Source organism: Brachycentrus maculatus, unplaced genomic scaffold (genome assembly GCF_059751285.1).
Source record: "Brachycentrus maculatus isolate JH-2025_06_01 unplaced genomic scaffold, ASM5975128v1 h1tg000117l, whole genome shotgun sequence".
Taxonomy (NCBI): Eukaryota; Metazoa; Arthropoda; class Insecta; order Trichoptera; family Brachycentridae; genus Brachycentrus; species Brachycentrus maculatus.
This window is the reverse complement of record NW_028280870.1, coordinates 1,698,515-1,906,930: the sequence shown is the minus strand read 5'-3', so window position 1 is coordinate 1,906,930 and position 208,416 is coordinate 1,698,515. Positions and strand designations below refer to the sequence as shown.

Sequence of the window (208,416 nt, the reverse complement as noted above, 5' to 3'; positions counted from 1 at the left end):
CTACATCGATATCACGCCAAAGCTTAAACAATTCACTCCGAATAAAAGTTCGCCCGCTCACTGAAAAAAGGGAAAAAAAATAAGGTTTGCACCTTTTGGCAGCAAAAATCTACGGGCCTAAATAGATTAAGAATGAAAATATAATATAGTGATACTTTTAGAGTGGTGTTCAAAGAAGTTTTTTTCTAAAGTCTATTCAATTTGACAAAAGTTTCCAAAAAAAATTTTTTTTTTGTAATTTGGTTATAATTTTATTTTAAATGGATCGATTATATATTTGACATTTTTTAATATAAATAATAGAGAATATACCTTGTTTTTTAGACTCCATGACAGTTTTCGTAAAAATAATCACCACAACGCATAAAACAATCATCCGAACGCACTAATAAAATCTGACTGATAACTGAAAACTCACAGCACTTCCGCCATAACATATTTTACGACGCTGCCAATTTAACACATAGATTTTTACAAATCAAAATTTTTAAGTTTTATATAGATTAACCTTTCAAAATCATATTAGACATACAATTAATACTAAATGAAGATATTCATTTTAGGACTTTAGTACAGCTAGATTGCCTGTTTCTCACACTGTGCGTCGCCATCTTGGTTTTTCTGAGTGGCACTCTTTTTTATTAGCGAAACATTTTTAAAATAAAGTACATTTTTTTGTAATTAACAAAGAAAAATTATATTAAAAGAAATAAAGTAAAAGGAAATAAATTAGAGATACATACATACACATACTAAAGTGCGTTTGGATGTATTTGATGAAAGTGGCACTGTAATATTAAATTATTCAAGAAAAAATGCTCATTCAAAAATGTATTTCCATAAAGATAACGTTATCAAGAGATATTGTTGTTTTACTAAATGAGAGATAAATATAATATCAAATTGTAAAAAGGAGACTACAATGACAAACCATGATCTCCATTCTACTTATAGCCGAAAAGCGCACGCTTTACCATCATCTCCCACTCCTCATTACCTTCTCTGGTCGAGAATGAAATGGTATTCAAATAAACAAGAGATTGATTTATAATTTATTGTGAAGATGGAATTAAGGTAAGATATTGTCAAGTTCTTCATCATCTCCACCGATGGCTTTCCAGAAGGTGGCTACCACTTGCTCTGCGCAGTTCCGGCGGTCTCGGGGCGGGAGGGACTGGATGCTCTCTTTCATGGACTGCAGTTGGGAGAACAGCTCGCTGAAGTCCTCCGCATCGGTCTCCAAATTTAGATCTATTCAATTAAATTCAATTATGTTTTTCACACCTCAACATACATGAAAAAGAATACGGAAGTTTGGGTATTTAACCCTTTCCGGCCCCCTAAAATAAAAAATAAAATCTAGGCAGACAGTTACATTCCAATTTGATAAAAATATTTTGTCCTCTGCTCCACATACTGTTGTAATAGATACGAGTGACAAAAATGTAAGCTTGGAATTTAAATAAAAAATACTAATGATGAAAAAAATGTCGAATAACATCCGACATGGGACCTAAGAGGAAAGAATCGATGTTGAATGAGATTCCACATTGGACCAGTAAGGGTTAAAGTGCTTATGATCTATCGTAAGCTGATTAAGTGATCACTTCATACATTTTATGCATAGATTTGTGAACGAGGATTTTTGACACACCCAAAATGTTGAAAATAAAACTATAATAAAAAATATTGATGTATTAAAAATGTAATATAATTGGAACCCTTTCTCAAATTAATTCATCTTCCGTTGAAAAATGGATAAATCATTCGACACAACTTAGGTTAAATTCTGGAGGATATAACAGATATTTTTTTCAAATGAAAATGAATCAAAATGTAATTTTTCTATTCAATTAAAGTATAAAATTAGTCACGCTCCATTCAATAAAAAAATCTTAATGTTCTGTTGTCAGACTGCTGAATATTTGCACTAAAACTCTTCAATTTGAAAGAATGTACAGTGGAACCTCTTATAACGAGCATTATGCATTCCAGAATCTTACTCATTAAGCGAAACATTTTTTGTTTTGACTAGCGCGGAAGTCCCGGCTCACAAGTGAATGTTATGAAAAAGGGACCTGTCCTTCTCTGTAACTTGTTATGCAAAATATCGCTCGTTAAGGGAGCTAGTTTTTCTTTTTGCTCGTTATGCGAATTACTCGTTTTGAGAGGTTCTACTGTATTTTATTGGTAAGTAAAAATATTGAAATGTACACTGTACATAACAGTCTTTCCTTCCGAAAGCTACAGATTGTTTTCGGATTCCAGAGAGTTCTAATCTGGAATGAACCAATAACATTCTGCAGGACAGTGTTTATAAATAAAAAATATTCCAGACCCAAATATTCCAGAGTTTTCACTCTGGAATATTTGAGTCTCAATTTCATACAAGAATGAGTATCTGGAGTTTTCTAGAGGTTTACTTTTTTAAATCAATAACTGCTACAAGATTGAATTGATTTACTGAGTTTTGTTGAATGAATATGAAGTCTATGGTAAGGAAAATATCTATAATGTACATTATTTTGTAACACAATTTAAAATTCAAACAATTAAAAGTATGAAATTAAAATATAAAAAAACATATGTAAGTACATATCTACATATTTAATATCTGGAGAAATTTTCTGTAATTATAAGTAAAGATTTTCTACTTCATCTTGAGTAGTTTGAAATGTCATATTTATGTGGTTTTAAAAGTAAATGCAACTTTAAATTTAATAGCGAGTATTTTGTTCAGGCTAAAAGCTTTGAATAACATGGATTATTCAAACAGGGATTTTAGAGTTAACGTTTTTTGCCAGTATACTTACGTTATGACTTTATCTGATGTTGAAATATTTTTGGTTCAACTACGGGATGTGTAGGGCTTTTTCAAACAAAGTTATAATTGAAAATGGGCAAAAATGTTTTTTGAGTGCAGTCTTAAAAAGCAAAAGAAAAACTTATTGGGTCCAAATAATTCTTAAACACTTTTAAAACTAAATAATAATAATATCAAAAATAGTGCAATACATAATTGGTATAAAATGGAACAAATAACTAGCAAGTCTGTATAGTATGGAATAATAGCAATACAAAGAGTTTATTTTAATTGTAAAAATAATAATGTATATGGACAATTGAGATGAGTGCTAAACTCCTCTATAAGTCTTTACATTGGTTATTTTCTTCAAATTAAAAATAAATAAGTACCTTCGTTTAACATTTTTGGAGCATTGTTTTGTTTGTTTTTTTTTTTAAAACAAGAGAAATATTTGTGTTTTTATTATTTACACAAATATTTCAATTTTATACTATTCCTGTAAGCCTAAGCCGCTCATTATTAGAAATAGGTATCGAATTGCGGTAAAGTGGGTTCGAAATGAGAAACTCTGACTTAAGAGGCACTAACCACGGGACAACCCAGCACATTGTTTCAGGCGCTTTAATATTTTTCATAATATAACCCCAAAATCAATGTTTTTAAAGATGTAAATCGTTTGGAATAAAGGTCGTAAAAAGCGTGCTATTTCTGTGAATGCAGCAGAAGTTACCCGAGTTCATGCCGGGAGGGTGCGCTGAGTGGCCATTGGGTTTGGAAGATGATTTCATCTCGAGGTTAGACCATGTGTGGGCTTCGAGGGCCTCTATGATTCTGTCGGCTCCTTTCTTATCGGGTATGATGTCATAGTCGTCTCCTCCCGTCTCTTCTTCTTGTAACTCTACCAGCTCGTATCCATTCTCCACGCACCAATTCAGGGCAGTGGCCTTGCTGACTCCGTGGGGGCTGTCGTGTTGGAAAGTGTCGCACACGAGAAGCACCACTTCTGGAGCATCCTTCATGGAATCATTCCACTTTTTTACTTCTTCAAATGTTTCCACCTTGAAATAATAATAAAAATATTTAGTATATTTTTACATCTCGATGAAGAATATGAATGTTTGGGTATGGGCTTGTGACCTGTCTACCCATGATTGGCAACCACATTTTAAAAAAAAAGGCTCTGCTAAATTAGAGTTTTCTCGAATCAACCATAGATGTTGCCGTGAATTCAAACATGAAGCGACATGATATTTACAATATATGTAGGAGTTTCAAAAATGTATTTATGTATTAATTTTAAATCAAACACAGATTTTTTGAGTCTACTAAGTTGTATTTTATTAACAAAAAACACATAAAAAATTATATTGTGACAATTGTTTCTCCTTGTTAGGGCATTATCCCAAGGCGAAACAATTGTCACAATATAATTTTTTATGTGTTTTTTGTTAATAAAATACAACTTAGTAGACTCAAAAAATCTGTGTTTGATTTAAAATTAATACATAAATTAAAATGGAGTTCTACAAATTAAACGCCAAGTCAATAAATAAAAATTCAAAAATGTAAGTAGTGTGGTTGTCAATCATGGGTAGAACGGTGAATAAAGCCTGTAAATACCAAGACATCCATATTTTTCTTCATCTACTTTGAGTTGAAATAACTAATAAGTGGAGAAACCCAGATTTGTGAGTAAGGATTTTGGACACACTTAAAATGTTGTGAACTCTTTTGTGTCTGTAATTTTCTAAATAGATTACTGTTATTTTTATAGATATCACAAGAGTGGAAGTGTTTCTTCAATATAACTTTATACACTGTGTAACATTCACCATTCTGTCCATGATTAACATTCACATCGCAATATTTTGATTTTTGTAACTTGTATGTATGCGATGGTACAGGCAATCACTCGCATACAAGTTTCAAGCACCAAACCATGTACTGTATAGAGATTCTTCTCTTATTATTTATACTTGCCAAATACCATTTTTAAAGAGATTTTTACCAAGTAAAAGTTAAATAGAAACATGAATAGACATAACCACAAAGTGACTGGTGAATTAATTCATCATTTTTGAAAGTATGTTTTTAATTTTGCCTTCTAAATTCCTATGTAAAATTACTTTGTAAAATTATGTCATATTTATATGTACTACAATGTGGTATTGAAAATAATGGATATTTGTATCATTAAAAAAAACCACCATATTTTTGGAAACTGGTTAGGTCACCTTGACAAATAAAAAACTTACACATATCGCTCACTCCTTTCAAGAACGTCATAAATCAAAATTTGTCAATTTTCAGTTGTGCATGTTTTCGGAATGCCCAGAAAATGTACTATATCTCAGCAAAAGAGGCATATTTTTAACTTAATATTTACCCGCTACAGGGCAAAAAATGTTGTTTCTGCATTTTTAAGAAAATGTATTGTTTAATTATTTTTTTAAATAAACTAAATATTTTCAAAAGGAGAAAAAACCTTCAGGTTTTACCTAAAAAATCTGTTGCACAGTAAAACGTTCAATAAGTGGCTTAGTATTTATTTTCAATACATTGTGTTATATTTTCATACTTTAAAAACGTTCTCCTGAAAAATCAAGTTTTTTGATTTATGACGTTCTTGAAAGGAGTGAGCGATTTGTGACAATTTTGAACATTTCTATTTTTTTATATATTTTTAAAAGAAATAGCAAAACCTATATTTTCGAGACTTGTCTGGTGGTAGGATAGTAAAGATAGGGAAGGTAACACCCAGACCAAATAAAAATAAGTATTTCTCAAATTCGAGTTGCAACCGGTGGGAATCGAATCTGTGACACCATATTCCCAGTCAGGTGTCTATACCCAACTAGATCACGGCACCTTCCAGTACTAGAGATATTCTACAGGGAAAGTGATGGCAGATCTGTGATTTTTAGTTATAATATCGTAGGTGCAAAAGGTCACATAAAAATATGAGTATCCTGCTTAGTCATTAAACGCATAAACTTTCAATGAATTTCAATGATAAATATAATCTTCATGTACAAAAGTGATTAGAAAATAATGAGAAAAAAATTACATAAAGTGAATTTGCTCTCATCAGAAATTGACAAAACAATAAAGAATTCTAAATTAATAAACTTTACTAAGTAAAATAATACAAATAAAATAACCAATATTTAAAACAAATATTTTGTGATTTGTTCACCCTTTTTTACTCTCCAATACATTACAATAGAATAAACTCACACAGTCCAAATGCATGGTATAACTAGTTTTAACTGTATTTTGATAATATAATCAGAGAACGAACCACAAACGCTTATTATCTAACTCAGAAAACAATTAATTATTTACTCGGTAAAAATACTTTGCATATAATCTAGAAAATAAGTCTCTAGAACTTTCTGGACAATAACCTCGTGGTTTAGAAATCGGGATAACAATTCTATATTATACAGTTAGCAAAACTTACATTTTGAGAATCAAAATAAAGGATTACTCCTTCTGCAGAATCTTTGAGTTTTTCTGGAAGCGTATCATTATGATTTACGGCACAAACGTTGACGCATGCTTTGTAGTACTTTGTATCGATTTCCCACGGATAACCTTCAACGTTTTCCCCTAAACAGATCGTTTCTGGTAAATTCTCACAATTGAGAATTTCTGTAAAAAAATATCATTATAAAATAAGCAACGAAACAGCTAAAAAAACGCTACTTTATTATGACCAATATAATCAAATAAATCTAATTATAAATTACGTTTTACGATGAAATTAGGGTCAGTTAATCCACCAACTATTATAACACACGGAGAATGTAAATCCAACATTTTTATTCAATATTAATCACATTAAAAACATCAACCAATAAATAATAATATCACAAAAGTTTTGAATTGCAAGAATGACGATGACAGCCGACGTATTTTGACATTTTGTTTGACGTTTGCTGAAGTCAAAATAAAAACTTACAGCCGAGTCGAAATACGAAAAATATAGATTATTTTTAATTTGTAAAAATCATGGTTAAACCTATTACAATATAAAATAAAAAAAAGTATGTAAAAGTATAGTATTTAATATGATTAATAAAAAAGACTGTTAGATTTTTATTTTCCTAAAGCACTTTATAAATGACTAAGCTCAATGCAATCAGAATTATAGGCTAGCTAACTAACTAACTAACCATCACGCTGGTTCTCCGAAGGGGTAGGCAGAGAGAATAGAACGCTACACCACTCTGTCATTGCAAACATTCTTCGCCTCTTCCACGTTCATGCTCATACACACCCGCCGATTGTTACGACTCCTAACCAGACAGTATATCGTGATGTCAAATAATAGCTTATAAATAGTATCTACACTATTATTATTGAACATTTTTCGTGAGCCCTATAAACCTACATCATGAATTACATGAAATTATAGAAACTTTAAACACATAGAATAAATCCTCTCATGACTACTCATAGGTTATAAAACTTATAAAGTTGAGGCTTAAGCCATGACAATCTGTGTTGCATAAGCCGTAGCTCAATTTCATAGTCATTGGACGAAAGTATTCTTTTTCAAGGATAAAACGTGTATAATGGGAAATTTTAAATTACATATTACAATACACAGTTGCACCATTAAATGTATTTTATTAAAGTGATTGAAATACACAATTTTTATATATTTTTTGCAATAATAATTTTTGTGCATCTCCATAATGTACCTATTCAATAAACGAAATAGATAGGTACTCACTGCATTGCATTGCATATATAAAAAAAGTATACAGTCATGAAATTTAACGGCAACACTAGAAATTGCAAGCATTTTCTAGATGTTTACTTCAAAACAGTGAACCATCTTTTTTTTTAATAATAAAATTCAACGCATTTTAATAAAAATTGTTACAATTAAAATTTATAATAATATTTTTTGATACACTTAATGATAAGTTTTGTAATAAAACGATATATTTTAATAATATTTTATTACATTTTGAACGGAAGTTACGCCTTACATTCTGGAACATGCTGGAATGTTCTAGAAAATCGAAGATTTTCTATATAAGGGCGATTTCGGCGCGCACATGTTGTCATTTAAAGTTTTGCCTTCGTACTTTACGGTTGTCGGTGCTCTTCAGAGTTGAAGGAAGCCGGTTTACACATTTTAACTCTCTAGAAGTGAATAGATACTAATACAAGGTGCGTTTTTCTTCTTAAATAACTTGATTTTTGTCACTATGATAACTTTCGAGTGAAATTACATTTATTTCGTGCCGCGTTTTACCACGGAAATGTAGAATGCAGTTCTTTCGTCGGGGGGATGGGGATGCATTTAACGATTCTTTTGAAATCAGGCGTGGTTTTGAAATCTCGCGTGCTTGGATGCATTTAATAACGCTGTTTTTTGTTTTTATATTCTAGATGCCGGAAGAAGCCCAGAATGCCGATGTGGAGACCTTCGCCTTCCAGGCTGAGATCGCCCAACTCATGAGCTTGATCATCAACACCTTCTACTCCAACAAAGAAATCTTCCTCAGAGAATTGATTTCAAACTCCTCCGATGTAAGTATTTCTTACCGGAATACTTTTTACCAGTTTCGCCAAAGTCCTAAGTCGTCCTCGAGGAGAGAGAAGCTTCTAGAAATAGCGTGTCCTTAATTGCGTCAATTATCTTTCGTTGTTCCTACAACAATTGAACTCGACTAATCGGTAGTCTGCTTTTATTATAATTATTTTACCAGACGCAACGAATTTTGATTAATCATTGGGTTTTCCCTGCCGAGGGCACTTTTCAAGGACTGAAGTAAATTGTCCGCTAGTTACTTGTATATTATTAGTTAATATCATGGAAACGTATTAATTCGTATATTTGTTTGCATCTAGGCTCTAGATAAGATCCGGTATGAATCGCTCACAGACCCTTCCAAGCTGGACAGTGGCAAAGATCTGTACATCAAGCTCATCCCCAACAAGAGCGAGGGAACCCTCACCATCATCGACACCGGCAACGGCATGACCAAGGCCGACCTCGTCAACAACCTCGGAACCATCGCCAAGTCCGGCACCAAGGCCTTCATGGAGGCCCTGCAGGCCGGAGCCGACATCAGCATGATCGGACAGTTCGGCGTGGGATTCTACTCCTCGTACCTCGTGGCCGACAAGGTGACGGTCATCTCCAAACACAACGACGACGAGCAGTACATCTGGGAGTCCTCCGCCGGCGGCTCCTTCACCGTGGCCGTCGACATCGGGGAGCCCCTGCACCGGGGAACCAAGATCGTCCTGCACATCAAGGAGGACCAGGCCGAGTTCCTGGAGGAGAACAAGATCAAGGAGATTGTCAAGAAGCACTCCCAATTCATCGGCTACCCCATCAAGCTGCTGGTAGAGAAGGAGCGCGAGAAGGAACTGTCGGACGACGAGGAGGAGGAGAAGAAGGAAGAGGAGGAGGATGACAACAAGCCCAAGATCGAGGACGTCGGCGAGGACGAGGACGAGGACAAAGAGGACAAGAAGAAGAAGAAGAAGACCATCAAGGAGAAGTACACGGAGGACGAGGAACTCAACAAGACAAAGCCCATCTGGACCAGAAATGCCGACGACATCACTCAGGAAGAATACGGCGAATTCTACAAGTCGCTCTCCAATGACTGGGAGGACCATCTGGCCGTGAAGCACTTCTCTGTGGAGGGGCAGCTGGAGTTCCGCGCCCTCCTCTTCGTGCCCCGCCGAGTTCCCTTCGATCTCTTTGAAAACAAGAAGAGGAAAAACAACATCAAGCTGTATGTCAGGAGAGTCTTCATCATGGACAACTGCGAGGACCTCATCCCCGAGTACCTCAACTTCATGAAGGGAGTGGTCGACAGCGAGGACCTCCCTCTCAACATCTCGCGTGAGATGTTGCAGCAGAACAAGATCCTCAAGGTCATTAGGAAGAATTTAGTTAAGAAGTGTATGGAGTTGTTTGAGGAATTGGCCGAAGATAAGGAAGGTTACAAGAAATTCTACGAGCAATTCAGCAAGAACCTGAAGCTGGGCATCCACGAGGACTCTGCCAACAGGTCGAAGCTCTCCGACATGCTGCGCTTCAACACCTCCGCTTCAGGCGATGAGGCCTGCTCGCTCAAGGATTACGTGACCCGCATGAAGGAGAACCAGAAGCACATCTACTTCATCACCGGCGAGAACAAGGAACAGGTGGCCAACTCCTCCTTCGTCGAGAGGGTGAAGAAACGCGGATTCGAGGTCATCTACATGACGGAGCCCATCGACGAGTATGTTGTCCAGCAGATGAAAGAATACGACGGCAAGCAGCTGGTCTCCGTGACCAAGGAGGGCCTGGAGCTCCCCGAGGACGAGGAGGAGAAGAAGAAGCGCGAGGAGGACAAGACCAAGTTTGAGGGGCTCTGCAAGGTGATGAAGAACATCCTGGACAACAAGGTGGAGAAGGTGGTGGTGAGCAACCGGCTGGTGGAGTCCCCCTGCTGCATCGTCACGTCGCAGTACGGCTGGACCGCCAACATGGAGCGCATCATGAAGGCGCAGGCGCTGCGTGACACCTCCACCATGGGCTACATGGCGGCCAAGAAGCACCTGGAGATCAACCCCGACCACTCCGTCATCGAGACCCTGCGCCAGAAGGCGGACGCCGATAAGAACGACAAGGCCGTCAAGGACCTGGTGATCCTGCTGTTCGAGACCGCGCTGCTCTCGTCGGGCTTCACGCTGGACGAGCCGCAGGTGCACGCCGCGCGCATCTACCGCATGATCAAGCTTGGGCTGGGCATCGACGAGGAGGAGCCCATGGTGGCGGAGGAGGCGGCGCCCGGAGACATCCCCCCGCTGGTGGGCGATGCCGAGGACGCTTCCCGAATGGAGGAAGTAGATTAAGCCATCCTCTAGCGCCACTAGTCAGTATTTACAAGAGTGATGTATGAAAGCCTCGTTTTAGCGGTACTTGTTTATCTTCTAAGGTTTTGTGTTTGTAATGGCATTCCTATCCTTAATCTAATATCTTCATTGTAACCTTTTTTTATTTAATTAAAGTACAAATTTACTTTATATGCAAACTTTTATTTTATCCTCTTACAAAAACTAGAACTTGACGGTTTCTTTGGGCTGTGTATTTATGTTCACAATCCTAAAGAAATTAAATCACTTTGAATAATTTTTAATCCTCCATTTGATGCATTCAATAAAATTGTTCATATTTAAGCCATTCAAAATTCTCTGTGCATGAGATGTTGCATGTGAATATTGATAATTTGATTGTCAGTGTCCAGGGGGAGGGAAGGTTCTACCTCAATAGAAAAAGTGCATCATATTTTATTGATTCTGAAAGCAATAAATATGCGAGACCATCCTGACTTATATGCTGCAGTGCTTGTGATAATATTTCATTTATTAAAAAAATGAGTCATAAATGACGACTCATTTTACCTATTAAAAAGATACTCATGCTATTGAGTTGAATGGTTTCTCAGTATTATTGATATAATTTATTACCTACTCTCATGTCAGATGGGTTTAAAAGAGATTGGTAAAATGAGATTTTGTTACCAGGTGGTACAATGTACAACTGGCAAGCAAAGGGACATTTTTTATTTTAACTTTTCAATAAGGGGAATTCCTTTCTATTTATCAGCTGTTATCTAGAGAGCTACATAAATGTTTATTTTTATCTGCTATCAGATTACAGAGACAATAATTATTTCAGTGTATTCAAATTAGCACAACCTTGTGCAAAAATGTTATTTAGGTTACACATATTTTGCTACTTAAAAAATTAACACAATAGAAATTTGATATTATTCCAGAATCTGTAAAATTAACATGGCTTTATTACTTGGTGGAAATGCATATGCATTTATAACAAAAATGTAAATTAAGTCTATTTTTCATACAGATATGTTTTATTCCAAATGTTTATTTGACATTTTCAAAATCTCATTTGTTTTTCTTTTCTGAACTTAGAAGACTGCCTATGACTCACTTTACTGTTGCAAATTTGAAATTCTACCAGGATGTTTCAAGGACTATAATGGTATATGTATTGTTTATTCTCCGCATAAGAAAACTCTTTTATATTTACAATACATATACAGTATCATACTTGGCACAAATATATCCAAAGTAAAGTCAAGTATAGTCATGTATAAAACAAAAATAATTTATTTCAATACAAATATAATACAAAACTCGGATAACAGATAGAGTTACAATAAAAGCGCCCTCCACACAGTTGATATATCGCATTATTGGCCAATTTCGGCTGTTCGAGCCACTAAGCAGAGATGTGTTATGTACTTTTTTCTCAACAATATTGAATGGAATATTTTTTTACAATAAACTTGTTTAAGTGTCAAGAACCGCTATGACAAATAAAAACGAAAAAGATTATGAGATAAAACATGTAAAGTATTAGTTTATATATTAATTAACTTAACCTCTTAGATGCTGCATGCTTTTTTTTAGCACAACATTTTATCTCTTGAGTGCTGTGTGCTGATATATAGGCATGGCTATAAGAAAAACTGCTTGTGTGCTGTATCAATATCAATTTAAGTCGTCATTATGTAGGGAACACTTGTCTTTATTACCTATATATTTTTTAATTGAAAACAGCCACATTTTTTTCCGACTGCTGTCCGCAGTATTATACATTCCAAAAACGTAATACGTTTCTTCATGATCACAATTTTATACTTCTTTTTATACAACAAACGCTTTTTTATGTAGCATAATTACTGGCTTTAAAAATGTTTGTGAGAATGTAAATAAGTCGAATAAAAAAGTTAGAATTCACCAAAAATTGTTTCCTTTATTCCTAATTTTAGGTTAAAGTGTATGTCTAAAATAATATCTTGCATACTTAACACATACAATAATGTCTACAATGACATAATTAGATATTGTAGTGATAAATAATTGTTTTATTTTTTTTCTAATAGTTTGTTTTTCTTTCCAAAAAAAAATTGGAAAGTTTATTATGAAAATTTATTGATGTGTTAATTTTCCTAAAAACTTACAATTTTCATACTTCGTTTTTACGTGTCTTTTTGACTTATTTTTATTATTGAAATTTGAAAAATCAATTGCTGCCCGTTAAAGGGTTTTTTTTTTTTTTTTTTTAAATATGGAATGGCGTTGCACATGTAAAACAATGCATTTGCCAATGTCAAGTTAATTGAATTCTTAATTATAAAATATGATATGATAAAAATTATAAAGATAAACTATAAATTTATTTTATTTAATTTTAGAAAAACAACTAACAGTCTGTACAAATTTGGGTTCCTGCTCGCCAGGATGAGATGGATATCTGTAGGGAGGGGAATAAGCGGGGCCAGAGATTTAAAGAAATTTGGCATTTGGTCATTTATTGGGCAAACAAAGAATATATGGTTAAGGTCTTCCTCTTCGCAACGACACTCGCAAATGGGGGAGTCAAAGACACCAATCCTCGCAAGGTGCTCTCTCGTACAGCAATGACCCATCCTCATTCGACAAATGGTGGATGTATCTTTCTTGTTCATCAATACTTTCCTAAACCAAGGACGGGACGGGACAGTAGGCTGAATGAGAGAGTAATGTTTTCCCTTTGAAATTTTGGAGGAGTTCCATTTGAGGGACCAGCTGGAAGACTTATCAATATTTGGAATTGTCAAAAGGTCATCAGATGGGTAGTTGGAGAAATTCGTACTTCCATTTAAAACGGCTTCCTTAGCTAGAGAGTCGGCTTTTTCATTTCCCGGAATGCCATGGTGGCTTGGAATCCAGGCGAGAGAAACCTGAACGTTTTTTTCTTTGAGTAAATATAATTTCTCACGGATTTGGAATATTAAATGGGATTGGGCTTGTTTGAAGCGATTGCTGCTAATTTTTTGAAGAGAGCTTAGAGAGTCGGATAAAATGAGGCACTTTTCAAACTTTTTGGTCATAATGTAGGAAAGAGTTTCTCTTAAAGCCAAGCATTCCGCAGTAAAAACTGACGAAGGTTGAGGAAGTTGGAATTGGGCACAGTAACCATCATCGTGGCTGTAAAAAGAAGCTCCTGAATAGCCAGATATTTCCAATTTGGATCCGTCTGTGAAGAATAAAGACCAGTCTTTCCATTTTGATTCAATTATGGAGTTGAAAAGGGAAATCGGACTAGGGGATTTAGTCCCTACTCCAATGTGGGTTATAATATTTGGGGAAAAAATATGATGAGAGTAAGGGAAGTTATAAAGGGAGGGGGTGGGAGATCGGAATATTTCTGGGATAAATTTTGACAGTTTTTCAAAACTTTTTGCGAGTGCTGGATAAGGCCTATTATGTAACAAACGGTTAGATGTTACAGAGTTTAGTAATTTCTTAGATGCCAAAAGAGATGGGTGATTTTCAAAAGCTAAACATTTTATCATGTATCTGTCAGATAGATATTGTCTTCTAATGTCTAGAGGAGGATCCATAGCTTCTAATTGGAGGGCATTTGTGGGGGAAGACTTCATCGCACCCAGGATGATTCTTAAGCATTTGTATTGAATAACAGACAGTTTATTCAATAAGTATATTGGGAGGGGGTCAATTATGATACTGCCATAGTCTAATTGGCTTCTAACAAAAGCGTTGTAAAATAGTTTTAGAGTAAGAGGATGAGAGCCCCACCAAACTCCTGCTAGAGCTCGGAGAGGGTTAATTTTTCTTTCACATTTTGTGATTACAGAATTTATGTGAGGGGCCCATGACAATTTCCTGTCAAAAATAATTCCTAAAAATTTAGCCTGATTACTTATAGGAATGGAGATATTGTCAAATTTTATAGAGTTAAATGGGATTTTATGTTTTTTCGAGAACAATACTATTTGGCTTTTTGAAGTAGATAGTTGAAGGCAATTAGAAGTGAACCAAGTATTGAGAGAAGTCAAGGCTGATTCAAGTTTATTAATAGCAGTTTTCATATCTTTATGTGATATATATATTACAATATCATCCGCATACTGCAAGATTTTGCATTTTCTCGAGACTGTTGATTCCAGATCGAAAGTATAGATATTATATAGTAAAGGACTAAGTACAGATCCTTGAGGGAGGCCCTTCCAGATTTTTCTTTCTATTTTTTTATACATCCCATTTACAATAATAGTTCTTTCTTTTAATATATTTAGAATCACCTGAACAATCTTAAAAGGAAACTTTAACGAGCATAGTTTAACTTTGAGGACATTAAGGTCCACATTATCATAAGCTCCACAAATATCGATAAAAGCTGCAGCGGTGCATTCATTTTGAGAAAACGCTACTCGAATATCTGTTGAGAAAATAGAGAGATTATCGGTGGTTGATTTGTTTTTACGGAAACCAAATTGTGAAGCAGACAGTAAGGAATTGCTCTCCACAAACCAGTCTACTCTATTTTTTATCATATGTTCAAAAAGCTTTAGCATACACGAAGATAACGCTATGGGGCGGTATGAATCTCCCTTCATTGGGTCTTTATCAGGTTTTAGAATAGGGATTATCCGCTGAATTTTCCAATCAGCTGGAATTATTCCAGTTTCAAATATTTTATTTAGTATATTAATATATTTAAGTAAAATTTGTTGTGGAAATTTTTGAATCAAAGAGTATGGGATCATGTCTAAGCCGGGGGATGAGATTTTAACATATTCTAGGGGAAGTAATAACTCCTCAATCTGGAAAGGTGAGTCAAACCAAGATTCTTGATTGAGAATGACTGAAGAGTGGGATGGGAGTTCTTGGATTGTTGGAACATGAGAAGGTGCCAATTTGTCAACGAAATCGTAGATCCAAGCTGAATCATCGGAAATTTTTCTGAGTGACGAAGAAGATGGGGACCTAAATTTTCGTATGGCTGTCCAAACATCTGTCAATGGGGTTTGAGGTGAGAGAGCGCAACAGAAAGATTTCCATCCTATTCGTTTTTTCTGTTTTAATATTTTTTTTGTCTCAGCTTGAACTCTTTTAAACTCCAAAAAATTTAATTCACTCATATCATTTTTATATTTGGACATACAATTTTTCCTATTTTTAACAGCTAGACTGCACTCGGAATCCCACCAAGGGCATGGCGACGGATTCCTCCGAGTCTTTGGATTTATTTTAGGGGTGGTAGAATTAACTGCGGACATAATTGTGTCTATAAATTTAGAATACTCCAGTGGGATATCGAAGTCGCTCGCAGGATGAGATTTGGAATTATTTTTTTCCAAAATACTAACAAAGTTAGTCCAGTCAGTTTTTTTAAAATTATAAATGGTGTTTTGAGTTCTAGGGGTGATGCGAGACTTAAGAGGTATGTGAATAGTGATTGGGAAATGGTCACTCGAATGAGGATCGTCTAAGATACTCCAGGTTACCCTGGATGCTAAATCGTTAGAGCATAATGAGATATCAACAGCGCTCTGTCTATGAGATGGAGAACTTAATCTGGTAGGAGAACCGTCGTTAAGAATACATATATCGTTATCATCAACGAAACTTAAGATGTTTCTACCTGAGCGGTCTGTATAAGCACTCCCCCAGCTGAGAGAATGTGCGTTGAAATCACCTAGTATGAAAAATGATTTGGGTAACAATTTAACTATATTATTCCAGCCAGACAGATCAAAAGGGATGTTAGGGGGAATATATACTGAAATATAGGATACATTGTTTATAGATGCTGCAACAATTTGGAAAGATGAGGAGTTAGGGACTAGGATGTGGGAATAGTGAAGATGGTTTTTAATAAGAAGGGCTGCTCCTCCTCTACCATCGGGTCGGTCATCACGCAGGCAAATATAACCTGGGATAACAAAGTTGTATCCTGGCTTGAACCAGGTTTCTGATAAAGCAGCTATGTCAATTTTGTATTCCTTTAGAAGGGAACATAAATCTATTTTATTCGAAATAGCACTACGGCAATTCCACTGTAAGATAGATAATTTTGACTCCATCTCGTTAAGATGAGAGTCTTGTGTAATAGGGGTGATTATGTTATTAGAGGAGATTGGAATTTTGTGAGGCATTGTGATTTTGGAGAGTTGAATTGGAAGTGGTTTTGGCAGCGTTGTACGGTTTTTGGGGGGAGTTTTCGAAAATTGAGGTAATAAGTATGATTAATTGAGAAAGTACTTGTGATAAATTATCAGGTGTTGTAACACTGGCCTCTTTATTGCCAGACTGAAGAGCACAACCATCGGGAGAATTTGTATACGGTAAAAAGGAAATGGACTTTAATTTATCAAGAGTTGATTTGCTAATGTTAGGAAGAAACAATGACCTCGGAGCGGATTCTTTATAAACCGTCTTGTTATACGACAAAGGTTGTGAATGAGAAGATTGTTGGATATTACGGGATTGTGAGGAAGTGGTAGACTTTGTAATATCTGCGTATGATTTTCCCTTGCTAAATGTGGACTTGGCAGCCTCGTTATATGAAATATTTTGTTCAGTCATGCTCCTCTTAATTAAATTTTGCCTCAAATATTCAGGACATATTCTATTGGTAGCTAAATGATTACCTGAACAATTTACGCATGTAGCATTCTGAATTTCAACTTCGCAAGTCTCACCCATATGCTCCAATCCACACTTGAAACATCTAGGTTTGGACCTGCAAATTGTCTTGGCGTGTCCATAACGACAGCATGCAAAACAAAGAATTGTAGGATAGATGTATAGCTCAACGTCTATTACCGAATAGAATGAAAATATCTTTTTAGGGAGAATCTGCCCTTGAAAAGTAAGAATAACAGTTTGGGTGGGTACCCACGAGAATTTTTGGTCTACAGGCGACGTGACTTTTCTAGAAAGTCTTCGAGATTTCATAATCATACCACATTCATTTGGAACCTCGATATTTTTTACAATCTCTTCATGGGTCCACTCTAAAGGGATACCCCTGACCAGGCCCATGCGAGAGACCATATGGTACGGGATAAATACTTTATAGTCATATGTTTCCAAAGCATTATCATCAATAAAACTATTTGCCGCTGAGTATGTCAAAAATTGTACAGAAATCCGGTTTCGGCCGATAGATTTTATTCCTGCACGAGGAACAATACCAGGAATATTTAGGGATTGCAAAAGTTTGCCAAAATCGATGATATTCAAAGAGAAAGAAGAATTGGGGACAACGTTTTTTTGGACAAAAACGCAGAAAGGTCCACTGTCTCTTTCTGTGTATTTGTTTTTGATATATTCTGACTGTAAGGAAGAAGGATCATTAGATGTTGAAGGGGATAAGGTTTTCGGAGTTGCATTATGAATATCTTTGGCAGAATCAGTTTTAGAAATTTTTCTGATTTTGTTGGGGAGGATTGGAGACGTGGGTAATGAAGAGTTGGAAGAAGATGTAGATGGGATGTCGGGAGGCTCCTTACGACGTGTTTTAATTCTTTCCATAATTATTCAGAAATAATCCAATGAGTGTATAGAAAGAAAAATATATGTATATAAACGAAAAATATTATATGCAACTAAAAAATATTATTGTTGCAATTTACTATTACAACTAGGAAAATAATAAAGTACGAAATTTAAGAATTAAAATAATAAAATAACGATAGATTTGGCTTATCTGATAAGTAATCCTTAATCAGCAACCATTTAAACTATAAACAACTTATGAAATATCGAAAAAAACTCAAAATATGACAAAATTATTGGAGCTATGTAATATATGAACTGACAAACACAACTGTCAAAACTCAAGTCCCGTTAAAGGGTTAACAAATGCAAAAAAACATGGTAGTGCAATTTCATACTTATTAATAAAATAGGTACAGTAAAACCTCGATATAACAGACCTCTATTTAACAAACTTCGGATGTAACCGACAAAAACTACGATCAAATGTAAAAAAAAATTAACATCCTGTTAATATTTTACATGCTTGAATTCAAGTGATGCCGCATGTAAAAAAATTTTGGCGGCCATGATAATCACGTCACTAGAACTTTGAGACAGTGCCGTCCTACACCTAGCCAGAGTAACAACGACAACGCTGCCAAAAATGTAGTTATCAAATGATCTAATAACATTTATTGACTGTTTGTCAGATATTTAATTAGATAATGAAGTTCAACTATACTATACGCATTTTCACAATTTTAGGGTTGATAAAAAAACAGTTAATTTCAAAAATGCAATCAAAATTAGATTCCTTTTTCAAAGCAAGATTACCGAAAGCAAGCGTGTCGATATCAAACAGCAACGTCACTTCACAACGAGTGTCTGAAGACAATAAATAGAATTTAGTATATATTTAATTAGATAATGAAGTTCAACTATACTATATGCATTTTCACAATTTTAGGGTTGATAAAAAAACAGTTAATTTCAAAAATGCAATCAAAATTAGATTCCTTTTTCAAAGCAAGATTACCGAAAGCAAGCGTGTCGATATCAAACAGCAACGTCACTTCACAACGAGTGTCTGAAGACAATAAATAGAATTTAGTATTGTGTTTTGAATTGTTTATTTGTAAACATTTTTTTATTATTATTTAAAACCTATTTTTATATAACAGACATTCCTTTTCCCCAATTAGTCCATTATATCGAGGTTTTACTGTAAATATTTCTGCCAGAAGAGTATTTTTGCACATTCAACGGTGATTGTTTGATCCATTACTGCATAATAAACTAATCCAACTCGTTAAATCAAGAGTGGACAATAATACAAACAATTTTACATATTGTACGTAATATAAGGTCATCTGTTCACAAATATGATTTTCCCAAACTTCTTCACACAAGCGTCTACAGTGGAATACAGGGTGGTCAATCGCCTGTCGACAGCCTGAAGGTGAGGGGGGGTGAGGAGCTTGCGGCCGGAGGGGAGGGCATCCAGAGCTTCGGAAAGAGAACCTCCCGGAAGGAGCAATAGGCGCTCCCACGTCGACTTCCTTAATCTAAACAAAATGGTATTGTACATTATGAAAATGTCAATTGACTAAAAAAAAATACACGGAGAATAATAATAATAAATAAATAATAATTGCTAAATCAAATTTCTTGAAACTTCTTCAGGCCCAGTATTCCATAAGTCGCAAGTTGATTTTCTCTAAATCCAGGTAATATTTTACGTTATTAAATATTCTTCTTCATCTATATCAAAAAATAATGTAAAATATTTTTACTGTGAGGCTCCACACTTTCCAACACGAGCATTCAAGTCACTATTGTGATACGCGGTGTAAACGCGATGTAAATATATTATGTCTAATTGCTGCGGTCACCGAGATCAATATAGCCTATTTTTTTCATCTAAAACAATGTTGATAGTTATTTGGGAGAAATCGGGTACCTACTTCACTATGTGCTAAAATGTGAGCCATACGTGCTGTGGGCCATATGGATTAGCAATTAAGTTCATGAATCCAATGCAGTAATTGGGTTAGACTGGCAGATAAGAAAAAGAAAAGTAAGAACAACATGTAAAAGACGCTTTTAAGCATTTCCCGCAATCAATGTGTTAAGTAAGATCCTAGGGTAGAGAGGGAAATATGTATAATAATTTAAACTTACAAGCAGCACTGGTACAGTGGTGCCAGGATGTCGGTGAAATCCTTATGGGGGTTTCCAAATCCTTTCCCATTATCCAGCAGCACTATTCTATCCATGTATGTTTCATAATGGTGTCGATCCCCATTCTGTATCAGAAAGTCAAATATGGCCGCATCCACAAGGTCCAACAGGCGAGTCAAAGAAACAGTCTTCTTCACCATACTGTAATGTAACATTTATTGGGTACCATTAATTACTCAATCTAACTTTACCACCTAAATAATATGTGCACAAGATTATATATCTATCTATGTATATATAAATGAATGTATGTATTTATTGATTTGGCGTTTAATTTGTAGATTCCATTTTAATTTATGTATTAATTTTTAAATCAAACACAGATTTTTTGAGTCTACTAAGTTGTATTTAATTTAAAAAAACATAAAAATTAATATGTATTGTGACAATTGTTTTGCCTAGTTATGGCATTTTGAAACAAATGTCAATGACATTCGACTTAAACTTTTTTGATTTAAAAATTAATACATAAATTAGAATGAATGTATGTTTATCCTCTATTGACTCCTATACTATTCCATCGATTGCGATACAACTTACAAGAGTCATTGTGTGCATGCCGCGGTGGCTTCTGTAAAAAAAATATCAGGAACCAAAACGGAAACAGGAATAGATATATGAGAAAAAATTATTTTCACATTATGGCAGTTTTCTTACACCATGTTGACATTTGGAAAGATAGAAGAATCTCACTTTGTTTATTTGTCAGGTTTTTGTTCCAAATTCAAATTTTATAAAAATTTGTCGTGTTAGATACATTTATTATTCTCCATTGCGCTGTATGAAGTGGAAACATGGACACTGAGGAAAAAGGAAAGACATATGCTGGGTGTGTTTGAAATGTGGTGCTGGAGGAGGATGCTGCGCATTCCTTGGACTGCAAGACGCACAAACGTCTCCATTCTCCGCGAACTGTCAGTGACAGAAAGACTCTCCACGACTTGCAGGAAAAGGATTCTGTCCTACTTTGGGCATATCGCCAGAAAGAACGAGAAGAGTCTTGAAAAACTGGTAGTAACAGGTACAGTTGAAGGCAAGCGGGCAAGAGGACGGTCTCCAACAAGATGGACAGACCAAATAAAGGAATTAACCGGATCCTCGCTAAACGCTGCCATCAAGTTGGCCCAGGACCGGGAAGAATGGAGAGGACTTGTGCACCAAGTGCCTGACATTCCAGAAGACCACGACGCTCAGCATTGAGCAAGAAGATGAAGAAGAAGAAGATACATTTAAATGTGCGTAGGTACCTATATCGTACCTACTAATGTGCGTAGGTACCTACAGTAGGTATAATTTATTCATGCATTCATAAAAAGAACACATTTAAAAAAAAAACAGTAAGAAAGAAAATTTAGTTTAACCAGAACCATAAAATTTAATTTGACCAGAACCAACACTAATTACATGGTGAAGAGTGTATTTTTGTTTACAATTTACTTCTCATCAATTCATAGTACATATATTCATTTATATATACATATATTTAAAACATAAATAAAAATCTCACACAGCCATAGCTTGAGTGTGGATACACATTATAAACCAATATGTATACACTTTGGCATACTAATTGTAATAATTTCATTAACTTATTCACTAGGCAGTCACTTTATGGTAGTATGTAACCATTTTCATAATATTTTTTAAGAAATAGGGGTATTTACTAAGTAAAACTTGAATAAAAAATGGATAGATATTCCCAGAAAGTGACTGCCGTATCAATTCATGAAGTATATTTTCATTATTTGAGTATTCCATATTGACCTGCAATAGTCAGGATTGTATTCCCATTCGGCTTGCTTGTGAGGGAGGTAGGTACGCTGCCACGGGGAGCGGTACTTGCGGAAGGTCTGGTCCAGGACGAGGATCATGCTGCCCTCCAGCTGCTGGTTCTGATCTCCGCAAACGCTCTCGTTACGACGGCAGTAGAAGCACTTCCCGTACAGGCACATTGTACCATTTTCTAATTAAATATAAACATTAAACATACAATAAGCCTTCTATTTTTTTCAATGTTAATACATTGCAAATAATTTCTAACTCGCCAAATGCTCCTCCTTCAATCGACGCAAACAGCGCGACATCTTTGGCAAATGATGTCTCATTGCCTTTGGATTCCACAAGGCCAAGACCAAAAACACCAACTGCACTACCAGGGTTAAGCTACTCTTTATCCCTGTTTATAGTTCCAGCTAATGTCCAGCCTATTCCAGATGTTACGGAAGCCATGGTAGTCACGGCTTCGCCGCATAAACAAGAAATAATAGAGTAGAAAAGAAATGAAAGGAAAAGGATGAAAGACAGCAGAATCCAATTGCGATTGCGATATGTAAAAGAAAAGCAGAGAAAAAAAGCTAGAAATGTAAAGAAAAATACTGCAGGGGCAAAAAAAGCCAAGAAAGAATCAATGTTCTGAAAAGGGACATGTCTGATGATGACCCAACTTTAGTTTCTACCGACGAAGAAGATAGTGACAATGATGACGCTGAATATCCAGTTTGATCCAGAGATGGATAAGTTGCAGAAAATGTTTCCAATGGATGTGTGAGGATTGTGTTGAAAATCCAGGACCTAATTCTAACTGTTCAAATTTGTTTGGAGAATTAAAATTACTTAATGATAAATTAAAGTCCGAGTAGATATGATTACTAATAATTTTTGATAAAAATACAATTTAAGTTGACACACTGATTATTGTGATCTCAATATCGTCCCCGGGACGTAATTAGGAGCCCAAAAATAAATATTCAGGTTTTTAAACTTTTTTGTTAAAGCTTTTTTGTAAAAATAGTAACAAAGTTAACGGGTTTTTGATTATTTAAATAAGTAAAGGAAAGTTCTACCTAAACTTTGGCATTTTATTTATTACTTTACTCGTGATATTTATGTGTTTTATTTTTATTTTACAAAAAGGGGAAGTTATTAGGCGACTCTTCCTTACAAAAGTTTTTAAATGGGACTATGTATTTCTCTCTCTGGTCTCAATCCTGATGATTGGTCTGCAGAAACAAATAACATCTCCTTCGCCATTCTAGTCTATTTTCCAAAACCCTCTTCAGTTCTTCATACGTCGAGCAGCCCATGTCCTCGTATAAGTCGCTTAGATATTCGCCCACGCCCACGCCCACCCGTCGTCTGGTGTTTATTCCCTCGATCGTCCCCTCCATTATTATTTGAAGGAAACCCTAATGCCTTAAAACGTGACCGATCCATTCGGAGCGTCTCTTGGAGACAGTCGCGAGTAGGTGCTTTCTTTCTTTGATTAATCGTAGTACCTCGTCGTTGGAGATGTGGTCTCTCCAGGATATCCCGAGCATTCTTCTATAGGTTCACATCTCGAACGCATTTAGCCTATTCTTATCTCTTTCAGATAGGTACCATGTCTCGCAACCATACAGTAGCACACTCCATACATATGTTTTGACAAAAGTTTGCGTAGTTTCAGATCTATGTAATTTGATTACAAAACTACACTCTAAACTGGAACTATTTACATATGTGTAAATACTACAAAAATAGCTATGTTTTAAAAGAGGTTTGAATCTTGGGTACCGCGCTGTCACAAAATGTGTGCCGATCGCATGGTGGGTATTACTGAAGGTGTGAAGGTGGGCAGACTGCGTGCTAAACGAGAGTAAAGAGCTAAATAATACCGTTAGTGAACATTGTGTGTCGGAGTTCCGGGGTCCCCACATCCCAGATATCCTTCCGAGAGTGGAGGCTCCTCAGTACAGCTGGGGGCACTCGGGGCAGCCCCAGTAGCAGGGACAGGTAGAAGCCCGCCACCTCCGCATTGTGCCGGTCCTTACCCGAGTACACTGAGCCCCGGATCACGTGCTCCCGGCTGTACCACTGCGGCTTGAACAGAACATGCTGCCCACCCTGAAATTTCAATTTTCATTTTATTTTACAAATAATACACACATATATATTTATATACCATTACTACTACTACAGTCTACAACTATATAATGCGCGTCCAACCCTTATGTATGAAAGCGAAGCATGGAGTTGGCAAAAGAAGGATGAAAACAGATTAAATGCAGTCGAAATGCGAGTCCTCAGACGAATGTGTGTCAAAATGATGTATGATAGATGTCCAAATGGTGAAATAAGGAAAGAATACAAGGCTGAGATAAGCATTATTGATAAAATTAAGAAAGGTGTGTTGAGATGGTTTGGACATGTGGAACGTATGAGTTAGGAAAGAACAGTTAAACAAATTTATGAGGCAAATTTAAAAGAAGCAGAGGATGACCGAGAAAAACTTGGCACAATCAGGTATGTCAAATATTTTAAAGTGGCCGGGTCAGGGGTCGAAATAGTCGGCCGGTATGTATGAGGAGATGCATGAATATGGAAGAGACAAAGAATGTTTGCGAAGACAGGGTGCTATGGCGTTCTATTCTCTCTGCCTACCCCTGCGGCGAAGCGGTGCGATGGTTAGTTAGTTAGTTTAACCCTTAAAGCCTTTATTTTTAGAGGTTCGTCTGCAGGTAGGATACTAAGTATGTACAGGGAAAGTAAATGTGAAAAGTTCATCTCAAACACCCAGACGAATTGAAAATAAATCGCAGAAATAATAATGACCATAGGATGAGATACAATGTATTTATGAAAAGAAAATGGCAAGATTAAAATTTTTAATTATTAAAGTTGTTTAAAAATTAAATCATTAATATAGTTACTTATTAAATTTTTGTGGACTTGGGCTTGTGTTACAAACTATAAAAATAAAAGATTATAAAATAAAGACATGTCACAAAATAAAAATTATATAAATTGAAAATAATAAAGAATATTTTTTTGACAGTGTATATTAAAAAATGCCCAGAGTGACCTTCCATATATACATATGTAAGATGATTACCCTTTATTGGTTGCACTTTTATCAATATAGGCGAGTAAATCAGACTATTAGAGGTATTCCCGTAAACTTATATTCCAGATACACTAATGTTGTAAGAAGGATATATTTCAGATAGGCTAATGTTGCATGAAGGATACATTCCAGGTACACTGATGTTGTAAGAAGGATATATTCCAGATATGCTAATGTTGCAAGAAGGATATATTCCAGATATGCTAAAGTTGTACCTCGAGAGTGAGCAGCAGCTTAAGTTGTGTCCCTTTTCTTGAGTTCTCTGCATTTATTATTTTAGAGGTTCTCAATGCATCCAGAAGATTGGCAAAATGAAGGTCCTTGGTAGAGTATATTTCACCATCTTCCAGCCACTGGAAAATATTAAAATAGGATGAATATGCATTTAGTTTATTTATTATTTAAAAAGGGAATTTAATAAAGTCCAAAACTAACCTGTCTCGCGGAAGACCACACTGTGGAGACATTGACAGCGTCTTTCAGAACTAACTGCCTTTTTAATTCGTTGAATACTGTGTAGAAATTTGTATTCACATTAGAATAAACAGGAATATATTTGTCACTTAAAGCTTTTATGGTTGGTTGATAGCTCTGCGTCGAAGTTTTCTTCACACTTGACGTTTCGTTGCTTATAACTCGAAGGAAATAAATGTTTACGATGAAAATTATTCCTATGAAGAAACCGGACAGCGTCAAAACATGACATTTCTGCTTTCTTGTCATCTAACTCGCATGCGTATTTGACGTTTGACAGTAAGGGAAACGTCAAACTTTAGATTTTTTCATGAATATTACAATTCTCAATTCAGCGAGTGGATAAATCACATCATACTCACTAATGAGAGGAGTTTTACCGTCGTTACAGAACATTAAGATAAACCTTGGCCCTCAAAATAGTTTACCTTGATAGAAATCTTATTTTGGCAGATGAATGGTTCACGAAATGCTAGTTTCCTTGCCGCCAAATTTAAACGCGCGGCTAGAATTAGGAGTACCGGAGTTGCCAGTCCTACCGAACTTCAGTAGATAAACCCAGTCAACTTTTTTTTTACCTAACGTCCAAGTGATTCTGAAATCTAGTTACGGCTTATGCAACACCGCTTATCGTGAGCTTACTTTAATTTTTTAAGTTTTATAGCCTATGCCTACCCGTGAGTGGATTTATTCTTTATGTTTAAAGTTACTATAATTTCATGTAACTCATGAGTGAAAATTCTAGGCAAAAACACTTGCTACCGAGTCCACTAATTAATATACCTACTTATAAAATGTGTATTTTGCATAGTATCTCTCGCACTATGTCTAATGAATTCTCAGGCGACTGCAATGCGACACAATGTACCCTGATTTTTTTTGCGACATACTATCCCTTCCCGAAGATTTTTGAGAATTCATATAATATTTTTTACTTTAACAACGGGGGTTGAATAATCGTGGATTGGTCCTTTTTAAGACTATAATAATAATATGGGCTTTTCTGGCAGCGAACAAATTTATTTTTAAAACATATTACTTGGATAAGGGTACATACATAATATTTCCAATGAGTAATTTAAATTGCTACTTTGAAATAGAATTAGGGTTTTCATTTTTGTACCCTAAGATTAAATGAAAGTAATAATAATTAACTATATTTGATAACCGAACAACTTATCTAACTTGTGAGTCAATCTGGTAATCTTGTCTGAACAGCTTTTAAATTCTTATGTAAAAAATCTATCAACCAAAAACAAATTATGAAAAATATGTACATGTAAAATATTTGGGTAGTTAGACACAATTATATGAAAAATATAACAAAATATAAAGAAACCATGTATTGAAATGAAAAGTTTTAGTAAAAATTGAGTGTTTGGTTGTAAGATATAAATATTGTTCAATTAAAATAATTTAGAATTTGGTACAGAAATCACAATGTATATAGTGAACAGGTGTGTAATATGAAAAGAATTGTTGACTACCTATTTATAGTAGTTTGAGAACTCTATAATATATCTCACATAGATGAGTTTTATCACAGGAAACAAAACAATAAATTAAATAACATTTAGCAAGTGCCCGATCTGCGCTTGACCGTGGTAACCATTGTCTGCAATATTCCGTAGCATATCAAGATAACATTCCGGGAGATTGCTTTCTACTGCTCCATGGATAATTGTTTCCTTATAGAGAAGAGATGGCTTTTCCGATGGGAACAAATCATGTTTTTCTATTATAGCGGGGTCCACATTTCGCTGGTAAACTCTGCACTGCAAAGTTCCTCCAGTAATCAGTTCCACATCAACAGATTTAGGAAAGTATATATTATCTGCTACGCCTTCTTGGCTGAAACAATTTATCGTATTTAAATACTTTATTTAAAAGCTATTAGAAAATAATAGATTATAGGTTAATTATTTAATTAAGTGTAGTTGAAAAATAGTAATTTTATAAACACGGAGACTCCTTGGAGTGCAAGGCGCACAAACGTCTCTAAACAATAAGGACAGGTAAAGGTAAGTTCACACGAGGACTGACTCCTACAAGATGGATAAATCAAATACATTGCCTTCAATTTGACCCATGACCAGAAGGGATGGGAATGGAATTGTGCACCAAGAGAAATCCAAGACCAGGATGCTCCATTACCGTGTAAGACAAGGAAAATAAGAATTGTATAAAACCCTCACTCGTCTAGATCAGCCATATTTTGAATGTCTATTTCCCATATTGCGCCCCAGACTTCGTGATCTAGGTTCGGAATAACTGTGGCCGATGCTCCTCCCCAACGTTGAGAAAAGCCAAAGAATTCCAATTTGTAATTCTAAAACAAAGCCATCAGTTTTAATATAAATACCATAGATATGTTCTCACCAATTGGGGAATAACTAGCTGTCAAATCACAATTTACTTTGGATACATTTATATTGTTTGGCAAATTTTTCTTGTTTTAACCCTTCCCTTATGGTGCTAAAAACTTCATGTATTTTGTACACCATCTGAAAATGTGATTTAAAAACGGGAAAAATGTAAATATTCCTAAATGTTGCTTTTATTGAGAATAATTGAAGTTGAAATGCATGAAATCAATTTTGTAATGTTAAGTCTGGTAAATACCTAAATAAGAGAAAAAAAATACATCGCAATTGTCGCCGAAGCTGGCGCAGCGATACGACCACCCTGAACGACGACTTTTGCGCTACTAAAATGAGATTGTCATTGTACGTAAAGTGCGGCACGCACGCATACTCTGAGAAACGTTTGTGTATTGGTGATTCTATCCTTGATTTATTTTACAATTTATTTGTTTCTGTCGCTGCAAATGAATTACTTTTTTTTTTTAAATAGTTTTATGTAAGACGTAAAAGTATTATGAAGGAATCCAAAAATTCTGAGCCCGTATCTATTATAATTTATATTGATATTCTCACTTTTAAAGTCAAGTTGTAGTAAATACATATCACCGGGAGGGGAAGATTAACACAATCTGGAGTGTGAAGATTTCACTATACGGTGAATTTTTAAAAGATATAATGATTTGAAAATAAATTCTGATTTTTAGATTTCAAATATCCAGACAATATTGTTTGCGACTGTGTTTATTTTATTAAAAGCTTAACTCCTCAATATATTTGAAAATCCTATGAATATTTTTTGTTACTGATTTTGAATATGTTATTTATTTGTTATGATTTTATTTTTGCCATTTGAGGCATCACAGCACACAAATGAAAAAATTATGCAGATTTAAAATCCTGACATTGAAACCTTTGATTTAGCTCTACTTAGTCTTAATTTTATGTTTGTTTTTTACTAATAAACATACTTACTTTAAGACGGCCAATATTTACTCGTTTAGCAGAAGGGTTTTGAATATGTATCCTTTTTTCAAGCAAATTGCTACCATATGCAAAATAAAAAAAAGATCTTTTGCAATTATTCATATTGGATTTTTCTGTAAATGAAAAATTATTAATTTCATTAATTGATTCGGCAGTCACTTTGTCGTAAAATCTATCCATTTTTAATTAATGTTTTACTTAGTAAATACCACTATTTCTTAAGAAATAGTGGCATTATACAAATTTACTTTGTATTTATTATTTACAAAGTAAAACATTAATTAAAAATGAAAAATAATTAGTTTATGATTTTTGATTAAAATAATTTTAAATATGGAATAATAAATAAACCTTTTGAATCTCATAATATTTATAATTGAATAATATTCATATCAGTTTTTTTCTGCATTGATCTAGTCAGAAATTAAACTTGGAACTATTGTGTGGTTACCAAACGGGCCACCTATTACTTTACGGAGGCGTTGAATCGTTGGATTGACAGGGAGTGAACTTTATGATTAATTTTATGAGGGCAAAGTGATCAATCATGCGCTCCGAATTCTAGGATCTAGGAGAGAAAATGGCTCAGGGTGTAAGATATTACTGCTATATGAGAAAGAAAATGTGGAAAAAATAATCGTCTGGAAAAAGAGAATAGTGCCTAGGAGCTAGGGCATATACCCTATAGGCTAGAGCATGGGTGGCCCACATTTTCAGTAGCTGGGCCCGATTTTAGAAATGAGATTTCTTTCTGGGCCATTTTTCAAACAAAATTTCTTTTATTATTCAAAGCAAAAATGAAATCTATTGTTTTTTTTTTAATTAGCAAAAATGTCAATCAAACATATTAATAAGATAAGAGTTGGGCAATACAAAAAATTAAAATTGAAAATTTGTGAGACATCTGATTTTGTTTGTCAGAAATAAGTGCATTAATGTTGATACGTTAACGATTGATGTTGTTGCTACACGCTAACAGTTTTCCAAATGATCGTCAGTGTATCTTGCTCTCATTTGAAATTTAATATGCTTCATTCGACAAGTATCGTGGCTACTGTATAACTAGGTTTCACGTAGCATTTTGACTTTGAGTCGCTCTAGCACTCAAAAGTAAAAGTAAAAGAGGGCCACAAGTAGACACCCGCGGCCTGCGGGTTGGCCACCCTTGGTCTAGAGGTAACTTTACGGAGGCAAAAGATATAAGTAAATAAGTAATTTAACAAATTCTAACAAGAAGCACATAACCTGATTATGATTATGTGACACCTACAAAAATGATTGATAAAATGAATATTAAAGAATATACATATAGGCAGTGATGTGCTGCTATGGGTTCGGTTGCTCAGATAATTTGGGTTCGGAAAGGTGGTTGTTAAAATAGAAATATATATTTTTGCTATACTATTTCCGAGATGGGGTTTTTGCACAATCACAATAATTACTTGATTTGAAATGGATAACGTAAAAACTTACGGCCGTTCAGTGTACTATTTTATTTGCATATATAGATCTATCTATAATGTATAAAGGTAAGTAAGTGACACACGCAGTAATAGTTTTGGCTAACCCCCGAGTCAAGGAGTAGACATGACCATAGGCTTTTGATAAAGTTACACACTTCCTCATACATGCGATCCCATTCGCTGGCTTAGTGTGTCCATCATAAGTACTCGTACTTTGATATTCGGTATTTCAACTGAATATTATGCCGAATGCCAAATAAACCAAATACGAATGGTTACCGAAAATTGCTGTACGTTTTTTTTGCATTTTTGGATTGTGGATTTTGGATTGGAAGTGGATTCTGCTAAGTCCAAAAATGCAAAAAAACATACTACAAAAAAATGTCCCTTACTGTGTTTTAAGTTTGGACAGCCGTAGTGTTTACCAAGGCGTGAGCCAGTTGCTAAAATTTTAATAGCACATCACTGCCTATAAGTATGCATATTTTAATAAATTGTTTATATTTACAATTATTTAACCAATTAATGAGGATTTAGTTTTTCGTAGCGTTATTTACTATTTATATTCCTTCATCATTTAAATAAAAACAAAAAAGTTTTGAATCATTAATCAAACATTATACATAAATGAGGTTATCAGTTATGACCCCCGAATTTCCGGTATTTATGAAGTGGAGACCAAATTAAGTAAAATGAAAATAAAAAGTAATATCTTACCTAATCGGAATTAATTGAGAGGCTCGGATTCGACACCATGTATTTGATTATTAAAAAAAAAACTACCATCGACTGGTTCAAATTGAAGTGTAATCACAAGCGCAAAACATCACACTACATTATAGTATTATCTCGACCCCTTCCAAAATGCTTTCTGCAAATCATTAACTAATCTACGGGCATTACGGTTGTTAAGGTTATGTTCCCTTGTTTACCATAACAGAATTTGACATTTATTTGACAGCTGCGCTATGACGTAAGAGTATTATAATTACAATGTTCTATGCGTTCTATAATAGGTATATATTATTATTTTTGTTTCAATGTAGGTACTTTAGTATTGAATGTTATTTACACTTTTCGATTTTTTTCTCTTCCGAAGATTATTAAGTATTTTTTATCTTCATAAAATGTAAACGACGACTATATGTGAATGTGGACACTACACATTTTTGAAAAAGGTTCACTTATGTTATGAACGAAATAATTTTCTTAAAAAATGTTATCAAAATTTATTACTGAAAGATTTAAATAAACTTGTGTTGTTTGAAAATCACACACTATGCATTTAACTTCATGTGTGCCATTTATTAAATATTTCTTTTCTAACTAAAATTTTCTTAAAATTATCAATAATTTATTCTCTTCCGATACTATTCTTTTCTTTTCACCCCTATCTGTACCTAACAGTGCATAGAGCACCGCATGGTATTGCCTCGGTGTCAACTTGATCCTGATTGAAATAAACCCATGGTGATGAATTATTCCAGCTTCTTGGATAGAGGAGTGCAATATATTTGACGGGATACAGTCACATATTTGGTATCACATTTTGGTTTGGTCCAAGGAATCACATTAAAAATCTCTGATATTTATTTTGACCCCATTAAGAATCGAATACAAGAACTCAAGAAAGGTAGCCAAATGCACTACCCACTTTACTCGGGGGCATTTATACAAACCCACTATGCACATAGGGTAGAGACTCACTTGAAAGATAAGTACTGTCTGATTGACGTTTGTTTATCTGTGGAAGGAAATGAATCTTTATGTGATGCAAAAATTTATATTCATATTAGGTAACTTGAAATCATAACAGCATATATTATAATAGTGCTGTTCAGTTAAATGGTACGTGTGGTTGCCAACTTAAAATATAGTTTAAGTACACATATAAATAGTATTGACTACCATCTATTTACCCTCATCTGCACCCAATAGTGCATAGGGCACTGCATGAAACTGATGCAATTTTTATTTGATCGTTAATTATATGAAGCCAAGGTAAACAGTATTAAGGTGGAGACTGACCGGAGCATTTCGTCGTAACATAACGTCGTAACATCGCTCGCGGCGAAACTATGGATGGAGCGCTCTGCTCGCTGTACTTACTGCCTGAATGCTCGCATCGTAACGTGTTACGTTACGACGAAATGCTCCGGTCAGTCTCCACCTTTAGGGCGCTTGTGGTACGGAATTTTACTGTCCAGCAGTCTGATTTTTTAAAAAAAAGGGGCTACGACATTTAGCGTGATCGAGTTCATGCGCACCGTGATCGTTCACCGATCGAGCGCACCGATCCGTAGAAAAACGGGCAAGTGCACAAGCCAAACATCACTTTTTTCATGCTAACCAGACTGCCGGACAGTAAAATTCCGTGTAGTGCACAAGCGCTCTTACGCTTCAGACCAGTCCAGGGTAATACTAAATAAATATTAGAGTGAAAAACACATATATTTATTTTGATCCACCTGGGTATCAAACTTATATCCGCTTCCGTAGTGTAGCCTCAGCACGCTCGGCTACCGTTCTGGAGGTCTCGGGTTCGATTCCCAGGGGGGTGTCAAATAAATATAAGTGTTTTTTCACTCTAATATTTATTCAATATTACCCTGGACTGGTACCTGAAGCGGAGGGCTGATCACCTTTCCTTCGTGTGTTAACGATCAACATAACACTGCGTTTATATGATGCAGTGCCCTATGCACCACCGGGTGCGGATGAGGGTTTGAAGAAGAGTATCAAACTTTTGATCTCCAGTAGCGTAGCCGAATGCAGTAACCACTACAATATGGAGGTGGACAAATCGTGCATAGAACACTGCAACTCACTGATGCATCATGTTCATTCTCACTTAGACAAAGTCAATTACAGGAAATATATAAAATCAGTTTGTTATTAAATGTAATTATTAAGGAATAAATGGTAGAAATACATTCATCAATAAAAATAAGTGAACCTATGTAGATGACCTTTTATTTATTCATAAGTATCTACATATTATGTGTAACATATAATTTGTTAAACAATAGAAAGGACACCTAATGAAAGATAACAAGTAAAAGTGATTTTAACTTTAAAAATCCTTATCTGTTACACACCTTGATTTTATTGTTTTCATTTTGACCCCTGCAAAGGTGATGTCGTAGTTCCGCCTACTCATATGTTAAAGTGCCATTATCCAATTTAGAAATAAATTGTTCAATTGGAACACATCTCAGTTTATCTTGGCTTGTTTTGGCTGTATGTGCAAATTGAGTCCAGTTGTGTCCACTTAGAACGACAGTGTTCACCGGCGAGAATACTCCTCCTGACCTCCTGACATGGGGACTCTAAAATTCAAGTTATTCTTGATTTTTGTTATCATAAATGGAGGTAAAGTAAAACATAATATAGTGATAATAGTACAATTACAATCAAACATACATATCACAGTTTTTATCCTATTTGAATGTATAATAATATTTACATTTTATTCATATCTTAAAGATGAAGAAGTTTTTACTTGAAATGAGAATATGGGTATTTGCAGAGGTTACGAAATATCATTGGCTTGTTTAAGTGATCACTTTATACTTTGTGTAACTCCCACCAGTTGAGTGGTGTTGACTCACAATTGACAACCACATTACTGCAGTTGTCAATTTATCAAATTTCGGAATATTGTAGCAATTCAAAACATCAATTGTATTGTTTATGTAAATCTTCATCTGCGACATATATGGTTGAAATTAGTAAATTGGCAGAAATATTTTATTTAATGCATTTCAAATTATAATTATAAACTATTTTACCTGAAAATATTAATTAGATTTTTTTCCAAACATTCGGATTTGGGCGTTAATTATTGTTAAATGTTGGTTTTGGTTTTGGTAACAAGTCTTAATACATTTATATTCCAGTACAAATTACAAATATTTCAAATGGTGATTTGAATATTGAAGTAAAAAGAAAATAGCAAAAGGTTAATTTTCATGTGAACACGGAATACACATAGCCTAATTGTGTATAGTTTTTCAGGTGTCAACGGTGAAGAATTTTCTTGTTCCGGAACATGTGACTCCTCGGAGAAGAGCTCTTTTAAGGTTGGGCACACATACGTGTACAGATATACTATTGATGCTGTAACGCGTGCTAATATATCTGATAATGGAAACCTTAACCGTAATATTGGACTTACCTTTGCATCAGATATAGAAGTATATGTTCTATCTCCGTGCGATTTGATTATGAAGGTATGGACAAATCACAAGTCTAAGTTTTATTATTTTTTCTTCTTATTACTGCATTGTACTAGTCCACATTGAAGGTTGACTAACATCGCAGTTATCTTCACCCTATCAGCAACCGCTTTTTATTTATTTATTTTTATAACAAACATATGAAAATTTTGAAATGGCATATGTCTGGGTTTTCCTGTACCGAAGGCATATTTAAAATACATTAAGGTCCAGCTGATCTGCTTAATGCTGTATTAGTATTTTGAGGTAGTATTAGTTTTCCTAAAATTGTGAATGATTAAAATATTTTTTAGTAACTTGCATGCAGTATCACGGCACATTTAGTATCATTATCCGTGTGCTTAGAACTCTTAATAACTCCTTGGTGCTTAATGCTGTTTCAGTATTTTGAGGTAGTATTAGTTTTCCAAAAATTGTGAATGATTAAATTGTTTTTTAGTAACTTGCATGCAGTATCACGGCACATTTAGTATCATTATCCGTGTGCTTAGAACTCTTAATAACTCCTTGGTGCGAAGTAGACTCGAGAGTGGTTCGATGATTTGGGGACCACATGAGCTTAAGTACTCTCTTATGGTAGAAAAAAAAAAATCTCATGTATCTCTACATGAGAGAGTATGGCTATTATCTTTGGCTCTACCCGACCGACTTTCTCCAGGGTATGCTTGGCTACAATAGTTTAGAGACTAGAAGGAATGTGTATTTGATTACGAATTTTTATAGATTGTTTCACATTGACCAACCTGTCAATGGTTATGACTGTAGGAAGAGCTACCGCTATGTTGAACATTATATTTATCTGTTACATGTGTCTGGAGGAGTTTTCTAAAGCGGGATTCTTCTACATCTTTAAGTCTTCTTGCTTACTTTTAATATATACGCCTTAAATATTGTTTGTTATATACATATATTAATTTTTTTGTTGAATAAAATTGAAATTGAAATTGAAAATTGAAATTACATTATGCGTTAAGATACCAAGTACTTACATGCTAAGATGACGCTTTTTAATATTGTTTCATTTAGCACTGTATTTATTGGAAGTTATTCTCCGCGGTAAGTGGGTCGTACTGTATTTGTTTAATAGAATGTTTAAATGAAAATGAAGGGAAATAGAATGAATTAAAAAAAATTGTTAATGTTGTATTATATTAAAGAATAAATTGTAAATGTTACTTGTATTTGATAAATTGTAGATTTTAGGAAATATGGTTTAGTATATTTTTATTTACTTTGTAATATTGAAAAATTAGGGAAATGTTAAAAAAAGTATTTATCAGTTACTGATGACCTGATGTATTTCCTTTCTTCTAACCTTCATTTGCAATTACTCATAGCTTTTTTATGAAGAGTTTGGTAATTTTTTGACTTTAAGGAAGTAGGTTATAGAGCTTTATTGCATAATATTCAAGTTTCTGTTGTGCTAAAATGTTGTATTATTGATTTGTTTCTGCATTTTTATTCCACGAGTGTAAATTATGTAAATATGTTTTAAGGTTGAAAACACCAATTTACAAAGTGTTACTAATGGAACAGTAAAGAAAGAAGGTGATGAAGCTGAATTAGGGAACCTTTCTGAAGCTTTGAGCAAAAATAGCATCCACATACATTACAGAAACGGTTCCATCCCAGAAATATGCTCGGGAAGTTCAGATCCATCATGGATCCTCAATATAAAGCGCGGAATTGTATCCCTCCTGCAGTACAACTCTAAAAATGAGAACCACACCAAAGTAGAGGTAAGCAAAACTTCACAGTTAGCTTTTTCATTTAGGATGTGTATCATTCAAAGTGCGTAATAAGTATTTCATTGAATGGAATTGGGTGTCAATCAATCTTCTATTACATTGCAGACGGATATCTCGGGTACATGTGAGTATCAGTATACTTCGGGAGAGACAGATGGGTGGAGGATAGTGAAGAAGAAAACTAATCTGGGTCGGTGTACCGCTCGTGGAGGACCAAACATTTTTATTGACCTTCATTCTGTACATCCGGATAGCATTGAGAAACCTTTTAACATTTTAGAAATGTTAAAGTAAGAATTTTTTATAATGTTTGGTCGGGATTCAAATTTAAAAAAAACCCAACCTAACCTAACCTAACCTAATTTGATCCATATTAGTACCCGAATAGTGCATGGGTATCTCATCGCATCAATGCGGTGCTACTTAGATAATTTATTATATGAAGCCAAAGTAATGAGTTCTGCGTCTCAGATTTTTGTGTAGTGAAAAAATCCAGGGTGAAAGGAAATTACTGATTTATGGGAAATGAAATGAAGGATGAAAAGTAGCTAGGAAAAGAAGAATAGGAGTAATGGCTTGGGGACTTGAGGTTGCTTTTCCGTAGTTGTACTAATTTGGATGCTTCTAATTTGCCTGTATCCTTTGAGGAAGACTTATTAGACTGTAATGGAATTGGTATATATATATATATATATATATATATATATATATATATATATATATATATATATATATATATATATATATATATATATATATATTTCTTCTTCTCCGTCTTAATCCTCATTGCTGAGGGTTGTGACCCTTGCAGAAGCAATGACTCTTCTCCAGTTATCCCTTGACTGCGCTGCACGTAGCGCTCCAACCACTGAGGTGCCTGCTGCTGCCTTAATTTGATCGGTCCATCGTGTGGGGGATCTTCCTCTCCCTCTCTTTCCCTCCAGGCTACCGATCACAACTAGGCGTTCCAGGCTATCCTCGTTGCCACGCGCAACGTGTCCAAAGAACTGGAGAATCCGTCGGGTACAGATATTGGCCAGAGACAAGCCATCCAAGCGTAGTTCCTGGCGAATGGACTCATTGGTGCGTCTAGCTGTCCATGGAATTCGGAGCATGCGCCTCCAACACCACATTTCGAAGGCATTAATTTTTCTCCTTTCTGCTGCTTTTATAGTCCATGTTTCAGCAGCATAGAGAAAAATGGAGTGGACCAAGCTCCTGACAAGCTTCATCTTGGTGTTGTTACTCACACCCCGGTCTTTCCAAATTTTGTCTAGCTTAGACATGGCACTTTTGGCGATGGCGATACGACGTCTAATCTCTCCTTCACAAGTTCCTTCATTGCTGATTTGAGATCCAAGGAACTGGAACTCGTTTATTATCTCTAAACCTTCCAGTGAGTTCCCGAGATCACCAAACTTCTTAGATCGATCTATGATCATGATCTTGGTCTTGCTTTGGTTAATCTCTAGTCCCAGTGCCTTGCTCTCAATCTCTACTCGTTTAAGGAGATCTACCATCTCTTTTGGGTCTTTGGCCAGAAGTGTTGTGTCGTCCGCATATCGTATATTGGACAGCTTTACGCCACCAATGGACACTCCTCCATTCCATTCGTAGAGAGCCCTGCGCATGATGTATTCCCCATAGATGTTAAACAGGTCAGGGGAGAGTATGCATCCCTGTCTTACACCTTTCTCAGTGGGGAAGCTTGCAGTGTTTATGCCATTGATTCTTACGATTGCCTTACTTTGGGCATAAAGTCCATGGATGAGTTTTATCAAATGGGATGGGACTCCCATCTCCATGAGTACTTTCCACAGATGTTCCCACTTCACGCAGTCGAAAGCTTTTTTGTAATCGATAAAGCATAAAACTGTTGGCGTCAGGAACTCAACATATATATATATATATATATATATATATATATATATATATAATTTTTATATTTTTTATTATTTGTTTTTAAACACTGATTGAATTTGTTCATGCATAGGAGTACACGATATTGTAAATATGTGCTGGGTGACACAGAACAGCCCGTGATGGTCACATGCAAGGAGAGACACAGATTACAACCATTTTATGCAGCCAGAAATATGATGGTTACTAATATTACACAACATTTGGCTTTGGACAGAGTTATCCTTAAAGATAAGCCGGATATCAATGGTAAGATTAATAATGATGGTAAAAAAAAAATGACACCATTCATTCAAAACAATTTTTCAATACTCATTTGTTAGTTAGTTAAGTGAAATTGTTGTATTATTTTTAAATAATTGAACAGTTTTACTTCTGTTTCACTTTTATCTACCCCCCTGCCGAGAATTCAAAAAGGTCATTAAGATTTTTTTTAGATGAACAAATGATAATATGATATTGGAAATGATCCTTTCTTGCTATAATAAAAAAATGCCATGCAAATCGCTTTTACTTTTCATTTTAATGCTTTCAATATCTTTATCGTAATAATTACATTTTATAACCTTCACCACTTTAAATTATATCCCCAAAATTCAACGATAAGTTTGTTAGTAAGCTTAATTTCAGTTGGTATGGCTCAAAATTGCACCACGTATGGGAAATTCAGCTTACAGCTCCAAGCAGTTCCCATCGTCCCATTAATACATTTGAAGAGAAATTCTACTTGTCTAATATATACAAATCAACAACGTATCACAAGATCTTACATACATTATTGAAACTCTAACTGACATCGGGGAATAATATGATTTTTATAAATAATATATAAAATTAATAATACATATATAAAATTTCCCTGTCACATTTTTTGACATACATCGTTGATAGAATTTGTGATAAAAATTGTCTCTCTTGCCAATGCGATTTTCTTTGATAGCCTTTTATTACTTGATTAATAGTACCTTAAAAAAAAACCGTTTGGTAGTCTCCATAATGAAACAGTTGTATTGAAATGGATCGAAACAGTTGCATGTTTTGAAAGGGCTTTTTATTAAACATTTATTTATTTGTAAAATGGAAGCACTTGTAACTGTTTTATAAAAATAAGCCTTAAGTTCAACTCAAAAGATGTCACTATTTTATTCCCATCTATTTACCTTTCTTTTTTAATGTACTTTTAGGTAATCTCAAGAAAGAAAAACTTTCCTTTCAATTTGAGAACAGTTTAAAATCTTTAAGCGTTGAAACCTTCAAAGATCTTATTCAGATATTGACTACATCAGACAAACGTGAAAAAGAATTAGTTCTAAGTTCTATCAACTTTAGAGCACTCGCATACAATGCAACAAAAGAAGAAATGCTGGATTTAGTTAATTCGGTCAGAAGTGGAAATAAGTGGTAAATATTAAAAACACATTACTATAAAAAATAACCATCAATAATTTTATTTTATTATACACATATTACCAATTTGAGATATACAATAATAAGTTTTCACTGAGTTTTCGATACATCTAGACACATTTTATTTTACTTGTGTAATAAAGCATTTGTTAGTTAGGTACATCATGAATTATGCCCCAATCTGTGTCGTTTCTACCTACCTCCAATGTCAATTAATTAATATATATTTTATAAATACTTAGTTTTTAATATCTTTGTGGATAATGGAAGCAGGTAAAATAATATTATTGCACAATACTCCTTTGACCAAATATGATATATTATATTTATTTAGTACTGATAATTTTAAAAGTCCTAGGTCGATCGTAAAGACATTATTTTCGGTGTGGTCGGCTGAAAGTGCCAAGTTTGTATTGGATATGACCAATAGGAAGAACGTTGAGCCTCAATCACTAATTACTTGGCTTTACTTCCTTCCGTTGGTGAGAGATCCTTCTCCGCAACTTCTCATCAATCTTGAGGTAAATAAGGCTGTATACTTATTTAAACTTTTTGGAAAATCACTTAGGAATTGAGATTAGAAGCAATAGGTATATTCCAATCTCTCCCTTGTTTAGTCTCCATCTGTGTCTTGACCGAGAGTCCATGTATTTTGTTTTACAAAAAGTTAATAAAGAGTATAAATGAAAGAGTATATATATTTGGTATTTTTTTTATTATTTGTATAGGTTCTTATCTTCACACTTATTGTGTGAGGATCAAGTAGGACAAGTAGCTGTGGCCAAAAGAGAATATCTCTAAATGTCCCTTTATAATGAGGACACCACAGAAACCGAATGGTAGAAGATCCCTACAGTTTTTATAAAACATAACTAACTGACAAGTTACCTTATAAAAAAATGTCAGTTGCTGTTGGGCTATTATGACATGTGTTGTTAACGGTTATTAGCCTTGTTACTGACTCCATTGCGGCTTACATTTTTTTTTATCATAAAACAGAAACAAAGGATCTTATTATATGAAGTCATATGCCTGCATTGGCTGCCTTAAGTGATCTTTGTCGGTATTATAATAAAATAATTACTCTGTTAAGACATACAATATGTTTTGATACTGTCTTCTGAGTTAAATCCACTTTTGAAAAGTATTTTTAAAAAATATTTCCATTTTTATTATATGTACAAAGCGTCTAGTCCAATATAATATAATAATGCTGATCACCCATCAAAGATTTCTGGTCATTTCTGGCAGCTTTGTGACCATATTTTCACCGCATCCGTAAATTTTACATAGGTACCCACAGGGCACAATGTAATGTTTTAGAGTACCTGGATTATTTTGGATATGTTTGCAGCCTATGTTCGCCAATCCTGACTGGACTGATGCGTCATTCTTGGGTATCTCTGGACTTGTATACACGTATTGTGGCGGGAGAACTAATTGTTCTAATGATCCCGAAGTAGCTCCCCTCGTGAGGCAGTGGGAGGCGCCACTCACCCTTATGACAGAGATTTTACGGTAAATTCTTGTTATTGCTTATATGTTTGTCCGGCTGTGACCAAAAAACCAAATATAGAACACCATGTTTTTATATATAATTTACGATTGAAATAACACTGCTTTATTTAATGTAGTGCTTTGTGATCCTTGACTCCTGATATCGCAAAGAAAAAAAAGGTTCAAGAATACTGTAAAAGTGGGTTTGTCAGAAATTTATCTAACTTAAACAATTAATTTAGGTTTTTTTGTAGATCGAAGAACCGGGGACAAAAGATGCATTCTCTTCCTGTGGATTACTACAGGCTGCTGCTCTCTCTGAAGGCAGTTGGAAATGCGGGATTTACTACACAACTGCAGACTATTATGAACATCATTGAAGTAATGCTATATTTTTTTTTTGCCAGCTGCACCCGCCCATGCGTTACTGTGGCTCAGTATATTACATGGAAAATAAATAAAATAGAAAACACACATTTCTAATATGTTGAATTTTGTGAAGGAAAGGAAATATTAAAAACAAACCATCTCAACACACTTTTCTTAATTTTATCAATAATGCTTTTCTCAGCCAAACTGTAACTGCAAAAATTTCTTTGTATGCCCACCCGACTAAAGAACACATGCATTTAAAAAAAATCTTTATTTTTTTTCAGGAAACACTATTGCCAACAGAAATCAGAACTGCTGCGATTGAATCATTAAGAAGGATGCCAGGAGAAGTCAATACATTAGTTTGCCAAGACATTTTGAATTTGTTTATAAAAACGGTAAGTATTCCAAATTTTAAGACCGATGATTTAGTGAAATGAGCCAGCGAAGACAGTTTGATGCTAATATTTTTTCACTCAGTAGGAATATCAGCTTTCCCATTCCATAGTGTAGTGGTTACCGCACTTGGCTACCATGCTGGAGATCCCTGGTTCGATTCCCGAGGGATCAAAATATAAAGAATTAACTTTTCACTTAAATGATTATTTAATACTTACTAACCTAGACTGCTACCTTAAGTTAAGGACTGATCATTTTGCCTTAATATAATTAACAATTAACTTAACATGGCATCAATTTGATGCAGTGTCCTATGCATCATTGGATGCGGATGAGGGTAAGAAGAAGGAATAACGGATTTAACTTACTCTTAATGTGTATCAACTTCTTTTAGCACCTAGATCTTGAAACTTGGTATTAATAAATTCATGAATCAGTGAATCGTTGAATATTGGTGAATCAATGAATCTGAGATTCAGTTAACCAGTGAGCAAGTCAGCATTAGTGAAAGAGATTCACTCTAAATTAAGATCCAGTCATTCAATGTAAATAAACAGGTCATTAGACTGATCGTTCACAAATGACCAAATAGTATGTATTTATTTATTGAAGTAAATCAATATTGAATTTTCCAGTCTGATGATCCGGAAGTCCGGATAGCAGCATATTTTAAATCTTTGGAATGTCGACCAGCCGACTTGATGGAGAAAATTATATTTTTACTGCAGTTTGGTGAAACCGATGAAGGTAACTTGTTTTAATTTTTGGATAAATAATGTGTTTGAATCAAATAGATAAGTCTTGAGGAATAGCCGTTTGCTTCGAAACTGGTTGACATTATATTTAATTTATAATCAAATACAATAGTGATTATAAAACAAAGTTATGTTGTAACGTAACATTGTGCATCATACATATTTTGCCATTTTTATTTGTTCGATTCATTATAGAGCCAATATAAAACCCTTATGAGAGTGTATGTATTCAAATAAATAAATATAGCACTCTCCTTATCATTCGTTGTTCACTTTGTGTAATACCACTTAAATAACAGTACTTCATGACTACCGGTTTCAGAGTAATCATTCCATAATCGGGTCAGCTGTAGACTATGTATGACCTATGTTATTAGTATAACATAGGTAGTCCGTACCACAAAGTTAACGATGCTTTTAATATACGAAATAAATAAATATAATCTCCATCTATTTTTAGTTACTTCATTTGTGTGGAACCACTTTTCCCAAGAATATGCAGTTTTACCAGAGCCACTTCCAGAGAATGTTACGGAAATACTTCATGACAGCTTCTTCCGCTCCAAATACCAGCTTGACATCGGAAACTCCGCCTCTATAGTGAAGATGACGAAGAGATTCCCCGGAGTGGAAATGATACTAGCTGCTGATAGAAAAATCATCAACAAGAACCATTTACCGTGGACAGTTAATGCCGGAATAGGCATATCTGCGTTCTCTAACAGGACTGACGTATTCGAAATAAATGGACATTTGAGAGATATTGATTCTGCTATACTCGCGTTGTTTGGTCGCAATGATTTGCTCCAAAAGTATAATCCCGATGCCGTTATAGAAGGTAATTCAGAAGAGCATCATGAGAACAATATAGTAACGAATTCCGCCGACACCTCGCAAAAAGACAAGGCATTCGCCAAACAACTAGAAGGTCTTATGTCAATTAAAATATTTGGGAATGAACTTTTTGCTTGGAATATTTCATCAGTTTTCAAACGACTGTCTCAAAATGAGAAACCGTTATCGTTAGACTTGAGGACACTTTTCCCGGAGACTTATAAATCTGGGGAGAAGGAATTATTTAAGAGAGAATGGATAGAAGAATACGCTTTTCCTACGTCAATAGGTTTCCCATTCAAATTTGAATATAGTAACAAAATCCGTTCTCATTTGAAAGGGACTAGTAATGCTGGTTCTAAAGATGTCGGGAAATCAAAGTACAATCTGGAGTTCAAACTGACACCTGGAATTACTTTGAACACATTCGTTGGTATGAGCCTCGATGCACACTTGTTTAAAAAAGGATTGAATTTAACGGCAGATTTCAACTTTAGCAAAGATATAAGAGGAAGTCTACATTTAGAAGGTGGAAAAAGGGGCGATTTTCAAATGTCTATGCCACAGTCTTCGAGTAATGTTTTCAAAATTATTTGGAACGCAGCAGAAATATTTTGATACGTTATGATAATAAATAATAATAATAATAAAAAACCTTTATTTGAACAAATTATAAAAAAAAAACTCATGTATTCCTGTATTATCATTAATAAAGCTTGATATTTCAAATTTGTCCGAATATTTGTTCCCAAATGCTAAATTTTAATCCACACTTCTCCTTCTTCTTCTTTTAACCCATATCCGCATTTTATGGTGTACAGAGCACTAAATCTTATCAAACCAGTATTACCTTGATCATGAATTACATGAAGCAAGGTCGATTTCAGGCTCAAATACTATTAAATAAATATTAGAATGTAAAATCGATTATATTTATTCTGAGCCCTTCATGAATCGAACCTGAGGGCTTCAGCACGGCAGCTAAACGCCCTATCCACTACCCCAGTGGTCGGCAACCTACTACCCTCGGATAATTGAACACTACGTCATTTTGAATTACCCACCAAGAAAATTTGATGATGATATATATTTTTTTATATTAAATTATTAATTCATTGAAAATAATTACAAAAGTATGGTGAATAAGTAATAATGTTTTTTATATCACTTTATAATTTTAAGTAAATAACAATGGTCAATTTTTACACTGTTATTATCGAACATGAGTGGCAACACTCCCTTACTATAAATTTTTTCTTTAAAAAATTACAATTTTTTAAAGAACTTTAACCCACTTATCAAATGAAATTTTCAAAATTGAATCTTTTTACCCAGTCTCACTGCACTGCACTAAGATAGCTTTCTTTTTTATGCCATTTATTTTTGATATGTCTAATTAAAAAATAATTATTAAAACAGATCCTTTGAATCCTTTGAAACATCCCTTACATAATAATTTTAACATTGTCAATATTCTAAATTAAGAAAAAAAAGAAACGATAAACGGTAAATTATTGTTGTATTTATAGATGGTCTTAATAATTACATAATCGATAGTAAATAGCAATTTACATACATTTTATTTAAGCTGTTGAGTATATACCTTTATTCTTATACAGTTTTAAAAACCATAAAGTACTTATTTGTACAAAAAATAATATAATACAGTACAGTACACTCCCGATTTTCCGGAATGGATGGTGAAAAAATAATCCCGTATAATCGATTTCCCGGTTAATCCGAAAACATGAAAAAAATGTGATCAAAGACAAATTTAAAACTGCGCTATGTGCGCTTATGTATACGAGTACCTACTTCCTTAGTGAAGCGCACGTGTTGATATCGTGATACGACTACAGACAACCAAAGAATGGACATTTTGCACTTGAAAAATATTTATTTTAAAGTGTGATACCACAAAGTATTGTTTGGATTAGAGGTAGGTAAGATCCGATCATTTAAAAGATCCGTATCAGTGAATCCGTACTCTAACACTGAAACAGTGGATCTTTCGTCGGATAAATCACACCGATAAGGCCGGAGAATTTAAATCGCAATTATTTTGACGACTAAGTAATAAAAAAAGGAAATATATTTTTAAAAAAAACGAAATATTTGTGTTTTTATTATTTACACAAATATTTCAATTTCATACTTTTTTGTGAGCCAAGGCGGCTTATTATTAGAAATAGGTATCAAATTGTGGTATAATGGGTTCGAATCTGACTTAAGACTCCGCGACACTAACCACGGGACCACAACCCGACACACAAGATTTTAAGCCGTAAGCATGACATGAGATGCTGTTATTTAATCCTTGGGAAAACAAATGTGTTCGGCCCTCAATACGTGCTTCGATATTATAAGTGGAATATTTTTTCAATGACTCAGTGTCCGGATAATCCGCTCCCCGATTACCCGACCCCGGAAAATCGGAAGTGAACTTTATGAAAATTAAAAAAAATAAGCTACTTCAAACCTATTATAGACTCAATGGAGAATGATATCTTATTCCTGCACACTTCAGCCGAGATATTTCTATCGCAGCCGCTTTTTATTTCGCAAATGGACAGCTTGTTCGATTCCACGGCTAGATCTCTATCGGTCCTTTCTATGGTTTCTTCCTCGAAGGACTTCACTTGAACAAAAGCGCTGCTGCCAACCTCCTCCGCTACCGAAGTTTCCCCCTTGAACAGGGAAAAAGAATTGTCGTATGGCAACATTCTCATATGCTCCGTTCGAATTATGAAATCCCTGACGAACGAGCTGACTGCCAGCGTGTTCAGGTTGTGGTGGAGAGCGGGCCCGGGTATATAAGGCGGGGCCTGGGCGGCGGACGAGCAGTCCTGGAGGAGGCGCGTCCGCAGCAGGGCGGCCGTGTGAGCCCTCAGGGGGGCTATCGGCAGGGCGGGGACCGACTCCAGGGCGCTGTCGGCGAAGGTCCTCCTCTTGCGTAGTCTCTCGTTCATCTCTGGGTCTCCGGTTAGGGGCACCCATCGCTGATAGCCTAAAACCAATACCTTAATTAATAATAATAATAATAATTTGGATAATTTATATGCAGCCATTTTTGTAAAATACTACCCCAAGGATAGTGGAAAGGAGATAGTGGAAACAAATAGGTTTTTTTTTCTAAAGATCATCTCACTCTCAATATTTCTAACACTACTGGTGGAAGAGTATTTCATGCCATCGGTCTGCAACAGCAAAGGCACGCTCGCCAAATTTAGTGCGCTGGTTGCGAGCCACTAAGATTACTTTACCCAAAAGATATGTAGCCGATCGAAGCATGATACGCCTTTTTATGTTCCCTTTTTACAAATTATTTTTAACTTTGACTTAAAAATGTAAATAACTTACATAACGTGTTAAATGGACGAAAACACAAAATAGTAAAAATTTACTACGCTTTGTGTCAGTCATTTTAACAGTATAGGTTTATTGGTTGGGGTGGTACGAGTAATGCATTATTAAATTGTTGCCCAAAAATAATACTTAAAGTCCAGAGATGACTCCCACAGAGGAAATATTTAAAAATGACAACTTATGACAGCTAAACTAAGATAAAAATACTTATATGTATTTATCTTTTCTGCCTACCCTTCAGTAGAAAGGGGGTGATGCTTGTTAGTGCAAGTTAGATTAAAACATTTGGGTTAAAACAAATATTAAAAATCACTATTCTTGTCATAATAACATGTGCCAATTCTTGCAATTTTGTCCTAAAAAAAGCTGGAATACATTATGAATACACATGTAAGGGGGACGAAACGAGATACTTCCTCAACGTGTAACCCGAACCGCTGAGAAATGGTTTAGAAGTGTCAAGAAACTCAAGGCGGGAAATATTTGCTGGCAAAAATGATAAAGTTTAAACGATTTCGGGGTCCTTAATGAGATCGGAGCCACGCTGTCTAGGACGAACATTTTTTGCTGGTTTGGAATTCCGGAATATGCTCAAAATGCTTTAAATATTATGAATGAGGAACCGTAGATGGTATGTCCACAGATTACCAAGAATTTTTCGACTGTCAACTATCTTGTTGAAACATACGCTGATTTATTACGAAATATGTTAAGAAAATCGTCGTCCATCATCATATTATTTGTATATAATATATAATAAAAATAATTTTGGATTTATTTAGAGCCATTTTCGTAAAATAGTACATCATGGATGCGCTTCACTGTGATCGAATTGGGGGAAATGAGATAGTGGAAATGATTTAGCAAAGAAATGTGTATTTTGTTTTTTTTTTGTTTTTATAATTGAAATGAATTTTTATACATTGTCTAAGCTGATAAAAATATGTACTTGTTGTTTTGCTGATTTGAGTTTCAAGGGAGAGATCATAATCTAAGAACACGCTTAGCAATTTGACAGCCGGTGAAGTGGTACTCCTTGAATTGGGTGGTGTCGTGCTATCAATTCAATTCTATCGTTTAGGTGTAGCTATCCAGAGATGTTGATAATTGCTAAAGTTCAGGGTAATGTAGTGGAAAGCGCATCTGGCACCGTGCTAGAGGTGCCGGGTTCGATTCTCAGGGGGGTCCTAATAAATATGGATAGTTTTCACTATGACTGGACTGGTACCTAAGGCGCAGGTATGATCACCTTGCCTTCGTGCAATTGACAATCAAGATAACACTGCGTACAGTGCCCTATGCACCATTCGGTGCGTATAAGGGTTATAAGAAGAAGAGAGTTCAGGGTGGGCGGCACAATAAAGAGAAGAATATGAATTTTCCACAATTATTTTTAAATTTGTTTTGGATCCATTGTTGTAAAAAAGTGCAACAAGTGGTAGCTGTCCCTAGAATAATACAAATATATACAAGGGACGAGACACGGAAACTGACGGCTGTGCTTTATTACTCAAGAGACAAGCTGACTTTAGTCACATCGGCTAAAACAACAGAAATAAAAGCTTGAATCTTAACACATCACTTTAACTCTTCTCAGAGCTAATACAGTCACTTAGCCGTTCATACAAAAACATTATCATCTCTTCCTGGTTCAAAGCCAGGGGAATGTAACAATACGTCTTTTTTAAGCAGTGGTTCATTTCCCCAGGGTTTTAGATCAATTTGGGGACAACTGTTAGGGAGCGGTGGTGTTTTGATAGGATATTCGACACCACGGGGAAATGAATAAACAAAAATATAATATTAATGGGTGTTAGGTTTGTAAATGAGAAGCATGGGACACGCTGAGCCCGGCGGGTGGCGACGGAAGACGGCCAAATGTACATAATTTATTGGCATGATTCTCTGTCTCCGTAGTGTAGTGGTTAGCGGGCTTGGCTGCCGCGCTGGAGGTCCCAGAGGAAGACAAAATAATTGTGTGATTACTTCTCTCGCTGTGGTCTCAATCTATGATTGGTCCGCAGCAAAAAAAATACATATATTTCGCCATTCTGGTCTATTATGCGCATTACTTATTCTTACCTAAATGATAGACCGGAATGGCGGAGGAAGTGTCTTTTGTTGCTGCAAACCATTCCACAATATTGAGACCACAAAAAAGACTTGTTCTTATTTATTTAATACTAGCTGTACCCGGCCACTGGTTGCTGTACCTCAGTCAGGTTAAATGAAAAAGAAAAAAAGAGAAAGCACACATTTCTAAGGTGTTTAATTTGACAACGCTTGTGGATATACAATGCTTTATATAGCAGCTGTCAAGAAACACGCTATTCACCATAAGCAATGTCCATAGGCTGGTTAAGTGATGACTTTATACGCTGTAAATACCCAGACTTCCATATTTTTCTTTATCTATGTTGAGATGTAAAAAAAATAACAATTTTATTTATAAAGTTGAGACACGCGCGTAGTCGAATGCAACGTTGTGTCAAAATTTCAGAGCAATCAGTGAACAAACTGGACTGATACATGAAATAGCAAATAAAGTGTAACCTCTCATAACTTTAATTATGAGTAATTTGCATTACGAATAAAATTGTATAAAAGTTGCTCCCTAAACGAGCGATATTTCGCATAACGAGTCACGGAGAAAGGGTAAGTCCCTTTTTCACGACATTCACCGGGACTAGCCGGGACTTGCGCGCCAGTAAAAACAAAAAAATGTTCGACTAACGAGTGTTTCATTTAACAAGTAAGATTTTGGAACGAATTATTATCGTTATGAGAGGTTCCACTGTATAATCGCATTTTTTATAGGTAGCTCCCAAAAAATCTATCAAATAATGAGATTTTAGCGCTTGCGATCTGCTAGACTTGATAAGTATTTAGTTTGTACGTTATAATATATAGTGGCATATCTTTGGAGCGTTTGATGTAATGACGTGCTGTTTTTATTGAGCTCCCGTTTGGTTAGCAGGTAGGGGGGGATGGGGATGGGGGCACACGCGACTCCCGAAACAGGTGGCCGCAGCCGGTGAAGCACGGGACGAACTAGGCATTAAATGCCCACATATGAAAACAACACAAGCATTGAGAGCCAGGTTAGGTTAGGTTAGTTGGGTTGAATTAGGTTATCAGGAAAATCTTAGTGTATTTTCTGTTCTGATTTATTAAAACGTATAACAATTTAATTACCAAAAACACTCAAACCCATTTTTTCACACAAAAGAATGTATGACAAATGGGTATTAAAAATACAAAATACAATAACAAAAGAAAATTAATATTGGATGAATTTTATTTTTGCAATTGAATTAATCCAGCTATTAAGGCAATTCGCAAAAATCAATCATTAGATTGATCAGAATCAATCATTAGATTGATTTTTGGCTATCAATCATTAGATTGATTATCAACAACAACAAAAAATTCAAACGCATCCTCGCTCTGTCATTATTTTGTCAGCTTCCTTTAACTATTTTTTTAATTGTCTTGACCGATTTAATATACAAAAACTAATGCATTTTAAACTACAAAACGGTATTGTGGTACATATGTACCCTCACATATCCCTCACATATATCCCTCACACGATGCATCGCGATGGACCGATCAAGCTAAGGCAGCCTCAGCGCAGCCAAGGGATAACTGGAGAAGAGACATTGCTTCGATAAGGGTCACAACCCTCAGTAATGAGGAGTAATACGGAGAAGATGATTGTTATTATTATTTCTAGTTCAGCTCTGGATTCGTGTATAGGTTGGCACAATGGATGGAGATGTCGGTAATAAAAGACAAATTGTTCCTCTCGCGCTGTGTTTACTCTGCGGAGTTTGTTCCGCGGAGCGGTGTACACAACAGCCGAGGATTTTTCACTGAAATCGATACATGCATCGCGAGACATAGCAACTCACTCTCGTTGATTTATAGCCAATTCCGATCATCTCCGGCTCTTTATTCTTGTTTTATGGGCCCATCTCTCATCAAGGGAAGTTCTTTTAAATAAAGTTAAATGAAACAACAAAGAAACGGGTGTTTGGCAAGATAATAGTGGCGTGTTGCCACTCTTTTAATATACATTATTTTCGGCTGTAAGTTGTAAACCTCCGCTATAAAACCCAAGGTCCATTCGCAGATTGATTCTTAAATAACAATTAAAGAATTTTCTGAGATGTAAAAGATATGTTTGAGCGTCGAAGTATGGGGAAAAACGACCGAAAACACATTAGGCGCTTAGAAAGGAAATTTACTTTAAGGTCGTATTTATATTAAGTCAGTTACTGATATCAGTACTGGCGTAATCGGGAAGCGGATTATCCGGACACTTAGGGCGCTTGTCCACTTCCCGGAATTATACGGAATATTACCATCCGGCACGTCAGTTAGCATTTTAAAACGATGATTGGCTTGGATTGGATTGTGCTTTTGTCCATATTTCTTCGGATCGATGCTCTTGATCGGTGCGTTAACACATTGCGCGCAAATTCGATCACGCTAAACTGTCGTAGTCGTTTTCATTTTTCAAAACCGGACTGCCGGACGGTCAAATTCCGGGTAGTGGACAATCGCCCTTACACTGTTTACATCGGGATTTATTATTTATTATTATTATTATTGTATTTACAAACTTGTATTTATTTGTGACAGGGATATTGAAATCTTTTAAATGTAAATTCACAGTAAAATTGGGATACAATTGTATTTTGTTTCACATTTTCAATAAATTTCGCAACTCACATAATTAAAAAAACATTGCTTCGCAAGAGTAGGTCTGTCAGAAAGCCTAGATGCTTCTGTATCGGATCTCGAAATGCGGTGGGACAGCTTTCAATATGTTTACACCGGGATTGAAAGCTTTTAAATGTAATAATGACATAATTTGTAATTATCATAGTCGGTGAAAATTGTTTACATACGGCGACATTTGCATTTATGTATACTATTAACAGGATGTTTTAATTTTTTTACATTGACCGGATTTTTTGTCCGTTATATCAGAAGTTCGTTAAATAGAGATCCGTTATATCGAGGTTTTACTGTATTTAATAACAAAAAGGAACATGAATAATTGATGTTGCTTGGTACTTACCATTGATAATATCGTTAGCCAAGTTAGCTTGCTGCAAATTGCGCAGCTGTTTCTGGTAATGTCTCTTCTGCGCTAATAGTGCTGCAAGGCCTTCCTGGGAGCATTGCTGTCTGCGTAGAGCCACCTACAAACCAAGTAAAAATATTGATGATAAATATTGTATATAGTGAAGACAGACAACGGGAGAACAGAACGAGGACAGCCCAAAAAGACTTGACACGACCTGATCAAGCGGAACCTAAAATCTGGTGGTGTCAAAATTCTGCGTAATCAGAGGGAATATATGAATAGATGTATGGATATGAATGACGCTAGGAAAGTACGTCAGGACAGAAGAGTGTGGCATTCCATCCCCTCTGCCTACCTCTGCGCTTCCCACCTATTGAAAATAATTTCATGTTTGAAGATTGTCGGCAAAGACAGATTGGCGAACTATCCTCTCTGCCTACCCCTGCAGTGAAACGAGGTGATGGTAGTAGTAGTATTAGTAATATACATATATATATATATATATATATATATATATATATATATATATATATATATATATATATATATATATATATATACACAGTGTATATACAGTGGAAATCGGTTATAACGCCGGTTTAAGGACGGTGTATCTGACCCGTGTTATATGATGACCGCGGTATAAACAAATTGTCCAAAATTATAATTTTTTCTATGAAGAACAAAACATTTAAAAATACATGTTTGTGATTTTTATATAAGTAATAGAAATATAAATCATAACCCAATTTATTATTTCTACTAAATCTCTCCAGCCAGGGGACGACATAATATATGGAATGTAATAAAAAAAGTCCGCCTCCATAGTGTCGCACCATGCTGGAGGTCCCGGGTTCGATTCCCAAGAGGGTCAAAATAAATATTAGAGACTTTTTAGTTTAATATTTATTTAATATGACCCTGGACTGGTACCTGAGGCGGAAGGCTGATCACATTTCCTTCATGTATTTAACGATCAAGATAACACTGCTTCTATACGATGCAGTGCCCTTTGCACCATTGGATGCGGATAAGAGTTAGGAGGAGTAATAAAAAAGATCTGAGGCCAAGCGAGGACAAAAAATTTGAGTTTTTATTTAATCTTTTTTTTATTAAAGAGTCATCAACCGTCCATGATAGTAAATTAATTTAGTAAACGTTACATTCTTTATTTCGGATTTATTTTGTTTGGGTGCCTATAAAAATATTATTTGACAAGAACTTTAATCTTTATGTCTTTTAAGGTCAATTTTAATTTATCTTGCAGTGTTTTTTTGCGCTGACTTATTTAAAAAAGACTTATCCACATACAGTAGAACCTCGGAAATCCGAAATCCCGGGAAAGTTTTTGAAGAAAAACATTCTAAAATCACGCAAAGACGGAATAACACATTTATTTTTACATAAAACTATTATATATGATCTAATTTTGTTTCAAAGTTGTTGAAATGTTAATAAAGTATACAGTACTGTACCAGTATTGCTACTCAAGTACCTACCTATTGTAATATTTGCTTGAAATGTAAATACATAGTTGCAAATAATAAGAATATTAGATGGCCTATGCCACAGTACGTGCCACCCTATGGTGGCACGTACTGTGTTACAAATTTCTCGGTTAATCCGAACTTTTCCAAATCCAAACAAGCCACAACCCTAATTAGTTCGGATTTCTGAGGTTACATGTAAAATATGGCAACTTAAGTTAGTTTCGTATAGATGCGAGCGCAACCGGCACTGCAACCGATTGATGCAGTCTCATCAACATCAACTCACCTGTGCAGCCATGACTCTCTGGCGTTCCACCACCAGCCTACAGCTAGCGCATGAACAATCCCTCCATCTGCATACCCTTTTGTGTCCTTTTAAACAGGAAATCACCCCGTGGTTTCTGCAGCGAGCACATTTTGGCGTACGCAAAAGTCTTCTTGTACGAGGTTCTGACGACATTTCGAAATTACGAAATACACATTATAACAAACACTGATTTGATTAATTTAAATATAAAAAAAACGGGGCACGTTATACAACAAAATTATTTAGACAAGTAGGTAGGTAGGTAGGTACCCACGCTTTTTAAACACACTATATTTGAAATGAAAATGACGTTTATTTTTGTTTTATCACTTTTGAAAAAAGAATTTGTAAGGTGGCTATATACATACGTGCTAATTTTATTGCCGTGATTCTAGATACAAATTCGACGCTGAAACGATTTTGTGTTCGTATGTAAATCTCTTTGTATTTTCCTTTCCGATATGTATTTCAGTAGCTTACTGAATGCTCCCGATTTATCTGACTTCCTGGTACCTACTGAGCTTTATGAGAGGATGATCCGTTGGGCGGGAAAACAAATATTGCTAAGTGGATGGGCGTGGTAACATGGAAATCTGACAGTTTATTGGCTCTTGTATTCAAAGGGGCGTATCGTTATTTAATAAAATATATTTTAATGTAACAGATATTTAATAACAGAAATTTATATCGACTTTCTGTTATATTTTATATTCGTTCTTCTACTGGCTTGGGATTACACTACTACTCCTAATATCATCACGCCGTTTTTCTTCAGGTATAGGTAGAGAGAATGGAAAGTCTTACTCGTCTGTCCTGAAATACACTCCTAGCTTACTACACATCCATACAACTAGTCATACATGCCCTCTGGTTACATAAACTTCTTCTTACCCTTATACGCACCCAATGGTGCATAGGGCACTGCATCGTATTAACGCTGTGTTCTCTTGATTGTTACTTACACGAAGGTAAGGTGACTCCTGCGCTTCAGGGACCAGTCCAGGGTAATATTAAATGAATATCGAAGTATAAAATCACTAATATTTATTTTCACCTCTCCCTGGGAATCGAACCCGGGACCTCCAGAGCAGTAGCTAAACACGCAAACACTACGGAAAAAGAGCATTCAATGGAATGGAAATCATGATGAAATAATACAACGTAATGTTAATGATTTCAGTTTGTTTAAGGCCTTACTCGCAATAGTAAAATTCATTAAGCGTCCGGCTGAGGTGAGAACCGGTCGTATCCTCACGCCCGATTTTTTTTTTAGAAAATACATTGGATTTATTTTTGGTTGATATGTGTATATTTATTCAATATACACATATCTGAATAAATATATATTGAAAAAGAATAACTCCTTACCTTTCAATAACTCCTTTGTGTTCACAACCATATTTTTATTTCGAAGAAAAATTAATTTATTCACTACAAAAACGGTTTTTTAAGAAAAAATATTTACGTCAAATGTTACCTGGGATTAGAGAAAATTATGTCGAGATTTATCGCATATTGGACCTTAGTAAAATAATTTTTAAATTTGTTTAATAAAGAAAAAAAACATTATTATGAAAACATCCCTCGAACATAATATAGTCTGTAGAAGATGTTATATTTGTAATTTGAGGGTTAAAGGGAGAATTGTAATTGACACCAAATTGGATAAATAATAATCTGATACATTACCCTCGGAATAACACCCCTTTCCCTACCTTCCCTCCCCGAGCAGTGCTGACCGCCACCCTGAATTATCAGAATAAGCTGGTAATTCTCACGAATAAATCGGATACTCTCATTTGATTGAATTCTCTGTTCCCAGAAGCTAAATCACTCGGGTTTCTTTAATCAAGAGTCTAGATAATATCAATATGTATCTAAGAATACATATTTACAATACAATAGACAATGGCGATCCAAGAACATGTGCTTCTACACATTTCGCTCACTCCTTTCAAGAACGTCATAAACAAATAACTTGATTTTTCAGGAGACCTTTTTTCAAGTTAAAAAATATAATACAATGTATTAAAAATAAATATCAAGCCACTTATTGAACTTTTTACTGTGCAACAGATCATTTTAGGTAAAACCTGAATGTTTTTTCTCCATTTGAAAAATATTTAGTTTATTTAAAAATATAATTAAACAATACCTTTTCTTCAAAATGCAAAAACAACACTTTCTGCCCTGTAGTGGGTAAATATTAAAATAAAAATATGCCTCTTTTGCTGGGATATGGTACATTTTCTGGGCATTCCAAAAACATGCACAACTGAAAATTGACGATTTTTTTATTTATGACGTTCTTGAAAGGAGTGAGCGATTTGTGAAATTTATTATTAAAGCTTTATGAAAATATGTCTTTGCATTAAGAAACAAATAGAACTATTAAACTTTACGGAATACATGGCAATTTTAAACACCTAAACACGCCAGCTCGCATTTACTACGCTGAGAAGGTTGGGGCTTGTGCTCCTGTATATCTCGCCGCCGTCATGGAGTACCTGGCTGCCAAGGTGTTGGAGATGCCCGGCAATGCCATCAGAGACGACGAGAAGACCAGCATCAACCCCCGCCATCTGCAGTTGACTGTCCACAATGACGGGAGCTCAACAAGCTGCTCTCCGGCGTTACCATCGCTCAGGGAGGCATACTGCCCAACACCTTGGCCATGCTCCAAACCAAAAAGACCGAGAAGAAGGATCATTAATATTTTCATATCATTATCCATATCTGTATAAGCACTCTTGAGGTAGTATTTTTCGAAATGGCGCTACATAAATTATCCAAAATCAGTATTTTATTAAAGAATGAACAATCTTTTTAAATCATTAAAATTATAATCATCGCAGATCACAATTACATCACTTTATGGTAACGTACATAGAACCACAAGATTCAAAACACAGAAACACATCAAACAAAGTACTAGTATCTTATCAAACAATCTGCAATCTTCAAATAAATCTTACTTCAATTTATCCTACTTCGATTGGCGGGAACCGTATTCCCGACACTAGTTTCACAGTAAAGTGTATAAACAACTTCGCCACGGGGCATATGAATTTGGTTCGGATAAGGGTTACAATAAAAAGTAAGAATTACTTAGTTTTTTTTAAATAAACATATTTTATAAACATAAAAGATGTATAATAAAGATGGAAATTTTTATTCGCTTTCAAAGCGCAATATTATGTATGCATGTTTTGACAGTCGAGCAGTCAAAATGTTGTCACACTATCTCGTTACAGCGCTGCGCTGAAAAGTTGTCTGAAAATCTGAAACTCTTGAAAGCTACATAACTCTATTCTTAACACGATAAACTTATTTTAGAATTGAGATATGTAGAAAATTTCTTGATGAATTATTCTGAGTTGCTGCAACAATTCATCGCTATTAGATATTTCATGTTTTCCAGTTGTTGGAAATTGTATTTTTTTTAAACGAACGCTGAAAAAGTTGTTTTATTTTATTTATTTGTTCAACACAATTAATCAACTAAAAATATTATTTTATCAACTGATTCGGAAGTCACTTTGTGGTAATATCTTTTCATTTTAAATGTGAATTTTACCTGGTAAATATCACAATTTACGAAGTAAAATTTTAAATAAAAATTTGCACTATGAAATGGGGATAGGGGTAAGAAGTTAGAAGTGTATATATATATATATATATATATATATATATATATATATATATATATATATATATATATATATATACATATATAACGAAATAATTATTTATACAGTATAAATATTAACGTTACATAAAAAAATTAAATTGGTTTAATTTTTTTACCGTTCTTCTCATAAGTTTGTAAGAATTTACTTTTTTTTATATCAGACACTGGATTATCAACCCTACGAATGATGTATTCATATTAAACAGGGTGTAAGCCCTCAGACTTCCATCTTCTTTTATATAATAAAAATGGTAAATATTTTTTAAAATACATATTAGCATATCAGGCAAGAGTCTTCGAGATAGAATAAGAAACGCCAGGACCAGGGAAATATGCGAGATCGAAGATGTCGTTAGGTGGGAAGGCAACGAAAGAGACAATGGTATGCACATGTGAGGAGAATGGAACCATCCAGACTCCCTTACATCGCACTGTACGGCCAACCCCATGGTAGACGACTCCCGGGCAGACCACCAAAGAGATGGATCGATAGCTGGGAATCGACATCGCAGGAGGCTAACCCCTCTTAAAAACAAGCCACAAGGCCTACACCATGAAGAAGAAGAAGAAGAAGATTTAAAAAAAAGGTAGATGTTTCATCACAAGTTGAAACACATAGTTTGTTTTATGAGTGTTCACTGATTTCTTGAATGTTTTTCGCAGATACTTTGTGGCACATTTAATAGACTTTAAAAAATAAAACAACTTTGTTAACTATAACCTAACTATGAGTATTTCAATGTTTAAGAATTAGTACATAAACCCTGATGATGGCAAGGTTCTTGTCGAAACCGGTTGGAAAAAGTGTACCAATAAAAAGTGGTTAAAACAAAGTTGTTTTATTTTATAAAGTTTAAACTGATTTTGTCCATTTCGTTACCATTTCATAGAAATGGGTGCATTTAAAATGCATATTTGCAAAGTAAAGAATGCATATTTATTTCAGTTTATCATCAGTACCGTCGAGTAACTGTAGACGCGTCAGGAGCTGTCTTCAGTATCTGATGCCAAGCGATGATTAATAGATCCTGCGCCTTGTGACAATTACTATTCCGAATGCTATCGAGTAAGTATGAGTGTACACGTGTTCAGGCGCTCTTTCCAGAAAAAATGAGATAGATATCACTAATGGACTTTTTTGTTTGTAAGCAAATAAGGAAAAAACTATGGTTGGCTTAAAAAGAAAAAAGGTTTCCAATGCGTAAAAGAGTACGCAACCAAGTATTACTACTTTATCGAGTTGTTTAAAAATTTCGAAAAATTAATAAATTGTTTGTGCCATAAAACTAGCTGCATAGCTCAAATAATAGATTGAAAGCCTATAAGGCTTCTAAATACCCAGAATTCCATATTCTTCTTTTTTATTTTTTATTTTATTTTATTTTATTTTATTTTTATTTTATTTTATTTTTATTTTATTTAATTGGGAATTGTACAGCTTACATATAAAAAATTACATAAAACAATAGTTACATTAACAATAATAAACATTACATTACATTAACAAAAAACAGTTACGTTAAAAAAAAAACAATTAAACAATTCCACATTTCGCTCACTCCTTTCAAGAACGTCATAAATCAAAATACTTGATTTTTCAGGAGGACGTTTTTAAAGTTAAAAAATATAATACAATGTATTAAAAATAAATATCAAGCCACTTACTGAACTTTTTACTGTGCAACAGATCTTTTTACATAAAATCTGAAGGTTTTTTCTCCATTTGAAAAATATTTAGTATATTCAAAAAAATTATTAAACAATACCTTTTCTTCAAAATGCAAAAACAATACTTTCTGCCCTGAAGCGGGTAAATATTAAGTTAAAAATATGCCGCTTTTGCTGGGATATAGTACGTTTTCTGGGCATTCCGAAAACATGCACAACTGAAAATTGACGATTTTTGATTTATGACGTTCTTGAAAGGAGTGAGCGATTTATGTTATAAAACTATTAAAAAACATTCAGAGATTAAACAAAAAACAAAAAAAGGGTATATTAAGATTTGGTTTTACATACTTACGTTCTAAGAAGGATATTAATAAATAATTATAAATACACTTTAACAACACCTTATTTTCATTTAAAGCAATAATATGTATACATACATATGTATTACAAAAAAAAATATAAATAGTTTGTATAAGTAATTGTATAAGTAATATTTGGATGCGATAATGTCTGGGTGCATCATACCCTGCCACATTTTAGTGCTACTTTTACTCACCACGTTCACGCCGGGTTAAAATAGGAAAGTCATTAATTTCATTAATTGATTCGGCAGTCACTTTGTAGTAATTTAAGTTTTACTTGGTAAACACCACTATTCCTTAAAATCTATTGTGACACGTGTTCTAACTGATAAAATATAAGTTAAAGAATAAAAATCTGAAACAGCTCCAACCCGCGTCATACATTTTCATCCTTCAACGTCCCAAGGACACAACTCTAAAATTTAGTATTATAGTATTTTTTTTGTCATCTCATCAAAGGTGAAGAAGAATATGGAATATATTCTTTGATGAGATGTCAAAAAATAGTATGAAATAACTCTTGTAATTGGAGATAATCCAGATTTTGTGAACAAGTATTTGGACACACTCAAAATGTTGTAGTATTATAGTTGTTTCAACTAGATATGAAACTTCTATCGTTCCTCTTTTATATGAAAGAAGATTGATGTCTGAGCATCTCAGGGCTTACGACCTGGCATTTGGCTGGCTTAAGCGATCACTTTATACACTTGTGTAACATTCACCATTCCACCCATTATTGAACATCTATATTGCATTAATTCTTGAAAGCAGACATCCATTTTTAATCATATAAAAGAGAAACGATAGATGTTAACGATAGATGTTAAACGTATCGTGTTTGAAAATGAAATGCATCGAAATACGTGTCACAATGGATTTTAAGAAATAGTGGTATTTACCAGGTAAAAATTAAAATAAAAGAAGTCATTTACAGGATAGGTGTGGGGTAAGCAGGGCTTTTTTTCATGTAACGCGATGGAACGGCGTTCTGACACTTTTTTTCTTGGACATATTTTTTTTATATTTTCAAAATTGAAAAAAATAAATTGGACGAAACAATGTCTGTGCTTTCGTAATTACAATCTGTATTTACAACATTTTGAGTGTGTCCAAATACTTGTTCACAACATCTGGATTATTTCCAATTACAGGAGTTATTTTCATATTATTTTTTGACATTTCATCAAAGATGAAGAAGAATATGGACGTCTTCCATATTCTTCTTCATCTTTGATGAGATGTCAAAAAATAATACAATCTGTATTTATATAATTGATGATCAAAATGATAAAATATGGTATTGTAATGAATATTTAAATGATTTTGATTTTTTTTAGTAAAAAGCTTGACATGAAGTGAGTTCCGGAACCTTTTTTGTTTAAAAAAAGCCCTGGGTGTAAGTACTTCTATGAATTTACTTGCTAAATGAGCTCCACTGTAGTTAGTAGTTAGACCAACCGATGTACACATTTACGGGTTGACATGTGACACGATGACAAGCAGAAATACATGTTGGTAACATCAATAGAGTCACAACTCGAACTAAAGACGTGTCACTCCTGACGGCTTATAATACTTTCAAAATAATAATTTCAAAACCTCTCTAGAAATCTAATAGCTTGCTTCATTGCCAAATAAATACGCAAAGGACAGGGCATTTACAAAATAATATAATTACAATAATTTAATACAATCACCCGCCAAAATTGGTGTATTAGTATATATATAAACACTGATGGATATATTGTATGTTATATTGAGAGACGTTCGAATGGTGATATAAGAAAAGAATGCAAGGATTAGAGAGGAAATTTAGAGAGGTGTGTAGAGATGGCTCGGGCATGTGAATCGAATGTGTGAAGAAAGAAAAGTAAAACAAACTTATGGCGAATGTGGTTGGTAATAGAAACAGAGGAAGCCCGAGGAAAACTTGGCATGGTCAAGTATTTCATATACTTGGGCGTGGTCAGGTTCGAGTCGGAACCTTTACGCCGCTTCTCCGCAGGGTTAGGCAGAGAGAATAGAACCAATCTGTTTTTTCAAACAATCTTCGCCTCTTCCACTTAATGCCTCCTCATAATACATACACGCCGATAATTCCGACTTATTACTTATTATTACTATTACCTAACAAGGGCCCAGAGCAGCCGTGTTAGCTTTGAGAATAGGTGTCTGCGAAGAATTTTAGGCGTTCGGTGGTTTGTGAGGAATGAAGAGATAAGGCGTAGGACGCAGCAAATCTTTGTCACAACTGTCGTCAAGAAAAGGCATTTCAGTTGGCTTGGTACATGTGGTACTCCGCATGCCTCCCGAGAGCCTTATCATCTTGCCTCTTTTACAAGGCAGGACGACCACTGCTGTCAATTCGTTGGCAGTTCTCGTCTGAACTTTGGGAATTGGACCCGACTAGGGAGGATGCAAGGGAACTGGTGGCCGACAGAAAAGCCTGAAGACAGTTTTGTGGACTCCATATGCTCCACATATGGTTGAATATTTTGATTTGATGTGGATAAAGTAAAAACTTGTTGTATAAAACTATGCCGAATACGAATTTTTACTGAATATTCCATGCATCTTTAGGGCGATTATCCACTACCCGGAATTTGACCGTCCGGCAGTCCGGTTTTGAAAAATGAAAGCGACTACGACAGTTTATCGTGATCGAATTTACGCGCGACGTGTTCACGCACCGATCAAGAGCACCGATCCGAAAAAATATGGACAAAAGCACATGCCAATCCAAGCCAATCGTGGTTTTCCGGAATTCCGCGTAGTGGACAAGCGCCCTTAGTGTTCATCAAGATGCGAGCCGGTAGCAAAAATTTTAGCAGCATATCACTGACTATACCAACTTAAATGGTATACCTAAAACATAAGATTAATCAGCTTGTCTTCATGCATATGCATTAGGGGTTTTTAAGAAGGATAAGAAGAAATCTAAAAATACTATGCTGAAACAATTAATATTTCCAATTATTATGTATCTGACAAGATAGTTTCTTCGCGCGCGCTACAAAAAATAGAAAAAGAAGGAGGCATGTGACGGACGGGCGGGAAAGAATGTCACAAGCGTTTTGCTAAGGATAATGTTTCAAGTAAAAAACTGTTTGGGGAATTCATCCAGATCCAAGTTGCTGACACTCGAGTGATGTACGACGAGAGACGCGCATTTATTATCGCATTCCGCCAATGTGTTCGGATTATTTAAAGAACATATGATACAGAATGGGAATTTTGGGGATAGTTCGAAAAAAAGTAAACTACAAAACATATTCATATACACCAGTCTTTCTCAAAGTGGGCGATAAAGCCCCCTTGTGGGCGCTGGTGGCCTGGGGGGGCGATAAGGGTCCCAGAAAAAAATCAGGGGTATTGAAGTGGTTTAGGGGGGCTATGGCTGAATTGTAATTTCATAACATAATATAAACATTTAAAATTACTGCCGGTACGTGGAATATTGTGGATGAGTATCATCGTTGAACAACAAACTAGACAAAATATCGGAATGTTTTAGTACACAACCATGATACACGATTTATACACAACGAAGGTTTGATAGTCCCAAGACAATAAATATGGGAGTCGAACACTGCAATATATCGTTCCGAACATTTTTAATTTGTTGCCGACGGATGTTAGAGGTCAAAATAAAATATGGAACAAAGGCAAAATCAAGGAATGGGTAAATGATCAAGAGTTAATTTTATGAAAATTGTAAAATGTATATACTTATTCTTAATTTTTCTCTATTTTTTGTGTGTATATTAGGTTAAAATGGTTAAAAACAATAAAAATGTATTTAAAAAAAACTCCACCGACAAGATACAAGGTGGCTTGGTGGGTCTCTGCAAAATGTTTTTTTTTTTTTTAAATACTTATGTTAAAAATTATGATTTAAATAAATGTATAAAAAAATCCAAAAATCTACTCAATATTTGTAAAACCTACTTGCTACACAATATCGATTATTTAGTTCATATTTCTGCCCTGTTTGATTGTATAAAAATTGGGACCCTTGGAATCGAACCCGGGAACTCCAGTACGGTAGACGAACGTGATGACCATTATACTACGGAAACAGACGCCTAATGAATAGTTGCAAAAAATGCTATAATAATAAATTACCTACTGATAGTATTTCTGTAAATGTGATCAAAATACCGATATAAACACACATGATACCTAAGGTAAACAACATGAATATTGGAAGTTATTTTAATAAAAATAATAAACATGTGCTAAGATAGTTTGGAAACGTGGAATGAATGGATGAGGAAAGAATAGTAAAACAAATTTATGAAGCGAATGTAGTTAGAAAAAGGAGCAGACAAAGACCGAAAAAACTTGATAGGCATGATCAGGTATGTCAAATATTTAAAAACTGTCAGGTCGAAATAGTCGGCGGATATTTATGAAGAGATGCATGAATGTGGAAGAGGCCAAGTATGTTTGCAAAGACAGAGTGGCGAGGCGTTCTAGTTCTAGTTAGTTAGTTAGATTAACAGAAAATTAAAAAAAAAAAAACAAACTTATGGCCAACACGAGACGGCTGCTCATTCGATGATTGTTTAAATTCTTTACAATTATTGTTTAATAGGCATCGGGGAACAGGACTTCATTATTTCCAAGTTTACGGAATGGAATATCAAATTTTATTTGATCCGGTAATGAAGGAACAACGATCATGTACCTCCATTTGATGTTACTATTTGCTGTATTGTATATTAACTTGATAATGCGTTAAATTGCATTGTGGAGATACCAAAGTATTCATTCAAATGAGTACTGAACGAATTTCACACACAATTAATATTTTTAACGCCATATTATAAATACGGCTTGTCTGCTGTTTTAGATTGAGTTAAGGGGTCTCATTGTTCGCTATAGCAAATAATCCTTTTGTATTGTAGTATTTAAGTATGCGTACCTATCGCAATTTCGAATAGCAATAAAGGCTCTTTGTTTATTACGATAACAGATGTTTTCCATACTAATATTTTTATTTTTATTTTCTTTCAATTTTATGAATTCATGTATTAATTAAAATTGTAATATTTTAATGAATATGTCCATGGAAGCCAAGCTAGCGGTTCACAACGGCGTTCTGGTACCGTATGGAAGTGAAACATGGAACTGGCAGAGGAAGGATGAAAGCAGACTGAACGCTGTTGAAATGCGCTCCCTCAGACGAATGTGTGGAAAATCATTGTATGACAGAATTAAAAACAAAGATATAAGAAAGGAATGTAAGGCTGAACAAGGAATACTTGAAAAGATTGGGAAGAGTTCTTTACGGTAGTATGGACATGTGGAGCGAATGGATAATGAGAGAATGACTAAGAAAATATATGTGGCGAATGTGAGCGGGAAAACAGAAGGAGGACGACCAAAAAAAGACTTGGCACGATCAAACCAATCAGAACCTAAAATCAAGTGGTATCAAAAGTCTGCGTAATCGGAGGGCATGTATGACTAGATGTATGGATGGCAAGGAGGCGAGGAGTGTATGTCAGGACAGAGGAGTGTGGCGCTCCATCCTTTCTGCCTACCCCTGCGGGGAAACGGCGTGATGGTAGTAGTAGTAGAAGTAGTTGTAATACATTTCTTAGTATCCGAATGGAAATTATTAGAATATAATCATTCGCATATTAATCAAAATTATCTCATCAGTGTATTCATAGTTTATTGTAATTAATATCCTGTACGGCGGTATTCAGTGATGCTTTTAAATTTTGAACGTGTAACTAAAAGTCCATAAAAAAACATAGTAGGTAGTCCTCACCCCCCTGTATCGTACCCTCATCTAGTTAGAATCGTCATATATATATATTCTCACGTAAAAGGCCAGATCAGAAATACAAACAAAAAAGATTACAAGAATAACGCGCTTAGTGAAGAAAACATGCCAGATATTCGTTTTTTTCTGCTTGGTTACTTCTGGAATTCAAATAAAGGTAATTTTTTATACGCAGTGCTAATAAGTGTTTTTATAAACAGTTAATAATAAATTTAAATGCTCTACCAAAATACAGAATAACTCGAAATTTTATAAAGGCAGCAAATTGGATTTTTTTCAAAAATTACCTAACGCCCAAGTGACTGGATCTAGCTGCGGCTTATGCAACACCGTTTATCATGACCCTATTAAGGCTTCAACTTGAGATAAGTTTTATAGCCTATACCTACTCTACTCAGATTTATCCTTTATGTTTAAGTTACTATAATTTCATAAGTGAAAATTCTAGGTAAAACACTCACTTGAAAAAATTCACTTATTGCACCGTGCTTTTATAGTGGGGACTGAGCATTTCGTCGTAACGTAACGTGGTTACATCGCTCGCGGCGAGCATCCGAAACTATGGATGGAGCGTTCGGCTCGCTGTACTGACTATATGAATGCTCGCATCGTAACGTGTTACGCTACGATGAAATGGCTCCGATCAGTCCCTACCATTTTACTAACGAGTAGGTACTAAGATTTTTTATATATTTTTTTTAAATGTTCCTGTTGGTCTATGGTCTATTTTCTGATTCTATGGTGTTTACCAAACACAGCTGTGATCTGACGTTTCTCAAAATGGTGTTGAGCCGAACGACTTATTGTTTGTAAAATTAATCGGCTCTTTTATTACGCCCAATCACTATTTTCTAGCATTCCCTTAAGTCTGGTGTGTATATTGTATTGTAAACATTGTTTATATTATCACGCGTTTATGTAGATTTTACCAGTGTAATCGAATTGAGATTTCGCCGAGAAAGTGAAATGCACTTAATGTATTTAGCATAACTTGCTATCATCGTGAAGAGTTTAACATCTTGCATTAAACATGTTAGTATTTGTAATTGTTTAATATTACCGCTTGATGTTTTGTTCTCGTTTCTTGTTCTAATTTGCTGTTTTCTTGTTTTGTTTCAATTTGAAATAACGTCTTTAAATTTACCGGGCAGTAGGTCTACAATATGAGAAGTAATAATAATAATAGTAGGTTTTTGTTATGACCTCACCTTCTTTGTGCAACTTGTTAGAATAATAATAAGGTAATTTTACAGAAAGGTTATTACGAAGATGGCTTCAAAGATGAGTGATGCGTTCTGGCCAGAAGAAAAAGACGATGCTTATAAAGATGTAGAAATGATTTTAACTGAACCCACACTGCAAAATATTCCAATTGAGGTATGTATAATGTATCTAACATATAAATGTATATTTTTTTGTGAGGGAGCATTTTCAATTTGATAGAATAGTTTATAATTTTACTAGGGTAGGTAGGTACTTTTCATAAATTTGTTAATTTTTTTTTGCTTTACATGTCTCTCCATGTCCGCCTTCTTATGTATAATGGTCAGCACGCTTGGCTACCGTACTGGAGGTCCCGGGTTCGATTCCCAGGGGGGGTTCAAATGAAAAAAAATGTTTTTTTCACATTACCATTTATTTATTCAATATTACCCTGCACTGGTACCTGAAGCAGAGGGCTGATTGCCTTTCTTTCATGTGCCAACGTTCAAGATAACGCTGCGTTTATTTGATGCATTGCCTTATGCGCCATCGGGTGCAGATGAGGGTTTGAAGTGAAGACATGTATCTAAAGAGACAAAGCATCTTTTTGTACGAAGGAAATATGGATTTCCGGGATTACAATTTTCAATTATTAGTATATGTTGGTCCACTTTTGTAATGATCAAGATTACACTGTATCGATATGATGCAGTTCCCTATATACCATTGGGTGCGGATAAGGTCCAGAAGAAGTACCCAAATAGTGTTGTCAGACAATGCTTGTTGGCCATGATATTTTCGACGATATGCACTTTGAGTCAACATAACTGAATGATTATTTTCAATCTAAAGTGTCACTGTTTCATCACGTTGTTTCAGTGTAAAGCGATTCATAATTGAAATTGTACTGAAATGACGTTTTAAAAACATGTTTACTCAAGTCAATTGGTTGATAAATGTTAAAGTTATTCAATGTTTACAAACTGATATTAAATATGACTCACCCTGTATATTACTATAATGAGAAAAATTCAATATTTTCACATTTAAATACATATGTAAACATTTTAAGATAATGTAAAATTGATTGTAGTAGAATCAACTGGAACTCCTCGTGTTTATTGATGAAACAGTATATTATACATTCCAATAAGGTATCTTCGATGGTTGCTTCTCGTTGGAAGGGACAAGGTAGAAAGTGAATTTATTAAAGTCCAGGTGTAATTATTTTATTGTAAAACCTTTATACTGTAAATTACAATTGTATCTTTTATATGTAATGTATAAAAACTAAAAATTACAACAAAAAAAAACAAATAATATTAAATAAAAAATTGTATTTACATGTAAGTATTTCGGCTCAACACAGGCCATTCCTGTGTTGAGCCATATAGTAAAAAAAAATGTATGTATCTATGAAATAAATAAATAAATAATAATAATCTTACGCCTTCCTTAGCAGGTTGAATAAAACTGTCTTTGGTTGAGTTACTACAAAAACAATTTTGTTTCTAGATATTTCTAGAAATCTGTAGTTACCTGGAGCCTACGTTCATTAGTCACACGCTGAGCACTGTTTGCAAGAGGTTTGAGAGTATCCTGGCCGACGACTCGCTGTGGAGATACTGGGTGAAGAAACGTCTCCTGCACAACAGGTACCCGCCCATCAACTGCTCCACGGATCACGTCAAGTGGGAGGACGAGTGTGTTCACATAGACCGGCTGAATTCACTATGGAAGAACCCGTCCAATACCATGAAACACGTCACCTTAAAAGGGGCACATTACGCTTCTGTCGATGGGATTTTGCTATTACGAGTAAGTTGTATACACCATGGTATAAAAAAATATAATTATAAAAATTGTCAAGGGGAAACTCGCAAACATCCATTTCATTAAGCGATCGGCCGTGTGAGGGGCCTGACATGTCTTTTTACGGACAATTTTTATTTTAGAACATATATTGAACAAAGATTTTAATAATTTTTTTTTTACTCTTTACCTTTTAATAGCTCTTTCCTTTTCAAAAGCATATATTTATTTTGAAAAAATTAAACAAATTTTCAATACAAAAATGGTGTTTTAAGCAAAAAATTCTATTACGTTAATGTTACCTGGGTTTAAAGAAAATTAAGGAGCGATTTATCATTTATGATTTATCATATGTTGGTCTTAATGAAGGTTTCCTGTTTTAAAACAATTTAAGGATGGCGCGTTGTGTATTTCCGGGGGAAGAGATCGCGCTCTTGTACTATGGAATGTGAAGGACTCCATAAAAGGCGACATTCCTGCGGAGAGGGTGAAGCCAGTAATCAAGCCCTCGGCTCATGATGGATGGGTTTGGTCTCTCGCCACGCCGTCTACTTCTTCCAACAAGATATTCTCGGCCTCCTGGGACAGTTTCATCAAGACGTGGGACTTGGACACAGATCTTAAAGAAACAAATAGATTTAAGTGAGTCTAAATTTAAAAATAAATTTAAAAATAATATATAAGTGATTTTTTCACTGTCATATTTATTCAATATTACCCTGGACTGGTACCTGAAGCGGAGGGCTGATCACCTTTCCTTCATGTGTAAACGATCAAGATAACACTGCGTTTATATGACGCAGTGCCCTATGCACCATTGGGGTGCGGATAAGGGTTTTATTTATTATTAAATTTAAAAGAAATTATCATTATCTTAATATGTTCTGCTTCTGTGAGGTTTACTACTTTGATATGTTTGGTGTTATTTGTAAACATTATAAGACCCTATGTACAACGTATGGTGATGCTTCGCATAACGTACTTAATTCGTTCCAGGAGCAAATTCGTTATGTGAAATACGTGTTATCCCATAACAATACATGTTAAAAAGTTTCATTTGTTCTGTAGCTTAAAATATTATACTGTAACATAAAAGAAGATGCTAAGGTTTTTTTTGTTTGTTTTGCAATTATGAGCTATTTTTATGACAAAAAATATAATAACCGAAAATATTTCATAAAGTATAATAATACTCCATTTTTTTTTCATAAAAAGGATATATGATTTGCCCAATCGTTGACAGAAAGTCTTGGATACCGATGGAAATTATTTTGATTGAATATAATAATTTTGAGTGTGTCCAAATACACAAAATCTGGATTATCTATATAGAACTTCCAAGAATTTGAGTAGTGTGGTTGTCAATAATGGGTAGAATTGGTGAATATTACATGTGTATAAAGTGATCATTTAAACCCTCCTATGACGGTCGTCAGCCCCGTAAATGCCCAGACTTCCATATTCTTCTTCGTCTTTGATGAGATGTCAAAAAATAATAATAAATAATGTAGAAAATAAAACATTTTGTTTTAATTTTTTTATTTTACTCAACTCTTGTTTCGTTTTTTACAAGCTAATATAATTGCAATTTTATTTACTATTCTCACATTTCAGATGTGCCTTGTCGGTACTTTGCATCGCCTGCATCGATGAAAATGTCGCCGTAGCTGGACTGTACTCGCCAGAAATTGTTGTTTTGGACGTGAGAGTAGGTCAGGTACCTGTCTCCTCTCACCGAGTGCACAAATCCTCGATACTAGACATCACGCATCCAAAACCGGGGAGCCACATGCTGTTCACGACGTCGGAGGACAAAACCCTGGCCGCCTTCGATATGCGAGCCGGACTCTTGCGACGGAGAAAGCATCTAAGTCCCGGGGCGCAGTCGTCTCCGTACGCACTCTCCCTGGCCGCAAACAACGATCTTTGTCCCCACGCTTTGTATGCGGGTGATACGCTCGGGAATTTGCACTTATTTGACATGCGGACATTGCAGAAATTGTCCACCACCTTACTATGGGAAATGCACAAAGGTTGCAAGGTAAACGGGTTGGCTTTGAGCCAAGCGGGACTATTTGCCTGTTCTGAGGGAGGAAAAATTAGCATAATGAATCCTTCATTCCCCCCTAACCAAGTCTCCATCACGTCTTCGTCCACTTCCAACATCACAGGGGTAAGCAGTTTCGAGACTTTTACTTTTACTTTTTTATTTTATTTTATTTTATTTGAAAGTCCCTTGAAATTAGAAATATTACATGTTACACATAGTATTGAATATACGTAAAAAATTAAAGAGAGATGTAATGGATTAAACCAGATATATTTTAATTTAATAAATAACATCTATACAGCTTTTTCCACATTTATTTTATTTGACCAGTGACCGGGTTTCGTCAATACCGACATCATCAGACTGGTGAAAGGCTATATAAAATTCTTTGTTATATATGTACACAACAAGGCAGGGGTTGCAAACCACGATTTTGTATATTTTTTCTGAACTAAAAATACTTCAATTTTATACTATTTCTGTGAGCCTTGGTGGCTCATTATTATAAATAGGTATTAAATTGTGGTAGAGTGGGTTCGAACCGAGAAACTCTGACTCAAGAGTCCGTGACACTAACCACGGGACCACAACCCGACCCGATTTTAGTAGTGTATTATAATAACAATTACATATACAGAGGACGACCGAGGAAAACTTGGCATTATCAAGTATTCCAACTACATACCAATTCCGACCGATACAATGTTTTTTGGCGTCTCTCAGGCTCTACCAAAATTAAGCAAATAGAGCTCTTATAAGCATCTCCCGCTCTCTACCAACAGTATGTAAAAGATGCTTTTAAGGGTTTCCCGCAAACAATGTATTAAGAAAATGTTTTCAATGTTTTCAGTTGGATTACGAGAATGAGATTCTTGCGCTCGGAACTTGTGATGCTGCAGTGGAACTCTGGGTCCCGTTGGATAGTCAACTACTAAATGAATAGGAATATGACTGCACATCTAAATTGCCAATCCAATATCTTGAATTCTTGGTTTCAAGCTGTCCTGTCGTTCCCATTACTGGTTGACTGATGGAGAAACATATGCCTGTTACATTATTGACTAACTGATGTTTTTTTAGTATTCTTACATTATGATTCCGATTTCAGTAATGATAAGTTTGTATCTTTAATTTGTATCTTTAAGCAAGTGAATCTGAGTATTCCGATCTAATAAAATATGTGTTAGAAAATATGAAAGTTGATCTGCAAAGTCAGAAGAAAAAGTATGGAATGTGATTTTATCATTTATGTGAATAAATTTTAAGCAATTCAGATTAATATACCTTTTTGTGTTGATGCCCGCCCAAGTGTCACCATTGTATGTATCATAACGAGTCGCTGTAACATCTAAACAATTAATGTTTAATAACTTACAAATTAAATTTTATTTGAAATCAAAAAAATATCTTATCTTATTTTAATGGATACATGACATAGTATTACATGCTTTTTTTTTAACGTTTTTCTCATGTGAAAAATTGATCATTAATATTTTTTTTAGAGAAGACCCCAATAATTTAAATTGTAATTATATACTTTAATATTTATTTTAATTAAAATTGCAATCAAATATACCATAAATATTAATAGACTTACAATAATATGCAATATATTTATATGTATAAGTATTATTTTTATATATCTAAGATAAAAATTAAAATCTTATTGCAGTATTTTTTTCTCTTTATGATGAATTTAGAATTTTGACTATAAATGCTAAAAATATTTGTTGATTCCTGAATATTTTTTCCCATATAGTAATATGGCAATAATTTATGAATTTGGTGTTCAAGTTGTTACATATTTAAAAGTCATAGACATTTTTTTGCCAGACATGACTTGCATATGTACTGTCTAACTATGTGTATTATTTTATGATTTTTTTTAAATATATATTTCTTCAGTGTATTGGAAAACATTTTAAAACTTTTAATTTGGCTATGCTAAAATATATTGAGTTTGTTTTTTTATTGAATAATGAGTGATTTTTGAACAAATTTATTCTCAAGCACAAAAAAAAAACTGATGATTTAAAAATTCGTGTTTATATAATATTTTAATTATTATGACATTGTGTCCAATCTTTCAAAATGAATTTAAAATAATTCATACATTAAAAATATAATTAAGACTCATTTATAATAAAAGGTAATTCGAATTTTGCTATGGTTTTTTTGAAATATTATGATATTTTAGTTTATCTACCAAAGGCTTTAATTAATTTATGAAGGTTCAATAGTTTGAAATTGAAAAAAATATTTTACTAAAAATAAAAATAAAATTACTGACTGCTAAAATTACTAATAAAATCTTGTATTATTATGTTTTTAACATTCCTGATTTCACTATTTTTATTATTTTGTTAACAAAATATATGAAAAAGAATATTGTTTTGGATGTATGATGATTTTTTTAAAGTTTTTTTTTTAAACAGTGTCTTGTTTTAATTTTAAATGTTTTTTTAACTGTCCTTTCAATTTCAAACTAACCAGCTTTTACTGTAATATTTAAACAAAATATAGCTGTGGTAAATGTATGTAAATGGTTAGTTATTCAGTGAATACATATTGACATTATGTAATATTTATTCGTTTTGATGAAATTGTAACATTCTCAGCTTTAAAATGTTTACACATCATTAAAAGAATGGTGTTCCTTCGAGATATATAAATTAAAATCAGAAAATATTGTATTCGGGGTGAAATAATTTTATGTTTAAGGCAGAATTAAAAATAAAAATAAATTAATAAAACTGTGATTTAACTAGTACCCAAAATTAATTTTTTGTTAACTAATAATGTAATTTTGTTGACATTCAATATAGGATTATGAATAACAAAGGATTTATTTTTTAAATCATTTTATATTCATTTTAATCCCAAGCTTGATGAGCTTTTATATCAAGGGTCCAGTTCATATTAATGTCAAACACTACATTTGTAATGATTAAAGAAAACACTTCGTTTTTTACCACTTGAGTTTTATTAAAGACTACATGTTTCAGAAGTTAAACTTCCATCATTCAGGTCTGTATAATAACAGACCTGAATGATGGAAGTTTAACTTCTGAAACATGTAGTCTATAATAAAACTCAAGTGGTAAAAAACGAAGTGTTTTCTTTAATCATTGTAACATGTCTTACCACAAAGTTAATGCCGAAACAATAAATAAAATACTACATTTGTAAGTAAAAATATTACTGATAAAACAAAGTCTTCTCCGTAATATGTTACTTGATAAAATGATAACATTTTTTTTTACAAGCCAATTTGTGAGATTTATTTATTGATATATATGTCACCCACAACTTAAATATTGTAAAACACACATAACCTTTATGTGTTTAATATGTAAAGAAATTTATTTCTTTAATTTTTTTTTTTAAAAAAGTGTTCAATTCTTCTGATAAAATAATTTGCGACAGAGAAAACTGACATGATGTTTCTTTGTTTATACAAACCTACACAAGTATACTGAGTCTAATATTATAAGTATTTTTAACTTGCAACAGTAACTTGAGAATAAAAATATATATTATAAATTATAATGTTTCTGAATTCTATGTTAAAGGATGTTTGTCTGCCTCCATAGTGTAATGGTCAGCACGCTCGGCTACCGTTCTGGAGGTCCCGGGTTCGATTCCCAGGGGGGTCGAATAAATATAAGTGATTTTTTCACTGTAATATTTATTGAATATTACCCTGGACTGGTACTTAAAGCGGAGGGCTGATCACCTTTCCTTCGTGTGTAAACGATCAAGATAACACTGTGTTCACATAAAGCAGTGCCCTATGCACCATTGGGGTGCGGATAAGGGTTTTATTATTATTATCATGTTAAAGGAATCCTCCAGTTAAATCAAAAATACATATTTATAATAAAATGTTACTTTGTTTTAAAATCACTATGAATATTTTATTATAACATAATTATAATGTCTACCAGTTTCGAAGTTACTTTTATCAAGTCTTGATAAAGAAACTGTCAGGTTCGAAACCGGTAGACATTATACTTAAGTTATAATGAAATATTTATAGTGATTTTTAAAACAAGGTTACATATAATTATAAAATGGTAAATTACAAAAGTTAGTACTTCAAATATAAATTATATTAAAAAATATATGTTTCTTTGATAAAATATTGTATGAACAATATGTTGCAATTGTCAAAATCTACTCTGCAGGCTAGGGGTTAAACCAAATATTTTTTTTTAATTGATTTTTTAACTTTTTTTGCACCATAAAAAGAAGCAAGTTTGTAATTTATGGCATTGTTTGATTAAGATTGTATTTTAGTCGTGTAGAAGTTTTGTGGTGTTGTAGGTAAACTCAGCAACATAAACAACTTATATTTGAAATGGTTGTGTGTGTTAGGTGTTTTATTCTGTGGAATACTATTGTGTAAACATAATTGGATATGATGTATGTAGGTATTCGAAAAGAAAGTTTTATTGTGTTACTGCTCATATTATCAAATAACAATACCCATCTAATTTATTTTAAAAATGTTTTGTAATACAGCTTTGCATGAATGCTTACTTATTACCAAAAATACTAAATATTTTTTTCTTATGTAAAACATGCAAAATATATCACTTAATTTAAATTTGATTGTTTTATTTATTTAATTATAACCTTTCATCTGAATGCTGAAAATGGGATAATAATTCTGTGGATTGTGAGTGTCTTTTTAAAATCAATTTTATGAGGTGGTAAATATTGAATATTTGCCACCTGGCTGGTTTAAGTGATCACTTTGCAAATGTGTAACATCACCGATTCTGCCCATGATTGACAATCACACTACTCAAATTCTTGGAAGTTCCATATATATGATCCAATTTTGAGACATTGTACGAGAATCACTAGAATTTTCACTAGTGACATCTATTGGTGAGACGAAAAAGCTAATTTATTGAGCAGAATATCTTATATTTGAATTTATTCGCTTTGTGAATAAAAAAAATAGAAACCAACCACTAAGCGGTTCATTTTCATCCTGGTTTAACATCCCTAAAGGTGTTTAACAGGGATGTGTAATATCGCCGTGGTTGTTTAACCTATACATGGAAAATTGCATGAAAAATAACTGAAAGATTCAAATGTTGGAGCTAGAATGAATAATTTGACTGTCTGTTGCCTTTTGTGTGCCGTCAATGCTGTTCTTCTTGCCGATAGTAGAGAAGACCTGCAGGCATTGATGACAAACTGTATGATGTGTGCAAGGATTTTTTGCAAATTTGATGATGAATGTTGGCAAATCCAAAATTAAGGTTTTTGAAAGAGATGAATGTATAGATCTGGGTGTGAAATATTGGTAAATAGGGAAATTATGGAACAAGTAGATGATTCCATATACTTAGGAAGTATGTTTTCTAGGGATGGAAAGATAAAGATATAGAAAGAAGACTGAATGGTGCATTGAAATCAGCTATGGAAAATAAAAACCTATCCCCAAAAGCTAAACTGCCATTACACAACGGAGTCTTGGTTTCAAGCCTAATTTATAGAAATCGTGAAGCGTGGAGTTGGCAAAAGAATCTCAATGCAGTCTAAATACAATATATCAGATGAATGTGCGGCAAAATGATACATGATAGATTTTCGAATGGTTGAATAAGGCAAGAATAAGCATTATCGATAAAATTAAGAAAGGTGTATTGAGATGGTTTGGACATGTGGAACAAATAAGTGAGGGAAGAACGGTAAAACATATATGGCTGACTAAGTATTGCACCCACCACTTAGTCAAGCTGGAATAAAGAGTTAAAAAAAAAAAAACAAATTTATGAGACGAATGTAGTAGGAAAAGGAACAGAGGAAGACCGAGAATAATTTGTCACGATCAGATATATCAAATACTTGAAAGCGGTCAGGTTAGGGGTCAAAATAAACGGCGGGAAATGTATGAGGAGATATATGAATGTGGAAGAGGTGAATAATGTTTGAAAAGAGTTGCGTGGCATTCTATTATCTCTGCCTACTACTGCGGGAAGCGGCGTGATGATTAGTTAGTCACATATCCTCATTTATGCGTAAAAATGTGTATTGAATCGAGATTTTTTTCGCCCGACCCGAAATATTTTTCGATAGGTACCTACTAGTACTAAAATTTTATTTACGAGTATCTACCTACAGTTTTTTTTCTCAATATTTTTAGGTTACGTGACGTGTTATGTGACGTTCGAGACTAACTTCATGCCGCAGTGAGCCACATGCAACGGAGGTCAAAGGGGGTCGCGTCGTTGGTCGTTTTTTGGTTTCGTGAGAAAATCGAGAAAGCTAGAAAGTGTGTTAACCAAAAATATATTTTATCCCCGTAAAGTGATGCTTCTCATCCCATATAAATAAACACCACTCATTCTTGACAGTTTAATTGAAAACTTTTGATTGGTTTGTCGGGAATATCTGCAATGGGTGACAGTGATGATGAATACGATCGGAAGAGACGTGATAAGTTCCGCGGTGAACGAGCTGGAACAGGCGGCGCGGAAGGGAATAGCTACCGAGGAAGCGACAGGCGGGAAGAGCGCTCGAGGGGTCGCGAAGACTGGCAGGACAGGTCAGTATTTTCTTATCTTGATCAGACATTCTCCACATTTCAATACTTTGTCGGCGTTTGAGGGTAAAGTTATTTTGCTCCTTTTCCACACAATTTATCCTCCAGTAAACGCTCTTCAATTCCCAAATCCTTGCTATTTATTATTATATATTTTTCTCATGTCCAATTTTATTTATGAAATGACAGTTTCTTCGCCAATGGACCTATAACATAACTTGAGTTTAATTTTTGGTTGTATTATTATTTTTATATCTTCTAATTTGCATGCATTATTTTTCATTAAAAAATGTTGTTACTCAATTAATAATAATAAAAAAATGCTTATCGTTTTATTTTGTTTTCTGTAGACTCAAAAATGACTTCTTAAAGATATCTTCACTCTTCGGGGGTGTCATATATTAACAATTTAACTTTTCTCTTTCTGATTCCTGGCTTGAAATTCTGTAAATTTGTTGCTATTACTTACTAATATATTAATTTATGATTTTTAGTATCCTCTGAATTCTTGTTCTTCCCAAATCCTTTACCCTTGTATATATACCTTAAACTTCCTTAGATTTTAACGATTATCCACAGATCGAAGCACTCTAAAGAAAATATACCACTAGGACGCCATACTGACGGAAAACTGTACAACAGGTATACTTATCACTGATTTTAATTTCCTTTTTTTCAGGATAAGATTTTATTATTTATCTCCTTTTTTAACCCTTAATAACTAAACATTCGTCTGGCGGACTACGCAATTAAAAACATTAAACTTAATCCAAAGTATTTAAAAAAAATAGGAACTGGTTACATGGCATTTAAGTTTGGTTTATGAGAAATGAATGTAAGAGACATTTAACAATAAATCACTATTCCGCACAGCTACTACATTTGTCAATATTGTGCGATCCACAAATAGCATTGTATCTACAAATATAGTTAAGTTATCTAGGGTTAAAAGAAGTCCATTAGTGTTCGCAATAATGATACTAATGTTCTGTAAATTCCTATGAAAAATTGCTACTAACTACTAAATATTTCCAAAATCCAGGTAATTTCAAAGGGTGATTCATTGGCTGAGACTAATTCTATATTCAACCTCTTCCGATATGAGCTCCTGTAAATGCGGGGCGAATGAACTTTAACCAGTTCCTAGTTTACCCTGAGTGTGAATCGGCCAAGGAGTTTGCATTGTAGTAATGAGCCCGAGTGCCGCTCGGGAAAATCTTATTCCGACTTCTCGGTATTGATTTGCCTGTGCACAAATATATTTATGTATTTGTTTTTATTGAGTAACCCGAGCGTTGTCCACTTCCGTGGTGTAATGGTTAGCGTGTTTAGCTACCGTGCTGGAGGTCCCGGGTTCGATTCCCAGGGGGGGTGGAAATAAATATTGGTGATTTTACACTCTAATATTTATTTAATATTACCCTGGACTGATCTCTGAAACACAGGAGGGATCACCTTGCCTCACCTTGCAATATGATGCAGTGGCCTTTGCACCATCGGGCGCGGATAAGGGTTTGAAGAACCCGAGCGATGTTGTAGGTGACGATTTCTTGCACCGAAGAATTTTCTTGCCAAAATTCGACTGTCAAGTGGTTAAGAAGGAATTGAGTACATTTTAAAATGTTCAGCGCTAACTTTAATTCCAGGGCGCGCAGTGGCGGTCGCGCGGAGTACCGCGAGTACCGTGGCGGTGGCGCGGGGCGCTACAGCCCGGCACGCGGCGAGGGCGCGGCAGCCAAGCGCGCCCGGGGGCCCGACTGGCCCGAGGAGCGGCGCTACGCGGCGCACGACGGGTACGGGGCCTACGGCTGGGCGCACGACGCTTACGGGCCGCACCCCGCGCACCACGCCTACCCGCTGCACGCACACCAGCCCCCGCTCAGGTAAGACTGGGTCCACTAATGACCTGATAGACGGGAGTACACCTCCATGACAGCCCCAAAGTGGCGATATTACCTTCTTTATTCGTCTCGTGAACGTTCAAAGTTAGTTTTTGAAATGGATTTGAATATTTAAACGTATAATATTTTGCTAACCCTTACCATTCCTATATCGACTGTGGATTGGTATTATATTTAAAATAAAAAAAATGAATAACCTTACTACACGATGTTCTAATAAAAAAGTAATATGAAACTCCTTTTTTAAAAATCTATTTTGTAAATCAATTTGGTTAAAAAATAATGATGAAACTAAGGAGTTCTAAGAGTAAATACCAAAATATTGGTGTTGTAAAACATAAAAGGCGTCGTATCTGGGGCATGTGCTGAGAGGAGAGAAATACGAGCTAATGCACCTTATAACAAAAGGCAAAATAGAAGGTCGACGAGGTGTGGGTAGAAGACAGATTTCCTAGCTCTGGAATATACGAGATTGGACAGGGATTAACAGGGAGATGCCCAAGACAAGCAATATTACTCTCAAGTGATAGTCGATGTCAGGGGGACCTGACATGACACTCTTAGAAGTTGTATTTAAAATGTATGTTAAAATCAAACACTTATTAATTAGAACCAATCATGCCATTCTTATACCGAGTTGTTGTTTTATCTCATTTCTCCTGGATGATTTGCAGAGAGACTGGTATAGGCGGCGCCGCTACGGGAGAAACCCAACCCGCCATGATGTCCTTCAAGGCATTCCTCGCTGCCCAGGATGACTCCATCACGGACGAAGACGCGATTAAGAAGTACAATGACTACAAACTTGAGTTCAGGCGACAGCAACTCAATGAGTTCTTTGTAGCTCACAAGGACGAGGAGTGGTAAGCGATTGTCTCTTCGCTATTACACAAATTCTAAATGTATTTGTAATTATTCATTAAAAAAAACTTTATTCATCACAAAACATACTTTGTAAATATTGAATGATTTTTGCAAAGGTTTATTACGATAAATTATCTTTCTATTTGAGTGCCGTCGCCCAATGGATCAAAATATGAGTGTAGCTTGAATCCTTGTGCCAAATGGAACCAATCACATTTGTGTATGTTTTTATATTTTTTCTCAAATACAGTGCATTCTATATTAAATACAAGCCGTGACCTAGTTTTGGCAATATTGTGTTAGCTGTTTTTTGCAATCTGTTCGTTTGAGTTTTACATATACGATGGAAAATTTAGCTGTCAATGCTTATTTTGTGATTCATTTGGAGATTTTGATATTCTCTAAATTTTTATATATTAAATAAATGAAGATATTAAAATTTTCATGCATACTCGCTTCTCTATATATACATACATAAAAGCTAATGTCAGTACAAACTTACAATGCATTATTAAAGTGTCAAGAGGAGCGTGCATTTGTAAATTCCCCATTTACATATCTCAAGATCAATAGTAAGCCCCTATTATATGACTGGATTATGTATCTCTAAAACAGGACTCGGTTAACAATTGTTTTTATAAAAAAGAAACAACTGTCAATTGAATTATTCCCGTTAAAAGCAATCCTGGCAAATGGAAAATCAGCAGCAATAGTTTTCTCGTCTTGTATGTGAATATATTTGTTTTTATTATTGACAAATAAATCTTGCCTTTTTTTTTAAAAATTAAATTGTAAATAATCAGATATTGTGGCTGTTATTTAATATTTACATTGAATGTTATAGCAATGACAATATTTTGAGTGTGTCCAAATCTCTGTCCACAAATGCTGGATTTGGTCTGCTTAGGAGCCATTTATACAAAGATTTTGTTGATATCTCAACATAGATGAAGAATTTACTCATCATCAACCTTAGATGTTGACTACAAAGTTTTTACTAAAAATGTGAATTGTGTTGTCACATGAATTATACATATAACTTTTTGAAAATTGAGCAATGTGGTTTTCAATCATGAGTTGAATGGTGAATGTTTCGCAGTTTATAAAGTACTCATTAAAACGAGGCAGTGATAGGTCATAAGGTCTTTGAATACCTAGATCTACATAATCCTATCTCAATGCGTGACTTCTTCATCTATGTTGGATCAATGAAATCTTGCTATAGTAATGGATTATGCACTCAGATAACAACAACACGGCACTTTATTTACTATTAAGAAGACACTGAAAAAAAATGCATTAAAAAAATCAAATTTTATAGCACAAGTGTTAAGGTGAACAATATCTAACCATATATAAAATACATGTGTTTGATAAACACAGAAGTAGAAAGGCCATGCTGCCGTGTAAATGTAGCGAGATGTGATTCTGTACTATTTATCAATTGAGATTTGAATGGCTTATGAGGGCCTACCGATGCATAACACCCTGGGATGCCCGCCTGGCCGTAATGTAGACTAAGCAATAAGCCCTTTAACTCTCTTGATAGGAATTTAATGTATGAAACTTTGTCCCCACAGTCTACAGCGTTGCCCGGCTAACTTGACGCTGTTCTCCGTGAAAAAACCGAATACACATTTGATGTGTGCGACAGAAATTAGAACTTAGATACCGCGATTATACTTGATACCGTGTAGCTCTCTCTCGAATGTGTCCGGGGCGCGCAATGCCCCGGATATCGCGTGCTAGCTCAGGCTTGTTAGGTACCGACACTCTTTGTGGAGAACAGGTGAGACCAAGAAGTGTTTATTACAATTTTATTTATGTTTCATTTCAACGGGATGAAATCTTATGCCATTGTATTTATTTTACTTTTGTCATCCGCCATTTTCATCGCATAATTTTCCACTAATTTAACCCTAGACCACTGGACTTGTTTTAAGGTACCTTAACACAAGACTATCGTAAAATGTACAACCATAAGAAAAAGCCATATTTTGCCAAAAATGTTTACCAAAAAACCTTTTTTTTAAGAACTTTATGTAAAATACGAACATAAAATATTGATAAATAATTAAGATACACGCTAGTTGTCATTACATTCTTTACATGTGTTGCCTCCATGCTCTTCACGAATTGGATGCCCGTCGTAAATTTTAGGAATGTCCCGTAATCTAGGGTTAAATCGATTTCATTTAGTTGTCGACAGAAAGCCGAAATGATATTACCCCCTCATAAATATCTTAAGGCCCACTATATGTAATACAATTCAATATTGGCATTGGAAAGCGAAAATTTTAGAACAACTTATTTGTAAATTTTATGATGCATACATTTTCTAATAAAATATGTATAAATATATCATTGATTTTCAATTCCTTGTTAGATTACTGAATAACTACTTTTAATTTTTAATCAATAGATACTGTCTGCCTCCATTGTGAAGCTGTTAGGGTGTTTGGCGCCATGATAATACCGGGGTACCTGATTTGTTTCTCAGATCACTTTGCCTGCGAGTAATTGACAATCAAGATAACACCGTCGATACGATGCAGTGTCTAATATATCATCTATTAATATATAAAAACTTATCTAGCGTAAGTTAAACATCCACATAGGTACATATACATGCAGGTAATCGACACATACATACAATACATGCATAAAAATGGGCAAGTGTATGAGATATAACATAGGGAGTGGACAAAACCGAGAATTTCACCAGAGGGAGTATTTTCCTCACTAATGCGGAAGAGGTCATTTCGCAAGGAAATACGGTTGAGCAAGGATACCATACTCCTGACCGGCCTTACCAGGGGCGCAGGGCAAGTTTAGTAGTTACAAGAAGATACTAAAAGAAATCAGTATGAAATACATACAAATTTATTTGTTAAATCCAAAAATTCATTGAACGGCCAAAGCACTACACATCACAATCACACTGTCGTTGAAAAATAATTCATGACCAAGTTCTTCAATTTGTTTTCGCTTTCCACTGCCGATAACACTTGTAAAAATGAGATAGATTATATGAATAAATAAAATACAATTTATTTGATGCATTATAATTCAAGTTTTAATTAAGAATAAATTGAATATAATTTATATTGTGTATAATAATCCGTAACCATGATACATCATGTTACGTTTTAAGTAATTTTAAGCAAGTAATGCAATCCTGGCTCGAAATTTTACACACTGTTACATTTCATTTTTCTTATACGTAAAATATTTCATTCATTCTGTTCATTCATTCATTGGAATATTTCAACTACTTGTGGGAAATTATGAATCATTTTTGTTTCTCTTTTCCAGTAAATATTACGTTCCTCACACGCCTCTATTTGGTATAAAATGAAAGACAAAGTGGTGTAGTGCATATTTAAATATTTGAACATTTTATAGGTTCAAGATAAGGTATCACCCGGAAGAATCGACGAAACGCAAAGAAGAACAGCAAAACTCCCTTAAGGTAGGATAACAAAGTGCATAGATAACACGGTAACTGCGTGCTCTGGGACTAGAACCCGGGGCTTTCTTGCTGTCAAATAATTTTATTTGAATTCTTGTGAACCCCAAAAATGCACAAAAGTGTGGAAATAAATTTTTAAAACTTAATAGTGAAAAATAACACTGGACGACAGAGCTCGAGATATAGCTAGTACAGTAGCATAAGAAGAAATCTATACTAAAGTGGTATTTACTAAGTAATACATTAATTAAAAATGTATAGATTTTACCACAAAGTGACTGCCGAATGAAATTAGTGAAAAGTAACTTACAAAACTGATTTAAGTGATTGACTTTTAGAACATAAATATAGAGAAAAGACAGTTAACTTTAAACATAAAATTAGATTGTAGCAATTGTTTTATCAAATTCTGTTGGGGAAATTTTGCCGATTATAGAAAGGTTCAAAGTAACCGTACATAAAAAATACACAAATAATTTAATGAATATACTTTTTTCATATAATTTCTTCATAGTATATGCATGGAATTTTTCAACAGGTATACTTAACGATACACATGTATCTCTCTTGCGCTAATAGGGTTTATATAATTTTTTTCCGCATTGAGGGAATACTTACATAATTTAAGTATTAATTTTTAAATCAAACAGATTTTTCGAGTCTAATTTATATTTATATTAAAAAATTAACTAACTAACCATCACGCCGCTTCCGCAGGGGTAGGCACAGAGAATAGAACGCCACACCACTCTGTCCTTGCAAACATTCTTCGCCTCTTCCACGTTCATGCATCTCCTCATACATACCCGCCGATTGTTACGACTCCTAACCTGACGAATGTTCGAAAATGCTAAAAAAATGGGTGCTTGATTTAAAAATTAATGCATAAAATGGAGTTCTACAAATTAAACGTGAAATCAATAAATAAATACATATTATAACATGAACAAAAAGATCCATTCTACTCTAGAAATTTGCATTTTAACATATTTTTTGTGATTGTATTGGCTGTAATTAAATAAAATACTTTTACCAACTGATAATTTTTAATTATTACAATTTATAGATACTTTTTGGGTAAAAAACTTTCCAAATGATGAAATTTCAATTTATTGATATAATTTGTTAGGGAAATACTATATTTTAAAGTAAAAATCATTATGATTTAAATATTGTATTCTGAGACGTTAAGGTTCGGATCTTGGGTACTAGACACCCAAGAATGTATTGCTATGCGTACCGCACACTGCTATTGTCTTAACGCTTACAGACATGTATAAGTGCTTCGGTGATTGACCAAATGTTAAAATCTTTTTCAGAATCGTCTGGCGGTGTTTTTAGACTTATTGAACAACAAATATTTGGAAAAGATAACAGTGGACGTTGATCAATCCGATCAGATTATCAGACTTTTGGATACTGTAGTAATAAAGTTAGAAGGCGGCACAGACGAAGACCTCAAAGTGTTGGACGAGCAACCCAAACCAACTCCCGCTGTGGAAAATAATGGTAAGCCACACCTCTAGGAAAATATTTGTTTTTTTGTGAAAGAAAAGAAATCTCTTCAAAGTCATTTTGCATTTCAATTGAACCCGGGAGCTCCAGCATGGTAGCCAAACGTGGTACACTACAGAAGACAGAGGCTGTAAATACTCAGACTTATATATTCCTATTCAATAACTTCATGAGCTCTGTTAAGATATTAATAAAATCTGATTAAAATGACCTCTTTTTGGTTAAAATCAACATCAAACAAAGGTTTGATATGTGAAAAATATTGTTATTACATATTGTGTTATATAAATAGTTGTAGAAACTGGTGTCGATAGAGTAGGTAGACAATGGAAAAGTGATTAGTCCTATGCTTCAATTGCCAGTCCAGAATAACATGTTAATTAAATATTGCATTTGAACAAAATATTTATCTAAAACTCACTAAGAATGTCAAAAATAAAGTTCAATATATCTAGGAGTTTGGTTATAGTGTGGTTGTCAATCATGGGTGGAATGGGTGAATGTGACTTGTGTGTAAAGTGATCACTTTACCAAGCCTATGACGGGCGTATGCCCTGCGAATGCCCAGACTTCCATACTCTTCTCCATGCATGTTGAGATGTCAAAAAATAACTCCTAATTGGAGATAATCCAGACTTATTGACACAATCGAATTGTTGTAAAGAAGAAGCTTGTATTCTGCTGTTTCACTAGATACCAATCTGATTGCAGCCAAGCCCGTGGAGATAATCCTGGATGCCGACGAGCCCGTGAAGAAGGAGAGCCCCGACTCGGAGGGCGAGGACAAGAAGGAGCAGGACAAGGACGCGGAGGCCAAGCCCACGGCGCCGCTGACCATGGACATCGACCCGCACCACCGCCACCTGCAGGAGCAAGCCAAGCTCTTCTCCAAGACCAACGCCTCCGGGGAGGAGGCGCCCAAGGAGAATGTAAAAGGTAATAGTAATAATTAAAATAAATAATAAACATTGTCCGCCTCTGTGGTGTAATGGTTAGCGTGTTTAGCTATCATTTTGGATGTCCTGGGTTCAATTCCTAGGGGGGAGTGAAAATAAATATTAGTGATTTTACAATCTAATAATGTAATCTTATTTAATATTACCCTGGACTGGTCCCTGAAGCGCAGGAGTGATCACCTTGCCTTTATGTAGGTAACGATCAAGAAGACAACACTGCATCAGTATGATGCAGTGCCCTATGCACCATCAGGTATGGATAAGGGTTTTATTCAAACCCTCATGCGTACCCCATAGAGCATAGGGCACTGCATTATATAAACGCAGTGTTATCTTGATCGTTAACACATGAAGGAAAGGGAAAGAGTATGCACCAGTTCATAATAGCTATCTATGGTGGGATGAGGAAAGGTTTTGTTAAGATGAGACCTTTCCATTTGTATGTAAAGTTCGAATCCAGGATTGTATGCACATACTCGAGGAACGCCTGAAAACATGATTTTTTTTTCGTTTGTTTCAGTTAAAGCGACTTCTGCAAAGCGGAAACGCAGTCGCACATCTTCAAACAGCTCCAGCGGGTCATCCTCTTCGTCTTCCTCTTCCTCCTCGTCCTCGGACAGCGAGGCGCCGGAGGCCGGGGCCAAGAGTGAGGGGGAACCGCAGCCACCGGGACACACGGATGATGTTGACCTTAAAGCGGTATGAGATTTTTCCGATTCATGAAATATTAGCGATTTTTGGGGATATAACTGGAAAAAAATAAGTAATATTAAATTATTTATGCACTAAAAGTAAAAGATATGCTTTAAGAACATCCGTATTGTCCGCCTCCGTGGTGTAATGGTCAGCATGCTCGGCTACCGTTCCGGAGGTCCCGGGTTCGATTCCCAGGGGGGTTTAATAAATATAAGTGATTTTTTCACTCTAATATTTATTCAATATTGCACTGGACTGGCACCTGAAGTGGAGGGCTGATCACCATTCCTTCATGTGTAAATGATCGAGATAACACTGCGTTTATATGAAGCAGTGCCCTATGCACCACTGGGGTGCGGTAAGGGTTTTATTATTATTTATTAAGAACATGGTTTGATAATATCAAATCGGTGATCGATAAGTAGTATCCCCAATTCAATCACAGTGGAGCGGCCTTGAGGTAGTATTTTATGAAAATGGTGCTATATAAATTATACAAATTTATTGTTATTATTAAGTCAGCAAGTAAGTTAGTTTTATCATATCTCAAAAATTGTAGGTTAATTTTTTATTCATTCGGGCATTCTTCTCACCATCATCCGAAGCCAATGGTGCATAGGCCACTACATCAAATTGCTGCAATGTTAAGTTGATCGTTATTTATATGAAGGCAAGGTGATCACTCTTACACTTCAGGTACCACGGTATTAACACACTTGGGACGGGAAATGTATTTCTACCCGTTGGGTCGATTGATGCTTAAGGATGGGAAGGGTATTTTTACCTTCTGCGCCGGCCTCATTTCGAAGTCAGAATAGAAGGAGTAATATTTTTAATGTTTTTAAATTAATATTATGTATCAATCTCTTTGTTTAGGTCTTAACTATATGTACATAATTATCAAATCTCGTCGTCAGCGATTCGCAGGCATAAAATACATATTGCGGCGGAAAACACTTATTTATTTTGACCCTCCCTGGGAATCGAACAGGGACCTCCTGCATCTTAGCTAAACGCTTTAAACACTATACTACCGAGGTGGAAGTAGATGCACTGTTAATATTGGCAAAGTTGGTCGTACTAATGAAGTTTACTTTTTTAATATTTTGCGGGATCCATAAGAGGTATCGTCAACAATGCTTACACACATTAAAACATTATTAAAACAGGTATGTCAACCTATGATCCCAGTATTTGTTTCGGGTATGCCTACTCCACAAATTGAGAGTAATTTTTTTTTTAATCAATATTATTAATACATATCTAAAGTATTTGACTTTGTAGTTAGTAATTTTTACTTATTTATTTTTTACAAAAATGTTAATAATATTATTATATAACCACTCACCAAAATTTTTATGTCTACCGGTTACGAGACTTACCCGTCTCTTCGTCAGGACAATCACTACCACAGCATGCAAACAATACCACCCTTCACCACCATATCACCATTTACACACTCAAATCTACACAAAACGTCTAACACATGCGATTTTTGGTCGACCCGAAGACCAACATGCACCGACATTTTCAACACAGACATGCGTTACGAGCCGAGGTTAAACATGCACTAGTTTTTATTCTTTGTGATTTTCAGAAAGTTGCGGAAGACGAAGACATGGACAAGGAGGATGCCAAGAGTGACAAGGAGCCGGAGAAAGCCAAGGACTCGGTGGACGCAGACAGGGACGGGGATGGGCACAAGAACGGAGAGGAGGGGGCCGAGAAGGGCGACGAGGAGCTGGAGAAGAAGGAGCCGCGCGCCATGCACAAGACTACATCCATCTTCCTCAGGAACCTGTCGCCGACCATCACCAAGGCAGAAGTGGAGGCCGTGAGTACTAACTGCTTGGCAATTTCAATTTTATTTGAGTAGTTTGTATTCTCTGCTAATACCAGAAAGATAATTGAGTTAAATATTGTAAATAAACATTGTAAATTAAACCTAGTAAAAAGGGCCATTTTTGAAGAAAAAAGTTAGTTAAACCATATCCGCCCCCTACGTGGAGCATATGGAGTCCTTAAACTGTCTCCAGATTTTTCTGTCGGTTGCCAGCTCCCTTCCTTGGATCCCCCCGAAGTTCAGACGAGAGCTGTCGACAAATTGTCAGCAGTGGTGGTCCTGGGCGGCGCAAACCTTATACCTTGTAAAAGAAACAAGCTTGATGGCGGCTCTCGGGAGGCATGCGGAGTACATGGCCAAGCCAACTGAATCGCCTTTTCTTGACGACAGTTGTGACCAAGATTTTCTGCGTCCTACGACTTATCTCTTCATTCCTCACAAAGTCAAACCACCACTTGCCTAAAATTCTTCGCAGACACCTATTTTCAAAGCTAAGCACACGGCTGCTCTGGGCTTTTGTAAGGTGCCATATTTCACAGCCGAATAAGAGAATAGCAGCAATGCAGGCATTGTACAGGAGGCATTTGGTCTTCACCGAGTATAAATCTGATCTTATCAGATTTATACTCGGTGATCGATCCGGTTTTTTGCAACAAAGTCTTTGGCAATTTAAGCGTGCAAATAAGAAAAAAATCTTGGGACCAAAATGGTAAAAAATGAATGTGGTTTTAGATGTGTAAGCGCTACGGAGGCTTTCTGCGGGTAGCGTTAGCGGATCCACTTCCCGAGCGGCGCTGGTTCCGCCGAGGCTGGGTCACCTTCCACCGGGAGGTCAACATCAAGGAGATTTGCTGGAATCTCAATAACATTAGGGTGAGAACTTACTGAAAATATAAATATTTACCTAACCTTATTAAAAAAAACAGCATTTATGTTATCCTTCCATTTAAGTTTTTTCTTTTCAGTCCCTTAAAAAGCGTAAAATAGGGGTTTTACTGTATTTGAAATGAATAATTTGGTTGTGTTTCAGTTACGCGACTGCGAGCTGGGGGCGATAGTGAACCGGGACTTGTCGCGGCGCGTGCGTCCCGTGAGCGGGCTGACGCTGCATCGCCAGGTGGTGCGCAGCGACGCGCGCCTGGCCGCCCGGCTCTGTCACCAGCTGGACACCAAGGCGGGCCTGTGGACCGACTCCGCCAAAGGGGACACTCAGGTACGCCATCTTCTCAGCTACTCGTTTTTTAGAAATATGTTAAAAAATGTCATTGAAATCGCTCCTACCCCTCTTCCACCTTCAACGTTCCAAGGGTCGCACTCTAAAATTTCGAATAAGCTTCACATACGGTGTTTGAAAACGATGCGGAATGCATCGAAACACGTGTTACAATAGAGTTTAAGAAATAGTGGTATTTTCAAATTAAAACTTTGGTAAACCTCGTTTTGTGCCGGCTAGATTCACGCCGATTCACAATTATGACAGTCGGTGCCGGGCTTGGGATTCCCCCCATCAAGAATTAGAAGAGTTGATGGAGGAATTAGATCGCCCTCAATCAAAAAATTCTGAAAAAGAGGAGTATGAGAATGAAAATCATGGGAAAACCCTAAACGGCCAATCTAACTTGGATGCTTTCTTCTATAGTAAGGTTAACAGATGAACTCTGTGAGATGGATGGGGATTTCAACTGAAGCGCAAATGTTCAAAGAAGCGTCACAGCTCGGCTGTCCAAACTTAAAACACAGTAAGGGACATTTTTTTTGTATTACGTTTTTTTTGCATTTTTGGACTAAGTAGAATCTACTTACTTAATCTACTTTAAAAAAAACGTACTATAAAAAAAATGTCCCTTACTATGTTTTGAGTTTGGACAGCCAAGCTGCCATTCGTCCTTATGCTATGATTCTGCAAGAAAGGAATCAAAGCAAATGAAATTGGATTCTTGTTTCGACAAGTGTGAGAATTTGATTTCGTACAAATAGTATTTATTTTTAAAAATGCATTCATTACATCAAGAGATTATTTATTTTGTAAACAAATTTAAATTTTATTGGTTAAATACATTAACAATTTGTTTTGAACATATATAGGCCATATATTGAATAAGCATGTTAGATTTTTGACCACTCAGTGAGATTTTTGTCTACCGGTTTCGAGATGTGTCTTTCTCTTCATCAGGACAATCACTATGTCAGCATGCAAACAATGCTACACGTCACCACCATAGCATTATTCACACACTTACAACTACACAAAATATTAATCACATGCGTTTTTGATTGACCCGAGGACCAACGTGCACTAAGGATTGCGGAACAACATGCACTAAAGGGCGAGGTCTGACATGCACTAAGGATGTTAGTTTTTTTAAATTATCTAACGTCCAGGTGACTGTGAAATCTAGCTACAGATTATGCAACACTGCTTATCATGACCCTACTTAGGCTTTAACTTTATGAGTTTTATAGGCTATACATACTCGTGAGTGGATTTACTCTATGTTTTGAATATTGAAAGCATTAACTTTGTGGATCATATTGATATATTATTTCGAGAAATAAAAATACTTTTTGTTCTGATCCACTCACATTTTTATTAACCAACTAGTTTCGGCAACAACCTGTTGCCCTCTTCAGGGTTTCATTTATTACTAGTTTTTATTACTAGTAATAAATGAAACCCTGAAGAGGGCAACAGGTTGTTGCCGAAACTAGTTGGTTAATAAAAATGTGAGTAGATCAGAACACAAAGTATTTTTATTTCTCGAAATAATAGATTTACTCTATGTTTAAAGTTACTATAATTTCATGTCGCTAAAATCAAAAAGAGTTGGTATCTTGTTAAAGGCTGCTTTTATACAATTCAATGATTCTAAGTTAGTAATGAAGTTATTTTAATATATGATTTTAGTTCTATCATTTAAGTTATAAGTTTACCTGTATACTACGTATATACTAAATTAAACTCATGTATTTAACACACTAAGGACAAGAAGGGCATTTTTACCTTCTGCGCCAGTCTCATTTCAAAGGCAGAAAAGAAGGAATAATGTAACGTTTTTCTATGAATATTATATACCAATTTCTTTATTAAGGTCTTAACTATATGTCAACACGCTCGGCTACTGTTCTGGAGGTACCGGGTTCGATTCCTGGGGGGGGGGGTCAAATAAATTTAAGTGATTTTTTCACTCTAATATTTATTCAATATTACCCTGGACTGGTACCTGAAGCGGAGGGCTGATCACCTTTCCTCATGTCTTTACGATCAAGATAACACTGTGTTTATATGATGCAGTGCCCTATGCACCATTGGATGCGGATAAGTGGTTTGCATTAACTATATGTACCTAATTATCAAATCCCGTCGCCAGAGGTCTGCAGGCGTAAAAAATACTCATCCAAAATGTATTGACTATCACAACACTAGTTCTTATAACTATGTAGTGTCCAGGGGTAAAAGATGTTAGTCAAAAAACGTTAGGATTTATAGGTTGAAAGGAACGGGCGGGGTCTGTAGTAGTGGACTTTAAGGAAGCATTGTGCAAGAGTTGTGTGTGTTTTCCAGTTTGGGCTGGTGTCCTCAAACCCGGTGCTGCACAACATCACCGAGTACCTGATCGAGGAGGGGTCGGCCGAGGAGGAGGAGCTGCTGGGACTGGCGGGCGGCGCGGGGGGCGCGGCAGGCGGCGGGGGCGCGGGGGCGGAGGGCGGCGCGCCGGAGGGCGACACGGTGGAGCGCGACCCGCAGCTCACGGCCGTGCTGGACCGCCTGGTGCTGTACCTGCGCGTGGTGCACTCCATGGACTACTACAACCACTGCGAGTACCCCTACGAGGACGAGATGCCCAACCGCTGCGGCATCATGCACGCCAGGGGCCCGGCGCCCACCACCAAGGTATGACTTTTCAATGCGTTGAAACCTACATTTATTGGCTGAGTCCAAATCCTTGTTAGCAAATCTGGGTCTCTCCGCTTTGTAGTTATTTTTACATTTTGGCATCTCAACATAGATGACGAAGAATACGGAAGTCTGGGTATTTACAGGTATTTCTTAGTTCTTATGACCTGTCATAGAGTGGTTAAGTGATCATTTTACACACGTGTAATGTATGTTTCTCAGTATGTAAAACAATCCGGTTAGGATCTGGCATATAAAAGGGTCTCTGCTAAATAAAATCTTTAGATCTGTAGATGGCTCTAGTGAATTCACATGTACAGTGTTGTGAGACTTACGATATAATGTAGGAGTTTAAATTTAAGTAGCGTGGTTGTTAATCCATGTTGAGATGTCAATATAGATTTTTCATATTTTCCCAAGTAATATTATTTATTGTTTCGGCATTCACTTTGTGGTATGACATGATTAAATTACAAATTAATCTTGTTTTTTACCATTTGAGTATTATATTTTGTTTCTAGTTATAGAAGCTACAGATGCTTCCATCTACAAATATAAATATAAACTCATCAGTTTATATTTTTACCTGTAGATGGAAGCAACTGTAGTTTCCGAAACTAGTCATAACAAAATATAATACTCAAGTGGTAAAAAACAAGTGTTTGATTTGTAACCTTTGACTTTATTTTGCTATACGTATAAATTTTTCTAACGTTTCAAAAATATGAATATTTCAATTTATTCACAAAATGATATTTTCGCATGTTACAAAATTTGTGATGGTCAATTGTACAATTTGAGACAGTGATTGTTATAAAGTTATCATTATTATTTTTTAGCCTAGTAAGTAATTAGTATTTTTCACCATATGATGTTTAGGTGACGGCCAACGAGATAGCGGAGTACGTGCGCACGTTCGAGGGCAAGATGTCGGCCTTCCTGCAGGAGCTGCCGAGCATGGACGAGCAGGAGCTGCTGCGCCTCGGCACCAAGGACTGCGCGGCCGAGGTGGAGAAGTTCATCCAGGCCAACACGCAGGAGCTGGCCAAGGACAAGTGGCTCTGTCCGCTCAGCGGGAAGAAGTTCAAGGGGCCCGACTTCATCAGGAAGCACATCTTCAACAAGCACGCCGAGAAGGTACAATCATAATGCTGGCTCTCTCCAATAAACCACAAAGCATCTACTTTTAGAGGCTTGTCTGCAGGTAGGATAGTAAGGATAGGGAAGGTAAATGTTAAAAATACGTCACAAACAACCAGACCAATTGAAAATAAATCTTGCTTGAATTTATTTTGCACTTGGCGGAAATCGAACCCGCGACGTCAGTTTCGCAGTCGAGCGTCTACCCAACTACGCCACGACACCTGTCTGATTGCTTTGTTGCCATAATTATTATTTAATAGTATTCTTCTTCTGCTCTTGCTCTTTGGAGCACTTTTGCATTGCTTACCATATTAGTCCATGCAATGCGTAGCATTCTACGTTGTAGCCACATTTCGAATGCCTCTAATCGGTTGATAGTATTATGTATTTTTTTCTTAATACCAATATTATAAGGAAGAGATGTTTGATCCAAATATTGACAGCCAATTCGCAATACATACGAAAAATGACGACCTATGTCGAATTATATTTGAATGGTGACAATTTCAGTATGTGCAGATATTAATACCACAAATATTCCAGCCCTCAAATGTATTTCCATTCATTTGAAGTACGTACGTAAATATCAATAAATGAATTCATTATAGGTTGACGAAGTGAAGAAAGAGGTGGAGTACTTCAACAACTATCTGCGGGACATCAAGCGGCCCCAATTGGCGGAGCCCCCGCAGCGCCGCCCCGAGCCCGCTCACCAGCCCTCCTATCCTCCCAGGCAAGGGCAACATCCTTTTAAAATAAGAGCCATACAACCGAAAGTTGCTCCTAACCCAAGATATGGCGTATTAAAAATAGCTACCTTTACACATACGCATTTTACCTAGTGATGTCTGAGTCATTTTACCTGGTACTTTTTTGAGTTGTTCAAGCTGAATTTGTAATTTGCAATTAAAATTTTACTCAGTAAATACCACTATTTATTAAAATCTATCGTGACACGTGCTTCGATGCTTTCTACATCATTTTCAAACACGGAATTTGTAATCGTTTATCAGATTTCTCCTATGCGGTAAAATGTGTAAAATATATGAAAGAGAGCTGTTATATCGTCAAGAGATTACTTTATTTCTTGAGATTATTATGTTTTAGTGTTGAGATTTTTCTATATTTTTTAAATATATGCTAAAATTGCCAAAGACTTTTTTTACATAAACATAAATGTAAGGGTGACAAACAAAATTTTTTAATGAAAAATGTATTTCTATTTTTCACTAAAAATTGGTCGCCATACTCAAAGTAAGTGAGTACTAAGAATTAGTTAAATTAGTTTATTTGTGAATATTGTTGATGAATCGGGACGCGCACGCTGCGACACAGCCTCCCGGTTCGACCGCCAAAATAATCATTGGTACATCTACAGCCACGCTTTTGGCAAGTACACCAGAGTCGATATATCTATCCTCAGCACTCGGTTAATCATCTAGTATCGCTAGTTGTTGCTTTCCGTTGTACTTGAAACGGATTTTAATTTCCAGTTACGCTTCTAGTGGCTACGGTGGGTACGGTCGCGGCGGGTACGGCTACCACGCGCCGTACTACGCGCCGCCCGCCTTCACGCCCGCGCCGTACGCGCCCCCGCGCCACGGCCGCGCCTTCAACAGGGGCAGGTACGCACTGTGATATCACTTGAACGCTGCAAACAAATCCACCCGGTATCTCGCTGCTCTCTATTCCTTGTACAGACCTTGACTAATTAAACGAAGGAACGGCGAACGTAACATGGGAGTATAAATATAGGGAAATTTCTAAATTATTATAAAGGCAGGCGGTATGAAACTGGTGTCGTGTCTCAGTTTCCGAAAATTGAAAAAAAAATCCATTCTAGATTGTTGCGGGTTTTGTGATATGTTTCTTACCCTCAACCTACAGAAAAGCAATTAATTAAAGCAGTAAAAAATCCATTCTAGATTGTTGCGGGTTTTGTGATATGTTTCTTACCCTCAACCTACAGAAAAGCAATTAATTAAAGCAGTAAAAAATCCATTCTAGATTGTTGCGGGTTTTGTGATATGTTTCTTACCCTCAACCTACAGAAAAGCAATTAATTAAAGCAGTAAAAAATCCATTCTAGATTGTTGCGGGTTTTGTGATATGTTTCTTACCCTCAACCTACAGAAAAGCAATTAATTAAAGCAGTAAAAAATCCATTCTAGATTGTTGCGGGTTTTGTGATATGTTTCTTACCCTCAACCTACAGAAAAGCAATTAATTAAAGCAGTAAAAAATCCATTCTAGATTGTTGCGGGTTTTGTGATATATTTCTTACCCTCAACCTACAGAAAAGCAATTAATTAAAACAGTAAAAAATCCATTCTAGATTGTTGCGGGTTTTGTGATATGTTTCTTACCCTCAACCTACAGAAAAGCAATTAATTAAAGCAGTAAAAAATCCATTCTAGATTGTTGCGGGTTTTGTGATATATTTCTTACCCTCAACCTACAGAAAAGCAATTAATTAAAACAGTAAAAAATCCATTCTAGATTGTTGCGGGTTTTGTGATATGTTTCTTACCCTCAACCTACAGAAAAGCAATTAATTAAAGCAGTAAAAAATGTATATATGTATAAAGAAAACAGTGATTTGCATATCCATAGGTATGTATAACCATTTGAAATATAAAAATATTGTCTATCATTGATATATTTGCAATTCCCTCTGTTATCACAACACAGATACAAATATATTTTTGATGTTAATTTTTTTCCATGTTTAGTTTGTCACTTGACATTGGTCACATTTTTTTATTTTTCCAACCTTCGTCAACGCCTGATAGTGCATAAGGCACTGGCATTGTATCGACCACGGACAGTACTACTCTTCTGATACCAGTCTAGAGAATAAATGAATTAAATAAATATTAAAGTGTGAAATGTCTTATCTTTATTTTAACCCTGGGAATCGAACCAGGGACTTACGTTACAGTATCCAAATGCGTTAACCAGTACAGAGATGAATTTTTTCTTTAGTTAATTTTATTTTTCGGTATAAATTATCACTGAATGATCTTTTTATGTGTTACTTTTTCGGCTACCCGGGATGATATTTGATACTTTTTCTCGGTTTATACAATATTTATTGCCAGCTTAAGTTTTTGATGTCAAATACATCAGAAGCTGGAAATATGCAATACACAAATAAGTTAATTAATTAGATTGGCGTGATTAGCTTTATGTGATTGAATCTCAAAGCTGAATAAAGTAACAACTCCTTTCTAAAAAGTGGTTATTTACTTTGGTTTATTAATCAATCATCCATGTCTAAAAAAATTGAGTTTGGAGATAGATATATTCATAATATGTAAAAAAAATAAAAATATTTTTTCTTTTTGATGTTAATATAATACTTATCTAGCCGTTCCTGCATAATATGTCATTTATTTATTTATTTTTGTACAGATTTAAGAAACAAGATGTATGAATTTGTATTTTGGGTTGGTTTGTTTGCATCATCCACATTGATTCATATCCTGTGCGTAAAATTAGTGTCATCTTCATAGTTGGATTTTTAATCCTGTATATATTTTTGTGTAATTTTATTTATTATGACATCCTTCCTCAAGTTATATTTTTAATTCTTTTCTAACAAAAGCAAAAATCTTAACCATTTTATGGTGTGTTTTACGCAGCCTGTAATAATTCCTATTTGCGTAAAAAAAACCTTCAACATATTTATTTGTTTAATTTTATTTCACAACCAGTTTCAAAAAATATATATATTTGACAACTTATTGCTAAGAAGCAATGTCTTCAAATTAACTATCGATGTAATATTGTTTGCTCTAACTATTTTTACTATGTTTAAAAGGTTTTTTTTTTGTTGGTAGAACTGATATCTACATTTATAGCGAGTTAATTGTATATTTTCTTTCTACAATTTGTTTTTTTTTTCAATTTAAGGACGAAACGTCCTACAGTTGATTTTGATTGCAGTTTGAGTAAAACATAGCAGACTGTTTTTAAAATATGTTGAATTATTTGAACAATAATACAGTGTACTCTTTTTTTGTATAGAATACTGCTCAAACTAAAAAAAAAAGAAGCTGTATACAGTGGCTTTTCATCTGTCAGTACCATAATAAAATAATAACACATATAATCCAGAAAATGCAGGATTTAAGATAAACACTGCTTTCATAAAATGAATGCCAATGTGCCATTTTTTTGATATTTCTTATCTGCAACTTATGCTGCAAAGTGTAGTGAATGATTTAAAACAGAGTTTTCTTGTTGTTAACTACAGTTGCATACCTCAAAACAAAACTATTGTCCAAGTTCATAAAAATAATTAAAAGTATGAACTACATTCTAAAGTACTTTTCTAACCCTCATTCGCACCTAATGGTGCGTAGAGCACTGCATCTCATAGACGCAGAGTTATCTTGATCATTAATTACATGAAAGCGAAATGATCAGTCCCATGCTTCAGGTACCAGTCTATGGTGATATGTATTAAATAAATATTATAGTTATAATCACTTATATTTATTTTGACCCTTTGGGAATCGAACCCAAGTTCTCCAGCATGGTAGCCAAACGCGCCAAGCACTGCACTACAGAAGCGGATCAATGAAATTCACTGCATATTTAAAAAAATCTCAAATGCTACTACAAGGAAATCATTAAATATTTATATATGTATATAAGATTGATATTTTTTGATGTCCCGATGTTGTATATTAAATTCTTTGTATTATGAGATTCAGAGGAAGGTTGTTATATTAGTTTTAATTGATTCTATTATGTATATAATATAACCACTTACATAATTTTAGTATTTTTCATAATAAAATCAATGAATTGATGACACTAGTTTTATTTCATAGGTTTAGTTACATACTTGTATTTTCACACAGTAATACATATTTGAATTATGTACTAACACAAGTCAAAAATGATGTTTTTTTACATATGCAATGATCATACTCAGTGTGTGATCCTTCTAAAATGAATATAACTTTCACATACATAGTGGGTGATCACACTATATTGACAATAATCATCACTAAGATCTGGATACAATCTTTGATGTTTTTAATTTTAGGGACAAATGGTAAATATATGAGCCGGTAAATTTTTAAATAAGAACAATGGTGGAATGGGCCATAATTATATTTTAATTTCATTAGTTTTAAAAAAGAAACAATCAATTCAAAATGATATGTGCTGTTGATATTATTAAATTTGTCAAAAATAAAAGTACATATAATTTTTGCTGAATATGTATTTTATTCAGGCATCTTTTAAGTTGTAATAGTTCAGAAAGGATGTTGCATACTGATAATAAGAAAATTCTTATTTTCTGTTTGGCCAGATGTTAATTAAAACGAGCGACACTTTACACAGTGTATAAAGTGATCACTCAAACCATCTGATGACAGACCCAAGCCATGTAAATCCCCATAAACTCGTTTCTTTAAGACATCTGTTATAGATTTATTATTAGATTAAAACCAATATTTTTAGCTTTTCCACTTTTTTATTTGACCAGCGACCGGGTTTCGTCGTTACCGACATCATCAGACTGGTGAGAGGCTATACAAATTGTTATGTTATATATAAAAGAAGGCAGGAGTTGATAACCATGATTTGATATAATTTTTTTTTTTTTTTTTTTTTCAAAATTATATCAAATCATGGTTATCAACTCCTGCCTTCTTTTATATATAACATAACAATTTGTATAGCCTCTCACCAGTCTGATGATGTCGGTAACGACGAAACCCGGTCGCTGGTCAAATAAAAAAGTGGAAAAGCTAAAAATATTGGTTTTAATCTAATAATAAATTAAAAATGCAATTCCATCACGAAGTGTCAGTGGATAATATAAATCTGTTATAGATTATTTCTTTATTTAAATATCACGATTCGTAGTAGTAGTAGTTTCTTGTACTAGTTTTTAAAAATCACAAGGAACATGATTTTTTTTCAGTTTCAGACTTTCCAGCATTTTTTTTCAGATTTGTATCTCATTTTGACTTGTGTTAGTATGTAATGTATTAATATTAGACATGGGTCATTTGTGAACCAACGGATCTTAATCGTCCGTTCAGATATCAGATCTCAATTTTAAATTAATCTTTTGTTGATTCTGTCACTGGTTCAGTGATTCTCTATAGTTAACGGGTTGACTGATCAATTGGTTCACTGGTAACTCATTATTTATTTTTATGGACTAATTTTTATTTTTTTTGGTAGAGGTAGTTTTTTTGTGCCTATGAATAGATCCGCCTGAATGAATAAATATGACAGAATAACTGAAAAGATTTATCATTAATTGATTTGGTTATTGAATCAAATATGTAAAAAAAATGAGCTGAGTATATTTGGTTGATCCTTATTCTTAAGAAAACAGAGAGTCAAGTGGAAAATTTACAATTAATTTTAAAAGAAAAAAGCTTTTAAAAAAATATGTATATTTTAAATACTGAACTTAGTTTGTACGGTTTTTATGCAAGTCTTTTAATTGGTCCAATTTAATTCCTGGGTACTTGATTTGTGATTATTGTATGCAAAAATATAAATTATTTTTTTATATATTTTTTTATGAAAAGTCAATTTGGGAAATGGATTTTGAAAATTATCATTCTAATTAATGGACTAGTATTTTTTTTTCACACTTAATTTATTTACGTGGATATGGGGTTCCTAATTCCGACCCCGTTGCGCACTCTTTTATTTTCTTAGAAATAATTCAGACCAAAATTTTGTGATTATATACGACCCCGTAGATTAATTGATCTGAGAGTAGGTTAGTTATATCTCCAGATTTAAAAAAGTGGGAAATATTTCAGGGAAATGCACGTGGATCGTTCCAGGCCGCTGATAACATACAATGACCTAGACCTCCCAGAGAATGCCGACCTATCATTCTTTTAGTAAAACGCCTCGTTGCCATAAATTTCTGAGAAACTTAAAACTTATTCTCGCCCCAGAGAGACTTCGCAGTTCAGAGCAACAACCTTCTAATTGACAAAACCAGCAAAAGAATTTTTAATATCATTGTTAAACGACAATTTTAATAATCGACTAGGTATATTTTTTTTCTTTAGGTTATTCAGAAAACATAATTTTCAGAATGAACATTGTCACATTTACATGTGTGGAATTGACTGGGTAAACATCATTTTATATGCATTTTGTACCGAATACAAACACTACCAATTCATCAGGCTGATAGAATTTCTTTAAAAAAATAATGGTTAAGTCATTCATTTTATTAATTTATTATTTGATTAAAACCAATATTTTTAGCTTTTCCACTTTTTTATTTGACCAGCGACCGGGTTTCGTCGTTACCGACATCATCAGACTGGTGATGATGATGTCGGTAACGACGAAACCCGGTCGCCGGTCAAATAAAAAAGTGGAAAAGCTAAAAATATTGGTTTTAATCAAATAATAAATTAAAAATGCAATTCCACCACGAAGTGTCAGTGGATAATATAAATTCATTTTATTAATTATTCATGTGTTAATCTTATTTTATAATTTTCCATTAGAATTTTCCTCTTATATATATTTTACTATTGACTTTCAATATGTGTATTTTGTATACCTACATTGAAAATAAATTAAAATTGAAGTTCACCATAGGAAATGAACAATTTATAATAGTGTTATGTCATTGAAAATTATTTTTATTATATATAGTAGTATAGTATACTGTTTATGTATATACATAAACAATTTCATATAATGAGATAGCATAGAAGTATAATAATCGGAAATGAAAAGAAAGCATATTCTTAAAATAATTTTAAACCTACTCATTTCTTTAAGAATCTGGAGTGCAGGACTGTTGTTATTGACCATCTTGATAATAATAAATATATTTAAAAAATATGGAATAACATTGTTAAAGCTGAAAATATTCAAGTTGACAATGTTTTGTTTCCCTCGCTCCAGTGGGAGTGCAAGGGTAACAGCCACTGTTTGTTTCATTCACATTGCAGTTTAGAGAATGCACAGATGCAAAGTAAACACACGGCCAGTAATATTAATGTGGGATGTTGTTTCACTGATTCATTGTGACGGATTTGCAGTTAGAATGTTGTTGTCCTGTTGGATGTCTCGAAATTTAAATAAATTTTTGGATAATCAAAAAGTGGTTTTGTGAACATGTGCAGATAGGATGTTGTTGCTCCGAGGCAACGACTTATCAATAACACCATATTTGACTTTTGACAAATAAATTTTTATATTGATTTCTTTTTTTTTTCTCCTTACCTTTTTCCTTTCATGCACTCTGGGGGGCTATTTTCAGTAAAGAAAAATACGAATTAGGCATATAATTTTTTTTTTATCAGTCCACACTAACATGGGATTAGTTTTTCTTAAAAATTAAAAGTGAGTGTATAATTATATGAATGAGAATATTAGAGGCAAAAAATTATAAAACCTCTCATTAAACCATAAATGTCAAATATCTTGTCTATGGTAAAAAAATATTATTTTATGAATCTACTAATTTTATGCACAAATACATTTAATGATGGTTAAAATGCAGGAAAACATTTATTTTATAAGTTAATACAAATTTAAAAAAAAAACTTTTTAAATGCAATAAGATGAGGGTAATTTTTTTTTAGTTAAAATTGCTCCTTTTAATTTTAATACCCTTCACATATAATAGTCTCCATATTATAGATTTAAGTATGTCTCGATGAAAAAGTACTTAAAAAATGTTTTATTTTAAATTGCAACATTTGTTCCTGAATCTCTCAAACATCACTGAATAGATGGTTTAAAAAACATCATTAAATTTAAACGTTTCATTTTATTTTATTTAAACTTTTGATTTTTATTATATGCCTTCACTTGTTTGCAAGTATTTGTGACTCCTTAATAACACATAACTGTTGCATTTTCTCACCGAGTGTGTTGCACGTGAGCGTGTTGTTCCCGAAGCCCAATACAGGATTTGTACTTCAAATTATAACTTTTTTCTAATCAAATTTAACCTAAGTGCGAAATAAGCTTTATGTATTATGAAGTAAACTGTCAATAAATGCTTCTGTTTCATTTTAGTAATTCCATGGAAAGTTCACATTGATATTATATTACGTTATGAAACTGAATTTCATTTTAAATCAGTTGAATTTGACCTTCAAGAAGTTGAATTTGACTTGCGAGAGATTGAATTTGACTTATAAAGAGTTATATTTGATTTGCAAAGAGTTATATTTGATTTGCAAAGAGTTATATTTGATTCGCAAAGAGTTGAAATTGATTTGCAAGATTTTGATTTTGTTTTACAAAAGGTTGAATTTGACTTGCGAAAGATTTAATTTGCCGTGTAGGAGATTGAATTTTACTTCCAAAAGTTTGCGTGCAAATCCTGTAAATGGTGTGTAGCACTGTTCTGATGATAATATTGGTATATTTCAAGGGGTGGTGTGTCGGATTTCCGGCCGGTGATTCACTATCGCGATCTGGATGCGCCGAGAGAACCAGAAGAATTCATTTAAGACTGCCGATGCCCCTATAGTAGCTAGAATTAACGGTAACTGCCCTTTCACTAGCGTCACTGCCCACTGCCCCGCAATACTTACTGATTCAGTCAGACTGTTGCTTTCACAGTGAAACGTAATCGTTGTATGTACTATAAAATATGTTTTTTGACTGAAATTAGTTCTTCCGTGCAGAGTAAAACTTTAAGAGTACTTATTTTAAAGTATTCTAGAATATTAGTTCAATTTAATGCCGTATTAGAATTAAGCAATTATATCACAATTCATTGGCAGTAATATCATCTCATGTCCATAATTGGTCAATTTTATTTATGCATTTTAATAAATAAACGTATTTTAAGAACATTTGGAATTCTTTAATTTTATCCCTATTGTACCTAATAAAAAAAAGCTCGATTAATGCAGATTCGATATTGCGATCTGCACGAAGTATAAAAAGGTTTAAACCCAAACAATTATAATTTCCTTTATATGAGAATTGTAACAGAAAGATTCAGATTTTCAGAAGATTTTGAAGTAGTTGTGAAGGAAGAGGAAACATTTAGGATGCAATATTATGCTGCTGATGTTGACTTATTGCGCCACTTCACTCTGAAGATTGGCAATTTTCACTTTGTCTGCAGCCTGCCTAAACAGAGATTCAGTGTAAAGTGGAACAATTCTCTCGAGTGTTTAAACCAGAATATTCATTTTCTGTAATATTGGTATTTACTAAGTAAAACATTAATTAGAAATGTTCATTTTCTTTCTATGCTGCGTTTACCAAACTTTGCCGTATAATAAAAAACACATTAGTATTTCTTCCCCCTCTTCAAATGCTAAATGAAACTTTTTTTTCATGGTGTGATATTTACTTAACGAGAGAAAAAAGCATAGAAAAATAATACGAGACGACTTTATTTCAATAAAATAATGAATTTCAGAAAAGGCAAAGGAAAAACTTTCATCACAAACTGAACTCTATATATTTGTATGTGCATATATTTGCGCTATGTAACATATATTACTGTGCATATTATATTAATTTCTGGGCTCATGAACAGTCGTTTCATATAGCTCTTTTTTTACAAAATAAGGTCTTACTGTATATATTTTGAAGATTATGATGTAATTATTCCGAAATGTTTATTTTTTCATAAATATTTAATTTTTTTGCAAGCAATGGATGATGTTAATTTTATTTTAAGTACATCTTTATCAACAGTAAACAAATAACTTTTTTATTATAGTAATTATAAAGGGTCAAAGGTTAACCACTGCTCAACCAAAGAAGTTATATTATATATACAAAATACACACATATCATTTCTAAAATATTTATTGTCTTATTAACAATTTGTACTAGATATTTTCTACAAAAATAGTGAACAGATTTTCACAAACACTCGCAAACACAAGGTGATCGGGAGAATCATCCCCAATAATGATTTATTTCTGGATTTAAGTTAATTGAAAAAGAAATTATATATTGTTTACGAGTCATTTATCTTCTTACATCTTCATAACAGACTGGATTGAGAGTTAAAATTAAAATCAAAAGTACATTGAGAGAAATCTAAAAGTTCATTCTTACAGTATATATTTATTGTACAATAAAGGATTATCATGTAATTCATATAATATATTGATTCTGTATACAACTGTTCTTACATTACATCAAAATAATAAATAATAAAAAGTACATAAATAAATATACATAATATTATTTTTTGGTGTCGTATGCTGATTTTTTTCTCTTCTCATTAGTGGTATATGTTAGGGAGTTTTAAATTAATTACAGTTGAAATTATACATTTTCAGTTATTCTGAATGGCAGAAATATCTTGTTTGTGGAGTTAGAGACATATGATGTATATTTATATAACTCAAATGAGTTAGTAAAAATGCAGCCCATTACATTTTGAAATAATCAGTCTCTATAAAACTACAGATTAGTAGATTGTTATTAAAGAGAGCGGCGATATTTGGCAAAATGTGATGTCGGTATTTGCTCAAAGTATTTTTTGTAATATGTAGCACCCATAGTTTCTTTGGCTTTGCAATCTGATATTTGTCTTTATAAGTTAATGGAATGTGGACATTACCGAGAATTATATTTCAGGGTACCATCAAAAGTATATAAAAGACATTGGAAATTAATATCTTCATCTACACAATAATCAAACTAGTTCACTTGCTATTTGCAGTCGATGTGAATGACGTAATTTTTTAAATTTTCATACTAATATCTCAACATAGATGAATAGGTCTGTTCAGATGGGAATAAAGTAGTCAGGACATATACAAGGCTGACAACTTATCATTAGCTTGTTGAAGTGTGTAAAATTCACCATTGTATTCATGATTGTCAGCCACATTACTCAATTTTCAGAAAGTTGTTACATACTATAAATTTTAATAATGTTCGAATCATGGATACAAAAATGAATATTACAGTGTATCAAGTGATACACTAATATTCATCAGACTTTAGACTCCAAATCAATAGACCAGGTATAATAAACATCAATAAAAATCATAATATGAATAAGTGGAGCAAATCCAGCATTTTTTATCAAAAATTTGGATGCATTTGAAATATTCTGCATATTTTTTTTGTCTTTTTGTTAAAAAAAATAGTATTTAAATTAAGGATCATGTAAACATCTGTAAAAGTTATGTTACGGGTTAATGCAGAACTTAGAATCACAGGAAAAGACAGCAATGCTATTATGGTTTGTAAAATTCTAACAAATACATATAGCTCCAACTTCTGGGATTTGATAGTTTATAAAAGATTTAAACTTTTAAAAGGTTCAACATAAAATTATGTATCTTATATTAAAATATTCATTAAGGGCGATCCACAAAAAAAGATTCCAACAAAAATATCATTTTGATACCTATCTAAATTTTAAAAGTTTGTATATCTATTATACTTAATTGGTCTGCCAGAAAAACTTTGTATTTTGTATCAGAGAAATGGTACGTAATGAGCACTTTTCTGGCAGACTTGATTTTGAGAGCGCTGGAAGACACTATCATGACGTTCTCACGCTGGGACAGTTGAGTTCATCGGACATATCCCCGCAGCTGTCGATGCCGTTGCACACCCGGGACCTGGGGATGCAGCGCCCGTTGGTGCAGCGGAACTCGTGCTTCCCGCACGCCCCTTCACAACCCGTCGGCTCATCAGTCTTGTCTGCGCAGTCCGCCAAGCCGTCGCAGAATAAGTTCTGCTGGATGCACTCTCCATTAGTACACGTGAACTTGTCATCGGGACATTCTGTTGGCATTGAAAAGGACTATCTTCAAAGTCACACCTATTTTTAATGTTACATAAAAATGTATCTTATTTTACATATAATTTTTAACTTCAAGGAATTCATACAAATTCGCAGTATCCAAGTTACACAAGCTAGTACGAGTACGGATATGCAATCTCGAATGGCATAGTCAATGCTACAGTTCTCCTTTTGCTAAATACCTGTATAACAGTAATGTTCGTACTATTTACCTGTAAAACAGTAATGTTCGTACAAAAAGAAAAGGTTGTTCCATACAACCTTTTCCTATCCCAAATAAAAAGTAATGTCCTTCTTTTTCACTGCAGGGGTAGGCAGAGAAGATGGAATGCCACACTTGTCTGTCCTGACACGTGCTCCTAGCTTCTTTCACCTCCATACATCTTATTATACATGCCCTCCGGTTAGGTAGACTTGACACAACCAGATTTTAGGACGATTGATCTGGTTGTGCCAAGGGTTTTTTGACTGCCCTCTTTCTGTTCTCCTGGTCATTTGCATTTGCCAAATGCTCTTTCTCCCTAGGATTAAAACCTGAGACCTATAGTATACATCAGGACTGGGATTCAGACAGGCATCAGAAAGATCCAAAGACTACAGACACCAGTTATTTCCCCTGTGATATTTAAAGATTTTTTCCCTTAAATTGTTAACCAACACAATATCAATAGAATATTTTATCATTTTATTGTTACCTATTGTACAGTTAAATTCATCAGTGCCATCCCAGCAATCTACTATGCCGTCACATTTCTTGGTGTTGTCTAAACATGATGTATTATTGCCGCAGCGAAAACTCTTAGCTAAGTTACACGCTGTAATACATAAAAAAACAACTTTTAGTATAAGTATAGAAGTAAAAACAATCAGTAAGTCAATCAATCAGAATGTCTAGTTTTCTCTCTGAACATGTAGACTCTTTACACAACCGGATTTTAGGTTATATACTACATATAATATGAAAACATAATTGCTTTAATAACTATTACTTACTACAGTTAGTTTCATCAGATCTATCATAACAATTGATGTGGCCATCACATCTTTTGCTTTTTGGTATACAAAATTGATTTTCACATCTCCATTCCTCGGCTTCACACATCTGAAGGGTTTCAAGAGGACGGCATGTATATATGAGATATTTCTGATTTAGTAAATGACATGCTTCTATTTCTAATGCACACAGCCCTCCACATCCTGGAAAAAAGGTATGTAATAAGAGCTTATCATTTTTTTGAGAATTAATTTTTCCCATTGGCTTGCCAATGGGAAAATGCTGAAAATGAAACTTGTTTGCAAGTTCTTGTGATGTAAACTGCATGGAGTGAGGTTAAAAGAAAAACTTAAAAAAAAGTTTTTAGTGATACAAAATGAATAGGTGTTTATTTGAAATTCTGAAATGCAGTATTAAATACAATTATTTAAATATTTTAAGAAACTTTATGAAAAAATCCACAGATGTCACTATGAATCCTATTTTTAATGAGAATTAACCCTTGATTATAAATCGGGATATTATAAACGTCTTATCCATATTCCTTTGTAACTAATTTTGTTTGGATGGTAAGGTTTGCTCATACACTTTGGGAAATTTAGGTTATAGATGGCAACTAAAATACTGAAATATAATTTTAAATGATTAATAGCCCTTTATAATGTAAGTTGTATTAAAATATTTGTAAAATTTACTATCCATGAATATTTATTCTCAATTGCTTTTAAAACTTGACATAACAACAAAAAGACTATCCTAACAAAACAAATTAGGCTAGTCCTCATCCCCTGTATCCTGCTGTCATCTAGATAAAATTATCACTTTAGAAATAATTTCGTTATGTTAAAAAGTAGCCATCAAATGTGATAAAAAAATGTATGTTATACCTGTTGGATCAGATACATCAGCTGCAGGTCTGCATACAGGAATTCCACTATCAGCCACTGCGATGCACACATCCAAAGCCTTCCTACACCCCTTACAAAACTCTGTCAAATCATTGGTAAAATTCTCATTCTTCACAGAGTTATTCTGCAAATTTTTCTCTCTCCACGCAATATATTCAGTCTTAAACGTAGCTTGCTTACTCGCAGTTTTGTTGTTCACATCGGGAACACTTTTCATCACCGTCAAGTGCTCATTTGGAAGATCGTTTCTTGCGGAAACGCTGTAGATCAGGATAGTTCTGTTTGCATCCTCTGAGTACATTGGCTCGGCAGTCGTGGTAGAAATGTAAGACGCGTTAGGATTCAAAACTATTCTGGGGGGGATTTGGGTGAAGTTTGTAAACGTCACAAAATGTAAGCTAGAAATTTGGCTAGAGAAATGAAATAATAATCCTCCGATAAGTATGAATACTACTAAAATTAAAACTATCCATCCTATTTGTTTTCTATATATCTTTCCTACTGTTGTGTCTTTTAGAGCTAGTCGCAGGATCCAGCTCACTCCGCAGATGCCCCTTCTTTTGATAACTTTGCTTTCTAATCCCAGCGATGACGTTTCTACCACAGCTTGTCTTTCGATGTCTACTTTTCTTGATACGGTAGGAACGCTATTTCTTCTTGAGCTCTTAAATATATCGTAGTCATTGAGATATATATTTGAGCTAACTTCTGGCGGAGAGGATAAATGGGGTTTCGTTTTGTGGTTTATTGAAGTTGAAGAATTATGACTATGTAAATTGTTCATTTCAATTTTATTTTTATAAATAGGAGTGGAATGAACTCCAGGGGAAAATGTCTGGAAGAACAGATTGTGGTCTTCTCCTTTCTTTCCCGGAATGTATCTGATCACGTCTGCCTGCCTCCGGAGCGTGGACTGGTTGCTGCGATCATGCTTGATCCGGTGGGGAAGAGTATTTGTGCTGAAGATGTTTTTTCTCCTCTTGTGTGTTTGGCTCGTGAAGCGCCTCTGGTGACCGAATGGCGGCAGTAAAGATGGCGTCACATTGTTGACAAATGATGATTCCACGGACAGAGAAATGCTTTGCGCCATTCTGAGAGATTTTTTGTCACGAATCTGTTGAACCCATTTTTAAATGAGTACCTGAAAAAAAAATCTTTTAGTTGTTTTGCCTGTTGACAAATCATTATTGTATACATAATGATAAATATGTATTACATAGCCCCACAAAGAATTTTAGAATTTTTTTAATTTAAAATAAATAAAACATTTTTTAGATAGAATATTATGCTAAGATTTTCTATGAAATAATAGTGTAGGCGTTAATTTATTTGGCTACTGTGTTAGAAGTCATGGGTTTGACACCAAGGGCAGGTAAAATAAATTAATATATCTCAGGATTAGTACTTGCAAAACAGGACACCTTGCCTTCACCTAGTTAACAACCAGGATAATACTGTGTCGATAGGATGCAGTGCTCTATGCACCATAGAGCATGGATAACGGTTATAAGAAACTGTCAAAAAAATTCTGGTTATCCATGTGACGCATAGCCCACACATGGGAATAATGTGTTGAAGGCAGATTGATCAGTTCTGTGCTCCAGATTTTTGGATGTAGGATTGGTAAATATTTGATGGTATACTGATTATGTAAGCAAAGGACAAAACTGTTTTATATGGGAAAGAAAATGGAGGACGAATGGTAAGTACTATGTGAGAAGAGAAGCAGAACAAAAACAAGGGCCCTAGCCTTCGGGGCTGCCTTAGAGTAAAAATAATGGCAGACTTTAAAATACCCAATTTAAATATTACAAAGGTGTATTTTATCGCATAAAAGTCTAACCATTCGATTACTATAGGTATTGTTGGGTTTTATATCCAAAATAAAACAAGGTTTTTGTTGGATTGAATTCTACATTTATTTATGTATATCTCAATACGTGACGCGTTTCGTCTTCTTAGGACATTATCAAACACTCCATATTATACTATATATTACACTCCATATTACACATATTAATACTAAAGGTATATTTTTTTGCTGAAATCCCGTGTATTTTGAAAATTCATTGCTAATTTTGAGTAGTGTGATTGCCAATTATGGGTAGAATGGTGAATGTTACATGTGTATATGGTGATCACTTCAAACCAACCTATGAGAGGTCGTTAGTCTTATAAATACCCAGACTTCCATATTTCCATTCATCTAAGTTGAGATGTTTTTTTTTTAATTACCTAACGTCCAAGTGACTCTGAAATCTAGCTACGGCTTATGCAACACCGCTTATCATGACCCTACCCAGGCTTCAACTTTTTAAGTTTCTTAGCCTGTGCCTACTCGTGAGTGGATTTACTATTTATGTTTAAAGTTACTATAATTTCATGTGATTCATGAGTGAAAATTCTAGGCAAAAACACTCGCATAAGTTGAGATAAAAGAATATAAAGTACTTGTTTGAGAATCATCGAAAGTTTTAATATTATTTTAAATATAGATATTAAGAAATGCGTAAAAGTAATCAATTATGAAGTTGGTATGAGTTTTCACAACTCTACGAGTATAATAATTATCAAGACATAGAGGAAGAACTTTAAATGCTTATAATGCGTTGGCTTTCATTTCTCGAAATTTGATGCACTCCCGTAATTAGTTTTTGATACCTAATTTAAGACCATCGGGGGGTGTATTTTGATACTTTAAAAGCAATAATGGTGAAGCATCTTAATTAAAATTACGGTAGGTAGGAACCGAAAAAAAAAATGAACCAAAAAAAAACTACGGATAGATAGTACGCACTTTTTTCTTCAAAAAAGCCCACATAATTCAGAAGCGTCTTACACTCGAAAATATTATAAAAATATCCAGAATTTAATTTAAAATTTCCGCTAGTCTTAAAAATGGTAATATATTGGATGCCGCGGAAACCTATCTCTATCTGGCAACATTGTAGGTAATGATGGGAATCATACAATAAAAAAATGTTATCCACCACATAACACTACACGCGTATTTGTAGTACACAAAAACACTACAATTGAGTAATGCGATGTTTTCTGATGCAAATACCCCCCCTCCCTATTCTGAGAGCCCCAAAATTGCGTGATAACAACGTTTTTTTAGAATTTAATTTATGTGTTAAGGTCCGTAATAAGCCCAAATTTTCGATTTAGGCCAATGTGCTAAAAAAACAAATGATTAACGATTAGTAGCTCTTGGGTGTGAATAAGGCCAGAAGAAGTAATATTAAAAATGAATAGGTATTTATTGATATGATTCTAATAATAATATGCGTTTTTGCTTTAAAATTTACGAGTTGAACTTAATTCTTCAACATATTTTGCACCTGATGCTATTACGGTTTAATGATTTGAATAAAAATATGTTAAATTTACATAATCATGGCAAGTGAGTGCGACGTTATTATTGTTGGAATGAACCACCTGGGCTGAATTTTGTTCAAGTACCTACTCACACCTATACATAGAATGTATTGTATTTTAATGATGTGAAATATCCCTCCATATTATTTGAAAACGGGACATGTGTTGCCATTGTGAAGTATCATTTCCGTATAAAACAAACCGGCAGGAACTTAAGAGTAAGTAGCTACCTAAACAATGTTTCACATTTTTATTAGCAGATAAATTACTCTGTAAAGAAATAAGGGAGATAAAATAGATTCAACTATTTTGATTTTGAATAAAACCAAACATTTAGAATGTCATTAAATGTGACGTCATCAATTGTTTCGACCGCATGAATCAAAATTGCAAAATTTGACATCTCTGTTACCGCGTCGTATTTTTTGCATTGATTTTTTCACTTAAGAATTACAGGAAATCATATTACTTTCAACATAAATAGTTATTCAACTCTTAAATAGGGTGTTGCATAAGCCGTAACTAGAATTCAGAGACCCTTGAAGGTTAGGTTAAAAATTCCCTCGTCATTTCTGTTACTGCGGAGTTAACGCATATTTCTACCGAATGAAACAAGAGCATTAAAATAAAGGTTTCTTTTCGATGTGCGTGAAAAACGCGTTCACACTTTTAATATTATTTTAGCTGTGTTTTTAGTACAACTATTTTATAAAATACATAAATTGACTATAAAATAGCCCTTCGTATAATACAGTATCTACTCAATGAATTAGGGCCACGCAGAATTTCGCGCAATTTCTCAATTCAAACAGGAATAACTCAGAGAAAACCTTGAATAAAACAACCTTGAATTTTATTTACACATGAACACTTTATTACGCTTAAATTATGCATACACTTTCATATAAATATAGTTAGTATTTAGTATTTCCACCTTTGGCAGAAATAACTGCCTCAATTCTTTTTGGAATACTTAAAATGCACTGTTTTATCATGTTTTTTATTTCTTCGTCTTCTGACCAAATTTTTTGAATATTTTTTTTTAGACAGTCTACTGTCAGATTTGGAAATGAGTATACCTTATTTTTTAACATGCTCCATACGTTTTCTATAGGATTAAGGTCCGGAGAATTTCCAGGCCAGGGGAGCAAAGGCAGATTTTTGTTAGAAAAAAAATTATTATTGATTTAGCCCGGTGGCAAGGTGCCCCATCCTGCATGAAGGTGTATGGACCTTCTGTTGGGTCGAGTGTATGGTAGAAGGGCAATAAAATTCGTTCGAGGACCTGCTTATAGGAATTTTGGTTCATTGTTCCTTCCACGAAAAACAACGGCCCAGGTAAATTGTTAATAATACATGGCTATATCATTGTTGCAGGGGGTGTTTGATAACTTTTACCACACAGGCCTCATTGTAACGTTCCATTGGTGTTCTCCTGACGAATCGACGGCTCTCTGTCACGGCTTCTAACCGGCACTCATCACTAAAGATGACCTGAAAAATAATGAAAATTTAAGTTTAATTCAAATATATAAGTTTATTTACTAAAATGATATGTTGAAAATTACATTTAAATAAATACCTTTTTCCAATCATCTACCGAGTAATTTCGATGTAGCCTGGCCCATTTTAATCGATCCGCTTTCATTCGTGGTGTCAATTTTGGTACTTTTACAGGGCGCCTGCATTTCAGATTTACTTCGTAAAGACGTCGCCTCAGTGTTGATACCGATATATTTATACCCTCTTCTTCCAATTTTATTTTTAATGTTTTTGCTGATGCACTACGGTTTTCTAAGGCACTTTGAACGATTTTTCGATCAGTCCTCGGTGTTGTTTTTCTAATCCTACGACAGTTCTTTCGCCGATTGCTGGTGGCGGGTGACTGATTTTTTATTGATTTTGAAATTCTGTCCACTGTTTGACGAGAAACGTTTTCTTTTTTTGAAATTTCTCTATTAGATAGTATTCTTAATTTCAGTAGCACTATAACACTAGACTTTTTTTCCTCAGAAATGTCTTTACTTTTTCCCATTTTGTCCTTTTCAAAAAAAACACTTGTGTTTACAAAAAAAAATTATAATTTATGAACTAAAATTAAAAATTAAGTTTTTTTCACAAGACACGATAACTATATAACCTCTCTAAACAAAGCAACAACCAGAACTGAAGAAACTTCACTAATAAATGAGATAGGACTATTTTTTGAACTTTCAACTATCTGTCTACCTGTGCTAATTAGGGACCTTTCTCAGAAAAAGGGTTTGAAATTTTATAAAGGCTTAAATTATCCAGGTATATTTTACATATTATTGAAGGTAATATACATGATATTAGATGTCAATAGAAAACTTAAAGTATTTATGTAAAATAAATATAATAATCCAAAAGATTTCAGAGTATTCAAAAAAATAATGGGTGGCCCTAATTCATTGAGTAGATACTGTATATAGGCGACAGTATTTGATACTTTCCAAGTTTAATTATAATAAGAGACACTTGGGTATAATTTGATATCCTCCATTTTCGGTAAGGTAAGTTTGAATTCAGTGGAGTGTAAAATAACACTTGCCCATCACTTACCCTTATGTTAGGGGTGAAGTACATATATTGAAGGTGCAAGAGGGTCGTTTCGCTTGCCCCAACAAAATGTTGTTCAAAATAAAATACCTAGTAACTGCTCTCTCAAAATCGCCATTCATTTTGAATTTCAAATGATTATTGAACGCTGACATTTTCAGTAAGGACTTATTTATTTTTTATTTTACCAAAAATAAAAAATAAAAAATTTAAAATACGAATATTTTAATCAATCAAATGACATTTTCGCATGTAACAAATTTCCTGATGCACAATTGTACAATTTGGGGCGATGATTATAATGGAATATTACAATTCATTTTAGAGTTTCAGATAATATGATCTTGCAGTTAAAATGACTAAACTTATTATTTTTCTTCTTCAAACCTTTATCTCCACCTTGTGGTGCTTCATACACAAGCAGTGTTATCTTGATCATTAAACAAAGGTGATCAGCTCTGCGCTTCGGGTACCAGTCCAAGGTAAAATTAAATAAGTATTAAAGTGAAAAATTAATGAATTTCATTTTGAGCTCCCTTGGAATCACACCTGAGAACTATAGGACTGTAGCCCAACGTGCTAACCACTAAACGACGGAGGCAGAAACTACATTGAGTAAATAGCTTTAAGTTTACACCTGGATTTTTATCTTAATGACTTTGGCATTTTAAACCGGTTGTCGATCCATATTTTCAGAAGGTTACTATAAAATTACTATAAAAAATCACGAATATTTGTTTTTACTAAATAAAGTAATGTTTAAAACTTATCTGTACTACGAAGTTAAAGCATTTACTTCGGTATGTAATAGACGTCCTGAATAAAAATATTTTTTTGTATGTTCATTATATCTTTGTAAGTATTAAAGTGAAAAATCACTGATATTTATTTTGACCCCAAATCAATCCATGAGCCTCCAGCATTGCAGCTAAACACGCTAACCATTACACTACGGAGACGAACAAATTTATAGTAAAGTACTCATATTTGTTTACTGTTTTAAATGTATAGAATTTATTACACGTATCTTATATAATGGAAGGTATAATATTTGTACATATGTATACATATATGGTATATACATGGTTACATCGTAGCATGCTACGCATTCCATGGACCGATATGGTCAGCAAGAGCAAGAGTAGGAAGACAGTTGCTGACTGATACAAAGTCCGAACATCTGGGGCATGTGCTTAGATGAGAAAAGTACGTGCTATTGCACCTAATCATAAAAATCAAAATAGAAGGTCGACAAGGTGAGGTCTACCACATCTGTCTTCTAAGACAGATCTGCTGTCTAAGGAATATACGAGATTGGATGGGGATCAGGACCGTCGAGGCGCTGTTTAGAACTGCCCAAGACAATCTAAGAAGATATGAACTTTTGTATTAATTGTTATTATTATTTTCTATTAATTTTTTGTTTGTAAATAAAAATAATACTCGACACTGGCCGAAACATTCTTTCACTGGGTGACTGCCAAACAACAATAAATAAAAAAAAGAACGTAAAAAAATCCTTTAACCACTTTCATTAATTCCTCTTCTTTCCTTTTCCTTCCTGCAAATTCTATTTTTTTATACCATACCCTTACCCTTTTTCTCCCTTCCTCACACACACACTCTCACTCCTTTTTAATTTTCTTTTTTATCTCTAATGTTTTAAAAGTTATTATAACATAAATGTGGAATTGTTTAATTGGCTTTAGTTTTATTAATGTAACTATTTTTGTTAATGTAATGTTATGTTTATTATTGTTAGTGTAACTATTTTTTATACTATACTTTTTTGAATGTGAAGCTGTACAATTCCCGAACAAATAAAATAAAATAAATAAAGACAAGGATAATTACACCCAAGTGATAGTCGACGTCGGGGGACCTGACGTGACACACAGAAGACGATATTATTACATCTTATAGCTATGAATGTTATGTTTTAGTATATCTCGAGGCGTTTTATTATGGATAACATTGAATATGTCAGTAATTAGGCGAATGCAGCGACTGCAACATGACGGGGCGATACGGTGGCAGCGCGTGTCACCTGGCGCTACACTACTGGCTATGCGAATGCTTCTACCACAAAACGGTCGAAGCGTGCTGTTACACCTGCCCATGAATTAAAAAAAAACTTCCCATGAGTGCAAGTTCCTACTTTTATTAGCATCTATTCCGCCACCGAAAACTTAGTTTAAAGGCTTCAGCCGTTCAATAAATAAATAAATAAACTTAACGAAATTATTTACGCGATGTCCTTCGTCGCGGTTTTTCTGTCATGTTGGTTTTAACAATTTTTAAATAATAAAAAAAGAAATAATAATTAAGTGCATTTCTTTACGTTCTTATTAACATGATTTCTGAATTCGGGTTAGTACGAATAAGTTCGTAATAAGTAAATAAAGTTGGTTCAATTGCATCCAGTATACTGGTTACAGCGATTGGCTATGGTGCTGGGAATCACGGATTCGATTCCTGGAGGATAAAAATAAATAAAAGAAAAATTTCACTGCAATGTAAAATTAATATTAATCATATTTTCTGCTTCTCTTTATATAATTAATGATCAAGTTAACATTACATTACTTAAAAATATTTTTAAATTAATTCTTCAACATAACACGAATAGTCTCCAAACATGAATGTATTACATTATAATTTATATTTGAAGCACTAACTTTGTGATTTTACATTTTATAATTGAAATGTAACTTTGTTTTAAAATCATCGAAAAATTGTGATTTTAAAACAAAGTTACATTTTAAATATAAAATTAATGTATTGGTTTATATAAATGACTTATCATGAATAAATGAAATCTTATAACTATATTTTGCAATAAATGTAAACTTATCTGTTATTATAATGAAAACACTGCTGGTTTTATTAAAAAATATACATATATTTAAGATCAGTTACCTATATACTGCTATCATGTTTACATAATACTCCGATAACATTACCCTTTGTGAACTAATATGTACATGTAATAATTACAATAATTGTTACTGGCGCCAAATAATTAAATGGCAACATTACGGTTTATTTCATTTATTTATTTTATTAAAATACTTATTTCATTGTTATATTTTTACATTCGTACTCAGTTAAGGAATATGATAATGATTTAATCCTATATTTCGATAGAAGTCCATTGCAATGATATTATTTTGTATTGCTCGTTAAAAAATATTTTAAGAATGACTTTATTTGATTAATTAGTGCTTTCATTTACTGACGTGCATGTCAGATAGTTTTAAAATACGAGTATTAAAAATTACCATATCTCTTTATAGCTGTGTGCTGAAAATTTGTTACGAATTATTTTTAATTGGTTTGGGTGTTTGTGGTGTATTTTTCATATCCACCTTCCCTATCCTTACTTTCTTTACTGCAGACCAACCTCCAAAAAAGAGGCCGCAATGCCTTTGGAGGTTTGTCTGCAGAAAAGAAAGTATGGATTGGGAAGGTTAATCCTATTTAAAAAAGAATAAAATATTGTTTCCATAAAAATCCACACAGTTTTATAAGTTTTATGTAGAACATCTGAACATACATGATTGGATATTTCGTATATTCAGGACGACAAATTTATAATTAAATTTTTTTTCAAACCATTTTATCGGGGTTAAACAAATCATACACAAATTTCAGGAATTCAGTTCCGACATTTCGATAGCGCGGAATTTGTAATAGCTAATGAACTGCATACTCAAATAATTCTATTTTATTTTTAATTTAAGTTTTACTTGGTTTATACCACTATTTTTTTAAAACTATTGTGACACGTGTTTCGATGCATTTGGTATCATTTTCAAACAAAATGATGCGGAATGCATCGAAATATGTGTCATAAGTAATTTTAAGAAATAGTGGTATTTCAAGTATTCCATATGTAATTTTTATTTAAATGACAGAATGGTGAACGATACGAAGGTCGTGAATACCTAGACTTCCGTGTATTCTCTTCAAATAAAAAGATGATTCGTCTCTATTAAAACATCTAATATATCGCTTACTCCTTTCATGAACGTCATAAATCAAAAATCATCAATTTTCAGTTGTGCATGTTTTCGGAATGCCCAGAAAATGTGCTATATCCCACCAAAAGAGGCACATTTTTTACTAAATATTTACCCGCTACAGGGCAGAAAATGTTGTTTTTGCATTTTGAATAAAAAGGTATTGTTTAATTATTTAAAAAAAATACTAAATATTTTTCAAACGGAGAACAATCTTCTGGTTTTACCTAAAAAGATGTGTTGCACAGTAAAAAGTTTAATAAGTGGCTTGATATTTATTTTTGTAGATTGTGTTATATTTTAAATCTTTAAAAACGTTCTCCTCAAAAATCAAGTTTTTTGATTTATGACGTTCTTGAAAGGAGTGAGCGATATAGGTAAATTTCGTTTTACGTCGGGGTTCCGTTCTGAAAGACACGGGCGTAAAAAAATGACCACAAATATATGTATGTACGAGTATTTTTATACTACACATGACCCCAAGTGGTTAAATCCAGTGTAATCAAGTTAATAAATTATTTTTTTGTTTTCTTTCTATCAAATTAACAGTTCTAAAATAAACACACAAATTCAATTCAAATAGGTCATGAAATGATTACACAACAACACAATTTTTGAAATTATTTGAATGATAAGAAAATATCTAAATATGAAACGAGTAAATTGACCTATCTCCTGATTTAATTTCTTGTCTGACCTCTAGATTATAATTTAATTTAAAATTCTTATCACATGTATAATGGCGCTGCGTCATATTAAATTTTCGCGCTTGTGGTGTTATTATGAATGATGAATGTCTGTTCGAATATGAAAACTGAATAAATTTAATTTAAATCGACTCAAGTTAGGACTGTGGTACAAGTAATGTATGAATACTGTATTCAATTTTATTTTATTGTTTGGCATCTCAACATAGATAAAGGAGAATATGAAAGTCTGGAAATTCACAGGGTTTATGATCTGTCAAAGGCTAGTTAAGTGATCACTTATAGCACGTGCAACATTCACCATTCTACCCATGATTGACAACATCACTATTAAAAATTTTGGAACTCATACGTATATCATAAATCTCATGGCACTTTATGTTTGAGTTCACGATAGCCATCTATGATTTAGAAAGCTTTTATTTAGCAGAGTGCCTTTATTTAGATGTATGCAAGATCCTTACCGGATTAATTAAAATTTTATAAATTTAATGCATTCAATTTTTTTCAAAATTTGACTTAGAACCGAAAAAAGGCCGCTCCTCACCTTCTTTATCCTATACTCGTTCAATTAAAAACATCGTTTTCAAGTAAGTTACCATCGCGTTTTCCATGTACTTAGAATCAATATAAACGCAGCTCGATTCGTTATGTTTGATGAAATTTCCAACGACACAAAGTAGACATTTTAACACTTTTTCTATGCTTCCGTTCGACCAAGAAAAGTTTCTTCGCAAAAACTTCGAAAAAAAAAAACATATTCTCTGCCTACCCCTATGACGGTTAATAAATTAGTTAGATAAATTTAGCTGGTGCTAGGCAATATATATGAGCATGATTCGGGGCTTGGTTTAAAACTGATTAAGATATAATAGATGACTCAATACCAAATTCCTATGCAGTATTTCCGCTTAGTTGAAAAAATAAGCAGAAAAAAATCTTTCTTTGACATTACAAGACTGGATGTTTGTTTTTATTTTATTCGATACTTAATTCGATACTTATTTTATATATTTATCGAAATTGGAACATAAAAAAACGAACAAGGTTTGTCACTCGTTGCACGCCGTACTTACTTATCAAATTCATAATTGAATATTTATGTGTAATCAAAAAATATATAATTGGTAAGTAAACCCGTGACCTGGCAGCACTTAATTTACGCAGATTAAATAAATTCCAATATTTGAATTAATATTTCATTTTTATACCGTAAAAAATACACACTTAACGGAGTGATAACGTTACGGTCGTACCTCCTAGAACAGGGATAGCGAACCTTTTTGAGCCTGAGTGCCATTTTTTCGGTCGCGCCATATGCCAGTGTTCCGCAAAATGTGTGCCGCGGCACACTGGTGTTCCGTGGTGATTAGTTGGTGTACCGCGAAAAAGTCTAGTTTTGTGGAGATATTAAATAAACTTTGTTATGATATTATATGTTTTCGTTTTATATTATTTATAATAAATCAATATTAAATAAAGTCTGTTTTTTTTTCTTTGGTGTACCTCTAATATTTCTTAATTTGGCAGGTGTACCTTGAACAGAAAAAGTTTTCGGAACACTGCCATACGCCATGGAAATAAAAATGCATCAAATGTTTGTGTAACTTCAGATTTTTAACACGGACAAAGCATTAATACATAAAAAGTACTTATCAATGGCAAAATAAAAGAAAAAGATAAAAAATAAACTCAATAAAAAAATAAAGAACCCTTAAATTCATATTATTGAGGTTTTTGTTGTTGGATGCTAGATGCCATTTTTTATATTGTGTTCATAACTGGTAGCTTTTAATATAATACAAGCAGTAGTACTTTCGTCTGTAAGTCTAAACTTTTATTCTTTTTTTGTATAATTTCTTTTATTTTTTTCTCTTCATTCGCGTGCCATAGGTCCGCCATCCCTCTCCAAGAACTACCGTGAGTAGGTGTAATTTATGGACAAGTTTCAGAGCTTCCAGCACACGTAAAAAATAGATATAATCATTTTCTTCCTCGTTTACTGTTGGAAAATGGCTGGATTTGCACTTTCCTTTCTTGCCGATAACACATAAGTTTTCTGTAATTTTTGCACTCTTACTTTACTTCAAATTATTATTAGTGAAATATGCAGCATCTTTGATGACTTTCAAGAAACGTCTGAAACATTGCTCTCTATCCTTGGAATCTTAACTGTCCATATCACCCCTCCCTTGGATCTCTCCCTCTTTCCCATCAGCTTCATACCTTATCCTACATCCGATGTCCTCCTTGTTATTCATAAATATGATCAATTATGCATCTATTACATTATAATTTATGATTTTTGTTCGATTTCATTTTTATGTATAAGAGCTATCTTCCCACTTATTTCAAACAGCTACATAAGGAACAAACCTTGACCAAAATAACTAGTCCTATTTTGGTTGGCTGGAAGGTATTGCTTCACAGCGATAATCTCACCGATGTTCATTTATTTTGTACAAGAAAATTAGTAAGTACTTTTTTTATTCAAACAAAACAAAACAAAACAAAAAAAAACTCTCATTAGTCATGCGATGGGCTATGGGGTGAAAGAAAACAAATAAAAACGCTCAATAGAAACAGTGGATTCTTTAAGTATATAGAAGAATCCGGTTAAATATTTTTAAAGGGATTTGGTGACGAGAACTGTAACCAAAAGATACTACAAGACATCAAACATTTCTCTCATTTATTACGTAGTATAATTTGGTTTAATGCTCAAAATTACGCACGTACGAGTTTTATGTAGGTATTACCCACACATAGAAAGTTAAGGTTGTTCTCACGAGGTATCTTTGAAGCGTGTTCTCACGTTTTTTCTCCTTTATTCTTATCCACAGACACTTCAAAATGAAGATTGTGAAGCGCCTGCACTCATCCACTATGGCATTGTTCTCCCGAGACGATATATTTCAATATTAATTAGATGTGAGCTATTGTATTGTAAAAGCCGGTTACTGGTTAGTAAGTTAAGCTACCAAACAAGTTGTATCAGGTTGGATTCCTATAGGAAGCAACGTTAAATCAAAACAATAATTGATATATTGGACTGAAGTTAAAAACAAATTTCATTAATGTTTTTGACACAAATAAATCATTGGATTAGTACAGTACCTCATCCATATATACATGCAGATACGGAAAAAATAATAATTGTGCATTAATATGCACGTAAATTAGTTTTATTTATCAATATAATAGCTGTGACACTGATTATTTAAAAAAATAAAGGGATTTTGAACAAGTAAATTAATACTGAAGAAACAAAATAGGTTTCTTTTTTTACTTAATTCGAAACCAATAAACAATGATACTTGTAGAATCTTAATCTGTATAAAAATGATATTCTAAAAATATTATTACAACGATATATAACTTTATAAAAAATAATGAATAAATAAATGTAATTTATTGTAACTGCATACAGTTTGTAGAATTCCATATTGAATTGTTGGGGGTAATATATCCAAAATAAAACAAGGATTTTGTTGGATTGGATTCTACATTTATTTATGTATATCCTTATACGTGTCGCGTTTCGTCTTCTGAGAAATTATCAAACACTCTACATAAATAAATGTAGAATTCAATCCAACAAAAACCTTGTTTTATTTTGGATATATTACCCAACAAATAAATGTAAGCTTTAGTAATACACCTCATATAACAATAAGATAAAATTGGTAATATAAAAAAATATGACTTTAAAACAATGGTTTACATCGTTTCCTCATCAGACAAGATTGTGATCACATTTCTTTTTTTAAACACTGTTCACTTCCGCGAGACATTACATATATTTGTAAACAATGCAGTTTGTTGAATTTTAATAGAACCATGCAATTACAAAGTCGATAACTTTCCAGAAGAAACATTAGTACATTTTATTTTTAATTTAGTGCTAAAAATTCAATAAAACCCCATGAATAATATAATCATCATAAATTATAGGTATGCCCACTCACAGACAATTTGGCATTTGGTAATACAATATAAGCTTTGTCTATACCGCTATAACACACACACTGTAAAATTTAAAGACAAAATGAACTCGAAAATAAAATCATATTTAAATAACTTTTTTTTACTCTAATGATGTAATAACTTCCTGGACTACTTGATCGATCGATGGATCTATCTGAAGTGCAGGACTGATCACATGGCCCCAATTGATGATGAGTTTAACACTGCATTGATTGAACACAGACAGTGTTCCATGCACCATCGGGTGCGTAACGTTTTATGTATTGGGAGATAAAATTATATTTTTTTCATCAAATATTAGTTGGAAATCAAAAAAGTTAAGTACAGCACCAATTCGTAAAATATTGCTCAACAAGTACGAGGGAAGTACTACAGAAATCATCCTTTGAATTACAGGCAAGAACGTTTAGCGTTTGCAATTGATTTTTGACACATGTTTTTTGATCTACGGCAATTTATTAGAGAATATTCTCGTATTATGATATGATGATAGATGATTATTATCTTATTATGATAGATGGTATTATCATATGATGGTTTAACTGGATGAGGGTAGGATACAGCGAGGACCCGCTGAATATATTTTTTAGAATTATCGTTAGAAGGTCAAATTTTAACAGCATTACGGAATAGCGCCGATGGAATCTTTGTTTGACCGTAAAAATAAAATGTCTTTTTTAAAAGGTAATCATTTAATTATGTAATATTGTGAAATAAACACCAGCTGTTAACTTACTGTAGTATACCTACATATTTAAGCGTAAACGTAATCGCGCCAATTAAGAACGTACACTTTCAATTCTTTATTATATAACATGTTCTTTTAAAGAGATTTTATGTCAGAAAAGCAATTTTCCCATAAAAGTACGATTTAGGCAAGCTGTGGGATGACGCCGCATTGGGGAATACGCCGCACTTACAGTTACTGCGATTTTAAAATCATTAGATGACAATATCACATACCACGTTATTTCCATAATGTCATATTAATCCTGTAAATATTGTGTAATATAATGTAGATGTAGAAAAAATAATCAAATGTGGATAAAAACAGGTAGGTATATCGCGAAAAAAACACCGTAGGTTTTTTTTAACTTTATATATTTAAAAAAATAATCATCCTTAATAAGTATTACAGGACATTTATAAAGTTTAAGCATCCTACAAGCTATTCCCGATATTACTCTAAACGACTTTAATTTCTGTTTTCATCATTTCCAGCAAAATAAATTTATTTTATTTTTATTCCACTCCGTTGGTCGCAGAGCCTTCCGACAATATGCCTTCAGTGAAATTATAATATTGTAATTTTGATGGTCATTTAATAAAAAATAAAGTCCTGTTTTTTTACGAAAGTTAAATTTCAAACCTTTTTTTATCTACTATGAATTAATACAAGGTTTTAATTTACAAGAACAACGCTAAAAAGAATATATTTTTTCAAATGTTAATGTCATATTTCCTCAGATTACCCTACACGTAAAACATGTTTACTTGATTTCAAACTTTGGCCATATTTCGTACGTAGGTTGGCAAAGTGTCGACGCTGGGGCAAGAAAAAAACCCGACCGTTGAGGAAAATCATTTGAAAACTTGCAATGCTTATACACTAAGGAAGCACTAATATATTTTTGTTTTTATTTAACGCACATTAGTGCTGGAATATTTGCTTAAAAAATATCTACACAGAGTTCAATTTGATCGCTGGTTTATCTAACGAGCAATTAACGTAATAACAGGGCAGTTAAATAACAATAAATAATGGTCTTACGTCACACTGACGCCATTTTTCTCAAATATAATGATTTTAAAAAAAACTTCCGGAATTACGTGAATTGTATATTATGTTCGTATTGTAAGTACCTACCTACCTATTAGCAAAAAAATATGATAACGTTTTTCAGCATGTAAAAAATGAGTAAGGCAGTATTTTATGAAAATGGCGCTATACATATCGTAAATTTAAAAGCCTGACAGGGAAAGCCAAACTGGCAGTAAGTTGTGGTAAGAACCAAAAAGTATGGAAGTGAAGCGTGGAGTTGGCAAAATAAGGATGGAAGGAGACTAAATGCAATCGAAATGCGATCTCTCAGACGAATGTGCGGCAAAAAATTGTATGATAGATGGTGGAATGGTGATATAAGGAAAGAATTCAAGGCTGAGATATCCATTATCAATAAAATTAAGAAAGGAGTGTCGAGATGGTTGGGGCATACGGAACGAATGAGTGAGGAAAGAACGGCAAAACAATTTTGTGAGGTGAATTTAGTTGAAAGTAGGTGCAGAGGAAGGACGGCGGAAAACTTACATGATAAAGTATTTCAAATACTTGAATCGAATAAAATCGTTTTGCCGCACATTATTCTGAGGGATCGCATTTCCACTGAATTCCGTCTGCTTTCATCCCTCTGTCTCCAACTCCATGCTCACTTCCATAAATTTCGGAAAAGTCGGACGTTTCAAATGAGTTAGTGTTTTTTTTTTAATAAGCGATTTAGTTTTGAAAAATTATTTAAAGAAAGAACGCTTGTCGTTAAACTGCGAAGTATCATTAAAGTTACAAAACATGAGAATCTCAACACGATACGCGGCCATTGAGGAAATGTCACTTTATCATGCGATCCAAGCGAGTAAGAAATACAACTCACATATAACTAGAAAAATCCCGTTATGTAGAATTATAAATGTGCAACTTTACTGTTTATTACGCTGCGGTATAAGTTTCACACATTTTTAAACCGAATATTTCACGCCGTGACATTTTCAAAAGTTTATTTTAATTTACTGCCTTCAAACACTTTTTCTTGATACTCCCACGAAAGCCGCATTTTATGAATATTAAAGCGTGTGACGTCGTATCGTGTTATAAAATAAGTTTTTCTTCGAGATAAATATATGATTATAAAAAAAAAGAGTTTTTGAAAGGTAGGAGTTTTTTTTTAAATTTTCAATACAAATTCTAAGAAATAAAATACCTACATAAAAAGATCAGGCGTGAAGTGACGACCAGCTCTTTTAATGAATTATATTATTGTGAGTAAGGCCTTAATCCGGTGTTTAAATAAACATGGCTACCCTGTAAAAACCGCTGATATATTATATCTGTACTAATATAAGAGTTTCTGCTTAATAAAAAGCTTCTTTACATCTCATCAATAGATGTCTCTAGTGAAGTTCTAGTGATTCATGAACAAGGTTTCTAAATTGGTTCATATATATAGAACTTCCAAGAATTTGAGTAGTGTGGTTGTCAATAATGGGTAGAATTGGTGAATGTTACACGTGTGTAAAGTGTTCACTTAAACCAGCCTATGACGGTCGTAAGCCCCGTAAATGCCCAGACTTCCATATTCTTCTTCATCTTTGATGAGATATCAAAAAATAATATGAAAATAAAATAATATATTATATCAGCGGTAGATGCAATCTGTTGGTACCTATATTGGAGGTTTATTTCCAATAAGTAATGTCTTATAACCTTACTAAAATATATATAAATGAACAATTTAATTACAACATTTTGAGTGTGTCCAAATACTTGTTCACAAAATCTGGATTATCTCCAATTACAGGAGTTATTTTCATATTATTTTTTGATATCTCATCAAAGATGAAGAAGAATATGGAAGTCTGGGCATTTACGGGGCTTACGACCGTCATAGGCTGGTTTAAGTGAACACTTTACACACGTGTAACATTCACCAATTCTACCCATTATTGACAACCACACTACTCAAATTCTTGGAAGTTCTATATATATGAACCAATTTAGAAACCTTGTTCATGAATCACTAGAACTTCACTAGAGACATCTATTGATGAGATGTAAAGAAGCTTTTTATTAAGCAGAAACTCTTATATTAGTACAGATATAATATATCAGCGGTTTTTACAGGGTAGCCATGTTTATTTAAACACCGGATTAAGGCCTTACTCACAATAATATAATTCATTAAAAGAGCTGGTCGTCACTTCACGCCTGATCTTTTTATGTAGGTATTTTATTTCTTAGAATTTGTATTGAAAATTTAAAAAAAAACTCCTACCTTTCAAAAACTCTTTTTTTTTATAATCATATATTTATCTCGAAGAAAAACTTATTTTATTCAATCAAAAACGGTGTCTTAAGAAAAAAAATCAATTATATCGATGTTACCTGTGTTTATATAAATTTTATTTACGATTTGACGTATGTTAGGCCTTAAATAACGGCTTCTTCAAAAGAAGTCGTTACTTCATTTGGATTTTTGATTCAATCTTTTAAAGCTTATCAAGCACAAATTTGGTTAGGTTTCGCGTATTTGTAGCTCCTGATATTTTTGAAAAAAAAATTCTTATTCTGGAAAAAAATACAAACGTCATCTAACCAGCTAAATAAAAAAGTAACAGTTACCCATTCAACACATCTATACACATAATAATAATAATAAAACCCTTATCCGCACCCCAATGGTACATAGGGTACTGGTTCATATAAACGCAGTGTTATCTTGATCATTTACACATGAAGGAAAGGTGATCAGCCCTCCGCTTCAGGTACCAGTCCAGGGTAATATTGAAAAAATATTACAGTGAAAGAATCACTTATATTTATTTAACCCCCCCTGGGAATCGAACCCGGGACCTCCAGAACGGTAGCCGAGCGTGCTGACCATTACACATTACACTACGGAGGCGGACAAAAATTATTTAAAATATCTATACACATAAATGATTTAAAAGTTAAAAAAGGAAAATGTTGGAATTTAAAAACTGACTGTCCATAGTTAAATACTTTCAGGATGTTAACGTTCCGATAAAAATAGTAAAATTGCTAGGTGTTACAGAAAAATTATGCTTTTCAATATGATTTTTATCGATATAGATAGTGTCGTGATTTTAATCACTATACTTAAGTGGATGATGAAGAGCATAAAATTGAAAAAAAAACAATACCGAAACTGCTACTCCCATTATGATTTAATAAACAATAACAATAATAAAATCATATTGAAATATTTAAATTTTATTTTTAATACTAACGTATTATAAAAATAATATTGTTCTAACGTAGATACAATTCTGCTTACTACCCACACGATTCCCAAATTAACGACACAAGGACAGTTATGTTTTTGAAGCATGTTATTTATAATTAGCAAAAATCGTACTTTTTACTTTTACTATTACAAGTTCTACCAACGCACAACGTTATATAATTACTGCGCCGCTATTTTGCAATAAAACTAGCTAAAGAATTCATGTTAACTAGTTAACATCTTACGACTAATGTTATGTTTAAAAAAAGATTTGTATAAACCATGAAATTTTCCTTAATATATAAATAAAAATTAGAAGTGTGACGTTTTTTTCTAAACACTAACTTAAAATACATTTTTAAACATTTGTAGGATCTCTGATATCCTTAGATGCAATCTGTTGGTACCTATATTGGAGGTTTATTTCCAATAAGTAATGTCTTATAACCTTACTAAAATATATATAAATGAACAATTTAATTACAACATTTTGAGTGTGTCCAAATACTTGTTCACAAAATCTGGATTATCTCCAATTACAGGAGTTATTTTCATATTATTTTTTGATATCTCATCAAAGATGAAGAAGAATATGGAAGTCTGGGCATTTACGGGGCTTACGACCGTCATAGGCTGGTTTAAGTGATCACTTTACACACGTGTAACATTCACCAATTCTACCCATTATTGACAACCACACTACTCAAATTCTTGGAAGTTCTATATATATGAACCAATTTAGAAACCTTGTTCATGAATCACTAGAACTTCACTAGAGACATCTATTGATGAGATGTAAAGAAGCTTTTTATTAAGCAGAAACTCTTATATTAGTACGCGAGATCCGAATTTGAATTTGAATTGACGGTCGTAAGCCCCGTAAATGCCCAGACTTCCATATTCTTCTTCATCTTTGATGAGATATCAAAAAATAATATGAACAATTTAATTACAGAAATATTTTTAAAATACATGTAAGAATTAGAAGTGAGACGTTTCTTCTTAATGCGAACTAAAAATACATTTAAAAACATATTAGATTCTACTATCCATGTTATAAGAGGATATCTGGTATCAGAAGTAAGGTTTAACCGAATATACATATAATGTACCTAATGTATAAATGAAACCGACAATTAACGTGATATATTTAATTTAATTCTTTACATATTATATTAAAAAAAAAACACATTTACGACTCGTCTGCAATGTAATCTGAAACGTTGGGCATTGGCAAATATCAGTGTTAGTTTTTATTATTATTATTATTTATTACTAGGTATAAATTAAAAGAAATGTATTATTGTGTTTTTGTGTTATATTAAAATATTATCTATATATATATATATATATATATATATATATATATATATATATATATATATATATATATATATATATATATATATATATATATATATATATATATATATATATATATATATATATATATTACCTACAGAAATAAAAAAGAAATGATATGAATTATCTCAAAAAATGAAATGAAATGCTTGTACACACAAGCTATTCCTATATGAGATTGTATTTTTTTTAAATATATTGTAAGAACAGATACTTATAAATAAAGTATAAACAAATATAACGCTCACTCCTTTTAACAACGTCATAAATGAAAAACTTGATTTTTCAGGAGATCGTTTTTAAAGTTTAAGAATATAATGAAATGTATTAAAAATAAATATCAAGCCCCTTATTGAACTTTTTACTGTGCAACAGATCTTTTTAGGTAAAACCTGAATGTTTTTTTTTAAATATATTGTAAGAACAGATACTTATAAATAAAGTATAAACAAATATAACGCTCACTCCTTTTAACAACGTCATAAATGAAAAACTTGATTTTTCAGGAGATCGTTTTTAAAGTTTAAGAATAAAATGAAATGTATTAAAAATAAATATCAAGCCCCTTATTGAACTTTTTACTGTGCAACAGATCTTTTTAGGTAAAACCTGAATGTTTTTCAGGTTTTATTTGAAAAATATTTAGAATGGGTAATTGAAAAAAAAAATTTAAACAATGCTTCAAAATGCAAAAACAACACTTTCTGCCCTGTAGCAAGTAAATATAAAGTTTAAAATATGCCGCTTTTGCTGGGATAAAGTACATTTTCTGGGCATTCCGAAAACATGCACAACTGAAAATTGACAATTTGATATATGACGTTATTGACAGGAGTGAGCGATATGTAGTTAGATAAAAATATGTTTGTTCCTCTCCAAGTACAAGATCTAGTCTCTTTTTTGGAGAGGTACAGTAAAAAATATATGTAGGTATCCCTACCCTTAGTAGTTTGTAAAAGATACAATAATAATAATTATATAAAAATGTTTTGAAAAAACACGAAAATATAATACGGAGTAATGTAAGTGAGGTATGATGTATCAATTTATGAATAAATTATAATTTATAATATGTATACAGTATTAAAAACACAGACCTAGAAAATCGCCGAATATATTGTCTACTTTTATCTGACATACTTTTCAAAGTAAAACGTCGAATATTCGAGTATTAGAGGTTATTATTATCAGACTTTAAACGTTTGTATCAACGCGGCCATTATTAATTCAGGCGGGTATCTGATATAATCTGAAAATAACGTGTGCCGTGTTTTCCTATGATAGGTTTATGACAAAACGATCCAAGGGATGATAAAATTTTATGGTTAAGTATAGGAAAATGTGTCCGGCACGTGAGACTTATTTTGTGGGTGTTTGGTTTCCATAGGAACCTCGTGACGCAATGTGGAAAAACGATTTTACATAAACTTTTCGTCAATACTACACCAAAAAGTAAATAAAATAAATACAGAATAAATGGTGAATTCAAAAATACACTTCATCAAATATTTATTTAAAATGCCACATTATTAATCAACACCATTTTTCAACCGGCGTCAATTACCACGATTTTTTTCGCTTATTTAATAAAATAATATGAATTTTTATTGGGGCCTACCTTGTGTGAGGGTGCTTCTTTTATTTTAAAATAATTTAAAATAAATAAAATAAAATTAAAATGTAATGAACGTAATATCCACCCGCCACTACAGAATATTTTAGACTGAATGAATCGCTAAAACGGAGTGATATGATCAAACACCCGTCTCTATGAAGGCGAACCGCGAGTTTTAGTGCCAAGCAAATCTAGCGCGTTTAGTAAAGAGATATTTCATTGAATAAAACGAAACGTGGTATTTTAATAGAAACTTATTTTACCATAAACCATATTTTAATTACGTTTAAATACTCGTATATAAAAATGAATGTATGTATGTATATTTGTGTGAATATTTGTATTGTACCTACGTATGTTTATATTATATAGGCTATTTGAGCGATTGCGATGAAACTTATAAGAGTGATTGTGTGCAAGTGACTCTGAAATCTAGCTACGGCTTATGCAACACCGCTTATCATGACCCTACGATCCTACTTAGGCTTCAACATTTTAAGTTTTACAGCCTATGCCTACTCGTGAGTGGATTTACTCTTTATGTTTACAATTACTTTAATTTCATGTAATTAATGAGAGAAAATTCTAGGCAAAAACACTCGCAAGTGTGCAAGTCCGCGGTGGTTTCTGTAAATGGGAGCTAAAACGGAAACAGAAATATGCGTAAAACTAAATTTTCACATTATGACAGTTTTCTTACACCATTTTGACATTTGGAAAGACCGAAGAATCTCACGTTTGTTTGGCAGGTTTTTGTTCCAAATTCAAATTTTATAAAACTGTATCCTGTTTGATAGGTTTAAATATGCGTAGGTAGTACCTACGCAGTGGTATAGGTACCTACTAGGTACCTTTACCACTTAACCTAAGTAGGTATAATTTATACACGCGTTCATCAAACAGAACGCATTTTCAAATTTTGTATTTGGAAAAGAAAACATTTAAAGCAAATGAAGTGAGATTCTATTATTTTTCAACTTGCAAAATGGTGAAATATGAAAAATAAGATGAAAATAGCTTTCAAGCACAAATAAATAATAAAATGTGGAAAATTAAGCGATTCTTAGATTAAAGCGCAATGTGCACTTTATATATTTTTTTCTATTTCATTTAACCAGACTGAACCAAATTTATTTCTAAAAATTCATCTAATTTATAGATATATTTAGTTTCATATTCATACTTATATAAATATAAATCTTCAAAAAAAAATCCGTTTAAAAAATTATTTTAACATACAAATACGAAAATATGCAAAAATATATTATATAAATAAATAAATAAACTTTTGATAGCGACAAATCCTTCAGATTTTTTTATTTGTGAAAAAACAATGCTCAGGGTTTCATACTATACGAAAATATTGTATATTGATAATTCGAAATAACCTTATGAACAAGGTTTCTAAATTGGTTCATATATATAGAACTTCCAAGAATTTGAGTAGTGTGGTTGTCAATAATGGGTAGAATTGGTGAATGTTACACGTGTGTAAAGTGATCACTTAAACCAGCCTATGACGGTCGTAAGCCCCGTAAATGCCCAGACTTCCATATTCTTCTTCATCTTTGATGAGATGTCAAAAAATAATATGAAAATAACTCCTGTAATTGGAGATAATCCAGATTTTGTGAACAAGTATTTGGACACACTCAAAATGTTGTAAATAAATTATCTGGTCAAATTATAAGCTTAATAATAAAAATGAAAATGGTATTTTCTGGCGTTTCTCATGTGTGTGATTATAATCCAGGATTCGGATCTCACATACTAATATAAGAGTTTCTGCTTAGTAAAAAGCTTCTTTACATCTCACCAATAGATGTCTCTAGTGAAGTTCTAGTGATTCATGAACAAGGTTTCTAAATTGGTTCATATATATAGAACTTCCAAGAATTTGAGTAGTGTGGTTGTCAATAATGGGTAGAATTGGTGAATGTTACACGTGTGTAAAGTGATCACTTAAACCAGCCTATGACGGTCGTAAGCCCCGTAAATGCCCAGACTTCCATATTCTTCTTCATCTTTGATGAGATGTCAAAAAATAATTTGAAATAACCTAATTTCGACGTATTTTAGAAAAATCACTAAGCATCGTAATATCAAAAATTATAATGTACTTTTTTCATCGTATATTTTTAATAAAATATATTATATATAAATGCTTATTATTGATAAAATCATCTGATTCGTGCCTGATTTTCGATTTTATCTTTAAAAGTAACATACCTTCATACTAATGTTTACCCTTTTAAAATAATTATTTTACTAAACCACCTGCTTGGCCGATTCTAGATCAACTTTTAATGATGTATTTTGAAGTGGCCCCCTTACATTTGAGTATGTGTCTCTGTTATAAAAAGGGTGTATGGATATTAATGTTCTTGTATCGTATCCATTGTTTCTTTTGATATGCTCTCTAATATTTCATGTGGCTATTTGTTTGGTGTATATTACGTATTTCACCCCAAGGTAGAGCGGTACCACATAGTACGTAAAATACGATAGGGAAGTAGATAACAATATTTTTTAAAGAAATAACGAAAAATAGTGCCTTACTGGTGTTAAAAAATACAATACTAACGCTTATTTGTTTGTTTAAATATTATTTGACCGCTATTCATATTACTATTCCTTTTTATTGATTTTAATTAAGTAAATGTGTCAAAATGAGGATGATGTGTTTTCTGTTATTCGTTAACTTAATTATTTTAAACATACTAACAAATTCTGTTTATTATTAATTATCGTAAATAATTGCTACTTATTCGATTTTATGTCCAATGTAAGTTAAATAAATACTGTTACACTCATTGAAAGTATGAAATACAGGTAACTCATACACAAATAAAAATTCTAAATGTAATTTTTTCTGTTGATTTTTAATCACTTTTACGGAATAGACTAAAAAGGGTGACAGTTAGACATCTGAAACCCTATTTTTACTTGATAGGAATATCGAATTTAACTAAAAAAAAATTAACGATCTCTTTGCATTTTATAATCCGATTTAATCCATCAATTTTCATTGTAAAAATTAGTTGTTCAAAAAAAAATATTTTCCACGTTTTCGGCAAACATTAGTGACATCTATTAACGCACGTTACAAGTTTATTATTTTTATAAATTTCATTTTTTAAATTCCCGCCAACAAAACTCTCTCCGGCAGTGCGCAGGCGCAGTGCCCAGCAAATGCGGTCTCGCATCAAACTTCACTTTGCTGTCAGTTGAAAAACGTGATTTGGACGGTTTGGTGGTGTGTGACTGTGATTTGTGACTTTTTAAATGTTGTGATCGAAGTTAAATTCCTGGATTACCATTTTTACAGATGCTACAAGTTCACCGACTCTAAATTAATAAAAAAGGTAAAAAATCTTTTTACTTTTTACATATTAATTCTTAAAAGAATGATTGAAACTTTGATTTAAATTGATTTGTTTACTCTTTCAATTTGCGGTGTTTTTTAATATTATTTTTAATTTTTAATGACAACGTATTTTAATATCGATTTTACATATTTTATTACTAAAACGAATTTTTTTTACAATACAAATCGATAAATTATTAACCATCTTTTATATTATTTTATTTTATATATGATTCTTCGTTGCTTTCTTCAAAGCAAATGTGATATGTTGTATGTTATTTTCTGTAATTTTTAAATCGCACAAAAAGCCGATTTCTACTGATTCTCAGAGGTACATTGCACTTGAAAGATTTCGCGACACGTTCAGATAGTTTTCTAACTCACTATGTCCCAGATTGTCCCACTTTTTCTATTATGAAGTTACGCGGCGCTTGTGAGACCACGAGAATATTTTAATTATCTGTTAACTTAGTTGGATTTGATTTTTAACGCGATCGATAAATAACGATCCATTTGTTTTAACGAGTTTAATTTGAATTTGAAGAGTGTCGAAGGTATCGCCTGAGCGACGAGTACCGTTTGGTTTGGATAACGACAAAGAAAGTGCCCTACATTCATACGTAAATATTTGTGTCTCGAATCAACACATGCATTATTTTATAATTACACACTTTCTTAATTAATTTATCGGTCATATAACCCGAAGCGATCATCCGCAAAATAATACAAATTACATCAATTAAAACACAGTTTTCATTTACCTCGATCAAGAATTGTCAAGGATAATATAAATTTTATATACTAAATTTTAATAATATTAAACACTGATTTTTTGAGTCCACTAAATTGTATTTTATTGTTAACACACATAAAAATTATATTTGTGACAATTGTTTCGCCTTGTTATGGCATTTTTAAACGAATGTTGACATTCGTCATTTATTGTTAAAACAAAAAGAATCAACAAAAAAATCTGCGCAGTGAAGATTTTTTGGTTATTTGTAAGATATTTCTTTTTAGCAGCAAGCCTACTAATATACATATATTCTGTACACTCAGACCAATTGAAAATATATATTTATTTTATTTTAATTTTACTCGGTATTAATTTTACCACTAGTTCTTAAAATCTATTGTGACACATCGCTCACTCCTTTCAAGAACGTCATAAATCAAAAATCGTCAATTTTGAGTTGTGCATGATTTCGTAATGTGCAGAAAATGTACTTTATCCCACCAAAAGCGGCATATTTTAAACTTAATATTTACCCGCTACAGGGCAGAAAGTGTTGTTTTCGCATTTTGAAGAAAAGGTATTGTTTAATTATTTTTTAAATATCCTTAATATTTTGCAAATGGAGAAAAAATATTCAGGTTTTACCTAAAAAGATCTGTTGCATAGTAAAAAGTTAAATAAGTGGCTTGATATTTATTTTTAATAAATTGTATTTTATGTTTGAACTTTAAAATCATTCTCCTGAAAAATCAAGTTTTTTGATTTATGACGTTCTTGAAAGGAGTGAGCGACATGTTTCGATGAATTCCAAAAAAAAAATCGTGAAAATCGATAGAAAAGACCACAAAGTGACTACCGAATGAATCAATGAAATAAATGTTTCTTGAATTCATTTTGCAATTGACGGAAATCGAACCCGCAACGCCAGCTTCGCATTCGAGCGTCTGCCCGACTCGCCACTGCGCCTATATATTTTATTCTTATTAATTTATATTATATATCGTGATAACAGTTATTTTATTAAAACAATCGGTCAAAGCGCGTTCATTGAACGTTGAACTCTTGTATATTTTTATAGTAATTATTCTTAATCAACCAATTGACGAATGACCAATCATGTCGCTTTTACAGAGAAGCAGTTTGATTTCGTCCCAGGCGTCAAATTTCAGGTCTAAAAGACAAACGAGTCCACCGGACTAAGGGTTAATACAATATACATTTAACTTTTGAACATTCTTTTCCAATACTTACTTCTTCAATTCATTCTTTTTTAATCAAGAGCTGACACCGCGAGAACGAAAAGCCTTCTTAGAACCACCGAAATGAAGACTCTTCGACCCGTTGCAGGCCCAACACTTCGCGACAGAGTAAGAAACTCTGAAATAAGAAAAATCTGCGATGTCCAAGATGGGAGATGGGGAAGAGTAAGAAGACGTTTCTGGAGAGATCATGTGGGAAGAGCAAGTTTGGATCGAGTGGTGAGGATAGCAGCAGACGAATACATGAGAGGTGGCAGACCCCCAGGAAGACCACCTAAACAGCTGAAACAGATAGAAAGACAGCTCGGCTGTCCAAACTCAAAACACAGTAAGGGTCATTTTTTTGTACTACGTTTTTTTTGCATTTTTGGACTAAGTACCATTTACATAGTCCAAAAATGCAAAAAAACGTACTACAAAAAAAATGTCCCTTACTGTGTTTTGAGTTTGGACAGCCGAGCTGGTCTTCCACCTCCCAGGAGCGGACTCCGAGGATAACAGGACATAGTCCTAGCTAAAAAAAGAAGAAGAATAATAATATTTTCTTCTTTGACCCCTATCCGCGCTAATATGGTGCATAAGGCACCGAATCGATTCCACACGGCGTAACTCTGATCGTTGATTACCAGAAGGAAAGGTGTCAAAGTAAATGCGTTGTATGTTGTTTTTCTGTAATTTTCGAATCGCACAAAAAGCTGGTGAAGGTGGACCCTTAAAATTTTGAGATGGAGACCTTGGGAGAGTAAAAGAGGTGCTGGAAGACCTTATAAAAGATGGTACGCCGACATAGCCGCAGCAACAGATAAAAAATGGAAGGATACGGAAGAGGCCTATATCCAGTAGTGGAGGACAGAAGGTTAAAGAAGAAGATGAAGGTGAGCTCCAGATTGTTGGGATTTAGGAACTATGTATGATAAGCATTATTAGTTATGATGTATTTGACATGTACAGTATCTACTCAATGAATTAGGGCCACGCAGAATTTCGCGCAATTTCTCAATTCAAACAGGAATAACTCAGAGAATACCTTGAATAAAACAACATTGAATTTTATTTACACATGAACACTTTATTACGCTTAAATTATGCATATATTTTCATATAAATATAGTTAGTATTTAGTATTTCCACCTTTGGCAGAAATAACTGCCTCAATTCTTTTTGGCATACTTAAAATGCACTGTTTTATCATGTTTTTTATTTCTTCGTCTTCTGACCAAATTTTTTGAATATTTTTTTTAGACAGTCTACTGTCGGATTTGGAAATGAGTATACCTTATTTTTTAACAAGCTCCATACGTTTTCTATAGGATTAAGGTCCGGAGAATTTCCAGGCCAGGGGAGCAAAGGCAGATTTTTGTTAGACAAAAATTTTATTATTGATTTAGCCCGGTGGCAAGGTGCCCCATCCTGCATGAAGGTGTATGGACCTTCTGTTGGGTCGAGTGTATGGTAGAAGGGCAATAAAATTCGTTCGAGGACCTGCTTATAGGAATTTTGGTTCATTGTTCCTTCCACCAAAAACAACGGCCCAGGTAAATTGTTAATAATACATGACCATATCATTGTTGCAGGGGGGTGTTTGATAACTTTTACCACACAGGCCTCATTGTAACGTTCCATTGGTGTTCTCCTGACGAATCGACGGCTCTCTGTCACGACTTCTAACCGGCACTCATCACTAAAGATGACCTGAAAAATAATGAAAATTTAAGTTTAATTAAAATATATAAGTTTATTTACTAAAATGATATGTTGAAAATTCAATTTAAATGAATACCTTTTTCCAATCATCTACCGAGTAATTTCGATGTAGCCTGGCCCATTTTAATCGATCCGCTTTCATTTGTGGTGTCAATTTTGGTACTTTTACAGGGCGCCTGCATTTCAGATTTACTTCGTAAAGACGTCGCCTCAGTGTTGATACCGATATATTTATACCCTCTTCTTCCAATTTTATTTTTAATGTTTTTGCTGATGCACTACGGTTTTCTAAGGCACTTTGAATGATTTTTCGATCAGTCCTCGGTGTTGTTTTTCTAATCCTACGACAGTTCTTTCACCGATTGCTGGTGGCGGGTGACTGATTTTGAAATTCTGTCCACTGTTTGACGAGAAACGTTTTCTTTTTTTGAAATTTCTCTATTAGATAGTATTCCTAATTTCAGTAGCACTATAACACTAGACTTTTTTTCCTCAGAAATGTCTTTACTTTTTCCCATTTTGTCCTTTTCAAAAAAAAACACTTGTGTTTACAAAAAAAAATTATACTTTATGAACTAAAATTAAAAATTAAGTTTTTTTCACAAGACACGATAACTATATAACCTCTCTGAACAAAACAACAACCAGAACTCAAGAAACTTCACTAATAAATGAGATAGGACTATTTTTTGAACTTTCAACTATCTGTCTACCTGTGCTAATTAGGGACCTTTCTCAGAAAAAGGGTTTGAAATTTTGTAAAGGCTTAAATAATCCAGGTATATTTTACATATTATTGAAGGTAATATACATGATATTAGATGTCAATAGAAAACTTAAAGTATTTATGTAAAATAAATATAATAATCCAAAAGATTTCAGAGTATTCAAAAAAATAATGGGTGGCCCTAATTCATTGAGTAGATACTGTAGAATGATTGAGAAGAGATTGAAGAAAGAACGCTAAAACAAATATATGAGACGAATTTGGAATAGAAACGGAGGAAGACCGAGGAAAACTTGGCGTGATCGAGTACATCGTGGGCGTGAACAGGTCAAGAGTCGGAATAATCGGCGGGTATGTTTAAGAAGATTCATGCAAAAGAGGCGAATAATGGTAGTAAAGACAGTTTAGCTTGGCATTCTATTCTCTCTGCCTACTCTCGTGAGAATTGGCGTGATTGCTAGTTATTAAGTATATATTCGAGGGGATACAGAAGACAAATGTGAAGGAGCACAGAGTGAAAGATATCGCTGCTTTATGAAAAAGAAAATGGAGAAGGAATAGTAGGTTGTAAAAAGCGCACAGAGTTGCATATCCGTACTCATAGTAGCTATATGTTGATTGTAAAAACCTCTTGAGATAAAAAGTGTGAATATTCCATTGATGTTTCAACTTAGGTCAATCGATGTTAACTGACAGTACTGACACTGACCTTTAAATTAATATTCAATTAAATTGACAAAAGGATCAAATCATTTGCTCTGTCTCTCCTTATAAAATTCTCCAGGCTGAGTATTTTTTTTATAAATTGGCCTTTTGGACCGGTCGAATTACTGGACATAACCGTTAAGCCGATAACTCGATTCCTAAACCGATTACAGTTAGATTTGATTATTTGACTATTTAAATTAGCATTTTTTAGAAAGGAGAATACATGCCCTTGAAATCATTACATATTATCTTCGACTTTCATAGACAAAACGTGATCAAAATTTCTCTAAACATGTTCAAAATTTTGAACGAAAAGTCCATACAAAAAAATCCTCACCCCCTTGACCAGGATTTGCTTATGTTTTTATGTCATAGGGAGTGATAGCGATTCGTGAAGTCGCAGCTTAATTTTCTCTAAATCCAGGTAACATTTTACTTAATTGATTTTTCTTAAAACATCGTTTTTGCATTGAAAAAATATTTTTTTCTTCGAAATAATTATATGGTTTTGAAAAGAAAAAAGTAATTAAAAGGTTGAAAGTTTTAAAAGAAATATAAAAATATTTTTTCCATATAAGTATATTCTAAAAATTATCCAATATACATTCTGTAAAAAAATCGGGCGTGGAAAGACGCGTTACCTCTACGGCGGTCGGCCGGTGATTGAATTGATTTTTTTCTTAAGCCACCATTTTTGCATTGAAAAAATAAGTTTTTCTTCGAAATAATTATATGGTTTTGAAAAGAAAAAATTTAATTAAAAAATTTTAAGTTGAAAAAAAATTCTATAAATATATTCTAAAAAATATCCAATAAACATTCTGTATAAAAACCGGGCGTGGAAATACGTGTTACCTCTACGGCGGTCGGCCGGTGATTGAATTCTGTGTTGCGTTGTATCTCTGTAACTAGATTTACAAATACAATTTATGTTAGTACTTACCCTAAATATTTTTTTATTAAAATCTCTGTCTATTGTGTTTTTCTATTGGCTGGCTTAAGATTACGTCACAACGTATGGCCAGACCTCGAGTTTACTGGAGTGTACGTTATCCGTCAAAAATGAAGGTTATGGCTCGAAAATATCGTAAAAAGTATCTTTTTAAATTGAATTATTATTTCGATAAAAGTATTATTATTCATTTATAACTATTTAGATTCATATTTATTCGTTGAACAAAGTTTAATTTATTTTCTAAATACATTGAAAATTTACGGGCATTCACGCAACGCATATAAATAATGACATCTGATATCTATGATAAATATGCGTCAAGTTATGTTCAAAATTGTCATTGGATTTGAGAATGGGCGCAACGTGCAACAAATATAGTCGGATCTGCAGAATCGCCCTCTCGCTAATCCACTTTTCTGCGTATAATCCGCCGTTAATTGGGTAATTTAACGTTTTTTCGAGTGTTTTTTTGCAGATCCCACTATATTTATTGAACGTGTCGATCTGCTAGTAATTACGATAAATAGTGTAGATAAACAATCTTCTTAATTAAAAATAATATCATATCCGTTTTTACTGCTTGCTTCCGTGTCCGCCGTAGGTATACATATATATGCAATAGCTATTAGGAGTCGTCAAGCATATTTTATATAATTTATTTACAAAATCATATTTTTTGTATGAAGAAGAATGATGATTATCTCCGCTAGGAGTTATTTTATTTAAAAAAAATTACATCTCAACATAGATGAAGAAGAATATGGAAGTCTATTAACTCTTAAAATTTTGTAGAAAATAGCTCCTAAGCGAAGAAAATCCAGATCTGTAAACAAGTATTTGGACACACTTAAAAGGTTGTATACAGTATCTACTCAATGAATTAGGGCCACGCAGAATTTCGAGCAATTTCTCAATTCAAACAGGAATAACTCAGAGAAAACCTTGAATAAAACAACATTGAATTTTATTTACACATGAACACTTTATTACGCTTAAATAATGCATATATTTTCATATAAATATAGTTAGTATTTAGTATTTCCACCTTTGGCAGAAATAACTGCCTCAATTCTTTTTGGCATACTTAAAATGCACTGTTTTATCATGTTTTTTATTTCTTCGTCTTCTGACCAAATTTTTTGAATATTTTTTTTAGACAGTCTACTGTCGGATTTGGAAATGAGTATACCTTATTTTTTAACATGCTCCATACGTATTTTATAGGATTAAGGTCCGGAGAATTTCCAGGCCAGGGGAGCAAAGGCAGATTTTTGTTAGATAAAAATTTTATTATTGATTTAGCCCGGTGGCAAGGTGCCCCATCCTGCATGAAGGTGTATGGACCTTCTGTTGGGTCGAGTGTATGGTAGAAGGGCAATAAAATTCGTTTGAGGACCTGCTTATAGGAATTTTGGTTCATTGTTCCTTCCACGAAAAACAACGGCCCAGGTAAATTGTTAATAATACATGACCATATCATTGTTGCAGGGGGGTGTTTGATAACTTTTACCACACAGGCCTCATTGTAACGTTCCATTGGTGTTCTCTTGACGAATCGACGGCTCTCTGTCACGGCTTCTAACCGGCACTCATCACTAAAGATGACCTGAAAAATAATGAAAATTTAAGTTTAATTCAAATATATAAGTTTATTTACTAAAATGATATGTTGAAAATTCAATTTAAATAAATACCCTTTTCCAATCATCTACCGAGTAATTTCGATGTAGCCTGGCCCATTTTAATCGATCCGCTTTCATTCGTGGTGTCAATTTTGGTACTTTTACAGGGCGCCTGCATTTCAGATTTACTTCGTAAAGACGTCGCCTCAGTGTTGATACCGATATATTTATACCCTCTTCTTCCAATTTTATTTTTAATGTTTTTGCTGATGCACTACGGTTTTCTAAGGCACTTTGAACGATTTTTCGATCAGTCCTCGGTGTTGTTTTTCTAATCCTACGACAGTTTTTTCGCCGATTGCTGGTGGCGGGTGACTGATTTCTTATTGATTTTGAAATTCTGTCCACTGTTTGACGAGAAACGTTTTCTTTTTTTGAAATTTCTCTATTAGATAGTATTCCTAATTTCAGTATCACTATAACACTAGACTTTTTTTCCTCAGAAATGTCTTTACTTTTTCCCATTTTGTCCTTTTCAAAAAAAACACTTGTGTTTACAAAAAAAAATTATACTTTATGAACTAAAATTAAAAATTTAGTTTTTTTCACAAGACACGATAACTATATAACCTCTCTGAACAAAACAGCAACCAGAACTCAAGAAACTTCACTAATAAATGAGATAGGACTATTTTTTGAACTTTCAACTATCTGTCTACCTGTGCTAATTAGGGACCTTTCTCAGAAAAAGGGTTTGAAATTTTGTAAAGGCTTAAATAATCCAGGTATATTTTACATATTATTGAAGGTAACATACATGATATTAGATGTCAATAGAAAACTTAAAGTATTTATGTAAAATAAATATAATAATCCAAAAGATTTCAGAGTATTCAAAAAAATAATGGGTGGCCCTAATTCATTGAGTAGATACTGTATAAAATCATATAAAACTAACGTTTCTCAACTTCTTAGTATTTCAACTCGATCGATGCGGAAAATTTTCCCACAAAAATAATTTCTTTTGGGATTTGCGTCAGCAAATAATTTATTTTTCCTTCGGAAGATAATTATGTACATAAGATTATTATATTACAAAATCATTCATGAAAAAGTATATTAGTTTGTGATATTTATTATAGAACTTTGGTCGTTCATAATAACATTAAAAATTGAAAAAAACAATTACCTTGAAACACTCCCACCGACTTTGAATAAAATATTGTAACTTATATAGGATGTTTTTTTAGAGGTTTGGTTTTCAAACTGGCAATACTGTTTCTACAGACTGCCAATTTGAAATTTGACAGTTGATTTATAATCAGTACGTTTTGCCATTTCACCAAAAATAGACTGAATGACCATTATGCGCGTCGTGGGTTCGGTGAATGGGCCGAAAACAATATTTAGCTTGACCCTATTTTTCATCTCAAAATTTTGTTCACGGATGAGTTACTTTTTTGGTTAAATGGCTTTGTTAATAAGCAGAATTGCCGAATTTGGAGTGGAGAAAAGCCAGAAGCCTTTATCGAGACGCCCTTACGTCCATTAAAAGTCACTGTTTGGTGTGCTTTATGGGCAGGTGGAATCATTGGCGCATATTTTTTTAAAGACACCAAAATGTTACGGTCAGTGGAAAGCGCTACAAAACCATAACTACTGACTTCTTCGTACCTCGGTTGAATGGCATTGATGTGAGAGAGCTGTAGTTTCAACAAGATGGCGCAACATGCCACACGGCGGGTGCCACCATCAATTTGCTGCGGGAAATTTGAATTTGTATACCTCTAAAAAACACCTTTTACTTCTCGTATTTTAGATCAATATCAGTATACATAAATATGGCTCATTAGCATACTGACCAGATGCACTTTCTCAGGTTGCATACAGCTACTGTTTCATGTTATTTTCAATACACATTCCCCATAAATTATAGTTAAAATATAAGTATACGTTTCCCTGTAAGCCAGTAGTGATGACCTGAATAAAACATGTCTTTTTTGTCGTTGTTGTCTTTATTATATTATGTTAAAAACAACACATGTTACTAAAACATGCTCCCATTGGATTAGTATAATCCATCGCAACCAACAACAGGTTATTATATAATTTCTCATTGACTAATTGACCCACATTTTCTATTAAGTTTATATTGTAGGTACTTCAATATTTTAAACTGTTAAAATGTATAAAAATACTAATTATAATAAAATTAAGCAAAGGTATTACCTAAATTGAAAAAAATATGTATATGTAAATTATTTTTCCGGGCTTAATAATCCGGGGTTAAGGCCATACTTGGAATAATAACGCAAAGCCGGTCGTCAGGTTACGCGATTTTTTTTAAAGAATACATACTGATTTTTTTGTTGTTTTTCAAAATATGTATTGAAAAATCTTTTTTCAATATTTTTTAACTCCTTGCTTTTCAATAACTGTTTTCTTTTCATAACCACATATTTAGTTTTAAGAAAAAACTTATTTCATTTAAAAAAACGGTGTTTACAAAAAAAATCAATTTCTTAAAATTTTACAATTTAAAGAAAATTATGTTGCTATTTAGTGAATACTATGCCTTAATACTACGGGGTCTTCCTCCTTCTATTTACTACATTCCCCTCAATGATTGTTTTACTGTTCTTCATTTATATCACCCTGGACTGGTACCTGAAGCGCAAGGCTGATCACCTTTCCTTCGTGTATTTAAAACGATCAAGATAACACTGCTTTTATACGCTGCAGTGCCCTATGCACCATTGGGTGCGGATAAAGGCTAGAAGAAGAAGTAGTTCTCCACCCATTCGTTCCACATGTTCAAACAATCTCAACACATCTTACTTAATTTTAAATTAGCATCATTTTAAATTTTACTTGGTAAATAAGCTATTTATCTTAAAATCTTTCTAACCAAAAAGGAATTTGCAGATACGATTTGAAATAGAATGTAGATGAATAATGGTTGAAAAGGAAAAGCGACAACTCAACATTTTCTGCAAATGCCTTGGCACTGTACGGCTGTCCAAACTCAAAACACAGTAAGCGACATTTTTTTGCAGTATGTTTTTTTGCATTTTTGGACTAAGTAGATTCTACTTAGTCCAAAAATGCAAAAAAACGTACTACAAAAAAAGTCCCTTACTGTTTGTTTGTGTTTTAAATTTGGACAACCGTGAACCGTGTCTGTCTGCTGTGCTGGTCGGGGTTGTGGAGACGTCTGTGTACCGGCTACTTCCTTTTTTTTATTTACTTCCTATCCCTTTCACTGCCTACGCTGGGGTACTTCTAGAAATTTGGTGTTAGTTTTCAAAAATTGTATTTATTTACATTGGTAACGTTTATCCGCCTCCATTGTATAATGTTCAACACGCTCGGCTCGTTCTGGAGGTCGCGGGTTCGATTCCCAGGGGGGGTATACATATTCTTTTGTGATTTTTTTCACACTAATATTTATTCAATATTACCCTGGACTGGTACCTGCAGCAGAGGACTGATCACCTTACCTTCATGTGTTAATAATCAAAATAACACTGCGTTTATATGATGCAGTGCCCTATGCACCATTGGGGTGCAGATAAGGGTTTGAATAAGGAGATTTATTTAAGTTGAAAGCTATTAAATGTAAATTGACAGTATAATCGGGATACAATTCTGTTTCACATTTTCTTATAATTTTCGCTACTTAGTTCATAAAAAATTGCTTCGCAAGAGTGGTCTGTCAGAAAGGCTAGAGCTTTCTTATCAGATCCGGGAATGCGGTTGGGAGCTTACAGTGTCTCATTATCCTTGTATTCTGGGTGGTGACGTCACCCGTTGGAGCCTTCCAGAGATCTGCTTTCTCCTCCGGTGACGCATCGCTTTCATCTCCTAACTTTTCAGTTCAGTACATAATGCTTAATCCACAATGCGAGTATACTATAGGTACACATACACACACACAGTACAGTGTGCGACGCCTTCCCTTCACTGCATTTCAATGAGCACTCATGATAAAGCATATACTCGTATCTCGTATAATGTAAAAAATAACTTTTAAACGGATAACACTTGTTTTTTAACACTAGAGTTTATTTTATTGAAACGTCTATCAGACCTGAAGATGGAAGCATAGCTTCCAAAACTAGTAGTGTTAATATAATAAACTCAAGTGGTAAAAAGCAAGTTTTTCTTTTACAATTTCATCATGTCTTACCACAAAGTGAATACCGAAACACTTAATATTAATTATTATTATTAAAACCCTTATCCGCACCCCAATGGTGCATAGGGCACTGTGTCTTATAAACGCAGTGTTATCATGATCGTTTTACACATGAAGGAAAGGTGATCAGCCCTCCGCTTCAGGTACCAGTTTATGGTAATATTGAATAAATATTACAGTGAAAAATTACTTATATTTATTTTATCCCCTTTGGGAATCGAACCCGGGACCTCCAGAACGGTAGCCGAGCGTGCTGACCATTACACTACGGAGGCGGACACTTAATAAATATTTTTAAAAAAAACTTGGTTTTATATAATTATTTATGCTGCAAAATATTATAATAAGTAAAGTGTGTAAATTATTCTTTTTGTGTACTATGTAACGAAATATGTAAATATATTAGCTGTTTTTTTAGGCTGTACTTTCTTATATATTTTAAAACGTGTCAAATGTTTATTTAATTACCATGTATTTTTTTTAATAGCCCAATTAGGACGATAATATTTAAAAAAAATAAGGTAATTTTTTATGAAAACTTGATTTTTTTCATGGAATAATTATGTTGGGAATTTTTGGGGAATCGGGACTTTGTTTTTCCCCGATTTGGGGAAATTGACCTATACATACTACCATAATCTTCCTCATATACATTCCCGTGTGTTGAAATTTCAAACTTAACATTGCATTGCACCATTGGGTGCGGATAAGGTTCACCAGAAGTAGTAGATAAAATTGTTATTATAGCTAAACTGGCAGTACACAATGGAGTTCTGGTTCCAACCCTTATGTATGGAAGCGAAGCATGGAGTTGGCAAAAGAAGGATGAAAGCAGACTGAATGCAGTCGAAATGCGATCCCTCAGACGAATGTGTGGCAAAACGATGTTTGATAGATGTTCGAATGATAAAATAAGGAAAAAATGTAAGGCTGAGATAAGCATTATCGATAAAATTAAGAAAGGTGTGTTGAGATGGTTTGGACATGTGGAGCGTATGAGTGAAGAAAGAACGGTTAAACAAATTTATGGAGCAAATGTAGTTGGAAAAAGAAGCAGAGGACGACCGAGGAAAACTTGGCACAATCAGGTATGTCAAATACTTGAAAGCGGCCGGGTCAGGAGTCGTAATAATCGTCGGGTATGTATGAGGAGATGCATGAATGTAGAAGAGGCAAAGAATGTTTGCAAAGACAGAGTGGTGTGGCGTTCGATTCTCTCTGCCTACCCCTGCGGGGAAGCGGCGTGATGGTTAGTTAGTTAGTTAGTGTAAGTCCCTCCCCAAGCACAAGAGCTCTTTATTGGAGAGAACTGCGTTTTTAATTTTAAGATTGTAATTTCTATGTTCAGAAAATGAATTACATTTTTTTTGACCATATTAAATTATAATAAAAAAGTTTTTAAAAAAATACAATATTTTCAGTGAATTAAAAAAAAATATATTCCATTTTAAAAATTGATATTGTCACATGACTATTTTATCACTCCTAGCAGCCGTCACTCGTAAACCGATGAAATTTCACCCAGATTTCTTTATAAATTCGTTTTCTAGCAGATTTGCCTACATTTGACACAGGCGTGCTAAACGAAACGTCTCCCTGACTGACTGACTCAAGCAGCACCGTTCTCTCGTGCCATATCCGGTTCACTTTTCGACATTTTTACGTGATCTTCCGCATTAAAACGAATCGTAAACAAATTTCGGGAATTCAGTTCCGGTAGCGCGGAATTTGCATTCGCCAATGAACTACATGACCAAATTGTTGTTTAATAAAACAGCAACTATGTGGTTTTTTCCACTTTTATTTTATTTGACCAGGGACCGGGTTACTGAGATTATCAAACTGAGTCTGGTGATGTCGGTAATGACGAAATCCCGTCACAGGTCAAATGAAATAAAAGTGGAAAAAGTATAAAGTTTTTGTTTCACTACATAAAATACCGTCCCACTAAGAAATATCAGTACAAAACTTAAATAATTGTATCATTAATTTAATAACACTAATTAAATGTATCTTAAAGAATAAACAATATTTTTTTTGGTAAATAAATGTCGGTCTATGTATCCAATGTGCTTAAAATCATTTAGATTCAGCCCGTTTCGTTTCGTACGTTTATATATTTTTACATGTTTTTCGCTGCTACTTTGCGGCAAATTTTATAAAATTGATAAAACACATGCTTTGTTTTTAACCGCTTGTATTTTTGTCACTTTTATTCCAGCCGGTTGTGACAAACGCCTTAGGGATGGATACTGGTTGAAATAATAGCATAAATAATAGTGGTTAGCATCAAACTTTGTATTTTATTAACCTAACATATTTAACGATATCGGACAATATTGGATGAAAATATTCGTTTTAAGCTTTGAATATTCGAACACGCGATTCTAGAAATTGCGAAAATTAATGGCACAGTGACCGATCGAAAACACGCGACATAACAGAGATACGTTATCTGACTGTGTTTCGATATGTTAAAAATAATCGGTGAACACTTTTAACCCTATATTATAACTATCCTTCGCGTGACGTTACTAAACATTCGTAAAAAATGGCAGAAAAAAACAGAAATTCAAAAGATAATTAAAAAAAATATATATTAGTAAACATTCTTTGGGTTTTAGAGCTCACGTAATAATGAAAAAAAATAATAATACATTAGGGAAGTACTGTCAAGCAGGGGGCGCAGAAGTGACGCTTTAAAAGTGTTTTTAGTGTTTTTTTTTTAAAAAAACTTTAAATGTACTAAGAATATATTAACACCATTCTGATGTTAAAAATTTACTTTGTTTAACTTAATACCATGGTTTTTAAAGCGTCATTTTAAAAGACACTTTTAAAAGACTAAAAACACTTAGTGTTTTTTTCCAGAAATCGTAATTTTCACGATAGTTTAGTATGCTAGGGTTAAAAAAACCTAATAAACTCACATGACGATATCAGGCGCTTCTTTATTTCAAAATATCGGCTTTAATTTTTTTCAATGAAGAAGTCGCCATTTGCATTTGAATTTTATTGTTTTAATTTGATTGTATCATCCAATGTGGGTCGATGGCACTTCGTATAATATAACAGTTAAGTACCTCATCGTATACAAATCACAGTCCATGAATACAAATTGCCAGGCAGGTACACTTTCCGTCTTCTTTTGTTTGACACGTTTTCAGTCGGGGATTTTATTAATGTCCTCCTTTTAATGCTTAAGTTTTTCTCTTGATCGACTTAATGTCATGATCACGTTCCCCTCTTGAACGACTCAATGTTCTGATTTCAATATGTACTCATATTTCAATATTGTACGACTTAATGTCCTCCTTTGTAATGCTCAAGTTTTGATCTTGAGCGACTTAATATCCCCCTTTTAATGCTCAACTTTCGATCTTGAATGACTTAATGTCCTCCTCTTAATGCACAAGTTTTGCTCTTGAACTACTTGTTTCCCCCTTTTGTTGCTCAAGTTTTGCTCTTAAACGACTTAATGTCCTCCTTTGTAATGCTCAAGTTTTGCTCTTGAACGACTTAATGTCCCCCTTTTAATGCTCAACTTTCGATCTTGAATGACTTAATGTCCTCCTTTTAATGCACAAGTTTTGCTCTTGAACTACTTGTTTCCCCCTTTTGTTGCTCAAGTTTTGCTCTTAAACGACTTAATGTCCTCCTTTGTAATGCTCAAGTTTTGCTCTTGAACGACTTAATGTCCTCCTTTTAATGCTCATGTTTCAATTTTGAACGACTTAATGTCATGCTACGTCATACAAGTTTCCTGTCAAGCTTACGATTCCTAAATGGTTTCAGAACTCCAAAGTGCAAAACTAAGCAATTCAAACAAAATATTTAATTTTAATAGCCTCCTTTCACTTCAACTCTTTTTTTAAGAGGCACAGCGTTACTAGTATATGATATTTTACAAGTCAGTAGAAATATGTATTCGATAAATAAAAGTATTTCATGACTTTATGAAAACAATAATATTTTTTAAAATAAATAAATTACATACTATTTACAGAAATAGGCTCACAGGAGCCTTAGTGGCTCATTATTAAAAATAGGTATAATAATAATAATAATAAAATTGGATAACTTATATAGCGCCATTTTCGTAAAAAATACCTCAAGGGCGCTTCACGGTGAATGAATTGGGGAAAATATTATGGTGGAAATGATTTAGCAAACAAACGTGTTTTTAGTATCAAATTGTGGTAGACTGGGTTCGAACCCAGAAACTCTGACTCAAGAGTCCGTGACACTAAACCACGGGATCACAACCCGACACAAAGTAACACGACCCGACAAAATAATAACTAAGTGAAGAGAAGATTTGATAAATAAAACATGAAATGTCAAAGATGTCGGGTCAGAAACCGATTTTTTTTGCGTTTAGCAAGTGAAAGCGTCCCATTGGGTATTCTAATCATCACATTACACCATCTCAAATACCCACTAAAGACGCATTAGCCTACAAATATGAAGAATCACGTAGTCACACGAGGAGATCGGTCGATAATGCGAAACGAAAACACAATTTGTGCAATATTGATGTTGTTAGTTAGGTAACAGAGTCTAGCTGAATGTCAAAACCGCCTCTCGATATGATAATAATGATTTTGGATAATTTATATAGCGCCATTTTCTTAAAATACTACCTCGAGGGCTCTTATACAGATATGGAAATGATAATGATAGATAAAAAAAAATTCTTGAAAGTTTTCCGCAGATACTTTGTGGTACATTTTATAATATCTTTATAAAATTAATAAACTTTGTTCTCACCACTTTCTTATTAATACAATTCAACGTACCGGTTTCAACAATACATTGTCATCATCAGGGTTTATTTTAAATAAAAAAACATTAAAATACTTTAGTGTGGAAGTTTTTGGTGAAAGTATTTTAATGTTTTTGATTTAAAATAAACCCTGATGATGACAATGTATTGTTGAAACTGGTAGGTTGAATTGTATTAGTAAAAAAAGTGGTTATAACAAAGTTAATTAATTTTATAGAGATATGATAAAAAAATATTTAAGAAAAACTTTGTTTATCAGCTGAGTCTGAAGGGCGGAAAGTTGAGCGGCCGTATCATTGCGCCTTCTTCTCGGTCTTCTTGGGCTGGAGCATGGCCAAGATGTTGGGCAGGACGCCTCCCTGAGCGATGATAACGCCGGAGAGCAGCTTGTTGAGCTCCCGTCATTGCGGATAGTCAAGTGCAGATGACGGGGGTGATGCTGGTCTTCTTGTTGTCTCTGGCGGCATTGCCGGGCATCTCCAACACCTTGGCAGCCAGGTACTCCATGACGGCGGCGAGGTATACGGGCGCGCAAGCCCCAAACTTCTCAGCGTAGTAGATGCGAGCTGGCGTGTTTGAGGTGTAAGGAAGTTATATTTTTGAGGATATGATAACACCTTTTGTGAGAGTTCCTTGTGAACTATCACGGATGCGTTATGCATTAAGGGTTAGTGGTCTACAACACGATCGATGATTGTTGAGTTTAAGTCAATAATCCGGGACGTATGGCTTTGAACGTTAACAAAATGCGAAAATAATTATTGCCTTTTTTCTCAACGCAAACCTGTCACCTGTAACTCGCTAAGGAGATGTCCTTCAAATCGGTCAGTCACTTCAAGTAACGAGAAAAGCCTACATAATTATAGGCAGTACCTACGTACATAGTAATTTTTACAATCTAGGTTTACTTTCAGCTAACTAACTACATAACTAATCATCACGCTGCTTCTACGCAGGGGTAGGCAGAGAGAATAGTACGCCATACCAATCTTTCTTTGCAAACAAACTTCGCCTCTTCCACATTCAACCATCTCATCATAAAAACCCGCCGATTATCCCGTCTCCTGACCTGACCACGCCCAAGTATTTGAAATATACTTGGGCGCACCTCAGTCTTTCTCTGTTTCTATTACAAACCACATTCGCCTCATAAATTTGTATTACTATCCTTTATTCACTCACTCGATTCACATGCCCAGACCATCTCAACATACCTTTCTTAATTTTATCAATATTTTACCGATAATAGCCAGGATAAACGTATATCTATCTTGAGTCGATTGGGTAAATTGTTTTTATTTTTAATTTTTACATTTACATACTTAAATTGTATAGATTTATTTAAAGAAATTTTTTAAACATATTTAAAATATTTTTTGCAGAGACCCACCCACCAAGCCCCCTTGTGTGTCTTGTCGGTGGAGTTCTTTTTGCATAATATTGTTTTTATCCATTTTAACCTAATATACACTAAAAAAAGAGAGAAAAATTAAGAATAAGTATAAACTATTTTACAATTTTCATAGAATTAATTCTTGATCATTTCTTTATTTTGCCTTTGTTCCATATTTCCACATTGTCGGGAACAAATTGAAAATGTTCGGAACGATATATTGCAGTGTTCGACTCCCGTATTTATTGTTAATTCTTGGGACTATCAAACCTTCGTTGTGTGTAAATCGTGTATCATGGTTAGAGTCTAAGATAATAGGTATCGAATATATACACCAACATACCTTACTACCTACATCTACTGCCTACCCTTGTAAATAATACCTATTTATTGATTTGGCGTTTAATTTGTAGAACTCCATTTTAATTTATGTATTAATTTTAAATCAAACACAGATTTTTTGCGTCTATTATGCTGTATTTTATGACAAAAACACATACAAAGTTAATATTGTGAAAATGTCAATCATTCGTTCGTTTGCTAATGCCCTAACAAGGCGAAACAATTGCCACAATATAATTTTTTTATGTGTTTTTGTTAATAAAATACAACTTAGTAGACTCCAAAATCTGTATTTGATTTAAAATGAATACATAAAATAATACCTAGCTTACCTTACTACCTACCTCTACTACCTACCCTAATTAATTCTGTGTGGTCGCCACTGCTATCTTTGCCAGAAAATGGCACCTTTTAGCAGTATTTTTTTCTCAAGGAAATGAGAAGAGCGATTATATATTAACTTTATAATAATGTATGCTGCAAGGTGCCAATTAAGCCGAGATTTACATTAGAAATCGCTTGAAATTACTGCTGCAATTTACAAGTTCCTCGGCGTTAGATAATGAGAAGTATTATTCATTCTTAAATTTACCTATCATTAAGTTTCCCTTTTCATCTTTCTTTGTGCTCGTGCAGCAAGTACTTCTCACTAGATATGGCGATTGAATTAAAAAACCGAATTAAATAACGACTTATTTAAAAGAAGTCGATATTTTATTCGGTTTTTGGTTTCGTTGCAAGGTCAATTATTAACGGAATACCTGAATACGGATAATCATTTGGTATTATTGTAAGACATAAGTCCGCCTCAGTGGTGTAATGGTTAGTGTGTTCAGCTACCCCGCTGGAGGTCCCGGGTTCGATTTCGGGGGGAGGGGTTGTGAAAATAAATATTAGTGATTTTACACTCTAATATTTATTTAATATTACCCTGGACTGGTCCCAAACGCAGGAGTGATCACCTTGCCTTCATGTAAGTAACAATCAAGATAATACTGCATCAGTACGATGCAGTGCCCTATGCACCATTGGGTGCTGATAAGGGTAATAAAAAGAAGAAGATTATTGTAAGGGTTTATATATGTAGTTACGTAGGTTTAACAAGACGGAGAAGTCTGAAATGCACAAATTTAACTGAAATTATTTATTAATATTTTTTTATCTTCTTCTTTGTCAGCCGTCTCTCCACCGCTGGATGTAGGCTTCTTTTAATTCCTTCCTTCATCTTTCTTTTGCCAACTCCATGCTTCGCTTCTATACGTTAGAGTTGGAACCAGGACTCCTTTGTGTACTACCAGTTTAGCTTTCGCTGGGTTTTTATTTGCTATAATTGATTTCAGTGCACCATTCACTCTGTTCCCAGAATTCACTCTCATCAAATCGTCGTATCGAAAGCTTATTTATCTTTTTTTTCATTAGGTGGTGTTGAGATGCGTTAATGCTAACAAAAATATAATAAATACAAAAAAAAATAGGTACTTACAAAATTTTGAGTGTGTCCAAATACTTGTTCACAAAATCTGGATTATCTCCAATTACAGGAGTTATTTTCATATTATTTTTTGACATCTCATCAAAGGATGAAGAAGAATATGGAAGTCTGGGCATTTACGGGGCTGACGACCGTCATCGGCTGGTTTAAGTGATCACTTTACACACGTGTAACATTCACCAATTCTACCCATTATTGACAACCACACTACTCAAATTCTTGGAAGTTCTTTATAAAGGGTCCGCCAAATAACTTTTTTTTTTTGAAAATGCTATAAAAAAAAAACTAACTAGCTTCGGCTGTGTGGCACGTAGCGCCGTCCTGTTGAAACCAAATGTTGCCAATATCCTCCTCTTCAATTTTTGTGAACAAAAATCCGTTCAACATGGCCCGATAACGATCGCCATTGACTGTAACGGCCACTCCTTGCTCATTTTCAAAGAAAAATGGCCCAATTATGCCTCTGGACCAAAATCCGCACCAAACAGTGACTCGTTTTGGGTGTACCGGCTTTTCAATGTATGCGTGCGGGTTTTCTGTGCCCCAAATACGACAATTTTGCTTGTTTACATACCCGCCAAGATCAAAATGAGCTTCATCCGAAAAGATGATTTTTTTGGCAAAATCGGCATCTTCTGTAAGTCGATCGCAGGCCCACTCAGCGAAGCGAAAACGCATTGGATGGTCAGTTGGCTTCAACTCCTGAACCAATTGGACTTTGTATGGCGTCATACCAAGGTCTTTATGCAAAATTCGTCTCAATGATGTCTCCGAAATGTTCAATTGTTGAGAACGACGGTGAATTGATGTTGATGGCGCTTCACGCACACTTTCTGCCACAACATCGATATTCTCGGGTGTACGCACTGTTTTTGGCTTTTCACGCTTTGGTTTATCGATGAGGATGCCAGTTTCTTTCACTTTTTTCACAAGATAACGAACATACGGAGCTGACGGTGCTTCTCTTCTTCCAAAAACCGTACGCAATTTTCGCACACATTCTGCAACATTACCATGATTTTCAAAGTAATGTCGCAATATTTTCCAGCGTTGTTCAAGCGTATACACAACCATATTCGCTCAGCGGAAGGATAAAACTAATTATCTGTCAAATCAGACATGAGCTAAGTGTTACCATTCACGAAATAAGCACTAGTTGAAAAAAAAAACTTTAGATGGCGGACCCTATATATGAACCAATTTAGAAACCTTGTTCTTGAATCACTAGAACTTCACTAGAGACATCTATTGGTGAGATGTAAAGAAGCTTTTTATCAAGCAGAAACTCTTATATTAGTATGTGAGGTCCAAATCCTGGATTATAATCACACACATGAGAAACGCCAGAAAATACCAATACATCTCACCAATAGATGTCTCTAGTGAAGTTCTAGTGATTCAAGAACAAGGTTTCTAAATTGGTTCATATATAAAGAACTTCCAAGAATTTGAGTAGTGTAATTGTCAATAATGGGTAGAATTGGTGAATGTTACACGTGTGTAAAGTGATCACTTAAACCAGCCTATGACGGTCGTCAGCCCCGTAAATGCCCAGACTTCCATATTCTTCTTCATCTTTGATGAGATGTCAAAAAATAATATGGTACTTACAAATATCATAGATAAACCGGATGGCCCACCATTTTTATTTACGAATTCATTTGTATGTTTGGAAGGTCCATCAACGATGTGTCACTGTGTATCTACGCATTTAAAAAGTGAAAACTTTCTTTAGAAGATTTGAACTATTTTTAATATACTGCCGTCAATTTTCTTCACTCGTTCGTAGGTATAGTGCAATTATCATCGATTTAGTGAGCGTGCCTGTGAAAGTGAGTGAAATTACTACCTCAAATGTCCGCCAGTGGCCTTCTTGACTGCCTCTTTGTTTTGGTTCATTATTGTACATAATGTTAAAAGCGCGACCTTTCTTGACCATTGTAGGCTGGTTATACTTATACAAAGAGCTCGACCATTGTATAAGCTAGAAAGCCGTCTAGCTGACACGCTGGCCAAAACACTTGTAATTGACTGCGAGGAATGGTAAAGGCTGGTTCAAACGGTGCGAGTTGCTTGATCGCCAGGAAGATAGTAACAGGCAGGGCTTTTTTAAAAAAAATTAACAAAAATGGTCCTGAAACTCACTTCATGTCAAGCTTTTTATTTAAAAAAAAGTTCATTGTAATGAACTTATTTTTTTATTGTAATACCATATTTTTTCATTTTGACCAACTAAATAAATACAATTATTAAAGAAAACACTTGTTTTTTACCACTTGAGTTTTATTATAGACTACATGTTTCAGAAGTTAAACTTCCATCATTCAGGTCTGTATAATAACTAAGTTATTATACAGACCTGAATGATGGAAGTTTAACTTCTGAAACATGTAGTCTATAATAAAACTCAAGTGGTAAAAACAAGTGTTTTCTTTAATAATTGTAACATGTCTTACCACAAAGTTAATGCCGAAACAATAAATAAATAAATACATATTGTAATTACGTAAGCGCAAACATTGTTTCGTCTAATTGATTTTATAAATGAAAAAAAATATATATCCGTAAAAAGAGAAGATCTTCATCTATATTGAGATATCATTAAAAAATCTTGGTAGATTACTGGCTTGTTAGCTGGTCGTCGTAATATTGACTCCGGGTATTAATACAATGCGAGTCGCTTCGTGCACTTCTATTCAGTTGCCGAGTACAAAAATAAATTCTAATATATTTATATTTTTTATATCATGGTCACACTATGAGAGTCGAAAAGGTTATATGCCGATGTCTATACTAACAAAAACAAAAGAAAGGAAGCTTATTCACTGTCCAAAAAAACATAAATTGCTTCTATTTAAACAATGCGAGTTACTGGGTTGCTTGTGTGGTATGAAAACGCGATTATTTAGTAGGAACAAAGAATAAATAATTTTGAATAGTTTACACGACAGTAGTTTGTAGCTTTAGAGAGTATCCTAAAGGACAGTATGGCTGTCCAAACTTTAAACACAGTAAGGGACATTTTTTTGTAGTACGTTTTTTTTTGGATTTTTGGACTAAGAAAAATCTACTTAGTTTAAAAATGCAAAAAAACGTACTACGAAAAAAATGTCCCTTACTGTGTTTTGAGTTTGGACAGCCGAGAAGTCCGTAATGCACTGCCTTTTGTTCCTTTGCACCCTTCCCTTACTCCTAACTTCTTATCTAACTGTCAACAGCACACTTTATAACCTACAAAACCTCTTCGTATTATTGTGCTACTTAATGCAAAAGGTTGGCAATCATCGTGACAATTTTCACTCTGTCTGCAGCCGCTTTAAACAGCGACTTAGTGTTACAGTGAAACCACTCTCTCAAGTGTTTGTCATCTCCTTCTTATGCTACGCTGTCTTCGACTTCCTCTTGTAATATAATACGTAAGTTATTTCGTATGTCCCCCCCCGCCTTCATGAAATGGCCAAATAACCCCTTCTCTTCTTTAAAGGGTCTATAACTTTTCTCTTTGTTTCCCACGCGTCTTGAAATATCTTCTTTTCGAACTCTCTCAATCCATGATATTTTGAGCATTCTTCTACAGCATCACATTTCAATGCTTCAAATTCTTTGTGGTAGCTTGGGTAAGAGTCCATAGTTGGTTTTTAACGCAATAGAGAAGCAATAAAAATATATAGCATTGTACAATTTTCGTGCGCAGATTGAGGTTGAAGTTTCTATTAGGCCGAATTTACATTGAGTCAGATACTGACGTCAGTACTGGCGCTGAGAACCGACTTGGTCAACACCGAGAATTTAGAAGTCAGCACTGATGCGACAGCGCTGTATTGACGAGAAAATCTTTACAATAAAAAAATGTACGATAGCAATACCGGGTCGGCACTAACTTGCTTTGTTTTTGAAGTCAGATACTGATTCAATGTAAATCTGTGACAAAACTTCACTTGATGCAAAAATGACGGCAAGCGTGTCTAGTGCACTCAGTTCAGCTGAGTGCAACATTCCCCAGAGAAATGGACCAGGTTAGTTTACCGCCGTATTGTCGTCTTATTCCTTTAATCTCAGCATACAATCACTCGTCTACTTAAACCCGGTTCCGAATCTCAATTCCGGATCTACGATCACTCCTTAAGTTAGCTTTGTCCTCTTTTTATATTCCAGGCTAGTAACTGGCATCCAGTAGCCTTAGAACTCTGTAAACTCGCGCGGTGTAAGCCGGCCTTAAGATCGAGATATTTTTTATTAAGTGGCCCTTAAATCTAGCATGTGGTTTTGTCTAATTGTTCCCGCTGTCCGACGCATCAATTAAGGCTGGTTCGAGGTCAGCCTTGACACACAAGCGATGCTAGAATTCCGGCAAATGGTCATTAGGGAATCTGTGATGTCTGCTTCACAAAGGAGAGTGATCTCGCGCGCTTTCGCCAGCCCGTGTAGTGCTTTCACATTCATCATTATTCATTATGTCATTTCTGGTGTGGCCTTGCACCCACCACGTGGACTCGTGGTCTCGTGGACTGATGCACACCTCGACAGGGCTGGACTGCTCCCATTACTGACAAAACAATTTAATGTTAAGAAATAATCTAATTGTCACATTTATTGGAATTTCACAGCCCCAAAAGCGGTAAAAATAAATCATTTTATTGTAATATTGAAAATTGCAGATTTCATTATTTATTTCAGTTTTTGGCAAACCTTCTTAACTTATTGTAATTATAGACAGTCAAAGCATCAAATCGTTTTTCCTCGTTATTTCGACGGCTTTATACTTTTACGGATTTAATTGTATAGTATTGTTTCTGATTTTTATTGTATTATTTTTTATTAAATCATGAAATCGGTGATGAAAAATAACTCAGACAACGGTGATTGCCAAATGAAAATTGTAATGTAGCTTTTGAATAACTAATGTATTTCTTTCGCAAGATTTATTAGATGTCTCAATAGAGTATAAAAATATGCTTCGTTTCTCTGGAGATATGTTTGTATGTATGTTATATAACCCTCAGGTGTTAAAATCAATGTTCGAGTACAATCAAATAAATAATAATAAAATAATGTTAATTATGCTAATGTTTTTTTTAGTTTACCTTGTATTCTTTTCGTTTCTTGTTGATCTTTCCATCCGCGTCAGGGTATATGTTGTAAATAATATCCCTGTATTTTTTGTAGAATTTTATTTATTAGTTCAAAATATATACATACATATCTACCATATACATGCATACATTCATATATACATGACACCTTATGTATTTTGTCGAGTTATTTTTTTACACACGAGAAAATAAAAAAACGGTACAAAATTAAAACTAATTTCACAATATTTACTATATCAAGAGATCGTTTACCCATTCTTTTTTGCCTTTGCTCCATATTTTAGTTTACCCTAAAAATGTTCAGAACTTCCATTTTTATGGTCCAATCCTTCTTTGTTGGCGAAGCGGGGTTAGTGATTATTTATCTGTAAAACTACGATACACATCAAACTATTTCAGTTTCGGGTGACTCCTGCAACGTCAAGGAAAAATGCTCGCACGTGAAACCCCAAATCAATATTTTTTTCTTTCTTTCTGGATTCAGCCCTGTTGGAACACATCGCATATGGCGGGTAGGGGTATTTAACAGATCGCAGGAGCTTTGTGCTGAGAGTTGCATTATTGCCGTGCGAGTGGCCAGTTTCCTCGCAGTCCAGTGCATCGACTTTCTGAACTTGTTATTCACCAACGGGGGAAATCAGTGCACGTAATTATTATTTTATAGTTTGCATGCGCTTAACCCGATATACCATACACCTGCAGTACTTCTATCTTCACGTTAGCTGGAAGATTCCACTTAGACACAATAAGCTTGGAAATTTACTTATTATTCATTCAAACCCTTTTTTAGTGTGGCAATGGGAGATAAAGATCTTTTATGATTTAGTGGTGTCTTATCTAGAAAATATGACAAGACGAATAGACAAATCTTGATTGATATAAGATATTGAATCCATTGTATCTATTGTATTGTTGTATCCTTTGTATTGTTTTTTGGGAATCAAATTATTCATTTTATTGTTATTTATTATAAACTTTACACATCCACTATCATTTTTAAGACATACATATAAACTAAATGCTATAAATCCTAGTACATAATAAGCAAGGAGAATTTTCTAAGGCAACTAATAAATATTCATAAAAAACCCTTATCCGCACCCGATGGTGCACAGGACACTGCATCATACAAACGCAGTGTTATCTAGATCGTTAACACATGAAGGAAAGGTGGTCAGCCTTCCGCTTTAGTCATAAAATCAGATAATCTCTGTGCTTATTAATTAGATAATTTTGTATTTTTTCATTGGTTTTGGTTCAATAAACGTCAATTTTACAGTTGGTTTTCGTTATTAGTGCAAATTCTTTCTCCGTCTTACTCCTCAGTACTCAGGGTTGTGACCTTTGTGGAAGCAATGACTCTCTTCCAGTTAGAAACGTCAGTTTTACAATTGTATTTCGTAATTAGTACAAATTCTTTCTCCGTCTTACTCCTCAGTAGTGAGGGTTGTGACCCTTGTGGAAGCAATGACTCTCCTCCAGTTAGAAACGTCAGTTTTACAGTTCGTTTTTGTTATTAGTGCAAATTCTTTCTCCGTCTTAATTACTGAGGGTTGTGACCCTCGTGGAAGCAATGACTCTCCTTCAGTTACTGCAAATAACAGTTATTTGTTTAGCTTTCTTAGATTCCTGGCCAATATTAAATGCAAATTAGGCCAAACGTGTTTCTGATTTGAGTATAAAGGTAGAAAGATGTATTGATTGCGCGTAACGCAAAGAGCGTGAGAACACTTCTGCGTATAGCACATGACATTTTAGCAGCAATTATATTATAACGTTTTAAAAACAAACGTTTTGAATTATTTATCAATGTCGTTTATTGTATCTTTTGCGCATTAACTGATGAAATTAACATAAATCGCTTATGTTTGTGGACTACTATCATCGTACTCGGACACCATGACGTCTTGGACTGCGTCATGGGGAGATAACGATGGAGTAAATAAATATTTATATTTTTTGTAATTTATTTGCTTTTGAAAATATTTAAGTGTCAAGAACATGTAATTATTATGTGTATTTACTCTAAAATTAAGCATACGTAATTTATAAAATTAGTAGATGAAAAACACCGGAACTAATTCGGTATAATATTATGGACGTTTTACAAACTAAATTAGACGCCTTACAAATCAAATTGTACGTTTAAATAATCAAATTGGACGTTTTTAAAAACAAATTGGACGTTATATTGTATTTTATAAAAAAAACGTTCGAGTTTAAAAAAAATATATTCGACATGACTCAAAATATGATTGAAAATCTTGCCTGAAAACTTTAGTTTACATCGCGCGCAAAGACTTGACGTATAACGCACTTGCTAGTCTTAAGAATAAAAGATGTGGGCAGGTATTCACACTGACGGCATGTGTAGTACTGATATGAATATATTTTTAATTTTAATTTTTTATAAAATGCAATATAACGTCTAATTCGGTTTGTAAAACCTACAATTTAATGTGTGAAACCGGTATTATTATCTACATTGTACATCCTCTCAAATTGCGGAATCAAGTCCGACACAATAAAGCATTGCAGTGGCAAGAAGGGGTGTTATTTCAAAACTAATGAAGGGCGTCACAAAGTGTTTTTACATCATAACACGATCATTACAATTGATCGTCATGATATTATGATCCAAGTCAATCCAAGCAATGACGCAAAGCGACTCAACAAGTATTTTGTTCCGACTTCCGTTTTAGCAGCATGCTTTTTTTTATAAACGTAGTGTAAGCGACGTCATCGCGTACCCCGTGCGGCGGCCCAGAAAAGGAACTCTGGGCGCGCGGCGGGCGAGACGGCTGCCCGCCACACTGCGGCCCGAAGAAGGGATTTTGTGTATATTTAATTAGCTTAGGGACCTCGGTATGTGTACGCAATGTACTGCCCCCTCAATAAAGACTATAATGTGTCGCTTTCGGGGGTGGTCTTTGCCCATACCGAGGAGAATTAAGCTCTAGGCTAGGTTAAGTTACTTTTAGGAAAATAGTTAATAGTTAAAAATATAATTCATTGTTGTAAAGGCACCGGTACGGTATAGAAATGTAGCCCGTCCGGTGCCTCTTAGAGAGAGACAGAAATATGGCTGTCTCTTTCCCCCGGCCGCTGATTGGCTGTACTTTCCCACTGTCGGGCGGTACGCGATCACGGCCGGGTATATAGAGGGCGCATTTCGCGACAGTAAAGCAGTTCAGTTCTAACACCGAAACTTGTTATTACTCCTCCGCTCCCGATCTCTGAAACTTCGCCGCGCCGCCAGCCTGAACCGCTTCGCCTCTTTGCACCGATTCACGGACCTGTTTCGGAAAGCCCTTTTCAGGGCTATAGAGGTTGACTTGTCGGTGCAGCGCTTTGTACCCAGCTTACAACTGGGTACAGCGGTTGCGTCCAGAAAGTAACGCGTCATCAAGCGGTATTTACGCGACCGCCAAACCGCCGGGACTTGCCCCTTCTTGCGCCGCAGAGGAGACCAGAAACTATACAGTCTTGTGCGGACGGAAGACGTCTCGTACACGTAGAGATGTGACTAATGGGTAACTGAGGCGCGATCTTACAGACGTGTCCGCAGTAGCGGCTGCACCGCATTACCATTTCAGGGGTACGACGTACTAAATAAGGCTATCCCTCTTCTTTATGATAGTATATGCCAGGTATCTGGCTCTTTTTTTCGTGCGATATTTTATTTATTTATTTAAACTTCATGTAAAGAGAATAAATATGTACATTGGCGGGCTTATTGCTAAAAAGCAATATCTTCAACCAAAGACAGACTAGTGATATTGATCAAAACGTTTGATACCTGTTTATAATCAGAGGGTAGATAGTGCTTGAACATTAAAACAACCATAAATTACAAACTATTATTGTATTGATTAAGCGACTTATATAATATATCTTATTAAATATTTATCAAACTAAAAATTTGATGATAATAAGGAAGACAAAAGAAAAAGGGAGTTTAGGGAAGGAGGTAGAGGGAAAAGCTAAGGAATAAGGTTTGATGGAGAGTTAGGATTCTAATAATAGATAATTATGTCTCAGATAGTAATATTTTCAACATTTTGAGTGTGTCCAAATACTTGTTCACAAAATCTGAATTATCTCCAATTACAGGAGTTATCCTCATATTATTTTTTGTCATCTCATCAAAGATGAAGAAGAATATGGAAGTCTGGGCATTAACATTGGCATGTGTGTGATTGTAATCTAGGATTCGGACCTCACATACTAATATAAGAGTTTCTGCTTAGTAAAAAGCTTCTTTACATCTCACCAATAGATGTCTCTAGTGAAGTTCTAGTGATTCAATAACAAGGTTTCTAAATTGGTTCATATATATAGAACTTCCAAGAATTTGAGTAGTGTGGTTGTCAATAATGGGTAGAATTGGTGAATGTTACACGTGTGTAAAGTGATCACTTAAACCAGCCTATGACGGTCGTCAGCCCCGTAAATGCCCAGACTTCCATATTCTTCTTCATCTTTGATGAGATTTCAAAAAATAATATAGTAATATTTTCAGTTGCTCATTCTTTAGCGGACGAATTAGGAAACAAAGACTAAGAGGGTTAAGATTTTTAGTCATTTTTACATTTTCGAGATAATATTAATATAATATATGTGTACTGATTGCAAAATTTAGTTTGAAGATTTGCCCTGTACTTAAATTAAGAGACTATCAATATTTGGGTTGGATAATCGCATAGGATTTTCGAGGTTTTCATCTGTTATCCTCGTTCGAATTTTTGATTTAGTGTATTTCATCCTCGAAATAAAACTGTTCACATGTAAAGTGTTGCTACCCAAAAATCAACAATGAAAATGATACTTAAGTTCTGCAAAAACAGATTGGTGTGATGTCTTTGTCTACCCCTGTGGAAGGCGGTGTGTTGGTTAGTTAGTTAAATTATTGATATTTCGGAATATTGTTCCAAGTAACTAACTATGTACTAATATTGTCATAAAAATCCTTTTACATATGGAATATATCGTAGTCATACAGGAGAAAGTGACCAACTGCATTTTTTGCAAAAACGTTATCATTGACTATTTGATTTCTTACTAGCTTAATATTGCCCTGAAAAAAATCCCAAAGGATTTTAAACTTAGAAGTATAATACATTGACTTCTTGAAAATGACTAACTGCATTGATTTTTAGTTAGTCATTTTTCTTGCCAAGCAAAAGTGACTTAAATGGCCTTCCTGAACAGTTGGTGGAACAGTTAGTTGGTCACTTTCTCCTGTACGACTACGATACAAAAAAGATAATTTAATTAGATTTTATTAATGAACAAAATAATAGAACATTTGGACATCTCAGTAAAATAATAATAAATTTGGATAATTTGTGTAGCTCCATTTTTGTAAAATACTACCTCAAGATGAAGAACAATATTGGAGTCTGGTATTTACAGGACTTATGACCTGTCGCAGGCTACACTTTACACTTAGGGTAGTTAAAGTGATCACTTAACCATCCTTTGTCATGTCGTAAACCCTGTGCAGACTTCCATATTTTTCTTCGTCTATGTTGAGACGTTAAAATGTTTCATATAATGTTTGACCACAATGTTGATGCTTTGATGAATATCATTAGTATAATTATTCTAGAAGTGTGTTTTATAATTACGTTAGGTCAATACCTCGTAATGCGAGTACATTTTTTTACATCTTGCGCGTTCAATTGATTTTCTAGCGTGACGCAGTTGGATTTACATTTTTCTGAAGAAAGTGAGTCCGCAAACGCATTCATAGAAATATATTTGTATTATTTACATGTACATATCCAAGAAAAAAAAAAACAAAAAAATAAATAATCATAATAAAAATAAATTATATTAACAATAAATAATAAGTGTAAGTCCCTCTCCAAGCACAAGAGCTTAATCTGTTTATTGGAGAGAACTTAAGTTATTAATTTTAAGATTGTAAAAGTAGAAATATCTAGAAAATGAAAAAAAAAACTTTTTTGAAAGGAATAACCCGCAAAGCGTCTATTTTAGATGCTTGTATGCAGGTAGGATAGCAAGGATAGGAAAGGTTAATGTAAAAAAATATATCACAGACACCCAGACCAATTAAAAATAGATCTTTCTTTTGTTTTGAATATTGAAAGCATTAACTTTGTGGATCATATTGATATATTATTTCGAGAAATAGTAATAAATAAACCCTGAAGAGGGGAACAGGTTGTTGCCGAAACTAGTTGGTTAATAAAAATGTGAGTGGATCAGAACACAAAGTATTTTTATTTCTCGAAATAATAGATCTTTCTTTAATTAATTTTGCATTTGGGTAGGGGAATCCGCGACGCCAGTTTCGCTGTCGAGCGTCCACCCTACTACGCTACGGCGCCATATTAAATAAATAAAAATAAATTAATAAAATAAATCACGACGAATACGCACGAACAAGAGAGTACGCACAGAACAGATATCGAATTGACCCAACCACAAATTAATTCGATCTCGAATTTATCATTTCACCAATTTTTCTAGAAATCGAAAGCAGATTTCGGCATACTCGGCTCTCACATTCGTATTATTTTCTGAACGAATAGCAGCAGATAATATTTTATCAATAAATTTTACGCTATTTCTGTCGAAAATGTGATTTGTTTTTAATAATGTCATAACTCGGATATTAAGTAACATATCTGAGCTGGTCACATTTCCTTCATGCGTTAACGATCAAGATAACACTGCGTTCATATTATGCAGTTCCCTATGAACCATTTGGGTGTGGATAAGGGTTTGAAGAAGACGCTAAATTATAATTTTTAATTATTTATTTATATAATATTTTAATTCACGACCAGGGGTCAGGATTGGAATAAATTTGGTTCGGTCGAATGCTGATTTGATTCTTTGCAAACCATCTTTAATGTTGAAAAAGCTAATATATATTTTTAAAGAAATAATAGTAAAAAAATATGAGGTGAATGTGATTGCTGATAGAATCAGAGGAAAACCGAAGAAAATTTGGGATGATCAAGTATTTCAAATATTTGAAAGTGGTCAGGTCAGGAGTCGGAATAATCGGCGGATGTGTATGAGAAGATGCATGAATTTGGCCTTCGAAATTGACGAAGATTGTTTGCGAGGACTGATTGGTGTGGCGTTCTATTTCTCTTTCTACCCCCGCGGCGTGATGGTTTTTTAGTTAGTTAGTTAAGTACAATTCGTACAAATATCGAAAAAATCGGTCTATGGAGAGACGAATTCTAGGCATAAGTCTGAAAGATAAAATCGGAAATGAAAAAATCAGACGCCTGACAGAGGTTTTCGATGGGATGGATCTTCCTTGAAAGATATCTAGAGGAAGACCAAAAAATTCATAGATGCTGCAAAGAGAAAACATGGTTCGAAGACATGGCCTAGGTGACGTTGTCCATGACAGAAGCACCTACAACCTGAGGACGAGGAGAGCTGACCCCAGCAGTCTACAAAGACGATAAGTTGGGATGTAGCCAGGAAGAGGAGGATCGCGTCGCCAGACTGAAATTGCAATGGGCTGGTCATGTTGCGAGACAGGAAATGGACAGATGGGCATCCAGAGTTCTGCGGTGGAGACCATGGTACATGAAGATAGGAATAGGCTGACACCAGAAAAGATGGGCTGATGACATTGTCACCGCCGCTGGTAGTAAGTGGATCAAAAAAGCCCAGACGAGAAAAGTCTGGAAAAATCTAAAAGAGGCTATATCCAGCAGTGGAGAGACGGCTGATCGGCTGTCCAAATTTAAAACACAGTAAGGGACATTTTTTTTTGTAGTACGTTTTTTTGCATTTATGGATTAAGTAGACTCTACTTAGTCCAAAAATGCAAAAAAAACGTACTACAAAAAAATGTCCCTTACTGTGTTTTAAATTTGGACAGCCGCGATAACGAAGAAGAAGTGATTTGTTTTGAATTTATAATTTTCTTTTGTTTTTATTCCTTTACTTGAATATTCAATTAGCTTATGGACATCGTATATAAATAATCTAATTTTTATGGAAATCGTCTGACTGTATCATGCAGTCATATTCGTGTGTCTAAAGACAGAATTAAACTTTCATAAAATTATCAACCGTATGACAGTGAGATAATCAACCGTGTCAAAACGCGTGATTTGTGAATGGGTGATTGCCGTGGAATCGTGTTCATTACGAACAAACCACAATCTCTCAAGCTTTGTTCAACGAATGGTCAATATCGTTCGCCACGATCTATAGGCTGTGTATTAAACCTAAATTTGCTAACAACATTTTGATTGTGTCCAAATATTTGTTCACAAATCTCGTATTTACAGGACTTATGACCTGTGTGGTTAAGTGATCACTTTACACACGTGCAACATTCACCATTCTCTACCCATGATTGACCACCATACTACTCATATGACACAAAATGCCGAACTCTCTTCTAGTGGAACGGAAGGTCTGATGATGACAGTCAATAGTCCGGCTTCTCCTGAGGAGTTTTACGTGGTTTCCTCCCAGCTATGAGCAAATGCTGACAAGTTTCTGATCGGCCCACACTAGATGATCTCTCCTGTTCCCAACACAGATTAAATTTGTGGTCCCGTGGTTAGTGTCGCGGACTCTCGAACCCACTCTACCACAATTTGATACCTATTTCTAATAATGAGCCGCTTAGGCTCACAGAAATAGTATGAAATTTAAGTATTTTTGTAAATGATGAAAACACAAATATTTCTCTTTTTTTTTTTAAAAGTTAGAACAAACAAAAATCCACTAATTGATCTACATATAAATCTTGTACGTAGCAAAGTAAATAATAAATGCAACTCCCATTAAAAAAAAACACACTACTTTAATTTTTGGAAATCCTAGATATACAGATATGATCAATCTCATGACACAGTACAAATGAAGCTCTCAACACCCATCTATGAAATATATTAATAGTGTGCTTTATATTTTATTTCTTTTCCCTTTCATCAGACCTAGCCTCTGCAACGCGTGGCCGAATACAGCTAGTTATAAAAAATTACTACTACGAGTTCTAAATCTACTTATTTTCACTTGTAGCTTGTTTTTGTCGTTGGTTCAACTATTTATTAACTAATAACTATCCATAGATTAAACAAATCATATACCATCATAGAAAGCAAGAGTTTTTTATGGATAATTCTGGTTTTTATCGACCATTTTTTTACAATACTGAGATCCCTCTAACAGTTATTAATATGGTTATGATTGCGCTAACTAACTAACCATCGTGCCGCTTCCGCAGGGGTAAGCACTGTAAGCAGTGACAATAGAACACCACGTCATTCTTTACAAACATTCTTCGACTCTTCCACTCTTCTTTGCATAAACATGCATCTCTTGATACTTAAACGTGGAAGAGGCGAAGGCGCTGATTATACCGACTCCTCACCAGACCACTTTCAAATATTTGAAATCCTCGATTATGTCAGGTTTTTCTTGGTCTTCTGCTCCTGTTTCCAACTACATTCATAAATTTGCTTCACCGTTCTTTCCTCGCTCATTCATTCCACATGTCCATACCATCTCAACACACCTTTCTTAATTTTGTCCATAGTGTCTATAATATTACAAGTCGAACATGTATTATATATCGTTTTACCGCACACCCATCTGAGAGATCGCACTTCGACTGCATTAAGTCTACTTACAGATGTAAGTACTTAATACAAAAACCAACGACCGATGGCGTCGTGTCGTGGGTTCGATTCCCGTCAAGTGCAAAATAAATTAAGAAAGATTTATTTTCAATTGATCTGGGTGTTTGTGATGTACTTTTCACATTTACCTTCCCTATCCTTACTATCCTACCTGCAGACAAGCCTCTAAATGTAGAGGCTTTGCGGGTTATTCCTTTAAAAAAAACAGACAAGGAAAGCGATTTTTTAAACTCCAATATTTAAACCAATCAGGTATTTATGTATATTTGTTTAACATCTCAACATAGATAAAGAAGAAAGTGTAATATATAATATATTTGTATATATTGATATGTCAAAAAAAATAATATAAAAATAACTCTTAATTGTAGATAATCCAGTATTCTTCTTTATCTATGTTTAGATGATATAAAAATAACTCCTAATTAGAGATAATCGAGATTTTTGAACAAGTATTTGGACAAACTCAATATGTTTTATTCAGTTATTTCATGCACTTATCCATGTATACATTAAACATCCACGTTAATCCTTCTTTTGCCAACTCCATGCTTCAATTCCATGCATTATTAGGGTTGGTCCAGGAGTCCATAGTTATGATTACGGATGATAGAATATTAGTATGGAATGTGTGGTGACCATCATTCACTGTACACGTCTCTGTACCGACTGTCTCCTCGGCTCGGTGGGCCAGTGGCGAGTAGTTAGAGAGTGGTCGTATGACATAACGGACTGGCATGTTGGCCCACTTCCGACCGCGGCTCCAGTGATGCCCAAACTGTTCGGAGCTTACAATTTTTATTTTACAACATTTTGAGTGTGTCCAAATACTTTAAAATATCTCCAATCAGGAGTTATTTTTTACATATTTTTTTTTGAAACTTCAACATAGGTGAAGAAGAATGTGGAAGTCTGGGCATTTACAAGGCTTACAACCGTCAGAGGCTTGGTTAAGTGATCCTCATCCCACCATAGGTGGCTATTGTGAACTCGCGCATACTGTGTTACGAGTTTGATCAATACATCTAGAAGTTTCAAGAATTTGAGTAATGTGGTTGTCAATCATAGGTAGAATTGGCGAATGTTACACGTGTGTAAAGTGACCTCTTAACCTAGCCTATGATGGTCGTGAACCCTGTAAATGCCCAGACCTCCATATTCTTTTTCATCTATGTTGAGATGTTGTTTTTATTTTACAAAATTGTTTTTTTTTCTATAAACACCGTTTTTGCATTGAAAAAATATGTTTTTTTCGAAATAATTATATATTTTCAAAAGATATGAGTTATTGAAAGATTAGGAGTTTAAAAAATTTAAAAATATTTTTCCTGTAATATATTCTAAAAAAAATCCAAAAACTCTCCTTAAAAAATCTGGCGTGAAGAGACGTGTAACCTCTTCGGTGTTCGGCCGGTAATTGAATGATGTGTTTGCGAGTACGGCCTTAATAACTATTCGAGAGGTTAAGGTAGGGTAATCCTCTTGCTTCACGTACCATGTGTTACGTTATGATTTATACATTCCGGGGTAATATTGAGTACATAATTTTAAACTTGCATTGAAAATGTAACATTTTGACAATCGCAGTGCGTAGGTACTCTGCGTACCTACCCACGTACGCAGATCATACAAGTGTTATCATCATAAATCATAACGTAACACGCTCTTTATTTTCATATAATTATTTTGTGTAAACAGCAGTGAAAATAAATAATAAATTGTATAACGTACGCGCATAAATGAATGTACATAAATAAATTGAAATTATTTGCCGTGAACTATTATGATATTTTATTGTAGACATTAAGTTAAATCAAACGGTATTTTAAAACCATTTTATACGGTATTTTGTAATACCGGCGTATACGATTTTAAGATACATGTCAAAAATGTAGCTCTTCAAAGCAATACGGGAGAACCTCGTTTAGTCCGGTTTTTTTCCATTTTAGAACTATGGTTGTCATATATATATATATATATATATATATATATATATATATATATATATATATATATATATATATATATATATATATATATATATATATATATATATATATATATATATATATATATATATATATGGGGAGAATTATGAATGTTACAGCCTACGAAGGTCGTTAGCTCCATAAACACCGACACTTTCATATTCTTCCTCATCTGTGTTGAGATGTCAACTACAAAATATTAAATCAACTAATAAATTATAACCCGGTTCAATTCAGTTTTGATTACATATAATATTATTTTTTTATATTTATTTATTAGTTGTTATTATTATGAATTCGACATTCGTTATTTTTATGAACGTTTTGCGCGGACACGCTTTATAATTTATATTTTAATGACAATATTTTACTGGGAAATATAATTTGGTTCGTGGGCATGTGAATGTTGGTCATCCGATGTCGATGGATGACGTCACGGCCAACTTGCTATCCTGTTATTTTGACCCACTAACGAAAAATTACGATATTGTTGAAATAACTAAATGCTCGCCGATATCAATCTTGATGGCGCTTGGCGTCTAAAAAAAAAGACGTGTTTCTGACGTTGTCATTATAATTTATCTCTAAATTCTTCTTCTACTTCTTCTTTTTATAGATCCTCAGGATCTGTCTGTGTCTGGATGTCGCTCTTGGGATGTTGACTGCCAGCTATCTCTCCATATTTTTGGAGGTCTGCCTGGGGGTCTACGCCCTTCAGGGTTTCCTTGAAGGGCGATACGCGGAAGTCTGTCTTCTGACATTCTGTTTACATGTTCATCCCAGTATCGCCTTCGTTGTCGTCCCCACCTCACGATATCTTTCGTCTTATCTCTAAATTAGGTTTTTTTTAAAGATTTGAATGTACATCTGGGTGAGAAATAAAGGTAAACGGGGAAATACTAGAACAGCTACTTGATTTCCTATATTTACGAAGTATGTTTTTTTTATATTGATAAAGATATAGAGTAGGGGGAGTGAATGCTGGGTACAGAGTGAATGGCGAATACAACTAACTAACCATCACGCCGCTTCCCTGCAGGAGTAGGCAAGGAAAATAGAACGCCACACCAATCTGTCTTTGCACACAATCTTCGCCACTTCCACATTCATACATCTTCTCACACATACACGCCTTTTATTCCGACTCCTGACTTGACCACTTTCAAGTATTTGAAATACTTGATCATGCAAAGTTTTCCTCGGTCTTCCTCTGTTTCTATTACCAACCACATTCGCCTCACGAATTTGCTAAACTATCCTTTCTTCACTCATTCGATTCACATGCCCAAACTATCTCAACACACCTTTCTTAATTTTATCGATGACACAGGCCAACACACATTTTGGTGCCCGCGATTTTGTCCCTTGTTAATTTTTGGCTGCAGAATTTGAAATAGCCCTCATAATTTGTCTATCAGATCTATTTTTTGAGATATGCTGCATTAAAAAATAAATATTTTCATATTTTGTACATTTCACGTTATAACTATTACTATTGTTAGATTTAAAAAAAATATATGGATGTAAAAATTTATTAACAGAAAAACGCTAAATTAAGTCTACATTTGACCTGATGATGGAATGATTATTTCGAAACCGGTAGTCACGAAGTAGTGTTTTTTAATGTGGTATTACACAAAATGAACGATGAATGATAAGGAGAGTGTTAAATTAATATGTGATTAGTTCTTTAGTCTTCCTGCATAATTTCTATTTTGCAATAATTTATTACTGCGCAAGACATTTTAACGTTAAGTCAATAATATAATACATACTTAACATGAATGGAATCATATTTACTATGAATGAGGTATTCAGTTACCTAACAGTTAAGTTAAACCCACCTGACAGTTAACATAACCTAACTTGACCCACTGACTTAAAATTTAAGCAATAAAACCCTTTTAACTCGTCGAGGGCTTAGCCTTATCTAATTATTACACATAAAGTTGTACATAATATGATCTTTTAACTAGTATTTTTTTCAAAAACGAACAAATCAAATTATCCACAAAACGACTTTTTAAATTTATTTATAGATTTGACGTTTAATTTGTAGAACTCCATTTTAATTCATGGATTAAATGTTTAATCAAACACTTTGAAACGAATGTCCATTCGTTTGAAATGCCATAACTAGTCGAAAAAATTGTCACAATTTTTTTACGTGTTTTTTTTTAAACAATAAAATACAACTTAGTAGACTAAAAAAATCAGTGTTTTAATTTTAATTAATTAATACTGATCTTTGTGACGTATGACTAACGAAAGTGTTTACTAATTCAATTAGCTAACTGTCCATCACGCCGACTCCTGACCTGACCACATTCAAGTACTTGAAATACTTGATCATGCCAAGTTTTCGTCGGTCTTCCTCTGCTTTTATGTGGCAAATGTGGTTGGTAATAGTACCATATATATTCGGAATATTATTTATAGATAGAAATATACGATAAATTGTATATTTCACCACTATATATACAGGGTATTATTTATAGGTAGATAGATATTGTATGATAAAGTCTGTGATTAACCACGATATATACGGGGTATTATTTATAGATAGAAATATACAATAAAGTGTGTATTTCACCACGATATATACAGGGTATCATATATAGGTATATGTAAAGTGTTTCACCACGGGGTCATCATGTATAGGTAGATAGACAATAAACAATAAAATGTGTGTTTCACCACGATATATAAAATGTATCATATATGTAGATAGATAAGATAAAGTGTGCGTTTCACTACGATATATACTGGGACATCATGTCAAGGTAGATAGATGTGATAAAGTGTGTGTTTGACCACGATATAAACAGGGTATCGTGTATAGGTAGATGTGAAGTGTGTGTTTCACCACGATATATACAGGGTATTATTTACAGGTAGATAGATACAATAAAGTGTGTCTTTCACCACGATATATAAAGGGTATCATGTATGGGTAGATAAATACGTCTTTGATCGCAGGTAGGTACTATATAATTTATAATCCATTCGCGGAGGACGAGAAGTGGAACGCTTTCCATTTCTCATAAATTAATTTATAATTCAGAAAATCAATAGGTTATTTGTGGGACGAAATTGAGGTGATATCCTGAAACTAACGTGACCAATTTAACGGCATGTTTTGCTTAATCATCAGCATTTCTCAGCGATATTTGAGTGTGTCCAAACCTTTGTTCACAAATCTGGGTTCCCCACTTGGAAATTATTTTGACTGATTTATACATTTGACGTTTATTTCGCAGAACTCCATTTTAATTTATGTATTACATATTAAAATCCAACACTGATTTTTAGTCTACTAAATTGCATTTTATTACTTATAATACAAACACATACAGATAAAATTTGTGACAATTGTTTCACCTTGTTATGGCATTTTCAAACTACTGTAGTTTGAAAGTGGCATAACGTGACGAAACAATTGTCACAATTTTTATTTTTATGTGTTTTTAATAATAAAAAAAACAATTTAGTATACTCTCAAAAATCAGTGTTTGATTTAAATATTTAATATATAAATTTTGTATAGTTATTTTTCCATTTTGACAACCATGGTCAGAATGATGAACATTAGCTAAGAAAGCTTATAATTTTATTATTATGATATTTTTATTAATATATGATAATGTATTCTTTTTTATGTAAATCGAAAAAAGGTCTTGTAATATATCGCTCACTCCTTTCAACAACGTCATATACTTATATAAAAAAAAAAGATTTTTCAGGAGATCGTTTTTAAAGTTTAAGAATATAATAAAATGTATTAAAAATAAATATCAAGCTACTTATTGAACTTTTTACTGTGCAACAGATCTTTTTAGGTAAAACCTGAAGGTTTTTTCCCCATTTGAAAAATATTTAGTATCCTAAAAAAAAGTAATGAAACAATACCTTTTCTTCAAAATGCAAAAACAACACTTTCTGCCCTGTAGCGGGTAAATATTTAGTTAAAAATATGCCGCTTTTACGGGGATATAGTACATTTTCTGGGCATTCCAAAAACACGCACAACTGAAAATTGACGATTTTTGATATTTGACGTTGTTGAAAGAAGTGAGCGATATATCGACGGCCCCTGCGTAAAGTACTCTATCTGCAAATCTGTTACTTTACAGGAGAGAGAGCTTAGAAGATTTTTTAACGTATTTTCTTTATTAATTAACGGTTTTATCTGAAATTTTAAACTAGTATTATACGCTCAAAAACACAATAAAATAATGTATTCAATCGTTTTAAAACTTTATGCTTTGTCAAAATTAAGTAGTTAGCGTTTTAGGAGTTCAGTTCATTTCGAAAATTCGATGTAGATAGCGTCTTATACGCCTGAAAACTTGGCGTAATTTATTTTATATATTTTTTGTTTGTTTATATTTGTAGATAACAGTCAGTTGATAACATACACCAAATATCTCGAAATTGACAAAAGTGTAGTTAGAGCACTTTACGTGGAGCACGTCGATATGATCTTTGAATTTTTGATGCACTTCTCACTATCCGGCGGCGCTCGGCGGATAGCGAGCAACACCATTTAATCCGGTTCCTCCACGTGGACATATAATATTGGTGCAAGTGTGTGTTACCTTAATTCGATTATGAAGATCGTTTTTATCCGGTCTTAGCGACGAATAATTCTCGTTTTCGTTGAATAGACGAGTAAATCACCGAACGATCGACCGGCGGCTCTCAAACTACGATTCGGGAGTGATTATCATTTTTTCTTTTAACCCTTATCCGCGCACTCAATGGTGCATAGGGCACTGCATCTTAGCGACGCAGTGTTATTTATTTTTCTTTATTTTAAATTCTTTTGCATTTTACAATATATTATATTTACAAGTATGTACATAAAAATTATAATATTAATACAATAAGAGATCCCACAAATAGGGCCTGTGTGTGGGTATACATTTTATTTTAGGTTATAATAAAAGGGCACTGGCAAGAATACAATAGATATCAGAAATAAAATTAGATTAAATGTGCTACAAACATTTGATTTTAACAGAAAACAAAACAATCAAAAAGCTGAAAATGAAAAAAAAGTTAGCAAATATGTACTATATGAGTTATACGTTTAAAAGAAGAAGGTACTTAGATCTTGACGATTCATTGTATGAAGTGTCCTATTTGCCCATACCATCTCAATTGCCATTTATCTACTTAACTATTGATATCAGTTACACCCAGGTTTCCACGAATGCGAGAACTCTATTTTATCTCGACACTCTTGCTGACCATCTAAGCATTCGCATTTTTTTGTATGGACACAAAATGCCGAGCACTCTTCTAGTGGAACGGAAGGTCTGTTGCTGACAGTCAACAGTCCGGCTACTTGTGAGGAGTTTTACGTGGTTTCCTCCCAGCAATGAGCAAATACTGAGAAGTTCCTGATTGGCCCAAGCTAGATTATCCCTCCTGTTTCCAACACAGATTAAAATAAAAACATCTTTTATTAGTTAGAAGAAACAAAAATCCATTTAATGATCTATAAACCTTGTACACAATAAGCAAAATAAGTAATAAATGAATTCCGACCTTTAAAAAAAGCATTCGTATTTCGGCAGTTTCTAGTTGCCTACAGTTGGTGCTGTACATCGTCCAGCATTCAGAGTCATAGGGCGTTTGTGCACTACACGGAATTTTACCGTCCGGCACTTCAGTTAACATGATAAAACGGATGATTGGCTTGGATTGGCTTGTGCTTTTGTCTTTCTTTCTTCAGATCGGTGTACTTGATCGTTGCGTGATCACGGTGCGCGTAAATTCGATTACCCTAAACTGTTGTAGTCGCTTTTATCTGTAAAAACCGGACTGCCGGACGGTAAAATTCCGTGTAGTGCACAAGCTGCTATAGAGGAGTGCGGGTCTCATTCGGATATCGATTGTGTTGAAAAGTTGGGGAGGTACTGGAATACGCGTACAGTATCATAACATCCTCGGCGCTTGTGCTACTTCTGAACCGAATAATTTGATGGCTGCTTCTTGTTTAACGCGGTTACGTTCGGTTGACCTTTGCATTCCGGTGGTTTTCGTTTTTTGACCAACTCGGACGGATCGTAACGAGGTCAGTTGTCGCTACTTCCAAAACAGGTGATATTTTTGTTCAATATTTCCGGATATTCATTTAGTGCATTTTTCACAACATTTTGAATGTGTCCAAATGTTCACAAATATTTCCTCTTCTTCTTCTAACACTTATTCGCACCCAATGGTGTATAGGGCACCGAATCGTATTGACGCAGTGTTATTATGATCGTAAACACATTAAGGAAATGTGATCAGCCCTCCGCTTCAGATACCAGTCCAGGGTAATATTGAATAAATGTCAGAGTGAAAAATCACTTATATTTATTTAACCCCCCATGGGAATCGAACCCGAGACCTCCAGTACGGTAACCAAGCACGGTACGGTAACTGACCATTGCACTACGGATAGCGTGTATTTGGACACATTTAAAATGGGAGTTACAACACCACTAGTTGTGTTGCATTTAATTCAATTCAATTTATTGATTTATAATTACCATACACATTACAAACTAAAATTTAAAGCGTATACATTAAAAAAAAAAACAAAATAAGCAAGAATAGTCTTGTTAAAGATGTAGAAAAATTCCGCTTCGGAATACCCCTTCGGACACATGGAACAGATCAATATCCAGCGTGATATTGTTCAGCATAGCGGTAGCTTTTTCTACAGGCATAACCAGGCATACATAAAAGGGTCTCTGCTAAATGAAAGCTTTCTGAATTCAATCATACGTGGCTTTTGTGAACTCAATCGTGGAACATCATGAGATTGATCACATGTATGACTTCCAAAAATGTGGGAAGTGTGGTTGTCAATCATGAGTAGAATGGTAAATGTTACACGCATGTAATCATGGGTAGAATGGTGATAATGTACGTGTGTAAAGTGATTACTTAACCAGCCTATGACAGGTCACAACCCAGACTTGCATGTAGGAAAGGGAATGGAAGATGAATAGGGAAGGTGGGAAAAGGAAAAAACAACAATGGCTACATCGCTCACTCCTTTCAACAACGTCATATATCAAAAATCGTCAATTTTCAGTTGTGCATGTTTTTGGGATCCCCAGAAAATGTACTATATCCCAGCAAAAGCGGCATATTTTTAACTTAATACTTAGTTACACGCAACAAAGTGTTGTTTTTGCATTTTGAAGAAAATCTATTGTTTGATTATTTTTTTAAATATACTAAATATTTTTCAAATGGAGAAAAAACCTTCAGGCTTTACCTAAAAAGATCTGTTGAACAGTAAAAAGTTCAATAAATGGCTTGATATTTATTTTCAATACATCTGATTTTATTTTTAAACTTTAAAAACGATCTCCTGAAACACCAAGTTTTTTATATATATGACGTTGTTGAAAGGAGTGAGCTACATGTGGACGCACTCAAAATGTTGTGAATGAATCAAACCCTTATTATGTGTGAAATCAATTTTTATTGGATGTACCCGTGATTGAATAAAGTTCGTAAAATTATCGTAGTTAATACTACAATTTCAAACAGCTTTGGCTCTCAATATTTTTTTTAAATCGCCGTATTGTACATTTATATTTGGCTGAAAAGTTTGCCACTGGTATAAAAACAACTTAACAAACTTAAAATTTCTAATAAAATAAGATAAGGTATATTAGGTAGTCGGTAAGTTCCACTAAGCGATGTTATGTCGGCTGTTCAAACTTAAAACACAGTAAGGAACATTTTTTTGTAGTAGGTTTTTGCATTTTTGGACTAAGTAGCATCTACTCAGTCCAAATATGCAAAAAAAACTACAAAAAATGTCCCTTACTGTGTTTTGAGTTTGGACAGCCGATGTGTGTTCCACACTTATTCGTCTAGAAAGGACACAGCGGATTGTAGTTTTTACCGCACGGAGGGAACTTGTTGACGTCACAGAACTCTCCCGTTGGGCAGGGCAGCGCCTGAGGAGTTCCTATGCAGCTCACATATGTGCTCTTGCCAATACACTGAAAGTTGTTGTTGCATTGCATGCATCCGACGGCTCCTTCGGCGGGGCTGACCCTCGTCATGGCTAGCATCTGTGGGGACAAATGTATATTTAAACAATTTTTCAAACTTCTTAGTAACGCGTCCCTCTAAATTTAAAAATAAACCGAAAAAAACACTGGAAACATCTCGCTAGTTAAAGTTTACATTACTAAGGTATGGGATTATAGGTTAGGGTTGTACGAGTTATGAATTATTAACCTTTCCCGTACTGATCATTCAAAAATCACACGTAATCCGAAGCGGGGTACCAAACGACCCCAGTTCATATTTGTATGGAAATCTTAGTACGCAGCTTGTAATTCACGGAGTCACAGATTCACGTCCTTTCCAGCGCGCCGCCGAGCGCCGAGTAACAGCGGCCATTCTATAAGCGAGAGGCCGGAAATCGGATCAAACGAAATCAGAGTAATCTAATTGTCTTGCTCTCTCCTTGTGGTACCAAATTTATTAGAGTGAAAGGAATAACATGTCGCTAGCAGACAAAAAAATAACGTCCTGATATATAAGTACGTAGAATTCGCGGTATCGACTGATTCTGCTTTTTTATCAAAAATAATATATGAAACACTTGATGACTATATATTGATTATAAAAATAAAAAAGTGAAAATTTTCTTATATACTATTTAAGTAGTAGAGTAAGTAGCTCTTATAATACTAAAGTTATCAAATTAAAATTCAAATATGGAGTACTTCCACATTCTTCTTCGTCTATGTTTATATGTCAAAATGTAAAATAACTCCTAAGCGGAGAAACCCAGATTTGTTAAGTATTTGGACACAGTCAAAATGTTGAAAGTAATAGTAATTTAAAACACAAAATTATTCTTACCAAGACTATGGCGAAGAAAGTGATGTACTTCATTTTTACTGAATTAAGAGGAACAGATTTTTTTTCTGTTGTAACAACTGTGAATATCCTTCTAATTATTTCCACGAGTATATATACTAAATTACAAACAGATAAACTTATTTTTTTTAATTTTATCTAATCAATGTATCAACAATTCTACATAAATTTATTACTAAAGATTTCTGATAATGATTTCGGGAGCGGATGTTGTTGAATTGCACAGATTTAGATAACTAACTAACCATCACGCCGTTTTACCGTAGGGGTAGGCAGTGACAATAGCACGCCACACCACTCTGTCTTTGCAAACATTCCTCGCCTCTTCTACATTCATGCATCTCCTCAAACATACCCGCCGATTATTCCGACTCCCGGCCTGATCGCTTTCAAGTATTTGAAACACTTGATCATGCCAGGTTTTCTTCTTCTTCTGGTTCTATTTCCAACTACATTCGCCTCATAAATTTGTTTTACTGTTCTTTCTTTATTATGATTTTTTTTAAAGAGAATATTTGTGTTTTTACTATTTACATAAATGTTTCAATTTCATACTATTTCTGTGAGCCTAAGCGGCTCATTATTAGAAATACGTATCAAATTGTGGTAGAGTAGGTTCGAACCGAGAAACTCTGACTTAATAGTCTGCGACACTAACCACGGGACCACAACCCGACACAACTCTTACTCTTACTCATTCGATCCATCCCAACTTGTATTTATTTAAATTGGCAGTGACAGGGACATTTTTTTATTTTTTTCCCTCACATTTTTTTTGCACCCTGCTTATATATGCAAGGTCATGTTACGGGTACGGGATTCTTGCACTTTTGCTTTAGTGCTTTCGGGTATGCATTACAGGGACATTGAAAGCTATTAAATGTAAATTCACAGTAAAATCGGGATACAATTTTGTTTCACATTTTCTTTCAATTTTTGCAACTTAGTTCAAAATATAAATTTGCTTTGCAAGAGATGTTTGTCAGGAAGCCTAGATCTTCCTTCCTAGATCCTTCTGTATCAGATCCGGGAATGCGGTTGGGATAACTTTCAATATCTTCCCTGTCCTTACTTCTTACTATCCTACCTGCAGACAAGCCTCTAAACCAGTGGTTCTCAAACTTGTTTCGTCTATCGCCCACTTTGAAAATCAATTCTTTTTCGCGCCCCCCAATTTATGTTAAGCCATGTTAAATATTTTTTAATTTTTATACAGTCAAACATGGCATAAATATGAACTAAATAATCGATGTTGTGTAATAGGTAGGTTTTAATTTCAGTGAATTTTAAAATAGAAGTTGATGCAATTCTAATTCAGCCATAGCCATTTTTTTCTGGGCCCTTTTCCGCCCCCCTCTAGGCCACCAGTTATCGCCCACTTTGAGGAACACTGCTCTAATCATAGAAGCCTTGCGCTTTATTCCTTAAAAAACTGTTGAATAATCATTCGGCTGTCCAAACTCAAAACACAGCAAGGGACATTTTTTTGTAGTACGTGTTTTTTGCATTTTAGGACTAAGTAGATTCTACTTAGTCCAAAAATGCAAAAAAAACGCACTACAAAAAATGTCCCTTACTGTGTTTTAAGTTTGGACAGCCGCATTGTCATTGTAACATATTGTCACATATTTTTACATTTTTGTTACATATTAATGCAACGTTTACTTCTGCACGTGTACACTTTTTATTTATTTTGAATGTATTATAATACCTAGAAAAAGATAAAATTATGATAAATCAAGCTGAACAACAATTTTTAATGAGTCATAAATATTTATTGATTCCTTATCACACGTAGGTACATATTTTTACTAAACATATGTTCTCATATCGCTCACTCCTTTCAAGAACGTCATAAATCAAAAATCGTCAATTTTCAGTTGTGCATGTTTTCAGAATGCCCAGAAAATGTACTATATTCCACCAAATGAGGCATATTTTTAACTTAATATTTACTCGCTACAGGGCAGAAAGTGTTGTTTTTGCATTTTGAAGAAAAGGTATTATTTAATTATTTTTTTAAATATACTAAGTATTTTTCAAATGGAGAATAAACCTCCAGGTTTTACCTAAAAAGATCTGTTGCACTGTAAAAAGTTTAATTAGTGGCTTGATATTTATTTTTAATACATTGTATTATATTTTTAAACTTTAAAAACGTTCTCCTGAATAATGAAGTTTTTTTTATTTATGACGTTCTTGAAAGGAGTGTTGACAGACGTTATTTCACATTTAGGCCTTGTTCGCTGCTCCCCAAGCTAACCCATTGTGTGTCGCTTGTTGCAGGGGGTGCCAGGGTCACCATTCCAGCAGTACCATGCTCATCAGGATACCATGGAGCCTGCTGATGGGAATCTTCATCTACCCTCACACATCTGGTGAGTAGACCATTTCATTTATGAGCCATCGCAATCTTGTATTTTCGTACATATTTCGTTTATATAATTTTATTATTTAACGCTTACAACGCCTCGACAGAGTAAAAAAATATAAAAATAATACGGCTGTCCGAACTTAAAACACAGTAAGGGACATTTTTTGTAGTATGTTTTTTTTTGCATTTTTGGACTAAGTAGAATCTACTTAGTCCAAAAATGCAAAAAAAACGTACTACAAAAAATGTCCCTTACTGTGTTTTGAGTTCGGACAGCCGAATACAGGGTGTACTCGTGTACGAGTATAATTTAGTAATATTATATCGTAGTCATACAGGAGAAAGTGACCAAGTGCATTTTTTTACAAAAACGTGTTCATTGACTATTTGATATCTTTCTAGCTTAATATTGCCCTGAAAAAAATCCCAAAGGATTTTAAACTTGAAAGTATAATATATTGATTTGTTGAAAATGACTAACTGCATTGATGTTTATTTTTTTTGCCAAGCAAAAGTGACTTAAATGGCCCTTCTGAACATTTTACGTTTTGGTAGTTGGTCACTTTCTCCTGTACGACTACGATATATTAAGACTATGTTGAAACAAAGGAGCATTCAATAAAGCACAAATATACAATATGAAAATTACAATAAATAGGACATACTATATAAATTGGCATGTCCAAGTAAGCTCTTACCACCAAGACAGGTCGTGAGCTACATGACTTACGTAGGTCTTGAAATTGAGCTATGATACAATGGAAGGTCACAATAGACATAATATGGTCGCAGTGACATAAGGGATGCAAGATCCCTTGACCTCATAATAAAAAATAAAAAATGCCCAAGTATTTCAAATAGTCGGGCGTGGTCAGGTCAGGAGATGGAGTAATCGGCGGGTATGCATGACGAGATGCATTAATGTGGAAGAGGAGAGGATTGTTCGCAAAGATAGAGTGATGTGGCGTTCTATACTCTCTGCCTACCCTCAAGGGAGTAGCGTGATGGTTCTTCTTCTCATGCCACTCCTATCGGAGGTTGGCGACCATCTCCTTAAACTCCTCACGATCCTGGACCAGCCTGATGAGGGTTGCTGCCTCCGGTATTCCAAACCACTGTCGAAGATTTTTCTGCCCTCTATCTTTCCCTCTACTAAAAGGTGTAGAAGGGCATATTTTTCTCCACGGAATATGTGGCCAAAGTATGTGGCTTTTCGTGATGGTTAGTTAGTTAAAAGGATCAATAGAGCATTATTTTGAAGCAGTGTTGTTGTTGAAGGTACCCCGCTGTGGGGCCCCCTGGCGCCGGAGCCGCGCGCCGCCGTGCCGTGGAGCGCGCCCCCCGACTCCTGGCGGCCGGCCCCGCCCCCCGCCTCCTCCGCGCCCGCCGCCCCCGTACTCTCACCGCACGGGCACAACCACACGCTGCCGCCCGCGCCCTTGGACGACCACCTCATGCAGGGCCTCAAGAACCTCAAGGGAAACTATTCCAGGTGGGTTGGACTCTTCAACGGGACAATTCTAGTTAGGCTGGCTCTTCAAATAAACTATTCGATGTAGGCTGGACTCATTAAGTCGACTATTTAAGGTAGGTTGGAATCTTCAACTGGTACAACCACCAGTAAAATATTAAAGGTAGTCAGGACTCTTCAACTGGACTATTCTAGTTAGGCTGGACTCATCAACTCGACTATTCAAAGTAGGTTGGAATCTTCAACTGGACTAGTCAAAGTAGGTTGGATTCTTCAACTCCATTATTCAAAGTAGGTTGAAATCTTCATCTGGACTATCCAAGGTAGGCTGATACATCAACTCGACTATTCAAAGTAGGTTGGACTCTTCAACTGGACTATCCTTAGTAGTTATCCTTAGAAAAGGCCACTCTACCTTAGTAGGGTGGTCTCTTCAACAGAACAATTCTAGTTAGGTTGGACTCATCAACTTTACTACTGAAAGTAGGTTACGCTCTTCAACTGGACTATTCAAGGTAGGCTGGACACTTCAACCGAACTAATCAAAGAAGGCTGGACTCTCCAACAAGACTAAGCCAAGTAGGGCCTGAAGAATCTCAAGGGAAATTGTTCAAGGTAGACTGGACTCCACACAGGGAACTCAATTGGTCAGGCACAAGTGATAGGTTACACCGTGTCAATCTGATTCTATGCCCTGTGCAGCATCTGGGCGCAGACAAAGACCAATGTAAAAATCATGAAAACAAATGGAATAGCTAAATATTATAGTTGATACAATAAATAGAACCTAATAACTAAAATAGTTCAAACACCAATACAAATATCACCCTTTAAAAATGAGATTCCCACACATGTTAGAAGTACCTTTGAAACATTAATTAATAAAAATAAGATGTGTGTATAATCTTTTTGGGATGTCCTGTGCAATAAAGCATTGTCGTCCAAAATTTTCATAGACAACTGCCAATAAAATGTCGAGTCCATAGATAATGATGCCCATTATTGATATTGCTACTCAGATTACCATATATATGTGCTTGAAGTCATTATGTGTAGGTATTTTATTTTTATAGTAGCTCCAATTATATGTTAGTGTCATTGGGAGTGATGGCAAGTGTACCCATTTGTGACAAAGCAAGGTTTAATTATTACATTTAAGTATGTAGTTGTCATGCAAAAATACAAAATTCATATTAACAAATACTCCATATTTAAAAAAGTCTAAATATACATCTGGTAAATTGTTGTAGCATAGACAAAAATCATGCCATGTTTGTATTGCAAAATAAGTTCAAACTGGATTCTTGACATATTCCTAGCAATTATATCTTTAGATATTGTCATTGTGTCAACCCATTCACATCTCCCCTACTCATGGTCATATTGCAAAATAAGTTCAAACTGGATTCCTGACATATTCCTGACAGTTATATATCTTAAGATATTGTGTCAACCCAATTGAGTCTCCTTTACCGATGGTCACATTGCAAAATAAGTTCCAATTAGATTATCGACATATCCCTGGCAGTAATATATGTATCTTGAGATATTGTCACTGTGTCAACCCGCCTAGGTCATCCCTACCCATGGTTATTGCAAAATACGTTCCAACTGGATTCATATCCCTCACTCCTTTCAATATCATATATCAAAAAACTTATTTTTTCAGGAGATCGTTTTTAAAGTTTAAAAATATAATAGAATGTATTAAAAATAAATAGCCACTTATTGAACTTTTTACTGTGCAACAGATCTTTTCAGGGAAACCCTGAAGGTTTTTTCTCCATTTAAAATTTTTTAGTATAAAAAAAAAAAAAGTAATTAAACAATACCTTTTCTTCAAAATACAAAAACAACACTTACTGCCCTGTAGCAGGTAAATATTTAGTTAAAAATATGCCGCTTTGACGGGGATATAGTAAATTTTCTGGGCATTCTGAAAACATGCACAACTGAAAATTGACAATTTTTTATACATAACGTTGTTGAAAGGAGTGAGCAATATTGCAAAATAAGTTTCAATTAGATTATCGACATATCCCTGGCAGTAATATATGTATCTTGAGATATTGTCACTGTGTCAACTCACTTTTGTGTCAACCCGCCTAGGTTATCCCTACCCATGGTTATTGCAGAATAAGACATATCCCTAGCAGTTATAATATATCTTGTCATATTTATTTATTTATTTATTGAACGGCTATTATATTTATTTATTTATTTATTTATTGAATGCCTTTAACATGATACATATGTACAGTATCCAATATAAAAATACCCTAATGAATACACTATTAGAGAAACAAAAAGTCTTAAACATAAAATAATAACAAAATAACAAATAGTAAGCACTGGTAAATACACGTCTCCTTCACACACTATCAGCGAGCAGCGAGAAAGGGTGAAACACAACATTTAAATTTACCCATTATAACATGGAGAAGAAATGCTGAGAAAGTACAGACTTCAAGGTCATTTTTATTGTTATTATGTCAACTCACCTTGTGTGCCTTGCATAATTTGATGCAAATAAATGATTTGATATGAAGATCGTTATGTTCCTTATGTTTTAAATATATAATATATTGATTTCAATTGTTTTTATTTGATAATTTTCATTTTAGAATGCTTTGGGGATATGATGGTGAGCACGGCTCCAACTTCCCCCTGTTTGTGGAGAAAGCCCTGAAGCTCTTCAACCTGAAGCAAGTGGCCTACGAGGTGGAGACCTCCGTGATGTCCAAGGTGTCGTGCACCGCCTGCAAGGCCGGGGCCGGCCTGCTGCAGCACTACATCCGCACCGGCAAGAGCAAGGAGGAGATCAAGAAGACCATCTTCCAGTTCTGCGTCTCCCTCAAGATACAGTCGGTCAGGGTTTGCGAGGGTATCACCAGGCTCTTTGGAGTAAGTAGATGAAAATCATAAATATTTTTTTACATACAGATTAAAACCCTTTGCCTGATTTACTGTACCGCACAAAATGGACCTTTGTGGATTTGTACAAAAATGGGCCTTTGCGGATATGCGCGTACCTGGTACAGGCACCCCGGTGAAGAAATAGTTCAAACTGATTTTACCATAGCCACCTCCATTTATGAAAAGCTTTTTTAGTTTCGTTATATAATGACTTAATGGATAATGGAAGCAGATTGTATAATTTTATTATGTAATAATCAAAGTTATTTTGGCCAAAAGTGGCCATTACTATGTTTCGGATCTTGTGGTTCTGTGTACATTTCACTTTGTTAGTAATTTTATAAACAAGTATTGTAAAATATGCCCTCGGCATGGGAAAACCCAGTGAGGAAACATTTTTGTAAATTGCAAATATGCGTTATTACAATATTACATTTTTGAGTAAGTGAATGCATATTAACACATTTCGGACAGGTATTTTTTACGCCTGCGGCGGGATTTGATAGTTATGTACATATGGTTAAACTTAACAAAGAGATTGGTATATAATATTTTTATAAGAAACATTGGATAATTCCATCTTTTCTGACTTAAAAATAAGTCCGACGAAGAAGGTAATAAATACCCTTCCCGTCCTTAAGCATCAATCAACCGGACGGGTAGAAATACCTTTCCCGTCCGAAGTGTGTTAACTCTAATAATTGTTCTCTTTGGTCATTGCCTTTGCTTTGCTCTTTAGTTGTTGCATGAATGTTACGTTTGCAGGGCGAAGTGGTGTACGTTCTTAAACGCATCTCCATCGGCCCCGATGAAGTGTGCAGCTTTGTGATCGGCGACGCGTGCGGCGACGTGTACAACCCGTACCACGAGTGGGAGGTGGCCTTCCCGCCGATGCCCAAGCCGACCGTGAAGGCCGTGGAAGCCCCACAGCCGAGCGCCCCCACATTCAAAGTGCTGCACATTTCCGACACGCACTACGACCCTTACTATGCAGAAGGTGCGTATAATCATTTTCTAGAGACCTTATGTTCCCTTTTTCCTTTGCCCTCCTTATTATCATTAATTTGTAACATTTTGAGTGTGTCCAAATACTTGTTCACAAAATCTGGATTATCTCCAATTACAGGAGTTATTTTCATATTATTATTATTATTAATATTTTTTTTTTTGTAATTGGAGATAATCCAGATTTTGTGAACAAGTATTTGGACACACTCAAAATGTTGTAAATAAATTATCTGGTCAAATTATAAGCTTAATAATAAAAATGAAAATGGTATTTTCTGGCGTTTCTCATGTGTGTGATTATAATCCAGGATTCGGATCTCACATACTAATATAAGAGTTTCTGCTTAATAAAAAGCTTCTTTACATCTCACCAATAGATGTCTCTAGTGAAGTTCTAGTGATTCATGAACAAGGTTTCTAAATTGGTTCATATATATAGAACTTCCAAGAATTTGAGTAGTGTGGTTGTCAATAATGGGTAGAATTGGTGAATGTTACACGTATGTAAAGTGATCACTTAAACCAGCCTATGACGGTCGTAAGCCCCGTAAATGCCCAGACTTCCATATTCTTCTTCATCTTTGATGAGATGTCAAAAAATAATATTAATTTGTAATGTATGTTTTTTTTAATGTTCAAGTACTATCTACCCTCTGATTGCAAACAGCTTTATATGGTATCAAACCAATATCACTAGTCTGTTAATAGTTGGTTGGAAGATATTGCACAATATTGGACACGAAAAAAGAAAGAATTTTTTTGAAAATAAAAACAATTTTACAATTTTCAAAGTATTAACCCTTGATCATTTACCCATTTCTTTACTTTGCCTTTGTTCCATATCTAATTTTGACCTCTTAAAACACTGTTTTTGTATTGAAAAATAAGTTTTTCTTCAAAATAATAATACCGTTTTGAAAAGAAAAGAGTTATTGAAAGGTTAAATTAAAAAAATATTATGAAAATATTTTTTCTATATATATTTTCTAAAAAAACAAAAAAATATCCAATATGCATTCTTTAAAAAAATTAAGCATGGAAAGACTTGTTACTCTACGGCAGTCGGCCGGTGATTGAATTCTGTGTTGCGTTGTATCTCCTGAAATGATTAAATCTCATTCAAGATGTTGGTAAACAGTAATTATTTATTATTCACGTTTTCATTGTCAGTAATGAGTGATAAACTACTCAATCTAAAAAATATGTGCATGTTAGTGTTGGTATGGACATAGAATGTTGACCCTGATTTGTAATTATATTGTATGACTGGTATTATTGACACAGACCAGAGAAATAATATAGTCATATCTCATTACTCCCGCTGCGTACTTCATACAGAAGATTCCATTGTTATTTTAATTATATAGCATTATTTCATTTTTTCCTTGTTTTGTGTTTTGGTATTTGATTTTGAGGCGGTCAAAATATACATTAGTGATTTTTCACTGTCTTGTTTATTTATTTATCTGCCTCAGTAGTGTTATTACACTGACAATTGTCAGCATGCTCGGTTACCGTTCTGAAGGTCCCGGGTTCGATTCCCAGGGGGGGTTAAATAAAAAAAAAGATTTTTTTCACTCTAATATTTATTCAATATTACTCTTGAATATAGTACCTGAAACGGAGGGCTGGCTGATCACTTTTCCTTCATGTGTTAACAATCAAGATAAGACTGCGTTTATATGTTGCAGTGCTCTATGCACCATTGGGGTTCGGATAAAGGTTTGAAGAAGAATGTTTATTTTATCACCCTGGACTGGTATCTGAAGCGCAGGACTGGTCCCTTATCTTCATATTATTAACAATCAAAATACTGCTTCTGCAATACGATGCAGTGCCCTATGCACATTCGGGTGCGAATAAGGGTCAGATGAAGAAGGCTTTTTTGTTTTCAGCTATGTTAGACTTTTTCCTTTAAATAAAAAAAAGTACACTATGTTACCTTTACTGAAAAATAAATTACAATGTTAGAATGTGTATGTTTTTTTAGGATCCAATGCAGAATGTGCGGAGCCGCTGTGTTGCCGCCTCACCAACGGGCCCGCCAAGACCCCGGGTGGGGGCGCCGGGCGGTGGGGCGACTACCGCAAGTGCGACACCCCCAAGAGGACCGTTGACCACATGCTGAAGCACATCGCTGACACCCACACTGTAAGTAAATTCTCTCCAAACTTGTACAGTCAACTCCCAACATCCCGACTCCGACTATCCGAATCACCGATTATCCGAGTTGCTTTCAGAATTTCAGAAAAATAAAATTAAGACAAACGTACTGCGATTTTTTATTATGTTTTTTATTATTTTTATTAATCCTCCAATTAATTAACTAATACCTCCCGGCACTGAAAGGATTGATTGATTTATCAAGGAGGTAGTATACCTCTTAGAATTTTAATAATTTCTATAGGACATTGGTAACATAAACCAAGCTAGGACACAAAATTCCGAACCCTCTTCTAGTGCAACGGAAGGTCTGCTGTCAACAGTCCGCCTTCTCCTGAGGAGTGCAACGTGGTTTCCTCCCAGCAATGAGCAAATGCTGAGAAGTTCCTGATTGGCCCACACTAGATTATCCCTTCTGTTCCCAACACAGATTCAAATAAAATCATATTTATTTAGTGAGAAGAAACAAAAATCCACTAAATGATCTATAAACCTTGTACATAATAAGCAAGGTAAATAATAAATGCAATTCCCATCTAAAAAAAAATGTACTACAAATAATACTAGCACGACATATTGTCATTATTCTTAGTTATTATTCTAATATGTATTCTAAATAATACTAACACTAACAATTGTGTTTTTGATCAGGACATTGATTACATCCTATGGACTGGCGACCTACCGCCGCACGACGTGTGGAACCAAACCAGGGAAGAGAACCTCAAGATCTTGCAGGACACGGTGAAGCAGATGTCCGACATGTTCCCCGGAGTTCCCATCTTCCCGGCTCTTGGAAACCACGAGTCCGCTCCGGTCAACAGGTACTATTTCACCGGGACTGCGATCTCAGGTGTATATCTGTGTGGTTGAATCGCAAAATACGACGCGTTTACTTGACTTTATGATTAAGAAGGCACCTACTTATTACTCACAAAGTCAAACCACCGTATGTCTAAAATTCTTCACAGGTATCTATTTTCTGAGCTGAGTATACGGCTGCTCTGGGCTCTTGTAAAGTGCCTATCTCAGCCATATAAGAATAGCCGTACGAGAATAGGAGCGATGCAGGCATTTTATATGCTGATAAAATATGCACCTGAACTAAATCATATCTGTGCAAAGTAACTGTGTGTATTTTTTACACTTGGGGACTGCTGGCGACGGGATTTGATAATTATGTACATATACTTAAGACATTACCAAAGAGATTGGTATATAATATTATCCTAAAAGCATTGGATAATTCCTTATTTTCTGCCTTTGAAATGAGGCCAGCGCACAAGGTAAAAATACCTTTACCGTCCTTAAGCATCAATCGATTGAACGGGTAAAAATACCTTTCCCGTCCCAAGTGTGTTAGTAGTTGATTAGTGTGTTGTGCGTTGGTTACGCTTGAGTGATGTTTGCAGTTTCCCGCCTCCCTACGTGTCCTCGGAGGAGTCCAGCATCTCGTGGCTGTACGACGAGCTGGACCGCCACTGGCGACACTGGCTGCCCGCCGGGGTGTCCCACACGGTGCGAAGAGGCGCATTCTACTCCGTCCTAGTGCGTCCCGGCTTCAGACTCATCTCCCTCAACATGAACTTCTGCAATAACAAAAATTGGTGAGTCATATTATGTTCACACAACAGGCATATTTTTTTATCTGCTGTTTTTCAGTGTCCACCTTTGTAGCGTATAGTTATTAGTTTGTGACTAAATAACCATAATGTCGCTTATCTACAGGGGTAGGCAGAGAGAATAGAACACCACACCATTTGAATGTCTTTGCAAACAATCTTCACCTCTTCCACATTCGTACATCTCCTCATATATTATATTATATCACTTGATAACATTTTGAGTGTGTCCAAATATTTGTTCACAAAATCTGGATTATCTCCAGATGGTCGTCAGCCCTGTAAATGCCCAGACTTCCATATTCTTCTTCATCTTTGATGAGATGTCAAAAAATAATATCACTTGATGTTTTTTGACTTTCATGAGTCTTCACTCAATATTGTTTCGGCCCATTCACCGAACCTACAACATGCATAATGGTCATTCAGTCTATTGATAGCGAAACGGCAAAATGTTCTGACTACAAATCAACTGTCAACTGTCAAATCGACAGTCTGTAGAAACAATGTTGTCAGTTTAAAAACAAAACATATAAAAATATTAGTAAAAATGTTGTTTTATTATAAGTTACTCTTGTGGAAGAAGCCATTTGCTTCGAAACCGGTCAATGTTTAAATTAAGTTATAATAAGATGTATAGATTGATTTAAGGTGTCGAGTAGTAAGTTTTTAAAACAAAAAAATGTTTACGGCTAGTTACATATTTTACTGACCGAACAAACAGTTTGGTCAGTAAAACATGTAACTAGCCGATAAATGATCTAATTATATCGTATTATCAATAGATGGCGTTAGTAGTCTAAAACCCAACATAATCTGGAAATATTCGAGAAATAATCACCATCGTCAAACGTGGGACTACACTCTTATCTTAACTGGTATTCTATGGCCACGCTGTTGAGGCAGTATGCACAGAGAGATTAAAGTATATAGCCACAGAATGGAAAATCACAGTGCTTGAAATGTTGACGATATTGATTTTTCAAATTACCTCTCGATTTCAGGTGGCTACTACTCAACAGCACAGACCCCGGCACGGAGCTGCAGTGGCTGATTTATGAACTGCAGTCCGCAGAGTTCAACGCGGAGAAGGTGCACATCATCGGTCACATTCCGCCCGGGCACTCCGACTGCCTGAAGGTCTGGAGCAGGAATTATTACGCCATCATCAACCGATACGAAGCCACCATCACGGCGCAGTTCTTCGGACACACGCACTTTGACGAGTTTGAAGTATTCTATGATCCAAAAGATTTAGGTAAATTTAAAAACCTAGGGTTATCAACTGCGAAGACAGTTATTCAATCTTGAATACAAATTGTCAAAATAGCCGGACAGCTAATTTTATAACCTTTCACCGAGATTTTAGTCTACCGGTTTCGAGATGTACCCGTCTCTTCGTCGGGACAACCACTACACCAGCATACAAACAATAGTACACGTCACTACCATATTCACATACTTGAAATATTGATCATATGCGTTTTTAGTTGACCCGAGGATCAACGCGCACTAAGGATTGGGGAACAACATGCACTAAAGGCCGAGATCTACCATGCACTTAGGATGTTTGTCAAAATTATACAGGTTGAAAGGAGTGGGCCACCCAATCTTATTTTATTACAAGATTTTTCACCACCCACTTCTTTCAAAATAACTAACCATTAAATAAATAAATAAATGCTATAAATATTAAAAATATTAATAATAGTAATTATTTATTTTTATTGACTAACTCGAGCGGTGTTGGGAGTCTTGTCTCCACTTGACAATTTCCTGCAGCGACAAATTTCCACGGCAAATTCAACTGTTGAATGGTTGAAAAATAATTTTACTGCATTTTGTAAATAAATTTTCAGGTAGGGCGACAAGCATAGCTTACGTTGGCCCTTCTGTTACTCCGTACTATGATCTCAATCCCGGATACAGGATATACTACGTGGATGGAGATCACGACGAAACTACGAGAGTGAGTAAATCAACATCTTTTCTTCTTCTCTAGCATTCTGTTCTTCACTATATGAGAGGATATAGGCCTCTCCGATCCTTCCATTTCCTTCCGTTTGCATCCAGTTTCTACCCCCCAGAGCAGATAGCCATTATAGGTCATCATAGGTCATCGGACTATCTTTTTTTGGGGTCTTTCAACACCTCTCCAAGGTCTTTATCTCAAAATTTTTGGGGTCCATCTTGTGGGGCAATATGGGGGTCTTGCAATATGTCCTACACATTGCCGCTTGAGTCTTTCCACGCGATCCATGATATCCTCTATTTTGGTTCTATTCCTGATATCATTTCTTACTTTATCACTCAGGCTTAAACCAAGCATGGTCGCCTTTTGCATTTGAGCTTTGCAGAGCCATGGTCTCTAATGCGTGTGTACTGACTTTACAAACACTTGCAGCTTGTGGTGGACCACGAGTCGTGGATAATGAACTTGAAGGAGGCCAACCTGTACGACTACCCGATATGGTACAAGCTGTACTCCGCCAGAGCCGCCTACCAGATGCCCTCGCTGCGGCCACAGGACTGGGACCAGTTCATCACCGAGATCACCGAGAAGGAAGAGCTCTTCGACTTGTATTATAAGTATGGGAACGCACATCAAACACACATTAACCCACCGGCATACCAGCCGCCACATCTTAAACATATTAATAATATTTTACATTTGCATATCAGCCGCGGTTTAAGCCACACCTCCGTCCGTGGGTAATTCATATTACAAAGATAATTTGGTGTGATATCTACAAATCAGTAAAGAAAACTTTTGCTAATGCAGTATTTCTTATTATTTTTACGAATTTTTACTTATTATTATTATTTTTTGGCACTTGAATAAAGATGTCCCTGTAAGGAAAGAATTATCCTTTCGATTAAAATATCAACTAAAATCAGTCAAAATTCAAATCACATCCCAGGTGTTGTGTTTTTACTGAGTTATTTTTTCAAATTTTAGTGTCAATTTAACACATTTCTGATCTAGACACTCGATAAAATACGCGCATAGTTATATGTACCATATTTATTGGTAAAACAGTAACAGTAAGAATTTTATGAGACTTTTTTATAACTTGGTTGATTTAAAAAAAAACTTTGACTTTTCAAAACTATGAGTCACACATGAGCGTTATGATTTGTTGGACTGATTATATATCAGATTGGTGATATATTCACAAAAATCAATCTATACAGTGCGTGCTACCTTATTCTGCATTTAAAAATTATTTCTATGTTTGTTCTCTTTTTATTAGGTGCAAAATATTAGCGCATCATTGTTTGACAAACCGAGTCACCTCCCCTCCAGGCGGGGCAACTTTTTTACTTTTGGGGATACATTAAATTAGTATATTTATAAACGTATTGAAAAAATTGTTTGTTTGGTTTCTAGGCATTACTGGAAGAACAGCCCCGTGCGGACAGTGTGCGACGTGGACTGCCGCAAGCGCATCCTGTGCGACGCTCGCTCGGGGCGCTCCCACGACCGCAGGGCGCTGTGCGGCACGCTGGAGGCGCGCATCGAGTCCACAGAGCGCCAGTCCTGGGGCGCCTGGCTCTACAACGGCTTCACAGTCTCGTACGGAATCACTAACTTTATATCCGGGTTCTTGTGGCAGCCTTGACAACCTAACCTAACCTTAACATAACCCATTCTAACCACTTAAAATAAACACTGTGATATTCGATTATTCTAGATAACTGCACAGTAAACAAGCATGTACTCCTAAATCTAACATGGTGCACCCATTAACTTTTTAACAGAGGAGTTCACTTTTTAATTACGCAACATTAATGGGCAACTCTTTCATTTCACGCCCGGTGTACGTTATTTTATATATTTTATTTACGCTTAATATAAATGAAAAGACTATGAAATATATATTTTTTCATTTATTAATATATAAATTGCAAAGGAAAATACAAAATCGCAAACAAATAAAAAATAATTAATGTCGAAAGATGTAGGGATGACTGATTACCTTTGTTGTTAGAAAATATAGGTCCTGCCCATTCCAGGGCGCAACATATACTTACAGGACGTATTCATATGTCCTACCCGTACCCGATATTGTTTACGTTTGATGTATTAATACGTCCCGCCCGGTTAACAGGTTAAATCTGACAATAATTATTTAGTTTTAAAATAATTATTTTCAAAATGTTGACTGCCAACTATCTTGTAGATTGTTTACTTGCCCAGGTTTCCTACTACGAGTTGTCTCGTCCCTTCACTAGTTGCTATATTTGTACAACAACGAGGAAACTCAACATGGAAACATAACATGGGAAATATGAATAGATAGCCTCACGCATCATTCAGTAGTATTTAAATAAATTTTATAAAATATGCCCTCGGCACGGGGAAACTCAGTAAGGACACATTATTTTAATTTATTATTTGTAATTATATGTATATATGATAAAAATATCAAATTGGCTCTTCAGACCAGAATGGTGAAAAAATCATGTTATTTTTTGTTAACTTGTTAGAATTTTTACTATATGTATGTACTTAAGTTTGTAAATAATATGTAATTTTTTGTTTGTTCGTAAATAATCATTTCAAATGTGGAAAGTAAATACCTAAAAACATTTTTTGTATAAAGTAACTTTGAATATACAAGGGCTTATATCAAACTGTTTTTTGTTGTTGTATGAAATACAATTCACAGTAAAACTATATGTAAATGATTTTTTTATTATTTTGAATTTTATGCACGTTAATTTATTTTGCATTTTATTAAAAATGTACAGTAAACCTAATAATATTAAGATAGGTGCCGCGTTATCGGAGGAAACGTTATATGTAAAGTGTTAATTTTTAAATTGTATTTATACATTTTGATCAGCGGAAATTACTGAAATGAGTCATTTAAAATTAAAATACAATCTAAAAACATTAACCTCCTATAAAACGTAACGTTATCATTCCCTCCAATAAGGCAGTTCCTATCTAAATTATCTAGTTTACTAAATATAAGACAATACATTTTAAAAACTGGATTGCTTTTACTGATATGGCTATTACCTGAAGTGCATGACTGGTCACGTTATGTTAGTATTATATAGTTATCAATAATTTTAAAAATGCTGTGTCAGTATGATGCAGTACTCTCTGCACTATTTGGTGTGAAAAAGCATAAAAGAACAAAGGAGAATGTATGCAAACCTTATCTAACTGCTTGTAAATAAATCTTTAGATATTTGAGAAAGAAAAATGAAAAGTATAAATGTCTGAAAATTTATTAACTTTATTTAATGTTTGAATTTCTTTTAATGAATCTCTGTCCAATTTAAAATGTCTATTTAAATAATGCATGTTATGATTTTAACGAACACAATTAATTCAAATTGTTTGGTTTAAATTTGTGGACTGGTCCCTGTCAAATGTACCAATATCATAGTATTTTTTGTTGCTGGTGTAGCATACTCAATTTAACATTCCTTCTTCCCTTGACTGGTAAATTACTAATGCATGAACCCCAACTGCAATATGAGTGTTTAAAAAATAAGGTGGAGGACTATTTTAATTCATAATTCGCTAATTCTTCTGTGGACAGAATGGTGTAGGAGTGCCCGGGACACCACGAGACTACACAACTGCAATAACTGAGTGATGTACATAAAATAACAGTGACAAACTCTAGTGGGATGCAAAAATTCAGTGTACTTAGTGATAAGTTGAAAAAAATATATTAATGTTACTATAGTTTTATTACTTTATAATGGATAATCTCAGACTTATCCAGTTTTGAAGTGAAGTGGTCATGTATAAAGTCGTCCGGTAAAATTACCGGAGTTAATATATGCTTAATTAATTATTCCACTCTAATATTGATTCAATGTTACCCTGGATTAATCTGAATGCAGGACTAATTACCTTGCTTTCATGTAGTCAACAATCAAGCTAACACCACTTCGATCTGATGCAGTGCCCTATCCACCATTTTGTGCATATAAGGCTCAGAAGAAAAGGCACTGTGGCGTAGTTGGAAAGGTTTAATTGCAAAATAAATTCATGAAAGATTTATTTTCAATCGGTCTGGGTGTTTGTGATGCATTTTCACATTGACTCCCCTATCCTTACTATACTACCTGCAGACAAGCCTCTAAAAGTAGAGGCTTTGCTGGCTATTAAGAATCTCAAAAAACATTATTTTCAATCTCATATTTCGGATTATACATTTGTATATTTTTTCTGCTAACAATAATACATAAAAAAAAAAGCACTGGGAGTGCTTCATTCTTTTACACCTTATTTGTTGTACTACACTTCTTTAGTAAACATATAAGATAAAAAATCATATGTGTACTTACATTCTCTGCACATTTCACAAAAAATGCATACTTAATACATAGTCCATTACGATATAGTCCTTTTAATGATTTTTTTTATTTGTTAAAAAAAAATTACTTAATAGTTTTCTGAATGAATCTTTTTATTTGTTTAAAAAATATGTACATAATGATATACGCAAATATTTCAATTCAATAATATTTTCAAGCTTACCAAAGCGGCTTTTGTTTAAAAACAGGAATCAAATTATGGCTGAGTGGGAGTTGAACATAGAGCCCCCAACTCAAAGTCCATGGCACCACAGCCCGATTTAATTTATAAATGTGAAATACACGATAAATTTTTGAATCTGGTATTTTTATTCTCATTATACAAATAGTGCAAACTGTTAGACCATAGTTGTCCACCAACATATTGTAGAAGTTTGCGTGACTTGGAATTCCATGGTTTGATTCCCAGGGGGATTAAAATTAGTGTTACCTGTTTTTATTCCAATATTTATTTAATATCACCCGGAGTAGGGCCTGATGCGCAGGAATGAATACCTTGCCTTCATATAATCAACCTTTCTGGGAGTATGGACGTAATAGAATGTTGGTGTAAATTTTCCTCAAAGATATTAATAAACGTCAAAGTCAGTCAGTATGACATCATACGATTAAAAAAAAAAACTCACCATCTCTAGGTTTTATTTTATGACAAAATTACATACAAATATCCACAGATGTCATTGCTATACAAGTTACATAACTTGTAAAGCAATGACATCTGTGTAAATTTGTATGTAATTTTGTCATAAAATTTTTATTTTAGACCTAGAGATGGTGAGTTTAATTTTTTAATTATTTTTACATAATTTCTATCATAATATGAGTACATAGATTTTGTGATTTTTTTTTTCATGTAAAAAGAACCCACTTTCCAGAGAAAGTCGGACATCAATTATTGCACTCCCGGAAAGGTTAACAATAAAAATAACACCATTGGGTGCGGATAAGATTAGAAGAAGTATATATTTTTTTATATTTGAACTACACAAGTATTTTTTTAATGTAAATAAATATTTATACACATCATAATTTTTTATTCACACTTTAAACTGTTCCAGAATATCATAATAGACTTTGAAAAATTATGAAATAAAATTTTTAAATATCTGTTTTTGGCAAATTAAATAAATTAATAAATATTCAAAATTATAAAAGAAAGAGATTTATATATCAAAACTTTATTGTATTTTACAAATAATAGTTACATTTAATGTTATTTTGCAATATTACTTACATAATATTACCACATTGTGTATCTACATTTAAAGGTGGGGACTGACCTCCACATTTCATCGTAACGTAACATTCGCGGTGAGCGTCCGACTTCGGATGGAGCACTCGGAACGCTGTACTGACTATACGAATGCTTGCGTCGTAACGTAACACGAAATGAATCCGGTCAGTCCCTACGTTAAGGCATTCGATTTCAAAATAAATTGAATATATTTTAGTTACAAATCAATGTTATATTTAATTTTACTATTGTTAATATTTTTATATGAATTTTATTTCTTCATATTATGTATTGTAATAAAGAACGGGTATCAGAGTCTATGTTATTTTTAATTTTTATTATTTTAATTTTTCCTTTTCACAATATTGTACATACAATTTAAGACTTGGCGGCACTTTTGGTGGGAGGTTTCTTCTATCTTATCTTCTGAAATAATGGTGAGTGTTTTTTTCTCTTCTTAAATGCTTATTTTTAATATTATAATATAATTTTTTACCCATTTTTAAAAATCATTTTAAATGCTAAGTTAATTATTTTATTAAAATTAAACACTTGAATATACCACTTTATCGAGTTTTATTTTTATTTACAACCAGTTTCGAAAACGACAGATGTTTTCATCTTCTGGTACAAATTAAAACTTACAGTTTTAATGTGTACCAGAAGATGAAAATATCTGTCGTTTTTGAAACTAGTCGTAAATAAAAATAAAACTCGATAAAGTGGTATATTCAAGTGTTTAATTTTAATAAAATAATCATGTCATTCCACAAAGTTAATGCCGAATCAATAAACTAAGTTGATTAAGTATACAATAAATATTTTTAGATAATATTAAATAAACTTTGTGGATTTGTGATCCTCATTTCTAGATGTGCGATTATAAACGTTACTAAGTTTTTTGGAAATTTTCTGTAGTTCTTCGAAACCATTGTATTTGCAAGATATTTTTATGTATTATATCTCATTTCGATCCTCAAACCATTTCAAGGCCATATATTGTCTCAACAGAGACAAAGCATATTTTTATTTATATAAAGGTAATATGGAAGTCTGTGCATTTGCAGAGACTTGTCCCTGGCATTGGCTGACTTAACATATCTGTTTCGGGGTATTTTTCAGTTAAAACCACAAACTATAGCAGAGACTTTAATTATACCTGCATTAATTAATGTAATTATTAACTTGTTTGTAATAAAACAATCAGTTTTATTTTTAATACATGTTAACTTTGTTTGTTTTTTTAATCTTTAATTTTAGTGTACCGCGAATTTTTCTTATGACCAAAAGTGCTTCCTGACTTCAAAAAGGTTCAGAATCACTGAATTAAACTGATCGAAGACTACGTGGAATATTATTGAGTTAGAAAAAATTCAATTTCGGTAACAAAAAATAATATTTTATTATAATTTCCAGGATGTCCATGTTAATGTCTATACCTCATGTGGCGTACCAGATTCCCAAATTTGTGATGGGACTCGGCTGAGAGCCGAATCCGCCGAACACAAAACACCAGCTACTTCTTGTGATAAACTATTTTTTGGAACGAGACAATTGATATTTTAAGATCAATAAATTATTTATTCGATTGTGGAGTGTTTATAATATCAGGAATCTATCCGTTTGACCCCAGAACACTATCATTCATGTTATTTTGCAATCTTACAGTATCTACTCAATGAATTAGGGCCACGCAGAATTTCGCGCAATTTCTCAATTCAAACAGGAATAACTCAGAGAAAACCTTGAATAAAACAACATTGAATTTTATTTACACATGAACACTTTATTACGCTTAAATTATGCATATATTTTCATAAAAATATAGTTGGTATTTAGTATTTCCACCTTTGGCAGAAATAACTGCCTCAATTCTTTTTGGCATACTTAAAATGCACTGTTTTATCATGTTTTTTATTTCTTCGTCTTCTGACCAAATTTTTTGAATATTTTTTTTTAGACAGTCTACTGTCGGATTTGGAAATGAGTATACCTTATTTTTTAACATGATCCATACGTTTTCTATAGGATTAAGGTCCGGAGAATTTCCAGGCCAGGGGAGCAAAGGCAGATTTTTGTTAGACAAAAATTTTATTATTGATTTAGCCCGGTGGCAAGGTGCCCCATCCTGCATGAAGGTGTATGGACCTTCTGTTGGGTCGAGTGTGGTAGAAGGGCAATAAAATTCGTTCGAGGACCTGCTTATAGGAATTTTGGTTCATTGTTCCTTCCACGAAAAACAACGGCCCAGGTAAATTGTTAATAATACATGACCAAATCATTGTTGCAGGGGGGTGTTTGATAACTTTTACCACACAGGCCTCATTGTAACGTTCCATTGGTGTTCTCCTGATGAATCGACGGCTCTCTGTCACGGCTTCTAACCGGCACTCATCACTAAAGATGACCTGAAAAATAATGAAAATTTAAGTTTAATTCAAATATATAAGTTTATTTACTAAAATGATATGTTGAAAATTCAGTTTAAATAAATACCTTTTTCCAATCATCTACCGAGTAATTTCGATGTAGCCTGGCCCATTTTAATCGATCTGCTTTCATTCGTGGTGTCAATTTTGGTACTTTTACAGGGCGCCTGCATTTCAGATTTACTTCGTAAAAACGTCGCCTCAGTGTTGATACCGATATATTTATACCCTCTTCTTCCAATTTTATTTTTAATGTTTTTGCTGATGCACTACGGTTTTCTAAGGCACTTTGAACGATTTTTCGATCAGTCCTCGGTGTTGTTTTTCTAATCCTACGACAGTTCTTTCGCCGATTGCTGGTGGCGGGTGACTGATTTTTTATTGATTTTGAAATTCTGTCCACTGTTTGACGAGAAACGTTTTCTTTTTTTGAAATTTCTCTATTAGATAGTATTCCTAATTTCAGTAGCACTATAACACTAGACTTTTTTTCCTCAGAAATGTCTTTACTTTTTCCCATTTCGTCCTTTTCAAAAAAAACACTTGTGTTTACAAAAAAAAAAATATACTCTATGAACTAAAATTATAAATTAAGTTTTTTTCACAAGACACGATACCTATATAACCTCTCTGAACAAAACAACAACCAGAACTCAAGAAACTTCACTAATAAATGAGATAGGACTATTTTTTGAACTTTCAACTATCTGTCTACCTGTGCTAATTAGGGACCTTTCTCAGAAAAAGGGTTTGAAATTTTGTAAAGGGTTAAATAATCCAGGTATATTTTACATATTATTGAAGGTAATATACATGATATTAGATGTCAATAGAAAACTTAAAGTATTTATGTAAAATAAATATAATAATCCAAAAGATTTCAGAGTATTCAAAAAAATAATGGGTGGCCCTAATTCATTGAGTAGATACTGTAGATTAGTTTCAAATCATCATATTAAATATAAATTTGTAAATTATTGTGTTATTAACTATTAAGTTAATAACAAAATGTTTTAGATTGATAATTATTTTAATTTCACCAAATTGACTCTACTTAAGACGGTAAAACGAATACTAAAAACAAGTGAATGAATAAAAGAAAGCCTAAACATCTGAAAATCAGAGTTCAATAAAAATATTGTTTTTTTTTGTTTATTGTTATTATTGATTTGACATAAATTACTTTTCATGTGTATAAATTTCTCCATCTCATGTGTTATTTTAAAATCTAAGATTAGAGAAATGATATTGTTCTGGGGTTAAATTCTTGGTAAAAATAATATATTTCTACCTCTGGATAGCTTTTGTGGTATCCAATCACGAAAATGTATTGTTATATATATATTTATTAATTATTGTAATACTTTCTGCTTGCTTATTCAACAACAAAAAAAATCGTTTCCCTTTTAAGAAAGGCAAAGCACGTGTAAGCACGGTATTTTTGCACCTGTTCATGACTTGATTTGATCAAATTTTGCACTTGGGATACTTCTGCATTAAGATTTCTTGAAAATTTCGTTTTTTTTAGATATTTTTATTTTATTTTATTGCTTTAAGTATTTATTCAACAAATAAGTACTTGAAACAATTTAATAAAAAATACCAAGTCATACTTACCACTCACAAATTTTATTTATCTATTATTTTACTATTAAGTATTAATTTCATTTATTTATCTAATTGAACATTGATATGATCAACCAATGTGTATGTGACATATTTATTTCCAGTGTACTTTTGAAAAAAGTGAAAAATAAAACTTTCTAATTTTACATAAAACTCGGTTAAAGTGCTTTAATTCATGTTTACAAAGTAACATTTCTTCTTTAAATAGTAATCATTGTTTCTCAACTTGGGGGTCGCGAGGAGGTATATATATATATGAGGGGTTGCAATAAGTCAGAAAAATGGCGAGTGGAAAAGCGTTATTGTCATATGAGTGACGCAAAACTTTGGTAAAATGTATAATTAATAATAATAATAATAACCATATCCGCTCCCTAGGTGGAGCATATGGAGTCCACAAACTGTCTCCAGGCTTTTCTGTCGGCTGCCAGCTCCCTTGCATCCTCCCAAGTCAGATCAAAATGTATAATTATTGGGTCATAATTTATTTTATTTCTTGGCGTCTTACGGGGTTGCATCACAAAAAATGTTGTGTTATACTATTTAACAGTTAGGGACTAATATTCATTAAACAAACATATCTAAAAATATTAGAAAATTACTTTTTTGAACTAAATTCTGGCTGGTTAAACGAAACAATAAAATTGTGGAATTAACCAATCACCTATAATATAGTCTAATAGAGATGTACAGAATGTTTAAAAAAAACACCACTCCCCGCTCTCTCCATAAAGCGAATAATGAAAAAGGTTGTGTTAATAAAAACCACATATTTTTAAGGTTTATATATTTAATTTATTTTTTTATACTTTATAACTGTAAAAAAAATGTATTTACAATAATTATACTATGTTAAAAAAATACAAGGTTTTCATTATTATGTTCAATTTTAAATGCAATTATTCTATGAAATAATACGATGTTTTACATCAAAATTCAAAACTATAAAGTATACGTAGGCACTGGCTCGAGAATTTGTATTGGAACTTTGGGTAAAAACAAAACTGTCTCAGTTTGCGAACAGCATTTTAGGTTACAAACAAAACTGAATTAGTTTGGAAACAGAATTTCAGGACAATAAGGCTGGTACCGGGGGTCTTTGCAAAGAAAAGATAATGCATTAAATACACAGTGTAGATAAACAACTTCGATTCTATTTGGTGAAATATAGCCATCAGAAATAAAGGTCCTGAAGTTAAAGTTACATAGATAACGCATTATCGTATGTTTGGGATACATCCTCCGAAGGACATGATGGCCCACATTGTCTTCATGAAATCAATGATCGAGTTAACACTGTGTCAATCTAATTTGGTGGTCTATTCACCATTGGGTGCAGTATAAGGGTAAGAGAGAATACAATATCAGTTGAATTGAATAATGGAATAAAAATGATAACAAAACTAAAAATCTATCAATTCCACACAAATTAGCTGAGAGATAACTCGCAGTTCTATCGGCTACAATAACCGCTATGGGTAAAAAGATCTTCCTAGCTCACAGCCAGCACAATAAATTTGGTGAGCGTCTTTTTGCTGTTGCGAGCCCAATAGCGTGGAATGCTCTTCCAGCGGCAGTCAGAAAGTATGAGAGTGAGATAATCCATTTCTTTGCCTAATCATTTCAATAAAAAAACCTCTAAAAATAGTCACAGCACGGCTGTCCAAACTCAAAACACGGTAAGGGACAATTTTTTTGTAGTATTTTTTTGCATTTTTGGACTAAGTAAAATCTACTGAAAATCGTACTACAAAAAAAATTTCCCTTACTGTGTTTTAAAATTGGACAGCCGAGCACCCTTGAGGTAGTATTTTACGAAAATAGCGGCATATAAATAATTAACTTCGTTATTATTAATTACTAAGTAATGCAGTTCAAGCAAAAGCAACTAAGTACAAAAACTTAGTTTTAGAATACATATACAAAATTTTGGACTTTTGTCATTTTCTGCAAAATTGTTTTTGTTACTTGCCAAATTGAGGAAGATAAACACTATTTTTCCCATTCAAGTTTCCTAATAACAATAATAATAGTGCCAGTTACGTAAAATACTACCTCGAAGTACGTACGCTTCAATTCAACTGAGTATTTAAACGTTTTTTACAAAAATTGTTTTAAATTGCATTTGCAAAGATTTATTAGGAATTTTTCTCAATATCACTAATCTGCCACAATCATGGATGGATTGATTTTTTTTAAAAATGGATTTGGCACGATTTGTTATTACTCTTAATAAATAATACAGTAGACGGTCTCTTAACTAGCGCTGGCCTCAACCGGCCTCTTGTAGAGCCTACTTTTTAAAAAAAAATTGGATTTGTGGCTTTTTCCTGTAATTTTTTTACAGTGTGTGAAATGTTAATTTTTAATGTGTGAGTTTCTAATACGGAACTTTTAGTTCTGTTTTCAGAGTGTTTTGAAAAAAATTGTGTTTTCATTCTTCCTTGCGAAAGTGTTTTTTACTAAATGTGTTTTTTACTACCTTCTCTTTAACCGGCTTTTTCGCTATCCAGCCCTAGGTCGGTCCCGTCAAGACCGATTAAGAGAGTGTCTACTGTAATAATAAAAATAGCGTAATGGGAATAATCCCGGAACTGAAGTATTTGCATTTCTTATTGTAATGAAATCAACATTGCATAGGGATAATAATTACTGTAACTGCTAACATAAATTTTACAATCATACCTCCCGCAGAAATGAATACAAATTGATGAATTCCATCCGGAGTAGCATAAATAGCAAAATGTATAACTTAACTTTAAATTACTCAATAAACATGGCATGAGTGACAAATAGAAATACATTGGAAGGACTACAACTGTCATGTACATTAACATATTTCTGAGGCTTCATTCCGTCCAAATAAAAACAGTATAGCAACAAGATTCAACAAAGTTACATCACATCAAATGTGTCTCCTTAAAATTAGCCATTGTCACTCGAGCCCCAACGATCCGTATAATGAAGGAGTGCCTGCTCCAAAAACAAATTTACATTTCATCTCGTAATTCAACAGTAAGCGTACATGAAAGTATTTAAATAAATATTATAATACAGTAACCTAATAAATGAAGAGTCAAGTACTTTAAAAGAAATAATTTTACAGACTTAAAAAGTTTCCTTACTGGCAACAAACTCGAATCCAAAACTATTTAAATATATATATTTAGATAATCAACTCGTAGAGTGTACAAAACATTACATACATAAGTGTATTACACATTAATGTCTTATAAACCTTAACAAAGTTGCATTATTAAGTCAAAATCACAATAAAATAAATTGCCAGTATGTCGCCTGAGTGCTTATTTGTCCAATCGACATTATTTTTCGCTATTTTAGACCAGAAATATACATATATTTTATTTTCAACTTTTGCTAGGTACAGTAGAATCGCGATATAACGAAATCCAAGGGAACAAAAAATATTAATTCGTAATAACGAATTCCCACATATAACGAATTTTTTTAAATCATACTTAGTATGTATATGTTGCGCGCCGTTGCAAAAAATGTTGCGCGGCTTTTCAAAAAGATCGCAAGTTCTGCAAACAAAGGAGAAGGGGGCCATAGGGAACTGAATATCTACATATTTTCACTAGTTTTCTTATTAACCTTACGGTGATAAAAGTGCCGCGGGAATCGATGATACTCGTATGTATTTTGTACACAATATGAGAATGTGATTTTAAAACAGGAAAAACGTAAATATTCATAGTTGCTTTTACTGGCCATATTTAAAGTTGAAATATAACAATTTTGTAATGTTGGGTCTGGTAAATATGCATCTGAAAATGAGAATAATAACATCAAATATAATAATAATAATATCACAAGTAGCCGCCAAAGCCGGGAACGAGAATGGCTTGCGCGCTACTGACGGCCAGTGTTGTCAGACGTCAAAGAGTAGTTTTCGATATTGAGATTGCGAAATTACGAAATTGCGAAATTACGAGACGGCGAAAAAAATTTTTTTTCCAAAATTTACGCGATGAATTTTTTTTCGCCGTCGCTAAAAATTTCCTAAAATCCGTTAAAATTCCGTTATAATCCTTCAAATTCCGTTTGATCTCTTTATTCCTTCAAAATCCGTATAAAACGGACAAATTCGTATTTGTCCAAATTGTCCGTCATATTTAATATTCCTAGTTGCTTTTATTGGCCATATTTAAAGTTTAAATAAAACAATTTTGTAATGTTGGGTCTGGTAAATGTTATTCATAATGTCATTCATTTGCAGCGACGGAAATAAATAATTTGTAAAAAAATCGGGAATCAAATCTTAACATAAAATCGTAAAAATACACAAACGTTTCTGTGTTTGCGCGTGTGGCGTGCTTTGTAAGTATGCGTGCATGTCGTACGTCGTAACACGTTACTCCGCTAGTCCAATAGTGTGCAGATTGTCTTACCCGACACTACGCCCCACTTAGGGCGCTTGTCCACTACCCGAAATTCCGTGTAATTTTACTGTCCGGCACGTCAGTTAGCGTTTTAAAATGACGATTGGCTTGGATTGGCTTGTGCTTTTGTCCATCTTTCTTCGGATCGGAGCTCTTGATCGGTGCGTGAACACGTTGCGCGTAAATTCGATCGTAAAATCGTCGTTTTAAAACGCAAACTGACGTGTCGGACGGACGGTAAAATTATTCTGTGTAGTGGACAAATGCCCTTACGATGTAGATAAAAGACGGATGCAATTTGAGGATTATTATTGTCAACAGAATCATTTCATTGAGATAAAAAGATGGATTGTAATTTGAGAATTATTATTGTCTACCATTGAGATAAGCAGGTGGACTGATTATGGGAGAGAATATACTTGAGAATTTTTATGGCCTACAGAAATAATTTCATTGAAATAAGAAGAGAGATTATAACTACTTCGCCTACTTTCAAAATCCGCCAGATCCATATAAGTCGATTTTACAAAAAAAATCCAAATTCTCCGGATAACATTTATGTTTCAAAGATTTGTCTATCTTTATATAAAATATTTTAAAATAGAGAATTTTCTCATTTTTTTGGAAAGTTTTTCAGTACTCAAAAAAAAACACGAGACACAAATCGATAATGACGTCATCTTAACTTTTGACCTATCTCCGCTCTCTGATTGACGGATATGGGTCAGAAGGCAAGTTTCATGAATATATCGGAATTTGAAATACAACGCTGTTTTTAAGTATTTTTTAGCGGGGTTTTCAAGTATTTAAAAATTTTGAACAATAAAAACCACAACTGGCATTCCGATAGAGTATTTATTTTAAAATCTTATAAAACTGGATCTAGCGAATTTTGAAAGTAGGCGACACAACTAAAGAATTATTATTGCTAAAGTAAATCATTTCACTGACTCATTGACTCTAATTACTAATTACTCAAGCTGATGGGATATTGTATTGAATTACTTTTAAAAATCGCCATAAAACCATCCGCATGCGGCGGCGCGGCTTGAATAATTTTATCTTAATATTTTTTATTTCCGCGCGGCGCCGCGGCGGCGCGGCTTTGAAATATTTTTATCATAACATTTTTT

The 208,416-nt window shown here is 34.1% G+C and overlaps 10 protein-coding genes, 1 long non-coding RNA gene and 1 pseudogene across 27 annotated transcripts; 5 read left to right on the top strand and 7 right to left on the bottom strand.

Moving 5' to 3' along the window:
- Positions 1–1,040: 1,040 nt before the first annotated feature.
- Positions 1,041–6,739, bottom strand: LOC148309827 (alpha- and gamma-adaptin-binding protein p34). Its single transcript, XM_088259519.1, has 4 exons — positions 6,559–6,739; positions 6,270–6,460; positions 3,537–3,864; positions 1,041–1,251 (listed from the first exon to the last, which is right to left on the bottom strand). The coding sequence occupies exons 1-4, from the start codon at positions 6,626–6,628 to the stop codon at positions 1,070–1,072; spliced, it is 771 nt and encodes a 256-aa protein (XP_088115645.1). The 5' UTR covers positions 6,629–6,739; the 3' UTR covers positions 1,041–1,069.
- Positions 6,740–7,883: 1,144 nt separating this feature from the next.
- Positions 7,884–10,855, top strand: Hsp83 (Heat shock protein 83). The gene is made up of 3 exons (XM_088259513.1): positions 7,884–7,993; positions 8,216–8,356; positions 8,678–10,855. Exons 2-3 carry the CDS (start codon positions 8,216–8,218, stop codon positions 10,682–10,684), a joined length of 2,148 nt encoding a protein of 715 aa, XP_088115639.1. The 5' UTR covers positions 7,884–7,993; the 3' UTR covers positions 10,685–10,855.
- A 1,869-nt stretch (positions 10,856–12,724) lies between these two features.
- On the bottom strand, positions 12,725–26,261 carry LOC148309825 (glycosaminoglycan xylosylkinase homolog). 2 transcript variants are annotated; one of them, XR_015837489.1, is made up of 7 exons: positions 25,692–26,261; positions 25,472–25,609; positions 24,028–24,256; positions 22,139–22,337; positions 20,315–20,515; positions 18,493–19,698; positions 12,725–12,891 (listed from the first exon to the last, which is right to left on the bottom strand). XR_015837489.1 is itself a non-coding variant. In XM_088259514.1 (6 exons), exons 1-6 carry the CDS (start codon positions 25,977–25,979, stop codon positions 19,500–19,502), a joined length of 1,254 nt encoding a protein of 417 aa, XP_088115640.1. In that variant the 5' UTR covers positions 25,980–26,261; the 3' UTR covers positions 18,435–19,499. The 2 variants fall into 2 exon arrangements, 1 of the variants encoding a protein (XP_088115640.1); XM_088259514.1 differs by lacking the exon at positions 12,725–12,891 and having other exon boundaries at positions 18,435–19,698.
- Positions 26,262–26,729: 468 nt separating this feature from the next.
- On the bottom strand, positions 26,730–31,485 carry LOC148309824 (gamma-glutamylcyclotransferase-like). The gene is made up of 4 exons (XM_088259515.1): positions 31,258–31,485; positions 29,066–29,190; positions 27,926–28,059; positions 26,730–27,581 (listed from the first exon to the last, which is right to left on the bottom strand). Exons 2-4 carry the CDS (start codon positions 29,177–29,179, stop codon positions 27,293–27,295), a joined length of 537 nt encoding a protein of 178 aa, XP_088115641.1. The 5' UTR covers positions 29,180–29,190; positions 31,258–31,485; the 3' UTR covers positions 26,730–27,292.
- A 2,328-nt stretch (positions 31,486–33,813) lies between these two features.
- Positions 33,814–44,439, top strand: LOC148309823 (apolipophorins-like). 2 transcript variants are annotated; one of them, XM_088259511.1, is made up of 12 exons: positions 33,814–33,912; positions 34,558–34,772; positions 36,275–36,517; positions 36,632–36,816; positions 38,520–38,695; positions 39,631–39,847; positions 40,212–40,374; positions 41,208–41,371; positions 41,605–41,731; positions 42,007–42,120; positions 42,757–42,868; positions 43,337–44,439. In XM_088259511.1, the coding sequence occupies exons 1-12, from the start codon at positions 33,861–33,863 to the stop codon at positions 44,326–44,328; spliced, it is 2,760 nt and encodes a 919-aa protein (XP_088115637.1). In that variant the 5' UTR covers positions 33,814–33,860; the 3' UTR covers positions 44,329–44,439. The 2 variants fall into 2 exon arrangements, with proteins under 2 accessions (XP_088115637.1, XP_088115636.1); XM_088259510.1 differs by having other exon boundaries at positions 40,206–40,374.
- A 773-nt stretch (positions 44,440–45,212) lies between these two features.
- dmrt11E (doublesex-Mab related 11E) lies at positions 45,213–66,090 on the bottom strand. 2 transcript variants are annotated; one of them, XM_088259467.1, is made up of 4 exons: positions 65,957–66,090; positions 53,951–54,114; positions 52,166–52,289; positions 45,213–46,717 (listed from the first exon to the last, which is right to left on the bottom strand). In XM_088259467.1, exons 2-4 carry the CDS (start codon positions 53,960–53,962, stop codon positions 46,179–46,181), a joined length of 675 nt encoding a protein of 224 aa, XP_088115593.1. In that variant the 5' UTR covers positions 53,963–54,114; positions 65,957–66,090; the 3' UTR covers positions 45,213–46,178. The 2 variants fall into 2 exon arrangements, with proteins under 2 accessions (XP_088115593.1, XP_088115592.1); XM_088259466.1 differs by lacking the exon at positions 65,957–66,090 and having other exon boundaries at positions 53,951–54,486.
- A 665-nt stretch (positions 66,091–66,755) lies between these two features.
- Positions 66,756–72,039, top strand: LOC148309821 (F-box/WD repeat-containing protein 9-like). The gene is made up of 5 exons (XM_088259454.1): positions 66,756–66,872; positions 68,214–68,516; positions 68,905–69,152; positions 70,125–70,683; positions 71,411–72,039. Exons 1-5 carry the CDS (start codon positions 66,765–66,767, stop codon positions 71,501–71,503), a joined length of 1,311 nt encoding a protein of 436 aa, XP_088115580.1. The 5' UTR covers positions 66,756–66,764; the 3' UTR covers positions 71,504–72,039.
- Positions 72,040–76,742: 4,703 nt separating this feature from the next.
- Positions 76,743–103,234, top strand: Ars2 (arsenic resistance protein 2). Of its 9 annotated transcripts, none has more exons than XM_088259476.1 (16): positions 76,780–77,125; positions 77,702–77,764; positions 78,769–79,005; positions 79,698–79,886; positions 83,293–83,359; positions 84,679–84,868; positions 85,568–85,810; positions 86,351–86,529; positions 88,124–88,360; positions 89,102–89,242; positions 89,400–89,582; positions 91,932–92,261; positions 93,144–93,401; positions 94,016–94,140; positions 94,913–95,032; positions 102,814–103,234. In XM_088259476.1, exons 1-16 carry the CDS (start codon positions 76,977–76,979, stop codon positions 102,890–102,892), a joined length of 2,790 nt encoding a protein of 929 aa, XP_088115602.1. In that variant the 5' UTR covers positions 76,780–76,976; the 3' UTR covers positions 102,893–103,234. The 9 variants fall into 9 exon arrangements, with proteins under 9 accessions (XP_088115605.1, XP_088115607.1, XP_088115606.1 ...); XM_088259473.1 differs by having other exon boundaries at positions 94,901–95,032; XM_088259475.1 differs by lacking the exon at positions 102,814–103,234 and adding an exon at positions 100,217–100,719 and having other exon boundaries at positions 85,586–85,810; positions 94,901–95,032.
- Positions 103,235–104,200: 966 nt separating this feature from the next.
- LOC148309819 (uncharacterized) lies at positions 104,201–130,864 on the bottom strand. Its single transcript, XM_088259442.1, has 5 exons — positions 130,757–130,864; positions 108,061–109,222; positions 107,173–107,376; positions 106,875–106,994; positions 104,201–106,160 (listed from the first exon to the last, which is right to left on the bottom strand). Exons 2-5 carry the CDS (start codon positions 109,169–109,171, stop codon positions 105,916–105,918), a joined length of 1,680 nt encoding a protein of 559 aa, XP_088115568.1. The 5' UTR covers positions 109,172–109,222; positions 130,757–130,864; the 3' UTR covers positions 104,201–105,915.
- A 3,114-nt stretch (positions 130,865–133,978) lies between these two features.
- LOC148309816 (sphingomyelin phosphodiesterase) lies at positions 133,979–200,380 on the top strand. 5 transcript variants are annotated; one of them, XR_015837483.1, is made up of 14 exons: positions 133,979–134,118; positions 181,976–182,067; positions 183,342–183,555; positions 186,159–186,438; positions 187,216–187,447; positions 189,449–189,609; positions 190,273–190,445; positions 191,034–191,228; positions 192,248–192,501; positions 193,103–193,212; positions 193,648–193,832; positions 194,635–194,820; positions 196,805–199,262; positions 200,242–200,375. XR_015837483.1 is itself a non-coding variant. In XM_088259482.1 (13 exons), the coding sequence occupies exons 2-13, from the start codon at positions 182,007–182,009 to the stop codon at positions 200,309–200,311; spliced, it is 2,121 nt and encodes a 706-aa protein (XP_088115608.1). In that variant the 5' UTR covers positions 133,979–134,118; positions 181,976–182,006; the 3' UTR covers positions 200,312–200,380. The 5 variants fall into 5 exon arrangements, 3 of the variants coding, with proteins under 3 accessions (XP_088115608.1, XP_088115609.1, XP_088115610.1); XR_015837484.1 differs by lacking the exon at positions 133,979–134,118 and adding an exon at positions 159,667–159,777; XM_088259482.1 differs by lacking the exon at positions 196,805–199,262 and having other exon boundaries at positions 200,242–200,380.
- LOC148309818 (histone H2A-like) lies at positions 151,109–169,530 on the bottom strand (annotated as a pseudogene).
- Positions 178,261–179,729, bottom strand: LOC148309817 (uncharacterized). 2 transcript variants are annotated; one of them, XR_015837487.1, is made up of 2 exons: positions 179,672–179,729; positions 178,261–178,869 (listed from the first exon to the last, which is right to left on the bottom strand). It is a non-coding gene; the product is annotated as an uncharacterized LOC148309817 (long non-coding RNA). The 2 variants fall into 2 exon arrangements; XR_015837488.1 differs by lacking the exon at positions 179,672–179,729 and adding an exon at positions 179,039–179,235.
- Positions 200,381–208,416: the final 8,036 nt, after the last annotated feature.

Excerpts from the sequence above, each read along its gene's own strand:
- LOC148309827 (XM_088259519.1), bottom strand. The coding sequence starts at position 6,628 with ATGTTGGATTTACATTCTCCGTGTGTTATAATAGTTGGTGGATTAACT. Across the intron at positions 3,865-6,269 it reads TTTATTTTGATTCTCAAAAT|GTGGAAACATTTGAAGAAGT; the intron begins GTAAGTTTTGCT and ends TATTATTTCAAG. Across the intron at positions 1,252-3,536 it reads CCCTCCCGGCATGAACTCGG|ATCTAAATTTGGAGACCGAT; the intron begins GTAACTTCTGCT and ends TTAATTGAATAG.
- LOC148309825 (XM_088259514.1), bottom strand. The coding sequence starts at position 25,979 with ATGACAAGAAAGCAGAAATGTCATGTTTTGACGCTGTCCGGTTTCTTC. Across the intron at positions 24,257-25,471 it reads AGCTGCTGCTCACTCTCGAG|GGTGGGCAGCATGTTCTGTT; the intron begins GTACAACTTTAG and ends TTGAAATTTCAG. Across the intron at positions 19,699-20,314 it reads CCACTGTACCAGTGCTGCTT|ATTAAGGAAGTCGACGTGGG; the intron begins GTAAGTTTAAAT and ends CATTTTGTTTAG.
- Ars2 (XM_088259472.1), top strand. The coding sequence starts at position 76,977 with ATGGGTGACAGTGATGATGAATACGATCGGAAGAGACGTGATAAGTTC. Across the intron at positions 77,126-77,701 it reads CGCGAAGACTGGCAGGACAG|ATCGAAGCACTCTAAAGAAA; the intron begins GTCAGTATTTTC and ends GATTATCCACAG. Across the intron at positions 77,765-78,768 it reads GACGGAAAACTGTACAACAG|GGCGCGCAGTGGCGGTCGCG; the intron begins GTATACTTATCA and ends CTTTAATTCCAG.
- dmrt11E (XM_088259466.1), bottom strand. The coding sequence starts at position 54,124 with ATGTCGTCAGAACCTCGTACAAGAAGACTTTTGCGTACGCCAAAATGT. Across the intron at positions 52,290-53,950 it reads AGAGAGTCATGGCTGCACAG|GTGGCTCTACGCAGACAGCA; the intron begins GTGAGTTGATGT and ends CTTGGTTTGTAG. Across the intron at positions 46,718-52,165 it reads GGCTAACGATATTATCAATG|GCTATCAGCGATGGGTGCCC; the intron begins GTAAGTACCAAG and ends TATTGGTTTTAG.
- LOC148309823 (XM_088259510.1), top strand. The coding sequence starts at position 33,861 with ATGGGGACTCTAAAATTCAAGTTATTCTTGATTTTTGTTATCATAAAT. Across the intron at positions 33,913-34,557 it reads TTTTGTTATCATAAATGGAG|GTGTCAACGGTGAAGAATTT; the intron begins GTAAAGTAAAAC and ends ATAGTTTTTCAG. Across the intron at positions 36,518-36,631 it reads AGAACCACACCAAAGTAGAG|ACGGATATCTCGGGTACATG; the intron begins GTAAGCAAAACT and ends ATTACATTGCAG.
- LOC148309819 (XM_088259442.1), bottom strand. The coding sequence starts at position 109,171 with ATGGCGCAAAGCATTTCTCTGTCCGTGGAATCATCATTTGTCAACAAT. Across the intron at positions 106,995-107,172 it reads ATCTGATGAAACTAACTGTA|CGTGTAACTTAGCTAAGAGT; the intron begins GTAAGTAATAGT and ends TATGTATTACAG. Across the intron at positions 106,161-106,874 it reads TGAATTTAACTGTACAATAG|AATGTCCCGATGACAAGTTC; the intron begins GTAACAATAAAA and ends CAATGCCAACAG.
- LOC148309824 (XM_088259515.1), bottom strand. The coding sequence starts at position 29,179 with ATGAATAATTGCAAAAGATCTTTTTTTTATTTTGCATATGGTAGCAAT. Across the intron at positions 28,060-29,065 it reads TAAATATTGGCCGTCTTAAA|AATTACAAATTGGAATTCTT; the intron begins GTAAGTATGTTT and ends GCTTTGTTTTAG. Across the intron at positions 27,582-27,925 it reads AATATGGCTGATCTAGACGA|CCAAGAAGGCGTAGCAGATA; the intron begins GTGAGGGTTTTA and ends AAATTGTTTCAG.
- LOC148309816 (XM_088259482.1), top strand. The coding sequence starts at position 182,007 with ATGCTCATCAGGATACCATGGAGCCTGCTGATGGGAATCTTCATCTAC. Across the intron at positions 183,556-186,158 it reads CTCAAGGGAAACTATTCCAG|AATGCTTTGGGGATATGATG; the intron begins GTGGGTTGGACT and ends TTTTCATTTTAG. Across the intron at positions 189,610-190,272 it reads ACATCGCTGACACCCACACT|GACATTGATTACATCCTATG; the intron begins GTAAGTAAATTC and ends GTTTTTGATCAG.
- Hsp83 (XM_088259513.1), top strand. The coding sequence starts at position 8,216 with ATGCCGGAAGAAGCCCAGAATGCCGATGTGGAGACCTTCGCCTTCCAG. Across the intron at positions 8,357-8,677 it reads TGATTTCAAACTCCTCCGAT|GCTCTAGATAAGATCCGGTA; the intron begins GTAAGTATTTCT and ends GTTTGCATCTAG.
- LOC148309821 (XM_088259454.1), top strand. The coding sequence starts at position 66,765 with ATGGCTTCAAAGATGAGTGATGCGTTCTGGCCAGAAGAAAAAGACGAT. Across the intron at positions 66,873-68,213 it reads TGCAAAATATTCCAATTGAG|ATATTTCTAGAAATCTGTAG; the intron begins GTATGTATAATG and ends TTTTGTTTCTAG. Across the intron at positions 70,684-71,410 it reads CCACTTCCAACATCACAGGG|TTGGATTACGAGAATGAGAT; the intron begins GTAAGCAGTTTC and ends CAATGTTTTCAG.